The 240,391-nt window shown below is 40.3% G+C and overlaps 4 protein-coding genes and 3 pseudogenes across 11 annotated transcripts; 5 read left to right on the top strand and 2 right to left on the bottom strand.

Annotated features, from left to right (window-relative positions):
- Positions 1–12,858: 12,858 nt before the first annotated feature.
- PTGR1 (prostaglandin reductase 1) lies at positions 12,859–58,351 on the top strand. Its single transcript, XM_089912644.1, has 9 exons — positions 12,859–14,252; positions 15,288–15,461; positions 16,701–16,832; positions 18,982–19,149; positions 22,618–22,735; positions 25,388–25,543; positions 28,449–28,631; positions 33,565–33,741; positions 34,998–58,351. Exons 1-8 carry the CDS (start codon positions 14,161–14,163, stop codon positions 33,667–33,669), a joined length of 1,128 nt encoding a protein of 375 aa, XP_089768770.1. The 5' UTR covers positions 12,859–14,160; the 3' UTR covers positions 33,670–33,741; positions 34,998–58,351.
- ZNF483 (zinc finger protein 483) lies at positions 39,945–71,853 on the bottom strand. Its single transcript, XM_022579061.3, has 5 exons — positions 71,365–71,853; positions 70,805–70,893; positions 68,815–68,941; positions 68,346–68,441; positions 39,945–64,919 (listed from the first exon to the last, which is right to left on the bottom strand). Exons 1-5 carry the CDS (start codon positions 71,750–71,752, stop codon positions 63,352–63,354), a joined length of 2,268 nt encoding a protein of 755 aa, XP_022434769.1. The 5' UTR covers positions 71,753–71,853; the 3' UTR covers positions 39,945–63,351.
- Positions 65,409–66,906, top strand: LOC149749027 (large ribosomal subunit protein uL15 pseudogene; annotated as a pseudogene).
- Positions 71,854–84,025: 12,172 nt separating the features above from the next.
- On the top strand, positions 84,026–182,401 carry ECPAS (Ecm29 proteasome adaptor and scaffold). 8 transcript variants are annotated; one of them, XM_022579065.3, is made up of 50 exons: positions 84,026–84,325; positions 93,910–94,013; positions 110,606–110,736; positions 118,952–119,068; positions 119,913–120,031; positions 121,187–121,336; positions 124,278–124,446; positions 127,286–127,425; positions 130,382–130,463; positions 133,477–133,596; positions 135,499–135,584; positions 135,814–135,892; positions 137,965–138,014; positions 139,045–139,111; positions 139,205–139,327; positions 141,804–141,907; positions 142,307–142,430; positions 144,078–144,158; positions 145,166–145,391; positions 145,825–145,916; positions 147,626–147,760; positions 148,571–148,733; positions 149,183–149,355; positions 150,530–150,631; positions 153,746–153,869; positions 155,152–155,297; positions 155,733–155,787; positions 156,714–156,828; positions 157,484–157,552; positions 158,810–158,927; positions 159,196–159,363; positions 161,672–161,751; positions 162,360–162,465; positions 163,468–163,515; positions 164,541–164,662; positions 166,243–166,393; positions 168,291–168,356; positions 169,563–169,652; positions 170,746–170,812; positions 171,409–171,500; positions 171,580–171,646; positions 172,103–172,294; positions 172,899–173,107; positions 173,967–174,010; positions 174,107–174,299; positions 175,841–175,979; positions 177,907–178,012; positions 178,303–178,391; positions 180,599–180,670; positions 182,127–182,401. In XM_022579065.3, exons 2-50 carry the CDS (start codon positions 93,992–93,994, stop codon positions 182,264–182,266), a joined length of 5,523 nt encoding a protein of 1,840 aa, XP_022434773.1. In that variant the 5' UTR covers positions 84,026–84,325; positions 93,910–93,991; the 3' UTR covers positions 182,267–182,401. The 8 variants fall into 8 exon arrangements, with proteins under 8 accessions (XP_022434773.1, XP_022434775.1, XP_089769707.1 ...); XM_022579064.3 differs by lacking the exon at positions 84,026–84,325 and adding an exon at positions 84,622–84,978; XM_022579066.2 differs by lacking the exon at positions 84,026–84,325 and adding an exon at positions 85,246–85,451.
- A 902-nt stretch (positions 182,402–183,303) lies between these two features.
- Positions 183,304–189,527, top strand: LOC149749026 (small ribosomal subunit protein eS25 pseudogene; annotated as a pseudogene).
- A 2,224-nt stretch (positions 189,528–191,751) lies between these two features.
- LOC111176924 (tricarboxylate transport protein, mitochondrial pseudogene) lies at positions 191,752–193,360 on the bottom strand (annotated as a pseudogene).
- A 10,589-nt stretch (positions 193,361–203,949) lies between these two features.
- On the top strand, positions 203,950–206,182 carry OR2K2 (olfactory receptor family 2 subfamily K member 2). The gene is given in 4 exon segments (XM_022577970.2): positions 203,950–204,276; positions 204,279–204,451; positions 204,453–204,798; positions 204,800–206,182. Coding segments are annotated over 4 exon segments (936 nt in total). The 3' UTR covers positions 204,890–206,182.
- Positions 206,183–240,391: the final 34,209 nt, after the last annotated feature.

The raw sequence follows: 240,391 nt of genomic DNA, 5'->3' as shown, positions 1-240,391 counted from the left end.
CCACTCTGGTGAGGGGATGTTGATAATGAGGGAGGCTGTGCATGTGGGGGGAAAGGGGTGTATGGGAACTCGCTGTACCTTCCCCCCCTCAATTTTGTTGTGAACCTAAAACTGCTCTCAAAACTTGTCTGTAAATAAACACTAAGGCCATAATGCCTTAGCATTCAATAGATAATTTTTTTTTGTTGTTTGTTTTGCGGTACGCGGGCCTCTCACTGCTGTGGCCTCTCCCGTTGAGGAGCACAGGCTCCAGATGCACAGGCTCAGCGGCCATTGGCTCATGGGCCCAGCCGCTCCGCGGCATGTAGGATCTTCCCAGACCGGGACACGAACCCGTGTCCCCTGCATTGGCAGGCAGACTCTCAACCACTGCGCCACCAGGGAAGCCCAAGGCTCCAGAACTCTTAATGGTGACCCATTCCCACAACCATTCCTCTGTGTGCTGGGATTTACCGTGAGTCCAGCTTCTCTTGAATAACATTCTCTTGTTATCTATTCTGTGCCCTCATTGAATTTGGCATGCCAAAGAATGGTAAAAGACAGAGTAGATACACTGGGTCCAAAGGGCCTTGGCCTGATGACTTGCATCCTTTGAAAGAACCCAAGTAGCTGTCCTCCAGCTTTAGACTTGCTCATGTGTAAATTGCGGTGGGAGAACCAGGCAGTGTCCACCACTTGGATTTTCTCTCTGGAGAAATCATTCTTCTAATAGTGTTTGCCCCTCCAGAGGGTCTCCCTTCTTGGTGGCCTATATTCTCTTAGGAATGAGTCAGTCATCAAGATGTCAGTGGTGCTGAGTGGGTTGAGGAAGTAACAGGGGCAAAACTATAGTTGCTATGAAATAAGGTGTTCTGGAGGAAGACGCTGGGAATTGTGCATTGTATGCTGGAATGGTGAGGAAGGGGTGAGATCCTGGGGGAAGTTCAGAAATGCAAATTCTCTTCAAACCTTCTGCAACTCTACCATTTGGCCACTGATTAGTGGTTTTGAATAATGGCCAGGTGGATTTAGATTCCAAAGGTCATTAATAGTACCCTTTAAACCAGAAGATAAGACGGGGACCATGGTTACATGTGGGAGCGGCTAGATGGTACCGAGGTTGTGCAATAAGAAAACTATGAATTGGATCCTTTCAAATATTCATTTAGAGATGGGAGTGAAAAATGAAATTACTTTTTCTTTTGGCCACGTGGCTCATGGGGTCTTAGTTCCCTGACCAGGGATGGAACCCGGGCCCTTGGCAATGAAAGCACAGAGTCCTAACTACTGGACCACCAGGGAATTCCCTGAAATTACTTTTTAATTACTTTAATTAAATTACTTTTGGTTGACAAATTGCACTTCTTTAAACATGACTGCATGCTTCTGAACCCTGTAATTGTCAAGAACTGTGAAGGGGCTGAGATTTTTAACCTTCCTTTTGCCTGCCACACAGATGCTGGTAGAAGACTCAAAACTCCTGGGTCAGAGACAAAGGACTTTATTACTTACGGCACAGCAAGCAGCATGAGGTTCATGTTCATGTTGGTTTCCTCTTGCCACCCCTAAGTTCACAGGGGAAAGACAGAGGGGCCTATGTGAATGCCATGCTTGCAGAGGACTTGCATCACAGCTGAGGAGCTCTGAGCTCAGGGAGCCCAAATCTTGATAATAGACATTTCCACCAAAGGGAGACATTATTACACTAGAAAGAAAACAAAACTGCCCCCTGCTCTGGAGGGAGACCCTGTATCTTCCAAGGCTGTTTGCTATACAAACATCTTGGAGAAAATAGTCCAGAACAAAGGTGGTCAGTGCCTCTGTTCCCAGGACATGCAGAAACATGGAGAATTGTCTCCCAACAAAAATAATAGTAGCTACACTCCTATAGCTTACTGTGCATTAAGAGCAGTTCTAAGTGCTTTGGTGCTTTATATACATTATCCCACTTAATCCTCACAATAACTCTGTGAGGTTATCCTCATTTCACAGATGAGAACATTGAATTTTATAATGATACAGAATGCTAGACAGTCATGGAAAGGGCATGATGTTTATTTTTAACAAGCCCCAAAGATTATTCTGATAGACACCAAACCTTAAGAATCACTCATTTAAAAGATAAGCATCACCTTTTTAATTCCATTCATTATTTAACAAAACTTTTTACTCTTCTCTCTATTTATGCTTACCTAATAAAGCCAAGAATTTTATTTCCTTTTATTTAAAATATAGGATTTGGAGTTCTTACTGTGTAAGGAAGACAGAATCAAAAAGGAAAAAAGCATAGATTGTTTGCAATAAAAATGTTTAAAGAAAGTACAGGCTTTGAAAGGACTGGCTCACTATATTAGCAAACACAACATGTAGTTAAATGAAAAGAAAATCACAAGATTGCCAACATTCCCAAGTTTACACTCAGTATATTCTTAGTGGAAAAATATATTTTCTCACATGATTGTGATAGCCCTGAATGTTGCAAATCTGCAAAAGGTCAGCATTGAAAATGCTACGGATGGATTTATGTCAGGGAGTAAGTATATAACTTACAGGAAAAATTCAAGGTTCATTTATTTTGGCACTAAAAGTATGCAAGGTAAAAAAGAAGTTTGCAGGGTGATGACTCTGGGTTTTTGTTTGCTTGTTTGTTTACAGTTCAGAGCTTTCTTTACTGGATTGAGAAATGTGGTGTGCATATTTCCCCACAATGGTGATGTGGCAAGGTGTCATTTGCATCCATATATCTTTGGGAAAGGTTCCTTTTCCCAGTTTCGTTAATTTAAACCATTTGTCTAAACTACCTGTTTTTACTTATTTTTTCTTTCAAAGTCAATGTACTTTCATATTTTTTACAGTAATTACACAAGTTAATTAGACTGAGCAGCCTCCTCCTAGCAGGAGTCAGATGGCACACCCACCCAAAGGGCAGTGTGCAGGGAAAAAGGAAACCAACAGGGCCTGGGAAGACCCCTTGGGCCCAAAGGGGTCAGGGGAGGGAGGTGTGCCAGGGGCTGCCTGAAGGAGCTGTGGCTTTTGTTAGAAGGACACAGCCAGTCCGAAGTAACCTATAGGGAGAATCAACACCAGACTGGCCCAAACCAAGCAGAAGCTTAGGGAAGGGGGCTGGATTTGTGAGAAGCAGGGTGGAGAGTGGATCTGGAAGGCAAATGGAGAAAATGCAAATAGGGTCAGCTCTTCCTGCCTCTCCTTGAAAGTGGGTGTTTTTTGTTGTCTTTTTATTTTTTTAATAAATGTATTTATTTATTTTTGGCTGTGTTGGGTCTTCGTTGCTGCACGCGGTCTTTCTCTAGTTGCAGCGAGCGGGGGCTACTCTTCGTTGTGGTGCGTGGGCTTCTCATTGCCGTGGCTTCTCTTGTTGCGAAGCACGGGCTCTAGGCACACAGGCTTCAGTAGTTGTGGCACGTAGGCTCAGTAGTTGTGGCTCACGGGCTCTAGAGCGCAGGCTCAGTGGTTGTGGCACACGGACTTAGTTGCTCCGCGGCATGTGGGATCTTCCCGGACCAGGGCTCGAACCCATGTCCCCTGCATTGGCAGACAGATTCTTAACCACTGCACCACCAGGGAAGTCCCCAAAGTGGGTGTTTTTGACTGCTTATTCCTATCACAAAGCACTTTGGTCCCTATATTAATAATTATAAACAATTATTTATACAGCCCTTTGAAGTTGGAGATTGTTTCCATGTACCTTGTGTCACAACTCTGTCAGGGATATGAATATGTATGTATGATCCTGAGAAGAGATGTGACTTACCCAAAGGTACAAAGCAGGTAAGAGGCCAGGCCAGCCTTCAGATCCAGATATTCTGCTCTTCCCACCCAGAGACAAATACCTGTGGGTCTTTCTGCACAGTCTTCAATAAGAAAAGTAAACATTGTTTTCATATACTCACCACTTAAAATAAGCAAATGAAGAAGACAAGGGTGATTTTTAAAAAAATCTTTAGTTAATATTAACCAAACAATAACGAATGAATTCCTGATTGATTCCCTAAATGAATTTCTTTCCTAGAAAATTGCCATGTCAGAGACTGATACAGAGAGTTTCTGCTCGAACTTGACTAGAACTGCATGGAGGCTCCCAATTTAAATTATCTTTCTTTCATTCAACAAATTCACAAAAATACTGCACTGGTTTATGTTATTTTTAATGTTATAATAAGAAAACAAATTGTTACTGTATAATTTATGAGTTCTGTATCATTAGTAACTTCAACCTGAATAACAAGAGCATTCTAAAAATAATTTGCCTTCACCCAAAGTTCTTTTGGTTTAAACAAATTTTAAAAGCTTTGGGACAGATTTTATTCTATGATAATGAGACGCTAGGGCAGATTTGAAATGTCTCTGAATCCTGCCTCCTTGCCTTCCAAAATTTGGGGGAATTTCTTTTCTTTTTTCCTTCCTCTTTTTGACTCCTTTCTTCCATCCCTCCTTCCTTCCATCCCTCTCTACCTCCCTTCTCCCTTCCTTCCTTCCTTCCTTCCTTATATCTACTCTGGGAAATAAGTTTTCCTGTGTTTCAGGTGCATACATCAAAGGGTCCCACTGAAAGGTGATCTGTAGTAATCTATATAATAGTAACAGTCTATAATCTGTATTTTCTAGTTATTTGAATAAAAATTTGAAACAGGTTTGCTGTCGTCCTGTTGCTCTCACACTTCCCTCTTGAATCTCTTTATCCATTTGTCTGTGTTTTCTTTTGGGGAGTGTTCTAATCCTTGGCGGTTAAAACTGCCTTAAAGGAACCCTCCTCCACTGTTGGTAGGAATGTAAATTGGTGCAGCCACTATGGAGAACAGTATGGAGGTTCCTTAAAAAACGAAAAATAGAGCTACCATACGACCCAGTAGTCCCACTCCTGGGCATATATCCAGAGAACACAATAATTTGAAAAGATTCATGCACCCCAATGTTCATTGCACCACTATTTACAATAGCCAAGACATGGAAGCAACCTAAAGGTCCATTGACAGATGAATGGATAAAGAAGATGTGGTACATATATACAATAGAATGTTACTCAGCCACAAAAAAGAATGAAATAATGCCATTTGCAGCAACATGGATGGACCTAGAGATTATCATACTAAGTGAAGTCAGACAGAGAAAGGCAAATATATGATATCACTTACATGTGGAATCTAAAAAAAATGATACAAGTGAACTTATTTACAAAACAGAAACAGACTCACAGAAGACAAACTTATGGTTACCAAAGGGGAATGGCGGGGTGGGAGGAGGGATAAATTAGGAGGTTGGGATTAACATATGCACACTACTATATATAAAATAGATAATCAACAAGGACCTACTATACGGCACAAGGAAATCTACTCAATACCTCTCTGTAATAACCTATATGGGAAAAGAATCTGAAAAAATAAATATATATATATGTATAGCTGAATCACTTTCCTGTACACCTGAAACTAACACAACATTGTAAATCAACTATACTCCAATATAAAATTTTAAAAAACTAAAAAAAATAGTAATATACAAACTAAAAAAAAAAGTGTTAAATACATACAATGAAATATTATTCAACCTTAAAAAAAGAAATCCTGTTACATAATACAACATGGATAAACCTTGAGAACATTACTCTTAAGTGAAGTAAGCTAGTCACAAAAAGACAAATACTGTATGATGTCACTTGTATAAGCCATCTCAAGCAGTCAAACTCATAGAAATAGACAATAGAATTGTGGATGCCAGGGTTTGGGGGTGGGGGAGAGGGGAATGGGGAGTTGTTCAGTGGGTACAGAGTTTCAGTTTTCCAAGATGAAAAAGTCCTAGAGATCTGTTACACAGTAATGTGAACTATACACTTAAAAATGGTTAGAATAGTAAATTTTGTTACATTTTTCACAGCAAATTTTTAAAATGTAAAAAACATTCTTAGCTTGCAAACCATACAAAAATAGTAGGCTGGGGGACTTCCCTGGTGGTCCAGTTGTTAAGACTCCCCGCTTCCACTGCAGGGGGCACGGGTTCAATCCCTGGTCAGGGAACTAAGATCCTGCATGCTTCACAGTGCAGCCAAAAAAGCAAAAACAGTAGGCTGGATTTGACCAGAGGGCCATATGTACTTCGCCAACTCTTGATCTAATCTGTAGGGCATATTCAAACTTCACAGTTGTTTCAATCATGCCCTTTATAGCTATCCTTTTGCCCCCGGCCCAATCCAGTTTCCTGCACTGCATTTAATTTTCATGTCTCTTTAGTCTCCTATAATCTAGAAAATCAATTCCTCAGTTTTCCCTTGACTTCAACCTGGACACTTTTGAAGATTACCAGCTAGTTATTTTATAGGAGGTCCTACAATTGGAGTTGGTCTGATATTTCCTCACAATGAAATCCATGTTATGCATTTCTATCAGGATACCACAGAAATGATGTTGTGTGCTCGACACACAACAGAAAGCACAGATAATGTCCGTTTGCCTCAACACTGATGTTGACTTTGAACCGTTATCTGTCCTGTTATTCTACTGTAAAGTGACCTTTTCCCCTTTAATAAATAACTTGTGAAGAGATACTTTTAGACTTATTCTATTCCTCCTCAAACCTTCACCTGCTTATCTAGCTTCCATGATTTTTGCCTGAATCAATTATTAATACAGTGGTTGCAAAATGGTGACATTCTAATTCCATCTTTCCACCCACATTTATTAGTTGGTATTCTATTGTAAGGAAGATCTTTTCCTTATCTCTACATTTATGAACTCATGGTAACTTATTTTATGGGTGATAAAATATGTTAATTACATTAACATATAATTGTTATTGTTAATCATATGGGTGCTAATATGTTAATTTTAAATTTTGGGGGGGAGGATATACTTTTTTTGCCCATAATAACGTCTGTGGGGTTTTTTAATTTTATTTTTTAAATTAACATATAGTTGATTTACAAAGTTGTGCCAACCTCAGCTGTACAGCAAAGTGACTCAGTTATACACATACATTCTTTTTTAATGTTCTTTTCCATTATGGTTTATCACAGGATATTGACTATAGTTCCCTGTGCTATATAGTAGGACCCTGTTGTTTAGCCATTCTTTGAATTTGTTTTGATGTTCAACTTGTCTTAGATTTGGCCTATTGCAACTCCTTTAAGAGGGTTTCTATGTCCTTTTGACATGACCCCTACCCTTTTGTGTCCCCATCATATTTTACATACTTTCTTACTTGTACAAAATGATGTTTCAGGTTCATCTTTTATTTTCTCTGCCCCAGCCCCAGCACCTGCCATCATGAGGCAGAAAGAAGACTGCCATAGAATTGCATCAGACCCTAGCCAAGTGGATAGGAGGATGGCAGAGGGACTAAGAGGGGAAGCCAGGATGAGAGAGTGACATTCCAAGATGTTCAGTGTCTTTGGAAGCGAGCAGAACCCTGCAGGGACCCTCCCAAGTACAAAGGCCCCTCCGTGTCCCCTGCCTCTTGTTTGTAGAAAAGCTGAAATCTCCCAGGCCTCCCTGAGTCCTAAATGAGCAGGCTCAAAAACAGTTAATGATGAGGACAATAGAATCACAGAATTCTTCAGTGTCTGATGCACATTCCGGAGTCATTTTACAGATACTATAACTGCCACCGGAGGGGAAAAGCTAACTGCATGATGACCAGACTGCAGCCATGACATAAGCTGTTCCATCTTGAGCAGTACTGAATGTATGGCTAGCACAATTCCAAGAACTGGCCTTAAGAGAATGGGATTAACACCACTGCTCATAATAATCTATATCTTTGTGGGCATCAAAGTAATTGTAGCTTGTTCTGCCCATATATGTAAGCGGGCAACTAAAATTGTCAGCAAAGGGATGCTACAGACCCACGTCAACATTTTCCACTCTAAGAATACAGTGCCGTATGTCAGCATGAAGAAGTTACAGAAGACAGACCTTTGCCCATAATCCCGTAGAAATGGAATCATGTTCTGACAAGTGGGGATTTGTAAGCAGCTTTTGGCAGGAAAGAGCTCCCTGCAGGAGGCCCCTTTTGTCTTGTCTCTTTAGCAAAACTATATTGTAGCTAACCTTTAACCAGTCACCCCATGCTCTACTCATCTCCAGCCCAAGCACACCTTTCAAATCTTTTGATCACATTATACCTTGCCAAACTTTCTTTCCATAGTTCTTTCCATAGATCAAAGAAGTAGAAATGAATAATAAGTAATTAACAGATGACCAGCTCTCTTCCCCAGCTTCACCTTCAGTAATCTCACAAACAAACTGTGTGAACAAGATAGCATAAAAAGAGAGATCACGAGGAGGCAACAAGCCTGCATGCAGTGGGAGATGGCTATGAGTCTGATCCCCTATCTCAGTGACTGAGATTACTTCCCTTTTTCCCTTTAGACATTTTCATGGCCAAGCAGAATCTTCAGAGTTGGTTTTGGGACATGAGCCCACCTTCTCCCCAGATTGCCCAGTTTTCTAATTAAAGCAACTTTCCTTTCCACCAACAGTTGCCTCTTGAGTATTGGCTTTTGAGCGGCAAGCAGCCGAACCTGAGTTTGGTAACATATTTGCACGTCTCAAATAACATTATTGGGCTTCCCTGGTGGCGCAGTGGTTGAGAGTCCGCCTGCCGATGCAGGGGACGGGGGTTCGTGCCCCGGTCCGGGAAGATCCCACATGCCGCGGAGCGGCTGGGCCCGTGAGCCATGGCCGCTGAGCCTGCGCGTCCGGAGCCTGTGCTCTGCAGCGGGAGAGGCCACAGCAGTGAGAGGCCCACATACCACAAAAAATTTAAAAAAAATTAAAAATAAATAAAATAAAATAACATTATTGGGACTTCCCTGGTGGTCCAGTGAGTAAGACTCTGCTCTCCCAATGCAGGGGTCCCAGGTTTAAACCCCAGTCAGGGAACTGATCCCACATGCCTGCCGCAGCTAAGAGTTTGCATGCCGCAACTAAGAAGTCTGCATGCCACAACTGAGAAGTCCACATGCTGCAACTAAAAGATCCCACGTGTTGCAACTAAGAGCTGGCACAGCCAAAATAAATAAATATTTTAAAAAGGAAAAAGAATAAAATAACATTACTAATCATAGTTTACAGATATCCCATAAGTATGACCTTTCCTAAATTTGCTCTTACCTTTTAGAGGAATCCGTCTTGCCTGTACTGGAAAGTAAGACAGAACAGTGAAAAGTATGGGGCTTTGGAGCTTGTTAACTCAGATTCAAATCTCAACCCTGCGACTGACTAGCTATGTGATTGTGTCTAAGTTATTTTACTTCTTAGAACTTCAGTTTCCTTAGGCTCTGAGGAAGATAATAAGAACAAGTGCTTCCCTGAAGTGTTATAAGGACAAGGAATACTAGGTACCAAGCTCTTCTCTAGGATAAGGCTCACAGTTGGTGCTGCACCAATGTATCTCCTAGTACTGTGGGAAGAGGCATAATCATCCTCTCCTGAAATGCAGTGTCTTACATGTATTAAGGGGCTCTTTCAATCATGAGAATAATATTACTACCCAGTTTTATAATTATTTCCCAAGCATTATCTTACCAGGCCAATGCAATGGAAGTTGTAGAGAAGGAAGAGGAGATGAGTGTCTATTCTGAAAGTGCGTTGCCATAGAAAAACGTCAGAAGGAATCCTCCCCAAACAAAGAACAAGGACATTTGCTTCTTACACTGTAGGCATCTGTATTGTCTGAATTATTTGACAAGATGCATTCTCTTATTACTTCTGTGATTGTATTTAACAGTGAATTGTTCCCTCAGCTAGCTAGATCAGAGCTCTCTGAACCCTAAGGCTGGAGGACTGAACTGAATTTGGTTTTGTCTCAGAGCAAAGTAAGGGAAAATGCTCTCCCTTGACCTTTTCCCTACATTCTAATTCTGTCTGTGATGACTTAACAACCATGACTTAGCTTAATCACCATGACTTGGCAAATTTCAGTGATTAAGCCTGACAGAGTCACAATGACTGGGATCCCGCTTGACCTGGTGTGGCCAAATCTTATCCATACCTTCTATTTGAAATCAAGTGAGTAAATGGTTTTTTTTAAAAAAAAAAACAAACAAAAAGTGACTAAATGTTTGAGGGATACTTTGTTCCAGGCACTTTATTGCTATAATTCTTATTGCTTTCCAAAGACTCTTCACACCAGTGATTTTGTTAACACTTCCAGTGTCCAATAACAAAGAGTGTCTTTCTCATCTCTGATTCTCTGATATACCTGAAACATGCTTTGTTCACAGCTCAATATTTTTAAATATTTAATTTTTAAAAAGTCATGATAGAGAAGAGAGGAAGGAAGATGTTTAGGGGGCTTGCTACTTGCCAGTCCTTTATGTCCCATGTCACACAATCTTTACAACAATCCTGTTTAATAGTGTAGTGGACATGACAGATGTTTCCCTAAAATCCACTCCACATATGCCACATACGCCAGGTAAGCTTTGGAAACGCACCTCACAGGCAGAGGGGACTTCCTGACCAATTGCCATGATATTCCTCTCTTCATCTGGAAGAAGGATGGACTTCATCAATTCTCACCAGGGAACCAGGGAGGCACAGGCTCACCTGCTCCATTTGCAGGGGGTCAGGGCTGGATTCAGTGGTTCCAGAAACCCAAACTACAGTGGCTTAAAAAGCACTTTTTGTTTTCATGTAACAAGGAGTCCAAAGAAGGAAGTCCAGGGCTCATGCAACTACTTAGGAAACCAGACATCTTTTCCCTTTCTCTACTGCCACCTGTCGTGAGTGGCTCCATGGTCACAAAATGTTTATTGCACCACTGGGCAGCATCTCCACATTTCAGGCAGGAAGAAAGACAAAGGACAAAAGATGCATGTCTATTGAGTTTCTCCCTTTTTATTTTAACTGGGAAACAATACGTTTCCTAAAAGCCCTACCCATTAGATTTCTGCTTGTCTCATTGACCAGAACTATGTCAAAATCCCAGCCACAAAGGAGCCTGGAAGCAGAGTTCTTTAACTGGGTACACGGCTACCCTAAACAAAATTGGGGTATGTATGTAGGAAGGACAAAGAGGATATTGGATATTGGACAGGCAGCCAACATGGTCTGCCACTGGATATACCAGGCATGAAATCTTTTTATATCTGGCTCTCTGCCATTAAGTGTACATACTTATTACTTTGGTTACTTTGCAATATTTCTGTTAGAGAATAGAGGAAACCATACATTTTCTGAGCCACAAATGGGAAAGCATATGTTGCAACTGGATGTCACCACTTGGGCCAATGTCTCAGATAAAAAGAGGGAAGCAGGTTGTCTTGTGTCCATGGCACTGGACTGTAGCAAAACCTCTCTCTACCCTCTGCTAAGAAGATGGGGGAGGGGTGTGTTGATTTCCTCACTGCGCATATTTCATTTTGGACTGAGGGCCAGAGGGTTGAGTTCTTCATACTCATCAGAGTTTACAGTGTATTATCACCACTGGTCTGCCAAATTCTCTCTCTCCCTCTGTCTCTCATTAATTTATGTGCCTTTAAAAAGCAATCCCCATTCCCTACTCTTCTCCTCCTGATACCATAGGCAACTATTGTGATGTATTTAATATGTAGTTTGTATTTTTTGTAAATGTTCTTGCATAATGTGCACTAAGGGCTTATACTTTTAGTTTATAGAAGTGATATAGGGTCACACACTTCTTTCTGTTCCTTTCTTTTCTCATGCAGCATTGTGTTTTTAGGATCCATCCAGGTTGCTTTATGTCCATCTAGCCCAGTGCTTCTGATAGCTGCGTAATACCTCCCAGTGTACATCCACCGCACTTTACCCATACACTCTGTTATGAGCTGAATTATGTTCTCCCAAAATTCATGTGTTGAAACCCCAAACCTAGAACCTCAGAATATAATCATTTTTGGAGATAGGAATTTAGTGAGGTAATTAAGTTTAAGCGAGATCATATGAGTGGGCTCTAATCCATGTATCTGGAGACAGGGCTTTTTTTAAAAAATTTATTTACTTTTGGCTGCTTTGGGTCTTCATTGCTACAGGAAGGCGAGCGGGGGCTACTCTTCGTTGCGGTGTGTGGGCTTCTCATTGCGGTGGCTTCTGTTTGTGGCAGAGCACGGGCTCTAGGCACGCGGGCTTCAGTAGTTGTGGCTCGCGGGCCCTAGAGCACATGTTCAGTAGTTGTGGCACACGGGCTTAGTTGCTCTGCAGCATGTGGGATCTTCCTGGACCAGGGCTCGAACCCACGTCCCCTGCATTGGCAGGCGGATTCTTAACCACTGCGCCACCAGGGAAGTCCCTGGAGACAGGGCTTTCAAAGAGATGATTAAATCCAACTGAGACTGTTAGGTAAGGTTATAATCCAATATGATTGGTGTCCTTAAAGAAGAGAGAGAGACACCTGGGATGTATGTGCACTGAGAAAAGGCCATGTGAAGACACAGAAAGAAGGCCGCCATCTGCAAGCCAAGGAGCAAGGGTTCAGGAAAAACCAAACCTGCCAACACTTTGATCTTGGACTTCCAGCCTCCATAGCCATGAGGAAATAAACGTCTGTTGTTTACGCCACCGAGTCTGTGGTATTTTGCTATGGCAGCCCTAGCAATCCAATGTACACTCTTTCAGAGACATCCACATTTCTTTCAACTCTTTTGTGGAAAGTTTTTGAAGCCAGCAAACAATCTTTCCTACGAATCTGGCAATACTGTATAGCTAACATCTGATATTACTTAACGCTATCCTCTTGGAGTTCTGAATCTTTCACTCAGTGCCTTGTTAGAAAGAATCCTATCCCTGATTTAGATAACCCAGGCCTAAGATTTTCAGTCTGGGAAAATAAAAAAATAAGATGCAGAGTACCAGCTTTAGAATGATCACGTGTTTGTGAAAACGGGGCGGGGGGCGGGGAACCTTCTAAGTGTATATGTCTGAACGACTGTGGAGAAGAGAGGGAAAGGGTCAACACTGGACTGGTAACATCTGTTACCTTTCGGAGAGGGTAATGCAGGAGAAGGGACAGTGTTCTTTAAACATCTTTGCATTATTTCACTGTTTATATGACCGACCAGGATTGGGCTCGGAGTTGGGGGTATACAATTGAATGACGCAGTGTGGGGTGCCTGGGACTGACTCAGGGCCAGTGGGGAAGTCAAAAGATTGTTACCGGGATCTAGTGTTTATTGAGCTTACCACGCGCCAGTACTAGTCTAAGCACTTGGTGTTAACTCATTTTATTCTTTAAAAAGACTTAATTTTCATAAAGCACTACTCTTATCCCGATCTTGCAGATGGGTCAATTAGGCAGGAAGGGGTTAAGTAGCTCATTCAGAGCTGCACCGTTAGGAAGTGGTGGCCGCAGGCTTGGAACCGAGCCCGGGCACCTTTGCGTTGCGCACACCGCCTCCCTGGATCCACCTTTCCTCCAGGAGTCGGCGGGGAAAGGCCCTACCCAGGGCTGGGTGTTGCAGGGCTGCGGCGGGGTGGGGCGCCCTAGCTGCAGGGGCGCTAACTCCTGCCCGGGAGAGTCTGAGACTCACTGAGTAGGTGAGCCTTGAATTGGCTCTTGCAGGGTAAAGAGGTGTTCATCAGGGAGACTGGGGTCAGGCGGGCACGGGGCCAGCACCCGAGTGCCAGGGTCGGGGCGTGGACGCCGGGCAAGCTGCGGGACTGAGGAGGAGCCCCCCGGCCGCGGCCGCTGGGGGAACCCGCCTTCGTCCCCCTGCTCCCTGCCTGAGCGGCGGGGGCCGCGGCTCGTTCTCCCACGCAGCATCTTCCAGCGGGTTTCCAGTTAGGACACTGGTGCAGGTACACACACACACACACACACTGGTGCAGGTACACACACACACACACTGGTGCAGGTACACACACACACACACACACACACACACTCCTCGATTCCTGGGTTTCCCTCCTGTGACCCTCCCCGGGCCCCGCTGCCCACAGGCTTCCAGGAGCAGCCGCGCCCTGGGGGAAACCCCACCGCCCCACCCTCTCCTGGGACCGGCCGTAAATCCCGGCTTCCGGAGTTCCGCTGCGCAGTCCCAACTCCCTGCTTTAGGTAATGGAGCCTGCGGACGTTGGTAAGTAAATATCCCCACCCCACAGTTTTAGAATCTAGACTCCCCTGTGGCGGAGCGTTTGCGTGCTGCTCGCCCTCTCCTAGTGCTGAGTAACCTCTGCGTCTTGCCCTCGGAAGAAACTTGGAAGCAGGATGCCCGGGCCGATGCTTCCTGGCCCGTGCAGGTTCTTGGAGAGATCGGAGACGGCTGCCGGAGGGAAGGGCGTGGCCTGGCAGTATTTTCGGTGCCTGGCATAGCTGCCTGCACCTGGGAGGGGGCTGGCGAAGGAACGTGCGGGACTACAAAAGTGGGACAAGTGTGGAAGGAGAAGAAAGGCAGGGGTCGGAATTCATTTAACGGACGGGTATGGGCGCGGCGAGGAGGTGGGATCCGGGGGCGAGTGCGCCTGGGCCGGGCATCCCACCTGGCCCCCTTCCTCTAGCGGCGGGGGGGCTCGTCCTGATCCTCGCCTGCCTCTGCAGTCGCGCCCTTTCCACGGGTGCTTCTGGACTTATGGCGAGTCCAGAATTCTCAGCGGCTGCCTTTTTTGGGAAAAAAAGACAAGTAGGAACAGGAAGGTTTCGGGTCGAACCACCTCGATCGCTCCAAGGAAAATGCCCTGAGAGCTCAGGGCCGCCTGAATCATCTTCTCTTGGCCTTGTCTGCAGGCAAGTTTAAACCCAAACAGACCCAAATTGATTTCCCCGTTGGTGCCAAAGAAAACTCGCGCCTGAAAATGGGGCTGAGCGCAGCGCCACCCGGCGGTTGTCAGGTGTTCCTGAGACTGCTTGCCTTAGAACGCAGCGCTCTGGCCCTTGGAAAAGATGTGCATGGACGTCGTTTCTTTGTGTTTGATGCTTTTTCTTAGAATTCGCTTCATATGAGGAGAGAAATGGAATATTTGCACTCCAGGTAGTTGTTCAGTGCCCTAGCGAAACCTTAGCAGTGGCTAGGAAGAATTTGTGTGGGTTAACATTGTTCCTTGCCTTGGAGATTTCTGAGGTAGCCTCAGTTTCCTCTTCTGCACAGCTGTGCACTGGCAATGATAATAATACCTATCTTACAGGGAAATTATGAGGGTAAACTGAGATGATAAGTATGACGTGCTTAACACACCGATAGAAACAGTGAATACTGCTAAATAAACGTGATTGACGTTAAATGATAATGGTAAAGTTGATGACGGGCAGACCCTGCTGTGTGGCCTCAGTGCAACACTTAGGGAACCATAAGAATCCAGTCACTTCATGGCATTGACTACATGTTTACTGTGTTCTAGGAGCTTCAGGATGGTTCATGCTAAGAGCTGGACCCTGAAGAAACACTTCGTAGGCCGCCCTACTAATAGTGACTTTGAATTGAAGACAGTCGAACTCCCACCCTTAAAAAATAGAGGTAAGTCATACTCATTAGATTTAAGTTGGAAGAGACTATATCAGTTTGCCTTTGCTGGGTAACAAACTACCTCCACATTTATTGACTTCAAACAACAATCATTTATTAGTTCACAATTCTGTGGGTTGGCAGTTTGGGCTGGGTTAAGTTGGTGGGCCTTGTGTAGGTCTCATCTGGGCTAAATGGTTAACTTAGGATGGTCATCACTCACATGTCATGTTAGCCGGCTTTCTGCTCAGGTGCACGCCTCACTTCTCCTCTATGTGGCCTCTCTAGCTGGCTGGTTTGAGCTCTTTGTTTTCACTGTGATTTCATAAATCTAGAGCAGCAGGAATTGGCAAGATCCAATATGCAAGCACTTTTCAAACCTCTACTTATATCATCTTTGCTAACATGATGTTCATCAAAGCAAGCCCAGATTCAAGGTGTGGCAGTAGACTTCTTGATGGGAGGACGGCAAAGAAGCCCACACACAGGGATGGGTGGTATCTGTGGCCCTTTTGCAAATGGCCGCAGAGACCTTTTCAAGGCTGTGTGTGTGAAGCCTCAATGTCATGTTAGAAGATCCCTCTACTTCCCTTGGTAACTGAAACGCATGCTTGGGTGCATTGTTCTTCCTGACTTTCGCTAGCCCGTGGGGAGTATTTCCTCTGTCCCAGTGAGCCCCACGATGACAGTAGGGTAAGAACTGCCTAGCAGCAGTGTGAAGACCTCAGACTATCCCTGTGAGCAGACAATATCCCTGCAGAAATCGAAGGGAGAGAAATGGCGACACATCCCATCACATGTTTGGAGATAAGCTTTGCAGAGCACTTGCTAAAGGGTGTCTTTAAGGGCTATTTTCAGGTAGGTAAGCTTTGAGAAAAGGGCATGCAATCAAGTAGCATGGCAAAGTTATCGATCCCATCTAGGTTGGGATAACCTAGAACTCAGAACCAAAATTCCAGAGGATGGGTGCATGAGGGTCACTCCAGCAAAATGCGTGTATTTTTTAATACTAACTGAGGCTGGTAATAAAACCCTATGTGAGCCCTGTAATACAGTGGTTACAAATGTGGCCCTGGTCAAGATACTTAACCTAAGCTTAAATAAAATGGAAACAATAATTGTTCAGAACATCATATGAAATAATGTATGTAAAGCATGGAGTGAGTGCTGAGTAAATAAACATAATTTTAAATTTTATTTAAAAATTTAAAAAATAATTTTTACTTTTATTAACTGGACTGAGCCCAAGGTGAGAGCTCTTCTTGGCTCTTCAGTAGAAAGCACAGATGAGAGGGCAACCCTGAAGCAGAGAGATTGTCTGTGTTTATTTAGAAGGCCAGAGACAAGGCATCAGGCCAGGGTTTCTAATTGCCTGTGGAATGCTTTATTTTGTAGAGGTCCTGCTGGAAGCTTTGTTCTTCACTGTGGATCCTTATATGAGGTATTATTTTCCTCCAGAAAATTCTTATGTTGTGCACTGGACTCTAGTTTGACGTGGTCAATCTTTTAAAATATCCAGCTGATTCAAAATGCTATGGCTTCCCCGTTTCTCCCAGAAGGATGTCAGTGATGGGATTCACGGATGCTCATCTTTTTCAGGCGAAAGTCTGAGCAGAGCAGTGAGGGATTACACTGGCCCCTTTACTTTACAACCATCCCCTATCTTCATGTGCACAATTTACCTCTCATTGTTCACCAGAATTCCTTCCCAAAAACTTAAAAGAAGAAAGAAGCCAAGCTCGAACTTCTCCATTTCACTGGCAAATAATTTGGGTAGAGAAAGACGCTAAGACTAAAATTAGGTTTTCTTGCCTTTCCTTTATCTATATTCTTTTAATTTAGGTAATCTGCAGTCGACTCAAACGTGTGTACTCAGTAAACAGTTCAGGGAGAGGAGAGAATAAATGCTTTCACTGGCCACTGACTCAGTAACTTTTTGCCTAGGTAAACAATGCAGCCATCATTCTTTTAAATAATTTTTTTCATAGTTGATTGGTAGAGATTAAAATCTAAAGTGAGGGCTTCCCTGGTGGCGCAGTGGTTGAGAGTCCGCCTGCTGAGGCAGGGGACACGGGTTCGTGCCCCGGTCCGGGAAGATCCCACATGCCGCGGAGCGGCTAGGCCCATGAGCCATGGCCGCTGAGCTTGCGCGTCCAGAGCCTGTGCCCCACAACAGGAGAGGCCAAAACAGTGAGAGGCCCGCGTACCGCAAAAAAAAAAAAAAAAAATCTAAAGTGAAAAGTATGTTTCCAAATGTTAACTAGCATCCCTTTTTGTGTATCTAGTGTTTTGGGTAACAAGTACCCAGTGGTAACTGGCTTACGTTTTTTTGTTTTGTTTTTTTATTAATTTTTATTGGAGTATAGTTGCTTTACAATGTTGTGTTAGCTTCTACTGCACAGCAAAACGAATCAGCCATACATATACATATACATATACCCCCTCCCTTTTGGGTTTCCCTCCCATTTAGGACACCACAGTGCATTAAGTACAGTTCCCTGTGCTATACAGTATGTTCCCATCAGTTGTCTCTTTTACACATAGTATCAATAGTATGTATGTGTCAATCCCAATATCCTAATTCCTCCCACCCCCCCGCTTTCCCCCTTGGTATCCATACGTTTGTTCTCTACATCTGTGTCTCTATTTCTGCTTTTCAAATAAGGTCATCTATACCATTTTTCTAGATTCCACATATATGCGTTAATATACGATATTTATTTTTCTCTTTCTGACTTACTTCACTCTGTATGACACTCTCTAGGTCCATCCACATCTCTACAAATGACCCAGTTTTGTTCCTTTTTATGGTTGAGCAATATTCCATTGTATATATGTACCACATCTTCTTTATCCATTCCTCTCTTGATGGACATTTAGGTTGCTTCCAACAGTGGGGGTGGAAGGCAGGTTGCATTGGGTTATCAAGTGAATGGGAAGTGAAGAAATTTGGCTGTTAAAAGAAGAGAGAGAGGGGCTTCCCTGGTGGTGCAGTGGTTGAGAGTCCGCCTGCCGATGCAGGGGACACGGGTTCGTGTCCGCGGAGCGGCTGGGCCCGTGAGCCATGGCCGCTGGGTCGGCGCGTCCGGAGCCTGTGCTCCGCAGCGGGAGAGGTCACAGCAGTGAGAGGCCCGTGTAATGCAAACAAACAAACAAACAAACAAAAAAAAAAAGGAGAGAGAGAGATGAGGTAGAGATAGGATGAGATTGTAAGAAAGGGACAGTAAGAGAGGAGAATGTTGAGGATTCAAAAGAGAGGAAGGGCTAAGAAATGGAGGGTAGCCTCTGAAGAAGAGAAGAGGCTGATGTCCAGGTCACCTTGAGACAAAGGATGAACACCTCTTGCTTAGAGAGAAGAGTGAGTGATGACAGGGACAGATGCTGGACCAGTTGGGAATTCCTCTCTGAGGGCCCATATTTTTCCTTGAGGAGGAGACACCAATGGCTAAGAATTCAGATGGAGAGATGTGGTAGGGTATTAAATCATGGAACATGAAACTCAATACCCCTTTGTGACCACTAACCATGCAGCATCGGACCCACTTGAAAGGAAAGGGGTTTCCCGTGTCTGAATGTGCTGTCTCTTTCAGGGTTGTGGAAAGTAAAAACTCAGCCTTCCCAATAGGAACAACTGTAGTGGCTCCTTCCGGCTGGACGGCACACTCCATTTCTGATGGGAAAAACCTGGAAAAGCTGCTTGCAGAGTGGCCAGACACGTTACCACTGTTTTTGGCTCTGGGAATGGTTGGCATGCCCAGGTGAGTTTCATGGGTTTATTTCACTCATTTGAATACCTGATATCCTGGTTTTCCAAAATGGTTGGTCCAGAACTTGATCAACGAGAAGAGACTCGAGACGTTCTAGGCTCAGGGGCTGATTAGAAAGGATGATGGGACTAAGAAGGGAAGAAAGGGGCTAGAGTTAGCCTTGGGACTGAAGGAGAGAGAGGGGAAATCAGGTACAAAGAGAAAGTGCTGGTGAGGGGCAGCATGAGAGGGAGAGGAAGCACAGTCCCTCTCAAGCCTCTGTAAACGGTGTGACACAAAGAAACCAGCTCCATCTGTCCCTGGAAAGGTCTTGGCTTCACCCCTCACTCATGTCTGCTTCCATTTCAGAGTTTAAAAAGGGAAAAAGAGTTCAGTGTACCTTGGCCTTTCTGTACGGTCTCTGATACCTCACCTCCTTTCCACATCTGAGTTTCCAGAGGTGTCAGGGGATCTGAAGTTTAAATAACTGAGATGAATCAGTATAGTTGTACAGTCAGTGTGGTGCAGATTTAAAACACTCAAGTGTCTCTTGGCCTTATCCCTCAGGAAGACTCCTGGTCAGTTCATCCTGTGTCTGCCCTCCAGGGCCCAGCTGCACTTTGCACCTCAAGTTTTCCTCTCATGTCCTGGAGAAGCAAGGTCACCTGAATTCCCTTTGAAGTCCCCCAAATTTTCCTAGCCTGGAAAGTTTCTCTAAGTAATTTCTCCAGGTTGTGTGATCCTTTTCTTTCTTCATTCCTTCTTCCCACCCTTCCTCCCTCTTTCTTTTCACCCTTTGAAGGACTTCTAAAGAATGAAACGGAAATATATATATCCCCAAATGATCAGCCTCCAGCAAAACCAGTCCCATACCCCCCAAGTTCATATAACACACAGGATTTGAGCTCCTCAGAATTGCCACAGCCAAGAGACAACATTGTGAAATTAGAGGATGCTTAAGGCATTAAACAGAATGACAGCCCTTTCCGGTCTGTCCTGCCTGCCTGTACCCTCTACTAGTGAGAGCTCTTCCTCTCCCACCTTGTTATCCCACCCATCCTTCTCTAAATGGTGAGCTGGGGGTAGGAGCATGGGGGTGAAGGTGGACATGAGGAAACCAAGGAGCCAGTCTCCCGTGACTTAGCTGGAGAGAAAATAATTGGTAAAACATTAGGAGATTTGAATTCTAAAAACAGAGGATAATGTATTCATTTGTGGGTATATTTCTCATTCACCCATTTCAAGCCCCTAAGGAGTATGCTTCTACTCCAGGTAATCAGCTTATACCAGTGGTTCTCAAAGACCGAGGGGGAGGGGTTACATATGCCATGTTTCTAGCCTCCATGAGCAACACACCACCAATTCTTTGACAATTCCTGCCATTATGCGCCCTTACCAGTGGGGTGGGTCAACCCTTCCAGAATGCTGGAACTTCTGCTATAAACTATAAAAGAAGTTGAACTTTGAAACCTAGGGTCTTTCAGCTGTCCAGGCTCCAAAGATTTAACATCCTCCCAAAGTATTGCATTATTTCCTTCTATAGGATCTCTGTCTTCTTGTTAAGCTGGAAGAGTTCAAGTGTTTTGCTCTCTAACCTGTTGATTCTATCCAGTCCCCCTTCGTCCAAAGCATACCTTTCATTTTCCCTCTAGGATTTCTTTACTGCTGGCTTCTTCATCCTATCTCCATTTTACTTTTAAAAGGAGGTGATGTTTGGGAAAGACCTTGTACATCTTAGGTCAGTATGGTTAACTGAAAGCTGATTTTGCAAACATCTAGACGGGAGATTGGGGGAGGGGGTGTACGGGCTGTCATGGGTGGAATGACCCAATCTGAAAATGTACCTTCTGCTTCTCTTTGGGAGTTAGGCTAACTTGCCTAGCATACTCGGATATCAGCATTCATTAAGGCGGTGGTTCTCAGTTGCTTGCATTCATAAGAATCACCTAGAGTCCTATTCAAATTCATATATCCACATCCCAGTATTTTTGAATCAGTGGGTTTGAGGCAGCGTCTGGGAATCTAAATTTTTAATAAAGCTCCAGGTGATCCTGAGACAAGTGGTGTTCCATCCATCTTTTGAAAACAGTGGGTTAAGGGAATATTAGATATTTGGATCCTCAGAAGAAGTGCTGTTTGCCTTTCACTGCTTTCCCTTCAATGCCCAACTCTAACGAGCCCTCAAATGTAGTCACGGCTGAATAAGCTTAAGTCACGCCAATGTGTAGTTTGTTTTACACAGAAATGACTGTATGTGAATTGTCTGAAATTTTGCCAGTGGCTTAACAATCACCGTAATGGGTATAGATTTCATGGGCTCAGACTCAGGGGTGAAAAAATAGAACTTAAAATTTTTCTACTCCTGTACTTCATTTCTATCTCAAGCTGGTGTAATAAAATAAAACCTCCGTTAAGCCAGTGATTTCTCCCATCATTTCAGGTTTAAAACTCATAATTTCCTTTGTCTTCTCCGTAGGGTTGATGCAAAGCTCACAGGGCTAACACAAACCCAGTAGAGGGGGGACAACTTCTTGCTTTTGATCTTACTTGTGCATTGGTCCCCCCCTCTCAAAGTGTAACTTTTCTCGGGCTTCCCTGGTGGTGCAGTGGTTGAGAGTCCGCCTGCCAAGGCAGGGGACGCGGGTTCGTGCCCCGGTCCGGGAGGATCCCACATGCCGCGGAGCGGCTGGGCCCGTGAGCCATGGCCGCTGGACCTGTGCGTCCGGAGGAGCCTGTGCTCCGCAACGGGAGAGGCTGCGGCGGTGAGAGGCCCGCGTACCGCAAAAAAAAAAAAACAACAAAAAAACGTGTAACTTTTCTCATTGAGTCCTCAGCCACATCCCCTTCCAAGCTGGAAATCCACTGAAGTGTGGTGGTTCCTTGACCTAATAATCCCCATTGGTGCTATGTGAGCTGCATCTTTGCGGGCCCACTAGTCGTTTCCCTGCAAGCTAACTTCGGCATCTCACTAGGGATGAGGTGGGGAGACTGCAGATGTTCTTTCATACCACTCTGGAGCCATGGGAAGTTCAAGGTGTTTCTTCCTGACCCTCTCAGGCCTAGACACCATATACCGTTATATCTGTTTATGATGTCATGGAGGCTTTCCCCACGAAGCTCTCCATCTCCCTAGAACTTACATAGGAATGAGGCATAAGCTCTCTGTTCTTGGATCCCTACAGTTTAAGGGGATCTATTTTCTTTCACCCCTGAAACTTGTCCTGGGGGTGGACAGGATGCTTCCCCCCTTCCAGCCACCTCTCTGTTCCCTCCCTAGTTCCCATCATCTTTTTTCCTCTCCTGGAGGTAAAGAAGGAGGAGGTGGACCATTAGTGGCTAGTAATATCCATTTCCTATATTTTCTGTCTTTTACCTGGACGCATGGCACTGAGCTGCTGAGAAGGCCTTCAGGGTATATATAAATGAGATACAGGGGAAAGAAACAAATTTATCCCCATAGCCTTACTTTTCTTCCCTTAGCCTAACAGCCTACTCTGGCCTGCTTGACATCTCTGGTGTGCAGGGTGGAGAAACAGTGCTGGTTAACGTGGCCGCAGGAGCAGTGGGCTCCGTTGTGGGGCAGATCGCTAAGCTCAAGGTGTCTTCCTCCATAACAGACATTTACTCAGAGCCCACAGCGTGCCCTGGGAATGCAGAGGGGAACGCAGCAGACCTTTTGTCGTCTCAGGGAGTTTGGTCTACTGGTCGATTTCGTTGAGAAGCTGGAGATGGGGAATGATTGAGAAACGGGGGAATGGGGAAAATGGCGCAGCAAAGATGACCTGAACATTGTAATTTGATACCACTGCAGGTCTCAAGTCAGGAATGGCCTCTGCTAGAGTAGTGAATTTGTAAGCAGTAACTATTTTCATAGTTGTTACTGAACTTTTCTTGTTACAACTTAATCTCCTTTCTTCATTATTGCCCCTAACAATTAAAAGAGGGACTTGAGATCAGCCAACCAAGAGTCATCACCCACACGGCCCCATTGCAAAGGCTACTGCAGTCAGCCCAGAGCGGTGGGGCCTCAGCTTGGGAACTAACTCATGGGAGGCACGCAGGGCATGGAAACATTGCCTCTGATCTGGACAGGTGTCTGTGCTCAAGAGATCTGATTTGATGGTAGGGGTACAAGACATCAGGCAGCTCACACATGGTCAGGATGTATCACATAGTGGAAATGTTCCAAGGTGATCTGGTTTGGCTTATCCTTTGCCAGAGGCTGGATGTTGGATGCAGGATCTAGTTTCTAGGGAAAGAGTTAGGGAGAATACAGATGAGTACAGGACTACAACCAGCAGCCAAGGGTTTGGGCTGGTCTCCAGTGCTAATGGGAGCTTGGAATACAAATAAAGAGATGAGGCTGTCATACAGGTTGCAAATTTTGCAGTTAAGGAATTACATTAGTTTTCTAATGTTAAAGCATAATAGCATTCTGAAATAATCGTTATTTACCAATGGTGTATTATGAATTTATACTTTTGGATTTGATTTAATAACATTTTATATAGAATTTTTGCATCTATATTCATAGGTGAGTTTGGTTTAAAGTTTTTTGTTTGGAACTTATCAGTGTTTAGCTTTGGGTTATGCTAGACTTAACAAAATGAATTAGTAATACTTCCAAAATTCAAATTTTAAATGTTTTATTAAAACTTACAAAATGAATTAGTAATACTTCCAAAATTCAAATTTTAAATGTTTTATTAAAACTTCAAGGGATTTTTATTTCAAAAATTTGATAGGACATATTTTTTAATTAGGGAAGAGCCATCTTTCTCCCTTTTCTTATCTTTTTCTTTTTTCTGGCTGATGCCATGCAGCATGTGGGATCTTCGTTCCCCAACCAGGGATCAAACCCATGCCCCCTGCCATGGAAGCGCAGAGTCTTAACCACTGGACCACCAGGGAAGTCCTGATAGGACTCATTCTTAAACCTATTCTTTTAGAAACTCCATTAGAGACTGCCATGCTAAGAAGTTTGTGCTTAATCCTTGGAGGAATAACATGATTAATTCTGCATTTTAGAGAAATCTTTTTGACCCTGGGAGGTGACACAATACTAGAAACAAGAAGTCCGATTAGGATGCCCTTACAATAATTCAGATGAAAATTATGATACCCTGACAGTGAAGATGGGACGTCAGAGGCAGCTTTTAAGGATATTTGTTGAAAAAGACCAAACACCTGGTGATTGGATGGGGCTAACAAGAGAAAGGAAAGCATCTCCTTTGACCCACATGTTTCAGGTTTGGATAACTGCGTGGTATCACCCACTACAATAGAGAATAGAGGAGGAACAACAGGTAAGAAGCAAGGGAAAAAAAAGATTCCATTTTAGACACATTGATTATGAGGCCCCTTAGGCTCTCCAAGTGAAGATTGTTATAGGTGGTTGGAAATACTGATTTGGAACTCAGGAGAGAGGCGTGGCTGGAGTTAATAAACGAGGGGATCATCTGCATGAAGGTGGTAGTGAGGCCATAAGAGTAAATGAGATCATCTTATGAGAGTGTAAGGTCAGAAGGCAAAAGGACCAAGGATAAGAGATTTTGCAAAATTGTTTTTTCTTGAATCGTGTAGGAATGGAAAAAGTATATGGCAGTTGTTTGTACAGATACATGTACGAACCCAAAGGCCTTTCCCCAATTGAGAGTGAACAGAGGCTGATATTCTGGTCTTCACGATACATTCAGAATAGAAGAGCGCTTTCTGAAGATCTACTCTCTATGTACCAATATAATCTCTAGTCTCAACCTGAAAGTGCTTCTCCGAATGCACTCCAGTTCCTCTGTGATTAGGCAGCACCTGGTCCAATGCTTTGGGCCAAATCACAGAACACGGGGCAGTTACCAGGAGGGCTGTCTTTGATATGAGAGTCCCAGGGCAGAGCCAAAATTATAGTCTAAAGAGTCACTGCACCAAGAGATAGCATGCAAGTCATTGCAAGGGAGAAGAAGCCCCAACGTAAAGAAACAGGAGAGTCAAGCCAGCAGGTTGAAATGAGCTGCAAACCACCTAAACATAGGAGGGATCGGTGGGGTGGTCAGAGGCAGGCTGAAGTTATGATTGGGTTGTATCATAGGCTAGTTTAGGGATGAATTTCGCCTAGGGGGTCTGTTGGCCCATTATATATGTGGCTCAGCACCTAGGAGGGTGTTCTGGAGGAACCTGGCCATTCTAGACTAGGAGGATAGACTTGGCCCATGCTTGTGGTTTATAAATGGTTTCCATTTTTCTCCCCATTTAGGGCTTCAAAGTTGTTGGAGCAGCAGGGTCTGACAAAAGGGTTGCCTGCCTTGAAAAGTATGGATTTGATGTCGCCTTTAACTACAAAACAGTGAAGTCTTTGGAAGAAACTTTGCAAAAAGCCTCTCCTGAGGGTTATGATTGTGATTTTGATAATGTAAGTACAAATTGGACTTAATATCTGATTTACTAGCAAAGCAATGAAGTACTATATGAGGGAATCTACTTCTAGAGTTTCCATCTAAAAATATGTGAGGAAAGCACATATGCCTTTTTTAAAACACAGCTTTATTGAGATATAATTTACCTGTTTAAAGCATAGAACTCAGTAATTTTTAGTGTATTCACAGAATTGTACAACCCTTGCCACAACTTTAGAACATTTTCATCACCCTGAAAAGAAATGCTTGTGTTCATTAGCAGTCACTCCCCTTTGTCCCCCCAAAAGTGATATTTTGTGACTGGCTTCTTACACTTAGCATGTTTTCAAGGTCCATCCATATTGTAGCACGTATCATTTTTTCATTCCTTTTTTAAAAAATTTTTATTGAAATATAGTTGATTTACAATGTTACTTCATTTTCTTTTTTTAAAAATAAATTTATTTTTTATTTATTTTGGCTGCATTGGGTCTTTGTTGCTGCGAGCGGGCTTTCTCTAGTTGCGGTGAGCAGGGGCTACTCTTCGTTGTGGTGCGTGGGCTTCTCATTGCGGTGGCACAGGCTCTAGATGCACAGGCTCAGTAGTTGTGGCACGTGGGCTTATTTGCTCCGCGGCATGTGGGATCTTCCCGGACCAGGGATTGAACCCGTGTCCCCTGCATTGGCAGGCAGATTCTGAACCACTGCACCACCAGGGAAGTCCCTCATTTGTTTTTATGGCCAAATAATATTCCATTGTATGGATATATCACATTTTATTCATCCATCCATCGGTTGATGGGCAATTGAGTCATTCACACTTCTCGGCTATTATGTATAATGCTGGCTATGACCATTCATGTACAAGTTTTTGTGTGGATATATGTGTTCATTTCTCTTGACTACAATCAGAATTGTTGGGTCATATGGTAACTCCACGTTTAATATTTTGAGGAACTGCCATACTATTTTGCAAAATGGCTGCACTATTTTACATTGTCACCAGCAATCTGTAAGGGTTCCAATTTCCCCAAATCTTCAGCAGCGTTTATTATCTGTCATTTTGATTGTGGCTATCCTAGTGAGTTTGAAGTGATATTTTGTTGTGGTTTTGATTTGCATTTCTCCAATGGTTAGTGATGTTGAGCATCTTTTCATGTGCTTATTGGCCATTTGTATGTCTTCTTTGGAGAAATGTTTGCTCAAATCCTTTGACCATTTTCAGTTGTGTTATTTGTTGAGTTGTCAGAGTTCTTTATATATTCTGGACCCAAGTCCCTTATCAGATACAGTCAATTCTCAGTATTCCTGGTCTATAAGTTCCTATAGAACTTTATGTTCTATAAAGTCACCACAAACACTGAACCATTGCTCCTACTGGAAGTGTGCACATATCTTACATAGATTACAATCTTTAGTCCTTCCTATAACTTCTCTTTTATTTTAAAAGAGAAAATTTTTGTTTAAAAGTGTTAAGTAACTTGTCTGAGGCTGCCCCAGGACTAATCCTCCCACAGTTAGGATTCATACTCCATTCAGCTGGCCCCAGAGCTGGAACTTCTTGAACCACTCTGCACTGCCCACTACTGTCTTCATCCTCTGGTAATCTCGGTATGAGAGCTAAAAAAAGAAGGCAGACCCTTGGCCTTTTTTGACCTCAGCTGGGAACTTTGTGTCTCTTTTGCCACTAGCCATTCTGTGTATGTCTGCAGATGACCAGGGAAAGCTCTATGAGTATTGGGGTTATAAATAAATTTTAGCAAGTAGTCCAGTTCTCAATTATGGAATATACTTACAATGAGGATCATTAGTAATAATATCTCCTGTATAGGGTTTGCAAACATTTTCTCTTATTCTGCGAGTTGCTTTCACTTTCTTTTTTTTTCCTTCCACTTTCTTGATGGTGTCCTTTGAAACACAAAAATTTTAAATTTTTGATGAAGTCCAATTTATTTTTTCTTTTGTTGCTTAGGCTTTTGGTGTCATGTCTAAGAAGCCTTTGCCTTATCCAAGGTCACAAAGGTTTACTCCTATGGTTTTTTCCTAAGAGTTTTATCGTTTTAGCTCTTACATTTAGGTCTATGACACGTTTTTTTTGTTTGTTTGTTTGTTTGTTTGTTTCGGTACACGGGCCTCTCACTGTTGTGGCCTCTCCCGTTGCGGAGCACAGGCTCCGGATGCGCAGGCTCAGCGGCCGTGGCTCACGGGCCCAGCCACTCCGCGGCATGTGGGATCTTCCCAGACCGGGGCACAAACCCGTGTCCCCTGCATCGGCAGGCGGAGTGTCAACGACTGCGCCACCAGAGAAGCCCTATGACACGTTTTAAGTTAATTTTTGTGTATCGTGTAAGGGAGGAGTCCTATTTCATTGTTTTCCATGTGGATGTCAGTTGTTCTGTACCATTTGTTAAAAAGACTGTTTTTTCCCCTGTTGAATTGTTTTGGCACTCTTGTCAAAAATCAATTGACTATAAATGTAAGGGCTTATTCTGGACTCTCAATTTAGTACTATTGATCTATATTTCCGTTCTCACACTGTCTTGATTGATGTAGCTTCATAGTAAGTTTTGAGATGGGAAACTGTGAGTCCTCCAACTTTGTTCTTGATATATGGCTTCTGAGTTATTTTTCCATACTTTTAGATAAAGCAATGAGATTACTGAACTGGTCAGAAAACCCCAAATTATAATGAAGTAAAATTTACAAGTTATATAAGGTGTATTTCTACAGTCAAATGAAAATGCCTAGTTTCTAATGTCTCTTTCCAACTGCAATTTTCTGCCCTGCAGTGCTAATTTAATCAGTGTTATTGCTGCTAAAACAAGTATTGTGAAATGATCATTGTGAGTTAATGATTCTCCTGAATCTTCTAGGGTTTAGATTATTTAAAGGTTTTGGTTTTTTGTTTCCCTGTCTGTTTAGGTGGGTGTAGAGTTTTCCAACGTTGTTATCCCCCAGATTAAGAAATTTGGAAGACTTGCTATTGCTATACGTGGGCCCATCTCTACATATAACAGAACCGGCCCCCTTCCCCCAGGTAATGAGCTCACGCACATGATCACAGGTGTAGAAAGACGGGACAAGGAGGAGATTCACAGATATGGTGTAGGCCAGTGACTATCAAAGTATTTAACAGATTTCCTAATATTCTTGATGAAATAGTGTTTATTAAACTAAAAATATATAATTGTGTATATTTGTGCTAAATCAGCTTATATTGGATTTTGATATAGAGAAATAACAGGCGCTGAAAATATGGAAGAAACAGAGTTATTAAAAGTTTGAGTTTAAAAAAAAAAGTTTTAGTTTTTTACCTACTGTTTTCTGCAAAGTTGTGAAAAGCCATGATTTGATTTAGAAATAGAACACGTTGTCCTGGCTGGGAAAAAACGAGGGTTCTTCAGGATATTCGGGATGTGCTGGAGGTTTGGGGGTGGGTAGACGGTGGCTTAATGTGGGTAAAGGGAAAACAGGCTGCCATTTCCTTCAGACAGTAGTGGGCAGAGTTTCCTACAGCAGCACCAAACTGACAATTTCCACTACAAGGGAAAGGGGCATGCGTCTTCTCTCCATCCCTAGAACGTCCTTGTTTCGCTTCTCCTGTGCCCTGCCAGGCCCTCCATCCCCCGCTTCTCCACTCTCTTATGCTGAGACCTTCCCCTCCCACCTCCATGCCCAAATAAGTCTAAAAGCAGTATCAACTAGAGAACTATGTTCATTAAATCTCAATTTTCTAAGAGATGTCCTATAGGCCTCTTATTTTACAGATGGGGAGATGGATGGCCAAAAGGACCAGAGACTCTTTCAATCCTATTAGCGACAGACTCAAAATAAAAGCAGATCTTCTGAACTCCTCATACAGAGTCGTTTCTGCTACAAATGATTCTGTGCTGTTGGTGAGATTACAGATTTACCTGCGGTCTAAAAATTAAAAAAAGGAGAAAGGGCTTCCCTGGTGGCGCAGTGGTTGAGAGTCCGCCTGCCGATGCAGGGGACACGGGTTCGTTCCCCGGTCCAGGAAGATCCCACATGCCGCAAAAAAAAAAAAAAAAAAAAAAAGGAGAAAGAAGAACAAAAAGGAATCTTCCAGATTACCATCAGGATCCAGGCAACCACAAATAAATGGGTTATTTGTTCTATGATGGGCTTCACTCGTGGGAATGAAACCTTATAACCCTGCTAGTTAACAACACCTCGGCTACACTGAGACAGGTGGGTGGGAGTGGAAGAGGCTGAGGAAGGCCCACTTATAGATTCCCTGTTGGGTTGTGAAAAATCAAAGATGCTACTTTCTCCAAGAAGGATACTCCAGGTGCACCTGGCAATCTTATTAGGGACTTTTTCCCCCCATATTTTTCTAATTGATGCTAAGCTAGCGTCCTGGGAAATCTTCCTGCCAATTGAGCAGAGGTCCAGGATGCATTTTCCTGACCACAGCCAAATATTTTGGATACAGTAACTTGATCTAGGCTTTTAAGCAATTAGTCTTTGCAAGTTCAGCGGCTCAGGGCTCAGGTCTTTGAGACCTATCTGGCCTTGTGGACAAGGTGGCCTTGTCCATTCCATTTTAATCAAGTGAGATTCTGCTCTGCCTCTGATCTCCAGAAATTCTAACATATTTCACTGTTAGGAGAGCTCGGAGGCAAGTACTTGTTTCTCCCAGCTTTCATGCCACATTTGTTTTCTACTCGCAATAAAGAAACCACATCCCCATCAGCATGCACAATCGCAGAAACAGTATTTCATCCTCTTCCAAGATGAGAAAATGAGGACTCCACTTCTTAACCCAAGAGAAATATGGCTGGGGTGAGTCGTCCGGAGAAGCACTCTTTCTGCAAGGCTAATCTAGCATTTGGATGTTTCCCTCTCGTGTCTCACTCATCTTGCATCAGTTTCTTTTGCTTCAGGACAAAGCCCTACTTTTCCTTCTTTATCTCTTTTTTTTTTTTTTTTTTGGCTTCTTTGGGTCTTCATTGCTGCAGGCGGGCTTTCTCTAGTTGTGGTGAGCGGGGGCTACTCTTCTTTGCGGTGCGTGGGCTTCTCACTGCGGTGGATTCTCTTGTTACGGAGCATGGGCTCTAGGCGCGCAGGCTTCAGTAGTTGCAGTGTGCGGGCTCAGTAGTTGTGGCTTGCAGGCTCTAGAGTGCAGACACAGTAGTTGTGGCGCACAGGCTTAGTTGCTCTGCGGCATGTGGGATCTTCCCGGACCGGGGCGCGAACCCGTGTCCCCTGCATCGGCAGGCGGACTCTCAACCACTGCACCACCAGGGAAGCCCCACGCTCTTGCTTTTAAATATCATCAGTATGCTGACAGCTCCCAACTGTCTGTCTCCAGCCTAGATCTCTCCCCTGAGCTCTAAACTGTTCAGCAGCTGTGCTTGGATGTGCAATAGCTTCTCCATCTCTGCCTTAAAGTGTTAAAAACCGAAAATGTCTTGATCTTTCCTGCCAAACTTGCTCTATATATAGACCGCACCGTCTCAGTTGTGACAACCTTTTTAGTTGCTCAATTCAAAAACGTTGAAATTATCTTTGATTCCTTTCTTTCTCTCATATCCATGTCTAATCTGTCGGCAAATTCTGGTGGCCCAACCTCGGAGATACATTCAGAATCTGCCCTGTCTCCCCTCCTTCACTGCCACCATCCTGGTCTAGGCCACCATCTTGTCTGGCCTGGATGTTGTGGTGGCCTCTAAGCTGCTCTCTCACTTTTTCACCCCTACAGACAATTCCCAACACAGCAGCCAGAGTGATCTTTTAAAGCATAAATCACGCCAAGTCATCTTACGCTCAAAACCCTGCAAAGCTCCCCATTTCACTTAGAATAAACCCTGCGAGGCTGGACACTATCTGGCCTCCGTTACCTCTCTAGTTTCATTGCTTACTGTCTCTCCCCACACCCCTCCACTTCTCCGTAATTGCTTACCTAATTCTCACCCCCTCCTTCAAGTTTTTGCTGAAAACTGCCTTCTGAATGAGGAAGCTTTGAACATGACCCTATTTTATATTGCAATCCCCTTCACTGGTTGAGCCTCCTTATCTTACTTTGATCCATAGCAATTATCATCTTTTAACATAATATACACTATAATTCACTTAATTGTCTGTCTCCCTCCCATGAGAATGGAACCTCCCCGAGGGCAGCAGTATTCATGCATTTTGTTTGCTGATGTATCCACACCACCCAGGATAGTCTGAATAGGCACTAGATGAACATTGTCCAGACGAATGAGTGTTAGAGGGGCGTATATTTTGCCATGGCTCTTCCAGGTCCTAGAGTGGAGTCGTCTTATAGCCATGCCTTATAGATCCAGAGGAAGAATCCAATCGCTTTGTCCTGAGCTGTGATCATTTTCCCACCTTACGCCATGTGGAGTTTTAGTCAACAGAAATCTGAATAACCGAGGTGGCATTATTTTCATTTCCCAGGAGAAAAGTGGTACCATACTTCCTAACTCCTGGCTTCCTGATCATTTCCAAATTCAAAGACATAGATGGCTCCCCTGGCATCCCCTGGAGCTTGGCGTTTTTCCCAGTCTAACACTCTCCAAGTGCTGGGCTGGGCTCTTTGCAGGGAGCTGGGAAGAGTGGGATGCGTTTAGAGTTCCCAGTGTGTAGCCTCTTTGTCCCTGTTGGTGAAATCAAACATGATCACAGCTGACAGCAGACATCACTGTGCTGGTGTCCCAAATGCTTTCTTCCTACAAAGTGAACCTAATTATAATTTTGTTCTAAGTAACTAGTGAATCGGTTTAATTTCTCTCTCATCTACTTATTTCGTTCTCATCCCTCCCCCTTTCTTTTTTTTTTTTTTCTTTGTGATACACGGGCCTCTCACTGTTGTGGCCTCTCCCCTTGCGGAGCACAGGCTCTGGACGCGCAGGCTCAGCGGCCATGGCTCACAGGCCCAGCCACTCCGCGGCATGTGGGATCTTCCCGGACCGGGGCACGAACCCGTGTCCCCTGCATCGGCAGGCGGACTCTCAACCACTGTGCCACCAGGGAACCCCCCCCTTTTTTAATACACTTTTTATTTTAGAATAGTTTTAGAGTTACAGAAAAATTCCTGAGAGTAGAGAGTTCCCATATACCCTGTATTCTATTATATCCTAATTTCCCATATTATTAACATTTTATATTAGTATTCACCCTCTACTTTTAACCTCTAAACTTTTGATTATAGCTTTTGACCCTTTCCAGGTTCTTGGCCTCTTCAAGCACAGGAATGAGCTGGGGCTTTCTATTGATAGTTAAGTGTTCAAATCCCAGCTTCCCTACATACTAGTTGAGTGACCTCAAGCAAATAAATAGTCCCTCCATAAATCCATAAAGGATGCTAAGCCATCACTGGATACATTAGGGAAAAACAGTATAAGGTGACTTAGGTCTCCACATAAGACCTCTTTAAAATAATGTGAGAATGTGAATTAGTTCTATTTAGTAGACTGTGCCTTGTAGAAAAAAGAGAAATGAAAATCCTTCTTCACTAAATGAACTCTTCCCTCCCACACTCCTAAATGAATGTTAAACACGTACTGAACAAATCTTGGCTTGAAGGGAAGACATATTTTTAGACTGCCATCGTATTTACATTTCCTGAACAGGTTCTGCCTCTTCAGGGGTCAAATAGAGGTAATGATGCTACAGCATTGGGCTACTGGAAAGATGAACACAGATGATACCCTGCAAGGATGTCCCCTGCTCCATCTGCTTCCGCCTCTTCTGAGATCATTACATTATTAAATTTTTTGTTCAATTTACTTAGAAATTAATTAATTGCTTCCTTGTGACATTTCTCGTATTGTTATGCTGTGATCTGACGCCTATTATTAAACTCTTATGTGAGCTGTAATCTGTTACATACACTGTGTATGTGGGTCATGCCCCCCAAATGACTATAAGTTCAAAGAGGACAGGGTCTCCACTTCCTAGTTCCAAGTTTCCCATGACGTACTGATAAATTTGTTGCTACAGTGAGAAGAGTATATAATTTAGAATATGAAATTAATCTATTATATTTGTTGTTGTTTTGATACAGGGTAAAATCCAGTACCATGAACACATTACTGAAGGATTTGAAAGCATGCCACCTGCATTTATGGGAATGCTGAGAGAATTTGGGGAAGCAATAGTGAAAGCATGAACAAAAATGACACATGGAATCTAGAAATCATTTGGATGATTACTTAGTTTCTTTATAATCATTTAGTAAAAGGTATGCTGTCTTCATGATCTAAAAAACATTAATTGTAATGCATCTGATCTACCTAATAAAATACATTTAAGTGGAATATAATTAGCAAGAGAGAGGGAAAATTTCATATTGAACAATGGCCAAGTGAACTTACTGCCTGCTATAGTTCCCTCAGGGTTATGATAGAAAATAATGGCTCTCGAGTCCAAAAGTTTACTGCTTCTGATTTTTCATCTGTAAAGTGAGGACAGTAACATCTGCTTCACATACATATTATACATTTATTTAAAACACCAGCATAACACGTGGCATGTATTAGGTACTCAGTAAGTGTTAGCTACCTCCCTGCAGAAATCAGTGAATTTGAAGTCAAGATCACCACCCCTATGGCTTATGGTTACACAAGGAGAAATAACCATTGCTGATGTACACGGACTCAGGGGAGCCCCCATTGGTCCTCTTCGGGCAGGTCTAACGTGGCAGACCAAGGAAGGAATCTATCGCTCACAACAGCTACAAAAAAAGATAACATATGGGAATCTTTATAAGCCAACAAAAATGTGAGAGATTATTATGAAGAAAGCTTTGAAACATGACTAAGAAACACAAAAGAAGACAGAACATATGGAAGTTACCATGCTCTTGGACTGGGAGATTCAGTATCATGAAAATGTCAGTTCTGTTGATCAATTCTGCTACCAAATAGAGGAGGGATCAAATTGGAGTACAAGGAAAAAATAAGAGGAAAAAGTGCAATTGTGTGTGTGTGTGTATAAAACCTCTGGAAAGATGTAATAACAAGAACTGAGGTGTGCCTGAAAGATGGGGGATAAGAGAAAAACTACACTTTTGTGCTTTTTGAATTCTGAATCTAATGAACAAATTTATTCACTATTACAAATTCAATTAAAAAAATTAAAGTCCCTGTGCTTCTGTGTCCCCTTCCCATATGGGGGAAATAACATATGCATGAGAAAAAACTCAGGAAAAGGTGGGGTCACCCCTAAGGCTGGGCACCCCCTGGTGTTTTTACCTCTCAAACTTGTCCACAAGTTTGAGCCTCCAGCAGCGTGTCAGCTCCAGGTGAAGGGTTCCTGCCCCAGCACTGGGTCCCGTGGTGGGTTCTGTTCTAAGGCTTCTACCCCAGTAGCTTGTGACTCTCGGTATCTGTCTGACTCTCCCACTCTGGGGGCAGTGGTTTACCCCGTGACCTAAGGTCTCTGCTGGATCTCAAGAGTTGTTGATTTTTTTATGCTCAATGTTTTTCTTGTTGTTAGGACAGACTGATGACACCCAAGCGCAATACATGCTGGACCAGAAACCAGAAGTCAAGAGCATGTACGTATCTATATACATATATACACATATATATATTATAAATATATATATATTAGTTTTGGGGTTTTTTTTGGCCTCCCTGTGTGGCTTGCTGGATCTTAGTTCCTCGACAAGGGATTGAACCCATGCCCTGGCAGTGAAAGTGCAGAGTCCTAACCACTGGACTGCCAGTGAATTCCCAAGAGGATATATTTTAAATTTTGATAATACTTACCATTTTTTCTTTGATGGTTAAGTGCTTTTAGTCTTTCACCTAAGAAATATTTGCCTATCTGTAGGTCATGAAATTTTTCTCCCATATTTTTATTCTGTAAGTTTTACCCTTTTAGCATTTATGTTAGATCTGTGATGGAGCAGGGAATAGGGGATTGGGATTGACTGCAAAGGGCAAAAGAGAATTTTCTGGGGTGATTTCAAGGTTCTGTTTGGATGGGGATGGCATAAGGGTGGACATGTGTCAAAACTCATTAAACAGTACATTTAAATGCATGCATCTTATTGTATATAAATTATACGTCAATAAAGTTAACTTTTAAAAAGAAGAAAAATAGGTCCAGTACAAAATTTAGGCCACAAGACAGGAGCTTCCTTGCTACCAAAGTGCTATGGACTCCTGGCTTACTTGTAGGGAGAAAGAAGTACAATAAACAGCCAAAGAAAGGCCAACATCTGTAAGATCCACAATCACACGTTACATTCTTTGTAGGGAAGCCTCCCAAGTGGGCACTGATATATTTCACCTTAAGAGGAGACAGGAAGAACAAAGATCTTCATGTTTCCCCCATGCCCATCTAAATCTCTTTCCAGAATTTATTTTGGGCCCAACAGTAAGATAGGTAATTTTTTCCAAGAGACAAGCTAGTTTTTTCATACACCACTTATGGAATATTCCATCTTTCCTTTACAATCTATTAATAACATGGTTCCACATCTAGACTCATCTGTTCGTTTTTTCCGTTACATTTTTAATTAATTTATTTATTTATGGCTGTGTTGGGTCTTTTTTGCTGCGTGCGGGCATTCTCTAGTTGCAGCGAGGGGGGCCTACCCTTCGTTGCAGTATATGGGCCCTAGAGCGCGTGGGCTTCAGTAGTTGTGGCACACGGGCTTTGTTGCTCCGCAGCATGTGGCATCTTCCCAGACCAGGGCTCGAACCCGTGTCCCCTCCATTGGCAGGCAGATTCTTAACCACTGCACCACGAGGGAAGTCCCTCCATTACATTTTTGATTGGTTGTTGCTGGAGTTTTGGACAGTTTTTAACTACACCTATCAATCTATGCACAATTTGTGCATTTCTGAAATAAAGTATTAAAGAAAACAGTGCTCTTTTGAATACAGTATTTCAGATTAATGCATTTAGAACTTTTGCCACAATATTTTAGCCTGATGCTTATGGCAAATCCATAACTGCTGCCAGGTAGCTAGCTGGACTTGATACAACTCACTGCATCAAGAAAATACGATTTTTGCCGGCATGTGCTATTATTCTGCAACTCAGACATTTAGTCTATGTTCTGTGAACTGGTGTATATCCCAGGTGTACAAATCTTTTTCAGTGAAATCTTGATAGCAAAGTGGTGGTCAACGTTCCATAGACATTCCCTGGTAAGAACCAGGCAGGATATCACCAATGACAGATTTTATCAGCCCCACTGAAAAGGTTAAGCAAGATCTACCGGGATTCCAATTTTAAGGTAGTAAAGAATTCTGCCTTCTCCTCTGGAAAATCCAAAACAATATAGATGATAAGAAACAAAAATTGGGGGGAATTCCCTGGCAGTCCAGTGGTTAAGACGTGGGATTTCACTGCTGTGGACCCGGGTTCGATCCCTGGTCGGGGTAATAAGATCCCACAAACCACGCGTTGCAGCTCCCCCAAAAAATTTTTTAAGAAAAATTTAGGGGAAGCTGTAGAATGTTGTAATAAAAAAGAAAATAACAGGTGATGGTGAAAAGATGAAACAATTTTACCAATTTACTTATACACTCCTGGTGGAATGTAAAATGGTGAAATTTAAAGAGGTAGTTTTTTTCAGCATTATTCACAATAGCCAAGGTATCAAAACTACCTCAGTGTCCATCAACAGATGGATTGGTAAAGAAAATGTGGGGTGTGTGTGTGTACATATATATATATATACACACACACACACACACACACACTAGAATATTATTCTGACTTAAAAAAAGAAGGAACTTCTGTCATTTGCAGCAACATGGATGAACCTGGAGAACATTATGCTAAGTGAAATAAATCAGAGAAAAACACTGTATAGTACCACTTACATGTGGACTCAAAAAAAATAAAAGAATGCATAGAGTAGAAAGTAGAAAAGTGGTTGCCAGGGTTGGGTAAAATAGGGAGTGGTTAATCAAAAGGTGTAACTGAGTTATAAGATGAATAAGGTCAGAGGATCTAGTGGATAACATGGTGACTACAGTTTTTAACACTATATTGTATAGCTGAATTTGCTAAGAGAGTAGAACTTAAATGTTCTTGCCAAAAAAAAAAAAAAAAAGGTAAATATGTGAGTCGATGGATGTTTGGACTCATTTCACAATGTATATCAAATCATCATGTTATATACTTTACTTACATTTTTGTCAATTGTACTAGATTGACAAAATCTGAAAAGTGAATTTTATGTAAATTCCATCTCAATAAACCTGATATAAAAATTAAGAGACACATGTAAGCCCAAACAATAATATTTGAAGAGATACACCGTTTGGAAGAATTTTACTGACCAGGAGAAAAAGCCACGACTGCCTTCCGAAAAGGTACTGATGAGATCCATATGATTCACAAGGTGGAGGAAATCAGGGACTCAAAGGAGAGAAAGTGCTTGAAAACACGCATAAGAGCGGTTCAAGCCCCAGATGCCACTCCCACCCTTCATGGTCAGGGACTGTCCATCACCCTATGAAAATTTCACCCCCATAGAAATCTGAGGTATCATCTTTCACGAAAGAGAACTTGAGAGGCTTTTAACTTGGGGACCCTGGCCCTGGAGGACATAAGGCTGAATACAGATTAAGTGGAATTCTGTATATGGGTGAACTCCAACCCCATACTACCATGCAGCTTTCTTCCACCTGTTCCAGAAAAATAGCCAGGCTTATGGCGCCTGGCAGCTTAAATCCTTCCCTAGAAAAACTGTAGACACTGCTCCAAGGACTGAGAGACACGGACATTTAGGGTCCCAAAGGCAAAATCTAAGTGAACACCCCCATCACCCTTCTGTGAAGCCCACCAATTGACCTAAGTCCATGCTCCCATGGACTCAAACTTCCAACCCAGGGACCCTGGACTTTGAGCTGGGAACATGGATCGAATCAGACTACGGACTGTCTCTCCTGGGGAAAGTATGTACAACATGTGGTGTGGGAAGAAGGAAAGGGTGTGGTTATCAGGAGAGACTGGGGCAGAAGCAGTGGATGTGCTCACAAGGGGAAAACTATTTCTCAGCCTCCCTTGCAGTTAGCCGAGGCTCATATGACTGATGTCTGGCCAAATGAAGAGTAGAAGTGATTTCTAAGCCAGAGGTTCCCAAACTTTCTTGGTTACAGCATCCTTAGTAGCACAATCCTTTTCTCACAGCGTCCCTGGGCTAAAAGAAATACCTGACAGTTCCATTTGCTAAATAGTTAGGTCCAAGCAACATAATAGTATTAGTTGGTGCCATGTCCAGTAATTAGAGCTGTTTCCCTAAAACTTAAAATATCCTAGGAAGCCCTTGTGAATTCTCTACAGTGCCCTGGGACACCTTTGCACCAAAATGGGACCCAAGGTTCTAAGCTTTTCCAGGCCAGTGCTTAGAAACATTGTATAATGCTCCAGGTCTTGCTTTCCTTGCCTCTGGGACCTTGGAGGCCATATGTTCCAGATGGCATGATTACAAAATGTTGGAAAGAAAAAGGTGGAAGTCTGACTGGGAAATAAACTTTTACTGAGTTAACATCACTCTGATTTGTTGGGTTCTCTGTGGCTCACTGCGTACTCCAACTCTATACTGTTCAATATGGTAGCCATTTAAGGCGACTGAGAACTGGAAATATGGATAGAGTGCCACATTTCAAGGTTTAAAAAACTGAGGCAGAGTAAATATTTTTCCATTAAACACAACTTTATTGTTTTGGTAGAACTACAATTCACTTTAACTGTTGCACGGCACAGGACGTTGCTGTTGTATTGTAATGCTTGTACAGGAACGTGCATGACTTCTAGTATTACAGATAAACACTTCACCAATCTAGTCAGTATCAACAGACTGATTCAGTTCAGATGATTTTTTTCTATGCACTGAAGTAACATCACAATGTGTCTACTTGGATATTTTATGTAGATAGTACAAGTTAAAGAACACCTATGCAGACAGCACAAATTACAGTGACACCTATATGTAAACCATAATCATAAATTGAGACACTTATTATTTTAACTGTAATATAATAAAATTATCTAGATTAAAAATATGGAAAAATATTTAGATTTTTAATGAAGGCATATTAATGAGGCAGAATTCAGTGCAATACAGAAGCTAGTACCACAACGAGTACAGCAAAGAAAAAAGAGTGCAAGGGGGTACAGTGCACATTCGATGATGAGTAGCAAATGCAACTCACTGCAGGCACAGGAAAATGAGAAGGCTGTTTGTTGTACACAAGTGTTCAATACAGTAGACAATATTTAAGACAGCAGCTAATAGTTATTTCATTTTTTCAGCAACAGTTTAGTGATAAGTATTCTCCCAATAGTCAAAAAAGAATCCACGAAATAAGTCCTACGAAATGAGAATTACATTTCCAACAAAAAATTTAAACAATTTTTAACAGGATTTCAAGCTTATACTTGGCCAGCTATAAAATGGTTTGAATTCTTGCATGTGCGCGCACACACACACACACACACACACACACACAAGAATCTTCGATGGAGAGATGATAAAAGAAATGACCATTTTAATTATGGTAATCTAGTTAGAAAATTATGAGGAAGCCTTAAAAAGACACATAAAAATTGAAAATTAACCTTCTAATTTTGCTCACAGAAGACAAGAAATTTCTTGTAATATCAAAGATCAATTGGTTCAAAATTCGAAAAATTTCAAGTACTTAGCTTTAGGTGTGTAATATAAGATATAAGACACTGCCAACTGAAAACTTTGAGTACATTCTGTCTCAAAGAACATCGAAATTTATAAAGAAATGTCAATTCATTGTCTAAAAACTCAAACTCATGACAGATATTTTTGACAATTTTCCACCTGATAAAGAAGAAATTTCAGCTAGAGAAAAAAATTCGTTTCTATCATAAAGATAAGACTAAAGCTGTGTTAGGTCCAAAGACATATATACTGGAGTTTTAAAGCAAGAGAATGGTATTTCCCTCATTGCTTTGTTCCACTATATGGTAACTATTGAAAATATCTGTTCAGTTTTCTGAAGCAGACTCCAAGAAGACAGACATGAATACAGATGTTAAAATTCTTCCGTACATGTGTGCAAATGATATATAATCACTGCTAGTTTATGAAACTGTTGAAAATAATGTTTTTAATGATCTTGTGTTCTTTACTGATACTCCTTGGTTGAATCATAAAAGAATTTTACAAAGATTTCCTGTACTGGGAATTCCAATTCAAGATTTTCTTGAAATGAAAGGAATGACTGCTAAGTATTCGAAAATCAAAGACAAAAAGTGGCAGTATCACACTGAATATGAGTGAGCTACATTTGAAGCTTCTTAGAGTGGGAAAAACTTGTGACCTACTCAGGTGAGAAAAATTAGTTAAAATTGAAACATTTCATAATATAAACAAAAAATAATGACTTTACACATTTTTCTAACATGAGTCAACATGCAAATTTTCAATGTAATCAATAGCATTGTATAAATTGGCTGCAAAATACAAGAAAAATGTGAAGAATGGTTGATACTGATAAATTTAGTTTTGTTTCCATTTATGCAATACATCATTGAATTTAATGGTAGTAACAGAGTTGACAGAAGAGTTGAATTTATTTAAACAGATATTGCTTTGAAACTATATGCTTTTGTTTCAAAATCAAGTCAATTCTTCCGATAAAAAGATGAACAACTTTGTAAATGTGGATGCAAATATCGAAGGAAAATAATTTTCTGATACTTGAAAAATTTAGGTATATGTAGACTAACAACAAAGTGCATTTGGAAGAACTAGGTAAATCTACTTTTCAACTCTAAGTTTTATTAATCTCAATATGGCTCAAGTATTTCAAATAAAAATTTAGTGTATGAACTAAGATGTGCTGCAACTGTAAAATACACATGGGTTTTGGAGACAGTGCAAAAAAATAATATAAAATACCTCACCAATAATTTTTTATACTGATTATATGTTGATATAATATTATGGATATACTGGGTAAAACAAATTATATTATTCACCTGTCTCCTCTTACCTTTTTAGAGTGGCTACTAGAAAATCTGAAATTATTACGTGGCTCACATTCTATTCCTAATGGACAGTGCCACAGTAACTGAAACACCTTCCAAGTGGTGTTTTAGAGCCCTCTTCTTAAACATGAGTAGTCAAAGATCACCAGAAGTTTGAGGAAAGCCTCCAAGGAGAAAGAGAGAAAACAAGTAAAAACAACTCAGAGGAAAGATAATGAAGGGAGCGGTAACACTAAAGGATACCATATTAGCATCCTCAGAGAAATGAGTATTTCACCCATGACACAAACAGAATATGATTTTTTTTTAAAAAGGAGTAAGCAGAGAATCAGAAAATGCACTTGGAAATATAAATATGACAACAAAAATAAAACATTCAAAACATTTAGTAGTAGAGCTGGAAGATAAAAGTTGACAACAGCTTCCAAAAAGAAGGATAAAAATCAAAGACATGGAAGGACTGATGTCAGGGAATATGGAGCAGTAGGAGGCGCCAGGAAGCCATCTCTCCACTTAGACAACAACTGTACTGGCAGAAAGTACCTAAAGTGACTATTTGGAACACAGGAGTCTATTTTAAGGCTTGTAGTGTCCAGGGGAAATCTTAAGTGGTAAACTGCAACGAACAGTGGTGGATTTTAGCCTTTAGCAGAGTAGCAGCTACCCATTCCCCATCAGCCAGCCCAAACATTTCTAGTTTGACTTGCTGGAGCCAAGGTGGGCAATAAAGACCTTTTCCTCCAAATACCAGGGTCCCAGGTCCTGACTGTGGATGGTTGCTTCTGATCAAGAAGGAAGAGCAGACAGAGGTGAGTGGCCATTCTTCCAACTCCCCCCACTGGCTAAAGTGGTTCCCAGGGGATTTAAAGCAGGGGTCCCCAACCCCTGGGCCAGAGACCAGTACCGGTCCACGGCCTTTTAGGAACCAGGCCGCACAGCAGGAGGTGAGCGGCGAGCGAGCAGCGAAGCTTCATCTATCGTTCCCCATCGCTCCCCATTGCTCGCATTACCACCTGAACCATCCCCACATGTATGGGAGAATTTAGAAAGCCTCTGCCTCTGCCCAGGGAAAGACAGGCTCAGAAAAGACCTGAGAAAAGTCTAAGCATTCACCACAGACTGATCATTGGCAGAGAGACGACAACAAACGATAAAAAAAAAAATCTGAGAAGGAGAATCTGATTTCCAGAGGTACCACACTACAGTAGTCCCCTGCCTTATCCATGGTCTGGCTCTGCACAGTTTGTTAACAGCGGTCAACTGCAGCCCGAAAACATTAAATGGAAAATTCCAGAAATAAGCAATTCATCACTTTTAAATTGCACACCATTCTGAATAGTGTGATAAAATCTCACACCATCCCGCTCCAACCTGCCTGGTATTCCCAACCAAGAACGTCTGCTCCCAACATCTATCCATCAACGTCATGTTCAGTGATCCAGGATCACCCGAAGCAGATGATCCTTCTCCTGACACAGTGTCAGAAGGTCAACAGTAGCCTAATGCTATGTCACACTGCCTGTCATTCACCTCATTTCATTACATAGGCATTTTATCATCGCACATCATCATCGTAAGAATGTGCACAGCAGAATAAGATATTTTGTGAGAGAAACCACACTCACATGTTTATTATACTATATCATTATAATTCCACTTTATTATTATTATTTTTTGCAGTACGCGGGCCTCTCACTGCTGTGGCCTCTCCCGTTGCGGAGCACAGGCTCCGGACGCGCAGGCTCAGCGGCCATGGCTCACGGGCCCAGCCGCTCCGCGGCATGTGGGATCTTCCCGGACCGGGACACAAACCCGCGTCCCCTGCATTGGCAGGCGGACTCTCAACCGCTGTGCCACCAGGGAAGCCCTCCACTTTATTATTATTGTTAATATTTTATTGGGACTAATTTATAAATTAAACTTTATCACAGGTGTGTATGTAAAGGAAAAAACATAGTATATATACGAGTTCAGTATTATCGGCAGGTTCAGTCATCCACTGGGGGTCTTGGAACGTATCCCCTGCACATAAGGGGGGGTGACTATATAAGATTCACATGTCCACTTTTCAACAAAAAAAATCACAAGGCATACGGAGAAACAGGAGATATACCTGAGGAACTCAGACCTACTAGACAAAGACTTTAAAATAACTGTCAAATATGCTCAAAGAGCTAAAGGAAGGTTCTGAACATGTTGTCAGATCAAGAGAGAAAATGAAGAAGATTCTTCAAAGCAGAAAAAAACTGGGGAATATGTATCCATTAATGATTAATTTAAAAAGGAATGCTCTCCTTGGTCGCACTTTACAAAAAAAACAAACCCGTAAACATCTTGAATATCAATGGGGAAAAGCCCCAGAAGAGCTACAGGTAGATTTAGCAAAGCTGTAAGTTATCAGAACCACTCTATAGGGAGAGACACCTAAGGACTCCAGCCTGAAATAATCTTAGAACTTGTGAAAACAAATAAAAGAAAAACCTCATGCAAAATGAAGACTGGAAGCCCTGAAGGGAGAGCTCTCAAGCACATACCAGCTTACTCTACATTCCTCAGCAGGAAGAAAGACTTCTTCCTCGCCAACAACAGCCCAGCCAATGAGAAACCACTGCAACTCAGCCAATGAGAAGCCACCACAACCCTGAATTCTCATTCTCCTCCAATGAACTTTCATTCAAAACAGCCCCTCCCAACTTCCTCCATTCCGCTGTAAAAAGAACACTCCTGACCTTCCTTCTCCAGACATGTCTATAAGTTTACCATAGTTTGCATGTCCCAAATCGTAATTTCTCTGTTATTCCCAAACAAACTCAATTTTGCTGGCCCCTGGGGTAGCCTTTAACTCTATGTTCATTAATGGGTTGAATAGGGATCTTTCTCTTCTAGTTAAAAGGACCAGGATGGAATGGGAAATTATTTCCACTCCAGATTTATTTAATTCAGCAAATCAGCTCACCAGCACCACAGATGATTCAACTAAAAGACCGACCACTAAAATCCTCAATTTTCAACTCCACCAAGTAGAGGCCCCTAAATGAAACACAAACCCTCCTGGTCTTTTCCATTAGTGCAAAAAGCCAGGACATTGAAGGAAAGACTGTGACAAGCTTAAGTGCACCAGGCACCCTCAATCCTCTAACCAGCTTCCTCAATTCCCAGGGAATTACAGGGTTTTTCCCCAATCCTTCCCCTCAGTCAACTTAGAGAAACCACTCTCCAGCTTGGGAATGAGTCCCTCCATCCTCACTGACACCAGAGCTACAGTCTTGGGGCTCAACCTGTTACTCAAGAGCCCCTGACTCAGAGGATTAAAATGGTTCAGTGGGGGGGGGGTCTCAAAATAAACCTCCCCAGGTTCCTGTCTGTTAACCTATCTCCTTTGGTTTAGGCTAAGAGATAGCTACCCTTTTCTCTTTAGTTCCTCTGTCCCTGTTCATTTATTGGGCCAAGATTCCTTAGAAAAAATGTCATGCTGGCATTTCTGCCAAAAGGAGACAATAAATCTAGAACTTGATAGCAGCAACCAAAACAGCCAACTGGATGAATCAAATGATCTAGCTTTTAATACATTAAAGGAAAGCTTGATAAATCTCCCTACTGTTGATCAACTTCCCTTTTTCCTCTTCATACAAGAGAAGGAGAGAAGCACTTACTTACCCAAAAGCATGGGGATCACCATCACCCCATAGGGTACTAGAGTTGGCAGCTGGACCCTGGGCACGAGGATACCCCTTTTGCCTTAGAGTCATTCCTGCTACTGTCCTTTTAGTTAAGGCCACCAAAAAAATAATCATGGGATCCCCTCTAATTATCTCTGTACCCCCTACAGAAGCCCCACCTGTTCAACATATAATCCGGGGAAACCTGTCCGCACTGCCCCCAAACACTTTAAATTGCCATTAGAGTTGGAAAAGGGACTTTATTCAGCTATCCTCACCCCATGGATACAAATATATCTTGGCAGTGATTTGTATGTTTTCCCACTGGACTGAAGCTTTCCCACGTAGACAAACTATTGCCTCTTCAGTAGCTAAAACTTACTGGAAAAAAATATCCCTACCTGATGAACCCCTCTTGAGCTCCACAGCAACCAAGGGACCTGTTTTACTGGTCAAATATTACAGCAAGTATGTGTTGTTTGGCCAAATCTTCAGTACTTTCACTGTACACATCATCACCAGGCTTCAGGACTAATCGAACGAACTAAGTGTCATCAAAACTCAATGGGGGGGGACTTCCCAGGTGGTGCAGTGGTTGAGAATCTGCCTGCCAATGCAGGGGACACGGGTTCGAGCCCTGGTCTGGGAAGATCCCACATGCCGCAGAGCAACTGGGCCCGTGAGCCGCAACTACTGAGCCTGTGCGTCTGGAGCCTGTGCTCCACAACAAGAGGCCACGACAGTGAGAGGCCTGCGCACCGCGATGAAGAGTGGCCCCCGCTTGCCACAACTAGAGAAAGCCCTCGCACAGAAACGAAGACCCAACACAGCCATAAATAAATAAATAAATAAATAAATAGATAGATAAATAAATTCATAGTGGCCGCACCAATTTACATTCCCAACAACTGTCAGAGGGTTCCCTTTAAAAAAAAAGAATACACCTGCCAATGCAGGGGACACGGGTTTGTCCAGTGATTAAGAATATGCCTGCCAATGCAGGGGAAACGGGTTTGCTCCTCCATGCTGAGGAGCAACTGAGCCCACGTGTCACAACTACTGAGCCTGCGCTCTAGAGCCCGCGAGCAACAACTACTGAGCCCACGTGCCACAACTACTGAAGTCAGCACGCCTAGAGCCTGTGCTTCTCAACAAGAGAAGCCACTGCGATGAGAAGCCCGTGCATGGCAACAAAGAGTAGCCCCCGCTCACCACAACTACAGATGGCCCATCTGCAGCAACGAAGATCCAACACAGCCAAAAATAAATAAGTAAATTAATTTTTTTTAAAGAAACACAAAAACTAGAGTTAAAAAAAAAAAACTTAATGGGGGGGGCGGCAGAGTCAAGATGGCAGAGTAGGAGGACATGGAGTTCGTATCTCCTCACAAGTACAAGAATGCATGGAGGGGCTTCCCTGGTGGCAGAGTAGTTAAGAATCCTCCTGCCAATGCAGGGGACATGGGTTTGAGCCCTGATCTGGGAAGATCCCACATGCCGCAGAGCAACTAAGCCCATGCGCCACAACTACTGAGCCTGGGCTCTAGAGCCCATGAGCCACAATGACTGAAGCCCGTGCGCCTAGAGCCCGTGCTGTGCAACAAGAGAAACCACTGCAATAAGAAGCCCATGCACCGCAACTAAGAGTAGCCCCCACTCGCAGCAACTAAAACAAAGCCTGTGTGCAGCAATGAGGACCCAATGCAGCCATAAATAAATTAAATAAATAAATAAAAAATTTAAAAAAAGAATGCATTGCAGCAATCCTTGCAGAGCACCTACTGGGTGCTAGTGGGGGACCCTGGACACCTAAGGGGATGGGAGGAATCACTGCACAACCAGATTGGGGGTCGGGCCTGAGTCCCTGTGGTGGGAGCACTGAGTCCAAGACACTAGACTAACAGAGAACCTTAGGCCCCAGAGAATATTAATCAGTGTGAGCTCTCCTGGAGGTCATCATCTCAGCACCAAGACCCCGCTCCACCAAACTGCATGCAAACTCCAGTGCTGGACACCTCAGGCCAAACAACCAGCAAGACAAGAACACAGCCCCACCCATCAAAAAAAATGAGATGACAAAAAATATGTTACAGATGAAGAAGCAAGGTAAAAACCTACAAAACAAAAAAAATGAAGAGGAAATAGGCAATCTACCTCAGAATTCAGAGAAATGATAGTAAATATGATCCAAAATCTCAGAAACAGAATGGAGGTATGGATCAGGAAAATACAAGAAATGTTTAACAAAGACCTACAAGAACTAAAGAACAAACAGTGATGAACAACAAATAACTGAAATGAAAAATACACTAGAAGGAATCAATAGTAGAATAACTGAGACAGGAGAACGAATAAGTGAGCTGGAAGATAGAATGCTGGAAATAACTGCCAAGGAGCAGAATAAAGAAAAAAGAATGGGGCTTCCCTGGTGGCGCAGTGGTTGAGAATCTGCCTGCTAACGCAGGGGACGTGGGTTCGAGCCCTGGTCTGGGAAGATCCCACATGCCGCGGAGCAACTAGGCCCGTGAGCCACAACTACTGAGCCTGCGCGTCTGGAGCCTGTGCTCTGCAACAAGAGAGGCCACGATAGTGAGAGGCCCGCACACTGCGATGAAGAGTGGCCCCTGCTTGCCACAACTAGAGAAAGCCCTCACACAGAAACGAAGACTCAACACAGCAAAAATAAATAATTAATAAACTCCTATGCCCAACATCTTAAAAAAAAAAAGAGAAAAAAGAATGAAAAGAATCAAGGACAGTCTCAGAGACCTTTGGGACAATATTAAAGCACCAACATTCAAATTATAGGGGTCCCAGAAGAAGAGAAAGAGAAAGGGTCTGAAAAAATATTTGAAGGGATCAGAGTTGAAAACTTCCCTAACATGGGAAAGGAAATAGCCACCCAAGTCCAGGAAGCACAGAGAGTCCCATACAGGATAAACCCAAGGAGAAACATGCCAAGACACATATTAATCAAAATAACAAAAGTTAAATTCAAAGAAAAAATATTAAAAGCAGCAAGGGAAAAGCAAAAAACAACATATGAGGGAAACCCCATAAGGTTATCAGCTGATTTTTCAGCAGAAGCTCTTCAGGCCGGAAGGGAGTGGCAGGATACATTTAAAATGATGACAGGGAAAAACCTATAACCAAGATTACTCTATGCAGCAAGGATCTCATTCAGATTTGACAGAGAAATCAAAAGCTTTACAGACAAGCAAAAGCTAAGAGAATTCAGCATCACCAAAGAGCATTACGAAAAATGCTGAAGGAACTTCTCTAAGCGGGAAACAAGAGAAGAAAAAACCCACAAAAACAAACCCAAATCAATTAAGAAAATGGTAACAGGAACATACATATCGAAAATCACCTTGAATGTAAATGGATTAAATGCTCCAACCAAAAGACACAGACTGGCTGAATGGATACAAAAACAAGACCCGTATATATGCTGTCTACAAGAGGCCCACTTGAGACCTAGGGACACATACAGACTGAAAGTGAGGGGATGAAAAAAGACATTCCATGTAAATGGAAATCAAAAGAAAGCTGGAGTAGCAATACTCATATCAGACAAAATAGACTTTAAAATAAAGACTGTTACAAGAGAAAAGAAAGGACACTACATAATGATCAAGGGATCAATCCAAGAAGGAAACATAACAATTATAAATATTTATGCACCCAACATAGGAGCACCTCAATACATAAGACAAATGCTAACAGCCATAAAAGGAGAAATCAACAGTAACACAGTAATAGTGGGGGACTTTAACACCCCACTTACACCAATAGACAGATCATGCAGACAGAAAATAAATAAGGAAACACAAGCTTTAAATGACACAACAGACCAGACACACTTAATTGATATTTACAGGACATTCCACCTCAAAGCAGAAGAATACACATTCTTCTCAAGTGCACATGGAATGCTCTCTAGAATAGCTCACATCTTGGGTCACAAATCAAGCCTTGGAAAATTTAAGAAAATTGAGATTGTATCAAGCCGCCTTTCTGACCACAATGCTACGAGATTAGAAACCAATTATAGAAAAAGAACTGTAAAAAACAGAAACACGTGGAGGCTAAACAGTACATTGCTGAATAACCAAGAGATCACTGAAAAAAATCAAAGAAAAAATTTAAAAATACCTACAAACACATGACAATGAAAACATGACAATCCAAAACCTATGGGATGCATGGGCTTCCTTGGTGGCGCAGTGATTAAGAAACCGCCTGCCAATTCAGGGGACACGAGTTCGAGCCCTGGCCCAGGAAGATCCCACATGCTTCGGCGCAAAAGCCCGTGCACCACAGCTACTGAGCCTGCACTCTAGAACTTGCGTGCCACAACTAAGCTCGCGTGCCTCAACTACTGAGCCCACGTGCCACAACTACTGAGCCCATGTGCCAAAACTACTGAAGCCCATGCACCTGGAGCCCGTGCCCCGCACCAGAGAGGCCACTGCAATGAGAAGCCCACATGCCACAACCAGAGAAAGCCCACACACAGCAACAAAGACCCAATGCAGCAAAAAAAAAAAAAAAAAAACCTATGGGACATAGCAAAAGCGGTTCTAAGAGAGAGTTTTACAGGAATACAATCCTACCTCAAGAAACAAGAAAAATCTCAAATAAACAATCTAACCTTACAACTAAAGCAACTAGAAAAAGAACAAAGAAAACCTGAAGTTAGTAGAAGGAAAGAAATCATAAAGATCAGAACAGAAATAAATAAAATAGAAATGAAGAAAACAATAGCAAAGATCAATAAAACTAAAAGTTGGTTCTTTGAGAAGATAAACAAAATTGATAAACCTTTAGCCAGACTCATCAAGAAAAAAAGGTAGAGGATTCAAATCAATAAAATTAGAAATGAAAAAGGAGAAATTACAAGTGACACTGCAGAAATACAAAGGATCATGAGAGACTACCACAAGCAACTACATGCCAATAAAATGGACAACCCAGAAGAAATGGACAAGTTCTTGGAAAGGTAAAACTTTCCAAGACTGAACCAGGAAGAATTCGAAAATATAAACAAACCAATCACAAATAATGAAATTCAAAGTGTGATAAAAAAAATTTTTCAACAAACAAAACTCCAGGACCAGATGGTTTCACAGGCAAATTCTATCAAACATTTAGAGAAGAGTTAACATCTATCCTTCTCAATCTCCTCCAAAAAATTGCAGAGGGAGGAACACTCCCAAACACGTTCTACAAGGCCACCATCACCCTGATACCAAAACCAGACAGATATCACAAAAAAATAAAATTACAGACCAATATCACTGATGAACATAGACACAAAAATCCTTAACAAAGTACTAGCATACAGAATCCAACAACACATTAAAAAGATCAAACACCATAATCAAGTGGAATTTATCCCAGGGTTGCAAGATTCTTCAGTATACACAACACAATCCTTGTGATACAGCATATTAACAAATTAAAGGATAAAAACCATATGATCATCTCAATAGATGCAGAAAAAGCTTTTGACAAAATCCAACACCCATTTATGATAAAAACTCTCCATAAAGTGGGCACAGAGGGAACCTACCTCAACATAATAAAGGCCACATATGACAAACCCACAGCAAACATCATTCTCAATGGTGTAAAACTGAAAGCATTTCCTCAAAGATCAGGAACAAGACAAGGGTGTCCACTCTTGCCATTATTATTCAACATAGTATTGGAAATCCTAGCCACGGCAATCAGAGAAGAAAGAGAAATAAAAGGAACACAAATTGGAAAAGAAGTAAAACTGTCAGTGTTTGCAGATGACATAATACTATACACAGAAAATCCTAAGATGCCACCAGAAAACTACTACAGCTAATCAGTGAATCTGGTGAAGTTGCTAGATACAAAATTAATGCACAGAAATCTCTTGCATCCCTATACCCTAATAACGAAAGATCAGAAAGAGAAATTAAGGAAACAATCCTATTTTCCATTGCAACAAAAAGAATAAAATACCTAGGAATAAACCTACCTAAGGAGGCAAAAGACCTGTATGCAGAAAACTTTAAGATGTTGATGAAAGAAATAAAAGACGACACAAACAGATGGAGAGATATACCATGTTCTTAGATTGGAAAAATCAATATTGTGAAAATGACTATACTACCAAAGCAATCTACAGACTCAACATAATCCCTATCAAATTACCAATGGCATTTTTCACAGAATTAGAACAAAAGATTTTACAATTTGTATTGAAGCACAAAAAACCCCGAATAGCCAAAGCAATCTTAAGAAAAATAGAGCAGGAAGAATGGAGGAAATCAGGCTCCCTGACTTCAGACTATACTACAAAGCTACAGTAATGAACACAATATGGTACTGGCACAAAAACAGAAATATAGATCAATGGAACATGATGGAAAGCCCAGAGATAAACCCATGCACCTAGGGTCACCTAATCTATGACAGAGGAGGCAAGAATATACAATGGAGAAAAGACAGTCTCTTCAGTTAGTGGTGCTGGGAAAACTGGACAGCTACATGTAAAAGAATGAAATTAGAACACTCCCTAACACCATACACAAACATAAACTCAAAATGCATTAAAGATCTACATGTAAGACCGGACACTACAAAACTCTTAGAGGAAAACATAGGAAAAACACTCTTTGACATAACTCTTAGAGGAAAACATAGGAAAAACACTCTTTGACATAAATTACAGCAAGATCTTTTTTGACCTACCTCCTAAAGTAATGAAAATAAAATCAAAAATAAATAAATAGGACCTAATTAAACTTAAAAGCTTTTGCACAGCAAAGCAAACCATAAACAAGACGAAAAGACAACCCCCAGAATGCGAGAAAATATTTGCAAATGAAGCAACTGACAAGGGATTAATCTCCACAATATACAAACAGGTCACGCACCTCAATAACAAAAAAGAAAATCCAATCAAAAACATGGGCAGAAGACCTAAATAGCCTTTCAGCAAAGAAGACATACAGATGGCCAAGAGGTACATGAAAAGATGTTCAACCTAATTATTGGAGAAATGCAAATTAAAACTACAATGATGGGGCTTCCCTGGTGGCACAGTGGTTGAGAGTCCACCTGCCAATGCAGGGGGCACGGGTTCATGCCCCAGTCCAGGAAGATCCCACATGCCGCACAGCGGCTAGGCCCATGAGCCACGGCTGCTGAGCCTGCGCGTCCGGAGCCTGTGCTCCGCAACGGGAGAGGCCACAACAGTGAGAGGCCCACATACCGCAAAAAATAAAAAAACTACAATGAGGTATCACCTCACAGCGGTCAGAATGGCCATCATTAAAAAATCTACAAACAATAAATGCTAAACAGGGTGCAGAGAAAAGGGAACTCTCTTGAATTGTTGGTGGGAATGTAAATTGAAAAAGCCACTATGGAGAACAGTATGGAGGTTCCTTAAAAATAAAAAAATAAAACTACCATATGACCCAGCAATCCCACTACGGGGCATATACCCTGAGAAAACCATAATTCAAAATGACACATGCACCCCAATGTTCCGTGCAGCACTATTTACAATAGCCAAGACATGGAAGCAACCTAAATGTCCATTGACAGACGAATGGATAAAGATGTGGTATATATACATAATGGAATATTACTCAACCATAAAAGGGAACGAAATTGGATCAGTTGTAGAGACGTGGATGGACCTAGAGACTGTCATACAGAGTGAAGTAAGCCAGAAGGAGAAAAACAAGTATCGTGTATTAACGCATGTATGTGGAATCTAGAAAAATTGTACAGATGAACCTATTTGCAAAGCAGAAATAGAGACACAGAGAACAAACGTATGGACACCAAGGGGGAAAGGGGTGTGGGATGAATTGCGAGATTGGGATTGACATATACACACCATTATGTGTAAAAGAGACAACTAATGAGAACCTGCTGTATAGCACAGCTAACTCTACTCAATGCTCTGATGAACTAAACGGGAAGGAAATCCAAAAAAGAGGGGATATATGGATACATATAGCTGATTCACTTCAATTTACAGCAGAAACACAACACTGTAAAGCAACTATACCCAATTTAAAAAAAAAAAAAAAAACCTCAATAGTCAAATTTTGTGGAAATCCTCCAAAGACTTTGGCCAAAAGCACTGCCTCTGGTCCTTCTCAATCTCAAGTCCACTCACTTTGGAACTCATAAACTCTCACCCTTTGAGCTAACTGCTGGGCACCCCATGCATCTAGCTCCTGCCTCTTTCATCTACAACTAATGAAACGAGATATACTGCAATGTTGCATATGTCTAATTACATCTATTAAAAATAACCATGCTTTAATAGAGCAATCCTTTTAAAGATGAAGACGTCAAACGCCACACTTCGCAGCCTGGAGATTTCTTTATTGGAAAAGACATCTCCACAAAACACTTTATTCAACCATGCTGGAAAGGCCTTTATCAAGCATAACTGACCAATCCTTGTGCCACCAAACTCCAAGGAGTTGACTCCTGGACCCACATGTCTCATCTAAAGGAAGCCTCAAACCCTTATGGGACCTGCACACCAACTGGTGACCTCACCCTGAAGATTTCCAAGAACTGAAGGAGACGACAGCCAAAGGAGACAGCTTTCCCAAAATGATGAGACCAGGCCTGTATACCCTTTTCTTGCTCTTGTTTTTTACCTTATTTTCCCCCTTTCTTGGAAAGGCAATACTCTTGTCCACATCTCCCAATCCGTTGCAAAAGGGGAAAACCTTTCTGTTGGATCTGTCACCAGAAACTCCAGTCTGTTCACGATGGCTGAGACGCCTTGGTCTTATCTGTAACCAGTTTCTCTTTAATCCCATGTCACTGCCAATTATATCTACAAGCCTATGGATGTTACCTACTGGGTTAGGCTATAACAACTAGATGTTCCCATACCTGTTTCAATCTTTCTCAAGCCATAACCATATTAGCTCAACCTTGCTCTTTTTACAAAATACATACCTTTTAATCCCTTTTAAAAATTTTATTTTGGCTGCGCTGGGTCTTTCTTGCGGCACATGGGCTCTTCGTTGCGGCGCACGGGCTCTTCGTTGCGGTGCACGGGCTTAGTTGCAGTATGTGGGACCAGGGATCGAACCCGGGCCCCCCACATTGGGAGCACGGAGTCTTAACCACTGGATCACCAGGGAAGTCCCCCTTTTTAGCCTTAAATGCAGCTTTTATGTGGATGCAAGGTTGCTCTAAGGCAGGCGTATCTATGGACTTTAATGATTCAAGAAAAAGCAAAGTCATTAGGTGACAACTTAAAGTTGAAAGATGGAAAGATGGAGAGTTTAATACCTGCAAAGGATGGTTTGATAATTTTAGAAAGAGGTTTGGCCTAAAAAAATGTCAAGATAACAGCAGAAATAGCTTCTTCCGACCAAGAGGCAGCAGACTTCCCCAGATGCCACTAAGAAAGTTGTTGAGAAAGAATATCTGCCTAAACAGGTTTTTAATGCAAATGTTTAAGTGCCGTATTATGGGAAAAAATGCCACAAAGGACATTTATTAGTAACAACAAGAAGCAAGCACCAGGATTTAAGGCAGGAAGGGACGGGATAACTCTGTTTTGTGCAAATGCAGTGGAGTTTATGATCAGGGCTGCCCTCAACTATGAAGCTGCTGACACGGAACCTTGAAGGGAAAAGATAAACACCAGCTGGGACAAGAACACTTTCTGCACTGGTTCCATCAGTGCTTTGTCCCTGAAGTCAGGAAGTAACCTGCCAACAAGGGGCCGCCTTTTAAAGTTCTTTTGATATTGGACAATGCCCCTGGCCACCCAGAACCCCATGAGTTCAACAATGAAGGAGTCAAAGTGATCTACTTGTCCCCACCATAACATCTCTAATTCAGCCCCTGCAGCAGGGGGTCATAGGACCTTTAAGGCTCATTCCACATGGTACTCTACGGAAAGGACTGTCAGTGCTATGGAAGAGAACTTAGACAGAGAGGACATCATTACAGTCTGAAAGGATTACATCATTAAAGACACAATCGTTGTTAAAAGAAAAGGCCATGAAAGCCATCAAGCCTGAAACAATAAATTCCTGCCGGAGAAAACTGTGTCCAGATGTGCATGACTCCATGGAACTTACAACAGAGCCAACCAAGGAAATGATTAAAGAGATTGTAGATATGGCAAAAAAGTGGGGGGGGGGTGAAGGGTTTCAAAACAGGATCCTGGAGAAACTTAAGAGCTAACAGAATGAAAAGATGACTTGATGGAGATGGGTGCTTCCGATGGATCTGGGTACAGTGAATTGAAACCTTCTGGAAAGGATTCACCATTCTAGACACCACTAAGAACATTCGTGATTCATGGGACAAGGTCAAAATACCAACATGAACAAGTTTGGAAGAAGTTGATTTCAACCCTCATGGGTGACTTTGAGGGGTTTAAGACTTGAGTGGAGGAAGTAACTGCAGGTGTGGTGGAAATAGCAAGAGAACTAGAATTACAAGTGGAGCTTAAAGATATGACTCAATTGCTGCAATTTCATAATAAAATTTTTAAGGAATGAGGAATGCTTCTTATGGATGAGCAAAAAAAGTGGTTTCTTGAGATGGAATCTACTCCTGGTGAAGAACGCTGAAATGACAACAAAGGATTTAGAATATTACATACATAAACTTACTTGGCTAAAGCAGCAGCGGGGTTTGAAAGGACTGATTCCAAATTTTTTTATTATTTATTTATTTATTATGGGCTGTGTTGGGTCTTTGTTGCTGTGCACGGGCTTTCTCTAGTTGCGGCGAGCGGGGGCTACTCTTCGTTGCAGTGTGCAGGCTTCTCATTGCAGTGGCTTCCCTTGTTGCACAGCACGGACTCTAGGCGAGCAGGCTCAGTAGTTGTGGCACACGGACTCTAGAGCACAGGCTCAGTAGTTGTGGCACACGGGCTTAGTTGCTCTGTGGCATGTGGGATCCTCCCGGACCAGGGCTCGAACCCGCATCCCCTGCCTTGGCAGGCCGATTCTTAACCTCTGCACCACCAGGGAAGTCCCTCCAATTTTGAAAGAAGTTCTGGTGTGAGTAAAATGTTATCAAACAGCACTGAGAGCTACTGAGAAATTGTTCATGAAGAGTCAACCAATACAGCAAACTTCAATGTTGTCTCATTTTAAGAAATTGCCCCAGCCACCCCAACTCAGCAACCACCACCCTGATCAGTCAGCAGCCATCAATGAGGCAAGACCCTCCACCAGCAAAAGGACTGTGACTTGCTAAAGGCTCAGATGCTTTTTTTTAGCAATAAACTATTTTTTAATTAAGGTACGCACATCGGTTTTATAGACATAATGGTATTGCACAATTAACAGGCTACAGTAGAGTGTGAACATAACTTTTTCTTTTTGCGGTACACGGGCCTCTCACTGTTGTGGCCTCTCCCATTGTGGAGCAACAGGCTCCGGATGCGCAGGCTCAGCGGCCATGGCTCATGGGCGCAGCCGCTCCGCGGCATGTGGGATCTTCCCGGACCGGGGCACGAACCCATGTCCCCTGCATCGGAAGGCGGACTCTCAACTACTGCGCCACCAGGGAAGCCCTGAACATAACTTTTATATGCACCGGGAAACCAAAAAATTTGTGCAATCCAATTTAGGCAACATTTGTTTTACTGCAGCGGTCTGGAAGTAAACCCACAATATATCCAAGGTATGCCTGTAAACACAAAGATACACAAATCTAGACAAACTATAATCAAATTGTCAAAATCCAAAGACACAGAACCTTGAAAGCAACAAGAGGAAATAACTCATCGTATAAAAGGGATCCTCAATGAAACTATCTTATTTCTTCTCAGAGACCTTGGAGACCAGAAGTCTGTGGGTTGATTTATTCAAAGTGCATAAAGAAAAAAAACTGTTGGTTGAGGATTCTATATCTAGCAAATCTGTTTATCATAATAAAGTTCATTAATGAAAAGATCACAGCTAACATCATACTCAACAGTGAAAAACTGAAACCTTTTCCTCCAATATCAAGAGTAAGACAAGGATACCCACTTTTAGTCACTTCTATTCAACACAGTACTTGGGTCCTAGCCAGAGCAATCACACAAGATAAAGAATTAAAAGCCATCCAGCTTAGGAAGAAAGAAGTAATATTATCTCTTTTCACAGATGACATGATCTTATGTGTTGAAAACCCTAAACATTACACACACACATACACACACAAAAAAAACCTGTTGAACTAATAAGCAAATTTTACAATATAAAATCAAAATTCAAAAATCAGTTGCATTTCTAAACCCTAACAGTGAATGATCCAGAAAGGAAATTAAGAAAACAATTCTATTTACACCATTATCAAAAAGAATAAATTACTTAGGAATAAACTTAACCAAAGAAGTAAAAGACTTGTACACTGGAAACTACAAAACACTGCTGAAAGAAAAGTTGACACAAATGAATGGAAAGACATCCCATGTTTACAGACTTGAAAACTTAATATTGTTAAAATATTTATACTACCCCAAGTGGTCTTTCGCAGAAACACAAGCAACCATCCCCAAATTCATATGGAATCTTAAAGGACACCAAATAGCCAAAACAATCTCAAGAAAGAAGAAAAACGCTGGAGGCCTCACATGTCCTGATTTCAAAACATACTACAAAGCTACAGTAATTAAAACAGCATGGTACTGTTGGCATAAAGACATACAGACCAATGGAACAGAAACACACGAGTGCATATGGCCAAATGATTTTCAACAAGGGTACAAAGACTACACAATGTGGAAAGGATAATCTCAACAAACGGTGCATGGAAAACTTGACACCCACAGACAAAAGAATGAAGATGGACCCTTATACCACACACAACAATTAACTCAAAATGGATTAAAGACCTAAATATTAAGACCTGAAGCGATAAAACTCCTGAAAGAAAATATAGGAGGAAAACTTCATGACATAGGATCTGGCAATGATTTCTTGTCTATGACACCAAAAACACAAGCAAAACAAAGCAAAAACAGGCAAATAGGACTACATCAAACACAAAAACTTCTACATAGCAAAGAAAATCAAAGCAGTGAAAAGGAATGGAATAAGAAATGTAATTTTTCATTAAAAGAAGAGGCAAAAGACTTGAACAGACATGTCTCTAGAGAAGGCATACAAATGTCTAATGAGTATATGAAAAAATGTTCAACATCACTAATCATCAGGGGAATGCAAGCAAAACCACAAGATATCATCTCATACCCGTTAGGATGGCCACTATCAAAACACAGAAAATAGTTAAGTGTTGCAAGGATGTGGAGAAACAGGAACCCTTTGAGCACTGCTGGTAGGAATGTGAAATGGGTGCAGCTGCAGTAGAAAACAGCATGGAAGTTCCTTACAAAATTAAAAATAGAATTATCATGATTCAGCAATCTCGCTTCTGAGTATATACACAGAAGACTGAAAATAGATCTTGAAGATATATTTGCACACCCATGTTCACTGCAGCATTTTTCACAATAGCCAAGATAGAAGCAAACTAAATGTGTATTGAAGGATGAATGGATAAAAAAAATGTGGTATCTACATACAATAGAATATTATTCATCCTTAAAAAAGAAGGAAATCCTGTTGTACGCCATGACATGGATGAACCTTGAGGGCATCCAGCAATTCCACTTCTAGGTATATATCTCAAAGAACTGAACACAGGGATTCAAACAGTATTTGCACACCACTGTTCATAGCAATGTTATTAACAAGAGCCAAAATGATGGCAATAACCTAAACGCCCATTGAAAAATGAATGCACAAATCATGTGGTACATACTTACAACAGAATATTACTCAGCATTAAAATAATGAAAAAAAATGAAATTCTGACACGATACAACATGAACCTTAAAAACACCATGCTAAGTCAAACAAGCCAGACACAAAAGGACAAGTACTGAATGATTCCATTTATAGGAAGTACCTAAAATAGTCAAAATCATAGACGAATGAAAAAAAGTCAAATAGTGGTTACCAGGGGCTTGGGGGAGGAAAGAATGGGGAGTTAATGGTTAACGACTAAGTTTCAATTAGGAATGATGGAAAAGTTCTGGAGGGACTTCCCTGGCGGTCCAGTGGTTAAGACTCCATTCTTCCACTGCAGGGGCCATGGGTTCGATCCCTGGTCAGGGAACTAAGATCCCGCATGCCATGCGGTGTGGCCAAAAAAAAAAGTTCTGGAGATGAATAGTGGGGATGATTGCACAACAATGTGAATGTACTTAATGCCACTGAAGTGTACACCTAAAAAGAATTAAAATGATCAATTTTATGTTATGTATATTCTACCACATTAAAAAAGAACTCTAGAGACTTCCCTGGTGGCAGAGTGGTTAAGAATCCACCCGTGAACGCAGGGGACACAGGTTCAAGCCCTGGTCCGGGAAGATCCCACATGCTGCAGAGCAACTAAGCCCGTGCGCTACAACTACTGAGTCTGTGCTCTAGAGCCTGCAAGCCACAACTACTGAAGCCCATGTGCCTAGAGCCCGTGCTCTGCAGCAAGAGAAGCCACCACAATGAGAAGCCCGTGCACTACAACAAAGGGTAGCCCCCGCTCGCCACAGCTAGAGAAAGCCCACACGCAGCAACAAAGACCCAATGCAGCCAAAAATAAATAAAAAATAAATTTTAAAATGAACTCTAAAATAAGTAAATAAAAGTGAATTAACTCACAGGAGAAGCCTTGTCTTGTCCTGAGACCGAAAAGAAATTTCTTCAATAGAAACTCATTAAGTGGAAACATTTTTAAATGCAAGTTCTTCATTTTCAAGTAAAATGTGTCATAGATAAAGAGCATAAAGTAAAACAGGTTAATAAAAGCAATTCTATAAGGAATCCAAAGAAGTATAAAACCTTTTGATGGTCTGATATAACCCCAAAAATGAATTTAAATATTTAGATAATAAGCCAGGCTAAATATCCTTTAGGCAATTTTATGTAAGCAGTTACTGAAACCAAACTTTTGATGAATATTGTACAGCAGGATTTGAGGTTGTCTTCTGTGGCTAGTACATGGTATTTAGAAAGTTCATACTGGATAAAGGATTTATAGGTAGAATAAAAAGAACTGCAAGTTAATAATAAAAATAACGTGTGGACAACACATTTCACCAAAGGAGGTACATCAATAGCTAAAGAACACATGAAAAGATTCTCAATATCATTAACCACAAAGAGATACCACTTCAATCACTAGGTTAGCTATAATAAAAAATACAAACAATAACGAGGGTTGGTGAGGATGTAATTTCATCAGGAACCCTCATACACTCAAGTTCAGAATGTAAAATGACATAGTCACTTTGGAAAACAACTTGGCAACGTCTTAAAAAGTTGAACTAAAATTCACCATATAACCCAGCAACTCCACTCAGGCATCTAAGAAAAATGAAAACATTATGTCCACACAAAGACTTGCACGCTAATGTTCAAAGCAGCATTATTTTTCACAGCCAGAAAATGGAAACAACCCAAATGTCCTTCAACTGGTGAATGGACAAAATATGGCACATCCATACAATCAGATAATATTTGACAATAAAAAGGCTTAAAGTACCAATATGCTACCTCACAGATGAATTCAGAAAACCACACGGATGAACTCAGAAACAAGTTAATGGAAAAACTGAAGACGACCACATATGTTTACATTTAAATAAAATGTCCAGAAATAGCAACCGTAAGGAGACAGAGTAGACTGATTAATGGTTGCCTAGGATCAGGGTGGGGATGGGATTACTCTAAATGGGTGTGAGGGATCTTATCAAGATGATAAAATATTCTAAAATCAGATTGTGGCGCCAACTGTACAACTCAGTGAGTTGGCTAAAACTCACTGAATTATACATTATAATGACTTTTACAATGTATAATTTATACCTCAATAACACAGTAAAGAAAAAGGGGGGGGTTATGTTCCAGATTCCCAACTGGTATTTATATAAAACTTCCTCTTGTGAATGCTGGAGAGTGTAACAAGTAAACATCCTGGAACAAGCCTCTTCTCAAGATTTTTACGTATTTAATTCTCTCTATAGATTATATCTTTCCAGAAAAAATACTAAGGTTTCTAACCTTTCAGAAAAAAACCTAAGCCAGGGTGAATAATTCTGATAAGCCATATTCCTTTCATGACTAGAATGTCTCCGGCTGGTCCACTTAGCAATAACTACAGACTAATTTATCCCACAGCAACACCTGAACTACTGTGGGGTGGTGCACAAAGAAGCCGCCAAAAACATCATCCAGAAGTAGCATTACGAACTAAACCCATTAAATCACAGCAAATATTGCTGAATCTCAGATGAGCATTAAGCATCTCTTCACTTCCGGAAGCCGAAAGTTTACCCGTTTCGTTCTCTTTCTATAAGAGCTGCCTCAAATTTCAACTTTAGGAACTTTGCATCACTGCTGAGTCAGTGGGGCTCCTCTAGAACCCTATGACCTGAGACCCAAACCTAACTGACCCAGGGTTTTCAGTTCCTTTTTCACAGAAATTATTCTTCAGACTCCACCGACATTCATAAGACACAACCCACTAACAACTGTATAGTCTATTCCTGTGAGGTCTAATTTCATAACAGAAAACTTAACTGAAAATTTATTCTGTATCATTTCTACATTATTTTCTTGAAGTTTACTATCAGTGGAGTCCCTTTAGATTTTAGGATATGTATTCTCCAGATGGTAGGGGATCGTAATGTCAGTTTCCTACGGTGGGCAAGTCAAGCTACATAAATGAGATAACTTTGCAAGTACAAGAATAGATTCCCCATCTAATGGTAGCAGCTGCTACCCGAAAAAAGCTGACACCCGAAACCAGCTGACTGCCCCACTGAAATATGGGCCCAGTACTGTCAGCCCTTATAATTTTTCAAAACAAGACTCTTTTTGGGTGGGTATGAAATTTCCTAATTTTTAAATGATGACAACTAATTACACACATACACACACACACACACAACCACCTTACCATACAGGCCAACTAAAACATGTAAAAGGGCCCAATCTTAGCTTGTGACCTTTGCCATACAGAATGTTTGCACTTAGATTATAAGAAGCTGTACTTAGTATAGGCAAACTTTTTAAAAAATAGAATTCTATTTTGCAAAAGACAATTCATCCAAAATAGCTGTTTTCAGTACCCATTTACCCCCCCCCAACCCCTCACTTATTTTCTAGGACTGTTACTCTCATGGCTGAGATGGCCCAGGAGCATGCCACAGAGATTCCCAATCCCCATGGCCAAAGTCTAGAGGAAAAACAGGTTGGGGTGCTTTGTCCAATCAAAACATTCCCTGAAGGCAAACTTGTTTGAGCTCTATTGACTTGTTCCTGTTCACAGCATTTGAGCAATTCTGGCATCGAGTATTAAAAAGCATACTGTGTTGTCACTAAGCCAGAAGTTCAGTAGCTTAAATGAGTTATTTTCTACTAGGGAAACTTGAAAATGCCAAAGAATCAAAAATGTTTAACTTGTTCCCACAGCTTCAGAAGGTACAAGAAGTACCAAAGAAAGAAACCTCAGAAATCATTAGTCCCACCCCTTCACTTTACCAGTAAAGAAACTAAAATTCAGAAAGGTCAAATGATTTCTCCAAGGTTATATAGGAAGTTGGTCAGCAAATTGGGACAGAACCCAGATTACCTGACTACAGTCAGGTCCTCTTTCTATAAAACTAGATGGTAGTGAAATCGGAAGCTAGGAGAGAAGAAAATCTGAAGAGGTTAGTAAGATGGGCCCTGTGCACCCCTCTCCTGCTTTTTAAATTCACATTTGGCTTTTCAGAATCATTTCACATCTCATACTACTTTTTTCTCTTTTCATGTGACTTAACCAACCCGAATCACTATCTACTGAAAGTTGACATCCTTGCAAAGAGGGGTGAATGACAAAAAGTATCTTTTTCCTAGCTGCCAACCCATCAAAGTTGCAGCTACTAATCAATGCTGCACCAGTTTACACCCCAGGTTTTTAATGAGGGACTAATGTGACTAAATTTCCTACTAACCAATGCTGTGGTAGTTTACACCCCCGGTTTTTAATAAGGGACAATTGTGACTAAATTTCCTAGTAATCAATGTTGTGGTAGTTTACACCCCAGGTTTTTGATAAGGGACAACTGTGACTAAATCCCACCCCCCACCTTACTATATTTCCAAGAGTTACTCTGCAGAATGAAATCCCCGATGCCTGATGAGGCCAGAATTACTTTTGAACGTCTTCTCGCATTCGTTGCATTCGTATTCTCTCCTTCCGGTATGAATTTTCAGGTGTTCTACAAGGATTGAGCTTCGACTAAAGGTTGCTCCACAGTAGTTACATTCATAGGGTTTCTCTCCAGTATGAATTCGATGATGTTCATTAAGAGATGAACTCTGACTGAAGGATTTCCCACAGTCCTTACATTTATAAGGCTTTACGCCCGTATGAATTCTCTGATGACGGCTAAGGAGCGAATGGGTAGGGAAGGCTTTCTCACACTGGGTACACTTGTAAGGTTTTTCTCCTGAATGAAGTCTCTGATGATAAATCACAGACGTAAAATGGCTAAAAGTCATCCCGCAATCATTACACAAATACGGCTTTTCTCCAGTATGAATCCTCTGATGTCGGGTAAGGCAAGAATTCTGTCTGAAGGCTTTCCCACACTCACCACACTTATAGGGTTTCTCTCCGGTATGAATTCTCTGATGTTTGGAAAGGGATGAGCTATGACTGAAGGATTTTCCACAGTTGTTACATGTGTAGGGTTTTTCTCCAGTATGAATTCGCTGATGCTGAATAAGAGATGAACTGTCACTGAAGGGCCTCCCACATTCTTTACATTTATAGGGTTTCTCTCCAGTGTGAACTCTCTGATGTTTAATGAGGTGGGCACTCAGGGTGAAAGATTTTCCACAATCATCACACTTAAAGGGCTTTTCTCCACTGTGGGTTCGGTGGTGTGGTGTGAGTGATGAGCTGTCACTGAAGGCTTTTCCACACTCATTGCACATATAGGGTTTCTCCCCAGTGTGAATTCTCCTATGTTTGGTCAGTGAGGCGCTATAGCCAAAGGCTTTTCCACATTTGCTGCATTTATGGGTTTTTTCTCCAGTCTCAGTTCCCTCGTCTTTATCTACGGCTGCATCTTGACCTAAATCTTTCCAACATTTTTCGCATGCAGAGGAGTTTTTTCTCTTACTAAGGGATGAGTTTTGAGTAAAGGCTACCCCACAGTTACTGCACTTCTGGGACTTTTCCCCCAAATGGATTTTCTGATGTTTCTGATGTTCAGTCAGAGATGAAGAGTGACTTAAGGCTTTCCTGCCTTCATTACATTTTCGTGGTTTTTCTCCACTGTGTTCCTTGCGGTTTGGGACAAGGTCTGAATGAAAACTGAAGGGTTTCTTGCCTTCGTTATACCTCCGAGATTTCTTCCTTAAGTAGACTCTGAGATGTTTAATTAGGTCTGAAGGTGGTTTGAAGTTATTTCCAAAAGGGCTCTTTTCTGAGTCAAATTCCTCACCCTTATTGCCTCTCCCATGAGTTTTCTTTTGTGTGATTGCTAGTTGTGAATGTTCCCTATCACTACGACACTCCTCTAGTCTGCCATGTTTCCAGGATTCTCCTGTCAAGTCACAATCACCACTCATTAGATACCTTTCTATTATTTTATCTAAAGTCGATTCTTCCATAAGAACATCTTGATTTCCGCCAGATTCCTTCAATTCACCGCTAAGTTCACACTCTAAAAGAAATAACAAATAGAATATTTCCTGTTTGCAATAAAGGAAGCTGCTGCATTTGGGACTGAAATAGGAGTAGAGACAGTAGAGACTGTAAGGAACAGGGCGTGGACAATTCTCAGAGTCTCATAAAACAGGGAAGGGAAAAGTGACATGAGGGAACTGGGGAAACTTAGAGCTTAGGAAAAATACTGAGGAAGATGAAAGGTTTGTGCTTTATAGTTAGAGATGCAAGTTCTCACCCTCATTTCAAATTTCTATAATAGGTTCAAACTTATTCCTCTTACCATCCAATCTATTCTCCTTCCAAATAATAATGATAGTGCAATCATTTATTGAATAATTACCAAATGCCAGGTCCCATACCAAACACTTTACTTGTATTTCACTTAATTTTCACAATAACCCTATGAAGTAGGTCCTATTATTATCCCTGTTTTATGGATGTGACAACTAGGCACAAAGAGTGTAAGCAGCTTTCCCAAGGTCACATGTACTATAAGTGGTACAGCCAGATTTTTAACCCAGTCTGACACCAAAGCCCACACTTTTGACCCTTATACCATACTGCCTCTCCTCAAAGCAGCCAAATAGCACTAAGTTTATAGACAATGTTAGTCACATCACAGATATTCAACAACACCTATGCTAGACTTTCAAAGGTTACAACAATCTGGCCCTACCAACTTTATGAATACTCTAACCAGGCATCCATTTAGTGTCCCTACTACACGACTGCATCTTAATACTTCATACTGCCTAGAATTCAATCTCTGTGCACCTTCACTATCACAAACACAGAAATCTGATAGGGCCTAGAGCACGAGTCCCACAATCTCCAACACCACCCTCTTGAGATATGTGCTCCTCTCAGAACCCTGAATTCCTTTATTAACCACATCATTCATCCTGGCTCTTAGTTATGAGATTCTAGTGTCACTTTCATAAGACCGTTTTTTTAACCAGATAACTATAAAATACGAAACCCTGGATGGCTCTCAAGACTTGACAGTCACCAACATTCCATCCAGACTAAGGAAGACCTGGAAGCTTAGGGGGCCACATGAGCCACAGTCATGACCGCATCAGCAAACACCAGAAGCATCTGGGAGACCAGGGTAATGCTGGTGGCACATGTCACCACAGGGTCAATTTCAACAAATATCACCCAGGGTTACTCTGGGAAAGTTGGTACGAGGCATTACCACTTAGCAAGGAATTAGAGCTTCTGCCCCAATGTCAACCTGGATAAACTGTGGACCTTGGTCAGTGAGCAGATACGCTAAATGCTGCCAAAAACAAGACTGGAGCTGCTCCTATCACTAATGTGGAGCAATCGGGCTACTACAAAGTTCTGGGGAAGAGAGAGCTCCTAAAGCAGCCTGTCATTCTGAAGGCCAAATTCTTCAGCAGAAGAGCTGAGAAGATTGGCAGGGAGCGGGGGTGGGAGGGGGCACTGTCCTGGCAGCCTGAAGCTACATGGATGGAGGGAAGTTCATTAAATGCTAACGAGTGCTTTTCAAAAAATAAAGAAATAAAATAAGACATGAAATCCTATTACCCAGAAGTTAACCATTATTAAAAATTGTGTTTTTTCTTCTGGAAATTTTTCTGTACATTGTAGAATAGAATATCTATGTATAATATGTAGGGTTACTTTTTAAAATTCATAATCCATTCCCATCTCATTGGTTAATTCTTCACGATTTTAATCACATAATAATCCCTCATATCAATATATTACTATTTAGTTATTTCTTTATGGCATGTTTATCAAATGATTAATGTTTCCTCGGAACTGAGTCATAAAAGTGGAATCACTGAACCAAAGGGTAGAAGAATTCTATCACCACATAATACATGATGATAAGTACCTGACTACTCAACTATGGTCAAATGCTTTTTCTCTAAACCTTTGCAAATTTGATTCATAATAAATAGTACTGTTCCTTAAATGTAAATTACATTGTTGACCAGTGATTTGGAACACTTTTTTCATGTTAACAGCTATTTAAATTTTATTTTTGTCAGTTATTTTGGTTTGCTATCTGCTGAAGTTCCTTGATCATTTTTCTAACATACTCAATGTTCCTCACTGATTTGCACGAGCTTTTTATAAATCATAGCCCTTGATTCTGGCTTTGTCAAAACCTTTTTCTCCATTCCGTTGTAAATGACTTTTTAAATAAGCTGTACATCTAAATGATGCTTCTTTTACATAAGCATCTTGTGGGGAGAGGCAGTATTTATACCAATGCTGCTAGATTTTACTCAAAACATTTTTAGAATCCATTTTCAAAATAACTCTCCCCAATGTACTTAAACATAAAAAGACAACTGCCGTCCTTTATTTGTGTAACTATGCTGGAAACAGCCAATAGGTTGACTAAAATGAATGGTTAATAAGATGGAATAGGGCAAAGTAAATTATTGGTTTTTTCCTTAAACCAAGGTATTGATATATAAGTAATAATTTATTTTAATTTTTAAAAATACAAACTTAATATGTTTATTATTAAAGTGTAAGGAAGAGAAGAATAAAGAAAAAATGTAATCCCTCAATGATAACCAGGGTTAGCATGTTCTCCAGACAGTAAATCCCATATGTATCTATACATTTAAACATATACATGTATGTGTACTTTTTTTTCCTTTTAACAAATTGATTATACTATATATGCTGTCCATTGAATGAACTCTTTCTTCTCCAAGACTCAATTCAATTGTTAATTAAGCCCTTGCTCCTGTATCTTCCCACTGCTCCTTACACATGCCATCGTTATGACATACATCCCATTACCAACACGTTTAGTTCTGATGTCTGCATCTATGGCATCCATGGGAACGTGCCTCTCAAGAGCTCCTCCTCTGGGGTGCTTACCCAACAGCCCCCCGCTGCTGCTCAATGACCACCACAGCATCACACCAAGGTCACTTTCCCACGGGTGCTCCCAGTCAATGACAAGTATGGCAGGGATACTAGGCCCATTTCCGTGAGGCATATGACTGTGATAGGTAACTCTTGGCGAGAAGACTCTTTTTTGGCTTTGCCAAGACTTCCTCAACCTGCACTTCATTCTAAGACTCGTCCTACCCAGCCTTCCCTCCTTCCCTCTCTCGTCACAGGTGTCAGACCTGCATCATGCTCTGAACAGCAATCCCAGCCTCTTCCAGTCCTCTCCCTGCTTTCCTTCCCTGGAATTCTCCCCAGTAAGTCTCTGACCTGGCTAATCGTATCTGGGCACCTGCTTCTCGAGGACCCAAACTAACAGTCTCCCCTGTTAAAATGAACATTCCAGGAAGGCAAGGTGGATATTCTAATCATCTTTCTATGTTAGCACCTAGCCCACCCAACATTTCCAAAATTCCTCCAAATGGTTTGGTAAAGCAACTACTTCAATTTCCTCCTCCACTTTTCACCAACTCACCTGGTCTGGAGCCTCTTGAGGCTTGTTTTTGCAGCAGCCGTGGTAGTCCAGCCCACTTTAGCTGGGAAATCAAATCTAACTTGGAAACTGGAAAACCTGCTCATAGAGAAAAGAACAGAAAATGGCTGTTTTTGCCTAGAACAAAGACATTCCAACATTCACAGCTTCTGGTTCTCCAGGGAAGAAAAGATGCTGCCAAAGAGACTTCAATACTGGCATTTGAGGAAAACATCAGGGAAGGTATGGCCTTGGCAACAGCAAAATGATGCTCAACATTTTTAGCTCAATGAAGCAAAGACTCTTTCTTGGAGAAAACACTGTAGAAAAGTACATTTTTAGGACCCATTTTTAGGATTAGTCACATCACCCCTGTAAGCCCAGCCAAAACAGTTAATAGCACTTATCTTTCAATAAGAATGGACAAAAAGATACCCAGCTTAGATGCTAGATTATGAGAAGATGTCTTTACCCAGAAATTCTAGGTTCCTATAGTTCTCCAGCAGCACTTCCTTATATATCTCCTTCTGAGAAGGCTCCAGTGCCCTCCACTCTCCTCTGGAAAAGGTCACAGCTACATCCTTGAGTGTCATGGATTCCTAGAACACCAAAGACAGCCTTTTTGCATTGGGTTATTCCCAAACAGATCCTAAGAATTCAGAGAAGTAGTTAGGATATAAAGTACTAGTTTTGATGGTATTCAAGTTTTTGAGAATTCCAAAGCAAACTTCAAGGTGGCTGTTATACATCTATTACAAGTGACACAAAACAAGATTATGAAACAATCCCTGCCTTTGCCATTTAGTTCCTGGTGTGAAATGCTGTACAAGAATTCTCTGGAATGTCTAACACCGATCAAATTCAGCCTAACACACTGATTTCTAGGATTAACAGAAAATATTAAATGAACGATACAAATTACATTCCCAAACCCAGAATCTGCAGAATTAATGTAAGCTCTACAGGCAATAATTAAACATGTAAGAGTAACATCAGTGACTATATTCTAAACTGTAATTTCTAGCTGGCTCTAAGTAGCAATTATTTTCTATCACAATCAAACAAGGATCTGTATTCGATGACAAACTCACACTTACAATTACTCCAAATTACAAATGAGCACAATTAATCATTAAAACACACTTTCCATAGCATCCTCTACAGCATGACATTTTGAGAGGCAGTACAGCAGAGCAACTATTACCACTTGGAGAAGCTTCCTGTGGCTCCTATAACAAATTACCACAACTCTGGTGGCTTAAGACAACAGAAATTTATCCTCCCAAATTCTGGAGGCCAGAAGTCTGAAATCCAGGTGTTGCGGGAACTGCACGCCCTTCAGAGGCTCTGAGGGAGAATCCATTCCTTGCCTCTTCCAGCTTCCTTGGCTGTCAGCATTCCGTGGTGTTCCTTGGTTTGCGGCCTTATCACTCCAATCGCCATGTCCCTTTCTCCTGTTCCTGTGTTCAAGCTCTAAGTACACTTGTGATGGCATTTAGGGCCCACCCATATAATCCAGAGTTATTTCCTCATTTCAAATCCCTATTTTATCACATCTGCAAAGACCTTTCTCCCAAATAAAGTAACATTCTCAGGTTCCAGGGATTAGGAAGTGGATATATTTCAGGGGGCCATTATCAGCCTACCAGAGCACTATTATTTACCATTGTGAATAAGAATTTTTTTTCCTGACTGATAATTATTGGTATACAGGAAACTTACTGATTTGTAACCAGCTACTTTTCTCAGCTATTGTATGAGTTTCAGTACATGTTCGGTTGATTCTCTGAGGTTTTCCAAAAAGACTACATTACCTGTAAGTAATATACACTTGCTTCTTTCATATCTGTACTTACCTCATTTCCTTCTAGCACTGTATTGGCTAGAATACTCAGAAAATACTCATTAATAGCAGTAAGGTAAGACATCCTTATCTTCTTACTTTTTATTGTGAGGACTGCTTTTAATTTTCCAACATTATCCACCTGGAGAATTTTCTTATCATGTTCAGGAAATATAATTCTATTTCCACCTGACCAATTTTATCAGGAATAACTGTTGAATTTTAATAAATATTTTTGTTTTTAATTAGAGTCAGACATGATCAATTCTGGTAACTGAAGTAAAATAGCATATGAAGAATGAGCTCTAAGAACGTGAAGACTGTGAGGAAAAGGAGACTGTCTTAATTATTCTAGCATCTTTATACCAGCCAGGAGGAACTCAGTGAGTATCTACTTAAGAATGAAAACCTGTAACCATATATGGTGACGTATGTTAACTAGACTTACTGTGGTGGTTATTTCACAATGTATACAAATATCGAATCATTACATCGTACACCTGAAACTAATACAATGTTGTAAGTCAATCAGACCTCAATTAACAAATTAACTTAAAAAGAATGAAAATTTCCGGTTAAAAAAAAATGAATGAATGAAAACCGGTGAAAGGAAGCTTACCTGGGACTCAGTATTTGGAGGAACAGAAACTGTTTTATCTTCTTCAGGGTTCTCCTCTTGGGAAATAACAGAATCTTGAGAGATCATCTCTAGGAAGGGGGGAAAAAAAACAGTCCAACCTTTTAAATGAGCTCCTCAGACTAGAAATTATTATATATGTCACTCTGGAGAAAAAGTCAGAAAAAACAGAAAAAAAGTTTTCCCTAAGCTTTGAAGACACAGAGGACAGCCAAAGATACAGTTTCCTATTAAAATCCAAGCTTCCCCCCCCACCTCATAAAATATCCTTTCAATTTATAAGCTCACAAAATCTGATTTCATTCATTCCATATACCCACTGTTTCAATGTATTTAGTTTTCATAATAATCTATGAAATATTTATAAGGTATATTAAGATGAAATAACACATCTGTTTTATGTAGTAATGTGTTTTCTTCATAGTCCTTGCACAGTGGCTTGAGCAAGAATCACTTATTAAATGAAAGTGCTCTTTTAGGGAGTTTAGATTCATATCTTGAGGAGATCTCTCCCACTTCCTCCCTCCATCTATTAATCTCACCTTCCTTTTCTTCAAGCACTTGGGTCAACTCCTCCACTAGGGTCACCACTTCCTCGCTACTCTCAGGATGTTGTGACCTGACCCAAATCTTAATCTCCCCTGGCAAAACGGTCAGGAATTGCTCAAACACCAAAAGCTCGAGAATCTGTTGTTTCGTGTGGATGTCTGGTCTCAGCCACTGAATGCAGAGCTCCCACAGTTGATTCAGGGCTTTTCTGGGTCCAGCCTCTTCGGAGTAACAAAACCACCTGAACCTCCGTCTGAAAAACTCTGGGTCAGCAGTGTCTCCTCTTAGGAGAGCTTCTTGATCCCCAGGGGTCTCCATTCTTAGCACCTTGTTTTGTTCACTTGAGACCAAAGTGTGAGGATCTGGGGAGATGGCTGTCATCTCGTTCAGGCTACTCCGGCTTGCAATGTGTATCACCAGGAGGAATTCAGTCCCCTTTAGACTTTGAGTGTCAACACAGGCCACCAAAAGGCACTCTCCAGCAAAATATCAAGTGTTCCAAGGATCCACTTTATGGTCTTGCAGAAACTGTCAAGAAATATAAGTTATGAAACAAATGAAACAAATTGTGACTCCTAAAAAACACTGTTCTTAGTTTGGTTCTGATACACACACACAAACACAAACACACACACACACAAACACATTCTCAGAGACCTAGAACCGCCCTACTGTATTAAAAGAATAATTTTCTCTGTAGGTGAAAAGCTGAGAAGTTACTTGAGGGTAATTAAAGGTACCCTCCAAGAAAACAGTTTCTTCAGACTAAATATTCCTCATCAGCCAAACGTATCAGAAAAGGCTCGCTGCCACAAGAGGATCCAAACCTATTCCACTCCTGCCCTCTCTCAATGAATGGCCACACAATTTCCCACCAGCTGCTCAACTGAGAAACCTGACTTCATGTTTGACTCTCAAAGTTCTCACAAAATCAATAACCAAGTTCTGGTGGCTTTATTTCATAAGAACCTCTCCATTCTCTCCTACTGAAACTACCTAAGTACAGCCTTCTTCAATTCAGTCTCACCCCAAAGCCTAAGGATTCCTTCTAATATGCAAGATATGGTCCTATCACTCCCCAACTGCCTCAAGATAAAATTCAAACACTGAAGCTACAAGTGATGGTCTAGAAACCCTGCCCTGATGACCTCACCTCCAGCTCTAGCTGCCCCTGATGGACACTGCAGCCGTAAGAAGGTATCTCTCCATTTCCAGAAACTCTAACTCCTTCTGCCTTTGCACTACAGCCATTCCCTCTACTTGGAATGCTGCCTTCTTTTCCTCTCCTACCAAGCTTACTCATTAAAACTTGACTCCTTTCCACTGTCACCTCTTGTATGAGGCTTTCTCTGATCCCCAAGTACTGTTCTACACAGAGCCTGTGTTGTACGCATTTTCTCATTCCACAAATAACTGACCATATACAATGACCTGAGAGCGGGACACAAAGGAGACAGGCATGGGCGGTCAGACAGGGCCCCCACCCTCACAGAGCACCCAAGAAATGACAATACAGTCTGAGATGTGCCTTCACTCCAGCAAGTGAGGACAGTGTCCTCCAACTGCAGCTATCATACCAATAATTACCCACCTCCGAGCACAAAGGCCGCCACACAGTATGCATGACGTCATTTATTCCTCCGCCAAATATTAGGCGCCCACCACGTACCTGGCGCCGCGCTGGACACCTGAGACTCTGCAGTGGCTAAGAAAGGCAGCTGTCACGATCTCCAGGGAGCTTACAATAAAGGCTCTGCGAAAATGTGACGCAGGCAGAAAGAAGTTCTCAAACGACGGGGGTGCGAGGGGGAATTTGCCCCGCAGGGGACGTTTGGCAATGTCTGAAGACATTTTGGCTATCACGACTAAGGAGGAGGGATGCTACGGGTACCTAATGAGTGGAGCTAGAAAGGCTGCTTAACAACCCGTAATACACGGGACAGTCCCCTACCCCCATGCTCACATAATGAATTTTCCCGCCCAAAATACCAAAGTAGCGAAGTTGCAAGACCATGGGCGCAGGGAAGCGATGGAAGAAAGCTCCATCCAGCAGCGCGCCCACCTCCCGCAGAAGCTGCGCCGTTGGGTGTGCACAGCGAGACTGCCCTCGGCCCCCACCCTGCCCAAGGTGCGCCCTCGGAGCCGGCGACCTGGCCGCAGCCCCCAAACTAAGGGCCCGGGGCTACCACTACCTGCGTCAGGACCCGCAGCCATGACCCACGCCACTGCAACAAGCTTCTAGAAACTGGTCCTGCAGGAGCTGCGCGCGCAAGCCCCACCGGCGGAGGGCTCACTGCGCCTGCGCAGGGGCGCAGAACTACGATTCCCGGGATGCGCCTGTCCCGCTTTGCGAAAGTCCCGTGCTTTCCATAGGCTACCAGCCCGGCCTGTTGCGCATGGTCTTTGGGAAGCGCTGGTGGTCTCAGCTGCGGAATTATTGCTGCGCCAGAGGCCTCAAGGCCTAGAGCCGTCTCAGGTTTTCAGATCTGTGATGTTCTGTTACCTTGGTAACCTCAAACCGTTCCTCCCCTCTTCCTTACCCTTCTCCGAAATCCAGGCTGCAAAAACCCACCGCAGAAGCATATTAGTGATGCATTCACTGCAAGCCATAATTAATGCCGCAACTTGAATGAAACAAATATTAATTTTATGGCTTACACACCTGCCACCATAATGGTTCAAACCACCATCGTGTCTCGCCTGGATTATTGCAATAGCTTCTTGATTTCACTTTTCTTCTCTTGTCTCTTCACGTTGCAACCAGAGAGATGATTAAAAAACGAAAAACACATTATGGACTTCCTCTACTGAAAACCCGCTAAAGCCTTCCCATTTCACCGAGGGTAGAAATTCTAATTTTTACAGTGGGCTACAAGGCCGATGGAATCTGGCCACTCATAACCTTCCTGACCTCTACCCCCATTTCCCTGCTCTAGTCACAATGGTCTCCTTGCTCTCCCTCTCCCTCCAACCTGCCTGGCACGTATGGCTGACTTGCTGCCTGCCTAGGTATCCTGTATGGCTCACGTTCCCATCCTTTCATATCTTCTCAGTGAAGCTCTGTCACTTATCTGCTTAAAGTGGAATCCCATCGCCACTCCTATTTCCCCTTTCAACACATCATATCATTTTCTTACTTGATTACTGCTTATTGTCTGTTTTTTTCACTAGACTATCAATTCCACAAGGATAAGGATTTTTATCTGGTTTGTTCCATGGAAATACACCCTCCAGGCCCTGGCATGTAGTAGGTGCTCAACAGATATTTGTTGAATATGTGAATGGTACTTGCAGGGATTACTGGGGGAATAGCAAAAAGGGCTGACGAATTCCAGAAGGATTGTCGGGGAGTGTCCTATAATAAGTGACTTTTGGAGCGGTGCCCTTGGGAGAGAAAAGCATTCTAGACTGAAGGAGCAGGGTGAGTCAAGGCTCTGAGACTTTAAAGGAACAGAACAAGCTCAACTAAGTGAACCCCTGCACGCATCTCACAGACAGCAAGGCAAGCCGAGGAAACGGGGCTGCCCGAAGTCAAGAAGTTGTCCAGTCCCAGGTCTGAATGCGTATTCTTCTCCTCTACCACCTCCCCTTGACTGGCTGAAAATGGACAGGACATCACGGAGAAGCTGGAGGGGGCTTCCCTGGTGGCGCTGTGGTTAAGAATCTGCCTGTCAATGCAGGTGACACGAGTTCGAACCCTAGTCCAGGAAGGTCCCAAACGCCGCGCGTGGAGCAACGAAGCCCGTGCACCACAACCACTGAGCCTGCACACTAGAGCCCGCGAGCCACGACTAAGCCCGTGTGCCACAACCACTGAAGCCTGCGCGCCTAGAGACCGCGCACCGCAACGAAGAGTAGCCCCTGCTCACCACAACTAGAGAAAGCCCACGCAGAGCAATGAAGACCTAATGCAGCCAAAAAAAGAAAAAGAAAATTCAATTGCTTAAGACAGGAACCTCTTATTAAAGAACTATATCATAATAAAAAGAAATAGAGAATGTGTAGGTTGGAAATTTAAACATGGCCTTTACCCCTTTAAGAGTTAATCTCTTATTCTTTGTGCTCCTCTAGTCATCAGAATGCAAATTTTTCTAATTATCTCTTCTATTGTTGAGATGCTAGACCAACAGAGTACTTTGGATTCCCAGAGAATTTTTGTCAACAAGGTCATTTACCTCTTATCTATTATCATTTCAACCTAAGGGTTTTTTTTGTTTGTTTGTTTTTTTGCGGTACGCGGGCCTCTCACCGCTGTGGCCCCTCCCGCTGCGGAGCACCGGCTCCGGACGCTCAGCCGCTCCGCGGCATGTGGGATCTTCCCGGACCGGGGCACGAACCCGTGTCCCCTGCATCGGCAGGCGGACTCTCAACCACTGCGCCACCAGGGAAGCCCCCTAAGGTTTGTTTTAATTTCAATCAAGCTTGAATCAAAGTTTGGGACTTCGGATTCTCATTCTGCAACATCCAGAAATGAAAGGCTATGCTGTTGCTGGATCATTTGGTTGCAGTTCCTTGGGGGATGATCTTCAATTCCTGTTGCAGAGATCCTGGGAGCTGCCCAGTTCCTATCCTTCAGGATGTTTAGTTTTTCTTTGTTTCTGTGAACTACTCCAGTACTCTTCTTCAAATATTTTTGTACATACATGAGATTTTTCTGTGCCAGGAACCAGAGAAACCCCAACTGACAGTACTCAGTGACAATATGTAGATAGTGAGTAAAAGTGAGGGAGAAGAAAGGATTATAGGCTACTCCAGGGTCTCTGGTTTGATCAACTGGATGCTGGTTCCACATATACTAAGGGACACAGGAAGAAGGTTTGAGAAAGAAGATTAAAATTCAGTTGGGGATACATTGAGTTTGAAGCACATGTGGGACATCTAGGTAGAGATGACTTAACTGAAGAAAGAAATTAAAGAGTCATTTAGTAATTGAAGATGAGGGAATGAGGATTGCAATGAAAAGCAAGTGGAATGAGAAGTGGTCTGTGGTTAAAACCCAAGGAAATGCTGACTTTGAGGGGGTGGCAGAGAGAGGAGGCAGTGAAGTTAACTGGTAAGTAGAAAAGAATCAGGAGAAACTGGTAAAGGAAAACCAACAGAGGAGAATTTTGAAAGGGACGATGGAGTCAATAGTTCTAATGAGATTGGAATGAAAAAGTGACCACGGGAGTTTGCAGTTGGTTGATCCTCAGGCAATTAATTTCAGGGAAGTCCAGGGGGTTGAGGAAAGAATAAAGGTGCAGCCTGAATATGAGAATGGAAAGAGAAGGTATTGGGTAGGTTATTTTTTCAAAGAGAGACTAGGGACAGAATAGGATAAGAAGGAAGAACACTGAAGATGCATTGTTCTGGAACAAGGGTCCTCAGGAGTACGTGAAAATTTTCTTAGGATATAGGGGCATGGATAGTACTAAGAAAATCAATCTCTAGATCATATATAGTGTTTCTTCAAATTGCTTTGCCTAAGAATGCCTTTAAAAATCAGGATGTCCTATTTCACAGTGGCCCTTCTCTCACTTTACAAAAGCAAGCCATGCCTCTGAGCCATCTCCCGACTAAGAGGGTTGATTGTCTTCAGAGGAAGAACTTGACGACATCAAAGTGACAATTTGATATATTAAATTAGGTAATGAGGAAGTGAATAACAGCAACTGGGTATCTTTCTTTTTTTAAAAAAACAGCCCCTGTCCTTTTCATTGAGATACATTTCCAATAAAATTTTACTTTTCATGTTTAATAACTCTCAAAAGCTGTAACATAAAAAAAGCTGTAACATAAAAAATATGCTAATCTCTAATAGTTAAAACCTTAAAAAATGTTGTAATGTATTTATGTTGTTTTTGATAAGTTGTGTACTATTAATTATGATTATTCAGTCATAGTAATTTTTTAAATAACCATAGAAAAATTTTCAAATATTTAAATTTGTATACATATTTTTGTTGAAGAAAAGGATGATAAAGTAAACAATAAGACTTTCAAGGTTAAAACTATATTGCCTTAGTGTAAATTGTTGTGCACTACTCTTTGTTGCAGTGTGCAGGCTTCTCATTGCGGTGGCTTCTCTTGCTGCGGAGCATGGGCTCTAGAGCACAGGCTCAGTAGTTGTGGCACACGGACTTAGCTGCTCCGTGGCATGTGGGATCTTCCCGGACCAGGGATCGAACTTGTGTCCCCTGCATTGGCAGGTGGATTCTTAACCACTGCACCATCAGGGAAGTCCCAGGCCTTTATTTTATTTTATTTTTTAAAAAATATTTATTTATTTATTTGCTTGTGTGGAATCTTAGTTGCGGCACGCGGGCTCTTCAGCTGCGGCATGCATGTGGGATCTAGTTCCCTGACCAGGGATGGAACCCAGGCCCCCTGCACTGGGACTGTGGAGTTTATCCACTGTGCCACCAGGGAAGTCCCTGGGCCTTTATTTAAAATGCTACTATTTACAATAGAATTCATTGTCAAAATTTCTTCTTTTCAATTATTTAAGTAATAAGGCGAAATTTTAGATGCCAACCTAAAATTGTGCAAACGAGTTACGTTGTTTTTCAAAAACAAATTTTGGGGGGGAGACCTGAACAAAAACCTGTGAAGTCACTGTCCTAAGGAAATCAGAGGAGGTAGAATCTTTTGGTATAGGGATAAATCCTATCTCTAGAAGATAGGGGACAGGTTGCCTCATTCTCCGAAATGCAAGGTGTAGTATCATACTGGACCAGATCAGCTTTTTGCCTTTCTCCAGTGATATTTGGGAGGGGAAAAATAAAATGAATGATGGGGTTTGCCCAAGGTTGGGAATTGATTGGCACTGTATGTAAGAGAGAAATCAAGGAAAGAAAAACTTGAAGGTGCTAATAAGGATTCATTGCCATGAACATAAAGTGGTCAAAAACTTCGAGGTGATGATGAGGATCTAAAGTGTACTCTGTGTTCCTAAAAATAAAGGCTTAAGCTAATCAGGATTTCGTTTTTCTCATTCAGTAATAAAATCGGAATCAGGTTGACCATAGCTTGTATGGCAGCTCTCACAATACATTCAGAGACCTGGCCTCGTGCTATGTTTCTGCTTAAATGGCCTGTAGGTATGTCATATTCACAACATGGTCACTGGAGCTCCAGCCTTGTCTAAATTCCAGGCAGAATTAACAGAAAAGGCAGGAAGCAAAAATGACATATCTGTTGACTCAGACCCTTCTAAACAAATTACAGCTATTGCATTAGTTTCTAGATGCAGTCAGCCATTCCACAATTGGAATTGCTTCAAAAATTGCTTTTCCACAATTTTCTATGTTCTTTCCACCTAGTCTTCTAATAGAGAAGTTTGAAGCTTCTATGTTTTCAAACTCATTTTTTGTATTTTCTCTGTCTTAATTCTTCTGAAAGACATACTTTTAGCATTCCTCTATCTCCCAATTTGCTACTTCTCTAGTTTGCTATGACAAGCCTACTGTTTTACTTGGTTATTAAAATTAAAAATAAAATGTTCAATGATTTAAAAAATGTACTCCGATCCACAGGAATTAGGAAAAGAGAGGAAAGATTCTATATGGTGGTTAGAGACTGATGTTTCTGAGTTCAAGTTTTAGAAAGTGGAATGTTTTGAGTCATGACATGGTTTTATATGTCATGAAATATGTCTTCAGTCAATAACTGACCGAAAAGAGCAGAGAAGATCATTAGGGTTATGCCTCTGTCGGCAGATTGGATCCAGTCCCTAACTTTTTCAGCAACCAAAACAATTAGACTTATTTATATAAAGTCTTATTTATATTAGACTTATTTATATAGAATTTTGGCTTGTCTGGGGCTCTTTGGGAATGGATAATTGAATCTTTTAGGATAGCTGGATTTTCTAGATAGCTTAGAATTAAACCTTTAAGCACCAGAAGTTACTTACTTATTATAATCATTTTAGATGAAAAGCTTTGTAAAATATACTTCATACTTCCTCGATTTTTATTGCTTGAAATTAGACATAATTTCACCATTTCTTTTTTTTTTTTTTTGGCCACGCCACGCAGCTTGTGGGATCTTAGTTCCCCAACCAGGGGATTGACCCCAGGCCCTCGGCAGTGAAAGCACGGAGTCCTAATCACTGGACCACCAGGAAAGTCCCTATTTCACCATTTCTTGATGTCAGGATTAGCACCATAAACATCACTTATTCAAGGGAAATGATTTCAGGGCCTATGTGGTGGGTAGTGCTTTCAGTACTTTATAAATAACCCCAGCATGCTTTGCTTTTTGAGTTCTTATAGCTTCTTCTCATAGTTTTCCTACTTCTTCCCTTGTTTTCAGTGTGTCCGTTAGTACTTTGGTCATCCATGTACCTGCCCAGAAGAGTGCCCTCTAATATTCTGCTTCTACTCTGCTTTGACTGACGATGGAAGCAAGATTGTTCACCTTATCAGAATCATTCAGATATTTAGTTTGAGTAGGACCTACAAGAGGGAGAGGGGACTTCTAAGGAGTAAAATACAAATTTTTAGTTCTTGGATTTTGTGATATATTATTTTGGTTTCTCATTGGCCTTTCTTGGCCCCCTCTTACCCTCCCCCAATTACTTCTTGTCTGTTTTTTGAAACTGAAAATTAGTTGATGTACAATATTACGTTAGTTTCAGGCGTACTACAGAGTGATTTGACATTTGCATACGTTACGAAATAAATGATCACCAAAATAGGTCTAGTAACCATCTGTCCCCATACAAAGTTATGATATTATTGACCATATTTCTTATGCTGTATATTTACATCCCTGTACTTATTTATTTTATAACGAGCTTTGTACCCCTTAATCCCCTTCAGCCATTTTACCCTCCAGTCTCCTCCCCTCTGGCATCACCTGTTTGTACTCTGTATCTATGAGTCTGTTTTCTTTTTTTTTAATTAATTAATTAATTAATTAATCTTTGGCTGGGTTGGGTCTTCGTTGCTGTGCGCGGGCTTTCTCTAGTTGTGGCCAGCAGGGGCTACTCTTTGTTGTGGTACGTGGGCTTCTCACTGAGGTGGCTTCTCTTGATGCAGAGCATGGGCTCTAGGCGCATGGGCTTCTGTAGTTGTGGCTCACAAGCTCTAGAGTGCAGGCTCAGTAGTTGTGGCACACGGGATTAGTTGCTCCGCAACATGTGAGATCTTCCCAGACCAGGGATCCAACCCATGTCCCCTGCACTGGCAGGCGGATTCCTAACCACTGCGCCACCAGGAAAATCCTTTTTGTTTTCTTTGTTTTGCCTTTTAGATTCCACATATAAGTGAGATCATATGGTATTTGTCTTTCTATGTCTGACTTATTTCACTTAGCATAATGTCCTCTAGATCCATCCATGTTGTCCCAAATGGCAAGATTTCTTTCTTTTAATGGCTGAATAATATTCTGCATACATGTATCCATTTCTTCTTTACCCATTCATCTACTGATGGACACTTAGGTTGCTTCCATGTCGTGGCTATTGTAAATACTGCTGCTGTGAACATTGGGGTGCGTGTGTCTTTTTGAATTAGTGTTGTTTTCTTCAGGTAAATACCCAGGAGTGAAGTTGCTGCATCATATGGTAGTCCTATTTTCAATTTTTTTTTCAAATTTTTCTTTTGGCCACACTGCACAGCTTGTGAGATTTTAGTTCCCCAACGAGGGATTGAACCCAGGCCCTCATCAGTGAGAGCACGGAGTCCTAACCACTGGACCGCCAGGGAATTCCCCTATTTTCAATTTTTTGAGGAACCTCCATACTATTTTCCATAGTGTCTGCACCAATTACCATTCCTACCAATGGTTCATGAGGGACTTTCTTGTGGATTTTTCTTTTTCTTTTTTTTTTTGGTTGCTTTGGGTCTTCGTTGCAGTGCACAGACTTCTCATTGTGGTGGCTTTTCTTGTTGGGGAGCATGGACTCTAAGCGCACAGGCTTCAGTAGTTGCGGCACGTGGGCTCAGCAGTTGTGGCTCGCAGGCTCTAGAGTGCAGGCTCAGTAGTTGTGGCACATGGGCTTAGTTGCTCTGCAGCATGTGGGACTTTCCTGCACTAGGGCTTGAACCCGTGTCCCCTGCATTGGCAGGCGGATTCTTAACCACCGTGCCACCAGGGAAGTGTCCTGTTTTTTAAAGTTGAAATAAATTCTAGATAGGAAGTATCTCAAGGCTACTATTTAAAACCATAGTGCCTAGTAAGATGATGACGTTATTTAGTGGGAAAAATAAACTATAAGTAGTTTGAAGGAAGAAGCAACTATAAAAAAGCTTGAAGAGTAGTGATTAGAAGCAGCATTGTAAGCTGCTATAAACTACTGTATATAATGAGATGTTAAAGCCATCTTTTTTTTTTGCCTAACAATTCCATGTCTACATATAGAAATATGTAACTTCATAAAGATATAAGAATGTTTTACAGTAGCATTGTTTGCAGTAGTAAAAAATTGTAAAAACTTAAATGCTCATCAATAGGAGAATGATTAAATTTTGTCATGTACTTATCATGAAAGGTATTTTTTTTTTTGCAAGTCTTTGGAAAAGACTATCATGCAGTCATTTAAAAGAATGAGGTAATTCTGCACATACAGATCAGAATGGTTAAGAATGTAGACTCTGGGGACTTCCCTGTGGCGCAGTGGTTAAGAATCCACCTGCCAATGCAGGGGACACGGTTTCGAGCCCTGGTCCGCGAAGATCCCACATGCCACGGAGTCACTAAGCCAGTGCGCCACAACTACTGAGCCTGCACTCTAGAGACCACAAGCCACGACTACTGAAGCCCGCGCGCCTAGAGCCCATGCTCCACAACAAGAGAAGCCACTGCAATCAGAAGCTCATGCACCGCAACGAAAAGTAGCCCCTGCTCGCCGCAAGTAGAGAAAACCCCCGCGTAGCAACGAAGACGCAACACAGCCAAAAATAAATAAATAAATAAAATAAATTCATTAAAAAAAAAAAATAGAATGTAGACTCTGGATCCACACTGTCTGGGTTCAAATTCCTGCTTCAGCACTTACTAGTTTGTGGCACTTTAGTTCTGTTCCTCAATCATTCTGTATCATAAAAACCCCTATTTCATAAGATTGCTGTAAGGATTAAATGAATTCATCCAAGTAAAATACTTTAAATAGTGCCTGGCACAATTAGTATTAGCTGTTATTACTGATATAGAAGGATACTTGTGATATATAGTTTGGTGAAAATGTAAAGTTACACAGTAATATGTATAGTAGGATTCCATTTTTGTCAAACAGAATCTGCATGTAAATACCTATATGTGATTTGCACACATGTGGGATTCTGGAATGTCTACATAGGAGGAATTTATGAGTTGCTAACTGGCCTTGTCTGGAAGTTAAAATTTCAAACGAACTTTTTTTTTTTAACTTAGATTCTATACTTTTGGCAGGGGTTGGGGGGTGGGGGGTGGTGGTGGCTTGGCTTTAGAAGGATCTATTGGAAATTACAGGAAGTCAGTTTCCCCATACTAGTCCTTGGTACAGTCACTCTATACAGTCATAGAAATGGTCAGGAGAGGTTGTATGCACCAAACTGTTAACAGGGATTATTTCTAGGGAGTACGATGAGGGGATGGTGAGCAGGAAGGTGGCGGACAACCTTTACTTTATACACTTCAGTATTGTTTGCGGATACTTAATTGTGCATCGATTTTGTGTCACCATCAAACAAAAAGAGCCAAAATGTGCTCAAAAGAAGGGACTGGTTAACTTAATATACTATGAAGTCATTAATAAAAAGAGTGGTGGTGGTGTAGAGCTTTTTGAGTTAACGTGGAAGAATGTCTATGGAGGAAAAACACTGATACAGAACTTTATCATGAGTCTGAACCCCCTCCCCACTTCGTTATTTTGGGGGCCATATACACATGTGCACAGAAACAAGGCCTTGGAGGGTGCATGCTCAACTGTACCTGTTAACCATAGTTTTCTTAGGGGAGTGGGATGCTGGGAGGGGAAGCAAGGCCTTTCACTTTTATTTTTAAATTCTGAACCATTTGCAATTTTTACAAAGATCATGTATAATCTCTATAATAAAAGCAATAAAGGACATAAATGTCTTTAATGTTGTGTAAGTACCTTGTACTTGCCCAAGTTACATCTGGAATGACATATATTCATTTTGCAAGACATTAACTAGGGCTTTACAGATTTCTTTTAAGGATAAAGGCAATTTCAATTCAGTTAGGATCTTGATTTCTTCCTCTTATACCAAAAAAAAAAAAAGTGTATCTGACCTTGTACCTAATTTATGACAGTACTGTCACTTAAAGTACAGCAATTATGCAACCCCTTAATTTGAATTCCATATTGCAAGTGTTTTTCACTAAGTGAACTCACGGACAAACTGAAGGCATAAAGTTAAAATCGCTATATTCAAAATAAATCACTCGGGTTACCAAAAAGAACGTAGGAATTAAAATCTAAGACAACCCCTATAAGCATATATGCTTGAAATTCAACTTTAAAAATCTTGGCTTATTGAACTTTAGTGGGGCTTCGTGATCTTCCCTCACTCGGTAGTCCTAGTTGTAGTTTCGAAGAGCATCAGAAACCTACAGTTTATCACCATCTTTAAGTAAAAAAAGGCGCCCTGGGCACCCGGGCTCGCCCGGGACTGAGTCAGCGGCGGGGCCGAGAAGTTCAGCGGGAGGCGCAGGGCGGGGCTTCCTCCCGCCGACTCCGAACCCGGGTCAACTTTTCCGAGTCCACGTCTCTTCCTTCGGACAGGCGTGTTTCTCCAGGTCGGGACCAGCCAACGTGACAACCACAGACCTTTACAGAAAGAGCTCCCGTCCCGCCTCGAGGACCTCCCCCGGCCGGGGCAGCCCGGGCCAGCTCGACCAAGCCCCTCACGGACTGCGGCGCGCGGCTCCCCGAGGCCGAGCCCGCCTCTCGCCTCGCTTCTCGGCGCCCGCATCGCGGCGCTGAGCGCAGCATCCCCGGCATGGAGACCGGCTCGGACTCAGGTCAGAGGCCTGCGCCTCCGTTCTGCGCCGGGGCCGCCGGAGGCTGCGCGGGCAAGGAGGGGCGGCGAGGAGCGGCTAGGCCGGGCCGCCGGTGAAGGCCGCCGCGTGCTGGGTCCGCGCAGGGAGCGCTCGCGGGCCGGCTCCCGCGCGCGGGGCGGGCGGCGGCAGGTGGGCAGGACGAGCCGCGAGCGAGCGAGCGAGCGAGGGCGGGCGGGCGCGCGAGGGGCCCGGCGGGGGGGCCGCTGGGAGGATGGCTCAGCTCTTTCTAAATATAAAACCGGCGTGAGTTGGGCGAGCGCGGCGCTGAGCCGCAGAGCCGCCGCGCGGGCCGGGCGTACCGGGCCTCGGCCGACGGACAGCGGCGGCTCCGCAGAGGCGCCGGACTGCGGGAGCGCCCGAGTCGCGAGCTCGCGGGGGACGGCGAGAACTACGCGTGCAGCGAGGAGGACGCAGGCGGCGACGGCGACGGCGGGCGGGCCTCGTGGGCGCAGCTCGGCCCGCGCCGCACTACCAGTGGCGGCTGCCGGTCTCTGCTGCACCGAGAGCGGCGAGCCCCCAGTGCCGCCCGTCCGTGCCCTCCCCCTCCGGCCCCTCCCTCCCTCGCCGGCGCAACATGGCTGCGGCCGCCGCCTCCGCCTCCCAGGACGAGCTGAGTAAGTGCCACGGCGAGCCTGCGGCAGCGAGCCGGAGCCGGCGCAGCGCCGGGCCGGGGGCGGCGGCCGGGACCGGGCGGGAGGGCAGGGGAGCAGGGCCTGGCTGGCGGGCGGGCGGCGTGCGGGGGGCTGGGGCGCTCGGGCCTGGCGGGCGGGCGGGCGGGGCGGCGGCCGCCGCCGGCATTTGTAGGCCTCAGGTTTGCACCGTCACGTTGCGAAATTGAAACCGGAGCCCCGGGCGGAGCCACCTCTGTGTGCGATCCGCCCCGGCCCGGGGGTGGGGGGAGCCTAGCCCCCTGCCCGTAGGGGCTGGGCTGGCTGGGCGGCCGGAGCCCCATGGGGGCGGGCTGTGTCTGCCGTCCCGTCAGACCCCTCCGTGGACCCTGGGCCCAACTGTTGGGCGAGTTCTAGAAGTGGAGCTTTCGGGGAGGAGGAGAAGGTGCCGTGTTGTGACACCAGAAATCAGCGGAAAGGTCAGGAACAGGCGGTGACCCTCAGGTGGAGCAGGAAGGACGGGCGGACAGGGAGCGTCGCGGCGCTAGCCGCAGGGGAAACCTCGGGGTGACAGCGCTTTCAGAAAGGAGAGCCAGTGCACACTTGACCTTAAACGTTGCAGTTTTCCGGGGGACGGCGATCCACGCTCGGGGAGAGCGGTGGTCACCCTGAATCGCAGGCCACCTCGCCCGCCGCCCGGGTTCTCCTCGGTGCTTTGTGGGAAGTGTAGTCCCCGGGCGCCGCAGGCCCACGCTGGAGTCATAAAAATTGAATTTTCCTAAGACATGCAAGACAGTTTCTGATTGCCTTTGGGGTGGTTAGGTGAAAAGCTTTAGGCTGAGGTGTTTCCTCAACGCTGTCCTTCAGTTTATGAAGAACAAGAAAGGTGTTATTTAGGGATGAGGTGGGTTTAAAATGGAATGAAGCCTGGGTGAGGTGTCTCAAGCCTTGTGAAGTTTCTGTTGTTACAGCCCCCTCTGAATTTTCATATGAAAGTAGCTATACGCACAATAATTTTTGTTTCTTTGGTGCTTGGCAGTTTAAAGATACTTTTATATACATGATCTCACTTTTGTCCTCCTAACAGCCTAGTAATGCAGGTAGGTAGTAATTATCCTTGTTTTAAAGAGGAGGCAGGCTTAGAGAGATAAGATCCTTGCTGCTTTGACACAAAACTGGTGTAGCAGCAGTGGTGTTTGCTCATTTTGAGGCTGAAATAAAGAATTGGTGTCACCCTGGGCAGGATGGAGAGTCTTGAGTAGATAGGGTCTCATGCGGTGGTTAGAGATAGGCAGGGCCTGATAGCCACAGAGTTGATTGCTTGTGTGTCAGTTCCAAGCTGGAGCACCACCAGGCCTTTTGGGGAGATCAGTTCCCTGATCTTTTTTCTTCCATTTTTTGTTATGTGGTAAAATACACATAACATAAAATTTACCATCATAGCCATTTCTAACTGTACAGGCCAGTGGTCTTAAGGACATTCATATGGTTGTGCAACCATCACCACCGTTTATCTCCAGAACTCTTTTCATCTTGCAAAACAGAAACTCTATGCCCACTAAGCTCTTCCTTTCCCCCCTCCTCCCAGCCCCTGGCAGCTACTGTTCTACTTTCTGTCTCTGTGATTTTTTTTTAAAATAAATTTATTTATTAATTTTTGGCTGCGTTGGGTCTTTGTTGCTGTGCACGGGCTTTCTCTAGTTGCGGCGAGCAGGGCTACTCTGTTGCAGTGTGCGGGCTTCTCATTGCGGTGGCTTCTATTGTAGTGGAGCACTGGCTCTAGACGCACGGGCTTCAGTAGTTGTGGCACACGGGCTCTATAGTGCAGACTCAGTGGTTGTGGCACACGGGCTCAGTAGTTGTGGCACGTGGGCTCAGTAGCTCCACAGCATGTGGGATTTTCCTGGACAGGGATCGAACCCATGTCCCCTGCATTGGCAGGCGGATTCTTAACCACTGTGCCACCAGGGAACTCTCTGTCTCTATGATTTTGATATCTCTAGGTATCTCATGTAAGTGGACTCATACAGGATTTGTCTTTTTGTGGCTGGCTTATTTCACTTGGCATAATGTCCTCAGGGTTCATCGGTGTTGTACCATGTGACAGGATTTTCTTTTTTAAGGCTGAGTAGTATTCTATTGTACGCATATGTCATATTTTCTCATCCATCTGTCGAGGGACACTTGGGTTGCTTGTATGTTTTTAGCTATTGTGAATAATGCTGCTATGAATATGGATGTACACATCTCTCTTTGAGACTGTGCTTCCAGTTCTTTTGGATATATACCCAGAAGTGGGATTGTTGGATTATATGGTAATTCTATTTTTAATTTTTTGAGGAACTGCCATACTGTTTTCCACAGTGCCTATACCATTTTATGTTCCCACCAGTGGTAAACAAGGGCTCCAGTTTTTCTAGGACCTCGCCAACACTTGTTATTTTCTGTTTTTTTTTTTTGCGGTACGTGGGCCTCTCACTGTTGTGGCCCCTCCTGTTGCGGAGCACAGGCTCAGCGGCATGGCTCACGGGACCAGCTGCTCCGCGGCATGTGAGATATTCCCGGACCGGGGCGCGAACCCGTGTCCCCTGCATCGACAGGCGGACTCTCAACCACTGCGCCACCAGGGAAGCCCTATTTTCTGTTTTTGATAGTAGCTATCCCAGTGGGTGTGAGGTGGTCTGACGTTTTAAGTTGTTCCACAGCAAGATATCTGAGTTCATGTTGTAGCACTAAACACATTAAAATATAAATTACTAGTTGGAATGGGGAACAAAACTAGAGGAAGAATTGGATATCATTCTTAAGTGGCTGATGTATTTGTATATATGCATTGTGCTCCTGTACATCAGGTACCTGTTAAAACGTTTTTAGTTCTTCTGGTTGAGGAATTTAGTGGCTTTAGCAGCTACTGGAAAAGTTAGGAAGAAATAATTCCAATGCTTGGTTTTTCATTGTTTTGTTTGGTCAAGTCACCAGTCTTTGGCCACAGATGTCTGTTAACTTGGTTTCTGCATTTCTTCAGGGGAGATTAAATACTTGGCATTTGGTACCTTGGAATAATTTAACTTGAAATCACACTCATATATACCAAACATGTATATAAGGAACTTCAAATAAGCCATTTTCAGTTTCAGAAAGGTTATAGTAAAAGGAGAGATGGCTGGTAACAAGGTGCTTTTTAGAATTCTGCTATAAAAGAAAAGAGCTAAGTATCTGAATATTAGCTGGCTATTATTTCTGACTAATAGATGATAAAAGAGCAAACTACTAGATGCCAGCATTGTTTCTCCCCCTAATATTTTATCATAAAACTCTTCAAAAATACAGAAAAATTGAAAGTGAGCATTCATATACCCACTACCTAGATTCTACATGTGATATTTTACTACTAGCTTTATCACATATGTGTCCATTTTCAAGCCACATTTAAAAATGTTATTTTATTTTAGTTATTTTATTATTTAAAAAAGATTGTGGTAAGATACACATACATAACATAAAATTTATCATTGTAACCATTTTTAAGTGTACAGTTCAGTGGCATTAAGTACTAAATCCATCTTATTTTGATGCATTTCAGTGAATTGGAGACATCAGTACCCTTCCCCCTAAATATTTCAGCACTAGCATTTTTTTTTTAGCACTAGCATTGTTTTAAATGCTTTGTATATATTCGTTTTTTTTAAAGATTTTTTAAATATTTATTATTTAGTTTTGGCTGTGTTGGGTCTTCATTGCTGCGTGCGGGCTTTCTGTAGTTGTGGTGAGCAGGGGCTACTCTTTGTTGCGGTACGCGGGCTTCTGACTGTGGTGGCTTCTCTTGTTGCAGAGCACAGGCTCTAGGCGTGTGGGCTTCAGTAGTTGTGGCACGCAGGCTCAGTAGTTGTGGCTCGCGGGCTCAGTAGTTGTGGCTTGCAGGCTGTAGAGTGCAGGCTCAGTAGTGTGGTGCGCGGGCTTAGTTGCTCCGCGGCTTGTGGGATCTTCCCGGACCAGGGCTCGAACCCATGTCCCCTGCACTGGCAGGCGGATTCTTAACCAGTGCGCCACCAGGGAAGCCCCTATATTCTTTTATTCATTAAAATAATCCTAAGAGGTAGGTAAAGTTCTTATTGCTGTTTTATGGAGTGGAAAACAGACATTTTAGGTTCCCAAGGTCCCTCAGCTAGTAAGTGGTGGAGTTGGAACTGGATTCCAGGTGGCTCACAGGCACTCATGACCAGTCTTTAGGCTGGGTTACCTCCGTGTACCATAGAGTGTTCATGCTGATGAAGAGATCACATCAGATGCATTGCTAAATTCTCAGCTACTTGTTACTTTAATCCAATTATTTGACTGCTGTTTAACACTGCTGTGGTGTACAAAAGAAGCATGAAAACTCTACTGATGGAATTATAATACTACTGAGAAGAAAGAGGAAGAATACTTGTAAACAGATATGTAAGGACCAAAGTGTATGATTTGCTATTGTTAGTAATGCCAGAGTAATATTATCATTTTTGGTTCCCAGGTCTGTTATTTTGAGATGTATAACTCGTAACACTGCGTTTCTATAGATTTTAACTCAATGCATTTTACCTTTGCATTTGAAGTGATATACATGTCATAAATTTAAATGAAATCTGTAGCTGCTTTCAGTTGTATCTGATACTACACTCTGTAGGAGCTCCTGAGAAGCAGAACTGACAGGTTTGTCTTTTACTTATCTCTTTTCTTTTCTTTCTTTTTCTTCTCTTTTTTTGTTTTCGAGTAGTATCATGGAGTAGTATCATGTATGAAAGTTGTCAAAAGGTAAGCAGGATAATCTTGGGTTGGGGTTTGTTATCCTTTCAAAAATATCCTGTAATTGTCACTTTGAGTCAGGTGATTGTAATAGAATAATGGTAAAGCTAATGTTTTTGAGAGCTTACCATTGTGTTCTACACTTTGTACGAATTAATTGATTGAATCCTTACAACAGCCCTGTGACTTTGGTACTATTGTTGTCTGGTGTTGCTTCCCTCATGTTACAGAGTTAGGGCTTGAACTCAGATTTTTTGACTCTAAAGTTTATGTTAATTCTGTGCTGCTACTGTACTAGTGTCTCTGAAAGGGAAAATATAGTTTATAAGAAGATCAACATGGCTTTTTTCCCCATGTCTTGCTAGCCTGCAGAAGAAACGTGCTATAGTGTATAAAATGTGGCAATATTCTGGTTCATCCAATAGGACATATTAGATTTGGGGGTAAGATGCCAAAATAGAGAACGATTAGTTCTGACTGTTAAAGGCAGTTCTGAAATCTAGTTTGTAAATTACTTAAGGTCATAGTCTGTAGTTTTTCTTTATATTTAGGGTAATGTAACTGTTTGGAATGGAATGAAATTCAGTGCAAGGCATGTGGGCTAGTTTTTCTTTTAATATTATCCTCTGCCAGTTCATGGAAAAGTTGACATTGTAGTTATATTTCAGCAATGGGTAGGGAGATTTCTGACAGAGGGAAGGAAGCATTTGAGACTTTTCACCTGGTCAGCTGTTCATTGGTTTCATGTTCTGGGTTTTATAATTCTAAGGCATCCTTAGAATCTGATCTTCATTGGGATAAAGACAGCTCATGAAGGAGCAACAGCTTATATAATCTTAAAGCACATTGATGCTATTCAACTTGACCATTCGACACAGCCACTTCAGTTGCAAAGTTGGCCAGGTAATCAACATGTCAGGTGTCTTCTGAGAGAGTCTCTGCTGGTGACAGGCATCCTAGTGGCTCTTTTAGAGGATGAGATGGGGAAGCTGTGTGTGTAGCTGTGTAGGTGAACGTGATTCTGTGAGCATACTGAAACAGCCCCAGAGAGATGGCTGCTTTAGTGACAGCCAAATATGCAGCTGAGCTGAGCTATGTAGAAAGGCTACATCAAGCCTGTATTATTTTAATTTTGGGTACTTAGCCAGATCGGGAGGTTAAAATGGAAAATAGTGATGATATTTCTGTTTTTTTTATAATTTCTAGTTTTCTACTTCTACCCCATCTTGTTTTGAATTACGCCTTCAGTAAATTGTAATATTTAATAAAGGCCAGTGTTGGTGAGAATAGTTGGCACTGGGACGTTCGACCTTGTTCAGAAGATAGATGTTAAAATTGTAGGCACTGCCAGTGTGCTCAAATGGTCTGATCTAAGTTGTTGGTCTCTGTTTTCAAGCCTGGCCGGTCTCTGCCTTGGGCTTGCCATCTTATATGACTTGTTTTCCCCACACATTTTCCAATTCAATAAACAGTCTTTAAAAATGGAGTTACTGGGCTTCCCTGGTGGCGCAGTAGTTGAGAGTCCGCCTGCCGATGCAGGGGACGTGGGTTCGTGCCCCGGTCTGGGAAGATCCCACATGCCGCGGAGCGGCTAGGCTCGTGAGCCATGGCCGCTGAGCCTGCGCGTCCGGAGCCTGTGCTCCGCAACGGGGGAGGCCAGAACAGTGAGAGGCCCGCGTGCCGCAGAGAAAGGAAAAAGAAAAAAAAAAAATGGAGTTACTAACTTATGGTCCTGGCCTCACAGGGCTTATAATTCAGTGTAGAGGCAGATTTATATATAAATATAAATAGCTAATAGGAAGTATGATATGAAAAATGCCTAACACAGTTCTTTAGAAATGTCAAGGAGTGAGGATAGTATTCCAGGCTAAGGGAAGAATAGCTTGAGCTCTGTCATAGAGTTTGAAAACTATTGTGCATTTTCAGGGAAAGTTGGAATGAGTCTGATATGCTAGAATGGGGGTACTATGGCTGCATGAAGTACTAGGAAAGGAGTTAGAATTTGGAGTCTGAGACTTGGCCTTTTCTGCCTTTTACAATTTGGGATCTTGAGCAGATTATTTTACCTCACTAAGTTTAAGTTTCTTATAAAATTGGGATAATTAGAAATAGTGTTGTTAGGCTTTATGTGCATGTTAATGCACTGTGTAAACAATTAAATTCTGTATAGATTATTACTTTTAGTGGAGGGGGTGGTAGGAGAGAAAGCAAAGGATAAGGTTGGGACCAGCTTGTCTAGGAATGCCAACACAACTAGTTTTTATTTATTTTTTTGGCTGCGTTGGGTCTTTGTTGCTGTGCGCAGGCTTTCTCTAGTTGTGGCGAGCGGGGGCTACTCTTTGTTGCAGTGCGTGGGCTTCTCATTGCGGTGGCTTCTCTTGTTGCAGAGAATGCGCTCTAGGCGTGTGGGCTTCAGTAGTTGTGGCACGCGGGCTCAGTAGTTGTGGCTCGTGGGCTCTAGAGTGCAGGCTCAGTAGTTGTGGTGCACCAGCTTAGTTGTTCCGCAGCATGTGGGATCTTCCTGGGTCAGGGCTCAAACCCATGTCCCCTGCATTGCCAGGTGGATTCTTAACCACTGTGCCACCAGGGAAGCGCAACACAACTAGTTTGAACTTTGTTCTGTAGACAGTAGAGGACCATCAAAGGCTTTCAAGCAGGGGTGTAACCTGAGTAGACCCTTTTTATAAGGATAACAGGTGGCAGTGATATAACATTGATTGCAGGGGTCCAGAGACCAAGAGCAGCAAGACTAAAAGGAAGATATTACAGTAGCCAAGTTAGAAGAAACCTAGGGTCTGAACTGGGGTAGTGGAAGTGGATTTGACAGGTAATATAATCTAGAATCCCTAAGATATGCAGAAACTATTGGCTGAGTAGTGGAGTTATTCAACAGAAGGAGGAGTTAGAGAGGATTCCCAGAATCTACCTAGAGATTAAGGGGGTTGAGAGTACAGCTTCTAGACAGATTTGGGGAGGTAAGAGTGGAGAGAAGAGAGAGCAGGTTTTGTTCAAGAAATAAATCAAAAAAAAAAAAAGAAAGAAAGAAATCATTTGTTGAATGAATGGGTTGAATTATTGAGGCATCCATGTTGAGTTGTTTAGGGAGACAGTTTTGAATAGTGACTAAAGCCTCTGGTGTTGAAGTCAGAACTGATTTTGAATCTTGACTCTGCCACCTTTTAGTTTTAATGTCAAGGGATCTAAATTTTAAGCCTTGGGTTTCTCATCTGTAAAATGGGATAACAGAACTATTTTACGGGGTTGTTACAAGAATAGGAAGAGATAATGCATGTTAAGAACTTTGTATAGTGTTGGGCACATGGATTACAGGTGTGTGGGAGCTTTGGTTCTGAAACTTGGGCGACTGTGGGGTGATGTGGACGGATTGTCCAGAGGACAGCTGTCTGGGGGCTATGAATATATAGGGATGAGAAGAAGACAGAAAAGAACTAGGGAAGGGGATCAGAAGTGCCTAGAGAGGGCAAAGGTTTCCCAGGGTTATGACTATCAAATGTTTGCATTCTCAGTTGTTATAATGTGTTAATCAAGTGTGCCCATCCACTAATACTCTTCTTATAAAATTATTATGTAAATCAGACACTTTGTTCTAATTTTAATGTAAGGTTTTGTATGTTTATGATATATATGTACACACACACAATGTATGTTGTATTGGAGTTTTTTAGCCTTCAGTGAATAACTATTAGTATATATGTATTTTAAGTATTAACATATTTGTTCTACACACTCAATTTCTTTAAATTGAGTATTGTTGATTTACAATGTTGCGTTAGTTTCTGGTGTACATCAAAGTGATTCAATTATACACACACACACATATATATATATACACATATATTCTTGTTCATATTATTTTCCATTATGGTTTATTACAGGATACTGAATATAGTCCCTGTGCTGTACAGTAGGACCTTGTTTCTACACACCAGATTTATTTATGGACATATTCCTTACTATTTCTCCAATTTGGTAATCACTATGATTTGCCCCCCTTATTCTGAATTTGCAAAACAGGGCATCAAATTAGGAGCTCTTAGCATGGAAATGAAAAGTGTTTATTTTGTTTTTTTAAATGGTAGCTATGAGTATAAATCTTTTAATTGTTTTTCTTTCCCCTGGTGTTCTAAATAATAGATTCTTTATACAATTGCATATGTACGAGTGGATGAACACACCATTGGTGATCCAGAGGATTTTTGTCAAGACTGGATAAACCATGTATCACATTGATTGTAGAGGTTAGTAGATTTAGTTCCTTAGGATGTGTGCATTTTTTGTAGTAACATTTAAAAATGCATAGGTTATCAAGTAGCAATTTCCCCCCAAGATCTTCATGGGTTTTTCTCCTTTTTTAGCTATCCTGAGAGAATCAGTGAAGTTCATTTTAGTTTATATATGCTTGAAGCTTCTATTCTCTGTCATCACATAAACATTAATTAAAAAATTAGCAAGCAAAATATAAAACATGAAGATGTTCTTTAGCAGTGTGTGCAAGGAAAAGGCTGTGGGTGTTAGTTTACAAGTAGTATTGTCTGCCATGACCATGAAGTATGATGTTATGTGCTCCAGGAATGTCATCATGGATTTAATTGTTTTATTTGTGAAAAGAGGTAAGGAGAAAGGCAGCATCATGGTATTTAGATATTCCTGATTCTGCCATTTTGACATGCACTGTGATGGAAAAGCCACTTAATTCTACTTTGTTCTGAGGCTGAACAAGAATATGGTGTCAGTTTCACTCTTGAATGATATTGGATGGTCCTTTGATTGAAATTCTGTAAATTCAGATTGTAATTCTCTGATACCATGAGCTCAATATCCAGGGAGTACCTGAGATTTTGTAGCTTCAATCCAAAGGTGCATTTTGTTGCCGTCTTTCAGTTTAACTACTGGATCCCCTTTCTCCCAGTGCATTCTATTGTTTTTTGGTGTGTATGTTGCTGCCAATGGTGTATGATGCCTTAATTCATTAGGTGGAATTTTGAGTGATGGAACGAATGGAATATTTTATAAACCAAAGTTCAACTTTAGAATAAACTTTGGCTTAGTTTTACTGTTTCACATATCTTCATTCCATTATAGAGAAATGGAAAATTGGAAGGTTGGAGAAAGTGTTTAGAAGAGAAGTGACATTATTTACACCTAGATTCTTTTTTAGAGCTTTTGGACCTGTATAGATGTGTTAATTGCGATATACCGAAGGCAAGCAGGTCAAACCACAAATGCTGGGATTTAAATAGTGACTTAAATAAAAAACGTTCTAGAGTTTACACATCCAGATAAGCATTGTTCTAGGTAATTAGCCGCTTTGGGTGTATCTTAGCTATCATACATTTGACTTGTATGCAGTCTGAACTCTTGCATAGAATGTATCATCTCCTTTAAGTTGACTTTCATAAGCTGAACTACTCTTTCTGCTCATCAGTTTACTAACACTGATTTCTAATTGGGTTTCTGCCAGCAGCTGTATCTGGGGGAAAGGGCCTCCTTGGGAGTTGGAAGTGTTTGTGGACCTCAGTGCATCTGGAGTCTGGCACTTGTTCATTAAATCTAGGGTACAGATGAGCGCTGCTGTTTCCTCACTTGACCCAGCCCTGCCAGGCTAACGCTGTGATGTCTTCCGTCCCTCCCCCTTTGTGTGTGGTGTTGCGGGAGGTTGAGGAGTGATGGGCAGGGGCTGTGTGTGAACAGGGAGGCATCGCCTTACTTTGGGCTATACTGGGTTGGTAGGGGGCTTAAAGTAGCCTGACATCATATGCAAATGGCTAGGACTTCTGAAGTGGCAGAAGAAAGGCTTCTTTCCCCTTCCCTGAAACAGTCTAGTCACTAGTGCATCCTGATGCAGGGGTTTCCACATTGGGGTATCTGCTTGGGCCCTGGGGGTAAGACTGGTGGGCTAGGGAACAGGAAGATGGCTTGTCTGATTGCCTTAGTTCTGGGGGAAAGGAGTATCAGCAGGGACTTTGTCAGCAGGAACCTCCTGCTCAGGACCTCATTGCCTGCAGAGGTTCTTATCTACTGACCCCTTGGTTCTTGGACTGCCCTGGGTGGAGGGAGGCAACTCCCGCAGGAACCATGATGGATTATCTCTTTCTGGGAATGAATCCTCCCCCAACCCCTGACTTACTATATTTGTGTTTACTGCTGGACTTTTCAACATTTTCCTTTTAATACATTGGTGTTTAATGAGTTCTTTTTAAAAGAAGTGGGGAATGGGGGCAAGCCTGTATTTAAAAACACAGAAGTAGACATCACAGTTCTAAGCATTAATTCCTAAAGAAGTATCCTACTGGCCTCATTTAGATTTTGCCAAGTATTAGAGTGGCATTTAGTGAATTGAAATGGTATATAGGAACCAATAGATGATGTGGACTTTAACTACCAATTAGTATTTGGTTAGATTTTTAAAAAATTAATCAATTTATTTTTGGCTGCGTTGGGTCTTCGTTGCTGCACGCGAGCTTTCTCTAGTTGGGGCGAGCGGGGGCTACTCTTCATTGCGGTACGTGGGCTTCTCATTGTGGTGGCTTCTCTTGTTGCGGACCACAGGCTCTAGGCGCGCCTGCTTCAGTAGTTGTGGTGTGCGGGCTCAGTGGTTGTGGCTCGTGGGCCCTAGAGCGCAGGCTCAGTAGTTGTGGCGCAAGCGCTTAGTTGCTCCGTGGCATGTGGGATCTTCCTGGACCAGGGAGTGAATGCATGTCCCCTGCATTGGCAGGTGGATTCTTAACCACTGCGCCAGCAGGGAAGTCCTAGATTTTTAATTCTGGTAGATTGATCTACCAGAAGAGATTGAGTATTATATAGAAAATCTAGATGCCAGCTAGGGCTTCCTTATTCATAGTTTTAGCCTCAGACTCCTAATTGAAGATTGTCAAAGTCCAGAGGTACTCACCCACCTACCCCTGCAATCTATCACATCCAATTTTTGTGAATTTCCTAGTTTAGTTTAACTTACGCTTTTCTTAGCTTCTGGGCTCCCATTTTTGAAAATGGTGTTTTGGTTCCACCCATGTCAGTTTGGACGTGAAACCCGCTTGTTTCACTGGCACGCACACACACACACACACACACACACACACACCTCTTTTCCCAAGCATTTCAAGAATTCACTTAGCTCTTCAAGAGCTCTTAGCTCTTAGATGTGGTGAGTCATGGGGAAAGGGCTTGACTTTCTGCCCTTTCCTGGTCTGTCTTCCCCTTCCATCTTTTTTTTTCTCCTATCCTTCTCTTTGCAGTAACTACTGCACCCTTCCTGATTTGGAGCAGAATAGTTCTGTCACGCAGTCAGACCTTCCGGAATTTATCTCCTCCTCTTCTTTTTTTTTTTAAAAAAACCTTAAGCACTTATCATGATTTTAAAAACATAGGGCTTCCCTGGTGGTGCAGTGGTTAAGAATCTGCCTGCCAATGCAGGGGACACGGGTTCGAGCCCTGGTCCGGGAAGATCCCACATGCTGCGGAGCAACTAAGCCCCTGTGCCACAACTACTGAGCCTGCGCTCTAGAGCCTGCGAGCCACAACTACGGAAGCCTGTGTGCCTAGAGCCCGTGCTGTGCAACAAGAGAAGCCACCGCAATGAGAAGCCCGCGCACTGCAACGAAGAGTAGCCCCCGCTCACCGCAACTAGAGAAAGCCCACGCGCAGCAACAAAGACCCAACGCAGCCAAAAATAAAAATAAATTGAAAAATAAAAAATAAAAACATGTAGTCCAAGAGATTCTGATGTCAGGTGTTATGAATTGCAACTAATCCCCTCATTTCCTTTGCCACAGATGTTAGATGTATAAACTTCTAAATGGCTTTTCCAAATATGAGGAATTAACATTTCATACACTCAACAGATATTTGAGCAACTCCTTTCTGTAAGGCACTGAGTTAAATGCTGGGATACCAAGAGACTACGTCAGTTTCTCAACCTGAGGAGCTCTGGAGATGGATGGAGCAAATGAGTAGGCACTCAGGTGGAGTCACACCTCAAAGAGCTGTTACGGTCTAGGGAAGGGATGATCGGGCAGTTAAATAATGTACAGCAAAAGATAACAAGTGCCAGGAGAGATGTAGAAAAGGCCTGTGGGAGTTTGTAGGGCCAGGATGGGATGTGTAAGTGTGGAGCATGTAGTATTTGATCTGGATCGTGAATGGAGAGGATTTGGATATGTGGAGATGGAGAAATGGTCAGGAGAGGTTGGTAGAGTATTCCTGGATGAGGGACTTGGTTGATCAAAAGAATTGTGCAAGAAGAACATATGGTGCACTTAAGAAGCTCTTGCAGTTTGGACACCTGTTGGGGAGCAGTGTGATGCATGGTCAAGAAGGTGCTTTGTGGCTAGATTGGTCTACTCTTAGGAAGGACTTCCTCTCTCATCTGATATTCACCTCCGGCATATGCTACATGTGCTAGCTGCTTATTTTTTAATGTACTTTTATGGAAGTAGATTTTTTTTCCCCCTTAGCAAAAACCTTCCATTTGCATTTGGACACAGTGCTAAGGTGGTATAAGCAAAAATGGGGCACTTACTGTAAGGAATCATGGAGTCTTATGGAAATAAGAGGGACCCTCAGGAGGGGTTTGGAACTAAGGACTAGATGTCCTCCAGTTCTTCCACCTTCTCTCTGCACCCCCTGCCATTCTTTCTTCAGACCAGCTTCTTGTGATTTTGTGCTCCATGGCGTAGGCTGAAGATGCCCATGTCATATCTCCTGGCTTACTCTTAGAGGTCCAGGCACTCAAGGGAGACTTGACTCTTTGGTCCCAATTCTGAGTTCCTGAGGAAAGGATAAATGAGTCAGGGACCATTCCTGTCACATTGGCTGTGGTCAGGGTACAAAGTCATGTTGTGCATAGTTATCTAGTAAGGCTTAGTGTCATCCCCGCCTACTTTCTCTGCCTCAGCTGTGCTGTAATTCAGCATACTAGAAGGAGCATTGGGTTTGCAGTTGACCGCCTGGAGTTTGAATCCTAGCCCTGCCACTTACTTACTACCTTTGTAATCTTCGTCAACATTCTCAGTGAATTCTAGGCTCTGTTTCCTCATCTGTAAGTTGAAGCTAATATTACCTACTTCAGTAAATAGCACTTTAGAGGGAGGTACTGTGTTCTTTTGTGCACTTGGAGGATAAAGACCTCTCTAGGTTCAACTTGTGATTCTTTGTGTCATTAGCTTGGTGACCTTTGGCAAGTCAGTCAGATCCTGAGCCCCAGTTTTTCATCTACAAATGCAGATAATCTCTGCCCACCTCACAATGTTTTTCTGAGGCTCAGAAGGCCATGTGAAACTGCTTTGTGACTATAATGTATTTACATATGTGTGAAGCAGAAGAAGTTAAATACTATTAGGGAGACTGTTTTCCTTGTGAAATTATTCTGTTATAGTCGAGTGTATTTTGGTAGTAACTTGACAGATCTTTCTCAAAATACCCTGTAACGGTAGATTATTAATTGATTTATGATGCAATGGGCAGTTGTCCAAGTATTTTCAGCTTTCCCTTTCAATCTCAGCTTCCACTTAAGGCTTCTAACCTGATTTATAAGTTAAAATTTACTTTCACATTCAGAAAAAAATGATGTTCTTTGTAGAAAATTTAAACAAATGTAAAGAAATCTTAAACCTGTCACACTGAAATAACCATTTTCTCTTTTTAATTCACACAAGTAATTCATCATGAAATAAGTTAGTAGTGACATGGAATTAAACCAGTAAGCCAAAAAAGAATCCTGAAATTCCACCACATAAGGATAACCACTACCTTAAATATAGCCCTTTCCCTAGTCTTTTTGACAGTAATGTTTTTCTTGCATACTTTCTAAGGAATGTTTTGATGTTCAAGTTGTCATGAAGAGGTGATTCATCTGAGGAAAGTGATTTATTTTTCTTTCCTTCTTTTTTGCCGTACGTGGGCCTCTCACTGCTGTGGCCTCTCCCGCTGCGGAGCACAGGCTCCGGACGCGCAGGCTCAGCGGCCATGGCTCACGGGCCCAGCCGCTCCGCGGCATGTGGGATCTTCCCGGACCGGGGCTCGAACCCACGTCCCCTGCATCGGCAGGCGGACTCTCAACCACTTGCGCCACCAGGGAAGCCCCTCTTTCCTTCTTTCTTTTTTATTTTTTAAAATATTTTTTCCGTAAGTGATGATATGAGTGAAAAGCCAGTATTTGCCTTTTATAATCCTGTGAAAAAAATAGCCTTTCTTCCTTGACTCAGAAGCCAAAGTTGTATTTTTTGGAGAGATATGAAGAATGAGTGATTTACGTGGACAGTTTTATTTCTCAGGAATAATTATATGTTTTCAGAATTATCAGTGGCCAATGGTAGATAACACTGAAGTGAAGTCCTTAAACCTTTACTGGTTATTTCTTCCTTGTGGGGTAGAAGGAAGGAAGGTCCCATCTTTCCCTTTAGATAGAGAAATTAAAGACAAGTGAATAATATGAATTAGAGAATTATTTAATGGAAAGTAAATGAATATATTTATTCTTTTTTTTAAATCTTTTTTTCTTTTAATATTTATTTACTTATTTATTTTTGGCTGCATTGGGTCTTCGTTGCTGCGCATGGGCTTTCTCTAGTTGCAGCGAGCGGGGGCTACTCTTGGTTGGGGGGCGTGGGCTTCTCATTGAGTTGGCTTCACTTGTTGCAGAGCATGAGCCCTGAGCACACAGGCTTCAGTAGTTGTGGCATGCAGGCTCAGTAGTTGTGCCTTGTGGGCTCTAGAGTGCAGGCTCAGTAGTTGTGGCACACGGGCTTAGTTGCTCCGCGGCATGTGGGATGCTCCCGGACCGGGGCGTGAACCCGCGTCCCCCGCATCGGCAGGCGGACTCCCAACCACCGCGCCAACAGGGAAGCCCTAAAGACTATTTTTTAAGAGCAGTTTTAGGTTTACAACAAAATTGACAGGAAGGTACAGAGATTTCCCATACACCCCCTGCCCCCATATTTGTATAGCCACCCTCATTATCCACATCACTCATCAGAATGGTACATATTTTACGGAGGATGAACCTACGCTGACATATCATAATTACCGCACATCCATAGTTTACATTATGGTTCACTCTTGGTGTTGTATATTCTGTGGGTTTGGACAGATGTATGATGATATATATCCATCATTGTAATATCACAGAGAGTATTTTCACTGCCCTACAAATCCTCTGTGCTCTTCATATTCATCCTTCCTTTCCTCTTCCTCCCTGGCAACTACTGATCTTTTTACTGTCTCCATAGTTACGCCTTTTCCAGAATGTCATATAGTTAGAATCATACAGTATGTAGCCTTTTCACATTGACTTCTTTCACTTAGTAATATGCCTTTAAGGTTCCTCCATGTCTTTTCATGGTTTGACAGCTCATTTCTTTTTAGCGCTGAGTAATAGTCCATTGTCTATATGTACCAGTTTATTTATCCATTCACCCACGGAAGGACGTCTTGGTTACTTCCAAGTGTTGGCAATTATGAATAAAGCTGCTGTAAACATCCATGTGCAGGTCTTTGTGTGGACATAAGTTTTCAACTCCTTGGGTAAATATCAAGGAGTATGATTGCTGGATTGTATGGTAGGAGTATGTTTAGTTTTCCTAAGTTGTTGTCTTCCAAAATGGCTATACCGTTTTGCATTTCTACCAGTAAACTTTCTTATTTTTATTCTACCATATTCTTTTTTTTAAAATTTATTTATATATTTATTTTATTTATTTGGCTGCATTGGGTCTTCATTGCTGCACGTGGGCTTTCTCTAGTTGCGGGGAGCAGGGACTACTCTTTATTGTGGTGCATGGGCTTCTCATTGTGGTGGCTTCTCTCGTTGCGGAACATGGGCTCTAGGTGCATGGGCTTCTCATTGTGGTGGCTTCTCTTGTTGCGGAACATGGGCTCTAGGTGCACGAGCTTCGGTAGTTGTGGCTCGTGGGCTCTAGAGCGCAGGCTCAGTAGTTGTGACGCACGGGCTTAGTTGCCACGCGGTATGTGGGATCTTCCCAGACCAGGGCTCGAACCCCAGTCCCCTGTGTTGACGGGCGGATTCTTAACCCCTGCGCCACCAGGGAAGTCCACTTCCATGTTCTTTAAGGTTCCTTTCAAGTTGTAAAATTCTGTGATTTAAATTTCTTTATCCTTGAAACATGGATTCATTTAAAAAATTTGTATGTTATTTCTTCTAAAAAGAAATGTATTTTTACTGGAGTATTTGAAAAGTACATGAAAATATAAAGAAGAAAAATTACTGATGTATTTTCTTGTTTTATATAGTATCATAAAACAATTATTATGGTGTATATATTCTTTTTAACTAATGAAATATTTCAAGTATGAAGAAAAGTATAGAGAATTATCTTAGGAACACTTAGGTATGTCCCACTCATATTTGTCAAATCTGTACATTTTTTGCTATTAGCTTCGGGTCTTTTATTTATTTAGCTATTATTATTATTTTTTAACTTAAAAAATTTTTAATTTTAATTATTTATTTTTTGGCTGCGTTGGGTCTTCGTTGCTGCATGCAGGCTTTCTCTAGTTACAGCGAGCAGGGGCTACTCTTCGTTGCGGTGCACGGGCTTCTCACTGCAGTGGCTTCTTTTGGTGTGGAACATGGGCTCTAGGTGCACGGGCTTCAGTAATTGTGGCATGTGGGATCAGTAGTGGTGGCTTGTGGGCTCTAGAGCACGCGCTCAGTAGTTGTGGTGCACGGGTTTAGTTGCTCTGCAGCATGTGGGATCTTCCCAGACCAGGGATTGAACCCATGTCCCCTGCATTGGCAGGCGAATTCTTAACCACTGCGCCACCAGGGAAGCTCCAGGTCTTTTATTTTTTAAAGACGTAAACATTACTGATACAATTCAAAACCCCTGTGCTACCCCTTACAAATTTTCCTTTTCTTTCTTTCTTTTTCTCTCCTCTCCCCTTCATTTTTTCTTCTCTTTTATCTCCTTGACTAAGGGTTATCATTCCTGTGCTGTACATATCATAAGCAATGTATATATTGCATTTAAAACCTTGACATAAGTGGAACCATAATGTACATATCCTGCAACTTGCTTCCTCTGTTTGATCTTAGTTTTTAAGATATTGTCATGTTGGTCCATGTGACATGTGACTCTTGCTTATTTTCATTGTTTTATGACCCTGCCACATTTTCTTTATCCATTTTCCTGTTGACTGACATTTAGATTGTTTCCTTTTTTTTTTTTTTTTTTTTTTTTTGCATTTACTGACCCCGTGGCTATGAACAGTTTCTTACAGTGTCCTTGTGCTTGTCTTTCCCTGGGAGTTTTTCTCCAGGACAGTGATACACAAAGAAGTGTGGTCTGAGGACTGGGGAATTATGTCTTGCAAATAGGGAACTTGTGGCAGAATGTAAATCAACTCTCACTGTTAATTTATTTAATGTTTCTTATCCTGGTAAGACTTTCTCAGTGAAGCAAGAAGTGTTCCTTTTCTCTTAGAGGGCTGGTGACAAACAGTTTGCAGCTGTGCTGCTTTGCAGCTGGGCACTGCTCTAGAGTATGTTCCCCTGGAGCAGGAGTGCTGGGTTGAAGGGGATGTGCCTCTTGAACCTCACTAGAGGCTACTGAACTAGAGCTTTGTTCCTCAGAGATTGTATCAGTGTACACCCCGTCAGTGGTGAGCCTGAGTTCCTCTTGGTTGGTTTCCAGTCTTTGCCAACATTTGAAGAGTTTTTCTAATGTGTAGGGTGCAAAATTGTATCTCATTATTGTGTTAATTTTATGTGTTCCTGATCAGTGTGATTGAGCATCATTTTATGTGTGACTCTCATCTCTGAATTGCCTGCTTATATTCTTTGTCCATTTAAAATCTTTGGATTAATTTGCTTTTTCTTGATTTGTAGGAATTTTAAAAGTATATTCTGTACTCAATTTCTTTTCATTTAAAAGCATTGTAGCTATTTATAGCTTATTCTTTTACTTTATGGTGTGTTTTATGATATTTTAAAATCTTAACCTGTTAGTCTTTAATGCCTTGTGCTTGAGTTTTAATTTTCCCTTCTCATTTTTCTTTTAAAAGCTTTAAAATCTTGCTTCTTACACTTGTGTCATTAATTTACCTTCAAGGATTTTTTAGGTTTTTTTTTTTTAAATGGGCAAATGAACTTTTTCCAATTCTTCCTGACTAGTTCTTTTTTTTCTTTCCTGAGTTATGACCCCATACTCAGTTTTCTTCCTATTTTTGTCTGTTGCCTATCCTTCCCTTTTTCAGACTCTCCTTCCTCCATCCATAAATGCTCTTGTCTTGAGCAGTCTATCTCAGGCCTTCTGTTGTTTTCTTTCTACTGCAGTTACCATACACGTGTGCTAAACCTGGACACCAGCCTTGCCTCTTCCTTCTCTACTCTATACCCATGACCACCAAGCTCTGGCACACAGTAGGGCTTCAGTACATACTTGAATGAGTGTGTGAGTGAATGTGTGATCTAGATAGGGGAATTAGTGCTTCGCAGGGTGCTGGGCCTTGATGGAGCAGAGCAGGGAGAAGGAGGAAGGGTAAATTTAGTTTGACATGTTTGGTCTTAGCTTCTCATTCATAGTAGTGAGCTTTCTCTGGTGTTGTTTTCTGACCTTTGAATTTGTACATTTTCCTGTTGTCATAAATACCACTTGAATGAGGCAAATTCTTATGACCTTTTGGTGATTCTCTCAAACAGGGCTCCCTGTAGAAGGTGCAGTATACAGGGATAGTATCATATAAAATACAGGGTCAACGTTGTAGACAGTTGCATGGGTAGGTAAGGGTTTTTAGACTGAAGGTCAGAAGACCCTATTCTAGTTCTTGCTTGGCTGTAATTACCTCCGTGACCTTAAAACTCACTGTGCTTTTTTATATTCAACAGTCTTTCAGTCCTCTCCAACTCCAAGTGGAGTAGAAACCTTTCTTTGTACAAGTTTCATAATAATTTTTTTTCTTGACTTGGGCAATAGTTACATAGGTGTTTATAATAACTCATTAAGCTACACTTAACGTTTTGTACGCATTTTTCTAAATGTTTTATTTCACAATGAAAAAGATTTAAGAAACCCACAAAAGACTAGGTTTCTTACATCCCTCATGTGCCAAAAAAACTCCAGTGGGATTGAAGACTTGGATACAGAAAGGAAAATCATAAGAGCTAGAAGAAAACATAGATAATTATGTGTGTCAGGGTTTCCAGGACCACCCCCAGGTTCCATGACTTGCTAGGAGGATTCACAGGACTCTGCACATATTTGTACTCATGGCTAACATTTATTACCGTAAAAGGATAAAAAACAAAATGAGCAAAGGGAAAAGGCACATGTGGTGGAGTCTGGAGGAAACCAGGTGCAAGCTGCCGAGAGTCCTCTCCCAGTTGAGGCACATGGGACATGCGTAATTCCTTCAGCAATGAGTTTTGACAACACATGTGAAATGTTGCCTACCGGGGATATTCTTTAGAGACTCATTACCAAGGGTTTTTATTTGGTGCTGGTCACGTTGGCACCTTCTGCCTAACACGTACTAGAATTCTAGATTCTCAGGAGGAAAGCACGGTTGAGCATAAAGCATATTGTTTGCACAAACAGTTCAGGCACAGCGAGTAACTCTCATCAGTTCTGGGAACTGTGGGAACCCTCCTGAAATCCAAGTCTCCAGATGGCAGACAAGGACCAGCCTTGGCAAACAAAGCCTTGTAAGGATAGCAGTCTCAGGCCCGCTGTGTTAACTCTTCTCTGCAGAATATAATATTTTTTATAACCTTAGAGTTAAAAAGGCATTTCTAAGCATGACTAGAAACTCAGAAACCATAAAACAAAGGAATGGTAAATTTATGTTTAAAAAACTTAAATATGAAAAGAAAGAATGTGCTATAGAGTCACAAGGCATACTAGGAAAAAAGTATTTTAATGTATGAAAGAACAGGGGGTAGTTTTTTCAATATTGTATAAAAGCTTTTAGAAGTCAGCAACTCAAAAGAATAAAGTAATTTGCTGAAGAATATATTTCAAATGACCAATAAGGGACTTTCCTGGTGGTGCAGTGGTTAAGAATCCACCTGCCAATGCAGGTGACACGAGTTCAAGCCCTGGTCCGGGAAGATCCCACATGCCACGGAGTAGCTAAGCCCATGCAGTACAACTACTGAGCCTGTGCTCTAGAGCCCACGAGCTACAACTACTGAGCCCAAGTGCCACAACTACTGAAGCCCACGCGCCCTAGAGTCTGTGCTCTGCAACAAGAGAAACCACCGCAGTGAGAAGCCCGTGCACTGCAACGAAGAGTAGCCCTCGCTCGCTGCAACTAGAGAAAGCCTGCGCACAGCAACGAAGACCCAACACAGCCATAAATAAATAAATAAATAAACTTTGCCATAGTAATAAAAGATATAAAACAACAGTGAGATTTTTTAAAATTTATCATAGTCAGCTAAGGTTGATTACTTACAATCTTTGTAAGATTGATTACTCATTGTAGGAGTGAGTATAGGGAAATTGGTACTTACATATACTGCTGGTGGTATAAATGAGCACAGCCTTTTTGAAGGACATTTTTCCAAAATCTCTTAAACTTGACACTCCTACCCTTTGACTCAGCAGTTTCATTTCTAGGGTCTTAGCTTACAGAAACACATACAAGTGCACAGATACACATGGATAAGGATGTTCTTTGTTTTTCATTTTATTTTTTTAACTTCTTTTTAACATCTTTATTGGAGTATAGTTGTTTTACAGTGGTGAGTTAATTTCTGCTGTATAACAAAGTGAATCAGCTACACATATACATATATCCCCATATCTAAGGATGTTCTTTGGAGCATCGTTTGTGGTACTGTAAATCTGGTAATAGCACAAATAGTTAAATAAATCATACTACTTCTGTAGGCATAGTTTTATCAATTAGATCTTTATTTAGTGCTATGCAAAGATATTTACGATTTTATACATATCCACACTTTTTTTTTTTTTAGTGTAATTCTTTGGGTATTAAAACCTGACCTGAATGAATATGAGGTTCTTGAAAATCTTTGACTATCCCACTTAGTGTGAGCATCCATATGTCTTATTGCAGTAATCTGAATGTATTTAATTATAGGAACTGCCCTAGAACACACAGGGTGGATAGGGTTATTTGAAATACACAGCATATACACTTTATTTTAATTCAAAAATCTGAAAAGTCCTGAGACATCTATTGCTCCAAGGGTTTTAGATAATGTGTTTGTGTTAACTAAAAGGAAAAAAAAGGCAAATTGTAAAATAGTATGTGTCATATTCCAGTTTTTAGATTAAAATAATGTTAGTGTATGAATAGGAAAAAATAGTTCAGAATATATTCCCCACATTTAACAGTGACTATCTGAGGTTATAGTGATGTCTTTAATTTTCTTGTAAGTGAAATTAACTCAATATGAGTTTGAATAAGAGGAATAATATCAAAATTGTGGAGAGGGTAGAACTTGCCCCTGACTCTAAAGTAATGTTTGTCATACCTCAGATACTTTGGTGATGACCTGGAGGATCTCAGTTCCTACAACTAAACACTGAGTCCTTGTGAAAGGTGAACTTGAGTTTTAGATTCCTTTTGAATTTTCAGAACTTTTGGTTACATCCCTTCTTGTTTCTGAATAGACACGTTTGGGGGCAAAGGCCTAATTTGGATTGTCACTTTCACGGGGCTCAGTTTCCAGGGTTGAGGGTAAAGGCACAGGGTTCACCCTTCAGTGCCGTTAACAGCAGGATTCAGGCACCATACTGTTGCTAAATCTTTGCCCATATTTTGCTAACTTTGGTAGGCTGAAAAAGTTAGTGGTTGATTATATCTGCACTTGTATTTACATTTCTTTTCATAAAGTTTGAACATGTTTGATGATCGTTTATTTAAAGTATAGATGTTTGTCAGAATGATGCAGCAGTGTTACATTGACCCTCTTCCTTTGCCTCTTCCTTGGGTATACTTGACCTGTTTGACAAGGACCCCCGTGTGATGTTTGGTGCCCTTTCTTTCCATTTCCACATTCCCATCATAAACAGTTTTACTGCGTTGAGGATGTTATGTTTTCCTTTCTAGTGAGGGAGAGTAGAAAGTGTTAGGTGCTATGCTGGGGATACATAGGAAGCACCCAAATGGTTGTATGAAAAATGAAAAGGACCAGATATCACTTGGTTTTTTTTTTTTAAGCCTTGGGCACAGATTTTGCAGGTCAGTTTGTTATGAAGAATTTAACTTTCGGCCTTCTTCCGCAGAACGGTTCTTCTAAGTTTCTGTAGCTAAAATCTGTAGGCAGTTTCCACTGCCTAAGATCTGTAAGGCGCTGGGGCAGAGACTCCTTACCTGTAACTTCCATGGATGTTGTGGATTGAATCCACTGTTCCTAGGAGCTCCTTTTATAGTAGCATTCAACTATTAGCAAATAGAAGCATTTGGTGTGATAATCTCAGAGTCAGCCTGCCTGCCTTTCCTCCCTTCCTTCCCTTAGTATTAATTTTAAAAGCTAAACTCAAGACTTTATTTGGATTTCATCAGTTTTTCCGTTAATGTCCTCTTTCTGTTCTGGGATCCAGTCCAGGGCACCACACTGCATTTAGATGTCCTGTCTCCCCGGACTCCTCTAGTCTGTGACAGTTTCTTAGTTTTTCTTTTTTTTTTTTTCTTCACAATCTTGAAAGTCTTGAGCAATCCTGGCCAGGTAGCCTGTAGAATGTATTTTAACTTGGTGTTTCTGTTGGTTTTTTGTTTTACTCATGAGTAGATGAGGGTTATGAGTTTTTGGAAGGAATACCACAGAGTTGAAATGCCTCTCTTGTCGTGTTAGTGATCCTGATACCACATGGCATGGCTTGGTTAAAACAGTGTTTATCAGGTTTCACCACTGTAAAGTTAACATTTTCCTCTTTCCCTCTTCTGTTCTTTGGAAGCAAGTCACTAAATCTAGTCTACCCTCAAGGGGTGGGTAGAGGCACGAATTAAGCTCTACCTCCTGTAGGGGGAGGTATCTACATAATTATTTGGAATTCTGTAAGAAAGACTTGTCTCTTTTCCCCAGTGCATTTAATCCTTCAGTCATTTATTTATATCATAGAGTCATGTAAATTTATTTTATACTTTGGGTTAGAATCCAGTACTATGTTATTTATTTTGTTCCTCAAATTTATTCCAGCCTTGGCCATAATGGAGCTCTTTCAGGGTGGTTCCTGCATCCCTTTGACTTATCAGGCCCTGTTTCCTTTCTGGCCCTACAGGATGCTTCAGGTTCATCTTGTTTTTTCCCTGCCCCAGCCCTAGAATCAGCCATTTCCCCAAGAGTCTGGCTCCTTTTACTGGAGAAGGGTGTTTAAAAACCCAAGATCCGGGTGCTGGGTGTGCTTGTTGCTACTAGGTTGTGCCAGGTTGTGACTGCTTCTAGGCTCCCTCTGGAGATACATATCTATATCTATGTATCTATATCTATATGTGTATATATATCTCTTCCTGTAAAAAATTATTATGGAAATTTCCAGCATATACAGAAGTACAAATTCTAAGTATCTGTCACAGAGCTCGAACAGTTATCAGCTAGTGACCAATCTTGGTTTCACTTATATGGTCCCTCCCCATTTCTCACCCCAGCACCCCCAATTATTTATTTATTTTAAAATGACCTGAATGAGGCCATGACTTTATTTTTAGTTTCTGAAATAATTATATATATTTAAGGTGTACAATGTGATAATTTGATACACATATACATAATGAAATGATTACTTCGGTCAAGCTGATTAAGATGTCTTTTTCTCACAGTTGCCTTTTTTTGTGTGTGAGAACGTCTGAAATTTACTCTCAGCAGATTTCCAGTACACCCCTGATTATTTGATGTAAATCTAAGTAACTTATTTCACCTGTAGACATTTTAGTCTTTATCTCTGAAAAAAAGGACTCCTTTAAATAAATTTTTTTGTTTTATATTTTTAAATTTTAAAATTAAGGTATAATAGATACAGTAGAAAGTATGAAAGGATAGAGCTTGTGAATTTTTATAAGTGTGTAGAGCTGTGTAATCATCATGCAGATTGAGGTGTAGGACATTCCAGGGCCTTAGAATGCTCCCTGATCACTTACGGATAATTTTTGTAAGAACCTCTAAAAAACAAACATAACCACAATACCGTTGTAACACCTAAAAAATTAACAATAATTAAAAAAAATCAAGTATCCAGTCATTTGCCCTTGGTAGGTTCCCCTTTCACCTCAGCACTCTCCCCTCCCCTGCAATGTATTGATTGAAGAGACAGAAGCTCTGAGTGTGTTAGTTGCTTGTTCTGTAGTTGCCTGGGTTTTGCTGAGAGCATCCCTTTGGTGTTAATATGTTTCTCAGTGGCTTTCTTTGTGGAAATTTGTCTCTCACATTCTGGTTGGCTAATTCCAGCAGTAATGGGCAGTGATTCTGTCTTTGAAGAAATTTCATCAGTAAGATGGTTTCACCAAAGATATAATATTATCCCTGGTATCTGATTAAAGTTCTCCTGCATGGCTCTGCTAGCTAGGTCTAGACGATTTCTTCAAAACTTTTGTATCTTTTCTGGTATCCACATCCTTTAGAAAAACTGAATAACCTTGTAAATAGGAGAGAAATTTGTTGTTCTTGTCTTTGTTTTCCTCTCTTCTAGAGGTTAAATGACCAGGACAGTTGTAAGACAGTATAATTAGCTAGTAAACCTTTTTAGTGCTGTTTCATTGCTGTGTCAAAATCGTCTGCATACAGGGCTAGCTATGGTTAAAGTTCTGGCTGAAGGATCTGCAGTATAGAAAAAAGGATTAAGCTATAAAAGTGATTAGTCTTAGTTCTGTTTGATGTGCTAAGTTATCCTTTTCTCTTTTTATATTGTAGACCAGCTTGAACGAGTCTTTTTACGACTTGGCCATGCTGAAACAGATGAACAATTACAGAATATTATATCTAAATTCCTTCCTCCTGTTTTGCTCAAGCTGTCCAGCACCCAAGAAGGAGTACGTAAAAAGGTAAGCATGCTGGGACAGTTGGGGGAATTAAATAGTGAATAAATGGATGTATTTTATGAAGTGAGTTTTCTGTTCCCATTATTGAAATCTAGCTTCATGATCCCAATTAGGCTTTTCAAAATGGACAGTAAGTCTAGGACCAGCTTCCACAATTTAAAAGTACCTTTTGTATGCTTAGCACAGCTGCATTTAGCTCCAGCTGTACACTTGGCATCAGTACTGGATGACATAATTGAGATAATTATTCTGGAATGTATGGAGGTCTGATTTAAAATCTGTGCCCTTGAGTCCAATATGAAAGTCAGGTGGTAATGGGTCAAAAATATTCTTTAATCATTGGCTGACGGTGAATATGGCCTTAATTAAAAGTAAGCAAAAGAAATGTTTTTGAAAGCAAGATACTGTTGTACAGCTCCTGTTTTAGAATTTTTTGAAGAACTGTTAGTAAAAGCTGGGTAACTGTCACATCAAGAGTTTCTTTTTTAACCTAATGTTCTACATGGAACATTTGGATGCTTCACCTTTAAAATAATTCATTTGTCTTCTCGTGTATTTATACTAGACCTTTGGGTTTTTGAGCTATCATCAGGTTTCAATCCTTGAGCCACTGTAATTGATTGGCGTGACCTTCCCGGAGGTCTGCCCTGAGAGGGATTCTGAGGCCTGATTTGAGTTCAGTGGAGAAAGAGTATCTTTAAGAATGTCTGTTATGTTTACAGGAAGGAATAGGGCATTCTTGTCACGTATTTGACATGCCTATTGTTAATACTGCTTTGCTAAGATAGATAACGTGTTTGATCATGTCATTCTCCTATTTAAAACTCTTCTATGGCCTTTTCTTACCCTAAGAATAACTAGGTATAAAAGGCCTTCATGTGTTGGTTTCTGTTTCCTTATTTAGCTTCATCAGTCTCATCATTTATTTGGCAAATATTTACTGGGTACCTTCTATATGCCAGGTGTTAGGAATACGTTGGTGAAGGAAAGAAACGTCTACTTGGGGAGATGAGTATTAAACAATAAGGCAAAGAGTATAGAGTTAAAATGGCAATAAATGCTAAGATGGCAAAGGATTGTATGAAAGAATATATTTGGGGACTTGATTTAAATTAAGTATAGGGTGTAAGGGAGGTGTGTAGGAAGTAGCCAGGCATAGAGATGGGGAGACCACTAAAGGCAGAGAAGGCCCTGTGTAGAGATTCTGAGCCGGAACTGAGTATAAAACCTTCAGGGAGCTGAACAAGGCCACAGAGATGCACCCTGTGCACCAGAGGAAGAGTGATAGGAGTTCAGGCATGGGGATTCCAGCGGCAGCCATTTGAAAGGGTATTGGTGGTAGTGACATAATCATGCTGGCTGTGGGGTGGAGAAAGACTTGCAGTGGCGAAAAGGAGAGTAAACAGAAGGAAGTTTTTGCATTAGTCTAGGCTTCTCGGCTGAGTATTTTCAGTAGGGTTTTTTGTGTTTTTTTTTAAAACTTATTTACTTAGGAGTTTTATGTTTCCTTGTATTTTATCTTCTGTAGAAAATCATTCATCTCTAACCATCTACTTTATATGTTCAGTTGTATATTATTCACGTCTATCATACTACTATTCTTAATATTCTGTTACCATTCAAGTGGAGAAATTCCATTCTTGTTTCTAATTTTTTTGTTACTACCAAAGGTTTGCTTTTTTTAATGGGCCAATTTAAAAGGAAAAAGAGCTTTTATATTAATTTTTTCAAGTGTGTTTTTCTTCTATTTTTATTCGAATTACTCCTTTTTTGGTTTTCCTTTGATATGTTTTTCTCACATAAGATTTCAGTTTGTAAAGTACGTGATGGTAAAGGTCATTATGTGCCAGGAAAAATGCTAATCACTTAAATGCTCACAAGATTATGTGAGGTGTAGGTGTTATTTCCATTTTATAGATGAAGCTGAGGCTTGCAATGATTAAGTGACTTCATTAAGGTCGGATAACAGAAAAACAGAACTGAAGACAACCTCAGTTTCCGGATTTCTCTTTGATTACTATTTTGGTTATACCCCATAGTTACACTGGTGAGCAGTATTAGGTTATTTTATTTTTGACGTAATAATTAGTTTATAAGAACATTGTTTTTGGTTTTAAAATAGTGTAAAATTTGTCTGGTTTTACTGCATTCTGATTTGAAACCACAGTGAGCAAATGTTCTAGTCTCTTAAAGCATAGTATTTCTGATGTTCATAAAAACTATTCATAAGATTAAAAAAATATTTCCTATTGGTGGAATATGGAGCTCAGTGTGTGGATAGGCCACTCAACACTGCTCCCATTTCTCAAGAAACCTATCTTCCAGTCCTGTTGTAAATTAATAGTGAATTACAATCTCCTGCTGCTGTTGTAGTTTTTCTGATTTTCCTTTTAGTTTTAATAGTTTCACCTTGATGCGTCTTTTTTTTTTGAGTGTCCTTATTTATTTATTTATTTTTAACATCTTTCTTGGAGCATAATTGCTTTACAATGGTGTGTTAGTTGCTGCTGTATAACAAAGTGAATCAGCTATATGCATACATATATCTGCATATCCCCTCCCTCTTGTGCCTCCTTGATGTGTTTTGATGCACAAGTTTAAGATCTTGTGTTTCTTAGTAATTTGTATTGTATTACTTACTTTTTTTATCTTTCAAATCTCATTTAAGATTTCTTTCCCCAATACCTCTATCCTCTAAGACTAGTATTGTAGCCAGTGTTTTCCTTTGGTGTAAGTTAGATTGAGGAATCTTTGCCCCAGCCAGCAATCTTAACCTTATTTACTTTAGCTGCATATCTTCATCAATGTAATTGAGATGTCACATTTTTTTGGAGGTTTGGATTGAGGGCATGTACATCAGTTCCAGTTATTAACCTTTCTCATCACTTGATCTGTTCTCATTCTTTCCATCTCTCCCTCTTCTCCCTTCTCTCCTCTTCCCGCCATACATTTTCTGTTTAAGAGTTTGATAACCTATATTCTGTTTTAATATAATGATTAATCAAGCAATTCTATCCACATTCTTAACATTTCAGTCATTAGTTTGTATCTAAGTAAACAAGATGTTTTACTCAGTTACCATCAAGTAAATTATTTTATCTTGTTCAGATTTCTTCCTTCTCCCCCTTCCCTTATATTTCTTACTAGAAATAGTAATTACCTTCTTATTTCTTTTTTCTGTTTTTCATTTATATTTATTTTTCATGTTGTCCTTTATTTATCTATTTTTTAAACATCTTTATTGTAGTATAATTGCTTTACAGTGGTGTGTTAGTTTCTGCTTTATAACAAAGTGAATCTGCTCTACATTTACATATATCTCCATATTTCTTATTATTTCTTACTAGGTTGTTCCCTAGAAATTTTCCTTTGATTTTCTTCTCATATTCCAAATAATGCTGACTTTGGTCTATTGGTGAATTTTTCTAACCTTTTTACAAAAAGCTTGAAGGAAATATACGAAAATGTGTTTACTGTGATGAGTCGTACAGATGATTTTTTAAAAACAACTTTGAATCCCATGGAATATTATGCAACTACTACAAAGAATGAGTTAGGTCTAAATTAAGAAGCTTATATATTTTTAACTGGAAACAAAGCGGACTCTGTGCTAACGTGAATGATATATAGCTCATTTTTGTAAAAAGTAAACAAGTAAAATCTAAAGATATAGCTAGTGGGAATCAGCACCATAGCACAGAGAGATCAGCTTGTGGTTTGCGATGACCTAGAGGGGTGGGATAGGGAGGATGGGAGGGAGGCTTAAGAGGGAGGGGATATGGGGACATATGTATGCATGTGGCTGATACACTTTGTTGTACAGCAGAAACTAACACAGTATTGTGAAGCAATTATACTCCAATAAAGATCTATTTTTTAAAAAAAGATGTAAATATGTTTGTAGAAGTTTTTGTGGATACAGAGAAAGATGTGAAGATGAACACCGAAGTATTAATACTGGTGTCTTCGAGTGGCTATGAATGGACTAGGGAAAAGGGATAATTATGATTTTTCACTTAATTTATTGTAATAAATGTGTTTTTCTATTATAATTTGAAAAAGCAAGAAAATAGAATAAAGAGGGATATAATCATTGTGAACTTGTATATTTAATTTATATTGTAAAATACTAATTTTGTTTGCTTTTTTTACATATCAGATTTCTCTTGGTAAAGGGGTTTTGTTGTTAAGTTTGAAAACTTCTGGAATAAGGGAAAAGAGATCTAACAGCTGAGACACCTGTTTACATTCTAAGCAGTATGCTAGACTCTGACATATCCTTCCATTTAATCCTCATAATAGCCTGTGAAATGTTATCATTTGATTTCTGCAAATGGGGGAAAGTGATTCAGAAAATGATAATAGTGCAAAGCATTAAATGCCTATGTGGACATTGTCTCAGTTCATTACAACTCATTTAACAACTCTGGGGGGTATAGGTGCTCATGTTATTCCCATCTCATCTAGGAAGAAACTGAGGCTCAGAGAAGTCAAATAACTTGCTTTGTGTCACATGACTAACAAGCGACTTTACACATGAGAGATAATTCCAAGACTAAGTGATTTCTGCCAGGCTTTGCCTTCACATGATGGCAAACACGTTCATTCTTTAGCTTATGTGTGAAAGTGAATTCAGTACATGAGGGGTCAGTGAATGAAAGTTGAGGATAAAAGAATGTCTGAAAGCAAGAACATAATTTTGCCTGCATGTTATTTTGACTCCTGGTAGTAGAGGCTTGATGTGTGTTTCCCTTTTATTTGTTTTGAAGTACAGATACTCGGTCAGACTTTTATTTACTTTGAAATATAGCTACCTGGTCAGACTTTCATGATTTGTACAGTCCTGTACTCATACTAATACCTCTTGCAAATAGAACCAATATGATAATTGGGAGTTTTGCTTATTATATAATTGTTAATAAAACAAAGGATGTAGATATTGATCACAAACCTAGAATGCAGTTACAATTATTAGACCTTTTTTTACCATATAAAATAAGACTGTCATGTGAAAGCAGAGTATTTTTTTAATAAAAGCTTACATATAAATAATTTCAGTATGTAAAATTTTGTAGTCAGTGACCCTAGGGATTAATCTAGTATTGACTTTCAGCTCTGTAGTCTTAGGGCTCCTGACTGTCAGTTCCATAATGTTTCTTAGGCTTAAGCAGGATACCTGTAAAGTAGCAGCTGATAATTTGTGGATAAATTGGGTGAAAGAGAAATAAGTTTTATTTTTGATTTATTTATTTTTTGGCTGCCCCGCATGGCTTGTGGGATCTTAGTTCTCCGACCAGGGATCGGCCACTGGCCCATGACAGTGGAAGCGCCGAGTCTTAACCACTGGACTGCCAGGGAATTCCCAAGAGAAATAAGTTTTAGACTTCTACTGACATATCACTATTTTAAGGAAAATGAGATATGTTATGTAGAATTCTCTTTTACAGCGAACCTGGTATATTCTGACTTCTTAGAATAGGTAAAAATTAAAAACTGACCACTGCTGGTGGGAGTGTAAATTAGTATAACCACTTTGGAAAACTGTTTGGAAATATTCTAAGGCTTATCATATGTATACTTCATGACCAGGCATTTCCAGTCCTGGGTTTGTATACAATAGAAGTGTGTATATCTGTGCACCAGAAGACATAGCTAAGAATGTTCATAGCATTATTCATAATGGTCCAAACTGGAAATAATCTTATATCTATCATGATATAGGAGAATGGATAAATTCTGTTTTTTTCCTACTAGAGCAGTGAAAGTGAACAACAACATGGATGAATCTCAGATATAATATAGAATGAAAAACACATGAGTTCATCCTATTTGTTCCATTTATATAAATTTAGATATGGTGTTAGAAGTCAGGAAGAGGGGTTAGTCAGTGGGGTGCAGGGCCTTTGTACTTCTGGTAGTTACAAAGGTGTGTTTACTTTGTGAAAATTTATTAAGCCATACATTCTCAATTTTGCACTTCAGCTATATGTTATACTTCAATTAAAAAGTTTACTAATGAGCAAATGAATATAAATGAATGAGTAATAAGGGGAACTGATAGGGACAAAATACTATATACCCGAGGCTGGTAATTCTGTAGGCTTACTGACAGAGGTTAACTGTTGTCAGTTTAGCTGGGGGAGGGACTGGTTCAGCGGATTTCAGGCAGGATTGCAGGCAGTGGATAACCAAATATAGGAAATGAGTCAATATTTAAGGTGATAATATTGCTAGAAGAAAATTAAGTAGTTAATCTACTTAAAATTTTTAAAATTGTCTTAAAAAAGAAAGTATGTAATTGTGGGCATGATTGTCTACCACCATCAATAATGATTTTCCATAGGATCCTTCTAGGAAGCAGCCTAGCTTAGATCATCAGAAGAGGGCTGTTTTCCTTTAGCCTGGCTCCTCCTGATTTTTTCCCCTGTCATCCAGCTGAATCACAGGTCTGGACAGGCAGGAGGTTGGGTGAGGTATGTGTGGTAATGCAAGTTTCTAGGTCTTTGTAATGTTTGAGGGCTCCCGAGGGTGTCTCACAGTAACAGACACTTTAGCTGAGTTAAGCTCAACTGTCAGTGTCTGATAAGGTTAAAAATATGGATTCTGGAGTCAGATCTTGACTGTGCCACTTGCTGGCTCAGTAAGTTGCTGGACAAGTTAACTTCACTTCCTGACCCTCTGCTTCCTCACAGTGTAAAATGGGAATGACAATAGCACCTCTCCAGTTGTTGTGAGAATCAGATGAGATAAGGAATGCAAAGAGCTGTCCTGCGTGGAAACTGCTCAATAAATGTCAGCTATTTTACGATTATTCTTATCACTCATTTAACAAACATTGACTTTTAGATTTGTTGTTATTTTAAAAATTCACTTATTTCATGATTGCTGTAGATAACTTTGAACTTTTGCTGTTGCTGTGAACATCCCTACAGCTCTCCTTAATACTTGCTTTGAAGCTAGATCTCAAATTTCAGAAGTGATGGAGAATAGTGTAAGCCTGGCCCTCTGGAATAGTCACTTTAAATTCTTGAGTCTTTAGGTGAGGCTTTCTAAAAATCCTATATCTCAATGCTCCTTTCTTAGCAAGATAATCCCACTTTCATCGTAAGCTTAGGGTCATTTGATGTAAACCTCTGTAGCTTCCTTTCCACCCATGGGTATTGTTGACTTATTGACCTCTGTTTCTGTCTTTTCCCACTTAAAGGAGAGGAAGTTTGATATTACTTACTTAAAACTTTTTAGTAGAACCAGATGATCTTCAAAATAAAGTAAAAATTTCTCAGCATTTTACCCAAATCCTTCTGTAATCTAGGTCCTGCTTTTATCTCTTACCACTCTTGTGTTTCAGTCAGATGCAGCGCACCATGTTCTTTTAGACCTCTTATACCTTCTTACAACTGATCTTCTGCTTGGAATTTCATCTGCTCTTTGGGACTTAGTTTCCTGTCAGTTCCTCCGGGAAGTCCTCCTTGATCTTAGTAGATAACTTTTTCTTCCTGAAATTCTCAGTACCTTGTATATTTCTCTTGCCGTAGTGTTCACTTTGTATTTTAGTTAGTTTGGGCTGCTATAACAGTATACCACAGACTGGATGACATAAACAGCATTTGTTTCTCACAGTGTTGGAGGCTGGAAGTCCGAGATCAGAGTGCCAGCATGGTCAGGCTCTTCGTCGGGAACTTTTCAAGGTGTATGGAGGGCTGTCTTCTTGCTTTAGCCTCAGACGGCAGAGAGAGGAAGAACTCTGATACCTCCTTCATCCCCTTAGAAGGGCACCCATCCCATTGTGGGCCGCCCCCCTCGCGATCTCCTCCAAACCTGTTTACCTCCCAAAGCCGTCACAGTGGGGTTTAGGGCTTTAAAGCGTGAATTTTGGGAGACACAGACATTCAGTCTGTAGCATAGTGTGTTGCTATCATTTGTTCACAGGTCTTCTGGGAGACTGTGCCTCAGTGTAGGCCCATCTGGAATCTCAAGTTTAATTAACTAAAGGACATTGTAAAAATAAATTCACTACTACAAATCTGGTGCATGGATTCTTGGGGATAACATTTTGGAACAAGATTTTACTATTGTATACTCCCTTTCTGGGATGTCAAATTTACCTCCTTTAAGAGAACAAAGTAGCTACTATTCATTAAAATAAATAATATCTGAGAAATGAATTCGTTTTTAAGATATGATCAATAATTTCAGTTTATATCTTCCTGTATTTTAGGTAATGGAACTGTTGGTCCATCTGAATAAGCGTATAAAAAGCCGCCCCAAGATACAGCTCCCAGTAGAGACACTCTTGGTTCAGTACCAGGACCCTGCTGCAGTTTCCTTTGTCACAGTGAGTGTTATCTTGGAATATTTTCTGACTTACAGTAAGTTTTCTTTCATAACATTTATTAGATGTCATCAGTATATTGGCCAGCCTAGAATTTCACCTTAGACTAAATGAAAGGTGAGGTGTTTTTCTTCAAAAGGACACACTGTTTTTCCACTGAGTATTGATCTGGAGGAAATGGTAGGAACAGGATAATGTATGGCCGTTTACACAGGGCAAAGGAATGTTGGTGTAATGACTTGTCAGGTATGTTGATTTACAAAAAGAATGATTGATTCTTAGTAAAAGATTATGAGAGGTCAGTCTGAATTAGAAAGAGAAGGTTATTTTAGTAATTGACCAGTTGGGAAATGGCAGCCCAGGATTTAACATGGGGTCTCCACTTAGCTTGCAAGGATGAATGTAACAAACTGGGAGAGCTGATACTGAAGTGTAGTATGTAGGTTTAGGTAGGTCAGATGATTACTTTTTTCTTTTCAGTGAAAAGTAATTGCACATATGAGTACTTTATTTCCTCCCCAGCTCTGTTGAGGCGTAACTGACAAATAGAATTGTCTATATTTAAAGTGTACAGTGTGATGATTTGATATACGTATAAGTGCTTTAGACTAGATCATGCTCTCTCATATGAAGCCCATCTTAAAAGTAAGCATTTTGAGTAATTGGGGCTGGAGTTCTTCCTGAGATATACTAGTTGGTCAAGCAGTAACAAACAGGTGATAAGCATGAGGAAGGAGGATTCAATTTCTTTGTTACAACAAAGCCGCCTAGGTTATTAGTCATGTGTTTTTGTTGAAATCCTAGAGTATTTCTTTCATACTTACTTGACTTTCTCTTGTTGCATTAGAATTTTACTATAATTTATGTTAAGATGGGCTATCCTCGCCTACCAGTGGAAAAACAATGTGAGCTGGCTCCTACACTTCTTACTGCCATGGAAGGGAAGCCTCAGCCCCAGCAGGACAGGTATGCTTTCCTCAGTTACCTTATTGCCCACCTGTGAGAGTCAACAGCTGCCATTCAAAAATAGATCCACACATTTGGTTTCACTTGGGCAAATACAAAGGCTTGAGTTGAGCTCTTTGAGTTGACAGTTCTGTGTTACCTCAACATTACTGTTTTGTTAATTTTATAAATTATAAAATTTCTTGTGAGCATATCAAAAAATGTGTAGAACTAACATTTTCCTCAATCTAAATGCATTTTTATTTCGGTTAGTTATTTTGAAGCAACTGATTTTCTGTGATTGCAAAAATGTGAGATCTAATATGCTTTTCATCAGACATTTCTTTCTTGGAGGATATAAAGTTTCAGAGCAGTTTTCTTAAGGAACTAATTACTTGTTTGTATTAATATGGGAATTGGAGAGGTGAAAAGGAATATCATCCTTAGTTTCTAGGCTTAGCTCAAAACTTCTGTATCCTAAGCCCTGTTGTGGTGACAACCATGAAAAGAAGTTGTGGAGGAAAGATGGATTTAAATCATGTTTTCACTTCACTTTTTAGAGCATAAACATTTTTAAAAGATTGTAACACAGATATTTACAAGTAAAATTAATAGACATTGTAAACACTGTTTGAAATTTTCATGTTTTAATAGCAACAGGTATAGTGAAAGAAGAAAAGAATCTGTTACTTAAATTCACACAGTGGAAATTTAATATTGTATTCCAAATATTGACATGATTGATGTTTAATTTCTTTAGATTTAAAATGACTTTATTTTTAATTAAATGTGGAAAGGAAAAAAATGATTGACAGGACATGTTATAAGTTGAACTTTACCTAAGGTTTAATATTAAATCTCTTGTGGTAATAGATATTAACACTGAGCCCATATTATGTACATTTTTCTCAGGTGTTTTTGGTGATGAGCCAGATTGGCTAAATGTCACTTATTACTCAATATCCTGAGCTTTTAATAAGAAAGAAATAAGAATGAAGTCTAGGCCACTCCCTAGATTAGGACTTTGTAAATTAGTGGTATTGAAAATGAATGGCCCTTGCTATGATTGCTACTTTTTGTTATGTGATTTTATTGTTTTTTGGTTTTGTCTGTTATTTGCATGTATAAAAAACCTTATTTTTTAAATAGTTGCAATAAATGTAATTGTTTTTTCAGCTTAATGCATCTTTTAATACCAACCCTTTTTCACATGAAATACCCTGTTGAATCATCAAAATCAGCTTCTCCGTTTAACCTTGCTGAGAAACCAAAGACTGTGCAGCTGCTTTTGGACTTCATGCTAGATGTCCTTTTGATGCCTTATGGGTAAGTAAAAAAACAAAACAAAACAAAACAAAGCAACCTTGTTCTTGATTGCTTTTACTGTGTGCAGTCAAGTACTCTTTTCAGTGATTCAACTTTCACTTGAAAATGAATGTCTCAGATTTGCTTTGCTGCAGCCCTGACCTCTTCTAAACTGCAGCGCCGCTGCTTACTGACCTTATGGGTGTGGAGCTGCTGCTGTGCTTTCAGACTTGCCCCGTCCAAGCTGAAATCAGGCTTCCCAGTAAACATAGTTTCTCTTCATTAACTGCCATCAGTGCTGTGATGATTCTCTTAGCCTTGTAGGCGCTCAGTTATAAATTGCCTCTAGCTTTCTCTTCCTCGTTGCTGCAGTATCAGTTCCGTAAGACCTCCTTCCTCCTCCTCCATGTGTCCTGGAACCATTCCCACTGCTGCCATTCTAGTTTCGGCTCTTTTCAACTCTTTTCATGTCTTTTCATGACTTTCTCACCAGCTGTTCTTCTTCAAAACTTTCTACACTGCCACAGAGTTTCCTGATTTTTAAAACACAGATTTTATCAGTGACCCCTTAAAATCCCTGGGCTGTTATTTTCCAGTCATTACATGCACTCATGCATTTCATGTACTCTGTATCTCCTTGCCTGTCTACATTTTAAGAGAAGACAGTTTTCTCTGCTTAGAATGCTTCCCCATCAAGAAAGAAAGAAGGAAAGAAAGAGAACAACAGAAAACGACAGCCAGGAAAACCACTTTGAAAAAGCCTCACAAACTAGCTTAGAGGCCAGTTCTGTTGTCTCTGACTAAATCCCTGCCCTAGGCACAGGACTCTTCCTTGTCCTCATAAGGCTAAGCACCCATCTGAAGTGCCACTTTGTGCTTTTATTGCGTTGTTGGCTTATCCCATCCTAATAGATTGGGAGCTCTTTGAAGTCAGGAGCTGTTTACTCTAGCTCTGGTTCCTGGCGTAGCGCCCACGTTGTCATCTGCTTCCAGCCTGCTCCTTTTCTAGGTTGTCCTGCTGCCAGAGAGATTCTTCGAACGTATTGCTTTCATTACATTTCTTCCCTGACCAAAAATGCAGTATACACTATGAGCGTGGCATGGGGGGCTCCTCATCACCTGTCCCTCCATCCAGCCACGAGAGTTCACGCTGTACGATTTCTTTCCTCTCCTTTTTGCTCTCCTCCCACTCCTCTAATTTGGCGGCTTTATTTTCTGGACCTTCCACTACCTCTGTCATATCATTTCTTACTTCCCTGCAGTTTCTTTGTCATCTGATAACGTATCATATGCTGTTGCACTTGTTGTGTTGTTATTGTCTCAACTTGCTCCAGATGGCAGACACTCAGTCTTACACCTCCTGCCATTCCTCTGTCTTGTGCTTAGGATGGTGTTTTGCACGGTGTTAGCTGTTCAGTAGTTATTAATTGATTTACTTACTGCTGCCAGTCTTGCTATAACTGAGAAATAAATGAAAACCTCCTTTTATAGTTGTTGAATCAGGAGGCAGCCAGAACTGGCAGGTGATGATGGCTTTGGTAATTTAACTTTGAAATCCAAATTTAACTTAGGCACACAATGTACCCAAGCCAGTAGTTCCTCACATTTTTCTTAGCAGTGAGAATTTGCCTTGTTTATATAAAAAATATTAAAACGATTCTTTAACAGGTTTTAAAAAAAAAATTAGATGAATTTAGGAATGGAACAAATATGGTATATAGTAATGTGGAATAATTTACTGTGCCATTAGGCTTCAGGTGTTTTCTTTAATTTTTATTATAACAGTTATTTTATTTTAATATCCAGTCTGGTAATTTGTCAGCATAGAATTTTAGAGTGCAGAGGGACTTGAATTAATATTCATATCAAAATTTTCATTTTGTAGATGAGGAATGCTAGTTTAATGGTTCAAAATGAATTTATCAGAAATCTTATTTTTAATCTATAGAAGCTAAAAAAGAAATGGGATGATAAATTAAAACTAGCTGCAAAGCTGTATGCTTTGAACATATAATGGAAAAAGCTGGTCCTTATTATGATTTTTTTCCTCTTTGGATCCTTTTGAATTTTTTCATTTTTGGGGTGTATGTGCTTGTATGGTAAGTGGTTTGGAGGTTTCAGTGAGTTTTTCTATATTTTAAAAATAAATTTATTTATTTATTTTTGGCTGCGTTGGGTCTTTGTTGCTGCGTACGGGCTTTCTCTAGTTGCAGTGAGCAGGGCTACCCTTTGTTGCGGTGCGCGGGCTTCTCGTTGCTGTGGCTTCTCTTGTTGTGGAGCACAGGCTCTAGGTGCGTGGGCTTCAGTAGTTGTGGCACGCGGGCTCAGTAGTTGTGGCTCGTGGGCTCTAGAGCGCAGGCTCAGTAGTTGTGATGCATGGGCTTAGTTGCTCCGTGGCACGTGGGATCCTCCCGGACCAGGGCTCGGACCCGTGTCCCCTGCATTGGCAGGTGTGTTCTTAACTACTGCACCACAAGGGAAGCCCTCAGTGGGTTTTCTAATGCAGAAATATAAGGAGTTCAAGGAGAATTGGACAGAAATGGGAATGACTATAAATATTCTCTGCTTTGGGTATAAAACTGTAGTTCCCCCTCTACCCCATTACAGTCAGTAAACCTTTGTATTTGTCAACGAAAAACTTAAAATGTAGTGGGTCCATAGTGGCTTTTAGAACGATTATTTATAGATTGAGAGTGAACAGAATATTTATTTTCATTGTTGGTAACTGTTACAGTTCATTTGTAACCAGGTTGAGCAGATGTACTCTAATGGTTAATTTGCTGAAGATGTAGATACCTTTTTTAGATAGTTCTAAAATTTTTCTTTATGATAAAATTTTAATTTCAAGTGTTTATTCTTCTAACAACATTCTGTGGGAGGAAAGTATATAACTGAATGTGCTATATATATGCATGTGTTTGTATGTGTTTATAGAGAGGTTAAATTCCTATTTCCTTTCCAGATATGTGTTAAATGAATCCCAGAGTCGCCAAAATTCATCTTCAGCACAGGGTTCTTCTTCAAATAGTGGGGGAGGTTCTGGAATACCACAGCCTCCCCCAGGAATGAGCTTTTATGCAGCTAAACGAGTTATTGGAGATAACCCATGGACACCTGAACAATTGGAACAGGTATGACACACTGCTTGTTCATACGGAGCTTAACCCTGCACACTTGCCCCTTTGAAGTCCGTGGAAGCATGTGTTACATAATTCCAGCGTATTCAGGCTCTGTAATGAGATACGATTGATGTAATGTGTTCTGGTCATCATGTCATTTATTGGTTAAAGCCCCAGGGAAAGGGAGGAGTGGGAAATGCTGTTTAGTTTTTCTAATACTGCTTACATATTTCAAGTATAAAATACAGCCCATTTATAAATTGAGTAACTTTCATTTTAGTTTTTAATTACAGGTTTAATAATTATCTAGCTGCTTTGGTGCAGTTGAAATACAATTTATCTTATATTATTCAGCTTTTTAGGGCTGTACATTTTGTGTGAAGTGAGGAACAAGTGACCTTATGGGGGAAAAGCATGACGCCCTTTTATATTTCTTCCTGGGAATTGAAAAATTGGCATTAAGAATTTTATTCTGGATTTAAACAGGACACAGATGTTCTCTGAGCAGCTTTTAAAAAAGACTGGTGCTCTACAGAGAAGGTGCCTCACTGTGTCTGTGTCATCAGGCACCTCAGGGAAGAACAGATGAGATCAGTATGTAATTATTTTGGAATTCAAGCAACATGGGTTAGTCTTCCAATCCTTCCTTTATCTCTCCATGGCAGTCTAAATGATTTGATCCTTTTCTTTTTGGCAGTGTAAGTGATCACTGATCAAAACAGTGTTCCCAGGAAAGGGAAAAAGGCAAGTGGGCATTCTTGCCACTCAACAAATTTATAGAATGATTTGTTCAGCAAGGGCTCTATTTGATTAGATTAACATCTTCGTGTTTTATAGATCTTTTTTCTTCTTAAACCATGATGTAAGTAAGAAAGAAGGGTAAATAGTAACAGAAGCTGCTCTTTATTGAGTGTGATCTATGTGACAGGCACTATACTGAGTACTTTGAATACATTATCTCATTTAATCCTCACAGCAGCCTGAGAAGGTATAGAAATTTAGTTCCATTTTGTAAAAGGAATTGAGGTTTTGAGATTCACCACAGTCTCACTCCTAGTAGTAGGCTTATGAATCTAGGTCTGTCTGAGGGCTAAAGCTATAAGTGCTGGAGAATCATTGTTAACATTATAAATTGTAATCTTACGTTGGTCGTTATTTGCTGATTTCTAAGGGCTTCTGTATGCTTTTTGTCAATTTCATGATCTAGTGTTGAACAGTTTAGTTTCAAGGACGACAGCTGTTTTCCTCTAATTTTTAAATATCTCTTGTATTTTTACATTTTTTTCTTTCAGATAAGACAGCTTTTATTTTTTTCAAATGATAAAGTTAGTGGTAATGTAAATGTTCAAGTAACATAGAACATTATAATGAAAAATTAAAAATTACCTGGAATCCTGCCACCCTAGTTTGTCATTCACCTACAGCCTGCTCTGTGTACATGTGTGTGTACACAAATATAATTTTACACAATACATTTTTACATATCACATAACACTATTTGAACTTCATTTTTTTCATTTAATAGTGTATCAGGTTTTTAAATAATGTCCTTTTTAATGTCTATATTAAATGTAATTATGTGTAGACCACATATTTTTTAAACTAGTCTCCTATTGCTGGACATGAGTATTGTTCTCAGTTTCCTTTGCACACTTTTTTTTTTTTTTTTTTTTTTTTTTGCGGTACGCAGGCCTCTCACTGTTGTGGCCTCTCCCGCTGCGGAGCACAGGCTCCGGACGCGCAGGCTCAGTGGCCATGGCTCACGTGCCCAGCTGCTCCGCGGCATGTGGGATCTTCCTGGACCGGGGCACGAACCCGTGTCCCCTGCGTCGGCAGGCGGACTCTCAACCACTGCGCCGCCAGGGAAGCCCCTCCTTTGCACACTTTTTTGTGTACATCTTTGTGTAGTTGACTTCCATAACTGTGGGTGCAGTAAATGCTTGCATCTTCTCTGTTGTAACTCTTGTTGCAGGTCAGTTGTGTTGAACATGGGGAGGGAAGGCAGGCATTTTTATGATCCTTTTTAATTGCATCCTTTGTCATTTAGTTATTGCAAACTTTATCAGTCCTAATTCATATACATGAGAACTATCATGTAACTGATTCTTAAAGGTAAAGTTTCATTTTTCAGGTATATTTATCTTAAATAGAGTTATTTGTATTGAAATTCATAGCTCCTTCACATTGCATGAAGTTCTAAGCAGAATCTCTCTTCAGTCTGTGTTTCATTTTAGCCAGATTGAATACTTTTTGATTAGAATTTCACTTGCATTTGCAATTCTTGCATATGTTTGAAATCATGTTTTTTTTCAGCATGTAAGAATATTGAGGACAGAGTTAGTATGTTAACAATAGATTAGAACTTCATGGAGTGTGAGTTTAGTTCTTTTTGAACTGTCAGAAGAATCCATGGAGTACTTCTGATGTACCCCCACTTCTACCTGGAGACTCCAGATTTGGACTTCAGTTCAAGGCTTCATCATTTTAGAGAGGCTGTTAACCTAAGTAGGAAGGCTTCGTATCATAATGGCCTTGGAGTCCAAGACTTGGGTTTGGATTGGGCCTTCATCGTTTACTAAATGTGTCTTAATCTCTTCAGCCTTGCCTCAGTTTTCCTTATCAGAAAAATAGGTATAATGGTACTCATCTCACAGATTGTGAGGGTTCAATGAAACCATGCATATATATGGTTTAGTATAGCCCCAGGCACATTGTAAGCCTAAATAGGAGTGGCTACTGTTGTTTTATTAATCTTTGGTTTAGGAGCATACTGATATGTGAAACAGATGTTATAGGTTGGTGGTCTTTGTTTCTCTGATAAGTGGTTTTCCTTCCCTTCATTTATCTACAGTGCAAATTGGGTATAGTGAAATTCATAGAAGCTGAGCAGGTGCCTGAGCTCGAAGCCGTTCTCCACCTGGTGATTGCTTCTAGTGACACACGCCACAGTGTAGCCACAGCGGCGGACCTGGAGTTGAAAAGCAAGCAAAGGTAAACTGCTTCCCTTTTAAACTTTCGAAATTAAAAAAGAGGCTAGATTTCTAAAAGCTTGCCTAGCACACATTGGTTCATGTTGGGTTTTGTGTAGTGAGACATTCAGTTGATGAGATGGTGAAATATACCTAATTTGTATGAAAGACAGTTTGCTAAAGAGCAGAATTCTGTATAAGACAAAGAAGAAAAGCTGTTTGGAGAAGTAGTTTAAAATTGGAATGGGTTAGGATTATAACCGTAAGAATTGAAACCTTTGTCTAGGTAAGTGAACTTAAAGAACTGATGTTAAGAAAAATGTCAAAACCTGGAAGTTATTCATTTTTGATTCTTCCTCTATCTCAAATTATTTGAGATGGCTTTCAATAAAGAATATGTAGGTATTATGGTTAATATGATGAAAATCAGGTCCCGTGAAAAGAGGTGTTGAATAGATCTTAATTTACACAGGAGGAAATACATATAGTAAATAGGCTCATAGAAAATATTGTGTTTAAGAAATCAAATCATGCACAAAAAAGCAGTGGTATGCCAGTTTGTACCCAATGGTAAATAAAATTGTGCAACATTTGATTACTCCATTTAAGTTTCTGTTCAAACTGCTATTCTTATACCCTATTGATTGACACTATAAGTTGAAATAATTTTTGGAAAGCAGTTTGTAGTAGGTAATGAATCATAAAAATATTTACAATCTTTTATCTGAATCTTCTGGGAAGTTATCCTAAGAGAATCATTCAGAGAAGAAAAATATTTAGAAAAATGTTACAGGTTCATTCATTATACCATTTCCTGTAGTTGTTCAAAAGAAAGGAAACAAATTCAGATTTCCACAATAGGTAAATAAATAAATTATGTGACCTCTATGGAATATTATATATCTGCCCAAATAATTATAAAAATAATAAAGCAACATGTAAATTGCCTCCAAGTAATGGCAGATGAATAAAGCATAATACAAAATGATATACGTACTGATTTTAATAAATGACATGTGCAAAGACTGGAGAATACATGAAAAATTGAAGATACTTCGTTAAAAAAATCAGATTATGGAATAGTTCTTTTTTGAATTTAATGCTAAATGTAGTTAACAAAATGGGATATCTCTGGGTCCATCCATGTTGTTGCAAATGGCATTATTTCATTCTTTTTTTATGGCTGAGTAATATTCCATTGTATATATGTACCACATCTTCTTTATCCATTCATCTGTAGATGGCCATTTATTTAGGTTGTTTCCATATCTTGGCTGTTGTGAATAGTGCTGTTGTGAACATAGGGGTGCATATATCTTTCTGTATTATTGTTTTGTTGGGATATATGCCCAGCAGTGGGATTGCTGGATCTCACTGGCAACTCTCTTTTTATGTTTTTGAGGAACCTCCATTCTGTTTTCCAAAAAATCTTCCTTTAAAACTTCTTGTTGTGCTTGAACTGACTCCATTCTTTACACCATACAGTAGATTGGATTGTTGGAACTATAAATGTGGTGCTGAAGTATTCTGATTAGTTTTGGTTTTGTCTATTAAAACAATTGTATTTTCCCAAAAATAGCATAACATTGTTAAGAGGTAAAAAGTGAGTTGAGAACAATATGTAGATATCCCATTTTGTTAAATAAAAGTATCTCTTCAAGTGATATGTCTGTTTCTTTATCTACCTGCCATGCCCATCCAGCTATTTTACATGCATAGGAAAGAAGTCTAGAAAAATGTACACCAAAGTTAGTTGTTACTGAAAAGGAATAGAGAGGGTTATGGTGCAGATTATAAGGAATTTTATTTTCTGTGTTATTCATTTCTGAATTTTCACAAGCATGTAATAAGAAAACTAAAACTAGAAAGGTAGCAAGAGGAAAAGTAGAAGAAACAGTGAAAATTATCCTTATTAGTTAATCACTATTAAGTTTTTAGTTTGTTTTACTAAAGTGTGTGTGTGTTTTGTCAAAAATCTCTAAACCTGAAGTATTTATAGGAAGGAAACAGATGGAGCTTGAGGATTAGTTAGTAGCAATCAGCTGAGGAAAGATATAGGTAAATAATAAGTAGAATTATAGAATGTCTTTGAGGCTAGTGGAATTGTGGATATCCAGACAAGAGGTGGATTGATAAGCTCTGAAAGAAGAGATGGATTAGAAAAACAGTCAAAGCAGCCTGATAAATTATGTTTGCACAAATACAACATAGTTTGAAAGCAGAATCAATGTCAAAAGAGAATAGAGTATGGTTAAATCTCACTAATCAAGTGAAATGCAGGATTGCATTATTGCTGGGTTTATAAAATGACTGGCAGGGGCTGCTGCAGAGGGTGGGTGCCCATCAATAGTAAGTCACCTTATTGTGGTCCCCAATTAGGAATAAGTCTTAGTGACTAATGGCAGCAGGACTGCTCTGTAGAATTAGGTGCTAAAATTGCAAGTGGGTGCTGGGAGATAAGAGGGGGGATACTGGGGATCACAGTGACATGGTATTTAAGAAATGCCATGGGCTGAAAGCTTCCTAGGGTTGTGGCTTTAATGGGTAAAATGTTTTTTGTCACTTTCTGTATCACTTTTGAATTTCCAAGTGGCTGAACAGAAGAATCATGCCTCAGGGCTCTTTGAACAAGTGTAGTACGGCTCTGCTGTGTTGTAACTGCTCTGTGGCATTGGCCCTGAGAGTGGAAGACAGTCCAGATTTCTTGAATAGTACCAAATTGGGCCACTGAATACACTGATCTATCTTACGTTGAATCATGGTGGGATAAGTGACTTTTTTTTCTGTTTGAAAACTAACTTTGATAGAAGTTAATCCCTTTCCTTCTCTTCTTTAATGGGCAGTGTCAATTGCCCATTTCATTTGTGTATTATAATATTTTTCTTTGGTAACACATATTGAGGCTATGATTTTTTGAAATTATTGGAGTGGGAGAAAAAAATAATAATTTTAACAAGCTTTGTTGAAACCTTCTGTAGCTTGATAGACTGGAATAATCCTGCCATCATTAATAAGATGTACAAGGTATACCTTGGAGATATACCACTGAAGACAAAAGAGGTAGGTTTTTTTTTGTTTACTCTCACATCATCATAAAAAGCATTTTATTGACATGGCTCTATGTATTTGAACATTTTCTCCAGGTTATTTTGATTTAAGCTGAACCTATGCTGTGGGAAATACTGATACTAGTTTTAAGCCGCACTAGTCTAGGTGGATTAAAATCTCCTGGTACCTTTGTTTACCTGATCTGGTGTTTTCAATTCAGGTGCTTAAATAACGATTGTCCAGATTATGCCTCAATGAACGTTTTCTGTAAATACTTTAGGCTTTATTGGATATATCGTTCTGAGGCTGCAGCTGCTCAACTCTGCTGTAGCATGAAAGCAGCCATAGGCAGAACAGAACTGAATGAGCATGGCCACGTACCAGTCAGGCTTTATCATTACAGAAATGCGAATCTCATATTATTTTCATGAAATATACTTTTACAAAATATTGTTTTTATTTTTTATTATCATTATTTTTATTGTTTTGATTTTTAAAAAGTCATTTGAAAATGTAAAAACTACTCTTAACACACAGACCTTACTAAGATAGATGGTAGGCCAGACTTGGCCCATGGGCTGTAGTTTGTTGACCCGTGGTCTAGAATCTAGAACAATAGGTGGGTTCTTCTGAATTCTGGAAATAAGATGTTTGCTTAATAACATAGGTTCTGTTTAGTTAGCTGTGTTTAAAAGTGTTCCAAGTAGAAACCTAGACTCTAATACAAGATTATTTGTTTGCTTTCTAAACCATTAATAGTTGTTTAAAAAACCATATTAGCTCCAGGGAGGACTGGACAGCTACACGTAAAAGAATGAAATTAGAACACTTCCTAACACCATACACAAAAATAAACTCAAAATGGATCAAAGACCTAAATGTAAGGCCAGACACTGTAAAACTCTTAGAGAAAAACATAGGCAGAACACTCTATGACATAAATCACAGCAAGATCCTTTTTGACCCACCTCCTAGAGAAATGGAAATAAAATCAAAAATAAACGAATAGGACCTAATGAAACTTAAAAGCTTTTGCACAGCAAAGGAAACCATAAACAAGACAAAAAGACAACCCTCGGAATGAGAGAAAAAATTTGCAAATGAAGCAACTGACAAAGGATTAATCTCCAAAATATACAAGCAGCTCATGCAGCTCAATATCAAAAAAACAAACAACCCAATCCACAAATGGGCGGAAGACCTAAATAGACATTTCTCCAAAGTAGACATACAGATTGCCAACAAACACGTGAAAGAATGCTCAACATCACTAATCATTAGAGAAATGCACATCAAAACCACAATGAGGTATCACCTCACACTGGTCAGAATGGCCATCATCAAAAAATCTACAAACAGTAAATGCTGGAGAGGGTGTGGAGAAAAGGGAACCCTCCTGCACTGTTGGTGGGAATGTAAACTGATACAGCCACTATGGAAAACAATATGGAGGTTCCTTAAAAAACTAAGAACTGGGCTTCCCTGATGGCGCAGGGGTTAAGAATCCGCCTGCCTATGCAGGGGACACAGGTTCGAGCCCTGGTCCAGGAAGATCCTACATGCTGCAGAGCAGCTAAGCCTGTGTGCTACAACTACTGAGCCTGTGCTCTAGAGCCCGTGAGCCATAACTACTGAAGCCTGCATGCCTAGAGCCCATGCTCCGCAACAAGAGAAGCCAGCACAATGAGAAGCCCTCGCACCGCAGCGAAGAGTAGCCCCCACTCGCCGCAACTAGAGAAAGCCCATGCGCAGCACCGAAGACCCAACACAGCCAAAAATAAATGAATAAAAATAAATAAATTTATTTTAAAAAAAGAGCAGAGAGGCAAACTCTCATTATTGAGATGGGTATTTGGCATGTATTTTCTCTTTTAAAATGAAAAAATGAGGCTTCAAGAAAGCAGTTAACATGCTTTATCGGCAAAGATGAAAGTTGAACTTTTAAGCAAAAGCTAGAATTTTGGGAAATTTGTATTCATCACGATGAGCTTGACAGCTTGTCAGTGCTTACAGACTTTTCTGATGAGATTGGTCATGATATTAATGTGATTTTTTTTGTGTACGCGTTTATGTTTTGTAATGAAATATTTGCTTAACTCGGTGAGCCATTATTTTCCAAATGACCAGTGATGTTACAGAAGCATACAGGGTAAGGGAGCCATTCAGTATGCAGATAGACTGGTGGAATTTAGTAGAACAGTATGCAGATGTTCCATTGATACGGTTTCAAATCCACATGGCAGTTAACCTTTAAGAACCTATTGCATATCAAGTTTGGGGGTGACATCAAGTATCTGAAATTACCTGAAAAGGCTGAAACCATCCCCACTTTTCCGGTCACATATCTTTGTGAAGCTGTTTTTTTTTAACATACTTAAAACAAAACAACATATTACAACAAATTAAATGCTGACAAAGATATAAGAATCCAGCTTTCTTTTATTAAGGTGGACAGTGAAGAGATTTACAGAAAATATAAAACAATGCCACTGTCTCAGTGCAGTTTTTTGTTTTGGAAAATATAGTTTTTTATTTTTCTTAAAAATACGTTATTTATGAAAGTATATAATGGGTTTAATATTATTATTATTTTTTGTGGTACGCGGGCCTCTCACTGTTGTGGCCTCTCCTGTCGCGGAGCACAGGCTCTGGACGCGCAGGCTCAGCGGCCATGGCTCACAGGCCCAGCTGCTCCGCGGCATGTGGGATCTTCCCGGACCGGGGCACGAACCCGTGTCCCCTGCATTGGCAGGCGGACTCTCAACCACTGCGCCACCAGGGAAGCCCAATTTTTAAGTGAATAAGTACTTAAAATATTTTCAGTTTTAATTTCTAGTATATTAAATATTGATAGGTATTCAGTATAAACAAAAGCTCTTTGGAAGTTTCAGTAATTTTTAAGAGTATAAAGGGATCCTGAAACAAAAGTTTGAGCGACCATTGATTTAGATGATCTCTCATGATTTTTTTTTCAATTCACAATAATTTTGAAGTGCTGAGTTATAATCACACATATTTTCAACAGGGAGCAGTTCTGAAGCCAGAGCTGAAAAGGGACCCAGTCAGTACAAGGGTTAAGTTAAAGATTGTCCCCCACCTCCTTCGTTCTAGACAAGCTGCTGAAACGTTCCCGGCTAACATTCAGGTAACTCATTCTTTCCAGAGAAAAATAATGGCCTGTTTACAACTTTCATGTTTGTTTAGACAAAGAACTGCATTAATGGATATTCAGGAGGTAGGTTGATATGTATAACAAGATTAATGAGATTCTTTCTCAAGTTGAGCTGCAGAAAATACTTTTTAATTATAGCTATAATAAAATATATATTTTATCAATATATTAATGTATATATTATGTATAATATGTATTATAAATTTTTATTACAGAATATTTGCTGTATATGGTTACCATTCTCCCTAAATGTATGGTGATAATTCCTTTCAAACTAGTGCTTTTCTGAGTGTTTCCAAAAATGGTAGCACCAGAAACTTAGTCACTTAGGTGGAAAAATGAGTCATCCTTGACTGGAATCCCTCGTGAAGGCAGCGGCCACAACCTCTGGATGCTGCTGCCTCAGTGTCTTCACCCCCGTCTGCCGAATGCTGATGTTAATGGAGATTGTCACTTCTTGTTCTGCTTGCCACAGTCGTCTTCTTGTTGCCCTGCCTCTAGTCTTCCCCACAGCCAGTCTGTTTTCTGTGTTGCCACCAGAGTTATTTTTGCAGTTGGAAATCCTTGTACTCTGTTGGTGTGGGATATGAGCCCCTCCGGAAAAGCTCTTGCCTTTTGGTCCAAGTAATGACCAGCTCAGTTCTGGAGACAGATTCATTTGAGCATAATTTTGTCATTAGTTACTTACTTTTGATCTTAAATAAGCCTCAGGGTTTTTCCTGTTTTTCTTTAAACATAAAAAAAAATGTGTAAAATGGATGTAGTGATAGCGGTTACCTCATAGCAATGTTGTAAAGACTGAGTGGGTTAGCAGGTAGAAGCTTTAGAGCAGGGTGGCTAGTACTCATTCAGTTAGCAAGTTCTCAGTAAATGGTGGAAAGGCAGCAGTTATGTCCCTTCTGGTCTCCTATCTCACCATACCCTTGCCCTGTACCTTATGCTCCAACAGAGATTGTTGCTGTTTAAGTATGCTGTTTTCATGGCTCTGTGTCTCCACTCCTGGCATAGTGGCCCTCCCCCCTGTAGCCTGGTAAACATCTACTCCAGTTTCAGGATTTGCTCCGGTGTGCCCCTTGCTATCTGAAATGTTCCCATTTGCTGCCTCTCATCTCTTTCAGTCCCAAAGTAAGAACACTGTCCTCTTGCTCCCTGTATGTGTGTGGTGGACACTGGCTTCTGCCTTCGCATCTTTCCCTCTTAAGGCTTGTTTAAGTGGCTATTTCCTCCTTTTAGATGATACAACTTTTATTCCCAGTATCTGGCTCTCTAATATTTGACTGATTTCAAGTACTCTGTTCTGTGTTTCCATAAACATAAAATAATCACAGAGCTTCTTCTATTTCACTTTCCAGGCACTGTTTCCCTGACAGTGTTTTGATAATTTTGGTTCAGAAAATTTGGTTGTAGTAACACTACATTATATAATAAGCAGCTAGAAGTTTGTGGCAGAATATTCATAGACATCCTGTAGGTGTACGCTTTATTTATAGTTATTTATGTTTTCAAAATGAGTCCACATGTAATTAAGAAACCTAATACCCCCAAAATAATCTTCTCTGCTCACGTCCCCTGCATGAGAGTGGCAGCCCACTGCAGCGTGAACTCTGTGTTGCTTCCTAGTGGTAGCCCCACGAATTTTGCAGACTTGTAACATCTACCATTGTGTTTGTTGTTACTCCACAGACTGTTAATTGAAGCTACTGATTGGCTTCCTAAGGCCGTCAGCTAAAATATTTGTATGAAAGAGAACTGCATTGATTTCGAAGAACAAGGCGTAGTGCAAAAGACCTATTGTTGAATACTTAATAGTATTTGAAGATAGTAAATTGCTATTCTTGTTAATTGGTATTCTTGACGTTTGTTCCTTTTTCATAGGTGGTGTATGATGGGCTCTTTGGTACAAATACAAATTCAAAATTAAGAACATTATCCCTGCAGTTTGTGCATCACATTTGTGTAACGTAAGTTTTTTGAACTATTTATAAAGTCTTCAAGCTGTTGGAGTGATGAAGTGATGCAAGTATGTCTTACCTAGAAAGAAATCGTGTTTGTTTATCTTAAAATATTTCATATTTTAATAGATTATTTAAATTTACTTCAGTTATGTCTCTATTTTAAGTAATAATCTGAAAAGATATGTAATTATGAGATTCTTATATCTTGCTTTGTATGTGTTATTTTTTCAAAAAGCTGTCCAGAAATCAAGATTAAGCCATTAGGTCCAATGCTTTTGAATGGCCTCACCAAGCTAATCAATGAATATAAAGAAGTAAGTGACTTGTTTTTTTAAATTTTTGTTAACATTTTATATTTTAAAGTATTTTCTGTTATAAACTTTGCTGGTCTATATGTTGATATAGTTAAAGTTTGCTGTTGTTCCATCATTTCTTAACATTTTTAATTGAAGTGGTGCAAATTTCAGAAATTACCACCATCTTTTGCCCTGTTTTTTTTGAAATAAGTATTAAAAACTGATACGGATCTTGAGGTTGTCTTACCATTTCTTTAAATAACATTTTAAAAAGCTAGTACATTTTATTTTACTTTTAGGCACTGTGCAAAAATGGAATGAAAATAATTAAATTTTACTTTATGATTTATTTCCATATAGGTCTATTTGGATTTTCTTGTTTTGAGAAAGTGTTAATTCTTAGGGACTGAGATTTTATTGATTCAAAACTGTCAGACTACCAAATACACTACCAAATGTAGAATAGATAGCTAGTGGGAAGCAGCCACATAGCACAAGGAGATGAGCTCGGTGCTTTTTATCCCCTAGAGGGGTGGGAAATGGAGGGTGGGAGGGAGACGCAAGAGGGAGGAGATATGGGGATATATGTAGACATATAGCTGATTCACTTTGTTATACAGTAGAAACTAACACACCATTGTAAAGCAATTATACTCCAATAAAGATGATAAAACAAACAAACAAACTCTGTCAGAACATGCATTCAGTAAATTTTTGATTCCTTAAGCTAAGTGGAATGAGGATTCCTTGGATTGTAGATTTTCAAATCCTGATTTTCCTTGCTGTATTACTCCTACCATTTCTAGTATTTCAGGGGAATTTGCTAAAAAAGGTAAGGTTTCAAGAACTCTAGTTAGTATTTCTTCCTAAGTCTTAGCTAAACATGAATGCATGTTTGCAGTAGTATGGTGACCAGTATTTTGCCATTTGGATTTAGAATTGAGTTTGAATTCTAGTTTTGTTCCTTGGTGAGTTACTTAAATTCTTTGGACCTCTGTTCTTTATCACAAAAAAGAGGATAATAGTATCACTTCATTGGATTATTGTGAAGATTAAATGAGATAATTCATGTAAATTATTCAGCACAGTAAAGGCATATTAGTAGATATTATTAATGAAAAGCTATTCATTTGTTGTGCAGCTGTGCTTTGGGGCAGTGTTAGGCCTGACTCTCCTGTCTTCTTCTGTTGATTGAATAGAGCTTGCATGGTTCATAAGGCCTTGGGAAACTTTCAGATTATTTTTATGGCGTAGTCAGATTCTTTGGATGGTTGGTAGAAATGAAAATGCTTTGGGGCTTCTAGGGGAGGAACTGTATATTTGAAGATAGGTTAGAGAGGCCAGATAAACTACAGGGCTGTAATCCTTTTACCTCCAGATGACACTGCATGTCTTCCCAACAGATGAGTCTGTAAGAGTGGCCATGTAGGTGTATGAATCCTATGTTAAGTGTATAAACTTCAGCTCATAGAAGTGTTACTATGTTCTAAGTAATGTCAGACTATTGGTTTTCATACAACCACATAAAATTCTATCTGTATCTTGAGTGGGAACCTCATTAACTCACCCGAATACTATGATCCCTTTAATTTTTTATGGTGGAAGATATGAGAAGAAGCTGTTTCTTATGGTGCAGATTTTTAGACAGTTGCTCCCCAGCTTACTACAATTTTGGGTGAGAAAGAGTGGATCCTAGCCTGTTGGGCAGGTGAATTTTCTAATAAGTTAAGCTGTTTTCCTAGTACGTTGGTGGTGAATTTTGGTCTTTGCAGGTTATATAGTATTGAAACTATCCTGAACTTAGCACCAGCTAAGAGAACCTTTTCATATATGACCACTGCATTTTCCTTTTGGAGTAAGTTGGGGAGGTAAAGTTTTGTTTTGTTTTTCCTTTTAGTAGTGTGATGCATTCTGGGTTTGGACATTTTTGTTTTGTTCAGATGCTGATATCATATAGTTAGGCAGGGTGAGACCTAGGTTTAACAAGGAGTAAAGTAATGCATTTAATTGCAGCAAAAAGGTTTTGCTGTTTACTGTTTTTTGTTCTGTCTGCTTTTTGTTCTTTTTTTTTTTTTTCCCTTAATTTCAAGGATCCTAAGCTACTGTCAATGGCATATTCAGCTGTTGGAAAACTCTCCAGGTGAGTAAACTCTTTTTCAGTGAGAGATATCCTCCTGTTGGTAAACTAAGAAAAATTGTGGCATTTAATAATGGATGGAGAATAAACTTATTATGATTCTGAAAGGGTCATAGGTTGTTTAGCAATGTCTTCCTTGTAGAAGGATAATGAATGTGAGACATTTTAACTTACATCTGAAGATGTGTTACCATATTAAATGGCAGTCTTGAAATGAGATTTTGAACTGGATTGTGTCATAATGTGTTACAGTTTTCTTGTACCCTAGAGACATTTGATTGACCTTAAGTGTTCTTGTTGCTACTTACTACCAGTGTTTATAATCTCTATAATCAAGAGTTTTTCTAGCGATTCTCTTTTCTGATAGCATTATATTATGATTCTGAGCGGCCCTGTTTCCAAAGTTGGATTTTTTTGTCTTCTGCTTGGTATGGTTTCCTGTACCCAGTTCCTCCTGGTTTCCTCTTCCTTCACTGTATTTCAGAGCAGGGAGCTAGAGGAGCAGCATCCTCAGTGGTACTACATGCTGCTTACACCCTGGTACACACAGGCTCTGTGTTGGCCTGTGTAGACTAGGTCTTGCTCTTCTGCACTGTGTAGGGAAGGAGTTTGGGGGCTCAGAAGACAGCCACTTCAGATCAGCGGATACAGCATAGGGTTGTCAACAAACCTTGTCCCTTGTGTGTTGGCATGAAGTGACAAAGCTCCTTGTCACCAGAGTCATTAGTTTAAATAGCATTTAGCCTCGTCTGTTTTCTTTATTTTAAAATCAGAAATGTTAACTGAATGCATGGAATATTCTAGTAAGAATATCTGGATAATAGGTATATTAATCTAGAATTACATTATTAGACAGTTGAAGAATTAAATATTTACTTTAAAAAGTGTTTGGTTCTTTGGGGGAGGTAATCCAGTGATGCTCACATGGTTCAGAAGTGAAAGTGCAAGTTTAGGAAAGCTTGTGTTTAGTTTCTTTTTTTTTCCATCTTATGGAAATTTTTGATAGTAATGATGACCTCATATTCTCTTACAGTCGAATGCCCCATTTATTTACTAAGGATATAGCTCTTGTGCAGCAGCTCTTTGAAGCCCTATGTAAGGTAGGGAAACACCTGGCAAGTGTATGCTTTCTGTTTGGATGCTCACTTGGAAACCCAACAGGGAGGGAAACACTGTTTTTATCATCTTCATAGGAAGAGCCCGAGACGCGACTCGCTATTCAAGAAGCACTATCCATGATGGTTGGAGCTTATAGCACTTTGGAAGGAGCACAGCGGACTCTCATGGAGGCACTTGTGGCTTCGTACTTAATAAAGGTAGGTCCAACTATGGGAACTACAATGGCTGGTGGTATATGCATTTTACATTTTCTTTTTAAACATATTTTTTAAGCTCTCAGTTTTTTTCTGAAATTTATTTATTCATGGCTGCATTGGGTCTTCGTTGCTGCGCGCGAGCTTTCTCTAGGTATAGCGAGTGGGAGCTACTCTTCATTGTGGTGTGTGGGCTTCTCATTGCGGTGACTACTCATTGTGGAGCACGGGCTCTAGGTGCATGGGCTTCAGTTGTTGTGGCTCATGGGCTCAGTAGTTGTGGCTCACGGGCTCTAAAGTGTAGGCTCAGTAGTTGTGGCACGCGGGCTTAGTTGCTCCGTGGCATGTGGGATCTTCCCCGACCAGGGCTCGAACCCATGTCCCCTGCGTCGGCAGGCGGATTCTTAACCACTGCGCCATCAGGGAAGTCCTACTTTTTTTTTTTTTTTTGCAGTACGCGGGCCTCTCACTGTTGTGGCCTCTCCCGTTGCGGAGCACAGGCTCCGGACGCGCAGGCTCAGCAGCCATGGCTCACGGGCCCAGCCGCTCCGCGGCATGTGGGATCTTCCCAGACCAGGGCACGAACCCGTGTCCCCTGCATCAGCAGGCGGACTCTCAACCACTGCGCCACCAGGGAAGCCCGCCCCCTACATTTTTAAGATCAAAATTTGAATTGCTTTTTGCCTTAACTCTCTATAATGAAGAGGAATATTTGCTTTCACTTGGACTGTGATTTATGATCTGCTTTTAATTCTTCGTTATTGGAATCTGATTTTAGGGAAGAAAGAGTAGTGATATTCACAGAGGCCTTATGTTTAAAGCCTTCCTTGTTGGAAAACTGTTCTTAATATCATGCTCTCCCAGTTGCAAGTGTTTTGTTTTAAGTGGTAGCTGAGCACTACAGTCCACTGAGGTGGAGTTCTGTAGGTAACATTGGGGGAGAAAAGCAGAAGGAAAGAAAGACACAATTTATGGATCAAAATGAGTCTGTAGGAAGTAAGCCAGTACCATCAAACATACTCTTCTTCCTTCTAGTCTTCTTCATTTGCCTGCCATGGGAGTTTGCAGGAGAATTTTTAATATCTGTGGTTATATACACATATGTATACATGATATATAATATGCAATATAAAATAATACATTACGTATTTGCTTTAGTCAGTTCTTTGTCCTCCATTTCTAGGAGTAGAGAGGGAGATTAAAGAGGGAATGATGTCAAATATTGGTGAGATTAATATGAATTGCATCTTAACTGAAATTTGGCTGCATTGGGTCTTCGTTAGGTCTTCAGCCATGTTTATTAACACATTTATATTGAGGAATTATTAAAGGTTCAGAAAGGTATCTGGTTTCTGTTGAAATATGACAGGATAATTATGTACACTCAGAAGGCTTATTATATATAGTGTCCCACTGTCAAATGCTCTTGGTGTCCAGTGTACCTGGCTCATGATCATATAACATGGACAAAGAAGTATAGGCTTATTTGGAAGCTCATTAGAGTCAAATACTTAAAACTTTTTGTAGGTAACCTTACAAAGAAATGGAATGCTTGTATAATGCACATGGGTGCTGGTTATACTTATGCAGATCAAATCATGTAACAGTATTACGAAGCCAAAGGTAATTTATTTTCTTTTCTCAGACTACATGTAAGGCAGCCAGACCCTGGGCTAAATCATATAGACTGGTCCTTAATATCATTGCCCTTTACAGTAGCTGCAAAAATGCTAAAGGGCAAGAACACCTGAATAAACGAGGGAGTACATGTTTCTAAGCATCTCTCATCTCACTTACGTTGTGACTGGAGGAATGACCCAGGGGGAAGATACATGAGAATAGAGCTTAATCATCAGTAGACTCTACAGCTGCTTTTCTGGTTGAACTTCCTGTTCGTAGATTACAGTCTTAATCGATTTAAGTTAATTGGATATATTTATGTAGTTGAAGCTTTGCTTTGGAGTCAGTTTTAATTTAAGAGCTAATCTGAAAGCGTTGGTGGTATTTTGCTTTAAATTTGTAGGGATTCCAAGTAAGCTCTGTTTGTGTTCCCTGCAGAATATCTGAATTTCACTCATGTGACTGAGAGTTTAAGAGTTGGAGAAGCAGAGGTGGTGGCTAGAAACTGCCACAGTGACCTTGGTCTGATGGTTGGGCTGAGGATGTACATCTACAGAGAGATTCTCTGGTTATGGCCTTGGTGGGGTTTCCTGCTCTACTTGGAGTGTCCTCTTAGATCATAATAGTATTCTTTAAATAATGTCATTGTCCAGAGACTTTTAAAACAACATGATTAAAGATCTTGACTAAATGATGTTTTATTTATTTAGATATATTTATTGAGATATCAACTTAAATTTTGATTGTTTACAATTAAAATGACTCGACTGGAATGAGTTGTTGGTAATTGAATTCTTTTTTTTTTAATCTCTGTATGTGTGTGTATGTGTGTGTGTTCGTGCGTTTATGTGTCAAATAGCCTGAAGTTCAAGTTCGACAAGTGGCTGTGAAATTTGCCAGCACGGTGTTTCCCTCAGACCATATACCGTCCAGATATTTGCTCTTATTAGCTGCAGGAGATCCGTAAGTTTCAAAAGTGTTAATTTGAATTTGGGTTCATTTAAAATTTAGTTGAAAATTGAATAAAATTTATGTTGTTTGCAGTGTTCGTCTGTGGAACTTAGGAGCAATTTATTAGAGTTAAAAATATGGCTCCCTTGATACAATATATAGACCTGTAGTCATATCCTGTCTTGTTTTTTCCTGTGGGTAAAATTCAAAGATGAAAGCCACATGACTCTCCACATCTAATGAAATTTCCAAAAAGAAGCGATTGCTTATCATGTATTTTATGCCTCTTTGCATAGATAGCCAAAAATATATTTGAGACAGATGACAAATAAAATTGCTCTTCTTAGTCTTCATATGATCATTCTCCAGTTGGTGAAATTTATTTATGTTTCTTATTTATCTTTCTGAAAGACGGGAGGAAGTTCATGGAGAGGCACAACGAGTTTTAAGGTGTCTTCCTGGTAGAAACAGAAAAGAAAGTGCTTCTAAGCAGATGCCATCTTTCCCAGAAATGGTATATTATATCCAGGAAAAGGTACGGTATTTAACTTCAGATAATAGTTTAAGTCATATAATGAATGATGAAAATAAACCTACATTTTTTTAGGTGACACATTTAAAAATGCTAATCACTAAGTGTTGAATGGTTAGTAAAGTTTCTAACAATGTTAATACAATAAGAGGAAGGTACGAAGTGAGGAGAAAAATATAAATCTCAAATGTAATTAATCTGTTTTGCCCAAATCTAAATTACTTACAGTTCCTTTTATGTTTTTCAACATTTTGGCTGTGTTTATTTTATTTTTTATTATTATTATTTGAACAATTTTTATTGGAGTATAGTTGATTTACACTGTTGTTTTAGTTTCTGCTGTACAGCAGAGTGAATCAGTTATACATAAACATACATCCACTCTTTTTTAGATTTTTTTCCCATATAGATCATTACAGAGTATTGAGTAGTTCCCTGTGCTATACAGCAGGTCCTTATTATTTATCTATATTATACATAGTAGTGTGTATATGTCAATCCCAATCTCCCAGTTTATCCCTTCCCCCCTTTTCCCTCCTGGTAACCATAAGTTTGTTTTTTACAACTGTGACTCTATTTCTGTTTTGTAAATAAGTTCATTTGTACCATTATTTTTATTGGCTGTGTTTAAAATTTTTCCCCTTCGCATGACATGCTTAAAATACACCTTTTTAATTTTTAAGGGCGTTATTTAGGGCAGCATAAGTTTAAGAATGCTTCAGGGAGCAGTTCAGACTTTTTCCACCATGATCATAAGAGAGCATTGCATCTGCTTTTGCAAGTCTCCTGTTTTTGCTGGTAGATCAGAGTATTGACAGTCATGACCCCCCACCCTGACACTACCCTACTTTTTACATTGATGTTTCTCTTGGTGTGCTGGGGGGGATACCTTACAGCCTTTCACTTCTACTGGTGGTCTTAGCTTTTGGCTTAGATAGACATCTTAAGGGTGCTGGAGGTCAGTATGTAGCAGCCATGATTCTCTTCTCCATAACACTGTCATATTTGTGGGCAGAAGATGCTTTTGTGCTAATATTTTCCTTCTACCTCTGTTATTAATGAAAATAACTGGAATGCAGTGCCCTGGGGTGACTGTCAGTAGATGCCTGGAGTAGGTTTATTCTTTTTATTTTATTTTATATTTTTTACTTGCTACTGTGTCATCTTTGCAGCTTTTTTCTTTTTTCCTTTCTTTTTAAAGTATAGTTGATTTATAGGTTTATTATTTTTTTTTTTTGCGGTACACGGGCCTCTCACTATTGTGTCCTCTCCCGTTGCGGAGCACAGGCTCCGGACGTGCAGGCTCAGCGGCCATAGCTCATGGGCCCAGCCGCTCCACGGCATGTGGGATCTTCCCGGACCAGGGCATGAACCCATGTCCCCTGCGTCGGCAGGCGGACTCTCAACCACTGCGCCACCAGGGAAGCCCAGGTTTATTCTTTTTAAACAAGCCAGTCAAAAGGCAGCACATCTGTAACTTAGGGTTTGAGGTCCATGCACAATCAAGCGTGATTAATGGAAAAATGTTTTGACTAGAAAAAAAACAGTAACAGACAATAATGTAGCTAGAAATACAGTTATTTTTGAGTTGAGAAAGGGTACACGTGCTTTGTTTTCCAGTAATTGATTTTTGGGGTTTATTTTTATTAGGCTTCCCATCGAATGAAAACGCCAGCCAAGTACATGACCGGGACCACTGTCCTTCCATTTAACCCAGCAGCCTTTGGAGAGGTAGGACTGACATATATTTCTATTTTGCTTTCGCTAAAGGTTCTTAACGATAATGTCACAGTCAAAGAGATGACCGTGAATTTTTTGTGTTCTAGGTAAACCCATATAGTGACGTCATTGTTTTATACCAGGTTGTTTATTAGGAAAACGGTACTTAGTAATTGGTATTATTTTAAATCATAGTGGAGTCTAGAAATACATTTGTCTCAGTGAGATTCTCTTCGTGAAAGAAGTAGATGCTCTGCCTTGATTGCTATTGGGAATTTACAGCAAATTAGATTTGAATTTTAAAGCCAACAATATATTGAGGTTATTTGGATTATCCAGTTTTGAAGGTTGGAGAATTAGATTAATTTATCTCGTTTGCTAAGGGAAATTCTATTGTTTTAGTCATTGATTTGCACTAATTAAATGGCAAGAGATAATCTTGTTCAGAGTAAGAAGACTCACGATGAAATTACTGCCTGTCCTGTTCTAGCTGTCAAGGAAAGAGCTTCCAGAGGACTCCTTAGTAGCTAATTTATGTCAGAGGTTTTTAATGACGTCGTAGCTACTCTTCTGTAGATGATTTGAACCCATTTTTTCAAATTCTCGTGTCAGTGGAGGTTAAATGCAGCTCAAGTTCCACAGGAACAGATCATTGGTCCCGGGTTTCTGCCCAGTGTCTGTCTGTCTGTCTGTCTCACATACATACACACACATCTTTAAAAAAAAATAATGATTTTCCTTGTTATATTTTAGACTGTAAAAGTGGAGTTTGTGTTTTAACTCCACTAAACTCTGTTAAAAAGCACTCTTTGGATTATAAAACTGGTTATATAAATTCTGCTCCCTTGTGATAATTTCAGTTCACACGTTAAGTCGTGTTTTCCATCTTCTGTGAGGGTTGTTGAATAGCTTTTGAAGGAAGGTGGGGAATCAAAGCTGGAAACTGTCACTTTGAAGAACATCTCCTGCCTTGATTTTTTGAGACGCTTATCTGGTGTCCTTCTTCCTTCTGTCTGTAGATAGTCCTGTACTTGCGCATGTGCCTGGCTCACAGTGCGGGAGTGGTGCCCACCTCTCAGAGTTTGGCTGATATGCAAGATCACGCCCCAGCCATTGGACGCTATATACGGACTTTAATGTCGGGCAGCCAGGCAACACCCTCCTCGTCTTCTTCCAAGAGTGGGGAAACCAACCCTGTTCAGATCTACATCGGCCTGCTTCAGCAGCTGTTAGCAGGTGTTGGAGGTAGGAGGTCATGCCGCTGAGGATTATACTAAAGCACTTAAGCAAAAATCTAATTTTAAACTCAGCTGAGAATTTATAGCAAAATTATTTTCTGTCTTCTCTCCTGCAACTGAACATGAATCTCTGTTTCTTTTCTAAACTTGCCTGAGTTCATCTTTGATACACTATTTCTTTTTTCAGAAAGAAATGCTTAACAATAGGTAATATATTTTTACTTTGGAAGTGGGTGTGAAGAACAGGGCATCTTTTTATAGACAATAAGTCTGTAAATTTGTGTATTGAATCACATACTGTATTTAGGTTAACTTTTGTTTTGTAGAACTGGGGAATGCCTCCTAAAGCTGTAGCCTTATGCTTTAAAGGAAGTTAGTGATCCCTGTACGTTTATTGCTTTTCTTGAAATCAGAATGGTTCTGAATTCCTTCTTATTTAGGTTTGCCAGTCATGTACTGTCTATTGGAAGCTGTCTCAGTGTATCCGGAAAAGCTGGCTACCAAATTTGTGGACAAAACCGAATGGATAAAGGTATATCCTGTGCATGTGTATTTCTTTTTGATTCTGTATATTTTAAACTTTGGTCTCATGATGTCGCCTTCCTACCAGTGTTTCTGTGGCCTTTTCTGCCTTTAGGTCATTTTGAAACTCTCATCATTAAACACTTACTGGGAAGCGAGTAGGTCCATATATTGCAGTGATCCATTTAGGTGAGAGGGGGAGATGAATTGGGAGTCTTATAAGTAAGAAAAAATTATTTTTCTGTTTTAAAAGTTTAAAAAAGTAATAAATATATATAACTTAAGTAAACAATTATGTAAGACGTCTCCTTTGCATAGTCTCTCAGCTACCCAGATCCCTTCACCTTCCTGCCTCTTCCTCTCTCACCTGACAGACATGCATAGGTTATCACTTATTTGTATATGGTGTCCCTTCTAGAGTTTACTTATGCATATACACACAAGTGAAATTAGCATTTTTGATTTTTCTTCCTTTTTTCACACAAAAGGGTATTATACTTTTCACACTGTTTTGTACCTTCTTTCGCTTAGTGTTAGAACAAGGAGTTATTCCTATATAACTACAGAGAGAACATCCTCTTTGTTTTAACAACTTCATTGTTTTCCACTGCATGAATGTGCCATAATTTATTGTAGGTTCTTATCGATGGTCATTTAGGGTACTTCCAGCCTGCTGCAATGAACAATCCATCATTTTGAATATGAGTGGGTATATTTTTAGGTAGATTCCCCAGAAGTGGAATTGAGGACACATGGATGCAATTTTAATAGATAATGCATATCCTCCATATGAGTAGTTCCAATTCACACTCCCACTGGCCATGTTGGAGAGTATTTTTGTCCCGTGGTCACACCAAAAGGGTTACCAGGTTTAGCAAATAAAAATGCAAGATACTCAGTTAAACTTGAATTTCAGATGAACAGTGAATAATCTTTTTTATTACAGTTCTGGCTCATATAGTTTTGTATACCTTTTGTGCTACATAATGTAGTTCTTTTTGGAAAATGCAGTTTGAATTATGGTAAAATGTACCAGTTATTTAAGTGTGAAAGCATGAAGGTAATTTACCAAGAGGAGTGAGTTTTGTACTTTTCTGGAAAATCTAGTCTCAGGAAATCGCTTCTAGTTTAAAAAGGTTTTTTAATTCTTTGTGAATATTTGCTGATTTTAAAATGATCTTAGAGTTTTTGACCTTTGATCTTGTAGATCAGGGGTCATTAACTTGTGGTCCATGTACCAAATGTGGCCCGCCTCCTGTTTGTATGGGCTGCAAGCCAAGAATACTGTTTACATTTTTAAAGGGTTGGGAAAAAAATTAAAAGATGAATAAAATTTCCTGACATGTGAAAATTAGCGTGTCTGTAAAATTGTACTGGAATCCAGCCACACCCATTTGTTGTCTATGACTGCTTTTGCACTACAATAGCAGAGTGGAATTGTTGCGATAGATTTGGCTCTTTACAGAAAACACATGCTGACCTCTGTTTCAGATCAGCTGTGTATTAATTCCACCTGTTTATACTTTGTATCTTTGATGAAAATGCACGTAAGATTTTGGTCTATACCTCCGCTTTTATTTCGTTTTGAAATAATAGCTTGTTGCGTTCTTTTCTCATAGTTACCAGTAAATTGAACATTATAACGTTTTAAATGTTAGACGTTGTCAGCAGGGAGATGATCATATATTATGTGTGTATTTCTTTTTCTACACCGCTCAGAGTCTGATGAATAGCAGTAAAGAAGAGATGCGTGAACTGGCAGCATTGTTTTATTCTGTGGTGGTATCTACAGTGTCAGGAAACGAGTTGAAGTCAATGATAGAACAGCTTGTAAAGACTACAAAAGACAATCATGTATGTTATCAGTTTTGTCTCTGTCCTTTTTTGTGGGAAATAGTTTTACAAAAGCATCTAATATATTTTTAGTTTTTGTGTTCTCACTTGTAAAACGAACTCATAAATTTCTTGCCTTTATGATTGTAAAGATTAAATGAGATAAATAATACATGGATTCAGTCAGTTCAGTCAACAAATTTGAGTGCCTTGTGTCTCATAGGCATTGTTTTAAGCTCTACGAATACGGCAGGGAGTGGATACATGAGAAGCTCTAGTAGTGCTTGGTGCTCAGAAATGTTAGTTCCTTTTTTCCTCCCCATCTACTGCCACCTCTCATTGTACCTGTCCTGTTAGGAAACACTGTTGAAACCATGTGCTTTCAAATATTTTATTTGCATTTGGAGGTTTTAGCAATTAGAAATAGGATCCGTTCATTGTATTTTGTTGGCAGTAGAGGAAAATTATGCTTGAAAGTTATGACGGTGTATTTACCTAAGTGTTATTTATAAGCTAGAAGAAAGTGTGGGTGCTTATAAGAGCATGCAGTGGAGTCACCTCACCCATAGTTGGAGTTGGGTATGGGATTAAGGAATCTAAATCCAAGTGAGTCAGGACTCAGCTTAACTTCTCAGAATTCTGTGTTTGAAACTCAAGTTTTCTCTTGTTCCCTAACCTATTTATTAACATCCAGTGGAACCTCACATGATCACTTTATTCTTTGGCCTTATATTTTATTGGGGAGATGACTGTAGTGAACACACGGTTATTTCATTGCATTCACGCACGTGTGAGAGAGACAGACATACGGTATTGTGTTGTTAAATCCAGAGCCCGGAGATACAGCATGGATCCTTGCTTGCATTGGGATTCACAGTAGGAAGATATTTGGCTAAGAAGAAAATGAAAACGGCAGAGCAGCAAGACGTGGAGACAAATGCTGATTTTCTGCCCGAACAAGAGGAACTCATTCAGAGTGCCACAGAAACTATCGGTAATTAATGTGTTTATGCTGATTTGGATGTCCGCATAAGTAGGTTACATTTTTTTTTAATTAGGTTAAAATTTATTGTAATATATTAATTTCTTTTTGTAGCATTGCACTCTAAATACACGAGGTTTTTCCACAAAATCTTGATGCTGAATAAATTCTTTGTTTTTAATAACAATGCAAGTACTCTAGTTTTTCTATATATATATTTTTCTATATGTTTCTATTTAACAGAGATGATTCCATTATGGGAAAAATTGTAAACATTAAGAAAGGACATGACTCTGGTGTTTTATTACTAAAGAAATGCTAACAAATTATCAACTGGAAAATATGTTTGTAGACTTTGATTTTGGTTTGCTGTCTTTAAAAAAATCTTGAGTGCATTGCTGGTTGCTTTGGATTCCAGGGGTGATGATGTAAAATTCTTTTGTGTCTAAATGTGTTTACAGGCTCATTTTTGGACAGTACATCACCCCTCCTGGCAATTGCCGCCTGTACAGCCCTGGGTGAAATCGGCAGAAACGGTCCACTCCCAGTCCCCAGTGAGGGGTCTGGCTTTACTAAGTTGCATCTTGTGGAAAGCCTGCTAAATAGAATACCCTCCAGTAAAGAAACAAATAAGGCAAGTCTCTTGCTTTTATCCTTCTTCTCTGAAGTTCTTTCTGTTCATATATAAATAAATGAATAAAAACAGAATCATAGTCAGGATAGATGGCATTACAGCTGGAGGAAGGACTGAATGTGAAAAAGAGTGGTAAAGAAGAAAGTCTAGGTGACTGTTTAATTTTGAGTTGGGGATGATTTGTGCACTGCTTTCGTGTGTGTACCGTTTGACCCAGTTACTCCAATTTAGGCCCATAACTGTTAAGATTTGGGTAAATATTAAACGCATCAGGTAATTCTTGTGTCATGCAAAAGGGGGGTAATAAAGTGTTAAATAGTTTAACGATTTTTGTAATTTCAGATCAAATCTAAATCTTAACTTCCTATACTTAGTTTGGTTTTAAGAAATCTGGGCATTCGTAAGCAGTGTGAGTAATCTCTGAGGAAAAGGACACTTATGGTTTTTTTAGTTTTAGATAAAAACTTTCATAGACTTTAAAAATTTTCTTTGGGATAAGAACACCTCAGTGTTGAAGTATAAGATGATTTAATGAACAGAAAAATCAGTTTACTACAAGTTTAATAAATATGTAATTTTATTCTTGATCTAGGGACTATTTAAAACTTTCTGAGATCACAGTAGTTTTTATTAGATGTTAGCAACTACTCATTACCATCCATTGTTGAGCACTTGCAATCTGCCAAGCATATGCTGAGTGTTTCACATGCATTAATTAATTGAATCCCCAGAAGATCTAGTGAAGTAGGTACAGTTGTCATCTCTATTTTCAGAGATGAGGAAATAGCGTCACAGAGAGGCTAAGTAACTTGCCTGAGGTCACACAGTTGTAAAGGCTATTAAAATGGTCGAGCTGTGACTTGATCTTAGGTCCTCTGGGCCCAGAATCTACATTTATAACTGTTATAGCTTGTAGGATAATGAACTAGTTAAAGACTTTGTTCTTCCTTCTTTTGCAGCTGTGGACCCTTAATGAACTCAGTTTTATGTCTTTCTACCTCCAATGTCTTATAGACATAATTCTGTAAAATTGGATACTTACAAAAAAAATTGTGCTGATGCATTAGTTAGACAGACTCCCCTTCCCTGCTTTCTCATTTTGGAAACATTTTTTCTGGGACCAAGCTGTTATATACTTCATTAAAAAAAAAAAAAAAATTCTGTGTTCTTCCAGATGAAGGAAAGAGCTATCCAAACACTGGGGTATTTTCCAGTTGGGGATGGAGATTTTCCTCACCAGAAACTCCTCTTGCAAGGTCTGATGGATTCTGTGGAGGTATTTATATTGCTATCTGGTTGTTAGTCATTCAAACAAAAGGCATTTTTCTTAACTTGGAATTTTGCATGCTGTGAGGTTTTAAATTAAAACTTTATTCATTTATTCACCAAGTACTTACTGAGTACCATCTGTGGGTCCATCACTGTGGTAATCGTAGCATTGACTAAATCACCTCTGTGGGGAAGTCCTTTTCTCATGATTTTTTAAAATAAATTTATTTATTTTTATTTATTATTTTTGGCTTGTGTTGGGTCATTGTTGCTGTGCGCGGGCTTTCTCTAGTTGTGGCGAGCGGGAGCTACTCTTCGTTGCGGTGCGCGGGCTTCTCATTGCAGTGGCTTCTCTTGTGGAGCACGGGCTCTAGAGTGCAGGCTCAGTAGTTGTGGCATGCGGGCTCAGTAGTTGTGGGTCACGGGCTCTAGAGCACAGGGTCGGTAGTTGTGGTGCACGGGCTTAGTTGCTCCGCGGCACGTGGGATCTTCCCGTACCAGGGCTCGAACCCGTGTCCCCTGCATTGGCAGGCGGATTCTTAACCACTGCGCCACCAGGGAAGCCCTTCTCATCGTTTTTGAGTAAAGCGTGGCGCAGTGTAGGTAGAAGGGGAAACGTACCTGTTCAGCTAGATGTGGGGAGTGGGTGCCAGGCGTGTTCTGGTTGCCCTTGAGTCTGATGACTTTGCTTCTGTCTTCTAGATAAATGTCCAGTGTGGTGGAGAAGACCTATAAGTAGACAACTGCTAGCCAATATGATGAGTGACCTAACACAGTCTGATGTGGCCCGTGATTGGGCCTTGGTTCTTGTCACTTACTCACCAGCCGCTTTTGTTCACCAGCCTCTTAGTCCTTCTTTGCTCTGAGCTTTTGACAGACCCATGCTTCCTTCTTTCTCAGGTTGTTGCTATAGGTCTTTGAAAAGTTTCCTGACCCTTCAGACTAGAGTAGATTTCTTTATTTATTTGTGCTTTCATGCTGCTCCGTACTTTGCTTCACAACATTCATCACAGTTGCTAATTGCCCACTAGGCTGAAGGCAAAGGCTGTTTTGCACCCCCATCCTCACCCCCTTATAAAACAGGGGCCTGGCAGCGTAATTGGTAGTAGCAGGACCTCAAACATTTTTGGAAGCGTAACTGAATGTAGAGACGTTTGCGTGTAAGGCAGTGGACTCACGAACGCGGGCGTGAGCACTTCTGTCTGGGGGAGCTGGTGCACGTTTTTTGGTGGCAAAGTCGCTGCTGGGCCTTGAAGGAAGAGAGGATGGAGAGAGGAGAGCTGTGGTTGAGGAATAAGGCAGCTGAGTGATAGAGCCGACATTAGGATGCAGGTCTCTGGATTCTTGATGGAGTATTTTTAAGGTGACATTTTTTGACAAGAAATTATAACCATATCTCATTCTCCCTGGATGTCACTGACATTGTAACATCTTGGGGAAAAGCTTGTGATGTCTCCTTTCTCATCTTTTTTCTTTTTATATATCTATGATAGAGATGGGTTTCTTCCAGTTTTGTTTAAATGAATGAAGGTTTTCTCGGTTCTCAACTTGCTACTGAAGACATTATTTTAAGAGTTTAGAAGTACAGAACTATATGAAAAGCTTGAAACATGCTAGAGAGACTGAAGGAGGAGAATTTTAAAAAAGCAGGAATCAAGAGAAGCAAAATATCTTCACAGTCATCTAGGACAAAGTCCTAAAGGTTTTTTTTGTTGTTGTTTCTTTTGACTTTTTATTATGGAAAATTTCAAACATGCACAGAAGTAGAGAGAATAATAATATAATGATCCCTATTTACCCACTCTTTATTTCTAGAATATTTAAAGCAAAATCTGGATATTATCTTCACAAATAGAGTTAGGGAGTTTTGTTTTTGTTTGTAATGCCAACTATGTTGTTATTAACATGTAAACAGGTAAAAACAGGCACATAAAATGACTCCCTAATACGGGATCCTCTGTGTTGAGATAACCTTTTCTCAGCTTAGAGTTGCCAAGAGAAACTTTGACCAGGAAAGCTGTAGGACTGAAGCCTTCAAATACTTTTTCTCAGAGTAGGAAGTGTGTGGTATCAGCACTTAACACCTCAGCAAGCCTAGAGCATTTAGTTGATTAAGCTTGGAAATGGCTAGACTGTTGTCTGTATGCTTTACAGTATTCTCCGAAAAGGCCCATATTCCCATACCCTTCATATTCTCTGTTCTTCATTCTCTTCTTACTCTCCTATTCTTAGGTCTTTTCTGATTCCCAGCAAACATTAGAGAAAAATGCCAAACGGAGCTGAGGCTGGCCCAACTCCATATTAGTCAGTGGTTCAAAATTGTGAGATGTGTCAACTTCTAAATCTGATTTTAAAAATTTGAGTATGTATAGTTTAGAATTTTTTAAACTTTAGATTTTTGAAACAATTCCAAATTTACAGTGTGGTTGTCAGAATAATGTAAAGAACTCCTGTATACCCTTTATCCAGACTTACCAAATTATAATATTTTACCATGTTTGCTTTGTCATTCTCTGGTTTTTTTTCTGAACCATTTGAGAGGAACTTGCAGATATCATGTAATTTAAGCGTGCAGAGAGGAGGAGCTGTTAGTAAATGATAAAGGCCGCTGTTAAGGGTGCAGTTACTACCAATCAAATGTCTACTAGATGCTTTATGTACGTTAACCTCGTTTAATCCCTATGGCCTGACGAGGTGGATGATGGTATTATTTATGCTCATTTTACAAATGACAGAGTTGAGTCTCAGAGTTTAAATAAGTGTATGTAGCTGGTGAGAAACAGAATTTCTACCAAGATCCATATGGCTTCACAGTCCATGCCCTTCTCCCCCAAGTAAATGGTTCCATTCTTCCAAAGATTAAAAATCCCTGCTTAGTGGTTCTCTGCTGAGGGTGAAGAGTGCAACACAGACTTGGGAAAAGATCCTCAAGTCATTCTTGGGTTCTCCGTTCCCTCACCCTGCCTCACTTTCCAACCATCCTGTTAGCTGAGAGCATTGCAGGCAAAAGAGTGAAAGCAAAGCATGCCGAGAAACAGGACAGTAAGCAGGCTTTTTGTGGAAACAGATGTTTTGGGGCAATGTTCTCTCTGACTCCTCACTTTTGTCCCCTTCACTGCAGGCCAAGCAGATAGAGCTTCAGTTCACTATCGGCGAAGCCATCACCAGCGCTGCGATAGGAACTAGTTCTGTGGCCGCCCGGGATGCCTGGCTGGTGGCTGAAGAAGAATATACGCCCCCTGCCGGTACCATATAGTCAGCTAATCAGTTTATTACCACCAAGTAACCCTCTTCTGTTCTTGTTATCACCTTTGAGCAAAAGAAAAAAATGTATACATTCCATTTTAACTCTCTTTCCAATATTTATATATGTATTTATCAGTTTGGCTCAGTCGAGAAAGATAGTTGGTTAAAGGAGACTGAGCACAAAATGAATGAGAACTGTTTCTTTAGTCCTTTGGCAAAGCAGGCCAGGGGAGTTAGCTATCGATTACCTTCAGAGTTGTGCTCTATTCGTGAGGATTGGTGTGGTTAGCCAGTGTTAGAGGTTGAGGCCTAGCAGTTTCCAAGTTTTGTGTCCCCTAATCCTTTATCACACAGTGCAGGTCATGCAGCAGGTGCCTCTTCACTAAGTCCCTCTGGCTTTTAGTGACCACACAGGTGAAGGGGCATGCGTTTTCTGATGACATGTTACAGGTACTGTGATTTCACATGTCTCGTATGCTGTGAACATCCTACAGGGCACAGGATGGCTCTCCACAGCAGAGCGTCCTGCCAACCTCAGTAATGCCAAGGTTGAGGAACTCTGAAGTGACAAAGGAAAGGAGAACAATGGCGTAGTAGCTGGAGGAGGAAAGTGAGGTTAATAGAGGTTGGTTTGCCTGTTAGTTTTTAGATGGAGATGGGGAAGATACGGTAGAGAAAGAAAAATTGCTGACACTAGAAAGAATGGGGATAATTTTTAAAAATTAAGACAAAACTAATACAACATTGTAAATTAACTATGCTCCAATAAAAATTTAAAAACAAATAAAAAATATTTATTTTAAAAACTGCATGTGCAATTAAGGTCTAAAAGGAAACATAAAGGAAGAGAAATACTTTTTTTTTCCGCTGTCACTGTTTAAATGAGTAAAATTACATTAATCATATGAGTATTAAAAAAACTTAAGACAGATTTTTAAAAAGAGAAGTTTTAGGTTCAGAGCAACATTAAGAGGAAGGTGCAGAGGTTTCCCACACCCTCTACCCCTACACATGTCTAGCCTCCCCCATGATAGTGATAATTTTTCATTCTAGGGAACTAAAGTTATCTGAGTACCTTTGAAAGGTTATTTAGTTTATGCTAGGTTCTGAAATGAATGATTATCAGTTCCTTCAGCAATTTATTTAAACACCTTAGTCATTTAGATCTTAATATGTTGTAGGATTGTTGTATTGAGTAAATGTTGATTAAAATTTTATCTTTTTCAGGGAGCTCTGTTCAGTTATGTTAATTGCTTCTTATCATTCTTTCCCTTTCCCTAGGAGCTAAAGTTAATGATGTGGTCCCCTGGGTGCTGGATGTGATTTTAAATAAACATATCATCAGCTCCAACCCACATGTGAGGCAAGCAGCCTGCATCTGGCTCCTTTCCCTTGTGAGGAAGCTAAGTACCCATAAAGAAGTGAAGGTAAGCCATTCTGTAAATGTGGTCCAGCTCTGTTGGAAACTGTTTATGAAGTATTTATAATAGAAAGGTGGTAGGAGGGGAAGTGTATGAGGGTGAGGGCCACTAACCAGTAACACATATTTTGAAATAAGCTATACATGAAGGAATGAAGGATGGTACCTGATATATATGGGCTGGAAGATGATTCTTAAGTTGAAGGTACAATGTCAGAGGAAGTGGTGAGGATGGGGGAGGCTCAGACTGTGTGCGTTAGACCGCCTGTAAGTGCCACAGCCTTCAGGTAATTTGGCCACCTTCCAAGATGAGAGCACAGCAGGGTTTGTGACTGCCTCTGGTCGTGAGACTTCACCGGGGTTGTGTACCCTGAGAGCAAGATTTTTATTCTCCCAAGGAGGTAGAGTTTCAGTGTTCTGAATGCCTTTTTTCTTCTTTCAGTCTCATCTTAAAGAAATTCAGAGTGCGTTTGTTTCTGTTTTGTCAGAAAATGATGGTAAGTAATTGGTAAATATTTGATTTCCAGACTTCTTTAAACTTGTATTTTTGTTTGTTTGTTTTTGCGGTATGCGGGCCTCTCACTGTTGTGGCCTCTCCTGTTGCGGAGCACAGGCTCCAGACGCGCAGGCTTAGCGGCCATGGCTCACGGGCCCAGCCGCTCCGCGGCATGTGTGATCTTCCCGGACCGGGGCATGAACCTGTGTCCCCTGCATCGGCAGGTGGACTCTCAACCACTGCGCCACCAGGGAAGCCCTAAACTTGTATTTTAAATTTTGAAAAACCTGGATTAATGAACGTAAAAGAAGGCTACAGGAAACTTGATTCTTAATGTATTTATTTATTCATTAGATCATTTATTCATTAGATCAGTTTTGCATTTAAAAGTGGAGCCGAGGCCTTCTTTAACTCATGCTTGTACCAAATAATAGCTTTTTTCTCTTAATACTTAGAATTCCTTTTCTCTTTGTGATTTAAGCCAGGAGAGAGTGCAAATATTTGTGTTAGACATTTAAATAGTAGCTTTGTTTTATTAATTGTTTTAAACATGTGGTCTAATGTTGACTTTTCATTTAAAAAATTGCACGTGGGCGTCCTTAAATCCTGTGATTACCTCTCATGTGTGCGACGTGCCTCCACTGACCCTTTGTCACCATGCACTGCACACTAAGGCCCAGCAGGGTTGACTTGGCTTGTGAGTTGGATGTTCTGTGAATGTAGTTCTCATTTACAGAGACTTGCTGGTGTCGTGTCCACTCAGATGATTTAGTATGTTTTTAACAAAATAGGCAGGTTGATTATGTTTTCATATCTTTACTTTGATATAATTTTGGGTTAATGTTACAAGTTTAACTTTTTTTTAACTTGATGCCCAGAGGACAAATTTTTCTTAAAAGAATGTTGTTTTGTCTGACTTCTGTGTAGAACTTAGCCAAGATGTTGCCTCAAAAGGCCTTGGGTTGGTGTATGAACTGGGCAATGAACAAGATCAACAGGAGTTGGTTTCTACTCTTGTAGAAACACTGATGACTGGCAAAAGGTACAGTGAACTTGAAAATTTCAGATTTGAACACGCAGGGCAAGTTTTGCACATACTGAGAATATGAAGTGGAGGAAGGAAAGTTCAGCTTGTGATTTTCCTGTTTATTAAGCCTTTTCTAAATTGCAAATCATCGATTGTTATGCTGTGGATAGCAGTTTAATTATCCAGTGTATACTGTTTAGAAACAGGCCAGTAATTCAGCCTTCGAAAATTGAATGATCTTGGGACAGGTAAAGCATTGGATTACAGAAGTACCGTAATTACCGTTGGCTAAATGGAATGAAGGTGTGGAGAGGAAGTGTGTCACGCAGGTCCGATCTGTGAAGAGGAAGAGGCGGGCAGTCATTCTCGTAATTGGTTTCTGCTTTATGTTACTTTCCTTGTAGGAAGAATAGTTCTCAATGTGTGACCACATTTAACTCAGTATAACTTTATGTGGGATGTCTTTTATATCTATTTGTTCTTCCTAGACTTCATTTTACAAAATCCTCTGGCTGATGGGAAGGGTTAGTTGACTTTTACATCTTGCACACTGTAGATACTTGATAGGGAATTTGATTTTATCAGTTTACAGATGAAATGTATGCATTAGTTGAATGGTGGTATGAAAAATTCGAGGCTAATTTAAATTCTTGGTGTTGTTTTCGTTTAGAACTAAGCATGAAGTTTCTGGAGAGACAGTGGTGTTTCAAGGAGGAGGCCTTGGCAAAACCCCTGATGGGTAAGTGTGCCAGATCCATTGGTCAGTCACTGTAGACATCTTCTCTCCGTTGGGAAGGGTGCTCACCAGGTTGATTTCCACCCTCGTGGGAGGTGTTGTGTGTTAGTGGAAGAAGAAAATGTCAGTGAAAAAGCCTAGTGTTTTAGATTGGGTTTCCTGGGGGAGCAGACTGAGATGGAGGTGTGTGTGCTGGAAGTTTATTGAAGGGTGCCTGGAGTCGTCACCCTGGGGGACTGAGGAGGCAGGACAGGTCCAGTGGCCGAGGAGGAGGTGACCTGCTGCCCCCGCTTATGAGACCGTGACCCGTCACAGAGCTCTGGGACTGGGCTGGGAGGGCCTGCAGGGACGTCCTGCTCTGTGTCCCCTCCTCAGGTCTTTTCACGCCCTCAGTGACTAGCCGTTGGTGGTGGGCTGCTCTTGGGGAGGACCTGACCTTGGACTGAGGGCAGTTCTGTCAGCTCCCAGCCAGCGGGTCCTCAGGGAGGAATCAGCACGCAGTGCACCTAGTTTTTTGGAGGGACATCTCTACTTGGTGCTTTGGAGTCCACTAGCTTGGCATTTCAAATTAATTCGTAGAGCCTTACCTCTTTTGTCTTATCACTATTCCGTCATGGTTGTACTGTTGCTTTTCCTCTGAAAACCCTCAGGTCCAGCTGCAGCTTGCTGGGCCTTGCTGGGGAGTCCCCAGAGCCCTGCCTCAGGCTGTCTCTCCCGTAGCTCCATGTTTTCACACTGAAGTTGTTTCATTCCACTTACCCTCCCTCTAGACTCCCTCTGAGTTTTAAAAGAAGTGCTCACTTTTCACAAAATAATGAAAAAGATCAGGTAGTTGAGCAAATACAGAGAGAAGTTAACAGGACTTGAAGAAGTTGTTATCAGGATTGGGACGCTGTAGCTTAGAAAAGGTGTAGGGAAGACAGAAGCTGTCTTCAGACGGCTCTCAGGATCCTGAGAGAGACTGGTGCACAGTGTACCAAAGAATTATTGCTGTCTCCTGAGGTGATGAGGGCTCCACCCTCATGGGCATCACAGGTGCCTTAGGTCATTTACCAGCTATTGCTGAGAACTGAAGTAGGTGACTTTTTATATTCTCGTGTCACCCTGGTTCTCTGCCTCTGTGGTAATGAGATAACGCAATATTGGAAATCTAGCGAAAACATAATTTTAAAATGTCCTAGTAATATTGGTAATGTAATTTTTAATAGTCTGGAGGTGGAAAGATACATTACAGCATACTTTTTCATTTTTGTTTTCAAGCCAGGGCCTCTCTACTTACAAGGAGCTTTGTTCTCTGGCAAGTGATCTTAGTCAGCCGGACCTGGTGTATAAATTTATGAATCTAGCCAACCATCACGCAATGTGGAACTCTAGGAAGGTAAGTGGCTATTGCTGGACACTTTATTTTTTTCTTCCCTCCAAATCAAACCTCCTGCATTGGCAGACAGGGACAACTGTTATGCAGTGTGTTTTGTAAAAGTCTGTGATTAGAGAGTTCTAGATCACCACATAGCTGCTATTACTGATTGGTAAAGCTGGACACCCAGTAAATCAGGCTCTATTCAGGGACAAGGATAGCAGGAAGAATTTTGTGATACTTCATATGTGGATATTATATCTGAGCCACTTTGTTATTATTTTTTTAGGGTGCTGCTTTTGGTTTTAATGTAATTGCTACCAGAGCTGGAGAGCAGCTAGCTCCTTTCCTGCCTCAACTAGTTCCTCGTCTTTATCGTTATCAGTTTGATCCCAACCTTGGCATTCGACAGGCCATGACAAGTATTTGGAATGCGCTGGTCACTGACAAGTCAATGGCAAGTATCTGTGAACCCTTGTCCCAGGTTACACATGGCATGTAAACTCATGCTCATCTTCCTTACTACTTTGTGTACTTTTTTGTTTAAACAAACAGACTTTCTTTCATCCCTTGCTTTCTTCCTTCTTTCAAGGTATCAGAGATGCTCATGGCAACATTTATTGAAATCTCAAAAATGGAAACAATCTAAATGTCCATTGGGTGGATGGTTAAGGAAGTGGCAGTGTATCCACACAAATGGAAAACTGTATGTCGATAGTTAACCACCGATGTAGTGGAGAACAGGTCATGGTTCTTGCCTTCAAGGAGTTCATGTAGTTGGGGAGGTAGATAAGGAATCAGGCAATTACCATATTTGGTTTTTTCTCATCTGGCTGCTTCTCATATTCTCCTTCACTGTTAGATATTAGGATTTCTCAGGGCTTGCCTCTGAGTACCGTTGACTCTCTCCACTTTCTCTTTTTAGATGAGCTCCTCAGTTCCAGGGCTTATGTGTCATCTTGATTGTGATGGTTCCCAATCCTTACTTCTGGCCCAGGCACGACTTGTGCTCCTGACTTGTCTATCTCACTGCCTGCTTGACATTGTCACTTGGATGTTGTTTCAAGATACCTTAGACTTAATATGTCCAGAACGGGACTTAAAAAAACAAACTTCCCCCTCTCTTCTCCTCAGCGTTCATTCATTTACCCCAGCTGGGAAACTGGGCATCATCCTTGATTATTGTCTGTCTCACCCTCACCCTCAATTGAATCCAGTAGCAAATTCTGTTGATTCTGCTTCCAAAGTATTTCTCCCTCCCTCCCTTCCCTTCTTCCCTTCTTTCTCTTTCTTTTTCTCTGTTTCTCTCTTTCTTTCTCTCGCTCTCTTTCTCTCTTTTTCTCTTTCTTTCTTTCTTCCTCCCTTCCTCCCTTCCTCCCTTCCTTCCACTGTGTGGTTTGCGGGATCTCATTTCCCTGACCAGGGATCAAACCCGGGCCCACAGCAGTGAAAGCGCTGCATCTTAACCATTGGATCTCCAGGGAATTCCCTCCAGAGTATTTCTTGAATCTATTCTCTTTTTTCCTTATTCCTCCCTGATGAACAGGTTGTCATCTTTCTCTTCTCTTTGCCTTCTTTCATTTAATTACCAATAGTAAAAGTGATTTTTAAAAATGCAAATTGGATTGCATTTTGGGTTAAAATCCTTTGTTGGCTTCCTAGTTCACTTTAAATAAACCCCATGACCCTTACCCTGTCTTTCCATGCCTGGGCATGATGCAGCCCTTTCCTGTCTCCAGTCTGATGCTGGTGGGCACTGGAGGGTTCCACCTTGAGGGTTCGGTGAGTTCTGTTTGCTCTAGGAGAGTACTTGGTACCACTGGGTCAACTTGAGATCTAATAGGTCGAGTTCAGGGCCCAGGCTTAGGCTCGCAAGATGTAAGTGTCACCTCTGTGTGAGTGGAAGGTGAAGCCACGGATGTGGATGAGATCACTATGGAGACTGTCTAGAGACATGGACATAGAAAGACATCAGTTTCTTAAATCTTAGGTGAGTTATTTCCTCCCTGTCTTGGTTTTCTTAAATGTAAGTGAGGATGACAAAACCTCTCCTACCTACAAGAGTAATAGTGGAAAAGCCATAACTCTTGAAGTTCTTTGGATTAGCATAAAAAGTGAATCTACTATCGGTGTGTGTAGTTATTACCAAATGGATAAGTGTATATCAAAACTAAAGAGGCTTAAAAGATTAAATTCGTCTTCATTCTGAACAATCAAGTGCTTCTTTATGTGCCAGACGTGGTGCAGGCTACCAGGGAGGGAAGGACAAGTGAGACACTGTCCCTGCCCTCGAGGCCTCAGTGTGAGGGGGCAGGACAGTTACTGTGCTGTCTGATACAATGTGCTTAAGAAGGTGCCGTGGGAACATAGGGCAGAGTAGGCCAGTCCTGTCTGCAAAGGTGATGCCTGATTTGAATCTTGAACAAGTAGGAGATGGAAGAGGTAGAGGTAGTGTGTGCTAGGGAGTGGAGGTGAGGCAGGACATATAAGAACTTGGGAGCTAGATGGTCCCAGGAGGGCTTCGTATCCACGCCTGGGTGATTGGACTTTATTCTCATGCACTGAGGAAAATAAGAGGATCACGTTTGCATTTCAGGATGATCAGCTGGGCAGCTTTCAGCAACTAAAGTGGGGAGAGAGTTGTGGACTGAGAGGCCTAGGGAGACACTTAGGCTGTTACGTACAGAAACACAGTGTGGTAGAGATGAACCATTTGGTTATTGATGGATTTTGCGTTCTCAGTTTTATCCTTTTGCTTTCATTAGGTGGATAAGTATTTGAAGGAAATTCTTCAAGATTTGGTTAAGAATCTAACCAGCAATATGTGGCGAGTTCGAGAATCCAGGTACCATTTTTGGAAATATAAGACTAGTCAAATAAAATTGAATTTTTTTTCCCTTCAAATTTCCAAGTTTTATACTTTGTGCAAAAGGAATAAGTTAAAACCACTAAAAAGCATATTTCTGGTTGGGTTAGACAGTTAATGATATTTAAGCTCTAGTCAGTGGTTTTCCTAAGTTGTCTTAGTTTTTGTAAGTATGAAATAACAGAAGTAGATCACTTGTTAAATTAGACATCAAGATACATTTATATACTCTCATGACTTTGTAGGGTAGCATTTATTTATACATATATAATTTATGTTTATTCAGTGCCTGCTATATGCTTGGCAGTGTGCTAGGCCCTGGAGGTATATTGGTAAGTAAAAAATGATGTATCATCTTAAAGAGATGATATTATAGTTGTGGGAAGTAGACATTGGATGAGTGCACATGCCATATGCCTGTGGTATGTTTGAGGCACCAAGCAGAGAGTAGTCATTGCCGTTTTGGGGTGAGGGGGTTAAGACTAGAAATATAGGCAGAATCCATATTCTTGTTTGATATGAATGTTTCATAGTAAAATATTGAGCTTTCTTGATCATCTATTTGAAACCAAATTGTTTATTTTCAGCTGTTTAGCTCTGAATGATTTATTGAGAGGAAGACCCCTAGATGACATCATTGATAAACTTCCAGAAATTTGGGAAACTCTCTTTAGAGTACAAGATGATATAAAGGTACTATATACATAAATCTGCATTTATTTATAGAATAGCATAAATTGGAATTGTTAAAATATGTATGTTACATATTTCAAAATTCAATATCCAGACAACTTGTTTTAAAGACCAGAATTTTCCTCCAAAGTTTCAGTTTTGTTTTTTTGGTGTTTTTTTTTGCGGTACGCGGGCCTCTCACTGCTGTGGCCTCTTCCGTTGCGGAGCACAGGCTCCGGACGCGCAGGCTCAGCAGCCATGGCTCACGGGCCCAGCCGCTCTGCGGCATGTGGGATCTTCCCGGACCGGGGCACGAACCCGTGTCCCCTGCATCAGCAGGTGGACTCTCAACCACTGCGCCACCAGGGAAGCCCCAAAGTTTCAGTTTTGATGTGTCTGTGAAGTGGCAAGTTTAGGTATCTTTAGATCTAAATTTAATTAAAGTTAAAAAAGAAAAAAGAAAAAAGGGTAACTACTGCCTGATTTTCTTTTAGTAGAGATCTTGTGATGCTGTTGTGAGGAACAAATAACAGTTTAGAAATAATCCAAAATAACTCTACTTAGATCAGCTTCGTAAGTTGGATCAGTCATTCCCAAATAACGTGACCAGTTTCTCTTTTGCCTCGGCCGTCTAAATTTAAAATTTTTTCATCTTACCATTAAAATTAGGCACTTCAGTTTTTTGCTTTATTCGTCGGAGTTTTTTTTAAGTCTTTCAGAATCTTCACATAAATCTCTATATATTTGCTTTTATAATACATTTAGTTTCTAAATTGTTATACTTAATATCCATATTTTTGTAAGGTCAAAATAGGTTGTATCTAATTTAAAAAACAGTAGTATGGAATGGTAGTATGTTCCTTGACGGGCAAAGAGCCTAGTGAAACACCATTTTTTACCTAGTAATGAAAGTAGGATTTTTCACCAATTTGTGTAGATTTGGAGGCAGTTTACATACACATTTTGGGGTAGATGAGAAGGAAACTCTGACGTTGTATAATGTCATATTTTTCTCATTTTTAGGAATCTGTACGAAAAGCAGCAGAACTAGCTCTGAAAACGCTGAGCAAGGTGAAAACTCTAGTCATACTGGGGCAGGATTCTATGTGACAGTGAAAATTATGACTTATTTTTTTGTCATATAAAGTGACATTTAGTTGCACTGTAACTGGCTTCATGTTACAGCCCATTTCTTAACAATAAATGGGAAACTGGTTGCTATTACATTAGAATGCTAGTATTTTTAACAAAGTGTGTCTCTGGGCTCTTTAAATGGAGAGCTTTCCTAGGCCTTTATATAAGATAGGACTTTCTCTTGACCCTGAAGTACACATTACATTTAGATCAAGCAACATCTATTCTCTTTATTATTGCTACGTTTATATGTTAATCTGCCTTTCATACTTATGAGGTTGGCAACCTTTTTTTTTCTTTTGCGGTACGCGGGCCTCTCACTGCTGTGGCCTCTCCCGTTGCGGAGCGCAGGCTCCGGACGCGCAGGCTCAGCGGCCATGGCTCACGGGCCTAGCCGCTCCGCGGCATGTGGGATCTTCCCGAACCGGGGCACGAACCCGTGTCCCCTGCATCGGCAGGCGGACTCTCAACCACTGCGCCACCAGGGAAGCCCTGGCAGCCTTTTTGAAACTGGTTCCCCACTTGAACTTGATTTCGTGGTATATCAGGGCCTTCTAATGTATTAGAAGGTTTTAAATCCAAGTGTTTCTTATTCCACATTTGTGTTCTTGACCTCTGTGTTATGCTGCCACCCAAAGTTATTGATAATAATACCTTAAGCCTTCTTCAGAGTGCTTTCTAAACATTTTCTCGTTTCATCTTCAACTGTTTCCTGTTTCACAAACTAGAAGACCAAAGCTTAGAAAGTAAAATGCATTACCAAATTTTCTGTTTAGTTATTGGCAGACATAGGACTCAATCCCAGATCATGAGATCTTCTTTTTCTTCCTGTGACTTTCCTGTAGAAAGTAGAGTCACTTACCCTTTTCTATGGATATAGGAAGTAGGAAGTATTTTGTCAGATGAACGCGTTATTGGGTGAGAGGTCAGTATCACTAATTTCCATGCTCTTTGTATGTGAGGTTTGTGTGAAAATGTGTGACCCTGCCAAAGGAGCCGCTGGCCAGAGAACCATTGCTGTCCTCCTGCCCTGCCTTCTGGACAAAGGAGTGATGAGTCCTGTGACAGAAGTTCGAGCCCTCAGGTTTGAATCAGCTGATGAAATTGAATGCATTGGATTTACTTAGTTCTTAGCCACCCAGTAGAAATTGGGTTTCTTTGAACGTTAGATTCTTGAAAGAATGGAGAAATGAGTTGAGGAGAATCCAGTGGGGTGACCCAATAGCAAATGCGAGAAGTGGTGAGTCAGAACACTTTTGCAGAGACATTCTCGTGGGAGCCTTGCTTTTGTCCAGCCTTCTGCCACTCTGCCTCAACCTTGAGTAAAGTGTGTTATTTTCTTGTCATTGGCCTCTGCCCCCAGCAGGCACATCTTCCTATTCTGCTTCCTATTCCTCAGGTCCTTGAGAGCTTGCTTGTTGGTTATACCACTTAGTAATGTTTCACAGATTATTGTGTTTAAAATAAACTGTTTACCGCCTGTGAAATATTCAAGTAGTACACATTTAGATATATATGGCTCTTTTAAGTTAAAATCAGCACTGAAGGATTCTTTTTTTTTTTTTTTTTTTTTTAACCAGAGTGCTATCTGGGAACTTCATCTGTTCCATTTTTTATTTCACCCATGAAATTAGCCCAAATTAATAGTACCAACACTATTTCATGGTAACTGAATAGTTGCTATGGGAAAGCTCTTCTCAGAAGGATTCACCTAACAAATGCAAAGGAATGATAAAATTAGGATATCACCATTTTGCTGTCCTCACTAAGATACTCCAGGTAATGATCATAAGTGGCTCCCGAGTCCACTGGTAAAGGCTGACGGGAGGAGCATTATAATGGATGGTTGGTTCATGCTGACCAAACTTGAACCTGCTGTTCATTCTTTAACAGCACAAAAAAAGATAAGCATCTTGATGTGATGAGACAGGACATGTGAAGACCACCCATGAAAGATTCTTGTTTTTAAAAAAATTGAACTGAACTTGATTTTAGCCTGCAGATCTGTATAAGCTACAGAGGAACCTCTTAAGTGACACCATCAGAATACAAATCAATAGCTTAAAAAAAAGAGGACGGAGAGAGCACTGTTGAAAAAGATTCAAGAAATGCAGTAAATTGCAATGTGTAGATGGACTCTGGATTCGATTTCAGCAAACCAACTCTTACGGACACTTGTGAAGCAATCAGGAAACTTGGATATTAGATGATATGAAAGAAATTCTTAATATTTTTTAGGTGTGAAATGGTATTTTGATTATGATAAAAGGTCTGGGTCTCTTCATGATACACGCAGAAGTTTAGTTAGGGAATACGCTTCAAAATACTACAGTGGCAGGGGGAAAAGTATATGAATGGTCTGTATGTATGGTGGATGCCTAAGTGAGACAGAATTGGCCAAAGGTTGCTGCTTGTTGAACTGGGTGGAGAGCATACAGAATTGCATTTATGATTCTCTTTACTTTCATATATGTGTGAAAATTTCTGTAATAAAAAGTAAAAACAAAAACCAAAAAAAAAACCAACACAGAGCTAAGGCCAGGCTCTGTACCCAAGGGAGTATGTTCCTTAATGCAATAAAGTGCAGAAACTCCTCATGATTAGACCCGTAGGGCTTCTTGCTTTGTTAGAAGGACTCAGGAGTTGTGTTTTGTGTGTCTGTAGCATTAACACCCTCGTGAAGATCAGCAAAAGTGCAGGAGCCATGTTGAAACCACATGCACCAAAACTCATCCCAGCTCTGCTAGAATCCTTAAGTGTCTTGGAGCCTCAAGTTCTCAATTATTTGAGTCTCCGGGCTACAGACCAAGAAAAGGTGAGTTGACAACACAGCCATGTTGGTAATTATCATGAAGGGAGAGTCCTGTTAAGATACTCAACAGGCCTTCCAGGGTCCTTAGACAAACTCCATGACTCAGATGATACTTTCACCACTCTTGAAGCAGCTCAACTTCTATAACCACATGCAGTGTTTCTTTAGTGGGGGCGGAGAGGGCTCATACACTGTTATGTGAAGTGAATGAAAAATGACACTTCCGTCCAAAAAAATACATCAATACATTTATTTAACACGGTTTTTTGTACATGTTTGTTTATTTTCTAGGGGTTGGGTCTGCACCCTCAGAGTCCTCCTATGGACCATTCCTGCTTTGCAAATCAAGAGGATTTGTAGCTAGACTTTTGCATAGTCCCAAATTATTCTGCTCTTTAGGTGTACTGTAGTTCCCTAGTCTCTGATCAGAGTTTTGTTTTGTTCCGTTTTTTTTTAATTACAGATGAAACATTTATTGTGAAAAGTTAAAACAACACGGAAGAGTAGAAAGTATCCCCTAGGAGGCCCCTCTGCTGTGGCAGTACAGTGTCATTTCCTGAGGAGTGCTCACTGCCAGCAGTTCCTGGGTCTTTTTCAAATTCTTTTGTAGTCATAGGCTTCAAAATCAAACAAACATACTAATTTTAAAATAGAATCGGACTGCGAATATTGTTCTGCAACTTGATTTTTGTTTTTAATAAAATACCATGTGTATATATGGATCTATTTCATTCTTTTTAGTGCATGCATAGTATTCTACAGTGAGATTATTTTGAACTTTTGTGTGAGAGATTTTGTGGCATCAGAAGTTATGAATGTTCTGTTTTCTCCACATCTTTGCCAACATTGAATAATACCAGTCTGATAAGCAAGAATCTCATCATTCTAATTTAGTTTCCTATTATTAGTGTTGTCCATTGTCTTTTCGTATTATGTTATCCATTTATAAATATTTCTTCTGTGAGTTGTATGTTTCTACTCTGTGTCTGTTTTTCACTTGTTTATGTTTTTACATTTGTCTTTATTAGAACTGTCAAACTCCTGTTATATGATTGTAAAAGTTTTCTCTCGGTTCACTATTTGGTTTTTAAGTTACCTAAACTATTATATTCTAATCACTTACTCTGTTTTCCCTTTGCCTCTGATATTGCTGTTTCTTCTCCAGTCATCATTCTTTCCTCTTTCAGCAGTAATCTTGCCTTTCCTAGGTTCTCAGCTACTAGGTGTTGAGAATTAGGAAACATAAATTCTAGTCCAAACTTTGCAGCCCTAGGCAAGTCACTTCTGTATGACTAATTTTTCTCACTTACTATGTCTGGATAGTGTCAACCTCTCCTGTACCATAGTTATTTGATTAAAATGCTATTGTATCAATAGATAGGAGGGTCCTTTATAAAGTTAAAACAATACATGTATAAAATTAAAAATCGTGTATTAGATAGAAAATTATTTAGTCTGTTTCTTTATTTAATGGAGGGAGAACCTGAGGCTCAAGAAGGCTGGATAACTTGCTCAGAGCCATACTATGTTATTTTCTAACTGCAGTTAATTTCTAACCGTTGTCTGCATTTCTCACTTACAGTGAGATGCTGCCTCTACATATATATGGTTGAGTGTAGAACAAAAGAAATTTTTTAGACTTGTGTTTGAATTTGTTGTATCTATATATTATTTTTTAAAATATTCCTTAATTTGTCAGTAAAGCCCAATTTGAGTGTGTGGAGGTTCTTCTTTTATTTTGGCCGTGCCATGTGCAGCTTGTGGGATCCTAGTTCCCTGACCAGGGATCAAACCCATGCCCTCAGCAGTGAAAACCGCAGAGTCCTAACCACTGGGCCGCCAGGGAATACCCTGGAGGTTCTTCTTAATTGATTGAATGTGCTTGCATTTGTGTTCTCAGGCTGCGATGGACAGTGCCCGACTCAGTGCTGCCAAATCCTCTCCCATGATGGAGACAATCAACATGGTAAGTGCCTCACGTAACGAGAACATTTACGTTTGCTTACCTTAGAGTGTAGTTGTTCAAAGTCTTCAGGTTACATTAAATGAAGTAGAGGTTTAAGGGATGAGTCAAGGCAGCTGTTGTGACTCTAGTTTTTTCTTAGTATAGTTCTTTTTTCTTTTCCTGTATTACTAAATGGAATACTTTCCCCAATACTAGATTGCATTAGTCCAGATTTGTGTTACACAGGAGAACAATATATTAAAAGGTCTGCCTATAAATCTGTATATCTTTTGGCCTGCCTATTTAGAAAGTTCGGATACTTGTCTCTGCCTGAGCATTGTTTCTGGGAGGACCTAGGAAGGTGTAAGCTGGAGGTGTTAGTGAAGTAGGAAGCATAAAAGGTAGGGAGAGAGAACTGAGCAATGTTGGTAGGTTGTTCAGTTAAAGGAAGGGGATTTGCAGAAAAGAGCTGCTTGGCACCAAGTTTCGAAATTCCAATGTTTCTGGAATCGTGGGTTAAAGAGTCTCTAAGGTCACAAAAGCCGACTCTGCTGTGCATGCCCTGGAGTGGTTAAATGAGAGCTTGTGAGCTACTGGAAATTGTTTTGATGGGCAGATCACAGGACTAGACAAGAGAAGAAGGAATTTTTTTAGTGCTTACTGGGGAACTATTACCAAAATATGGTCTAAGGATGTCTTCGTTGGATTATGAGGGCAAAAGAAAGCTTAAAGAAATAGGAATAGTTAGCAAGCACCTTATAGATATGCTCATCAGTAATAGAATATACGTCATTACATTTTCAAAAGTATAGTATAGCAAATTCAGCTAAGAAGTCAACTTTAATCAGGTGGCTTGATAGGGCAGGCCCACGGAAGAAGGTCAGTTTTAATCTAGGTCTTTTACACTAAACATGGATTGTTAAAGAAGAAGTAGGCCCAGAGAGATCCTCTCTTCTTGGGTACTCATTATTTATTTTCTCCTTTATAAATCAATGTTTTTTTATTATTTTTGTTTTGTTTTTAATGTTGATCCACTGATGAATGGTTTTCTTGTTTGTAGCATAATGATTTTAACATTGAAATTGGAGTAAAATCAAACCAGTGGTTTTTGCACTTCATGTCAAAACCAGTTGGGTACATAGTTGACGTGGGCAGTTTTTAATTGAAGATGTGATACTGACTTAATTATTTGCTAAGGTTAACTTTATATTTATTCTCTTCCAAAAGTGCCTGCAGTATCTTGATGTGTCGGTGCTGGGTGAGCTAGTTCCTAGGTTATGTGAACTGATCAGAAGTGGTGTAGGTCTTGGAACTAAGGTAAGCAAGTGTATTTTTCATAAGAGGAATTTGCATCTTCATTAGTTTGGGCCACAAAAATAGAACAGCCGTCATGTGTGAAATTCATTTTTTTTTTCTTAAAACCTGACTTTATTTTATGTTAACTATTTTGTTTCTATGACTGCACTAATAACTTAAAACATGTAACTCATTCAGAATATAAAACATGTGACTTATATTCAGTAAACATTGTCTTACTTTTTTAGTGGAATCATTTCTGTCCCCTGGTTGCCAGGTACATGCCCTCTGGGTCCTCGTTCATAATCAGTTATTAGTGGAAATGCTCATCCAGTTACCAAGTCATGGTTGCTTAAGGTGGTGATGAGCATTTTTCACAGAGGAATCAGTAGGTATTTAGAGGGAAAAATGTCTTCCTTTCCAAGATGTTTCAAGGATCAGATCCCACACCGTACACTTTGAAAACAAACAACTCACGTTTATTTCTCCTGACAAAATTAACATTTACTTGTATTTTAAAATCTTAGCATTTATAGATCAGGAGAAAGTTAAAAGTTGTCCGTAAGTTTACCACCCATAGGTTAATTGCTGTTGATATTCCGAAATGTTTCCTTCTGGTCTCTTTCTGTGCATGTGTCTTCTACGATGTCCTCTCTAATGGCCATATACTCTCTCATGTGGCTGAAACATCATTTATTTTAACCCATCAAGGAATACCTGATTTGTTTTCAGCTTTTTTGATACTAAACAAAGCGCTGTGATGAATGGTTTTGGACACATCTGAAGCTGCTTCCTTTGGTTAAATTCCTAGAACGGGAAATGTTAGAACAAGGATGGACAGGATGACATGTTGCCCTCCCAAAAGATTGTACGAGTCTCCTTCTCGCTTGCAATGTATGAGAGCAGTGTATACTTGCAGCAAGACCTCTGCAGGAAGTCTTGAAGGAAATCTTTGTGTTAATAGTTTAAAATAAGAGTTTTACTCTTTCTAGATAGAATCTTGGAGGGGCTGTAAGGCTTTGTGTATTTCTTTAAATCTTTGACTCCTAAAACCAAGGGTTTGATAGAACATTGTGACCATCAAATTTAGACCTTTGCCTTTGTAACCCTGTAGGGAGGCTGTGCCAGTGTCATTGTGTCATTAACCACTCAGTGTCCCCAGGACCTAACACCTTACTCAGGTGAGTTTGTCAAAACCACTGGGGTGATGTTTTTGTATGGCCATGTCTTGTGTGACAAGGTTTTAAAGGGAAAAACAGTGATCATTCAGACATGCTTGTGGTATCGTGTACTTTTTCTTCCCTCAAACTCTCCCACTTCTACCTTTATCTCTGTTTGCAAGAGGTACAGGATGATCAAGCTTAGCAAGTTTTTACTGTTTTATAAGTGTTTATTTCTTGGTGGTATAAGGAGGTGAGAGTATCTGCTATTCTGTACTGTATAAATGGTTTATTACCATTTATATTTAATTTTACATCAGCATTTTTCTTTTCTTGAATTGGCTTCTAGATGGGGCTGATGAACTTTATGTACCTAACTCTTGTTTTTGCAACTGTCCCCATAATAGTCTAGATTAATTAATTAATAACAGAGTAATTTTTAATTTTATACCAGGCAAAGAGAAGCAAATGGATATACAAATGTAACATGGAAGGGTTCTAGACTACTATGGAATAAATCAGATATTAATTATAGGGTTAAGTTTGTTTTGGTCCTACGAACAGAGCAGAGCATTTGGTCAGCCAAGTATCAGATTTTTCTTCTTTGTTTCCACTAGGTAAACTCATGAGTGCTTTGCTTAGTGGCCTGACAGATCGGAATGGTGTAATTCAGAAATCCTGTGCATTTGCCATGGGCCATTTAGTTCGGGTGAGTTGAATTTCTTACTTAGTTAAGTAAGTATACTTTGATAATTATGAAGAACTGACCAGGATTGTTTCTCTTCCAGACGTCACGGGATAGCAGCACGGAGAAACTCCTGCAGAAACTCAATGGCTGGTATATGGAGAAAGAAGGTACCTTTTTTCTCCCTACTTAAATTATTGTTAAGTTAGATGTAAACAACCTAATGAAACAATACAAATCAGGTCTTACCCTTTCTGATTTTATGTGGTTTGCTAGGAACATTTCTGATTGATTTTACTGGTTTCTTTTGCTGTGGTACAAGTCGAGCAGTGGTCTGTTTTTTGTTTTGTTTTTTTGCGGTACACGGGCCTCTCACTGTTGTGGCCTCTCCCTTTGCGGAGCACGGGCTCCGGACGCGCAGGCTCAGCAGCCATGGCTCACGGGCCCAGCCGCTCCGCGGCATGTGGGATCTTCCCGGACCGGGGCACGAACCCGTGTCCCCTGCATCGGCAGGCGGACCCTCAACCACTGCGCCACCAGGGAAGCCCAGAGCAGTGATCTGTTTTGATCAGTTACCCTAAACACAGTAAGTGTCATAAAGATTGTTTTTTTCTGCTTCTCTTTAGAACCCATCTACAAGACCTCTTGTGCTCTGACTGTTCATGCTATTGGACGGTACAGCCCTGATGTACTGAAGAACCATGCCAAAGAAGTTCTGCCTTTGGCATTCCTAGGCATGCATGAAATTGCTGATGAGGAGAAAGCAGAAAAAGAAGAATGTAATTTATGGACTGAAGTGTGGCAGGAAAATGTACCTGGTTAGTAAACAGTGCCTGTGAATTAAACCTGTTTCTTAAGAACCACAGTTGAAATTTTTAACTCATATTTTTTTATTCATAAACTTCTGTAGTTACTTTCCCGGGACCTTAACAATGTGTGTCCCATTGGGTTCTCAGCCCATCCACATTTCCAAGTTCTCAGGCTGGCGCTCAGAGCTCTCATTGCTGCCCATATGAGAGAATAGAAACTGCCCAAGCGATGCAGAGCTTTGCTTATTTCAGTTGAGAATGAACAGTGATTTTCGTGTTGCCTTGAGTATTATTTTAGAGTAGTGCTTCTCCACTCTGCTCTTCATCTTGACACACGTTAATGGACGAGAGCCCTCCCGTGGACATATCCAAGTTCATAAGGTCCTGCTGTTGTCAAGATTTCTCACACCACCACCCACTTTCTCTCCCTTGCAGAGAGCGATGTGATGTAACCATTGAGAATCACTGCTTTAGACTGACGGTCACTGACTTTTATTCCAGACTTAGAAAAATCAGTTAGTTTACATATATATACACACATATACACACACACACACATATATATATATGTAATTTTTTGGTCACTTAAGAGTTGCTTTTAATTTTGTTTTAGGTTCCTTTGGTGGCATTCGGTTATACCTGCAGGAGTTGATTACTATCACCCAGAAGGCTTTACAGTCTCAGTCCTGGAAAATGAAAGCCCAGGGTGCAATTGCCATGGCATCAATTGCAAAACAAACCAGCTCCCTGGTACCTCCGTATCTGGGAATGATACTGACCGCATTACTGCAAGGCCTAGCTGGACGAACATGGGCAGGAAAGGTAAAGGAACCATTCATGCCCAGTTAAATTTAAGGTATCCTTAAAGGATTATGACTTCATCTTTCATTTTCTATAAAAATTAGAATGTTGTTTTGTGGGACATCAGATGGGTTGTTTTTGTAAAGCAGATTTCTTAGGCAGTTGGGAAGCTTTGGGTAAACTTTGCCTGATTAAATGTGATATTTCATCAAAGTATAACCCACGTGTCCTTGAATACTGCACAGTAATGCTGGAGGTTAATTTTTATTTATCATGTTCATCTTTCCAAGAGAAGTCTTAAACCAAGTGGTCACCCTTTTGTCCCTGTTGATCTCATGAACAGATCAGAATTTGGGCATATGTGAAATTGAGTAGCAAGGCAAGCTGTGTCTAAACCCCGGGCTGAGGATGCCCATCTCTGGGGCCTCTGAATTAGTAAAAGTCATTTTTTATACAAGGGTGATGGTGGGTTATACACAGTGACTACTCAGTGGGGAGCGCGAGACTGTGGCATCACGTACAGTCTGGTTGACGTGGTAGAAGCCAGTAGTGGCCAGTTCAGAACTGTAGACGAAGTACGGGTCTAGGAGTCAGATACAGTTCTGATTCCATTGTGGACGCTTCTGCCTCTGTGACCTTGGACAAGTTAGTTCTCTAGGCTTTATGAAATGGAGAGGAAGACAGTTACCCTGCTTCCGTGGTTTGGAGTAAAACTCTGTGGATGTGCTTGTTAAACAGTTAAGTGTGTCAAAGATATGGTGACTCTGGTTAATTTTTGTTGTCATAATTTTTAAAAATTTATGAGGTAATTATAGTCATGTACAGCATATGTAAATGACACGTTTGCTTAATAGTGTTTCCTCATCTTTCAACCCTTTAGGAAGAACTGTTGAAAGCCATTGCCTGTGTGGTGACAGCTTGCAGGTAAATGTTCCTTCAGTGAAGATGCCATTTCTTACACTGCACCTGAAAGCTGCAGCCTTTATTAACTGTTGTGATGCTTTTGTATGGATCCTGCAGTGCAGAGCTGGAGAAGCCTGTGCCCAGTCAGCCTGGCACCGGTGAAATCCTCCAGGCTGTTCTGAAGGAGTGTTGCAAAGAGAATCCCAAATACAAGATTGCAGCAATCAGCTGTGCAGGGGATGTCTTAAAGGCCACCAAAGAAGACAGATTCCAGGAGTTTGCTGACATTGTCATACCTCTCATCAAGAAGGTAATGATCGCCATATCCTTTCAGGTCTGGTTTATACTTTAAAAAAATTTTAAAAATTAAAAAAAAAAGAAAGAAGGAAGAGATTTTCCTGTGTCCTGTTTGCATATTTTAGGAGGGTTCATGTAGCTGCATATAGCAGAAAAATCCCCAAATACCATGGCTTCACACAAGGTAGGCGTTAGTCTCTCACAGGAGAGTTTAGGGAGTCTGGCTCTTTGCAGCTCCTGGCTCTGCCTTCCCTGGGGTGTGGCCATTGTCTTCACGGCCCACCGTGTATCTGCGTTCCAGGTGGGTGATGGCAGAGGAGATGAAGAAAGGATCAAAGTAGGTATGTCGGTTCTCTCTTAAGGAGAGTTCCTGGAAGCTGCTACAGGGCCCTTTCACTTCTATCCCACTGGCCAGCGCTTAGCCGGGTGGCCACAGCTGGCTGCAGGTGAGGCTGGGAATAGTAGTCTTCATTCTAGGTATCCGTTTCCCCTCCATGGGAGAAGGGTAGCTGTTTTTTGTTTTTTGTTTTTTTAAAAAAGCAGAATGATGACTTTGTTGCAAGGGTTTCATCCTGCGAGCCGGGAACCTCAAGGCCGTGGGAGCGGTGAGTTCCTGAGAGTGGTGTTGGAGTGGGCGAACAGTCCCTGTCTTGCTTCTGATACGCTCTGCCTTGAAAGCGTGTGCTGCAGCCACCCCAGGCACCCCAGAGTGAAGATAGACTCTGCCACATGCTGGGGGACTTTGATCAAAAGCAGACTTTGGTTTCATTTGGAAAATGAAGTGCTCGTTTTTAAAGGTTGGGCACTGGTTCAAAGAAAGAAGAGTATGGTTTACCTACTTACTTTTTTGTGAAACATGAAAATTTTTAAATAGCGTTCTCATTCTGTTTCTTGTGTTGCTGCTAATTTGCTGTTGTAAAAAAGCTGTTTAAATAATTTCTGTTAAGAGGGAGGGGATCTGGGGACATATGTATGCATGTGGCTGATTCACTTTGTTGTACAACAGAAACTAACACAGTATTGTGAAGCAATTATACTCCAATAAAGATTCGTAAAAAAAATAAAAACAGTGAGAAAAATAAATTCAAAGTAAAATAATTAACTATCAAAAAAAATTTCTGTTACATACATAACGATAGTGTATGGATTTGGCAGTCTGTATCATCAGCTTGCTGGACAAGTCACTTCTCTGCCTGTTTCCATATCTTATTAAGAAGGAGTTTGGATTTAGATTATTACCGGGTTCTTCCTCCTTTAATTCTGTGATTCTAATGCAAGTCTTTTTTATGTTGTGCTCAAAATACTACATATATGGTATTTTTTTTCACCTTTGCTTACAGATTCCTTTAGAGGATTTCCGAAATTTATTGGAGCGGTGTAGTACTCCTGTTACAAAATCTTTTTACAAATAGGAAAACTCATGGTAGAGACTGTAGCATTTAATTCTTGGTTAACATCTCCTACTCTGGTACCCTGATTGTTTTAATAGTATGCCTGTAACTTTGAAGGAAAAAAAAATTAAAATTTGCTTTCCTTTTTTTTGACATGTCCTAGAACTCACCTGAAAGCATTGGAGTCCAGACAACCAAAAATGAAGATGAGAATGAGAAGGAAAAGGAGCTCCAGCTGGAATCTCTGCTGGGAGCCTTTGAGGGCCTGGGCAAAGCCTGGCCCCGAAATGTGGAGACCCAACGTAAGCAGCAGAACCTGCCTTTGAAGAAGTGCTGTGGCCAGGGGTTACTTCATGACAGCGAAGGTGCTCCGTGTGACGAGTTATAGCTGCCGTTTCTTGTAGAGCCCAACTGATTAACGGCGAGAATCATCCAGTATAAATTTTACTCCTGCGTTGGCAGATAATCTCATTGTTTGTTTGCTAGGGTTGCTGTAACATATAGTACAACAGACTGGGTGACTTCAACCAGGGAACTGTATTTTCTCACAATTCTGGAGACTAGAAGTCTGAGATCAAGGTGTCAACAGTGTTGGTTTCTTTTGAGCCTTGTCTCCTTGGCTTGTAAATGGCCATCTGTGTCTCTGTGTCCAGTACATTCTTATAAGGACACCTGTCGTCTTGGGTTAGGGCCCACCCTAATGGTCTCTTTAAAACCCTGTCTCCCAACTCAGTCACATTCTGAGGTACTTGGGGGTTAGGATGTCAACATGTGAGTCTGTGGGACACAGCTCAGCCCATAACAACCATGATACATTTTATGTAGATAGTTTGACTACAAAAAGAACTCTTTCACTCTTCTTTATGGTGCTGTATTCAGAGGAATCCACAGAACTTATGAGTGGGGTCTCTTCATCTCAGAATTAATGGCCTTGTTGCCAAACCTTCAATAAGCAAATGAAGTCTGTATTTCCCTGAGAAACTTGAAACTTTCTGAGAGTTTTTCAATTGAACATATCTTTCCAAAGGATTAAGTAAATAAACAGTAAACCTTTATTGTTGGATTGGGCTGTAGTTAGTAGGAGTTTGTCTTGTGTTGGTTCCTGCAGGGCATCCTACATCTTATTATTCATGAATGTTATGAAAAGTATTGTTGACTGTGATTGGAGGTTTCTAAAATCAGACTCAAAGATTGTCTCTGAGCCTTGCCATCCTTTGTGTGAACTTCAGAAAGTATATTTGCTATGTATAGGGAGGGTTTTCCAAAAGATACAGATTTGTAAGAGGTCTTATTTCTTGGTTTTGTGTTACGGACTGCAGTGGAAGTCCACTTATTTGACGTCATTAGGACTACTAACTTTTGCTTGATAGGTAGAAGAAGTTAAAGTAGGGAATTATATAAAAAGATGATACATACACAAAGCAGTTTTAGTATACGGAACAGAAATGTACATTTGCTGGATTGGTTGTCATCTGGGGGAAGGGCCAGGGCCTTTGAGGATTTGTTCCACACTGGCTTCTCGTATACATCTTACTCATAATGTATCGTCTTCAGTTTCTGGTTTTGTTTCTTTATAGTGGAGAAAGAAATTACAGTCTCTTAGGAAGCAATGCAAGTGCAGAATTCTAGATTTTTTACCCTCATCCATCTTTACATTTGTGAACCGTACTAAATTCTGCAGCATTTAAAAAACAACTACTTTGTTGAGTTTTATACTCCTGTTTCATCACTCAGCATAATATTAATTGTATAATTATAATAAGTGCAGTTGGCATAACAGGTTTGGATAAAGCACCGTTGACTCTTGTTAAGCCTACAGCATGCAGAAGCTTGTGAGCCTCCAGAGTTCTGCTCTCTTTGGCTGTCATTCAGGGTGTTTTATGGGGAAAAGGCAGTGTGGTTTAGACTCTGTGTCAGTTCCTTAGAAAAGGATATTGCCTTGACAAAGAACACTTATGAACAGATATATAGGATTTTGGGGGGAGGGGGTGTTTCTGATCAGGGAAGCTTGTGGGAATTGGGCATAAAGTCATGCTGAAGTGTTTCCGAAATGTCATGGCTTTAACTTAAGGCATTTGTTGTTTTAATTTTTCCTCTCCCCTTCCCTCTCTCTCTCCGTCTATCCTTCTCTGTCCCTGTCTCTCTCTGTCTCTCTGTCTTCCCCTCACTTGCTCTGTCTCTTGCTCCTTCACATGCTCTGCCCTGCTCTGCCCCATTCTTTTTTTCCAGGTTGTTATCGTCAAGAGCTTTGCAAACTGATGTGTGACCAGCTAAAACTCAGCACATGGAAAGTGCAGCTGGGAGTCCTACAGTCAATGAATGCCTTTTTTCAGGGGTAATTTGCTTCATAGTTCAGTCATTTATTTAACCTTCCCCTATCCCTTAGCATTTTATATATAATCAGTGGAATTTTCCTCTCTTTTTTTTTAAACATCTTTATTGGAGTATAATTGCCTTACAATGCTGTGTTAGTTTCTCCTGCAGTGGAATTCTTTTAAATTTTAAAACTAAAAGCTAAAGTGACATCATAAAGCAGTATATACAGATAGAAATTGTTTGTGCCAGAAAGGTTTTGGAATGTTTCTTAATAACTAATATTTGTATCTTGCTTTCTGATTTGTACAGATTAATGCTTTTAGAAGAAGAACATGCAGATCCTGAGGCCCTGGCTGAAATTCTCCTTGAAACTTGTAAATCAATCACATATTCTTTAGGTGAGTGGTAAATTGACATAGATGAGGAGTGTTCATTTTAGAGCTCAAGGAGTTAAGCTTCAAACATTCCCTGCCTTGTGCTAGGAACTAAATTTATGGAACAACTACTGAACTCTCCTATTTAATATACTCAATATGTGCCCCCAAACTGGAATGTATTAATCTGGAACTGTAATTTAGGATTTCAACACCTAGATTAGAAAAACCTTTGTGACCAGTATTTTTTAAAAACCTGTAATTGGAAATAATTTCAAACTTACAGAAAAGTTACAATAATAATGCATGTAATAATACTTGTATATCCTTTACCCAAAGTCACCTGTTAACATTTTGCACCACTTACTTTATTACTTGCACTTCTGTATACATACTTTTTCCTCAACCATTTGAAAGTGTATTGCTTACATCTTGCCCCTTTTCTCCTAAATTCTTCAGTGTGCCTTCTTTTACATACCGACTTTAGATAGTATAACATTGATGCCATATTTTTTAACCATTCATATTCTAGGTTTTCAGTTGACTCAGTAATATTCTTTTTTTTTTTTTTTTTGCGGTACGCGGGCCTCTCACTGTTGTGGCCTCTCCTGTTGCGGAGCACAGGCTCCGGACGCACAGGCTCAGCGGCCATGGCTCATGGGCCCAGCCGCTCCGCGGCATGTGGGATCTTCCCGGACCGGGGCGTGAACCCATGTCCCCTGCATGGGCAAGCGGACTCTCAACCACTGCGCCACCAGGGAATCCCCAGTAATATTCTTTATATAATTTTTTCCTCTCCTCCATTAAGGAATTCAGTCCGTAATCATTTAGTGAATTTAGTTGTCATATCGTTGTAGTCTCCTTTAATCTGGAACACTTCCTCAGCCTTTCTTTGTCTTATGCGACATTGACGATTTTGAAGAAAAGCCTCCCCCTCCCCCCATTTAAAACTAGAATGTTTCTCATTTGGTGTTTGTCTGATGTTTCCTTGTGATGAGATCCAGGTTATGAATTCCCAGTAGGGCTGCTCTATAAGTGATGTTATGTCCTCTCACATCAAGAGGCACACAGTGTCCACCTGCCCTCGTTGGCAGTGTTAATTTTGATTACCTGGTCAAGGTACTACTCAATTTCCTCTGCTGTATGGTTACTATTTCCCCCCCTTCTGTCTGATAAGCAGCCTGTGGAAACACACTTTAAGACCATTCAGACAACCTGCTCCTCTTCAGAACTGTGTCTACTAAGCAGTCTGGGAGAAGACACTTTAAGCCCATGCACATATACTGCTCCTCTTCAAAGTGTCTCCTCTAGACTTAGCATGCATTGATGGGTTTTTCCTGAACCAGCTTTTACTAAGATGATTTTCCAACTCTAGCACTTCTTCCACATTTACCATTTGACAGTTGGCATCCTCTCATAAGCAAGGTCCCTCCCTCTCTCGAACTCTTTATTTATCTACTATCCATATTGATTCATGGATTCCTTTATTTTCCCCTTTGTTTATAATTATTTTCCTTAATTAATTTGTTGCTCAAATTATCCCAGATTTGGCCAGTGGAAGCCTCTTCGAGCTGTCTCCTGTGTCCTGTTGCTGTCTCGCCACCATTCTTTCAAGCATTTGCGTACTTCGTAGCATGACAGCCTGTTACAAGCTCATCTTTTGCTTCCCTTGTCTTGGGTCTGGTTGAGTGTTAGTTTTTTCAGTAAACAGTTTCACTGTGAACTAGATGCAGTGTCTAGAGTAGACACCAAGGAAGCGTATTTCAGTTGTGATTCTTGGAGGTGGCCACATGCCTTTAGATAAATAACTGGCAGCTGAGAAACTAGTCTTTCCAGGGTCGGGTCGCAGCCGGGTGTCCCTGAGTTGGCCTTACCCCTGGGTGATGTAATGTTCTTGGGTAAAATGAAGAGGTCTTGCAAACCTAAAGACCTTTCTTAGGCATCCTGTGAAGTCGACTTCTAAAAGGGGTCCTTTAAATATTGCCATTTGTTACGGAGATTGGTATATTTGGCTGACAGCTTTTTTTTTTAAGTAAGGAATGTGGACATATAGCACATTTCAAGTATTTGATGATAATTGGCTAAGGGAAGCTCACTTAGGAGCACATGTATCTTTCCCTGAATTTATAATTTCCGAACATCTTTCTTTCGTTAACACTAACTTAATCTTAGATGTTCTGTTTGTAAGGCATATAAAACAAATAATGTGATCTATATGATTTTCTTCTCAGAAAATAAGACCTACTCATCTGTGAGAACAGAAGCTTTATCTGTGATAGAATTGCTGCTTAAAAAACTTGAAGGTGAGTTCTTGAACTTCTCATTGGAGGACAGGAAAGCCAGGAGACTTTATGGCATAGGTTTTAGGAATTTTTTTTATTTTCTGTTTTTGTTTTTAATAAGCATATACTCCAAAATGTAAATTAATATATTTGTACATGGAAGTGGAATATACATAGCTGAAACCTTCCAATTTTATGAAGTGTTAAATTGGTACTCTTTCATTTTATATACTTTTAATGCAGTATGAAGCTGTGGTTATCTCAATGAAGTTTTGGTTCCCATCGTGAATCTTGAGTTAATCTTGGTTAATTACAGCAAGAGGCTGACAGTGGCAGAACAGAGCTCACTATACACATGTAAATAAACAGAATGACACACTGAAAAGTGGAGTTAGGAGAACATTTAACAATTATCTACCTGAGTTATCAAATTTGATAGCAGTTTTCTTAATCCTATGTTTTTTTTCTGTTTTCCTTTTTCTAAACCGTCTTACAAAGAAGCAGATTTCGTCTAATGGTCTGTTCTATCACTGGTAAAAGAAGACTGTTAGCATTTTCTCCAGTGGTGTATCTGTTACTGATTTCAAAAGGAGGCCTCTTTTCTTTTTTCATTTTCCTCTTTTTATTATTTTAACCACGTGGATGAAGAATGGGGAATATGGAACACTTTTCCCTAGAGCATTGTGTATCTGCTGTTTCTCCTTCTGTCTCTATCTTTGCTTAGCAATTAAAGCACCTCTCTCAGGGCTCCATAAAACAGGCCGTTTAGACTCAGCGACACTACATGTGTCATAATCCCTTTTTTCCTTGTTGGAGTAGAAGAGCTAGACACTTAGATATATCTCTAAATTCTTAACAGTTTGCCAAATATGTATGAATATATTCTATTCTAGATGAGGAAAATGAAGCTAAACAGTGAAATAACTTGCTTGAAACCACATCACCAGCAAGTATCAGAACCTCATAAACAAGATTTAGGATCTGATGTACTTTATGAATTTCTAATATTTTGAGTATGCCTGCAGTTCTCTGATGCTTTTCTTAAAGGAGTAATAAAGTGTCATCTGTTCAAACTGTCTTTGCAGTTATGAAATTTATTGAGGATTTTTTTTTACTGAGCGTATCTTACAAAGATATATTCAGCTCAGTTGCTGAAATAGCTTTTTTGTTACTGTGTGCCCTGCCTCGATACTTCCTGCTTCCCAGTTGGCTTCAGGCTCCCTTCATTCTCTTTGTCCCACCAGCTCTGGGGACAGAGGATGAAACTCCCTGATTGGCCCTCAGGTTATTGTCAATAATTAGGTTTGGAGACAACTCTTAAACCTGTGATCATTATATACAGAACTGTTACCACGGGGTTGCTTTGCATTTATTTTGGGGATAGGATATGTGGAAGAAAAGCAGAAAGAATAGTTTTGGATTCTCTGCTTGCTTCTTCTGTAAGGATTCTTTTGTTGCTCTTTCTCTTTCCATTCAGAATCTAAACAGTGGGAAAGTTTGACATCTGAATGCAGAGTGCTCCTGATTGAGTCTTTAGCAACTATGGAGACAGACAGCAGACCTGAGCTGCAGGAGAAAGCATCGTTACTGAAGAAAACACTTGAAAATCTGGAATAAATTAGAAGGGGAAGAAACAAACAAGTGCCATGTTCATTGGGGGTTGAAATGGTGGTATTCTTTGTGGGGGAAAGTAAAGATTAATCTGTAGCATGCATCATTCCTTGGCTGAAATAAAAAAAAAAATGCCTTAAATTTTGTTCCTTATTAGCTTTATTTCACTTGATGTTTTAAAAGTATCTGGGCTGAATAAACTAAATGGAACCTTGGATATTTGAGAGGTGGTTGTAGGTGAAACTGACAGAAATAGCTGTTGAAAGAGCTAAAGGTGTTAATAAAGGAACAGACAAAGTTGCAGAGGAAGCTGCATAAAAATCTTAGAACTGCATCCAAATTTTAAAAAGTTATTTCAGGAAGGGGCTGTATCGACTACTTAGTTTAACCCCCTTCTTTACATCTGAAGAAACAGGTTATGAGATGACGTAGCTTCCTTTCGGAGGCCTGTGCCAAGGCTGGAACCTGTGTGATGGATGACCTGCCCAGGACACTTTCTCTTACAACCTGCTGCTAATCAGTGCTAACCCTGGCCTACCTGAGAAACTCCCAAGATGAGATGGTACGGCAGTCCTGGCACCAGAACTGAACTGACCCATGATGTAAGCACCACTGGATTCTTGAAATGCAGAAGTTGAACATTGTCTTGTCATTTGTTTAGATGATTGGTTTTTAGAAAATGATTATCTACCAACCTTACAGGTTGAGAGGGAGGGAAAATTTGGTCTCCATGTAATCGTCCTCCTTTTATAAGCAGATGAAGGTAGATTAGGACAAGATTGTTCATTTTGTCTCTTACGTATTTTGCAAAACACAAACCAACAACGAAATCGTGACTGCTTGGTTTAGACCATTTATAATCTCAAAACTGTAAAGACAAATTAAAATTTTCTACCCACTTTTATGCTTACAGTCACGACTATGGGATAGAAAGGAAAGCATTTTAATTAACTGTCTGGGAATAACCTGATACCATTCAAAGTAAATAACTGCAGCTGTAGGGTTTCTTCCTTTCCTTATGCTGCTCAGGCCCCTGCCTGAGGATGTGGGGTAAGGGGGAAAAAACAAATTTTAACACAAGTGTTTATTCAAGTAAAAGGAGAACTCTCTAGCTCACCTTGGATTACAAGCACAAAATTGGCTTACACTCAATACTGACCCCTTACTGACATTAACACCAGGGTGGAAACTCCGTGTTATTATTTTTTTGTGGTCTCTATTAACCAAAGTATTTAAAATTTTCTTGACTGTGACCCATAGTAAAACTAACTTTTTTCATCATGACCCAGAGCAATGTGTGTGGGGTGGAGGGGAGGGAGGGAGGGAGAGAGAAACAAAGAATGAATATAAAATCTTTAACTGAAATAAAATGTTTTGTGAAATGGTACATTACTGTGTGTGATCTGCTTTGATCCCTCCCCGCCAACTCCCCACCACCGTTTTGAATGCTCTTTCAGACCCACTAAATTCATTTCCTGACTCATAAATGGGTTGTTATTCAGTTTGAAAAACACTGCCATAGATAGTACCTAAACCTAGCTGCATATGCTATGTTCTGGGGTTGCTTCTGTTTGGAAAAGGGGTTTACAAATGAAAATTTAAGTGTTTATTACCAAAACATCCTCTTAGCTGGTACTAAATATAATTGTGAGTTTTAGTAGCATCATGAATTTTAAGTAAACTATCGTGGACTTCCACTTGAGAGTGGTGTTTGCTTGGGGAAAAAAAATCCACTCCGGGTGTTTTTCAGAAAGCTTGCGTCCTCATAGGACTTGGTGTTTTCCAGATCTGTATTTCCCCATCCATGAAGTGCTCTCTGACTTTCATTTGCAGTACCTGGGATACTCTTCCTAGGCAAGAGTGCCATGTAGGTCAGGTATTGTTGGAAGGTAAGAGTGTAGGGGCAAGAATTGTGCTCTTGGCCTGTAGCAAGTTTAAAACCTCATCAGATTTTATGCTTTTTAAACTTTTTGTTATTCAATATTGGGAATTTCCCATGGTGCTGAGAGAGGTGCTAAGATACTTGAACCTTAGTGCTGTTGAATTAATTTGTTTTAGTTTTCTAAGCACATTTCTAAGTTTTACACTTAACTGCCTTCATCTTGACCAGCCAAGTCATTTGTACAACTAGTAACGTTAACTATGGTCTCCCAATGCAGCTTTGTGTTGGTGTGCATGGGCACACGTATTTATTTAAAAGAGTTAATAACTGAGAGTTTGTCATTGTGGAATGTTGATATTAGTGAACAGATGGCAAAAGGACCCGTGAACATTTATATCTTTGGCCTTCATTTTCCAAAGCTATGTGGAACAGAGTTTTATTATTTTTTTTCCCTAGGAATATTCAGTGCTACTTGTCATATAGGCAACTGATTTAGAGAGTCTACTGAATTCCTTATTCCTGGAATATATATCGTCACAAATTTATTGATATGTGAAAAGGAGGTACCTGAAATTTGGCAATTGGAAATCAAAACAAAGTATCAAATTGTCTTTTTGGTGATAAAGAGCAGCCATTTCTTTAATTAATGTTTGTGTCTAATTTACAATTGCCGGTGTGTCTACCTGTAATACAGTGTACCTGCACAATAAAACTGATTGCCACCAAATCCCCATTGCTTTACCCTTCCATCTTTTACTTGTGTATTCACTAATGAGAAAAGAAAAAAAGATGTGACCTTGTTGGTCTGTGCTCTAAGTAGCATTTGCACTGTATGAACACTGTCTGCCCGTTGGGGGAAGTTTCTATCTGCTGCTGCCACAATATATTCATGCTGCTTGTGAAGTACAGGGAGTTATTTTGACATTGGCACTCATTGTAATGTACAAACTGTTGTTAAATGGATGTATATGTAACAGATTTTTGTATTTTATATGCAAAGTCTTCATAGAATCCTCTGCAATATGTACTAAGCTAGCTAAGCATGTGGTAGTCTTGAAAGGAAAAATCCTTCCCATGCCCAAGAAGATATTAAGTGGTAAATAAAAGCTGCATGATCAGTGCTTTGAAGTGGTGCATTAATTTTTACTGGTTCTCTGGGAAAATAGTTAACTTCCAAGGCATTGCCGGGTTATACTTTAAAGACCAAAAAAAAGCCCTACTGCGTGCAGTATTCTGAGCTACTTCTACCAAGCAGAAATTGTTGGCTTAAGTGTCTGGGAGTTCCAAGGCAAAACACAAACAGAGGCAAGGCACCTGAATAATTACTGTTAAATGCTTGGAGAGAAGCAATCATTGAAAGATTGGATTTTTTGATATAGGTAATCCCTGATGAACACATAGAAACAACAAGCAGTTCTGCTTTTGGTTAAGATTAACATACATGGCTATGCACATAAAACATCAGAGCTATAGGTACATCCTATGTTGTAAATAGCCAAACAGATTTTAGGCTGTGGCTTTTTGTCCGACATCTCAGCGAGGCGCAGTGGTAGCAGCTGCTCTCCCGGCTTCGCTGTGTCGCCCAAGGACGACAAGAAGAAGAAGGATGCCGGAAAGTCAGCCAAGAAAGACAAAGACCCAGTGAACAAATCTGGCGGCAAGGCCAAAAAGAAGAAGTGGTCCAAAGGCAAAGTTCGGGACAAGCTCAATAACCTAGTTTTGTTTGACAAAGCAACATAAGACAAACTCTAAAGAAGTACCCACTATAAGGTTATAACTCCAGCTGTTGTCCCTGAGATACTGAAGATTTGTGGTTCCCTGGCCAGGGCAGCCCTTCAGGAGCTCCTTAGTAAAGGACTTACTAAACTGGTTTCAAAGCACAGAGCTCAAGTAATTTACACCAGAAATACCAAGGGTGGAGATGCTCCAGCAGCTGAGGAAGACGCGTGCACAGGTCCCACCAACTGTATATTTTGAAAAATAAAACTTTATTAAATCAAAAAAAAATATTTTTAGTCTGTGGAAGATATGCTTGAAGGTGAGAGATACCTTGCTTTTTCTCTCATAGCAGCTAAAAAGCCTAAGCTGCTCCCTTCTATGCTTTTCCTCCCTTTTCCCTTCAAGCTAGTACCAGATTATTTGATTAGAATAACAATTGGTTTTTAAAAAGTGGAAAACCCACAACTAGAAATATGAAAATCACTAAAGGAAAAATCTTACTGGTAAAGGCAAATATACAGTGAAGATAGTAAATCAACCACATATAAAGCTAGTATGAGCATTAAAAGATAAAAGTCGTAAAATCATCTATATCCACAATAAGTTGAGGGATACACAAAACAGTGTAAAATATGTCAAAAATAGTAAACGTGATTAGCTCTAATAGTTTTCTCGTAGCATCTTTATTATAAAGCAGAATCTAACACACCATTGTAAAGCAATTATACTCCAATAAAGATGTTAAAAAAAATGTAAACGTGGAGGCAGGTAAAAATGCAAGGATGTTAAAATGCATTCAAACTTAAGGGACCTGCAACTTAATCACATATATATATATACACAGATTGCTATATATAAACCTCATAATAACCACAAACCAAAAATCTGTAATAGATACACAGAAAAGAGAAAGAAATCCAGGCATAATACTAAAGATAGTCATCAAATCACAAGGGAAGAGAGCAAAAGAAAAAGAAAGGAACAAGAAAGCTGCAAAGACAACCCCCAAACAAAATGTCAAAAGTACATACCCATCAATAATTACTTTAAATGGACTAAATGATCCAACTGGAAGACACAGTGGCTGAGTGGATACAAAAACAAGACCCATATATATGTTGCCTACAAGAGACGCCAGATCTAAAGATGCACACAGATTGAAAATGAGGGAATGGAATGAGGTATTCCATGCATGTGGAAACGAAAAGAAAACTGGAGTAGCAATAGTTACATCAGAAAAATTGACTTTAAAACAGACTGTGACAAGAAACAAAGAAGGACATTACAATAAGGATCAAGGGATCAATCCAAGAGGAGATATAACAATTGTAAATATATATGCACCCAACATAGGAGCACCTCAATACATAAAGGAACACCTAATACATAACATACACCTAAAACACCTAACATAGGAACACCTAAATACATAAAGTAAATCTTAATAGATATAAAGGGAGAAATCAAGAGTAACACAATAATAGCAGGGGATTTTAACACCCCACTTAATAATTTTCATATATAACGTACAGCAGTGTTAATTATATTTATATGTTGTACTTTATATTCCCAGTACTTATTTAACTCATAACTGTCAGTTTGTACCTTCATTCAATTTTCCTACCTCCCAGCCCCCACCTCTGGTAACTACATATCTAATCTCTTTTTCTGTGAGTTTGTTTGTCTTTGAAGTAAAATTGACCTACAACACTATGTTAGTTCCTGGTGCACGGCATAATGATTTGGTATTTCTGTACATTACGAAATGATCACTAGGATAAGTCTAGTTACTATCTGTCACTGTACAAAGATGTTATATTATTATTGACTTATTCCCCACACTGTACATTTTATGCCCACGACTCATTTATTTTGTAGCTGGAAGTCTATACCTCTTAATCTCCCTTACCTGTTTCTCTCATGCATCCAGCTCCTGTCCCCTCTGGTAACCACCTCTTTGTTCTCTATATCTGTGACTCTGTTTTTGCTCTGTTTGTTCAGTTGCTTTGTTTTTTAAATTCCACATGTAAGTGAAATCATACAGTGTATGTCTTTTTCTGTCTGAATTATTTCACTTAGCATCATGTCCTCAAGGTCCATCCATGGTGTTGCAGATGGCAAGATTTCATTATTTTTTAAGACTGGGTAATATTCCATTGTATTTATATGTATATATGTGTGTATATATATGTACATGTATACATATACACACATATACGTATATATACATATCACAACTTCTTTATCCATCTGTTGATGGGGACTTAGGTTGCTTCCATATCTTGGCTCTTGTAAATAATGTTGCAATGAACATGGAAGTGCATATATCTCTTTGAGATAGTCATTTAGTTTTCTTTGGATATGTTCCCAGGAGAGGGATTGCTGGATCATATGGTAGTTCTATTTTTAATTTCTTGAGGAAACTTCATACTGTTTTCCATGGTGACTGTACCAGTTTATATTCCCACCAACAGTGCACAGGGTTCTCCTTTCTCAGTGTTGAATTTTTTTTAATAGATGGTGAAATGTTCTAGGATTGATTGTGCTGATATTTGCATGACTCTGTGAACACACTAAAAAAAACCCATTGAATTGTACAATTTAAATGGGGGCAATTGTATGGTATATGAATTATATCTTAGTAAAGTTGTTTTTAAAAAAAGACAATCCATTGTAACCGGAGCATTTTAGAGTATTTGTAAGTTATAGATAACGAAACATGTATTGATTATTTTTCCATACACACTATTTGTTAAAATACGTTAATAAATTGTGTTCCCTAACAAAATGAAGCACAAGATACCTCTAGATACCCATTGAAATGGCTAAAATCAAAAAGAGCTACAATACCAAGCATTGGCACAGATATAATAGAGTAACAGAATTGTCCTATATTACTAATGCAGTTTCAAAATGGTACAGCATCTTTTTAAAAATATAAATTTATTTATTTTATTTATTTTTGGCTGCAGTGGGTCCTCGTTGCTGCATTGGGCTTTCTCTAGTTGAGGCGAGTGGGGGCTACTCTTCATTGCAGTGTACAGGCTTCTCATTGCGGTGGCCTCCCCTGTTGTGGAGCACGGGCTCTAGGCGTGTGGGCTTCAGTGGTTGTGGCATGCGGGCTCAGCAGTTGTGGCTCACGGGCTCTGGGGTGCAGGCTCAGTAGTTGTGGCACACGGGCTTAGTTACTCCGTGGCATGTGGGATCTTCCTGGACCAGGGCTCGAACCCGTGTCACCTGCATTGACAGGCGGATTCTTAACCACTGTGCCACCAGGGAAGCCCCCTGGTACAGCATCTTTAAGAAACAGTTTGGTATATCATATGAAGTTAAGCATATACTTGCATTATGACCCAGATATTTTACTCCAGAGTATTTACCCAGGAGTAATAAAATAAAAACCTATGTTTGCACAAAAACTTGTAAGTGAAGAGCAGAATTATTCATAATAGCTCAGAATTGAAAACAATCCAAATGTCTATCAACTAGTGAATAAACCATTGTGACAGATTTATACAGTGGAATACTACTCAGTAATGAAAAGAAATGACCAATACAAATATAAAACATTTTGCTAAGTGACAAGGCTGTATATTATATAATTCTATTTATAGGAAATTCTAGAAAAGGAAAACTATAGTGACAGAAATCAGATCAGTAGTTTCAGGCATGAGCTCAGGGGAGACTGACTGCAAATGGGCACAAGAGAACTTCTTAGTTGTTGGTAATATTCTATACCTTGATTATGGCCATAAAACAAATTATGGCTCTCACTTATTTAAAACAGCTCCCCATTGTCCACAAAATTAAATTTAACCTACTTAGTCTGGCATAAAAACCATTTATGGGGCTTCCCTGGTGGCGCAGTGGTTGAGAGTCCGCCTGCCAATGCAGGGGACACAGGTTCGTGCCCCAGTCCGGGAAGATCCCACATGCTGCGGAGCGGCTGGGCCCGTGAGCCATGGCCGCTGAGCCTGCACGTCTGGAGCCTGTGCTCCGCAACGGGAGAGGTCACAACAGTGACAGGCCCGCGTAACGCAAAAAAAAAAACAAAAAAAAAAAAACAAAAAAACCCCCATTTATGATGTTATTACTGCCTAGTCTTAACAACTTGTAAGTTTATGCTTCTGCCTGACTTTGGTCAATCAAAACAACTTTCAGATGCAAGAGTGTGCTAATCTAGAAGTTCTGTGTTTAGAAAATAAGGCTTCTTGAGACCTCCTTGTTCACCAACAATTCCAGTGTGTGCTTGGAATCTTTTTTGAGTCATCTGGGGAGAAGCCTCCATGGGCCCTCTGTACATTTCTGCTCACATAATTCCGTCATGAAATGTATACAATCTGAGTGCTTTTAGGTGTTCTTTTTTATATGTAGCTCCCAATATTACACTTTAAATTTCTTGACAAAATAACTTTCTCTTTGAATCCCTAAAGAATATTTACTCACAGAATGTATCCTATCTTTTAATTGGTTTTACCGAGGATTTTTAGTCTGAGATCAGCTCACCAGTTCTGACCGCAGCTTGAATAAACTCCTCCCTAAAGGAAAGAAAGTCTCAAATCCAAAATCCTTACCAAGTTCACACTACACAGTCTCTCACAAATATTACCCTTAAATAGTCTGAATTCCTGACCCAGACTCCATGGGATATGAGAAAATGGCAATTGTTTTACGGCAATAAGTTTTGGTTACTTTGTTATGTAGCAACAGGAAACTGATACATCTGATAGTAAATTTTCATACCATGTTGGGAAATCGCTTAAAATCTACTAAAGGTGGGCTTCCCTGGTGGTGCAGTGGTTAAGAATCCACCTGCCAATGCAGGGGACATGGATTTGAGCCCTGGTCCAGGAAGATCCCACATGCTGCGGAACAACTAAGCCCGTGCGCCACAACTACTGAGCCTGTGCTCTAGAGCCCGTGAGCCACAGCTACTGAGCCTGCGTGCCACAACTACTGAAGCCCGTGCACCTAGAGCCTGTGCTCTGCAACAAGAGAAGCCACCTTAATGAGAGGCCGGCGCACTGCAACGAAGAGTAGCCCCCACTCGCAATTAAAGCCCGTGCACAGCAATGAAGACCCAATGCAGCCATAAATAAATAAATAAATATATAAAAGCTAGAGTAGATATTAAAAAAAAATCTACTAAAGGTGACTTAAACGTGTTCTATCACTTATTGCTTTCACTCCTAAGTATATACTCATGCACAGACATGAACCAAAAGGTACACGTGCAGGTTTGTAACAACATTAGTTGAAGTAGCCAAAAGGTGGAGCGAGCCAATTAAAATGTCTAACAACAGAACAGTGGATAAAGTATGTTATGATCATAAAATGGACTATCATATAGTAATAAAAAATGGACAAACTGCAGCCACATCAACGTGGATCTTGCAAGCATACTGTGGAGGCAAGGAAGCCAAACATACCACAATGCATAATCTGATGGCATAAAATCAGCAGGTAATGTTCTGTGTGTCCTCGAGAAAAATGTGTATGTGTATTTGTATATTTTGTTGGGTGGGTGTTCTATAGATCGTGTGAAATCTGGTTGGTTTATAGCGTTGTGCCAGCCTCCTATATCCTTGTTGGCATGCTAGTTTTTTTTTTTTAACCAATCATTGAGAGTTCAGTATTAAAGTCTTCAACTATTACTGTTGAATTGTCTAGTTCTCCCTCTTATTCTGTCAGTTTCTGTTCTGAGTGTTTTGGGGCTCTTTTCAGGTGCATATATATATATTTATTTTATTTAGGCTTTAAAAAATTTATTTTATTATTATTTTTAAATTTATTTACTTATTTGTTTTTGGCTGCATTGGGTCTTCGTTGCTGTGTGCAGGCTTTCTCTACTTGCGGCCTCTAGTTGCGGCAAGCGGGGGCTACTCTTTGTTGCGGTGCATGGGCTTCTCATTGCCGTGGCTTCTCTTGTGGAGCACGGGCTCTAGGCGTGTGGGCTTCAGTAGTTGTGGCTCGTGGGCTCTAGAGCACAGGCTCAGTAGTTGTGGTGCACGGGCTTAGTTGCTCCGTGGCAAGTGGGATTTTCCTGGACCAGGGCTCGAACCCGTGTCCGCTGCATTGGCAGGTGGATTCTTAACCACTGCCACCAGGGAAGTCCCCACATATATATTTATAATTGTTGTGTCTTCTTGATGGGTTGACCTTTCTATCATTACTAAATATGGCCCATATTTTCCTGTTTCTTTGCATACATCATATTTTGTTGTTGAAAACTGGACATTAAAAATAATATTTGTGGCAAATCGAAATCAGATTCCCTTCCCATTCCAGAATTTGTTGCTGTTGGTGTGTTCTATTTTTAGTGATTTCCTGAACTAATTCTGTAAAGTCTCAATTCTTTATTGGACCTGACCAATGAAGTCTCTACTCAGCTGAATGGTCAGCTAATGACTGGACAGAGATTTCCTTGAATACACTGCACCAAGAAGCTCCCCATTCTGGCAGCTACTCCTGTTCCCCCATTAGCCAAAGCTCAATTATCCAAGAATAATAATAGATAATAGCTAAGACCAGCCAACAACCTATAATTCAATTTGAGCTATCACTATTTTTTTTTTTTTTTTTTTTTTTTGCGGTACGTGGGCCTCTCACTGTTGTGGCCTCTCCCGTTGCAGAGCACAGGCTCCGGACGCACAGGCTCAGCGGCCATGGCTCACGGGCCCAGCCGCTCCGCGGCATGTGGGATCTTCCCAGACCGGGGCAGGAACCCGTGTCCCCTGCATTGGTAGGCGGACTCTCAACCACTGTGCCACCAGGGAAGCCCCTATCACTATTTTTATAGATCCTTAGTCTTCCCACCCAGACCCTCAGGGCTCAGTCCGTCTTCCACCCTTTGTTGAGCAGCTTCACTACCTCATCGTAGATGATGAACACGAGGGCCACGTCCAGGCAGGTTCGGCCCCGTAGGGGGACGATGCCACTGCAGAACGCTTTGAGCTCCTCATCCCTCAGGACCTCCGAGCACCCGTCCGTGTTTGGTGTTGCTCCGCCTCCCGGCCCTGCATCCGGTCTTGACCTAGTCCAGAGGCGTGTTCCCAAAGACGCTGGCTGCACTCGCGATAGCTTGAAAACCCCGTGATCAGCAGTTTCCCGGGCTTGCCAGAGTTGGGCCCTGAGTACCAGTTGGGCAGGGAGCTTCTGACCAAGAAACGGACGGCCCGCTGGGATCTGCTGGCTGGCGGCCCTGGTAAGTCCTCTTCAGCCCTTGTTCCCGAACAATCTCCCTGACCCCCGTGGAGGAATCCTCTGTACTGTGGGTTTAGGGGAGATCTGGTCGTGTATGAATTTCACCTGGATGGTCTCCCTGAGCGCACGACCACCACGGCCTCGGCCTCGCGGACGCCAGGCCACACAGCAGCCCACGTGCTGTCCAGCGGCCCCTGGGCATCCTGCGCGTGGGTGCTGAGGGATGCGACCATCCTGGATGTGATGGCTGCTTTGGGGCAGGAGACGTAGAGCGGGGAGGAGGGCTCGGTGCAGCCCGGGGCACCAGGACGGCCGACCTCCTGCCATACTCAGTCCCAGTGCCCAGGGACCCGGCTGTGCGAACGCGCGTAGGGCTGCACCTTTGTCATCATGTACCCGGTGGGGAAGGTGATGCAAACTGCGATCCGGCCGCTAGGGCGCCTGTGGGGACCAGGAACCCGCTCCTGAGAACCCTGCCACCCCGCCTCTGCGGACTTTGCTGCGTCTGAGCCGCTGGGAGGCCTAGCCGGTCCCCACGCTCCACCTCCGTTTTCCTGGCAAGGCACAGCGGGGTGACACACAGGTCAAGCCCCTCCGGAGTGAACTTGTAAAAACATATTTATGATTAGGCATTTAGGTGCCCCAAATATAAAAATATTGTGGAGATTCTTGCAGCCATTGATAATTCAGTGACTAAAAAAGTTTAATATTTCTGTGAGAAAAATAAAATACCTTAGTAAAAAAAATATTAAAATTTTTTTTATTTTATTGAAGTATAGTTGACTTACAATGTTGTGTTAATTTCTGCTATACGGGAAAGTGATTCAGATATATATATATATATATATATATATTCTTTTTCGTATTTATTTCCATTTTGGTTTATTGCAGGATATTGAATATAGTTCCCTGTGCTCTACAGTAGGACCTTGTTGTTTATCCAGTTTATATAATAATAGTTTGCATCTGCTGATCTGAAACTCCCAATCCATCCCTCCCCCACCCTCCTTCCCCTTGGCAACCACAAGTTCGTTCTCTGTGTCTGTGAGTGTGTTTCTGTTTCGTAGATAAGTTCATTTGTGTCATATTTTACATTCCACATGTAAGTGATATATGGTATTTGTCTTTCTCTTTGTGACTTACTTCACTTAGTATGATAATTTCTAGGCCCATCCATGTTGCTGAAAATGGTGTTATTTCCTTCTTTTTATGGCTGAGTAGTATTCCATGGTATATATGTACCACATCTTCTTTATCCATTCATCTGTCAGTGGACATTTAGGTTGTTTACATGAATTGGCTATTGTGAATTGTGCTGCTATGAACATAGGGGTACATGTATCTTTCTGAATTACAGTTTTGTTGGGCTATATGCCCAGTAATGGGATTGCTGAATCATATGGCAACTCTGTTCTTAGTTAGAAAACATATTTTTTAATGAACTATTTAAGGATAAGTTGGAGGGTAAGTCGCCCCTTTAATAACAAATACTTCAGTATTTAACAACAAGAACATTCTCTTACATAACCACAGTGCAGTTATGAAGATCAAGAAATTTAACTTAGGGACTTCCCTGGTGGTCCACTGGTAAACAATCTGCCTTACAATGCAGAGGTTGTGGGTTCAATCCCTGGTCAGGGAACTAAGATCCCACATGCTGCGGGGCAGCTAAGCACACGTGCCACAACTACTGAGCTCGCGTGCCTCAAGGAGAGAGCCCACGTTCCACAAACTACAGAGCCCATGCGCTCTGGAGCCCACACGCCACAGCTGGAGAGAGAAAACCCGCATGCCACAACTAGAGAGAAGCCCGCACGCCACAACAAAAGATCCTGCATGCCTCAGTGAAGATCCTGCATGCCACAACTAAGACCCACATAGCCAAAAATAAATTAAATAAAAAAAAAAATTTAACTCAAAGAAAAAGAAAAAAGAAATTTAACTCTGATACCATACTGTTATCTAATTCACAGCCCATATACCAATTTTGTCCATTGTCCTAATAATGTCCTTTAGAGCTAAGTTTTTCCTGGTCTAATATTCAATGCTGGGTCATGCATTGCCTTTAGCTGTCATGTCTCTTCAGTCTCCTGGAATATTTCCTTAGCCCTTTTGTTTTTCTGTCTCTCGACCTTGACATTTTTGAAAAGTATAGGCTGGTTATTTTGCAGAGTATCCCTCAGTTTAATTTTGTCTGGTTTTCCCTCATGATTAGTTTCAGGTTATGTGTTTTTGAGAGGAATCCCACTGAAGTGATACTGTGTCCTCAGTGGAGGCATGTGGAGTCAATATGTCCCATTATTGGTGATGTTAAGGTGGCACTCTGCTGTAAAGCTATTATCATCTTGTTTTTGAAATTAATAAGTAGTTTGTGGTGAGATACTTTGACATTATGTAAATATCCTGTCTCTCATCCAGCTTTTACCTATGCAACTATGATATTTACATCTACCTACTGTAATATTTTACCTATGATAATCTATTACTATAACAACCTAAACCTTGATTGATGATTTTCTAACTATATCATTCTTCTATGTTTATATTTTGGCATGCTACTGTAAGGCAGACCCCTCCTTTCCCCTCCCCTCCCCTCCCTCTTTTCCTCCCTCCCTTCCTTCCTTCTAAAAGAATTCATGCATTCTTATTTCATTCTATGGACTATAATCCATTTTTACCATTATTTATTTTGATGCTCGAAATAATCTGTCCCAGACCTGGCCAATAGGAGCCTCATCAAGTGGGCTCCTATAGCCTTTTGAAATATCCCAGTTGTTCTTTGCATACTTCCTTATGTTCTAGTGCAATAAGGTACTCCCAGCTAATCTTGTCCTGTTCCTGCTCTAGCCTTGGCATCAGCCATTTCTCTAAGGAGCTACGATATGTTTCCTATTAGTTGAGAATTGCATTCATTTAGAAACCAAGGTGTGGGTGGAGGTGTTTTGTTGCTTAAAGGCCCTCTCAATATGTGTAATTGAATAAAAGTTCTGATCACTTGTTGGGACAAGTGACTTAACGAGTAAACCTTGCTTCCTTTAATCTCTGAAAACTAGAGAGTGGTTTCACAAATGAAAAAAAAAATACATGTAGTTTCACAAATGAAAAAAATACATGTCTTAGAATTCTAAGGATACCTTTTCTCTATATACTGTTAAGTATTCTACACTGTAATCTTTCAAGAAAAAAAATCTTGATATAGCTAGTTTGGACAGGGAGGAGTAGAAGACTCTGTTTTTATGAGTTCTTTGAAATTATTTGGGGGGAACTGTGGTTCACTCTGTCTCAATTTTTAAAAGTTTGATATAATTGGATCTTTGGGACATTATCCCTGAAGGAGCTGAAGTTTCAAACCTGTGCGTATTATAGCTGCTGAACTGTTAATTGTTCAGGGAGAACAGGTGTTTCCCCAAAACAACAGATGATTTAAATTTACATAGTATTTCAGTTGTTATACTTTGGTATTTTTAGTTACTGAGGTAACAGTCAATACTTTTTTTTTTTTTTTTTTTTTGCGATACGCAGCCCTCTCACTGCTGTGGCCTCTCCCGTTGCGGAGCACAGGCTCCGGACGCGCAGGCTCAGCGGCCATGTCTCATGGACCCAGCCGCTCCACGGCATGTGGGATCCTCCCGGACCGGGGCACAAACCCGTGTCCCCTGCATCGGCAGGCGGACTCCCAACCACTGCGCCACCAGGGAAGCCCAACAGTCAATATTTTTGAAAAAAATGAATTGCATTGTTGACTTTCACGTAATATGTTTAACATTTTTAACATGGATGCATTCATTCTTTCTTGCACATAGCTAACTTTATGAAATATATCATAAACAATATTTTAATTGGAATTTGTGACAGGGAATTGAATTTTTCTTGGCTACTATTTCTAAACAGTGGAAAATATCAAGTTGCAGGCAACGGGGCTGATTTTTCATTCTAAAAAAATTGTGGGAGTGTCCTGTGAAGAGCTTCAGCGCACGTCCCAAGCTAAGGTGTTGGCTCAGCCGTTTCACGAGGAATTCTGGTTTGAAGGGCAGGGGGCACGGCTTCTGCACGGGGCCCGCTATGAGCAAGTGAAACAGACTAAACACAAAGGGAAAAAAGGTGATGGGCTAGGCTTGAAGTCAGACTGCCAGATTTATGTCCTTTCCAGAAGAAGTGTGGATCCTCTAGCAACAAGAGGTGTGAAGAGAGAGGACCTTCAGGATGGTGGAGGAGTAAGACGTGGAGATCACCTTCCTCCCCCACAAATACATCAAAAATGCATTTACATGTAGAACAACTCCTACAGAACACCTAGTGAACACTGTCAGAAAACCTCAGACTTCCCAAAAGCTGTGTGGCTGACAGGGTCTTGGTGCTCCGGCCAGCTGTCAGGCTTGAGCCTCTGAGGTGGGAGAGCTGAGTTCAGGACATTGGACCAACAGAGACCTCCCGGCCCCACGTAATATCAATCAGTGAGAGCTCTCCCAGATATCTCCATCTCATCGCTAAGACCCAGCTCTGCTCAATGACCAGCAAGCTCCAGTGCTGGACACCCTATGCCAAACAATTAGCAAGACAATAACAAAATAATAGTAGGTGACTTTTTTTTTTTTTTTTTGCGATACACGGGCCTCTCACTGTTGTGGCCTCTCCGTTGTGGAGCACTGGCTCCAGACGTGCAAGCTCAGCGGCCACGGCTGACGGGACTAGCCCCTCCACGGCTTGTGGGATCTTCCCAGACTGGGGCACGAACCCGTGTCCCCTGCATCGGAAGGTGGACTCTCAACCACTGTGCCACCAGGGAAGCCCAATAGTAGGTGACTTTTTTTTTTTTTTTGTGGTACGCGGGCCTCTCACTGTTGTGGCCTCTCCTGTTGTGGAGCACAGGTTCCAGACGCGCAGGCTCAGCAGCCATGGCTCACGGGCCCAGCCGCTCTGCGGCATGTGGGATCTTCCCAGACCGGGGCACGAACCTGCGTCCCCTGCATTGGCGGGCGGACTCTCAACCACTGCGCCACCAGGGAAGCCCCAGTAGGTGACTTTTACACCCCACTTTCACCAATGAACAGATCAACCAAAATGAAAATAAATAAGGAAACACAAGCTTTAAATGACATTAAACAAGATGGATTTATTTGATATTTACAGGACATTCCATCCAAAAACAACAGAATACACTTTCTTCTCAAGTGCTCATGGAACATTCTCCAGGATAGATCATATCTTGGGTCACAAATCAAGCCTTGGTAAATTTAAGAAAATGGAAATTGTATCAAGTATCTTTTCCGACCACAACGCTATGAGACTAGATATCAATTACAGGAAAACATCTGTAAAAAATAGAAACACATGGAGGCTAAACAATATGCTACTAAATAACCAAAAGATCACTGAAGAAATCAAAGAGGAAATAAAAAAGTACCTAGAAACAAATGACAATGAAAACATGATGACACAAAACCTATGGGATGCAGCAAAAGCAGTTCTAAGAGGGAAATTTATAGCAATACAATCCTACCTTAAGAAACAAGAAAAATCTCAAATAAGCAAGCTAACCTTACACCTAAAGCAATTAGAGAAAGAAGAACAAAAAAACCCCAAAGTTAGCAGATGGAAAGAAATCATAAAGATCAGATCAGAAGTAATGAAAAAGAAATGAAGGAAATGATAGCAAAGATCAATAAAACTAAAAGCTGGTTCTTTGAGAAGATAAACAAAGTTGATAAATCATTAGCCAGACTCATCAAGAAAAAAAGGGAGAAGACTCAAATCAATAGAATTAGAAATGAAAAAGGAGAAGTAACAACTGACACTGCATAAATACAGAGGATCATGAGAGATTACTACAAGCAGCTATATGCCAATAAAATGGACAACCTGGAAGAAATGGACAAATTCTTAGAAAAACACAACTTTCCAAGACTGAACCAGGAAGAAACAGAAAATATAAACAGACCAATCACAGGCACTGAAATTGAGACTGTGATTAAAAATCTTGCAACAAACAAAAGCCCAGGACCAGATGGCTTCACAGGCAAATTCTATCAAACATTTAGAGAAGAGCTAACACCTATCTTTCTCAAACTCTTCCAAAATATAGCAGAGGGAGGGACACTCCCAAACTCATTCTATGAGGCCACCATCTCCCTGGTATCAAAACCAGACAAAGATGTCACAAAAAAGGAAAACTACAGGTCAATATCACTGAAGAACATAGATGCAAAAACCCTCAACAAAATACTAGCAAACAGAATCCAACAGCATATTAAAAGGATCATACCCCATGATCAAGTGGGGTTTATCCCAGGAATGCAAGGATTCTTCTGTATACACAAATCAATCAACGTGATACACCATATTAACAAATTGAAGGATAAAAACCATATGATCATCTCAATAGATGCAGAAAAAGCTTTCAACAAAATTCAACACCTTTTATGATAAAAACTCTCAGGAAGTAGGCATAGAGGGAACTTACCTCAACATAATAAAGGCCATATATGAGAAACCCACAGCCAACATTGTTCTCAATGGTGAAAAACTGAAACCACTTCCACTAAGATCAGGAACAAGACAAGGTTGCCCACTCTCACCACTCTTATTCAACATAGTTTTGGAAGTTTAGCCACAGCAATCAGAGAAGAAAAAGAAACAGAAGGATCCCAAATCGAAAAAGAAGAAGTAAAACTGTCACTGTTTGCATATGACATGATACTATACATAGAGAATCCTAAAGATGCTACCACAAAACTACTAGAGCTAATCAATGAATTTGGTAAAGTAGCAAGATACAAAATTAATGTACAGAAATCTCTTGCATTCCTATACACTAATGATGAAAAATCTGAAAGAGAAATTAAGGAAACACTCCCATTTACCATTGCAAAAGGAATAAAATACCTAGGAATAAACCTACCTAAGGAGACAAAAGACCTATGCGGTATGCAGAAAACTATAAGACACTGCTGAAAGTAATTAAAGATGATACAAACAGGTGGAGAGATAGACCATGTTCTTGGATTGGAAGAATCAACATTGCAAAAATGACTATACTACCCAAAGCAATCTACAGATTCAATGCAATCCCTATCAAACTACCACTGGCATTTTTCACAGAACTAGAACAAAAAATTTCACAATTTGTATGGAAACACAAAAGACCCTGAATAGCTAAAGCAATCTTGAGAAAGAAAAACGGAGCTGGAGGAATCAGGCTTCCTGAATTCAGACTATACTACAAAGCTGCAGTAATCAAGACAGTATGGTACTGGCACAAAAACAGAAATATAGATCAATGGACCAGGATAGAAAGCACAGAGATAAACCCACACACATATAGTCACCTTATCTTTGATAAAGGAAGCAAGAATATACAGTGGAGAAAAGACAGCCTCTTCAGTAAGTGGTGCTGGGAAAACTGGACAGCTACATGTAAAATAATGAAATTAGAGCACTCCCTAACACCATACACAAAAATAAACTCAAAATGGATTAAAGACCTAAATGTAAGGCCAGACACTATAAAACTCTTAGAGGAAAACATAGGCAGAACACTCTATGACATAAATTACAGCAAGATCCTTTTTGAACCACCTCCTAGAGAAATGGTAATAAAAACAAATGGGACCTAATGAAACTTAAAAGCGTTTGCACAGCAAAGGAAACCATAAACAAGACAAAAAGACAACCCTCAGAATGGGAGAAAATATTTGCAAATGTAGCAACTGACAAAGGATTAATCTCCAAAATTTACAAGCAGCTCATGCAGCTCAATATCAAAAAAACAAACAAACCAATCCAAAAACAGGCAGAAGACCTAAATAGACATTTCTTCAAAGAAGATATACAGATTTCCAGCAAACACATGAAAGGATGCTCAACATCACTAATCATTAGAGAAATGCACATCGAAACTATAATGAGGTATCACATCAAACCGGTCAGAATGGCCATCATCAAAATATCTACAAACAATAAATGCTGGAGAGAGTGTGGAGAAAAGGGAACCCTCCTACACTGTTGGTGGGAATGTAAATTGGTACAGCCACTATGGGGAACAGTATGGAGGTTCCTTAAAAAACTAAAAATAGAACTACCATATTACCCAGCAATCCCACTACTGGGTATATACCCTAAGAAAACCATAATTCAAAAAGACACATGCACCCCAATGTTCATTGCAGCACTATTTACAATAGCCAGGACGTGGAAGCAACCTAAGTGTCCATCAACAGATGAATGGATAAAGAAGATGTGGCACATATATACAATGGAATATTACTCAGTCATAAAAAGAAACGAAATTGAGTTATTTATAGTGAGGTGGATGGACCTAGCGTCTGTCATACAGAGTGAAGTAAGTCAGAAAGAGAAAAACAAATACCATATGCTAACACATATATATGGAATCTAAAAAAAAAAAAAAAAAATGGTTCTGAAGAACCTAGGGGCAGGACAGGAATAAAGACACAGACATAGAGAATGGACTTGAGAAGACGGGGAAGGGGAAGGGGAAGCTGGGACAAAGTGAGAGAGTGTCATGGACATATATACACTGCCAAATGTAAAATAGATAGCTAGTGGGAAGCAGCCACATAGCACAGGGAGATCAGCTCTGTGCTTTGTGTCCACCTAGTGGGGTGGGTTAGGGAGGGTGGGAGGGAGACGCAATAGGGAGGGGTATGGGGATATAGGTATACATACAGCTGATTCGCTTTGTTATACAGCAGAAACTAACACAACAATATAAAGAATTATACTCCAATAAAGATGTTTAAAAAAAATTGTGTTTTCTTTACTAGTCTTAAGAATAGCACAGAAAAATTGTTTCTTTGAAATCATCTCTTACAATAATATAATAAAGTTTTTGTAGGAAATTTGTTCAATATAAAATCTAGCAGAGAGGTCCCTAAGAAATCATCTCTTAGCTAACAAATGAGTAAGAACTAACTACTGGGATGTAGTAAAAATGGAGCTTTTAGGAAGAAAAGCAAAAACTGCATGCTCAGGTGCCGCAGAGGGCAGTAGTACTGACAAATGTTCTCTAGAATACTCAGAGTATTCAGGGTTACTGATAATGTTTGTACCTCACTGTAAGCTGCTGGAGGTCTGATGACTAAAACAGAAAAAAAAAAAAAATGACAGGATTTGCTAATAGCCTGGATATGCAATACAGTGGGGAAGAGGTTGAGATAATAATGTAACATAATGAAAAGTATTTGACAAATATCATGCCACTGTTATAGGGCCATGTATAAGGTATTGCTCACACCATTATTATTTTCACCATAACCATTTAGACCAGGTTTTTAAATATGAAGAACTGGGAGACAAATGATAATAATGACTGAATTAGTGATGAGAAAGTGAAGACTGGACTCTTGTAAGATAAACCATATAACTAAGGAATTTACCTGTGAAAGAAAGAGCAAAAGTAGGATGGCCATTTACATATGTAGCATGACAATGAAGGGAATTTTTAAGAACCGTATATTTGCAAATAGAAAAGAATTAGTGGGGAAAGGAAGATTGATGGTGATAAAGAGCAATATCAGTGCGTAAGCAAAGTAAGTTTTTGTAATTTTTTTTTTTGGTTAATAATGTGAAATGTAAAAAAAAGAAATGAAACCTTAAGCGTCTTGTATATAATTAGATTATCTATAATTTTTTTTTTTTTTTTTTTTTTTTTTTTTTGGCGGTACGTGGACCTCTCATTGTTGGGGCCTCTCCCGTTGCGGAGCACAGGCTCCGGACGCGCAGGCTCAGCGCCATGGCTCACGGGCCCAGCTGCTCCGTGCGGCATGTGGGATCTTCCCAAACCGGGGCACGAACCCGCGTCCCCTGCATCGGCAGGCGGACTCTCAACCACTGCACTACTAGGGAAGCCCTATAATTTTTTATTATATTCACTAGTTTTCTTTTTTAGATTCCACAATTAGTGATATCATACAGTATTTGTCTTTGACTGATTTCACTAAGCATAATACCCTCCAAGTTCATCCATGTTGTTGCCAAGAGATTTTAAGATAATTTTTAAAGGGAGTTTAATTTCTGCATTTTCTGGATCTTCATGAGTTTTAATGTATAATAAGAATATTGCCTGGGTATAAGTTTTAGAACTATTTACATTCTCACAAAGGTATGGGTCCCAATAATGAATGAAACTGTACAGGGGATGTAATAATGTTTAAATGAGGTGGGTTATTTTTGAAACAAGTGTGTGGACCTCTAAGCTGTTAGCTGGAAAGGACAGAGTTCATTTAGACCCAGAACTTCATAGGTGTTAGTTTAAAACTCATTTATTTGTTCCTTTCAACATTCCTCCTCTTCTTCCACTGAAGATCATTACTGGTTTTTATTTTTACAAATGTGCTTTCTTTTCCTCATTTATTTGACTGAGTTTTCTAATTAGTGCTCAATAGCTTATTCAATGTTCTTTCATATTTTTCATTACTCAGTACTTTCAAATCTTTACTGAAAACCTGCTGTGTGCCAAGCAAAGGATTACGAGCTGAGATTCAAATATTAAATTTGTTCATTCTTGTTTTCAAATTCACTCTTTTCTAAATTTTGTTTTGAAAGAAGGGCAAAGAAAACTGAAGAGACTTCTAATCTACTGATTCTGCTTTTCAGACCCAACGCCAAGCTGGCTGAGCTCTGGTTGGTTTGTCTGTAAGTCGCTGACCTGCCACTGAGGGACACAGGCCAAACCTGTTTCCCCTCCTCTTAGATTGATAGATACATTGTCCTGTGATTTCTTATGGTAAAATTGCGCTTATAATAGCGAAAATAAGTTCGAAAGTGTTTTCTTAACTCAGTGAACATTATACTTTATCCCTCTCTTTGTGTCCTCAGATGAAATGAATAGAATAATATTAGAATAACTACAGGTAAAAGGAAGCAAATGCAAGGCGAAAATCTCACCAGTTGGAGTTTTTTTTTCCTGGAAGGTTTTTCTAGATACCCAAAGTTAGAGATTGTTCTCTTTGCCTTCGGCCTTGTAATGCATCTGATAACCCTCTTGGGCAACGGCACTCTTATTTTAATCACTGTCCTAGATTCATGCCTTCAAACTCCCATGTACTTGTTCCTTGGAAATCTCTCTTTCATGGATATTTGTTACACATCTGCTTCTGTTCCCACTTTGCTGGTGAACTTGCTGTCATCCCAGAAAACCATCATCTTTTCTGGGTGTGCTGTACAGATGTATCTGTCCCTTGCTCTGGGCTCCAGGAGCAATGCCTGCTCCTGGCTGTGATGGCGTATGACCATTACGTGGCCATTTGCAAGCCGCTGAGATACCCCATCATCATGAACAGGCAGGTCTGTGTGCAGATGGCCACTGTCTCCTGGGTGATGGGCTCTCTGATAGCCCTGCTGGAAACCAGCTTCGCCCTGCAGATACCCCTCTGGGAATTTCATCCATCACTTCAAGTATGAAATTCTGGCAGTGCTGAAGCTAGCTTGCACAAGGTCATTGCTCATGGACACGATCATGCTGGTGGTCAGCGTGCTCCTTCTGCCCATTCCAGTGCTCTTAATTTGCATCTCTTATGTCATCATCCTTTCCACTATTCTGAGAATCAGCTCAGCAGAGGGAAGAAACAAAGCTTTTTCTACCTCAACTGTGGTGTTCTTGTATTATGGGGCTTCACTCTCCATGTACCTAAAGCCTTCTTCGTCAGGCTCACAAGAAATAGATAAAATCATCTCGTTGCTTTGTGGAATGCTTACCCCTACGCTGAACCCCATAACTTAACAGTTTATGAAACAAGGAAGTCAAAGATGCTGTGAAAAAAGTGCTGGGCCAAATATACTTGCAGCAAATACAGGAAAATCTCTGACTAGGGGCCTGTGGTTTCACCGGGGGTATGCTCCTGGCAGAACTCAACAGAGAGATTCAAGACAATACACTCACCCTTAGAACACTGACTTGAACTTGAGTTCTTTCATCTTACAGCTGTGAGATAGGTGTATACAGAGTGATTGCCTATGGGCGATAATAGGTTCCAATTTGCATTTAGTAGTAATTTCTGCCTTTTCTGTCTTATGCTTGTGAGAAGTTTGGGGCTATAGGGTCATCACACATTTGCTGCAGAAGGAAACTTGTATGAATTTAGAGTCAGTGAATGTTGGTGCAGAAGAAACTTGTCTGTCATTTCTGCCTTAAATCCTTTCCAGAATGAGGTGAGAGCATAAAGAAACAAAGAAACAATAGACATTGGCCTTGGTTACTTAAGCGAGAAAACAGAATCTGTGAAACAGGATCAATGAAAAATTAAAAGACTTGCTCAACATCACAGCTGTAGGACCAGAACTGCAACCCTTATCCTTTGGACTTCTTTGCCAGAGCTTGTTCTACACACTGAGTGGCTCCCTAATTACCCTTCCTCATTCAAAACTCCTCATTAAAACTCTTGACTCCCTGAATAAGGCAGCAATGCCTACTTGATTTGCTCAGCTGTCAACCTTGCTTTTCTAAGCACCTAGATACTTGCACAAATTGTATGCATTTCTATGCCAGTATACCACCCATACACTAATTAGGTCTTTTTTTTATGTGTGTTTGTCTTTTTTTCTTCATTGGATGATTGACTTCACAAAGTCATGGGTTCCTGTTATTTTGTACCTTTTGTTTACAGCAGTCATCCGGTAAACTAATAAATTTATCAGCTTTCAACCAATTTCTTTATTTGAAAAGTAAGTACCATTTGTGAAAATTATGAAGAAGAAACAGCGTGGGCAAGGAGGTCTATTGCTTTGTTAATATCCAACAATTACAGAGACTATATTTACATTTGTTGTTTTAAATCTTTTATTTGTATGAAAATATTGCTTCTTAAAAATGCAGATTCTGGGTCCCTACTCTCAGATGTTCTGATTCAGTAATAATCTAATAGTTTCAGATTATTCTGATAATCTGCACTTAAAATAGATCCCCAAGAAACTCTGAAATAGGTTATAAGATGACCATACATTGGGAGACATTATTTCCAGTGAAAACCTATCATTCCAACAGAAAAGTGGGAATAGCTCTAATTTATCCGTTTTTCCTTTTCCTTTTGTTTTTTCCCCCATTCTTTCTGCCTCCATGTGTACCTTCTCACTTGCCTACCTCCACTTCTACAGTAGGGAAGGGGAGAGGGTTTTGAGTGGAGGAAGGTTAACCTACTTGAAAAATTTCAAAATATGAAAGACCTAAAAACTTTTAGTATTGGACGTTGAGTTCTGGATTGTTTAACTCTTAGACCATTCCCTTGGATCTGCGGCTTCCATTACATGTTCCTGGATGTGTAGCCCACACAGAGAGACACTTGAAATAATCCCATGGCAAAATTCTGGTGATGGAGCAAGGGGACAAATTTGGTGCCAGATGTTGTTGCCAAGAGATGTTTGATGGTGGGGGATGGAAACAAGCCCTGAGTAGATGGTTTTAGGATGGTAGGGGAGAGCTGACCAGGAAGCTTTCATCCTAGAAGTAATTCTTTTTCTCTTAAATACCTCAGCCTTTTCAACCCAACTACCACATTCATTTCCTGGCAATTTCAAAATCATTTTGAAGTGACATTTGATAGTAGGCTTTTATTAGAGTAGCAGAGCTGGATTTTATAGTAGAGTAGAATGAATTGTCTGCCTCCTAGACTTAGTTATAATATGTGTGGTACCAAATATAAACAGGAAGAACCAGAGTTACAGAAGTAGCTGAAATCTTTACTGCAAAGAATGAGCTATGAGAATCTGAAGACACAGAGACTGAACACCCTTAGTAATTAGTATATCAGCTTTGACACAGGGAACTGAGCATATTGACATGGGTCATTGAAGTAGGTTATAAATGATCCTGATGTCAGAAGAGGACCCAGGATGGAACCCTGGCAGATATCTCCCTAGTAGCTCTTGGCTAAGAGGTTAGGAGTTACAGTAGTTACAGTGATATGTTACATAAAGTTACTGTGAAAAACAACAAGTGAATATAAATATAAATGTGTTTCATATATTACAGGCAATACTAAAGTTCATTATTGGCAAATGGTACATTCTGTCATTTGGGTTAGATTCCATCTCAACCAGTACTAATTACAATCATTAGCTTTATAGATTCTCAGGTAAGGGATCCTTGTCAGGTATCATTAAAAAGAGGAATATATTTGACAGAGAAGGTAAAACCACCTCTGACAGAGTCAGTTCTTGAATGAATGATATGACCAGATTTATGCTTCAGAAAAATCAGATCCTGTCACTTCCCCGTTTAAATCCCTTAGTGGCTTCTTATTACCATAAGCTTGAAGTCCTTAAGATGACATGCATAGACTTTCATAATCTGATTACCCACCATTTACATCCTCTGCTCTGGGAACCCCAAATTCCTTTTAGTTTTATTAAAGTGTTGTGCTCTGTCTTGCTTCTTTTATTAAAAGCACTTAGCACAATTTGAAATTTGATAATAATTTGTGGGTTTACTTGTTTAATATCTCTCTCACTAGTCTGTGGGTACATTGAGGCAAGGACTGTATCAATTTCATTTACCAATGTAGACCCAGAGCTTAGCGCAAGGTCTGGCGCAGGGAAGACATTCGGTGCATACTTTTTGTGAAGGACCAAGTGCTCAGTGAATATCTGTTGAATACAAATATGCATATAATAAACTTTTGATGGCTCTTCAAGTAGGTACTTGACCATTCCTGTGGTGAGAGAGATGAGGATGTCAAAGGTGACTTCCAGGTGTCAAAGAAGGCTGATAGGGCTTCCCTGGTGGCGCAGTGGTTGAGAGTCCGCCTGCTGATGCAGGGGACACGGGTTCGTGCCCCGGTCTGAGAGGATCCCACATGCCGCGGAGTGGCTAGGCCCATGAGCCATGGCCGCTGAGCCTGCGCATCCGGAGCCTGTGCTCCATGGCAGAAGAGGCCACAACAGTGAGAGGCCCGCGTACCACAAAAAAAAAAAGAAGGCTGATATGTCATTAACTACCACAGGGGATACTTGAAGAGGACCAAGTTTGGGGGTTGAAGGGTAAACCATGAGTTGTAATTTAGACATGTGGAATCTGTCATGATTTTGAGATATGTAAGAGATATCAAGGAGTCAGTTGGATATGCTAGTGTGGAATTAACAAGAAAGATCAGCCTGGAGATATAAACTTGTAACATATTTGCATATATATAATAATTTAAGTATTGAACATGGTTAACTTAACTAGGGAGAGAGTATACAGTGAGAAAATTGCCTAAGTGAAACTAGAGGAACACTAATATTTAAAGCCCATCAAATAAGAAAAACCAACAAAGCGGCACTGAAAAGTAGCAACCTCTAAAGCAGGGAGAGGGCAGAAGCCAGAAGACAGATTCCAGTTTTGATCAAGATGAAATAAGCCCGCTCTACCCTGCTTTTCTCACTGACTGCAATTAAAAACTGTAGACAGACTGCATGGACCAGGCATTTGAGGGCTCTGAAAAATAAATGATAACACACAGACCTGGGAAGGAAACTAGAACACAAGGTACCAACAAACTGATGGTGAATTTTTTGTTTTTCTTTCTCTCCTCCACCCATCCAGCACCTCTTGACCTAGACTCAAGGGCAGCCTGAAACCCAAACCTACACACTGGGTTCAGAGGGAAAGATAGAAGGAGCTCCAAGAGAAGCTCCCTTTTTGTGGTCTGAAAAGGAGAAATGGGGAGCAAAGGAAATTTCCTGATTTAAAAAAAATTATCTCTGGGCCAAACTCCCAGGCAATCCTGTGGTGACAGTGGCAGCTCGAGCAGTGGTGGCTGGGCAGGCACCTAAAATCCTTAGGAAAGAGAACCTTCTTCCTGCCTGGAGGAACTGTGGTCCCACGAGCTTGGGAAGAGTCCCCACTGCTTTTTTTCTCTCTCTATCCTCTCACTCTTTCGTACCTGAGGCAGGGACTTCCAGCCTCCAGAACTATGAGAAAATACATTTCTGTTATCTAAGCCACCCAGTCTGTGGTACTCTATTATGGCAGCCTGAGCAGACTAATGCATGGCCCTTGCCTCCATCTCCAAGGCCAGCAAAGATGAGTCCAGTCTTCCTCATACTGCATCACTCTGACCCTGCTTGTGTCATCGCATCTCTTTCTCTAACTATCTCTTCCATCTCCTTCTTCCAGTTTTAAGGGCCTTTGTGATGACCAAGACAGATAATCTTTGTGGGACCAAGACAGATAATCTCTTTATTTTAAGGTTAGCTGATTACAACCTAATTCCATCTGCAACCTTTATCTTCTTTGCCATCTAATCTAACATATTCACTGATTCTGCATCCTGATTGGATATGGACATCTTTGGGACCTTTATTTTTCCTGCTACATCTTGATTTCAAAAGGACTGTGCTGTGAAATGGGAGCACTTTTGGATTCTTGGACATTCATGCAGATCTTACTCCAATTCCTAAAGACCCAGAATGACACTGCAGTATATATGTCAGTGAGTCTGCCTATGAATTGCAGGTGATTGAGATTCACTTCAAAGTTCACACATGGAAACTCTGAAGACAGCCCCATGGTTATTTCCTCAGTTTGCATGTAATATTTGGAATAGATATTATCAACAAGTGGCACATCCCCACGTTGGCCCTATGAATTATGGAATAAGGAACATTGTAGTCGGAAAATCCAAGCTGAGGCCCCTGGAACTTCTCTTTGCTACCAAATTATAACATTAAAGACCATATTGCAGGACTTCCCTGGTGGCACAGTTGTTGGGAGTCCACCTGCCAATGCAGGGGACATGGGTTCAAGCCCTGGTCCAGGAAGATCCCACATGCCGTGGAGCAACAAAGCCCGTGTGCCACAACTACTGAGCCTGTGCTCTAGAGCCCACGAGCCACAACTACTGAGCCCACGTGCTGCAACTACTGAAGCCCGTGCACCTAGAGCCCGTGCTCCACAAGGGAAGCCACTGCAATTAGAAGCCCGCACGCCACAACAAAGAGTAGCCCCTGCTCGCCGCAACTGGAGAAAGCCAGCACACAGCAACGAAGACCCAATGCAGCCAAAAAAAAGACCATATTGCATTCTTGGTGGAATCATAGAAATCAAAGGCTTGGCATAAAAAAGAACAAAATAATGCCATTTGCAGCAACATGGATGCATCTGGAGATTATCATGCTAAGTGAAGTAAGTCAGAAAGAGAAAAACAACTACCATATGATCTCACTTATATATGGAATTGAAAATACGACACAAATGAGCCTATTTATGAAACAGAAACAGAATCCCAGACATTGAGAATAAACTGGTGGTTGCCAAGGGGGAGAGAGGGGAGAGGGATGGATTGGGAGTTTGGGATTAGCAGATACAAACTGGTATATCTAGAATGGCTAAATAACAAGGTTCTACTGTATAGCACAGGGAACTATATTCAATATCCTGTGATAAACCATAATGGAAAAGAATATGAAAAACAATGTATATATATATATATATATATATATATATATATATATATGTAAAACTGAGCCACTTTGCTGAACAGCAGAAATTAACACAACTATATTTCAATGAAAGAAAAAAGGAAATCAAAGTCTTAGAAGATTCAAGGAGTGGTGATTTCTATCACATCCTCAACTTTCCAAATTGGTAGGTGCAAGAAGACTGATAGGTTTTGGGGAATGAAAATGAATTAAAATATACTTATTTTTATGGTGGTTCTAATTGCAGCTACTTTTCTAGACCTTATTAGAGTGGTGGCTTCCTTCCTTCCTCCCTCCCTCCCTCTCTCAAAAATAAGAAAACAAGAAACCATCTGTTTTCACTTGGCAGAGTTAGCAGTATGCCTTTACCTCCACCAGATTACTTCAGGCCTTTTCCTCAATTCTCTAGTTCTAGTTGACAAATAGATATTGGGATATTGGTCTGTAGTTTTCTTTTCAAGTGATTTAAAAAATACTAATACATTTTATTTTATTTATTCATTAATTTAATGATTCAGTAGATATTTACTCAATACTGAATGAGTATGAGGTGCTTTTTTGGGTGTCATGGAGGACACAGACATAAGCAAAACATGTTTTTTTGTCCTTAAGGAGTCCAAAATCTAACAGGAAAGACATGTGTGAAAAAATCTAAAAACCAAGGCAGAACAATCACTTCACATTATAAATAATGCTTTTGTATTTCCATACATCATGATGATAACAAACCTTTAGGAGATTTCTTTGTCTTGCTTTGGTTTAAGGGTAATGCTGGTCTCATAGAATGACTTAGGAAGTGTTTCTTCCTCTTCTATTTTTTGGAAAAGTCTGAGAGCATTGGTGTTAATTCTTCTTTAAATGTTTAGAAGAATTCACCAGTAAAGTTTCTGGTCCTGAGATTATCTTTGTTGTGAGAATTTTGATTATTGATTCAATATTTTTTACTAGTTATAGGTGGGTCCATATTTTCTATTTCTTCATGAGTCAGATTTGGTAGTTTGTGTGTTTCCAAATTGGAAAGGAAGAAATAAATAATCCTTGTTTGTAGATGACATGATCTTAGGTATAGAAAATTCTATACAATTGAAAACAAACCCAGTGGTTGAAGATACAAGATCAACACACAAAAATCAGTGATATTTCTATACAATATCAGTTGACAACGCAAATAAGTTAAGAAAACAATTCCATTTGTAGTATCAAGAAGAGTAAAACACTTAGGAATAAATTTGATTTAAGAATTACAAGACTTGTACACTAAAAACTACAAAATTGTTGAAAGAAAATATAGAAGACCTAAATAAATGGAAAAATATTTCATGTTCATGGATTGGAAGACTTAATACTGTTATTAATTTTTAATTAAATTAAAAATTTTAATTGTGGTTAAAAAACTCATACATAAACTTTACCATCTTAATGCTTTTCAAGCTTACAGTACCGTAGTGTTAAGGATGTTCACATTGTTGTGCAACACATCTCCAGGACTTTTTCATCTTGCAAAACTGAAACTCTATACACACTGAAAAACCACTTGCCATTTCTCCTCCTCCTAGCTCATGGCAACCATGATTCTACTTTCTGTTTCTATGAATTTGACTAGATGCCTCATATAAGTGGAATCAGACAGGATTTGTATTTATGTGACTGGCTTATTTCACATAGTATAACGTCCTCAAGTTTCATCAATGTTGTAGCATGTGACAGAATTTCTTTTTTTAATGAGGTTGAAAAATATTCCATTGTATGTCTATACCACATTTTCTTTATCCATTCATCTATTGATGGACAGTTGGGTGGCTTCCACCTCTTGGCTATTGTGAATAATGCTGCAGTGAACATGGGTGTGCAGATATCTCTCTGAGATCCTGCTTTCAGTTCTTTTGGATATATATGCACAAGTGAGATTGTTGGGTCATATAGTAGTTCTACTTTTAGTTTTTTGAGAAACCTCCATAGTAGTTGTTAAGTTTTCCATACAGCTGCACCATATAACATTCCCACCAACAGTGCACGAGGGTTCAATTTCCCCACATCCTTGCCAACACTTGTATTTTTTGTTTTTTGTTTTTCTTATATTAACCATCCTAAGGGGGGTGAGGTGATATCTCATTGTGGCTTTGACTTGCATTTATCTAATGATTAGTGATGTTGAGCATCTTTTCATATACTTTTTGAACATTTGTATATCTTCTTTACAGAAATGTCTATTCAAGTCTTTTGCCCATTTTAATTATTTTATTTTATTGTCTCTATTATGTCCTTAATTCTTCAGTATGGGTAACTAGGCTCTTTTTTTTTCATTAAGACTTTAGAGTAGTTTTAGGTTCACAGCAAAATTTAGGGGAAGGTACAGAGATTTCCCATATAATCACTGCTCTTGCCCCTTAGCCTCCACCATTATCGACATTCCCACCAGAATGGTACGTTTGTTGATGAACCTACACTGACACATCACAGTCACCCAAAATCCATATTTTACATTAGGGTTCACTCTTGGTGTTGCACATTCTATGGGTTTGTACAAATGTATAGTGACCTGTATCCATAATTATGTCATCAGAGTATGAAACTTTACAGTATTTGTAATTTATAAAATGGAGTAAATTTCTTAAACTTGAGAGTAATGCTTTCCTTGGACATTTTATGAGTACTCTGAAGCACCTCCACCTCTCAATACTGCGCTGTTACTCATAAATAGAATCATTTCACTTTGAAGGCACTTCAAATTCCCCTTAGGAAACTTTCTGAGAATAAGAGTTCCCCTACTAATAAGTCTCAATTGGATTTTCCCAAGTTCACTGCAAACCTATTGCCTACCTGTGGGGCTAAATCCCATGGTGTCTTATTTAACCTGTGTGCACCTCCAGGGCAGCAGGGCCACATGGGTTCTAAACTGTAATGAAGCCCAGGGAAACACAGCTCCCTCCAGGGCAGTCAGAACTGGCCTGTGACCTGTACTAGTGTAGTGGGAATGGTATCATAATGAAGAACTGAGGTGCTATAGAAAAAGAAAAGCATTATGATTATCTTGGTTAGGTAAATTTTGTCAACAAAGGTATGTTCTAGTGCTATTCCCTCAAGGGGCCATGGGAAGATCTTCTCAGAGGAGTAGTGGAGCATCTGGAATGAGAGAAGGACTAGGTAGAGTGGTGTGCGTGCATTTTACTGCTCCCTGAGCAAAGAAGTACCTTCCCAGTATGATTCTTTCTTCATCTTCTATTTCCTTTCCTCAAATGGGCCTTCAGATTAACCTATACAACATTTCCCTCTACAGGCAAACCTTGCTTTATTGTGCTTCACTTTATTGCACGTTGAAGGTAGTGTGTTTTTTTTGTTTTTGTTTTTTACAAATTGAAGGTTTGTGGAAACCCTGTGTCGGGCAAGTCTATTAATGTCATTTTTTTCCAACAGCATTTGCTCACTTCATGTCTCTGTGTCACAGTTTGATAATCCTTGAAATGAACTTTTTCATTACTATTATATTCGTTATGGTGATCTCTGATCTTTGATGTTACTGTTGTAATTGTTTTGGGGCACCATGAACTGTGCCCATATAAGATGGTGAACTTAATCCATAACTGTTGTGTGTTGTCTGACTGGCCCACCAACCATTGTTCCCTCATCTTTTCCCCTCTTCTTGGGTCTCCCTAGTCCCTGAGACACAATATTGAAATTAGACCAATTAAAACCCTACAGTGGCCTCTAAGTGTTCAAGTGAAAGGAAGATGCAAACATCTCTCACTTTAAATCAAAAGCTAGAAATGATCAAACTTACTGAGGAAGGCATGTCAAAAGCTGAGATAGGCTGAAAGCTAGGCCTCTTGTGCCAAACAGTTAGCCAAGTTGTGAATAAGTCCTTGTAGGAAGATTCACTACCGTAGTGAACACATGAATCATAAGAAGGTGAAAACAGTCTTGTTGCTGAAATGGAGGAAGTTTTAGTGGTCTAGATAGAAGATTGAACCAGTCACAACATTCCCTTAAGCCAAACCTAAGCCAGAGAAAGAATCTAACTCTCTGCAATTCTATGAAGGCTAAGAGCAGTGAGGAAGCTACAGAAGAAAAGTTGGAAGCTAGCAGAGGTTGGTTCCTGAGGTTTAAGGAAAGAAGCTGTCTTTGTAGCATAAAAGTACAAGGTGAAGCAGCAAGTGCTGATGTAGAAGCTGCAGCAAGTTATCCAGAAGATCTAGCTAAGATAATTAATGAAGATGACTAAACAACAGATTTTCATTGTAGACAAAATAGCCTTCTATTGGAAGAAGATACTATCTAAGATTTTCATAGCTAGAGAGGAGAAGTCAATGCCTGGTTTCAAAGCTTCAGCACACAGGCTGGCTCTCTTGTTAGGGGCTACTGCAGCTGGTGACTTAAGGTTAAAGCCAATGCTCATTTACCATTCTGAAAATCCTAGGACCCTGAAGAATTGTGCTAATCTACTCTGCCTGTGCTCTAGAAATGGAACAACAAAGCCTGGGTGATAGCACATCTGTTTACAACATGGGTTACTGAATATTTGAAGCCCACTGTTGAGACCTACTGCTTAGGAAAAAAGATGCCTTTCACAATAAATATTATACTAATGCTCATTTGACAATGCACGCAGTCACCCAAGAGCTCTGATGGAGAGGTACAATAAGATTCATGTTGTTTTCATGCCTGCTAACACAACATCCATTCTGCAGCCCATGGATCAAGGAGTAATTTCAACTTTCAAGTCTTATTATTTGAGAAATACACCTCATAAAGCCATAACTGATGGGTCTGGGCAAAGTCAGTTGAAAACCTTCTGGAAAGGATTCACTGTTTTAGATGCCATGAAGAACATTCGTGAACATTGAGAACATTCATGATTCATGGGAAGAGGTCAAAATATCAACATGAACAGGAGTTTGGAAAAAGTTGATTCCAGCCCTCATGGATGACTTTGAGGGGTTCAAGACTTCAGTGGAGGAAGAAACTGCAGAGGTGGTGGAAATAACAAGAGAGCTAGAATTAGAGGTGGACCCTGAAGACGTAACTGAATTGCTGCAGTTCCACTGTGGGTAAAATGCTATCTAACAGCATTGCATGCTACAGGGAAATCGTTTGTGAAAGAAAAAGTCAATTGATGCGGCAAATTTCATTGTTTTATTTTAAGAAATTGCTAAAGCCACCTCCACATTCAGGAACCACCACCCTGATCAGTCAGCAGCCATCAGCACTGAGGCAAGATCCTCCACCAGCAAAAAGATTATGACTCACTGAAGGCTCAGATGATGGTTAGCATTTTTTTAGCGCTTAAGTATTTTTAAATTAAGCTATGTCGACTGAAGAAAAATGAACAACCTAAAAGTTGCAAGTTAAAATTTATTAGGAGACCTTATTGAGGACTAATAGCCCCAGGGGCAGCCTCTCAGATGGCTCTGAGGAACTGTTCTGAAGAGGTAAGGAAGGAGCCAGGATACATAGGAGTTTTTGCTGGAAAAAAAAGGAACCGACAAACCCATGTAATCGAACATCAGAAGATTACTGCTAATAACAAAAACAGACATCTCAAGTTAATGATTTAAGTGCTTTCTGTGTTTGGGAAGATGGAAGAGTCTGGGCTCATTGAAATGATTCCTTAGATATGCGTCTTATCTGTCTAGGGCCAGTGTCCTGAGCACAGAATATTTCCTGTTTTTCTCCATCCTGAATTCCCCTCAGGGTGCACCGTGGTGTGGGGGAGGTTAGGGGGAGGGTCTGCAGTGGCTGATGGCTTGATGGTGCACAACATTCGGTATTTACTGGAATGGCAGGGACCATTCTGTTTCCACAGGTATGTACTTTCTTTTATTTATTTATTTATTCATCTATCTATCTATCTATCTATCTATTTATTTATTTTTGCGGTACGTGGGCCTCTCACTGCTGTGGCCTCTCCCGTTGCGGAGCACAGGCTCCGGACGCACAGGCTCAGTGGCCATGGCTCACGGGCCTAGCCGCTCCGCGGCAGGTGGGATCCTCCCGGACCTTGGCACGAACCCGTGTCCCCCGCATCGGCAGGCGGACCCTCAACCACTGCGCCACCAGGGAAGCCCTGTACTTTCTTTTAGACATAGTGCTATTGCATACTTAATAGACTACACTATAGTGTAAATATAACTTTTATATTCACTGTGAAACAAAAAAATCATGTGACTAGCTTTATTGCAATATTGACTTTTTTTGTGTTGGCCTGGAACCTAACCTACAATATCTCCAAGGTATGCCTTATCCTCTTGACCCATTGTAAGGGAAGAAAGTTCCTTTGACATTGTATTAATAGTAGCACACTGCCCAGAACAAATCAAGGGCTAGTCCCCTCCTACTGCATATGGGTCAGAACTATGTCCGCAATGCCTGTTAATTTTAGATGGAATGTACCACCTACTTTAGCAATTATTCTGAGCAGTCCTGGTCCAGGGGCGGCTACTTCCAGTATCAGGTTGCCTACCAGCTGTGCTTCAAGAAGAACTTTAGTAGCTCATCAAAATTCTTTAAAATTTTCCTTCTAGCATTTGTTGTTTTTCAGCCAAAAGGCAAAGGTTAGCACGGGATGGATGGAATTTACATCTGGAAAATGGCATTCCAACTTAAGAGAGACATCGATAAACAGGGGCTGAGTCATATTTTATGCAAATATTTTGTAAGCACATTATCCTTGAAAAAAATTATTTTACCTTCTGTTGTATTTTTAAATTGCACAGTCAATGAATAAATATATTCTTGTAAAAACTATTAAAGTGAAATGCCTTAGCAGAATTCTCCTTTGAATACATTCACACTGGTCCCAGACCCCCACCCCAGAGTTAATTCCTCTAATCAGAACTTTATGCAATACTATAGTAGTTCTTGAACTTGACTGTGCTTGAGAATCACCTGGAGAGCAAGTGGCTTGATTCCACAGCCCCCAACTCAGAAATTCTGGTTCAGTAGTTTTGGGGTGGGAAGTAAGAATGTGCTTTTCTAATTAGATCTCAGATAATGTTGATACTGTTAGTACACAAATCACATTTTGAATAACGCTACTATTGGCATATAGTATACAACTTTGTGTATATGGTTTTATGCAAATGTTATACTGTTTGCATTATTGTATAATTTGCTTTTAAAAATTAACAGTGTGTCTCAGAAATAGCATCATGGCAATACATAAAGATTTGCTGTATTTTTCTAAGCTCCTGCAGAATATATATTTTCTTCTAATTTATTGCATGCTTTTATTAGAATTACTTTTCCTTTCTCGCACAATTTGTGTTCCCTAGAGTTAATACTTGCCTTTTTTATGCTTTTTTTAATGTTATTTTTAATTAACTCAAACCCAGACACCAGCCAGAGTGTATATTTTCTTTCAATATGTTCACATACATTAATTATTGTATAAATTTCACCTTTTGAAGAAATCTTTCCTCGGATACTTCTAACTTGCTAAGTCTTTACAGGCCACTCTTTAGACTTGGTATAGAGCTATGAATTTTGGGTCTCTCTTTATATTAGCCCGAGGGTTGCTTTTGCCTCCGACTATGGTTGTGTTCCCTGATTCCTGATTTGATGTCTTCCTCCTTCTTGGTTTACTGCTTTGTTTTTTGTTTTTTTTTTAACATCTTTATTGGAGTATAATTGCTTTACAATGGTGTGTTAGTTTCTGATTTATAACAAAGTGAATCAGCTATAAATATACATATATCCCCATATCTCCTCTCTACTGCCTTGTTGTTGTTTTTTTTTTTAAAACAGAGGAGTATTTATTTATTTTTAAATTTATTTATTTATTTTGGGCTGTGTTGGGTCTTCGTTTCTGTGTGAGGGCTTTCTCTAGTTGTGGCAAGCAGGGGCCACTCTTCATCGCGGTGCACGGGCCTCACTATCACGGCCTCTCTTGTTGTGGAGCACAGGCTCCAGACGCGTAGGCTCAGTAGTTGTGGCTCACAGGCCTAGTTGCTCTGCGGCATGTGGGATCTTCCCAGATCAGGGCTCGAACCCGTGTCCCCTGCATTAGCAGGCAGATTCTCAACCACTGCGCCACCAGGGGAACCCAGGGGAACCCCCCTACTGCCCTGTTTTGATGACCATCCTTCAGTAGCTTCCCAGGAAAAGGTGCATAAGTGCTCATTTCTTTAAGACTTTGAATGTCTGAAAATATCTGTTCTGTTGATGGTTTGTCTGGCTATAGAATTCTAAATGTTTTGAAATTTCTTGATGATATGCCTTTGTATGGAGATTTTTCACCCATTGTGAGTACTACCTGGAAACTTTCGATATTAAAACCCACATCCTGGGACATTAAACAAAATACTTTGATGATTTTCTTCCCTTTATTTTCTCTGTCTGTTTTTCTGGAACTTTTATTATTATGTTGGAACTTCTGGATTGGTACTCTAATTTTCTAATCTTTTATCTCTCTTTGTGTTTTTGGTTTATCCTCTGGGAGATTTTCTTAATTCTGTCTTCCAAATTTTCTGTGTAATTTTTCCTGGTTTTGATCATATTTTTAGTTTCCAAGAGGTATTTTTATTCTTTGAATGTTCCTTATATACCACAACTTCTTTATCCATTCATCTGTCAATGGACACTTAGGTTGCTCCCATCTCTTGGTCATTATAAATAATACTCCTATGAACATGGGGGTGCAGATATCTCTTCGACATAGTGTTTTTGTTTCCTGTGGATATATTCCCAGAATTGGAATTGCTGGACCATATGGTAGTTATATTTTTATTTTTCTGAGGAACCTCTATACTGGTTTCCATAGTGGCTGCACCTATTTACTCTCCTATCAACACCGTGCAATGGTTCCGTTTTCTATACATCCTCACCAGCACTTATCTCTTGTCTTTTTGATGATAGCCATTCTAACAGATGTGAGGTGATATCTCTGTGTGGTTGTGATTTGCATTTCCCTGATGATTAGTGATGTTGAGCACCTTTTCACGTACCTGTTGGCCATCTGTATGCCTTCTTTGGAAAAATGTCTATTCAGATCCTCTGCCCATTTTTTAATTGAATTTTTTTTTTTTTGCTATTGAGTTGTATGAATTCTTTATATATTTTGGAACTTAACCTCTTACCAGATGTATGATTTGCAAACATTTTCTCCCATTCCATAGGTTACCTTTTCGTTTTGTTAATGATTTCCTTTGCTGTGCAGAAGCTTTTTATATTAGATTTTGATTTATATATTTCAAAGCTATTCAGTTAAATCCATAAAAAATCATGATTATTGTATCTTCCTGATGTATTGAAATGTGCTTGCATAGTTATTAATATATAATAATCCTCTTGGGTCCCTCTAGTAAATTTCATCTTATATTCCATTTGACATTAATATTGTTACAGTTTATTTTCCATTAAGCATTTTTAATATATCTTTTTAAAAATTGTAGTATAGTTGATTTACAACAGTGTGTTAGTTTCAGGTATGCAGCAAAGTGAGATATTCTTTTCTCATCCCTTTGTTTCAACATTGTCTTGTAATATTGAGCCTGTTTTTTAAAAATAGCAAGAGTTTATTTTTACGCTCCTCAGTCTGTGAGTCTGTCTTCTAATATAAATTTTACTTATTCATATTTATTGTTATTTATGATATACTTAGGCTTGTTTCTACTCTTATTTATTTACTCATTCTTGCCTCTCCCTTTTTTCATTTGTCTCCCCATTCCCCTCTATTCATTCTTGAATTGATTGTTTCTCTATTTTTTCCTGCTATTAGAAGAAATAATGCCATACACATATTTAAGCTTACATCCAGGCTCTCTGTCATGTAATTTTGCAGTGCCCTCTTAATATCCTGGAGCTAACAATGTCTATCAATTAATATCTACATCTGTATCATTTGGCTATTGCTATGATGATGTTTCATAACAAACTAAATAACCTAAATAAACCCAAACAATAGCAATCTTTTTCACCATTCATGCAGCTATGCAACGGAATTGAGGTTCAGCTGATGTAGACTAGGCTTGGTGGCACAGCTCTGCTACTCACTGTAGCTCTGTGGGATGGTTGGAATAGCTTTGCTTCAGGCTGTGGCGGTTGGGTGGTTCTGCTCCATGTGTCTCTCATTCTTTTCTGGGAACAGCAGGGGAGCTGGGGCAGGTTCTTCTAATAGCAGTGGTGGAGACACAAAAGAGTAAGCTTAATCCTGAAAGCCCCTTTCAAGTCTCGTTGATTTGTAGTGGCTACTAAGCACGGAGTCAAGGGGTGAAGAAATAGACTCCAGGATATTAAGAGGGCATTGCAAAATTACACGACAGAGAGCATGGGTGTATAATCCTATTACTAGGGAAAGAGAGAAATGTTAGAATAACGACCCAGTCTACCAGGACATTCTTCCCTTTAACAAGATGCATTTTAAAAAATGTATACAGTTCCTCCGTTATTCCTACCTGTCATCTTCTGTGTTGATATTTGAGATTTTCGTTGTTTGATATTTAAAATGGCTATTATTTGTAATCTAAACACATATACTTATTGAGATAAGGACATATAGGGCACTGCATGGATCTGAGTTCTTGCAGTGGAAGCTGTGATGTGCTGATCTGAATCTCCATCAGGAATGAAAGACTCTCAGCTGTAGAGAATGCTGCCAGCAGCCAGTTTTCAGCTCTCAGCCACCATAAAGGATTACCTTGACTGAAGACAGCTGCCTTGACAAGGTCATGCCCTCTTCCCAGGTGGTCACATTCAATGACTGTTCAATACAAGGGTATAAAAGTCCAGCCCTCGTGCCCCAGTTTGGGATGGGTCTGAAGGGTAATGCAACTGTTGGCATTCCTCAGAGAATCAGGTAAGGCTTCTTTCTGTTGATATCGTATGACTGCCCAGCTTCCGCCTCATCTTGCTCCCTTCTCTTCCCCAGGTGTTTATCCTCGGAGCACTCCCTAACAAACGTTTTTACACACTAACCTCTGTCTCGGGAATAACTTGTGTTGGTCTGAAAACTGCTAAAGGTCTTTCAGTATTATGCCTTGTGGTTTTATGATCCAGAGCGTATACACACAAGTAAGAATTAATTCTGTTAAGACAGATGGGTCTGCTTACCTGTCCTCCCTGCGATTTTGGAAAATGGAATGTTGCATGTAATGGTCAAACGTGATTGACTTCATCAAAATGTATTTCCAAAGCAGCATGTGGAAGGAGTACTTCTGAAAAATCAAACCTTTTGAAAACACCAAAATGGGAAAAGAAGTACTTATCTGCTAAATAGTCATGGGGAATTATGTACAGTGAACCTACACATATACAGTGGGTCTTTTTTTTTTTTTTTTTTTTTGAGGTACGCGGGCCTCTCACTGCTGTGGCCTCTCCCGTGGCGGAGCACAGGCTCCGGACACGCAGGCTCAGCGGCCATGGCTCCCGGGCCCAGCCGCTCCGCGGCACGTGGGATCTTCCCAGACCGGGGCACGAACCCGCGTCCCCTGCATCGGCAGGCGGACTCTCAACCAGGGAAGCCCGACAGTGGGGTTTTGATATTAATTTACAACTGGTGTGTAACTATGAGAGTTTTCCTTACTCATCAGGCCTAGGTTTCTCTTCTCAAATAATTTAGGTTTTATTGGTGTTTTTCCATGTAGTGGACATGATGAAGCTTTATTTGCATAACAGTTTTGAGGACATGGAGGTAGAGTATAGGCCAAGATTTCTTCCTTGAAAGAAAGTGAAGGGAGTGTTGAGGACAGTAAAATTCAAACAAAGAGGGGATAAGAACTCTACATAAATTCTTGGTGAAACAAGGAGAGAATGAAGTTCTGAGAGTGGAAATGCATAATGGATCTCCATCTTGGGATGTCATTTGGGTCCAGCAGGGGGAATTCTTCTGGGCATGACATTCTAGGGTTCTTAGCCAGGTGCCTTTGGCTCAGCTGAATAGCTTTTTCTCAGTTATCATAGCATTACTTTTTTTCATGATCCAAAAATGTTGTAAACCCTCTGATATCAGAAGCTTCTGGAAAGAGCTATGATCATTTAAGCAGAGAAAGGTAGGTTCCAACTTTGGGGCATTGGTGGAAAGCACCAATAATTTCATAGACGTGTGAAGAGCACTGGTGGTCAGAGGTTACTGATGCTAGCAGGTGGGCAAGAAGAACATTGATAATATGAACTCTTGTGAGAAACTAACAAAGCTGAGTATCGGCTCAGAACAAAACACCATATTATCATCACCCAAGTTCTTCATATTCCATCTAGCTGGTATACTCTGGAGGCAATCAGGGTCTGTTTCTCCTCCTCTTTCTCCTCCTCTCTCTCTCTCTATCCTCCTTTCAGAATGCATATTTGTATTTTGGATTATCTCTTTCTACGTGTTTTGATGCCATTTCCTTCTACCAGAATCTGATCTTTCTTAACGACCTATTGTTAGTTGAAAGTAATGTATGGATCTTGTTTAAGTAAATAGAAAAAAAAAGAAAGAAAAAAGAGAGGAAAAAATAAATATATTTACCCCCAAAGACAAATCCCTTGATTGTTTAAAAGGATAAATTTATTAATGTCTTTTAATTGACTTTTTTCCAAACAGGATTATTTTGAATCTTGGGCTCATGCAAATTTTTATAGGCACACTAGGGGGCACTGTTGAGTTATAAATATCCCAGTGCTGTTTGCCTGGTTTATATTAATGCTGAACTTGCAACTCCTTTCCTTGATGTCAGTTATTTCACCTTCTGTGCTAGCAGTAGGATATGAAATAGACGTGGAGATTTGCTTCCAGTGCAGAAAAAAAATAATGATGACTTAAAACAGCACTTGTTGATGAAAGTTAGGGAAGAAAAATGCGTATTTGTGAAGGAGTACTGATTTTTTTTCTTTTGGCATTTTTGGATTATAAATTCACATTAGTGATACAGCCAATATACAAACCACAGTTGTAGCAACCAGAGAAAGAAACAGGATATGACCCCCTTTGTGAGACGCTCATAGTATTCTCAAGGAGGCAGGGGAAAACTTCATTCATCTGCAGTTTATTCAGAATGTTCTTTTCTTTTACTTGTCATTTTGGAACGGATTTCACTGTTGCTAAAAAGGTACAGGAACAACAGCCTCAGAGCTAGAAATCGTCTGTTTCTTCACAAAACAAGTTCACCCCAGATCAGCCATGTGACCTGCCCCAGCAGTGCCCAGTCCTCTGACCCGAGTCTTGCTGGAACAGCATCTCTTTTGGGACTGAAGAGGAATTTATGTTCTAAGTCCTTCATACTATTTCTCTCAAGTTTGGTGCCTGCTATAATGTTGAGTCCTTTTTCCTTTTAAACCAGGTAGTGAAAAGTAAAACTAAAAGCCCAAATCCATTCAACAGAGAATTCGATGTGCAGATTTGAGATAAAATAAGCCACGAATATTTGAGCAGTATCATGATATACATTGCACAATTTAAAAAAAGTTGGTTAGGGTGATTTGAGTTTTCTCATTGGTAGAGCTAGGTTAGTTATGGGACCATTTAAATTGTTTTAAACATTATTCAAAACAACCTCAGAAGATTCTTAATTTTTAAAAATGTTTTGTGTTAATAGAATCATGTCTAAGTCTGGTTTTTTTCCATCTACACTTAATACAGTTATATCAGTTCAGAAATATTTTAGGAATGATGTGCTCTCATTAATTTCCATTAAAAAGCATTTATTAAAAACATGCATTTGTTTATGTAGTTACTATGCATAACTAGTTATGTGCGACTCCTAGTCACCTGATGTCCGCCCTGACCGAGGCACCAGATATACCTGGATTTGCATCCCAGCCCAGCGGGTTTTTCGTCCTGGGGCTCTCTTGGGCAACTTAGTTGATTCTCTGAGTCTCAGATTGATGAAGATATGAATACTTTTATCATAATGGCTTTATAAGGATGAAATGATGCACCGATGTAAAGTGGTCAAGTTGGCAAAGTATTCAATGGAATCCAGTGTGCTCCTTTTCACATCTACTTAAGATCAGCAATGATGCAATAGATAGAAACAGAGTCCAAACTGCCACATCACAGTGTGTCCTCACATCACTCTGAAAAAAATCTCACAAAGGAAAAGAAAATACTACAAATGGGGATGCACATTTCATGCACTGTGGTGTCAAAGGAAAAGCATATTTCCTGTCCAAAACCTAGAATAAATTTGAGCTATTTATAGTATATGCTGCACTCCAGAGTATTTTAATCAAAGTCTTGTGAATGACTTTGTTTTTAAATTAATTAATTAATCAATTATTTTCTGCGTTGGGTCTTCATTGCTGTGTGCGGGTGAAGTGTTCTCTAGTTGCAGCGAGTGGGGGCTACTCTTCGTTGCGGTGCATGGGCTTCTCCTTCTGTGGCTTCTCTTGTTGCAGAGCACAGGCTCTAGGCACACGGGCTTCAGTAGTTGTGGCTCATGGGCTCTAGAGCTCAGGCTGAGTAGTTGTGGTGCACGGGCTTAGTTGCTCTGCGGCACGTGGGATCTTCCCGGACCAGGGATCAAACCCGTGTCCCCTGCATTGGCAGGCGGATTCTTAACCACTGCGCCACCAGGGATGTCCCTTGTGAATGACTTTGGATCAAAGAAATGAATCAAACAGTCAACAGAAGTAGAGCCTCTGTTTCCTTAGTGCCCCATATTCATGCTTAGAATATGGTGCTTTTAAAATTTTATATTAAAAACAAATTTTGAAAAGACAATAGGGCTCAAAATCCAAGAAGTGCAAATGAAGATAGATGAATATAAAGGAAATAGTCTCCCTTGTACTCTTCTGATCATTGCCGTTCCCGAAGGCAGTGTCTGTTATATTCTTGAGTATCTTTCTATTGAGAGCAGATAGGTAGATAGATAGATGGATGGATGGATGAATGGATATGAATATGGACATAGATATAGATATAATCTTTTCAAACATGTGGGATATATCTTTAGGCTAAATTGCTAGAAAAAAATATCAGCAATGCCTATATCCTTCAGTAGCACCATTTATTACTTTTTTTAATCATAATTTGATGGTATAAATGATATTCCAGTGCAGTGTCAAAGAGTACTTTTATTATGAGTGATATTAATTACCTTTTATGAGCCATTTTCAGTTTTTTCCTGTGAACTGTCTTTTCATGTCCTCTGCCCATTTTAAATTGGACTCAGTCTTATTAAGATATTTATCAATAAAAATGTATTAGGAAAATAAGACCTTTGTCTGTAATCTGAGTTATGAATATTTTCCCCAGTTTTCTATTTATCTTTTGGCTTTTCTTATGTGAGTCTTAATATGCGGGCATTTTACATTTTTCTGTGAACAAGTCACTCCAAGATTATAAAAACATAGAATTTGCCACATGCTGAATTTCTAAGTGTATTTTGCTATGTTTAGTGTTTATTGCATCTTCAGAGAATTTTTTTTTAATTTTCTGGAATTATTATCTTTCACTCTAAAGAAATAGAATAAATGTATTTCTAAAAGAGTTGGCGGAGACCAACATGGATTATAGAAATGGATTGTATTAAAGACTGCACAATCTCTAAGACTAGAGTAAGACATCATAGCTCATTTGATACCCTTAGAGGCCTTGCTTGGCGAATACAGGCAAATGATTTTAATTAGCCTGTTGTACGTCTGTAAATGGATGCTTCTAAAGAGCCTGAAATGAGTCCTTTTCTTAATTTGTTCTTTTAAGACAACTTTAGTTTAGAGGAACCTCTGTGAGGTACCCTGACACTAGGAATATCTCGTTGGTATGGCCAACTACTTTTTACCATTTCTGGGCATGTCTGTCATAGATGACAGGCATATCTTGCCCTCTTCAACAGCGAAAGTTACACTCTTAATGTAAGTTCAGAGAACTGTTTTTATTAATGACCTTGTTTACATTATTGATATATGTATGTGTGTGTGTATTCTAAAAGACAGTGATGAACCTCAGCGGATAATTTCCAAAATGTCTCTCACAGACCAGCAGAGCCCAACCTGATGAGGTTTCTCTACATTATTTGCAGAACATCAGACCATCATGTATTATATTTGTAAATATTTAAACAGTGTCATTGGGAGAAAGCTTGGTTTATAAAATTGTTTTAGAAGTAAAATTATTTTGGAATTAGAATTTACGTTATTGTAGAAACGTGTTTGAAAACCATTTATATAATTGAAAAAAAATCCTCAGTGATTGAAAATGGTTAAAGAAAGGCAACGGGTGGGTTTCTTTACTGGTTTCTTCTCAGTGTGCTCCCCCCGCCCCAAACCCCAGAAGTCTCTGGCTTGTGTTACTAAATGGCTACCTATGGCTTTATTCAACCGTTGTAACTTAAGACTCTCAGGGCTGGTTTCTTTGAGTGAAGGCTGCTGGATTGCTCTTTTTCCAATAAATATAGAGTCTGAGTTTTTTCATGGTAAGTAGACAAAGATTCCCTTTGAAACATGTAGTCTGAGCGCCAAACACTGGACTCATTGTCTCTGACACAATAAGTGCCACATTCAGTCTTTAGAAATGGTGAGCGATTTGCTTGTATTCAAGAACCAAAGAAGTTTTACACATCCAGAAAAGTGATGCACAGCTGAGTTTTCAATAATGCTAATACTGTGTGGGTGAGTGTGAGTTCACACTGTGATGTGTGCAGTGCTGTCCCCTGACTGGTATATGCCACTCATGGATCAGCTTTGGGCTGCTCACGATGAGTTATTTACTGGGTTATACAAATAGAACCGAGTCACTTCAAATGAAAGTAGAAAGGATTCCTGCTCATGTTTCATTTTGCATATGAGGGTAGAGAATTAGATTATATTTGTCATACACATTTTGGATGTAATGTGGCATTCCAAATTAGGGGTGGCCTTGTGTCAGGTTCTCCAGAAGCTGACCCTGAATTGAGGATTTATGTGCAAATGATTCGTTAGGGAATTGCTCCTACGTGAAACAAGTAAGGGAGTAAGAGAAACATATCAGTGAAAGGAAGGAATCCAAGCAAGGGAACAGTTTCTGACAAAGTCCGAGCCTCAGCTGGATCATACAGGAGAGCTTTGGAGAGCAAGTTATAGCTCAGATTTTGTCCCAAATTGAGGCAAGGGGAGCTGGGATTTCATAAGTCACTCATAGGCTAAGAGCCACCCAAACTAAACTAAGGGGGACCCAAACTCTCCGATACTCTGAGATACTTCCAGCCCTTGGCACAGGTAGGCAGAGTGGCATCTGTGGCTGAGGGCAGTCTCCGAAGATAATCACAGATGTGGGCCCACAGAAACAAAAGCACAAAGAAGCTGGGGATGGCGGGCATGGGTACAAAGAAATGGCCAAAGGGCTTCAAGGGGGTCCAATACCAAAAGTTACTTGCTAGAGGGATTACTCCTAAATTCTAATTAAGTGATTTCCAATCACTAAAAAAAAAATTCACTTAGTGATTCTGATACATCTTTTAAAAGAACTGTTACTAAGTAAATGATTCTGATCAGATATTAGCTTAGTCAGGGGCTGCACTATAGGAAATCTTACTCCTTAATATTTCTCAAATACAGCAGGCACACTGCTGTCTCAGGGGCTCTGTACTTGTTTCTTCTGCCAAGATCTCACCCCACAGATTGATTTTCTTTTTTTTAAATTCTTTTTTAAAAAATTATTTATTTTTGGATGTGTTGGGTCTTCATTGCTGCACGTGGGTTTTCTCTAGTTGCAGTGAGCAGGGTCTACTCTTCGTTGCGGTGCGTGGGCTTCTCGTTGCGGTGGTTTCTCTTGTTGCAGAGCTTGGGCTCTAGGCGCGTGGGCTCAGAGTTGTGGCATGTGGGCTCAGTAGTTGTGGCTCACAGGCTCTAGAGCACAGGCTTAGTAGTTGTGGTGCACGGACTTAGTTGCTCCACGACCTGTGGGATCTTTCTGGACCAGGGATCGAACCCGTGTCCCCTGCATTGGCAGGCGGATTCTTAACCACTTCGCCACCAGGGAAGTCCACATAGATTGATTTTTGATAAAAAGTGAGAAAAATACGACTTTATGATAGAGGAATTTGGCTGTTTCACCCTGATCCAGCCTTGCCATCATTGACTACATGTTGTATACTGCTTAATGTGAAGCAATATGAAATATACAACATCCCCATGAATATTCTTCCCCAAAACTATTTAAACAGAATCTGATCAGACCTCTCCCTAACTTCCGGTTTACAACATTAATATGATAGTTTTATACAGTCAACGTCCTTTGGATATTGGGTTTGCCCACGTATTTACCATTGTTGCGTCATCCTTCTTTCATCTCAGTCGTTTTACCTGCAATCATTTTCCTTCTATCTGAAGTATATCTTTTAGCGCTTTGCTGACCAATATGATAACCACTAATCACGTGGATATCGTGCACTTGACATATAACTACTCTGAATTGAGATTTGCTGTTAATGTAAAGCATATGCTGGATTTCAAAAACCTAGTACAAAAATGTAAAATATCTCATGAATGTTTTTTTATATTAATTACATGTTGAAATGATACTATTTGGGGTATATTGGATTAAATAGACCATTATTCAAATTGACTGTACCTTTCTTTTTGCTTTTGAAAATGTGGCTACTAGAGCATTTAAATTTACATGTCCCTCCTGTTGTATTTCTATTGGACAACTCTGTTTTAGAAGTGTCTTTAATGATGGTCTAATGGTGGCAAATTCTTAATTTTTGTTTTGTCTGAAAATGGCTTTATTTTACATTTGCTCTTGAAGTCTTTTTTACATATACTAGGCTAGATTGGGTTACTTTCTCTTGTATCGAGGATATTATTTCACTGTTTCTGGTTTCTGTTTTTGCTGATAAGACGTTAGTTAACGTTGTCACTCCTTTGGCTCTAATTCGTCTTTTCTCTGGCTGCTGTTTGAAAAATCTGCTGGTTTTTAATATTCTGATACTTCATCATGATGAATCTAGGTGTGGGTTTCTCATTATTTATCCTGCTTGGGATTCACGGGGTTTTCTGAAACTGTGTATTCGTTTCTTCTTTCAGTTCTAGGAAATTACTAGTCATTATCTCTCAGATATCACTTCGTCCCCATTCTATTTCTTGCCAGCTTCTGAAACTCCACTTAGACCTATGTTAGACTTTTACTTTATCTTTCCTCTATTTTTCCCCTACCTTTTGTGTTTTCCTCATTTTTGTCTCTGTAAGGTGCATATTGAATTAATTCTTCATAACTACCTAACATTTTGCTAATACCTTTATCTGTGTCTAATATTCTGGTTCAACTCCTCCATGGAATTTAATTTCAATGATATTATTATTTTTGTTGTTATTTTAAGTACAATTTGATTCTTTTCAAATCTGCTTATTTTGACTTAGTCTGTTCAGGCTGCTATAACAAAAATGCCATTGACTGGGTAGCTTAACAACAAACTTTTTTTTTTTTTTTTTTTTGCGTTATGTGGGCCTCTCACTGTTGTGGCCTCTCCCGTTGCGGAGCACAGGCTCCAGACGCGCAGGCTCAGCGGCCATGGCTCATGGGCCCGGCCGCTCCGCAGCATGTGGGATCCTTCTGAACCGGGGCACGAACCCGTGTCCCCTGCATCGGCAGGTGGACTCTCAACCACTGCGCCACCAGGGAAGCCCTAGTACTACCTTTTTACTCGTCTCCAAGTAGGCAATTTTCTCTGCTGTCCCCTTGATGCATGAGGTGAATTTCATTCTGCTTGTCTTACATTGATGTGCATGTAGCCCTTTGCAAGCCCATTTGTAATTCCCACAGTCTTCCATGAGATTGCCCATTTCAGGTGAGCTCTGTCTTCTTTCTGTATCTAAGGAATTCAGATTCCTTTAGCACAGTGTTTTCAAAATGTGATCTACAGATTTCTAGATTTCTGGAAAGGTCCTTCTGGGCAGCCCCAGGGGTCAAGGATGAACACAAGCCCATCTATCTGGATTCCCTCACCTCTGAAAACAGAGCCACTTCACTTTTACCTGTTTTATACACCAAGTTTCTGTGTTAGTATTCATTTGAAGGAAGGAGCGAGCTGTTAAGACACTTCTGAAGACTACCCTATTTTTTTTTTTTTGGAGGAACTGGTTTTTTTGTGTGTGTGTGTGGTACGCGGGCCTCTCACTGCTGTGGCCTCTCCCGTTGCAGAGCACAGGCTCCGGACGCGCAGGCTCAGCGGCCATGGCTCACGGGCCCAGCCGCTCCGCGGCATGTGGGATCTTCCCGGACCAGGTCACGTGCCCGTGTCCCCTGCATCGGCAGGCGGACTCTCAACCACTGCGCCACCAGGGGAGCCCGGAACTGGTTCTTTATTTCAAAAAGACACATAAATTTTCAGTATCAAAACAGTTACACTATTGGTTTTTCTTTGTCGCAAAGGGCCCCCAAAGAGACCACACCAAAGGAGAGTACATTTTAAGCCAATTAAGCTGCAGGATGCACACCTAACAGACCTCACTGAAACCTCACCAAAACCAGCACACTGCCAGCCCACAGACTGTAGAGAGCTCTCACAGCTAGACAGGGTGACCGGTGTGCCCCAACCCCAAAGAAGCAAAGTTTCAAAATAATATAAAATTTAAAAACAGTGGGGGCTTCCCTGGTGGCACAGTGCTTGGGGGTCCGCCTGCCGGTGCAGGGGATGCGGGTTCGTGCCCCGGTCCGGGAGGATCCCACATGCCACGGAGCGGCTGGGCCCGTGAGCCATGGCCGCTGAGCCTGCGCGTCCGGAGCCTGTGCTCCGCGACGAGAGAGGCCACGGCGGTGGGACGCCCGCGTACTGCAAAAAAAAACAAACAAAAAAAAAAAACAGTGAAAACTACTCTTTTGATGTGTGAACAACATCTTACATTAAGTTATTCACTTTTGGAGGCTTCACTAAATATTTCAGTATACCAAAAACTATGAGTGCTGAAGGAAATTGATCCCAAGAGAAAACAATGGATTAAACTGCCTAAAAGGCCTTATGGGAGGGGCAAATGACCTAATAAGAGGAAATGGATATAAATTATTTTAACAAAAAATTAGCCAGCTACCATGAAGAAGGGCTTAACTAAAATGAACTATGACTTGCATGTGAACTCAGGTCATGAGTGGGTCAGCTTAGGGGTTGATAAAGTGTCAGCTCCTTTTGTTTTTACTCACTCTTTTGTGACAGTGTCTAAGATACAGCTCTTCCTCCACTGAATGCACAAGGATAGGATGCTGGTAATTTCTGTTAAGGCCACACACAGGCACTGATAGGCTGTGAGGTGGGCAGATGACTTGAGAATGTCCGTGGCAGGGACATCAGTGGGCATCAGTGGGATCGAAGTCTCAAGGTGGAAGACTAAACTTAAGGAACATCCAGACCACCACGAAAGGAAGTTTTCATAAAAGAGTATTTATTATATGATGGCGAGTGAGTGGATTAAAATACAAGGCTAAAATTTGAGGAGGGGCCTAGAATGAAGTGTAGGGTTTAGAAACATGGTTGAAGATGTAGATGGGAGTATGGTTTTGGGAGCTTGATCATTTCCTGTTTGGCACTTGTAACTGCCTTTTGCTGGGATCAGTTTTAGCGTGGGGGTAAAAAGCACATATTCCTTGCCTTCCCCTTTCTCTGTTATCTTCTTCCTTATCATCTCATATTTTATCTTGTAGGTATAATCACATGATTTTTTTAAAAAGCCTTCTCTTTCTGATTGATTTTTTAAAAGAATGAATAATTTAACATAAGATTATATATATATAATATACAATATTATATATGTGGGAACACGATTTATCTGGAGAGAGTTATGTTGAGGCCAAGTGGCAGGAAATGATTGAGCTACTGAAGGGGTGGGAGTTACTGTGACTCAGGGTTGCCTTTGAGGCACAGAAAACCTTTTCAGAGAGGACCCTGGCTGATGTGCTGATGCATTCCAGTGCGCCCAGCCTGAAGCAGTTGAGTTGGGAGGGGGATCAGTAAAATGCCTGGAGATGTGAGCCTTCCTTTTTGAGAGATCTGACTTCTCTACTGAATGAGTGCTGGGGAGACTATGAGGCCAGCCAGGCCCTCTGGCCCTCAGGCTGCAGCATTAGGAGGAAAGTAAGGATTTCCCATCTCGAGAAACCCCCTCTCTCAGGTGAGAATGCTGCCACTGGCGCAGGGTGTCTAGAGGAATCTGTTGAGCTGGAGTGATTTATACCTTCGGTAGACACTCACCACAGGCTGTGATGGTTTTTGTGGCCTTTTCTGATATGGCATCACCTAGAACACGGTGCCGATACTGTGGCTGTGTGGCAAGATCTATGAGTCTGTACTTTTAATAAGTATTCTGGTGATTCTGATACAGAGAGACCAGCACTCTTTCAAAGGATGTAGTTTGGAACCACTGGTTTAATGCATAGACAACTGTGATGTTGCATCTGCAGAAAGGACAGGCCTAGAGGTTTTAAAGTAGCCCTATCCCATCCTGAAACATGATCTTCTCTGGGGCACCTTTACTGCTATTCCCATTTCCTGATCTTCATACTTCAGCTCTAGGGATTGGCTTCTGGCCATCCCCTGTCTTGCAGATACATTCAGACTCCCTTTCTCTGGTTTCCTGATCCCATTCTCCTGCTCATCCCTGCATCTGGATGCTTGACTGTAATTCCGGGTAAGGGATATGCTGATCCAGACTTTGCCCCTTAGCATTTACACTGCTGAGCCTCCCTATCAGCAAATGGCACTTGGACATTGAAACTGCTTGAGGATGTAATGCATCCTCCTTATTACCGGTTTTCATAAGGAAGACTTTTTTCCCTAAATGCTCCTCCTATATTCTTTCCTTAGACCCGCCTCACACAGTCACGGGTGAACTACCTGATTTAAGATTTTGAGAAAGGAACTGGGCATGCTTAGCTCAGCCCCTTATTTCTTCCCTTTTCTTAGAAGCAGACTGCCTGAAGGAAGCCCACGTACTGCTTAGCAGCTCTCTGCTCTACACTCTACAGGTACAAACCCCGAAGTAGAAAAGTCTGAGCTTGTCCAGTTGGCCTGTGGTAGGTAGACAAGTCTGCCTAATTCTGGGCGTACATATTATATTAGCGAGCCCACCCATCTGGCTAATAGATGGAAAGCCTTGTCCTTCCATCTGGCCTGTATAGAAATAAAGGAGATATTTTGGCCCTCATCCGCTTGTTTTTTGGTCTCTCTCAGTGGGTTCAGAATTCCAGTAGGAAAAGAGGAATGCCATTCATTTGGGTTCCCTCAGTTGGTCCCAAATCCATAATATAAGAAGGAAGCTCTCTTAATTGCTTAAGGTAATTTGAAATCCTAATGTATTGTGCAGATGAAGTGCAAATCCACATCTTCCTCCCTACACCTCCTGAGCTTTTTCTAAAGCAAAAGAATAGAAGTCAAACATAAGACATAAACTGTGTACATATTTGTACCTTGTGGCGCCTACAACTCATCTTGCTAATGACTTGTTATGAGAGAGTGAAAAGGTGACATGGTATAGTGGCACTGAGGAATAGTGAAAAAGCACAGGAGACGAATAATCAGAGGAATCGAAGTGTAAATTACACTCCATCACTTAATAGTTGAAGGACCTTAGACATTTTACTTAAGCTTTAGAACTTTACTTATTTCTTCTTAAAATGAGACTAGTAATACCTAGCTCTTAAGACTGTAGTGATAAAATTAAATAGAGCTTGAAGGACTTGCCATATAGAAGGAACTTAGAAATAATAACTTTCCACTTCCTGTGTGGATGCAAAAACCCAATCTCTTGATTTTCACTATAACAATATTGTGCTGAATTTGAATGCTTTCTAAATAATATTCTAGCATGTTTAGTAAGAAGTTTAGGATATTCTGTTTTGTTCCCATGATCTCCATTATCTTATGGAACTTATTCCTTTCAATGTGCTTTTTTTTTCTTTAATGGTTTTCCAAGGTGAAGGAATAAAATATATTCATCTGCCAAAGAAATTAGCTAAATACTGTTGTTTTCCTTTGTGCATGGCATATTTTATGAGTGGATTTGGAAGATAGATTAAAGTTATGAAATACAAAAATATCACTTTAAATTGATCTAAAATTAAGCTGAGTTTAGCTGTGCTTTTTTTTCCTCTCTTTTTTTTTTTTAACATCTTTATTGGAGTATAATTGCTTTACAATGGTGTGTTAGTTTCTACTTTATAACAAAGTGAATCAGCTATATATCTCCATATCTCCTCCCTCTTGCGTCTCCCTCCCTCCCACCCTCCCTATCCCACCCCTCTAGATGGTCACAAAGCACTGAGCTGATCTCCCTGTGCTATGTGGCTGCTTCCCACTAGCTATCTATTTTACATCTGGTAGTGTATATAAGTCCATGCCACTCTCTCACTTCATCCCAGCTTACCCTTCCCCCTCCCCGTGTCCTCAAGTCCATTCTCTATGTCTGCATCTTTATTCCTGTCCTGCCCCTACTTTCTTCATAACCACTTTTTTTTTTAGATTCCATATATATGTGTTAGCATATGGTATTTGTTTGTCTCTTTCTGACTTACTTACTTCACTCTGTATGACAGTCTCTAGGTCCATCCACCTCACAACTCAATTTCGTTTCTTTTTATGACTAATATTCCATTGTATATATGTGCCACATCTTCTTTATCCATTCATCTGTCCGTGAACACTTAGGTTGCTTCTATGTCCTGGCTGTTGTAAATAGAGCTGCAATGAACATTTTGGTACATGACTCTTTTTGAATTATGGTTTTCTCAGGGTATACGCCCAGTAGTGGGATTGCTGTGTCATATGGTGGTTCTATTTTTAGTTTTTTAAGGAACCTCCATACTGTTCTCCATAGTGGCTGTATTAATTTACATTCCCACCGACAGTGCAAGAGGGTTCCCCTTTCTCCACACCATCTCCAGCATTTATTGTTTGCAGATTTTTTGATGATGGCCATTCTGACTGGTGTGAGGTGATACCTCATTGTAGTTTTGATTTGCATTTCTCTAATGGTGAGTAATGTTGAGCAAGGAAAGAAAGAGATTTCTGTGCCTTAATTTTGTATCCTGCTACTTTACCAAATTCATTGATTAGCTCTAGTAGATTTCTGGTAGCATGTTTGGGATTCTCTATGTATAATATCATGTCATCTGCAAACAGTGACAGCTTTACTTCTTCTTTTACGATTTGGATTCCTTTTATTTCCTTTTCTTCTCTGATTGCTGTGGCTAAAACTTTCAAAACTATGTTGAATAATAGTGATGAGAGTGAACAACCTTGCATTGTTCCTGATCTTAGAGGAAATGGTTTCAGTTTTTCACCATTGAGAACAATGTTGGCTGTGGGTTTCTCACATATGGCCTTTATTATGTTGAGGAAAGTTCCCTCTATGCCTACTTTCTGGAGAGTTTTTATCATAAATGGGTGTTGAATTTTTGTCGAAAGCTTTTTCTGCATCTATTGAGATGATCATATGGTTTTTCTCCTTCAGTTTGTTAATATGGTGTATCACATTGCTTGATTTGCGTATATTGAAGAATCCTTGCATTCCTGGGATAAACCCCACTTGATCACGGTGTATGATCCTTTTAATGTGCTTTTGGATTCTGTTTGCTAGTATTTTGTTGAGGATTTTTGCATCTATGTTCATCAGTGATATTGGCCAGTAGTTTTCTTTTTTTGTGACATCTTTGTCTGGTTTTGGTATCAGGATGATGGTGGCCTTGTAGAATGAGTTTGGGGGTGTTCCTCCCTCTGCTATATTTTGGAAGAGTTTGAGAAAGATAGGTGTTAGCTCTTCTCTAAATGTTTGATAGAATTTGCCTGTGAAGCCATCTGGTCCTGGGCTTTTGTTTGTTGGAAGATTTTTAATCACAGTCTCAATTTCAGTGCTTGTGATTGGTCTCTTTATATTTTCTATTTCTTCCTGGTTCAGTCTCGGAAGGTTGTACTTTTCTAAGAATTTGTCCATTTCTTCCAGGTTGTCCATTTTATTGACATAGAGTTGCTTGTAGTAGTCTCTCATGATCCTTTGTATTTCTGCAGTGTCAATTTTTACTTCTCTTTGTTCATTTCTAATTCTGTTGATTTGAGTCTTCTCCCTTTTTTTCTTGATGAGTCTGACTAATGGTTTATCAATTTTGTTTATCTTCTCAAAGAACCAGCTTTTAGTTTTATTGGTCTTTGCTTTTGTTTCTTTCATTTCTTTTTCATTTATTTCTAATCTGATCTTTATGACTTTTTTCCTTCTGCTAACTTTGGGGTTTTTTTGTTCTTCTTTCTCTAATTGCTTTAGGTGTAAGGTTAAGTTGTTTATTCGGATGTTTCTAGTTTCTTGAGGTAGGCTTGTATTGCTATAAACTTCCCTCTTAGAACTGCTTTTGCTGCATCCCATAGGTTTTGGGTTGTTGTGTTTTCATTGTCATTTGTTTCTAGGTACTTTTTAATTTCCTCTTTGATTTCTTCAGTGATCTCTTGGTTATTAAGTAGTGTATTGTTTAGCCTCCATGTGTTTGTACTTTTTACAGATTTTTTCCTGTAATTGATATCTAGTCTCATAGCTTTGTGCCCGGAAAAGATACTTGATAGGATTTCAATTTTCTTAAATTTACCAAGTCTTGATTTGTGACCCAAGATATGATCTATCCTGGAGAATGTTCCATGAGCACTTGAGAAGAAAGTGTATTCTGTTTTTGGATGGAGTGTCCTATAAATATCAATTAAGTCCATCTTGTTTAATGCATTATTTAAAGCTTGTGTTTCCTTATTTATTTTCATTTTGGATGATCTGTGCATTGGTGAAAGTGGGGTGTTAAAGTCCCCTACTATGATTGTGTTACTGTCGATTTCCCGTTTTATGGCCGTTAGCATTTGCCTTATGTATTGAGGTGCTCCTATGTTGGGTGCATAAATATTTACAATTGTTATATCTTCTTGTTGGATTGATCCCTTGATAATTATGTAGTGTCCTTCTTTGTCTCTTGTAATAGTCTTTATTTTAAAGTCTATTTTGTCTGATATGAGAATTGCTACTCAAGCTTTCTTTTCATTTCCATTTGCGTGGAACATCTTTTTCTATCCCCTCACTTTCAGTCTGTATGTGTCCCTAGGTCTGAATTCCCAGTCTTAATTATGGCTGTGTAACATCTGTGGTTGTGTGTTAGAAGTCTATTTACTGGAATGAGAAAATTTCCCTTACCCATGAGTCATGAGAATCTTCTTGCCACTGGAGTTTTATTTTAATGAAGCCAGGGATTAAGCAATTGGTAAGTTATTTGGTTCATCATGTGCAGATTCTCACAATCTGCATACATGTGTTGCTTATTTTTTAGTCTTTGGTTCTCTACCCCTTGGGTGAATAATCCTCAGCTGAGGCGGATGGTCAACATTCTCTCCTTATAAAAGGCAGTGTCGACCCGATGACCAAATGGTCACTAGGTAAGGAGCTGGTGCTCTCTAGACATCAGATTGACATGTGTTAGGAGTGAAGTTAGCTGGTTTACTCTTCTTTTTTTTGAGGTTTTTCCATTTAAATGTCACATGTATGTATTCTTAAAGCTTATTCTATTATCAAGTGTACCATTTTTCCTCAGCAATTTCATCAAGGGAAGTTTCATTACCTCTTTCTTTGAAATGATACTCTCCATCTGTTTTTGTTGGCAACACAGGGAATAATTTCCAGTACCTAATTAAAGTTATGTGGGCTGACTTGCATTAATATGTCATTAAATGTTTCTAACTGTTGTGCATTGTTTACTTAGAGAATTAAAATCAAGGTCCCTTGATAGTCACTTTCTGAACTTTCTAGAATTTACATGTGTTCTGAGGCCCCTCTTTAGAGGTACTAATGCTTTTTTTGTTGTTGTTGTAGAGAGAGCAGTGTTTAATATGGGAGAGAGTTCCTTGGAGAGCTCTGTGTTTAATAGGTGAGACCGATAAGCTCATTCAGATTCTTACCATGAGTATACATAGATGGCTCTGGTCCAAGTGTGGAACTTTAATACACATTCACGGTTTAGACACTCTTCTTGTACAATTTGGAAATTCTCATTTCTCAAAGCATATTTCATCTCATCACCTCTTAAACTCTTGAACCTATTCTCAAGATGGCCTTAGGTACAATATGAATTCATCTGCTCATTGCTAGATTCATAACTCAACACAATTAATTTTGTTTGAAACATAATGGACTCTGAAAGGAACCTTTCCAATGATAATATGGTTGGATTATTTCCTTAAAAAATTGCCACTCACAAAGGAGATAGAAAAGGGGGACAGATCTTAAGAATGAGGAGAACTGACTTATTTTGCTGTAGGGCAGTAAGGGGTTTTGGGAAGAGAGCGTGAGAGAGAAAAGAGAGAGAAAAGAAAGAGAGGAAACAGAAGCAGAGAGAGAAAGAGAAGCTGAGAGGGGGAGAGACAGGAAGAGAGAGAGAGGAAGGGAGGGAGGGGGGAGGGAGAGAGAGAAAGAGGGAGAGAGAATATAAATCTTAGATAGCAGGTGCTGAGATCTGAAATTCCCTTGGATCCCGTCATCCTGGTACTGGCTGTGTCTTGGGAAAAATGGCTGCTGGTGGGTATGTATAAGGCTGAAATAACTAAGGAGCAGAGTTGAATTTGGGCTATTGGTTGAGAGGTTCATAGAGGCCTATGAACCCAAGTGACATGGACCAAGCCAGTACAGCATGTGTCTGTGTTTCCCCTTTTATCTTTTTGCCCCTGAAGTTTTATTTGAATGAAGATAGTGATTAAGCAACTAGTAATCTCTTTGGTTCATGATGTCCAAATTCTCACATCTCACCATCTCCCTATGTGTGTTGCTTATCTTTTAGTGTTGGGTCCTCTTCTAGTTGGTTGAGTAAACTTCAGATGAGTTGCATTCCCATTGGTAGAAAAGCCTGAACTGAGGGCACTATGCCTGGCAGTGGACACAGTTATCACAGAGATGATGGGCTGAAAGATTTTGGTGGAGGTCTGTGCCATTTTGCCTAAATCTGGCAAGAAAGAAGCTGATCTTGCCTACGTGATGAAACCATCTGGGCTTCAACAGGGACGCCATGTGGCAGCGTCAGCCCCAGTGGTGGTAGAGAATAGAGTTACCTGGTAAATATATTTTCTCTCTAAAAGGGACTTATAATCAGGAATGAAGCCTTGAACTGGGTGGTCAGTTCCTGGGGTTGGTGGATTTACGCTGGGTGTGGTGGTAGTTTGTGGAGAGAGATGAGAGGTTCAAAAATGTGACTTTGTTTTCTGCTCTAAGCTGCTAAAGCAGGGAAATATCCATTGCACAATATTAATTCCATGGGATTTCTCTTAAAACTGGGAAATCAAGACATCAACTTCCAATTGAAGATAATGCTTATGTTTTCATTATTATATTTGATCTAGAATATAGAGAAATTCCATAAATGGTAAAATATCAAAATTCAGGTAACAGAGGTCATGATATTATGCAAAAACTGGTGACTCCTAGAAGACTTTAGAGAGATCTTCTCTTTCCACCTTATGAGAAAGAGCTCATCCGAATAACCTCTGGTCAGTGTTCTTTACCTGAAAAAAGGAATTTTTACTTGTTTTGAACGCAGCAAATATATCTAGGACATTCTTCAGTAGGTAGAAACAAAATTTACGTTCCAGGGTCTTAGTATTTACATGGTATTTGTCTAATTATAATATCATTTGACTGCATGTATTCCCAAACTAACATACACTTTTTTCAGTTTTATTTTATTTTTATTGAAGTATAGTTGATTTACAATGTTTCAGGTGTACAGTAAAGTGATTCAGTTATACATATATATTCTTTTCCAGATTCTTTTCCATTATAGGTTATTACAAGATATTGAATATAGTTTCCTGTGTTATATAGTAGGTCCTTGTTGTTTATCTATTTTATATATATTTGTGTGTATCTATTAATCCCAAATTCTGAATTTATTCCTCACCCCCTTTCCTCTGTGGTAACTATAAGTTTGTTTTCAATGTCTGTGAATCTATTTCTGTTTTGTAACGTACTTTTTTTTTGACAACAAAGGAGTATCTTTTATTCATATTTATACCTTCTCACACCCCACACAA

The sequence above is a fragment of the Delphinapterus leucas genome, chromosome 6 (genome assembly GCF_059928025.1).
Source record: "Delphinapterus leucas isolate spDelLeu-1000000601 "Yukka" chromosome 6, BTC_Dleu_Yukka2, whole genome shotgun sequence".
In the NCBI taxonomy this organism is placed as follows: Eukaryota; Metazoa; Chordata; class Mammalia; order Artiodactyla; family Monodontidae; genus Delphinapterus; species Delphinapterus leucas.
This window is presented reverse-complemented; position numbering and strand designations above follow the sequence as displayed.

What these genes read in the sequence shown, in the direction of transcription:
- PTGR1 (XM_089912644.1), top strand. Translation starts at nt 14,161, where the DNA reads ATGCCCGGGCCGATGCTTCCTGGCCCGTGCAGGTTCTTGGAGAGATCG. An exon ending in TATCAGTTTGCCTTTGCTGG is followed by an intron (nt 15,462 to 16,700) that starts GTAACAAACTAC and finishes ACCCTGAAGCAG; the next exon opens with AGAGATTGTCTGTGTTTATT. An exon ending in GGAATGGTTGGCATGCCCAG is followed by an intron (nt 19,150 to 22,617) that starts GTGAGTTTCATG and finishes TTCTTCCCTTAG; the next exon opens with CCTAACAGCCTACTCTGGCC.
- ZNF483 (XM_022579061.3), bottom strand. Translation starts at nt 71,752, where the DNA reads ATGACAGCCATCTCCCCAGATCCTCACACTTTGGTCTCAAGTGAACAA. An exon ending in CTCCAAATACTGAGTCCCAG is followed by an intron (nt 68,942 to 70,804) that starts GTAAGCTTCCTT and finishes TTGGTGTTCTAG; the next exon opens with GAATCCATGACACTCAAGGA. An exon ending in CTCAAGAGGCTCCAGACCAG is followed by an intron (nt 64,920 to 68,345) that starts GTGAGTTGGTGA and finishes TATTTCTTTTAG; the next exon opens with AGTGTGAACTTAGCGGTGAA.
- ECPAS (XM_022579063.3), top strand. Translation starts at nt 84,939, where the DNA reads ATGGCTGCGGCCGCCGCCTCCGCCTCCCAGGACGAGCTGA. An exon ending in CTGCAGTTTCCTTTGTCACA is followed by an intron (nt 119,069 to 119,912) that starts GTGAGTGTTATC and finishes TTGTTGCATTAG; the next exon opens with AATTTTACTATAATTTATGT. An exon ending in TTATTAGCTGCAGGAGATCC is followed by an intron (nt 141,908 to 142,306) that starts GTAAGTTTCAAA and finishes TCTTTCTGAAAG; the next exon opens with ACGGGAGGAAGTTCATGGAG.